This window comes from Pogona vitticeps, chromosome 1 (assembly GCF_051106095.1).
Source record: "Pogona vitticeps strain Pit_001003342236 chromosome 1, PviZW2.1, whole genome shotgun sequence".
Classification (NCBI taxonomy): Eukaryota; Metazoa; Chordata; class Lepidosauria; order Squamata; family Agamidae; genus Pogona; species Pogona vitticeps.
In genome coordinates this window covers 135,946,416-136,193,362 of record NC_135783.1, presented here as the reverse complement: position 1 = coordinate 136,193,362, position 246,947 = coordinate 135,946,416, and the positions used below count along the sequence as shown (strand labels likewise).

Sequence of the window (246,947 nt, the reverse complement as noted above, 5' to 3'; positions counted from 1 at the left end):
ATGCACACAATTCCACAACATAGGTGTCTCATTTAATCCCTCTCCAGGGGTGGTGACGGGACTGCAGACGGGACTGAATCTGATCACTTTCCTCCCTCCACCTTGGTTGCGGGGATAGAACACAACTGTCCATTCTAAGGGGTTCACTACTTTTCTCTCACCCCTAGGGGAGGAGGGGTATGGAAGTAACCCTCCTCCTTTTTTAAGGTTTGGGAATTCATTCAGCAGGTCACAAACCTTATTAGCCTGCATGTCCACACTATCTGTCTGTACCGCGCTATCTCTCCTGCTCCTCTCTTTCATGTCTACTTCCACTCTAAATTCCCGCACTTCTTCATCCCCTTTTATAACCTCCTCCCATAGTATCAGATCTTGCTCCTCCCCTTTATCCCCCTCCTTATCTTCTGCCAGACATATCTCTATTGCCCACTCACTCTTCACTTCATCTTCCTCTATCCTTACGAGTTCTCCCTCTACACATCCGGATGTCTCCTCCTGTCCTTTCTCTGTTGAGGATGGCAGACTCTCTCTCTCTGTACGTCACAATTATGCATTCTGTTATGGTTCTAGACTTCCACTGTACTATCAACCACTTCCTTTCCAGTGAAACACAAGGCCTCTCGCTATCCCATAAATTCCTCTTTTTTCCCCTCCCTGTCTCAGCTGTCTAACAACACACAGTTTTTAACCATTCCTCTCTCTTCTCTTTTTCTAAGGCTGTGCCTTTCACATGCCAGTCTGTAATCTCTGCATACTGCCCATATAGCCTCTATTCTGAATTATAGAAATACAAGTTGTTAATATGAATTAGCACAAGCCCTACATCACATCCTATGTTAAATGATTTTTGGAACAGCAAAACAAATCAAGGTAATTCACACATACAATACTGAATTATCTAACCAGTTGCCAGCTGTACTAACAGTCCATTGGGAATGAAAACATGGAAACAGCCACTGATCCTGCCAGCCCTGCTGAATAAGCATGACCTCACAGAGAGGGAAAGAAGAAAGGTGATTGGCTCCACATAAGCCCTTGCATTTAGATGTCTCGTCTGCTTTTTTCAAAGGGTCAGCAGAAATGTTAGCCTCAAAGAGAGACCGGATAAAAATTTTGTTCAGGCTGGCTTTATGCATCCATGCACCCCCACCAACATACATACCATTGATAGACAGAAAATTATGCCCCTGAATGCACTTTTGCCATGTGCGTGCATGCCATGTTTCTCTTTATATTCTCTCACATGTATTTTCTTCGGATTCTTTCTGATTTCATCCTACTCTTGCTGAGAAGGCTAAGTCTTGGTCTCCACCTGAGGCTCTGGATCTAAGAGCGTAATCACACAGGCCATTTGAATAGCTTCAATTTCCTACTTCATTTATACCAATGTATATTTATGTATAGTCACACGGCACATGAATTGCTGGATAAAGGGCTGTCTTTTCTTTTGATACATTTAGTGAATTTTGAACAGGTTTTGCAGGCTTCACATGCCATCCCGACAAAATCAGCTCATTTCCCATTCTGTTTCAGGGGTACGCTGCTTTGCTTCTCAAAGGCCACTAGGTGGGGGATTTCTCCACATTGAGAAAGGAAGGGATGAGCAGGGATAAATGTTACAAGGAAGTGATGCGAAGAAAAGTTCTTCAGGGAGAGAATACCGATACAGTACTGTATATCACTTAGCATTTTAAAATAATAACAAAAGGGAACAAACATGGTGGCCATACCGTGATCATGGTGCCTAAAACACAAGTAGGTGCAAAGTAAATCCAGAGCAACATTCACAAATACCAAACTGGTGTGGATAGTAGCGATTTAGGATTAGGATCATTTTTAAAGTCCATGTCAGCAATTTGTTTTCTAAAAAACCGTGAATTTATTTTACCCATCCATCATGTGACCAGAAATTTATAAAGTGATTCAAATAAAGGCAGCTGTGGTTCTTATGATAAGATTATGTACTCATGAGATTACTTTAAATTGGAATTGAGGGAAGAATGTTGAAACACTACCTTTGCTTATTGGGAGGATTCTGCTTGAACTTTGGATTCATTTCAAAAGCAGGTGTGTTTTTTTTAACTGACAGCAGAATCATACTGTTTACTATGACTAAAGATATATAGACAGCCCATGTAACAAGAATTGCATAAAAAGCATGAAAGATTAAAGATGAGCATTGCAGCTATATTCTTCAGAACTTCTTATTGCCTTCCTTTCTTTTGTCTTTCACATTTTTATAAATATTTCCAAGGAGCAATATCAGAATTGACAAGTACAGTAGATGGAACCAAGGGGTATCTCTCTGTATTTCTTTCCTAGCTTGCTAGTGTGGACAAACCAAAGTATAACATGCTCTAATTGAGGACATCCATTATTATATTGCTGTAGATTTATCACTGTAATATTCACACCTGCCTTGTACAAATCTGTCAAGCAAATAATCAGGCCTACTTCTTTATGTCATGTTAGATTGGCTGTCCTCAGCTGAGCTCCTCACTTTGGCCCGGCTCTCTCCAGCCATTCTCCTGACTGCAGTCTGGAGGCTCTGGTCTTTTCGTTGTCTTTCCATCATTCTCGTAACTTGGTTCACCTTCAATTTCCCATTCTCTTCCTCTTTGGTTATGTGTTTTAATTGTATCTAAGTTGAACAAAGTTGAAGATTTAGTTTACCTCAGAAGGTGTCTGTTATGGTCAGATTTTATTTCTGCACATTGTTATAGTCCTGTGCAGTTGGTTATAATTTTACATTCTTAGATCCACTATGAGGCGGTATATAAGCAGCACACTTTTGTTTTAATTTAAGCAAAGGTAGAAAACCCAGGATGAATCTGGGATCCCTTTTGAGGCACTGACCAGGGCTTGTGTCTTTTATGGACCTTTGACATAAGCAACAAGAAATCTCCTAAGAATGCAAGCTGAATTAGATAACTATAGCCAACACCTACATGCTCCCTATCTTCTCTATCCCATTTCTATATTACATGTTTTTCTGTCACGCTTGTAATTTGGATGTCATCTATTCTCTTGATTAAAGAAAACTCTCTTTGATGAAGGCCGGGGGCAGTCATGATGTGGGGAGATAAAAGGACGTGAACACATGCAGGCAGCTTGTTTTCTTCTTTTCTTACCCTCTTTGTTACCACTAGATAGAAGATATCATAATGGATGGTTTGAAATTGGACAATTTGAAAAGGAGATTGGATACATTCATGGAGAATTAAATTGTTAAGTCTAATGGTTATCAAAAGTTTAGTGATTATAATCACTATATAAATCCCTCCATGTTTTCATATTCCTGATACTGGAGAATATGAGGGTGACAGTAGACGCTGGTAAATAACTAAATTCCAGTGCATATTTAAGGGCCTAAACAGAGATTAAGGCTTCCTAGCACACTATATAGATTAATAACCCAGTTCTCAGTCTATAAGGTCTTACCAGGTAGAGAACAGTTGTCTTCCTTGACATACTCTGACTTCTGTTCAATAACGAACTCTTAAAATTCCTGTGAAACCCAAGTTTTTCCCAGCTAGTTCCATTCCTGTGTCCAGCAAACCATTGTCATTTTGCCTATCATCTTTATTCTCACCTGCACATAACTCTCACCATCAATGGAATATATATATACAGGTGACATGTATTAGCACTAACTTTGTCTCAAGAAGCGGATTCTGACCCACAAAAACTCACACTGAAATAAATCTGTTAGCGTTTAAAGATCTGCAATATTGTGGGGAAGGGCAATTTTGTTTTCTTATACTTTTGCAAAAGGCTGCAACAGACTTACACAGCTGTTTCTTTGGGAAATATGAGGGAAATGGTTCTGCTGTGCTCATTTCCTGATTGTGGGTTTCCCACAGCCATCTGCTTGGTAAATGTGTAACAAGAATGCTGTACTACAGAGGCTTAATCTCACTGAGAGGAGTACCTTGTTCCAATCCCACAAACAGATATTCTTACTACTCCATTTACAGTACTGTACAAAACTAAGACGCATTATTTCCAAACCAGCTCCCTGCTCTGCAAATATTGTTTCACTCTCCACCATTATTTCAGTGATAACATTAATCTGACCTCTGAGTGACAATGCCACTCAATGCAGTTCTCAATAAATTGTTTTGACAGAACAAGCTCCAGCAACTAAATTTAGTATAAAATATAAATAAGACACACAGTAAAGCTATTAGTTACCATTAAAAGAACAAGTAGCATAGGGTGGATTTACCTTGGATTCAAAAAGACCAAAATGAAGCTAGGTGAACATGTCTAAAACCTGACTACCCTACGTTCTCCTACAAATGGACCTTGAGCTTGTTTGGAGGTTCTAGCAGGGGAGCACAGCTATCGTATATCCTTGACAGAAGAACGGTACACTCCTTCTATCTGGGATGGTCTTCCTCTTCCACCAAGCACCACCAAGCATCCACAAAGCACCACCAAGCACGCAGCTTCGGGAGGGACGCACATGGAGCGTTGAGGGAGGAAGGGGACACCTGCCTAGCCAGCCAGATCAGCCGAATCAACCCCGGCGATCAATGAGGTGACAGATGTTGCAGCCAGATTGCCCTCACATTCAAGTGTAACCTGTCTAAAGAGAAAACTCGGCAACACATGTGCCACCCTAAAAAAAAATTGTAATATAATTTCTAATACCCTAGAAGACAGTGATGGGGAGGGATGAACAAAAATAGTGTTGCCATTATGTTTTTTTCTAACGCAACACAACAGCAATCACATCACCAAAAGAAAAGTTACAGTGGATATAAAAAGTTTACACACCCCTGTTAAAATGTCACCTGTGTGATGTAAAAAAAGAGACAAAGATAAATCATTCCAGAACTTTTTCCACCTTGAATGAGGCCAGATTATTTATTTCAGGTTTCTTATTTTTACTTCCCTCCACCTGAAAGATTTCAGTTTACTGTATTGTTCAACTGAGTTGTACAGTTCATAGGTCTCATTAAACATGGAAAAAGTTCTGAAATAATTTATCTTTGTCTCTTTTTTTTACATCACAGACACTTGATATTTTAACAGGGTGTGCGTAAAGTTATTATATTCACTGTATAACTCAGTAATGATGAGGACAGAAAATGTTTTGAAGGTCAGCTACAGAGTACAGTGGTGCCTCGCAAGACAATTTTAATTACTTCCGCTTGCAAAAACACCATCTTGCAAACCCAGTTCCCCATTGGAATAAATTAACCCATTCTAATTGGGAAAAACCACTGTCTTGTGTCCGTCTTCTGTAAATTGTCCATAAAAGACATCATCTTGCAAAACACAGTTCCCCATACCATATTGGGGAAAAGCAATCCCCTCACCGGCACTGCCTTTAGAAATTCAGGGGGTCTCAGATGGCCTTCCCCCTCTTTCTCCAGCTACAAAGAAAGAGAATGAAAAGAATCAAGGCCACCTTTTGCTCTTACCATTGAGAAATAAAAGAGAAAGAATGCAATATAAGACATCACCAAAACCTGCGGCTTTTGCAATAGGTCCCCAATGGAGGGGGGGGAAAAAAAGAAATGAACAGAAAACTAAGAAATCACACATGTAATCTACAATTAACAAAAAGTATGCAGTTGAGATTCCCACATTTGAGAAAATCACAGGCATTAACAACATACCCAAAGGACAATAGATAAACCTCCCTGTGAAAAAACCATTCTTATGACATGGCATTTCCCCTGCAAGGTATGAGTTGGAATGGCCCTTGCACCTCATACCCCCTTCTGTCCCCTGACCCCCCAAGTCATGGTGACCCCCTGGCTACACCTCCCACTCAGTACAGGGCTGCACAGCCCCAGTCCTGCCAGAGGCCAAGAGAGCTCCTCAGTGTTTTGGGGTGCCCTGCGGGACCCCCATCAGGGGCTAAGTGTTCCTCCCACAATCCTCTAGCACACAGGTATTAGCATATGATAATACATTATGTTAGCATAACATATTAGCATATGTGGGGAAAACAACCAGCTAATGCCAGGTGTTCCTCCCATAATTAGCATAAGATATCAGCATATACTAATACCTGTGCACTAGAGGATTGTGGGAGGAACACTTAGCCCCTGATGGGGGTCCCGCAGGGCACCCCAAAACACTGAGGAGCTCTCTTGGCCTCTGGCAGGACTGGGGCTGTGCAGCCCTGTACTGAGTGGGAGGTGCAGCCAGGGGGGTCACCATGCCTTGGGAGGTCAGGGAACAGAAGGGGGTAGGAAGTGCAACAACCATTCCAAATCATATCTTGCAGGGGAAATGCCATGTCATAAAAGTGGTTTTCCCAGGGGGAAGGTTTTTCTATTGCACTTCATGTATGCTACTAATCTCTGTGATTTCCCCAAATGTGGGAAACTCAACTGCACAATTTGTGTTAATAAAGGATTACATTTTTGATTTCCTACAGTATATTTACCCTTCAGTTCCTTCTTGTTTTTATCATTTTCTGCCATTTAAATTTGTAGCCATGGCTCCATTGGCAATGCTTTACAAGATGGTTTTTACCCCATTGAAATATTTCAATTTCATAAGACCTACCGTACTTTTTTTTATCCAAAAAAAGGGGTGGGGAGAAGGTATATGCTGTGATTTTTCCAAGAGGCAGACCCTGGAAAACCAGCAGCATATACTTTCTCCCCCACTTTTTTGGGATAAAAAAGTAGGTCTTATGTAATTAATGTATTTCAATGGGGGGGAAAACTCCACCATCTTGTGAGGCAAGGACCCAAACATCATCCAGTGAAAATTGTGCAACATTGCTCAAAAAAAGTCATCGTCTAGACTGAGGCACCACTAAGTAACTGTGCTAGGTAACACTGTCAAAGGTTCTTCCATAAACAGCAATGATACTCAAGTTAATTCTTCTTTCTTGCACAAAGAAGGCAATAATAACCCAGTGCTGAATATTTTATATCATGATAACCCTATAATGCTGGGACAATCCAATATGAAACAAGAGATGGTGCTGGCAGATGAGACACCCAAGTCAGAAGCCACTTCTGCTGCTTCTTGGAAGAGCCAAAGGCTAGTAATCTCAAACAGACTTCCTGGAAGACCTGCCAGCATTGCCACCATTCCAGTCTATGCTCCAATGATATAAATAAGATACACAGAGATGCTGAAGAAAATGAAAGTTTTTGGGCAGGTGTTGCTGAGGAAATTGATCGCGCACCAAAACACCTTGTGTTGGTAACAATAAAGCACCAAGGGAAGAGGAAGTCTGAATATGAAGTGGATCGAAGCTGAAGACCTGAGTTTGGAAGGCTTAATCATAAGGACCTTTTGGACACGAGTATTTAATAAAGCAGCCTAAACTAGCAGCAGCTTGATACCAAAACAACAACCCATGATAGCAGCGGAGAGGCAGGAAGTGTTTTGAAGGTTTCTTCAAAGATCAAGGCAGGGCATGACGCCAAGAGGTTGGGGAAGCACTGCTCTGGAGGCCAGGATCTGACGATCCCTCGACTACTCCAACGCTGGATCAGAAGACTGAGCAAAGGGCCCATTTCTGCAAAGCTGCTCATCTCTTCCTCTCGGTTGCCTGCTTTGTTTCTGTCAAGAAACACACATACGAATTTCTCACATACGATGGCCTTTGTTGGAAGAACAACATGTACTGTATTTCACGGTCAAGCGATAAGGCGATTTCAAGGCACTGGGCAACAGAGCTGGCTTACTAGGGAGAACCTTGTGGCACCTGAAGATATAAAAATTTTTTACAGCAAAGCCCTACAAGAAGAGAGGCCCCTATGTCTGACGAAGCGGACTGGATCTACGAAAAAGTTCCCGTGGAACTAGAATCGGCAGTCTTTAAAGGGCCACCGGGTTGCTTGGTCTTGGTCCGGTTTGGCTTCTTCGCCTTTTGCCGGAGAGGGGATCTCCAGAGCTTTCCGAAGCTCCTGCGGAGCCCCCCCCCTCCAAAAAAAAAGCTCGACGTCGTGCTTTTTCAGGGGCCACGGCGAGGGCTCCGTTTTGGCTCCGCCACCCCAGAGCTGGCCTGGCCTCGGCGGCTGGAGGCGGCTCTCGGGCGGGGGAGGCCGGAAAAGGAGTGGCTGCCCGAAGGAGCCGGCGGGCGGGCGGGCAGGCAGGGAACCGGAGCCGAGCGGGCGAAAAAAGGCGCCTGTGGTTGGTGCTCGGCCGCGGCTCCTCCTCTGGCAGGAAGAGGCTGCGCCAAGATGGCGGCGCCCGCTTTGGGAGAGAGCCCGGGGCTGGAGCCGCCGCCGCCGCCGCCTCCGCCTCCCCCCTCGGCGGGCTTGATGCAAGTGAGTGGCTGCGGCGGGCGAGAAGAGGAGAAGCCAGAGCAGGCTGAGCGGGAGGGAGGGAGGGAGTGAGGACGGGGGGGGGCGCCTCACTGACCCACGCACGCAGGGCGGCAGGGAGACGAGTCGGGCTTCCCTCGTGGGGACTGGCTGTGGAGGAGACGCGTGTCGGGCTGGAGGGGGAGGCCGAGATGGCCCGGCTGGCGGGGGACTCGCCTCCCGAAAAAGATGGGGGGGCGGTCGGCGGGGGCCTCGCCCGGGAGGCATCTTTGGCCGGGGTAGCACGAAGCGTAAGGGCCAGGCGGCCTTCTCTGCCTCCGCCGCCAGGGCGGGCTTGACCGGATCTCCGGAGGGGCCGCGGCGGGAGTGGGACGGCGACGTCGGCAGGAAGAACGGGGGGGGGGGGGAGAAGCGACGGGACGCGGGCGGCACAGAGGACGCGCTTTGGCGGACGGGTCGCCTCCCGTCTTCGGGACCTCCAGCACTATAGAGGCCTATGAGAGAAACGGAGGCAACACCCCCCCCCCCCCCCGGCAGACCGACCTCTTGCGCTCGGGAATCCTTGCCTTGAGCAGAGGGTTGGACTGGATGGCCTCGCAGGCCCCTCTCCAGTTTCACGATCCTGCGTTTCTAAGGGCGTCGTCGTCCACAGAACCGGAAGAAGTCAAATAAAATGTGGTACTCTTTGAAAGTGCCCCAAGGCCTTGGGTTGTGATTTCCCAGGTATTCAGGAACACTGAGTGTAATTAGCGTGCTTGTTGCTCGCATGGGCGCTTTCCTTATTCATTATCTTAGACTGCCTTTTACAAAATGTTGCTTCGTTGGTTCGTTATTGTTATGCCGTCTGTGGGATTTTTCAGTTAAAGCTTTGTCAATCGCCCAAAGTAGTGTGGTGGTATAGGAATCAAATAAATAAATTCATGATGGCATTGCCTGTTTCTCAGACGTCGTCGTTTAGTCGTGTCCAACTCTTTGTGACGCCATGGACCAGAGCACACCAGGCCCTCCTATCTTCCACTGCCTCCCGGAGTTGGGTCAATTTCATGTTGGTTGCTTCGCAGACACTGTCTAGCCATCTCATCCTCGGTCGTCCCCTTCTCCTCTTGCCATCACACTTTTGAAGGCCGCCCATTCTAGGGTTAACAAATAAGCATTTTATTATTATTATATCTCACTCCATGCACCGCTTTTATTCCCATTGCTTCTTCCACAACGCAGCAATTGTATTTAGTTTCAATACAACTTAATTATTGTAACGTCTTGCACATGAATACTTGTGTAACTTTATGCATCTGAATGTATCTGTATCTGTATTAGAAACTGCTTTTACTGTAGACTGACCCTGACTTAGATCTCTTCTGACTCTTGCCACAATCACACCAGGGTGCTAACTTTACAAACACACCCTTGCATATCAAAACACATAGTGCTTCAATAGCCTTCTTTACAAACACACCCTTGCATATCAAAACACATGGGGCCTCAATGGCCTTCCATCTGCTAGCTGAGAGATATCGCCCCAAGGAACAGAACTTTCACTTCCCAAAACAACAGGCCTGCTCAGAGGGCAATTAAGGAGATAATTGGCACCCTTGGTATGCGTAGGGAGGAAGCTAAGGTACTTCCAACTTGACACCAAGGGAAAAGCTGTTACTTGAAGGCCACCATATACAATGCAACAATAAACAAAACGACAGAGATAAAACGAATATCTGGGTACTGTCAAATCAGACACATAGTCGCCATCTGAACCTTAAGGCCAAGGGGGCATGCGTATCATATACACATTCAGGTACAGCCAATAAGTCAGACCCACAGAACATCTAGGGCCAATGGGCATAGAGATCCAAAGTTTCGGATTCAGGACACCAATCAGAATCTAACTGTTTATGGCCCTTTGTGTGTATTCCTATAAAACATCCATGCACCCGTGTTTCGGGGCTCGTCTCTGCTTTTAAGAGATTGGGCCCTAGCTGTGTAATCTAATAAATAATTGGCATTCTATACAGCTGGTTGTCTCGTGTCTTAGTCTGCTGCCTCTGCCGGAGAATTGCCTCGATTTTCGGGGTTAACACTTTCCTAACATCAAGGTTTTTTCCAAGGAGTCTTCTCTTCTCATGAGATGGCCAAAGTACTGGAGCCTCAGCTTCAGGATCTGTCCTTCCAGTGAGCACTCAGGGTTGATTTTCTTTAGAATTGATAGGTTTGTTCTCCTTGCAGTCCAGGGGATTCTCAAGAGCCTCCTCCAGCACCACAATTCAAAGGCATCAATTCTTCGGCGGTCTGCTTTCTTTATGGTTTCTGATCATGGGGCGTTCTTGGCAAAGATACTGGAGTGGCATTGCCAGTTCCTGCTCCAGGTGGATTGCGTTTAGTCGGAACTCTCCACTATGTCCTGCCCGTCTTGGGTGTCCCTGCACGGCATAGCCCATAGCTTCTCTGAGTTACTCAAGCCCCTTCGCCACGACAAGGCAGCAATCCATGATTGTCAATCCATGATTCGTCAGACAGTCACCCCTATTTCCTCCTCATAACAACATATATTTGTTAGGTTGACTCATGTGTCCCAAAATGCGAGGCCGGCAACTGCTGACCTTCGAATAAAGCTCATTGGGGACAAAAAGTTGATCTTGTGTTTTTGAAAATACTGTACTGTATAAAATTTTGCTATTGACTGGAACCTCTCTATGAGCAAAAATTGATAATTTTTTAAAAAAATAAGTGAAAAGCAAATTAGAAGCTGGACTGCATTTTATATTAAGAAAGCTGGGGATGTTTTACATAGTGCACTTAGTTTTAGGAAAATCAGTAAAAAGCAGATTGGATACATTTTCTTTGCAATGTTGCAGAATAAAGTCACAGCATCAGATGCTAAAATATGCCTGTAACTTCTCCTTGCCTTCTCTCTCTTCCTGACATGTTTCATATCTTGGTTAGCATCATAAGCTAAGGAGTTCTGTTTACTACAAGAGGTTATTTTTTATATACTATCAGGTCAATTCTGACCTACAGCAAATCTTTTCAGGGTTTTCCAGGTATAAAGTACTCAGAACTGGTTTGCTATTCCTTCTTCTGGAGACATCTTGGGACTGTGCAGCTTGCCCAGGGCCACACAGGCTGGGTCTTCTGGGATACACAACTTCTGGCCCCACAGCATATACTGTAAATATCATGTGAAAACTCAGATACTGCACAAGGATCACTGAGAGACTATCTACTTTGTGCTGTCAAAATAGATACTAGAAGTGTGAAAGGAGGCCTTGTGAATTCATTGAGCTCTTGGGACTCCAGTTTTCTCTTCATTTATTTTTCATGGTCTGCTTTTCTGGAGTGTATGTTTATAGAAAAATAAAATGTGTACAATTTAAAAGGAGTTAGGCAGGAACACATCACTGAGACGCTGGGTTACTTGTCCTTCACTTCCCCTGCAACTGCTATGGATGGGTGTCTACTCCCGTCCTAGAATAATTACATCAAGAGCAAGTGTTGTTACAGCTTGTATGTAAATTTCTCTACTGACCCATTTTTACTGCCATGTTTGTTACAGGATACAGTAATAATTTCCTACAATTAGGTTATCATACACCAACAGGATTTGGCATAATTTGCATACTGATTGAGCAGTTGTTTTTGAAATTGGCTTTCAGTTTCATTAAGAATAAATATTGTTTCAATTGATGTAGATTTTTATCTTCATAGACACACATTAAAGTGGAAAATGAAGATGATGTACAGTTCGTGTCTATTAGCCATAAAGAAGCGAATGAGGGGGGATCCTTCATGAAAGTTAGAAGTAAGTTCTGTCTTGTTTTCCTTTAAAAAACACTGGGGGGGACATCTAATCACAAGACTATTTTCATGTACTTCAGTCCCGGTCTGCATTATGAAGAGTGTGGCACTTCCTAAATCAGTCTTTATGACTAATTAATTCTGCTCGAGTTGGGACTAAACTGTTGCCTTGTAACTTAAATTAACTTTGGAAATAAGTCAAGCAATGTATCACCAAAGGTAAACACTTGAAAATTAGTGTGTAAACTTGCCACTTCATTTCCAATTGACCACAACACTATACATAAACCACAGATAGGGAGAGGGAGGCACCAATCCTACGCTCGTGCAGTGGTTACATTTGCTATCATTGGCCAGTCTGGGACAGAAGAAGGAAAGTATAGTGAAAAATGTGGAACAGAGGAGCAGTGGTAGCCATGTTCCCAGGGTCTGTGGCAATACTGCTGCTTCCCACCTTCCATTGGTCATGGGAGTGATGGCAACAATGTCCCCTTACTGCTCAAGCAACAGAGTTTCCTTTTATATGTTCTGAGTTCTCTCTTTCTGAGACTAGAAAGAACAGTAGGTAGGTACACTTCTCCCTTGAATTGGGTCTTGGGCTTACCTAGGGAACTGTTGTTGCCGGTGTAGTGGTCCCCAATTTCGGCCTGGCCGGCCCCCTCTCCTGTCATAGTGACTCCATATGGCAGCTAGGGAGGGTGCTGTGGCATGGTGGGAGGCTGAAGCCGGTCAGGGTGTGTGTGTGTGTGTATGTGTAAAGGAACTGCTTAAGCTTTGTAACTACATTTTAGGAGTAATAGAGTAATACATGGATTTTGAATTACATAGATGTGCAGCGCTCCAACCCCTATGTCATTTGGAGGGAGAAGTGTATACTGAGCATGTGGAAATTAATGTTTTTGGATCATACCTCTCAAAATTCCCCAGACTACAACACCTAGGATCCTCTTAAGAATTTATTAGGTAGAAATTTGAGAATTGTGGTCCAAAAACACAAATCTCTATACAGTATATCTCCTTGGTGCCTCAGTGCTTCATGCTACTGGACCTCCTGATGCTGTCTTTTCTTTTTACGCATGTGTGCACACACCTTCGCCACATAGAGCAAACAGCCTGAGGCAAGGAAGGCAGATGCACCTGCATGGAGGTGCCCGTGTGTACACCTACCTACCTTTCTAATCTGCATGCCTGCCTTTTTTCACTTGATCTCTCCTGTGTGGGGGGAAGTTGCAATCCAGAAACATAAATCAGGATACACTTATTGGGCACCCTATATAGGAACTGTGAGGCACAGCTAAATATTTTTGTTGTTTTTAAAAGGGCAACAGCAATACTGGTTTGTTTTAACAAACCACGGTTCCCAGAGTGTGAATGTAAGTGGGACATGTGGTTTGCTTCACAACTCCATATGAAGGAAGCAACTGAGCTGAGATTCTTGTAGTCTTGTTCATGTGCTAAAAAAAAATCAGTATCCTGTTATGTCAGACCTTGCTGGAGAAGGAGGTTGGCAGTGGATAGGGATGTGCCATTTTGTTTCTTTGTTTTTTACCTTCCACATGATAGACCCACACCTACAGACACCTAAATGTGGCTCACCTGGAGAAAGGATTCATGCCCTAGCTTTCTGTTCCAAAACATGAAGTTGCTCTGTGTTTGCTGGGAATCTCTAGGTGAGCCTCATTTTGGTGTTTGTTCATGTGTGTCTGTCAGGGTTGCTCCTTGAATGGATAATTCTGGGAGTTGAAATCCAGTTGGTACATTCTTACCAGTAGATTAAAGGTAGAAAAAAAAGAGCAAAAAATCCTTTGTTGCTTCATTGTTGCAAAGATGAATGTTTGGGTGGAGTGGTTTAATTCAGTAACCCAAGGGCTTGATAGAACTGTGCTGAACTGTTTGTCGTGTTTTCTTCAGTGGCTAACTAAAACTGCTGTTCAAACTTGTACAGAATCTATGAAAAGCAGAAAGCCCCGTTATGATGGGTCTCTGGTTCAGCTGACCAGGAGATTCATGGATCTTGTTAAAATGGCTCCTCAAGGTGTTCTCGATTTGAATGAGGTGTCCCGTATGCTGGGAGTCCGAAAACGAAGAGTGTATGATATCACAAACGTATTGGATGGAATTCATCTTATTCAGAAAAGATCCAAGAACCTTATCCAGTGGGTGTAAGTTGGCTTTCACATTTATCTTTTAATACATCAATTAAAGTCATATGTGTTGGTTTTATAATATGACCTTGTGAGGAAAACATTGTTTCAGACAGAACATATGTTGTATGGTAATTAAGAAATATGAAATGTGAGCTTGGAGGACTTTTCTTCAGATCATGCCTTGAAAACAAATATATGACTTTGCCACTGGTATGGATACAGTAATACTAGCTTATGTCACAGGATTATTGGTGATAATCACTATGCAATATGTATAAAAAGATGGTTGTTAAGCTGTCTTATTCCTAAACATAAGAGCTAAATTTGTTTAGAACCAAATTCATTCTGTGGTTACTCTGAATGAACTTTGAATCAAAGGGCACAGAACCTTTTTTGCCGTGCAAACTTAGCAGCAATTACAGTACACTTACAAATATTGTGTATTATACAGAAGGATACAGAATAATTAATAAGTGTGTGATATCTGCATAGGTGGATGCTGAGCAGATTGCAGTGGGTTTATACCAGCCTAACTCAACATTGGATTGGGCTGTTGGTGTGCATTCTGTGAAACAGACTGTTTCTTATGAAATCTGTATCTGTCAGAGATGACAATATTTACTGCCAGTTTTGCTTTGTTATTCCTATAGTAATAACATAATATCTCCTTGTTTTATAGAAAATTCCAGCGGTAAGGCTGAAAATATTTTTATTCTATTTTAGGGGATCAGATATTAAGCAGATTACTGCGAGAACTCCAGAGCAACAGAAATTACGAGATGAACTTTATGACTTAACAACCATGGAAGCAGCACTGGATGAATTAATCAAGGATTGTGCTCACCAGTTGTTTGATTTAACAGATGACAAGGAAAATGCAAGATATCCTTTTTCTTAATGTTGATTTGCTGGAGTTGAGCAACTGCATAGCTTTACCTCATCCAATGATAAATGTAGTATTGGCATAGTCATCCAGCTGGGTCTGCTTCTTACTAGCATACATTCTACTAGAGGCTGCTACTCAGACTCCTTGACTCCTGTATACACTAGCTTATGTGACTTACCAAGATATCCGTAGCATTCAGACTTTCCAAGAACAGTTAATTATTGCCATCAAAGCTCCTGAAGAAACCAAAATGGAGATACCTGCTCCAGAAGAGGTACGTTCTTCTTGACAAATGTTTCCGATTTATAGGGTGTGATTGGCTCGATTGGTGTATGAGGACCCTGCTCTCCTTCTAAAGAATTATGTCAACATTTCTATTATTCTAGTTGTCTCAGGCAGTACTTTCCATCAAGGCAATTTGGAAGTAATAACAGTTTCTTGGAAATGTGTTAAGTGTTTCCATAGGTCAGAATATAGTAGAGTATTTAGTACAGCTTAGGCTGACATTTTTCCTTCAGAACAATAAGACTTTGAAATATGTGCTCTCAATACTGCCCTGTAAAACACTTTATCTACATTTTAAAAGGAACATATTTGAGATTGCTTAATGAGAATCAAACCATAAAGTACATAAATATGTTTGGAGAGGGAATCTGGAGTTTCCTTCCGTCCATCCGTTCATTCATTCATTCATATACCACCCCATCTGGGCAATTTAACAATAATTTAAAACATATTCTCTGCTGAATAGAAAGAAAGTTAAAAACACTATAGAGAGAATATAGTTCCACAGACTATCTTTTGGGCTATATTAAAAGTATGAGCTTAAAGTAGAAGCCAGCAAATGATGGTCATGGAACCAAATATGGTCTGGGCGTCACACTGTCATCTCTCTCAGTTGCCACCCCCTGAGTTAAGTGGCTTATAAACAATCTTTTTGGAAGATGGGGTTTGGGGCTTTTTGTAGTTGCTGTGTGAAAACTACTGACTGTCCAGAAGCTTTACCGTCGCCAGCATGCTAGTCTGGTGATGATCTGAATTAAAGATGGAGCTGACTCACCATTTTGGCAAGTCATCCCGCTTTGTGAGTCATCAAAAATTGACGACTCGCGAAGCACAAAGTTGCCCCCATGAACCAACGAATAACAAATTTGTCAATTCGTGGGGGTTACTAAAAAAATACACCACTGTGACACCGCTACCCCCTTACTGTGATCTCCGCTGCTGCCGAGGGCTCCTTCAGGCCTCCACAACTGTAGAGACACTGGCTGCCCTTTGCAAAGATGGCAGCTGCGGCTTCATTTAGGGTAGGGAAGCTGCAGCTGTCAACTTTGCAAAGGGCAGCAGTGGCGACAATTACGATAAGGCGGTGTCAGCGGAGGTGGGGGCGGGGGGGTAAGATATGGAGAGGAAGGGGTGGGGGTAGGCTGTGGGAGTGGGTAGCTGCTTATTGGCCCGCCAATCAGCCAATCGGCGGGCTGGTAGGCAGAATGGAAAACCCATAGGTTTTTTTCCTTTTTCATACAGGGACAAATAAAAATGCAGAAATATTCGTCAAGCCGTATTCATTAGGACTTAAAATTTGACAAATATGGATCAACGAATATATGACGGATAGGCAATATTCGTTGAAAAAACAAATCCATTTTTATATTTGTCCCCATCTCTGATCTGAATGTCAGACTATCATTGTAACCTATCCACACCTATTGCAGAGCTGGAGAACTGTTCCAGCCCGTGGGACAAAATGCTTCCTTGGACCATCCCCCTGGGTGATCTCAGGAGGCAGATTCTGCCCTCTCTCTGAAATTCCACTCTAGCTCAGGGATTCAGAAAGGGCTGCCTTTCTGCAGGGCTTTGTTGGTAACCAAATCTGATTCCAGGGTTCAGAAAAGCAGCCCTTTGGGTGGGTGAGGGCTGGGGAGGTAGGACTTTGTGGAGAAGAGTTGGCAAAGTAGATGAGAAACATCTGCAAACTGTATTTGTCCTATGGAATGTTGCTTATCTCCTCTGGATTAAATTGCAATAATTGTTATAGCTTGTTTCCGACCCTGTTCTTAACAAACATTTGTGTCTTGCAGGACTGCATAGAAATACGTATAAGGAGCACCAAGGGGCCAATTGATGTTTATTTATGTGAGGTGCCATTAGATAATCCAGATGCTGATGCTCTGAAAAGTACTGCTAACGTTTCGTGCACAAGTAAATAGGCAACAACTGGTGATGGAGGTAAATATAGTAATGGAGTGAATTCTTATAAATATGACTCACAACAAATTGATATTTTACCTATTGGAAACTTGATAAAATGAATAATATACATAAGAACTGTGACAGTCACTACATAGGTACCAAGGCTATCACTTGATACAGTGTGACATGGGGTCACCATAATTTAAGCCCTTTTCAGACATTATAGCATGAAACAGTATAGCACTGAAGCATGGTACAGATGGGGTGTGCACATTCCAACACCCACCCATTCGGACTTTTGCAGGTTTAGCATGCAGTTCTGACGAAGCATCTGTAAAGTGCATTTGGAGGAGTATGCTTACAGTGCTTATGTGGTGATGCTTCATGGGATTTCACAGTCACAAGAGCACTGTAAATCCATTGAGCTGAACACACAAACAACTGAGTGACTTCCAGGTGGACAAAGCATTGGGGGCAGGATGCGCCTCCCTGTGTCCCCCATCCTATTGAAAGCTCTACACAGTTTCTGCCTGTAGTGTTTGGATAGGGCCTAAGTGTTCAGAGTGCATCTGCCTTGTCAGCTGATTTGGCATTTTTTAGTTAAACCCAAATAGTCATGCCCCACTAAAGTGCACTGGAAAAAAATGATTCTGTAGTTTATAAAATGATTCATTTTGAGCTAATTATGTGAACACTGATGTTTTTAAGATACTTGAAAAATACTGTGAATCATATGGAAATTGCAACAGGTGTAGCAAAGTATATATGGTTGTTGTGGGTTTTTCGGGCTTCTTGGCCGTGTTCTGAAGGTGGTTTTTCCTAACGTTTCACCAGTCTCTGTGGCTGGCATCTTCAGAGGACAGCAAACTGCTCTTGTGTAGTTTGGCTAGGGCGTGGAGTATTTATGGCTGTGAGATGGGATGATTAGTGTGTATTGTTGTGGGTGTATTGTTTTCTGTGGATGGGTGATTAGTGTGTTTTGTTGTGTGTGTATTGTTGTGATAAGGAGATTGTCTGTCACTGTGGTTGATGGTGGTGATCCCCTTGACCTTGTGGTTGGGTAGAGTTCGTGACCTTTTGCATGCTGTATTTTTGAGAAATGGGAGCCAAGTTTTGTTGAATTTCAAACTTTCCTCTTTTTTATTGAAGTTTTTCTGGTGCTTGTGGATTTCAATGGCTTCCCTGTGCAGTCTGACGTAATGATTGCTGGTGTTGTCCAGTATATATGCATAGAAAGTTAACAGATTCACCCTTTTTTACTCTGGAATTTAGACAGGTCTGTAATTCCTTCAGTTTTGGTGAACCTAAGTGCTGCTTCTCCTGTGTAAGTACTCGCAAGAACTTGCATGGAGTATCAAGTTACACAATTAATGTCATAAATAATAGCCCTCTGGTCTTTTCTGTTGTGAAGTGCTTTTGGGAGTATGCAGTTTTAAACCAAGTTATGCTAGAAGAGTATGCTCAACCCTTAAAAAATTTAAATAATGGTCTAATAAGCCCCCCCCCCGTTTAAGTCATCCTGCTGGCTATTGATGTAAGCGACAAGCAGGCATGAGTCAGTCCACAGGATGATCGCTTTAGGAAGGCACTGAGGCTTTTTAAGACAGTCCAGGACCAGGACAAGAGGGGGCATCTTTGGTGGTCTTAAGCACTCCATTCTTGTCCTCTGGACTTGGGCCTCAAAACCCAAGGGCAAGGTGTTGTGGCATGTAGAGTAAGGCATTCAACTGAGGAGGTATGGCTGAACCACGATAGCTGAACAGAAGTAAACCAGAGACACAGAGTTGAAGTTAAATGTGAGGGAGAAAGTGAGTCCTCAACAGTGTTTTCCAAAGGGCACATGGGCTGCGGTTGCACAAAAGTTTGTGGGATTCTGGAGCAGAGAATTCAGTGTTGAGAAGGACAGGAAATTTAATCTTACACTGTCCCCCCCCCCCCCAAATAAATGTATTCCCTAAATGTGCACTTAATGTGTTTTATTTGTTGTATATAGCCTGTATTAGCCATGTGTGCCTAAAATGACATTAGCAATACTAATAAAAAATGAAACATAAACATGTACAAATTGCCAGAAGGGTGGGTGTCTGGTAGCTACTCTGTTGCAAGATAGAAGAGTGTCCTTTGGGACCTTAAAAGAACAGCAAGTTTTATTTTTCATAAGCTTTCATGGATTGTAGTCAGCGTACCCTCTAATTTTTAGCCCCACTGGGCAGGGCTCCGCCTCTCACACATGTGACTCTGCCCCTGTGTGTGCGCAAGAGACTAAACCCTCCCCCCCCCATGCATTGGGTTTTGTCGCAACCGGAACCTAACGCGATTGCTGTGTGAAAGAGGAAGACAGCTGCACGGAGGGAAGGTGAATTGTGTGCACACATGTGTGCACACATGCGTGCACCCAGCTTAGTGGGAACCTGGGTTCGAGCACTCTTTTTTTTAGCTGCAACTGAAGAAGTGAGTTGCAGTGCATGAAAGCATATGCCAAATAAAACCTTGTAGTATTCTGGGTGCTGTAAGGCACTCTGTATTTAGTACAACTTCAGCCTTTCCTCTGTTCATGTACATGAGCCATTTTTGTAGGATTCTGACTTTCCCAGTGGATTCAAGGGTGGATAAAATCAATGATGTTTTAAAAAGAGATTTTTAAAATTAAAATTCAACTGGTTTTATTTAAATTATGTTTTGTTTAATAAAGTGCGTTTTTTTGAGGAAAAAATCTATATAAAGATAGTTTTCTTTTTTAAAAAAAATATTAATACAAATGGCAAGGAACAAAACAATCATTACCGTTCTGATAAAAGTTATTATTCTAAAAATGAAATCTTCATTTGGTTTGTAAATGATAAGATTAAGCAACTAGCAAGGATGAGCATTTATATAAAAATACCACAATTTAAATCTAGACTTATGGGCTCATATCCACCCTGGTGAATTGAACCCTCTCCCATTTAAATATATTTAATCTGTTGCATTGATATGGTTGCTGCTTCATTGTACGCTGCTATTTAAACTGGCATCTTTTCTTTTTTCACTTCTGCAGTGAACATCATGGGAAATGTGAAGAGGTGCTGAATTATTAAAGATCTTGATTCCTGAGCTTCAGCTTTCTTGACTGTCCAGGATTTAACTTCACCAGGGGCATGTGCAGATGTGTAATGTGTTCCTCACAGCTGCATTAAAAGGACCAAGAGCAGACTGTGATTGCAGACCTTTCGCTGTCCCTGTTCTTTGCTCACCACCACCCTAAACTTAAAGACAGCCTTAAGTTGAATTTTGAAAACGTGACTTCAGTTTGTCTTACTGTACAGGCTTGAATGTATATAGTAGCTGCCCAAATCTGTATCATGTGAGTGTGAACTCTGCCACGTGGAGCTTATTGAATGGAAGTGGCAATAAACATGAGTTGTAATTATTCCTTTTTTAAAAAAGCTTTCAGAACAGAATCTGGAGCCAAATGTGTTCAACAAGGGACAGTTTTTGAAGAAATGCACTTTAGTTCTGAAACTGCACTGTTGCTAAGTGGAATTACTGAATCTATATTAAAATCTGGAAGAGGAGATACCATGCACTAGAATGGTGTCCAGTAAATAAGGTTATAAAAACATTATGCACTATACTGTGGATGTTCCTAGGATAGTCATTAATCTCAGTATGGAACTATTGCGGCAATTCTTGGAAGAAACTGAAATTGCTTGGATCATGTGTCATGTGTATCATGTTTAAATGGTCACAAATGGAATTTTTTTGGGGGGAGGGGGTGAGCTGCACTTCTGCCCGTGTACAGCAAAAGAGAAATAAACTTGTAAATACTAAATACTGACCCTGGCAGCCTTTTGCTCTTGACTTAAAAGTTTTATTAAGCTATTTTTTAGCCCATTTTATCGAATGGAATATTCTCCTTGAGCCTCAGAATGGGAGGTACAGAGTGGGATTCCAGTTGCCCAGGAGATATGACAAAGTAATGTAGGAGGCTTACTACATTGGTTAAGGTTAGCAAGTTGTAAGGAGGGGTGGGAGGGAAAGTGCTGAGAGGGCATGTTTCCTCAACTTTTATTTTGGAAGGTAAGGGGTGGGGTTTAACAGAACTACATATTTTGTTGGCAAAGTGTGAGAAACAAGTTTCAGAGCAAGCATTCAGAGTACTGTACTGTGTACCTTTGCCCAATCAACATTATGTGGAGAAATGCTGTCATGTTGGCTTACATGGAACTGTATTGGGTTCATCCTTCCTTGGGCAGTGGGATGTCATCTCTGTGGGCCCCTACTGTTTCTTTTCTGGTACCATTATTATTACCTGCCATCAAAGTGCCTTTCTTATGGTATATGCGATGAGGACATACAAGGATGCAAAGGAATTGATTTCTTCACATTTCTTTTGTGTTATGTCCTTTAAAAATAGTATTTCGAGACTGCTTCTCTACACCAGGGGTCAGTGTAGAGCTGAGAAAACCACTGAAGAGGAACATCTTTTCTTGAGCTCACCTGTGGGACTGAACAAACTCAGATGCCCACAGGGTACTTTGGGGAACACGTTACCCAATATTATCTTAAGGCAGCTTGTTTATGAAGTGTGGGTGCACGTGCTTAATTCAACACAGGTTGCTAAAAAGAGATTTTAGGAATAATGACGTCCTATATATACTTGACTGGCAGTGACTCCCTTTGAACTGAATTACTTTGCAGTATACATGCACAGAATTGGATGGTAAATCTCTTGTATGCAGCATAGAAATGCAGACGAAGGCACTTTTCCATGAGGCAGCCGGGCCTCTGGAGTGAATGGACGTATTCTGCTAGTTAAGCAACTTTTAAAAAATGGAGGAGTGCCACTGCTGCTTAATTGAAAATTCTCTCCTGAGACCAAAATTATGCCTGTGTAAGGTCAAGGATTCTGGTTCCTGCTTCAGTCCCTGGTTCAATTACCTAATTTGTTGGTAGTGAGACTGATTTTAAGTTACTTGCAGGCAGGTCAGGTGACCCAGGACTCTAAGCAAGAACTTCAATTACCAACAGCCTCCATCTCCTGGATGATGTATCCATACTTATGCAGGTGTACTTTACTCAACGGGATTTTGGACAGTGTATTATTTCTCACTGGAATGATTGCTCCTCCACTGATACAACAGCAGATTCTACCGTTGGTAATCTGAAATAAGGTTTCTTGAAAATGGTACTTTACATTTTTATCCAAAGCATCTGTTTCATCTGTATTCAGAAGGATGCAGAGTGAGCCTGACGAACATGAGGAGTGTGAACACATTTGGATGTCCCCACAGGGCAAGAACAGCACCTTGTCAGCTGATTTTTCACTCCAGAAGCACCACTGGATTGAACCTGATGGGAATAAAGAAGAAAAAGAAGAATCTGCATCCAAGCCAGCCAGCTCTATTTGCTTGACTCAAAAGAACAATTCTTACTGTTGCAGCCCAGTAGAATGTAAAACTCCAGTGGCGGAACAAGAAGAGTTCAACATCAGGAATTCTTAGTATTTTAAACTCCTTGAATTGCATTGCCTTTGTATGATGAGAGAAAGGGAAATGTCCTGACAGTCAGGAGCCAAAACAGATAAAAACAAGGCTTTGAAAAACTTCAGGGACCTGTCCTCATTTAAATTTATGTCTCAGCCCTTATTAATTTCACGGCATCTTGGGGATTTGTCAAATAAAATCAAGAGTTCCCAAAGCCCCAACTGCTGCATCCTGCCCTGAATATCATCCTTTCTAGGACAATGCACATGAAACACATTGAATATCTGGTAATGGCATTCAAGTGCTAAATACAACCATTTCTTGCTTGAATTAATTCAGCTAGTGTCAAATTGTCCCTGGAATAAAGAATTAAGAACCGGTGCCTTGTGTTTTGCTAGGCACAGCTGAGCTCCTTCCTGGCGATCATAAATAAGCAGGCCAGTGATATGCTGGGATACTGGTTGCTGCTGAGATAGGCAAGACTTCCAGTGTTTGCCTCAGATAGAGAAGTTACTGTATGAAAGGCACAATGGCTCAGTGGTTAAACTTTGTGCAGTCAAGACTGCTCACGACCAGAGTTTGATCATGGTGAGTTCTGTTAGTCAGCCCAAGGTTGACTCAGCCTTCCATCCTTCTGAGGTCAGTACATTGTGTACCCAACTCACTGGTGTGTGTGTGTGTGATGTGCAAACTGTCCAGAGGGTGCTTTAAGCACTATGGGGTGGCGTATAAGCAGCACACTTTGCTTTTTTGCTTCACTCCAAAATAGCTCAAAGTGGCACTATCCAGCGGAGTCTTGATAGGGGCTTCTATAGAACAGAAGATGGGTGTGAGAACCACTAGTGTTAAAACAGAAGCTGCCTCCATCCCAAATATTACCTTGCCCCTGTTTGATCTTCTAATGTCCATGTATCTCCTGTAAAAAAAATGTAAAAATGTTGTTTGCTCCCACTCCCATGTATGCAGAAACCGCTACCTTATTTTTGAGCTCATCTCAATCTGGTCACCAGAGTTGGACAGTAGAACAAATACCTGGCAACTAACCACAAAAGGCTGTGGTGTGTATGGTTCCAGACCACTCGGAACACACCTGGTCTCACCTGATTTTGGAAGAGAAAAAGGGCTGGATCTGGTTAGTACCTGTATGGGAGAATACCAGTGCCCTCCCATTATAGATAAAATATCCTGCCTGAAATCTTGGAGAACTACCACAAACCCGAGTAGACTGTACTGTGTTAGATGGAGCAATGGTCTAACTCCGTACATGGCACCTTTGGATTCTTTCTTATCTTCCTGAAACCTTCCTCCCAATGCTCTGTAGGGCTCAAAGGATCAGAGCTGTAGCTAGAAAGAAAGGCAGACTTTCTAACTCAAGGCAGAATGTGGAATATAAATGCTATATCTGAGTATCTTCACACACTTGACTAGGATTTATTTTGTTTGAATGCTTCTGTACTGCCAGATGTCATGAGATCTCTCCTGTAAAAAAGTTTAAGACAACAGCACAAGTATAAAACAATTGCCAGATAAAAGCACCATTAAAAGGAGGAGCTGAGAAATGGGATGTTAAGGACCTCTTGTGGAGGTGGGGGCCCTTCTTCCCTAAGCCCCTATCCCCACAGTGCATACCTGAATATGAACCTGTGAGTAAATATCTCACTTTACACTGTGTGTCTGAAGAAGTGGACCATAATCCCAAAAGCTCACACTGAAATCCATGTTAGTCTTTTGGGGCACCACAGTTCTTTTTTATATACAGTGGTGCCCTGCTAGACGATGACCTCACAAAACAACAAATCCGCATGATGATGAGTTTTTGCGATCACTATAGCGCTTCGCAAAACAGTGTTTCCTATGGGCGATTTTTGCTGGACAGTATTTAGGTCCGTGCTTCGCAGACCATTTTTCCCAATACGATGATTTTAACAGCTGATCGGCACTTTGCAAAACGGGTGTTTTCGGGACCGATGCTTCGCAAGACAGCGATTTTAACAGCTTATAGGCGCTTCGCAAAATGGCTTCCCTATGGGCGATTTTCACAGAACAACAACGATTTTTCCCCATTGGAACGCATTAAATGGATTTCAATGTATTCCAATGGGGAAACTCTTTTCGCAAGACGATGTTTTCACAAGACAGCGATTTCAGTGGAACGAATTAACATCGTCTTGCGGAGCACCACTGTATTGTGATATTTGTTTTATTTTTGCTATACAATATATAATAAATTCACTTAACTACTGTAATGAAAATGAAGGGTAGCTTCTTCTTTTCTGTTATGAGAGGAGACCCCTCTTGTATATCTGTAACTTCGAAACAAATTTTAACTTTGCTACATGGCGAAGGAGGAATTGCATGTGGTTTAAAAGGATGGGTGTCCCTCAGCTTATGCTTCTCCATTTAGCTGCAGATTATGTTTGTGTAACTAAAAAGGATTTTCCCCCTATTAGTTTTGAGAAATGAGGAAGGTATTGTTGTTCTACATAGCTGCTTTAAAAGTAGCTATGAGCCAACTGTTCTGGAGCCTTGGAACTCCAACTGGAGTTAATTTGTTTTTAAAAAGTAACTTGATTTTAAGCTCTTCACAGATCCACCCCCATACAGAGTGGCTACACATAGGCAACCCCATGTCCTGTGAATTCCTCTATTCCTCCTCTCCTTGGTCTTATGGTAGCTTGAAGTGATGCCTTTGTGAGTCTGAAGGGATCACAGAGACTCTCTTGTTGAAGAGAGGGGAACGGCTACAATACCCCAGCACAGAAGGCCTTTTTGCCCTCCTTGCCCAATTACCCTCAGCAAAGGAAAGACCAGCATCTCCAGAGCAGTCCATTCATCCTAGGTAGTTCTTGTCATAACAGTTTGCTCTAATGCTGCTTCAGCTTCCTTACACTTTCCACCTGGTAGTTTTAATTCCAGCCAATGAAATGATTAAAATGAGTCTATTTAGGGCATCACCCAAAACGTGATTGTCCTCTGTGGTTCCGGCTTGGCCGGGGCAGCCCTTCAGAGCTCCCTTCCAGGAGGAGTATTGCCTTTTGGTGGCCCTCTCCAAGGAAGGGCTGTCCTTCCTGAAAGAGGATACGTGGCCGCTCTGAGCCATCTTCTCGGGTACCGCTATGTCGGATGTTTGGACAGGGGTGTCATGTTGTTCTTTCAGCCGGCTAGGCCTACTCAGCTCTTTCCACCTTTCCTCCTTGGCCTTGGTTTCCAGGAACAGTTGTATGACGCAATGAGCTATTTGCCACAGCTAGTTGCCTGTAATTTTAGCCGGGTCTCTTTGCTCAGAGGAACATTCCAAATATTTCAGTGCAGTACTCAGAACTGTCGCGAAGCCTGTTTTAAAACATGAGGTGAAGCATATGAAAAACCCATTACAGTACCTGCAGCGCAAGGAGGTGGATTTCACACAGTGGGTTGTGACTGAGGTACTTTGCACAGTCTACACACCCAGTTTCTGTACCATACATGTTGATATCCTAACTATGAGGAGGGTACTATTTTTAGTTAGGGCAAAATAGGATGAAGTTAGAGTTGTATCCAACTCAGGAGCCCCACTTACAGAAGAGCAGAAGAATCCAAGGTAATTTGGGGTATCAGTCTCCGTGACCCACCTACAGTGACTGCCTGTCCCGTGAACACCCAGAACCTGCTCCAGGAGGCTGGAAAACTCTCTGGAATATATTTTCAGCATTGGAGTGGGCCACAGCACAGGGAAGGGACATACAATTCCCAGGGCTACCATGCACATCATGTTGGATTTGGGCCTTAGATTTTTTTGGCTGCAAATCTATGAATAGTTGGCAGCTTGCTGATGTATGAAACTGCAGCTCAACTCCATATTCAAGAAGACGTCGAGAATGAACCGCTATTTGGCTACTATTTTCTCCACTTATAATAGTGTTGATAAATGACCCTGCAAAATGTATAATTGAAAGACGTAATATAGCATTTCGTGAATTTATGATGCATTACCTTTTTTCTTCCCCATGGAGAAGGTTTTCATTTGAGATTTCAGCTAAGGCATCTCAAAACAATAAGACTACAGCTGCAAGAAAAACATGGAAACACCCTCATGTTCCCTGAATTCTAAATATATGCAAATTTTTGGAAATGTTGCTGCTTGGAAGTGAATACAGGATAACAAAAATGGCTTGCATGTAGCTTGATTGAAAGGCCCTTTCGTTTTTGCTTTTGCTTTGTTCTCTCTGCTGTCTCGGCAGCAGTGATGAGTAGATGATTCTCTCAAAAGTATAAATCAGGCTGAAGTGATGTGAGCTAAAGTGGGATTTGCTTGTCTTTCTATAAAGAGAGAGAGGGAGGGAGGGAGTAGGGGGAGGGAAAATAACTTTTCATCTTTCCTGCGCAATCTGGTCAGATGGCACCCAGCTACAAAACTGACAAATTGACAATTTCCACGCATCCGCCTACACACAGGATCAAAGTAGAAAGCGGTGCTATTATCAGTTATTCCACAATCCTTCATTTGGGATATGGATCACTTCTCAACACAATGTGGTAATAGCAGTCAATATTTCAAGGCTCCAGATATCCTAGGATTTGACTGTCTGTCAATCTGTCAGGGTTTCTAACTCCACTTTTTCCAAAAGCTCCCCGGAGCTTATAGCCCCACTTCTTAACACAGCCCTTTGGATAAATCTTCAGCTCAAAGGCTGCCTCTGAACAGAAGATGTCCGGTGGGATCAGATGTCCTTTATAGGAGTGTCTGCCGTTTAGATGTGCCCTGAACTGAACTCATTGCAATGACTCATCGGTCTGCACAGTGTGGGAGACAGGGATAAAAGGAGGACTTGTACATCTGTCATTGTGATATCCAGTCTCGGTCCCGGAGACTGATAGATTCTCTCTCTCTCTCTCTCTCTCTCTCTCTCTCTCTCTCTCTCTCTCTCTCTCTCTCTCACACACACACACACACACACACACACACACACACACACACACACACACACACACACACACACACACACACACACACACACACACACACACACCAGAAACCCCAGCCAGCCAATATAGCCAAGAGTCAAGGATTCTGAGAGTTGTAGTCCGATAGCAAAGGCACCCAAGGGTGAGAACCACTGACCCACTTGACGCAACACACAGCGCTGCGTGAACCTGAAAAACAGAAATGCCTCATGCTGCGCGTTCGGTGCCCAAGGCAAGCTTGGTTATGTAACATCCCCTGCTTATGCGCAGAGAGCTGATTTGCATTATTTCCGTTATTTTGCATCAGGGACACCTGGTGGTGACTCCAGTTTGGGAGGGGCTGAGGAGCCACTCAAGTTTTCACTTTAGAGCAGCTGTCCAAGCGGCTGAGCTTTGTCCCCAAAAACAGATTCAGTACCTCGGATGACCTCTGCAAAATACAGGCAAAAACCTGAAGTGGGTTCACAGCAGCTGTGCAACCACAGCCACCAACCACCATCGCTTTGTTCAATGACACATTTGGGACCTGTAGTCATAAGATGGGCAACTCACACCACTGCTAAACAATAAGGCAAAACTAGATGTTCATGTATTATTTTACATGCCAGAAAGGGGAAATAAAATGCTGCCTTTAGCCATTGTTAAAAGCAAAGCAAGAGAGGCAAACCAGACACCTGGCCAGTGGGATTCGGTCTGCTGCCTTTGGTGTCTTTGGGCAATTTGGTTTGTGTTCTTTGGCTTTCCTTTTTTTGCCTCCTTTTTTTCCAGTTGGGTCTTTGTAGATTACTACAGAGTTTTTAATTTTCCATTGCTCTCTGCATATTTACCTCCTAATTTCTCCCACACTTGTTTTCTCCACTCTTCTATGTTTTTTTTTTCCTTTTCCTCCCACTCGTTGTCTTCTTTTCTTTTTCCCCTCCTTTCCTGATCTCTTATGTCTGGTCTTTCTCCTTTCTTCCATTTTAATTCATATTGTGGGGTTTGGGAGGGGTTAATCTCCCTTCCCCCACCATTTCAAGCATGTGCCATTTTAGTGAGAGTGAGTGACTTGGTAGGAGGAAGAAAGGCTGATGCTGAAAAGCAGTCTTGCGAGGATCTACTAAGAGCCCAGCCATGAGATGAGCCCAACTATGTTCAATGGGATTTACTCTGAGGTAGCTATGTATCAGATTGCAATCTTTGTAAGAATGTAAAGGAATGAATAGGTGGAAAACAGGATTTGGATTAACAATTTGAATAATGGCCTTCAAATTAGGGATGAAATAGATGAGATGGGAGCTTTGAAATTAGAAGCAGAGCTGCCTTAAGAAGTTAAAGACCACTGATTATCATTCCAAAAGGTTTTGCAGCTCTATCAATTGCAAATTAGTTTGCTTTTGTTTAGTGACTGGTCACAGGCAGGTCAAATAACAGCCTTCTTATGCATACTGATTGCTCAAGCAAGGCAGTTTTGACAAACACGTTCTCTACACAAATAGTGTTTTATTACTTTCAAACTGAGAACTGTCCATCTTGTCTACTTCTGTCCTCAGGTAGTCTTGGGCTGACGCGGCAATTCCTTATTGGTTCCTCTGATCGTTTAGTCCAGCAGAGCTGATGAACAGTAGTACTTTTTCTGGGCAACAGCACAACCAAGATGGGGCAGTGGTGCAGGGAATGAAGAGCATTGCTTGTGCTAGTGAAGTTGCCTGATGCTTTCAGAGTGCAGGACATTACATCACATGTTAAACCAAACTTGTGTGCTGTCCATTACTTCTCAGCAGCTACTTCTTTGTCCACATCGGTAGCAATCCAGTGATGTTTCCAGAGTGAAAGGAGCAGTCAACAGGATGCTGTCATTGCCCAGGGGATGCCTGCATGTGTTCACAGTGTTCATGTTCTTTTTTTTGGGGGGGGGTGTGTTCCTACCATGTCCCCTTCTCAGAAGCAAGATTGTTGTTATCATTGCCCTGATGAAGTTAGCTATTGGATGTGTTGTGCATTATTACCAACACGCCAGAAAAATACACAGAAATATTCCTGGTTCCTTTCGTGGACAATGTTGACACAATACCTTAACTATTTATAAAAAAACAAAACCACAGACCACTTCCTTTGTCACTTAAGGCTGATGAGAATGGCAAAAAAACCTTTAAAATGTTGTCAACATGAACTTTAAAAGTAACTTTAGGAAGCAAGTAGCTATTTTTACACCCAAGTAACTTAGGTGTTACTCATTAGGCCTGATAAGTAACTATATGAGTGACAATGTTACTGTAGTTACTTGCAAGCTCAGGGTTTATACAAAGTAATGCAGGGTTCTTCAGTTTTTAAATCTGTTGTCATGGTTGCTTTTACTACTGGATTTATATGTTTGAGGGAAGCTTTCTTTTTAGATATGGTTTATTCCAAATACTTTAGGAACAGGAGAAACTGATGTGCAGATGAACTTTAAAAACATGGGAACAGAACTATTCAGAGGCGGCCTAGGCAAGAGGCATTCTTCACAGAGACACTGGGCTGGGGATATTTTTGTCCCTGCAAGTGTGATGCACATAGTTTTATGTTGGCAGCTTTCAAGGCACAATTATTTGGCTTGGGCACTAGTCAGATTGCTTTTTCTTACTTTCCTGCCAAGGTTTGTTTTTATAAGTGTTTGGAATACAGTTATAACCTACTGGCCTTGTGTGTGACCTTGAACAAATTGGTAACCGATTCCCTACGTAGGACATGGAAATTAGGTACCAGTGCATGAGTCTTTTGATCAGGGCTATTGTTAGGCTTACTAATTAAATTTCAAATTCTTTTTCAGTTCCACAGTTTTACTCATTAGATGTGTGGCAAATTAATTAAAGTGTAACTGTGCTAGACTTGGATCCAAAAGACACAAAACAAGCTCATAGATGTGTGTATGCCAAGCTCCCCAAACTATCTGATTGCTGGTTAATGCAAAAAACAACAACTGTGACCTACTGCATTTGTGTCCCAGTCTTGTAGTCTCTGAGGTTTGTTGAGGTGAATACAGTGGATCATTTTATCGTAACAAACCCCCTAGCTAACTAACATGAGGCCAATCTCAGGTCTTCATATACTCCAACAGGTTAGACTTCAGGCTTGTGAGATCTCCTTTTTAAAGCAAGCAAGCAAGTAAACAACAAAAAAACAAAACAAAAAAACTCTAGCACCCCAAGATCCATCAGAGAATACTACCAAAAATTTACACTCTGAACAGTTGGACCATGAGGAACTGAGGCAAATAACAGTGAGTGAAACTGAAAGAAATGTAATACCTGGTCTGGATGACATCCCTCTGAGACTTCTTAAAGAAAGTGACAAATGTAACATGATTTTAAAAGCAATTTTCTAAAAGGGTTCAGGAAATAACCAGCATCTCTCTTGTCAGTGCTAGCTTAATGATGTTTTTGGAAAAATTGCTGGGAATGATATCAAAGAGAGAGAGAGAGAGAGAGAGACAGAGAGAGACTCAGATGCACACAGCAGAGACATTCCCACGAGAACACAGATTTTTAATATCCCTCATGCCTAAACTGAGCTAGACACCTTGCCGCATAAGTTGTGGGTGAACTGAGTTGTTGAACTAAAGACAGGTCCTTTAATATAGAACTGCATTCTTGCAAATATTTGTTTAAATGTCTCCCTGTTATTAAGGAACAGGGTTTATTAAGGAGAGAAACAGAGAACTGTACAACCAGTACAGTCATCTCACCATGTTGGCAGACCTGGTGCCCAGGCTATTAGATGTATGAGAAACACTTTACACACAATTACGTCATTCCAGGAGATTATGTAGGAAGTTCAAAATTCAAAGGAGGCAAAAAGCTTTCTATGCGAACGGAAATAGAGAGAGGCTGATAACAGCGTACTGTCAAATGGAAACCATCCAGCTTCTTCTAGAACTCCCAAATGGGATTAAAGAGTAACCCTTGCTTCTTCCTCTGTCAAAGCCATTTCCTGCAGATTCCACCACCTCTCCATGGAGTGTTTACCCAAGTTTCCAGGAGGTAGGAAATAATTATAGAATATGGAGAACCCAGTTCCTGACAATTCTTGTGAAGTTATCAATACTATAATAAGTACTTAAGCATTGTGTTTGTACATCTGTTTTTAAAATGCCCTTTATTCAATGTAAACATCTGTGGCAGTTCATAACACCCCTTGTATTTTGCATTAGTTTTGGGAAATTTCAAATTCTGAGGATTTTGCTTCTACTGTAGACTTACTTCTAAATGTCACTGAATGTGACACTAAGGATTAAAGCATGTGTGAAGATACACAAGGAAAATGCACAAGCATAGTCAATATGCACTGTGCATGTTAGCCTTGTTTACATCACTGAATTATATCCACCCCCATGGAAAAAAACTCCTGTGGATGTCCTTCAGGGTTGCTGGAAATCTCAAACCTTCTTTGATCTTTCCTGGTGTTTGGCAGATGTTTCCCTTTTTGCCTCAGAAAACAGAAAGAATATGCAACTCTTAATTCCAGAAGTTATGTTATTGATAATTCTTACTCCACTACTACACTTTTAGTTCTTGCAATAATAAAACTTTTGCTACCAAGTAAAGCAGATAAGGTATGGCTTGAAGGCAGGTAAAACAGAAGTACAGGATGAAAATTTGTAATTTCCATGTTGCCTCCTTTTGGTTTATGGTCAAGCTTCTGCTGTATGGCATCCATGTCTGGTGGCATACTATTTTAAACAAAACTGCTTGGCAGCAAGTTTTATTCATTTCACTGGATCTTATCTAGAAGTGTCCTAGGATACCAGTGTAAATATTCCACTTATTATATAAAAGATTGCCTTGAAGATTGTTTTGGTAATTAGAACAAATGAACATGTAAAATCCACTAGAAAAGTGGCACTTCTTCACATATTAGCATTGCTTAGCTGATAGGTACTGTGTGGGAACGTCAGAGACAGGTATGTGTAGGTGTTGACCAACTGTACTTCTTTGTAGTACATGGGATATTGTAGCTAAATCTAATGTAAATAGACTCAATGAACTAAAAAGGACGTTACTCAGTACTATACAAATCTAATAGATTTTAATAAGTGTTCTCTAGTTGAGGCTAAAACTGCATTTGACCTTTACTTACTGCCGGGCTGTCTCTTTAGTTACCTCTAAGAAAGTCTGGGTTCAGATGTATGAAGCGGGATACAGTTCATAAAAGCTTATGCCAAATAAAACTTGTTAGGGTGCTATAAGACTCCATGTTCACAATTCATCTGAATTCATTCGTCTAAAAGAATAACTTTTCTTTTGAGTGCCTTTTCAGCTCTGAACTGAGAAGTGGTGTAGCTCTCCAAATGTTGCTGGTTTGCATCCTCCAGCAATCCTACCCAGGGACATTGGAAGTTACAGGCCCCAATTATCCGAACTGTCACATGTTGCCCATCCTTAGTTAGACGATTTTTAACACTCAAGTAAGGCAAAACAAACATGAATAAATACCTTTCTTTCTCTAATTGCACTGTATTATTGCTTATTCCACACACAAAAGCTGTTCAGTTTTTTTAATTTCTGCGAAGACATCTTATTTGTTCCATTAAATACTACCTGCAAATTTCCTGCAACATTCATACCCTGTATCTGCATTTTTTTAACCAAAGGGATTGTTTCAGTTCCATCGATAAAAAAAGCAAAATGAGCTTAGCAGTTTTAAAATGTAGTCCACAAGGCTCCTCATGGCTAGTAAACTTGATGCCAGATGTGTGGCTTGCAGCCTCCCAGGCTGTGTAACTCTGTGTATCACCTGCTATGGGGAACACAAATGGGAGGATGCTGCTGCACCCAGGTCCAACCTGTGTAGGTTTTCCATAGGCAACAGAAGGTCCTGCCATTGGTTGGCTTGTGGTCTGATCAGGAGAGACTAGGGTTGGGATGAGGTCTGTATCTGCTTGCTCCAGATTTGTGAGCTGGAGTAGATATACCTTTGGTCTAATCTGGTGTGGCTCTTCTTATGAATGTTTGATGTGTAATACCGAAGTGGGTTTCCCCTGCTGCGGTGCATTTAGGCAGTGGTCCCCAACCTTGGGCCTCAAGATGTTCTTGGAATACAACTCCCAGAAGCCCTCACCACCACTGTCTGCTGGCCAGGATTTCTGGGAGTTGAAGTCCAAGAACATCTGGAGACCCAAGGTTGGAGACCACTAATTTAGGGTATGGTTTCAAAAAAAGAAATGAAGCACTCTTTGTACATCAGACCCCACTTCTCTTCACACTGTCGCAATCCAGTAAACCAAAGGATAGGGGAAAATTGCCATTCCCCATTAGCAATTTCCAGGATGCCTGTGATTCTAGCGCTTGGTGACTTCACATAATCTTCATTATTACTGGTTTATGAAATCCTGCAGATGCAATGTGCTCTAGTTCACGACTGTGGACAGAGTAACAGGCTGCAATCCTGGAGTAACTGAAATCAGGGCCAGAGGAATGCATTTTGTTATTGGGGCAAGAGAGCAAATGGTGCTCCTCCTGACCTCCTTGGGAGCAAAGCTGCACATGGCCCAAGGCTGATCCAAGCTCTTTTGCAATCTCAGAAGCGGAAAGCGCCTCTCCCGAACGGTAAACATCGAATCCTGATAAAAACTCATTAGCTAAAAAATGGCCTGCCTTGGAGACGGCCGCGGGCCCCCAAAGGAGGCTGCCGTACTTCACCGAACCCAGGACAGGCCGGGACACCGCTGAGGGAAAGGTGGAGGGTCTACAGCCCAGGACCCAGCGGGTTAAAGAAAGGGTCACCTGCTGCTGCTGCCGCCGCCGCCTTCTCTGGCGGTGCCCGGGGCTGCGGAGCCAAAAATAAAAACGAGCGCGGAAGCCGGCGGAAGCGACCCAAGAGTTTGACGAGCTCTCCTCCTCCTCCTCCCCTCGCTCGCCCTCAGAGCGCTTTATATGGTCTGCGTGCCACCACACCAGCCTCAGGGGCGGTTTCTCAGAAGCGAATCGCTCGACGCCCCTCGTTACCGCCGTTACTTCTGGCGGCGCTACTTTCCCTCTCCCCCCCCCCCAACTCGTTCCTCTCAGTCCGCTTTCACCTCAGTCGCCCTGTTCTTTCGTGTGTGTGTGTGTTTCCTTCTTTCTCTACCCTCCTCTCTCAGGGCTTTGGCCGCGCCATTCCCGCCTCCGTCAGCAACCCGCTTTGCCGGGGCGGGGAGGGGGGAAAGTGTCGGTGGGATAAGGGAAGCAAGCAGCGATGCGCCGGGGACCCAGCCTGGGCCGCCGGAGCAGGGGTCTGGCTCGTCTCGCTGACGGGCTGCATAGCTATGCGGGCCAAAGAGGGAGGGAGAAACGAAGCCTCTCCAGCCCCGCGACCCCGGTCTCGGCCCGGGTGCCCTCCGTCCGCTGGCGGGGCCGGGCGAGCAGCGAGGGCTTGTGGGTAACAAGGAGGCCATCGCCTCAGCCAGAGGGACCGTCCTCCTGAGGCGGGAGAAGGGAGGGAAGGAAGAAAGAAAGAAAGAAAGAAAGAAAGAAAGAAAGAAAGAAAGAAAGGGGGGAGGCGGCGGCCGCCTCCTCCCGCTGGGAAGCAGCGAGAACGTGTGCGAGGCGGGCCCCGCGCCGGAATGCCCTCCGGCAAGAGAGGGAGTCCGTCTGTCCGCCGCCCGCGCTCCTCCGTGCCTAACTAGCCGCTTGCCTGCTTGCCCGGCCGGCCTCCCGCTCCCTCTCGCCTTCTCCCCGCGGGGGGATTGACCTGGTGCAAAATGGCCGAGGCGGCGTGGGGGGCCCGGCCGTGACTCCCTTTCCCGCCTCCGTCGGCGGAGAAGAGGAGCCGAGGGCGGGCCAAGCTCCCCGCGGGAAGCCTCCCCGCCTCCTTCCCTCCCGCCGCCCACCGTCCCTCCTTCCCTCCCTTCCCTGGGCTGTGCATGCCTGGGAACAGGAGGGGGGGGACGCGCGCGTTCAAGCGGGTGGAGCAGCGGCAGCCGCGTTAGCAGCAGCGCCCGCCCCCATCGGGAGACGAGGCGGCGGGCGGCGGGCTTCACCCCTTCCCTCCGTCCCTCCTCTTGAGGCAGGCCTGGCTGGCCCAGGCCGGGACGCAGCCACCCTTTCTCCCCGGCAGGCAGGCAGGCGGGCGGGCGGCTCTGCTCTCCCCCCAAGCCAAACCGCCCCCCCCCCCAGGCCTCGAAGCGGATCGCTCCCGGCTGGGGGCGGAAGGCGCTCTCCGCTTGCTGCCGCCGCCGCCGCCACTCCGGCTACCCCGCCCGCTTTCTCTCTCTCTCTCTCCGCTCTCTTCTTGCCCGCCAGCCATCATCGCAGGGCTCGCCTCGGCGCCCGCGGAGGGAACGGAGAAAGAAGCCGAAGGCGAGAGGCCGGCCGGGAGCGGCAGCTTTAAGCCCCCGGAGCCGCCGCCGCCGCCTCCTCCTCCGGCCGTGAAGATGTCTGCATCGCAGCCGCCCGACTCCGAGGACGGGCTCCTGCGGGGGCGCCAAAGGAAGCTGGAGTCCATGATCCGGGACCCGCGGTCTCCCGTGAACGTGGAAAGTTTGTTGGTGAGTTCCGCGGGGCGGGAGGGGGGGGAGAGAGGACGCGGTCGGGGAAGGGGAGGCAAGAAGAGGGGCTGCAGTGGGTGGGAGGGGAAATAGGGACGAAGGAAGATGGGGTGGGGAGGCGGCGTGCGGTGTCGGAGAGGGTTCGGGTCCCTAGTTTCAAGTGGTGATGTTGGGGCGTGGGGGGGGGAGAGAAAGGAAGGAAGGAAGAAGGGGACCGCTGGACGCCTTCGTTAGAGTGGGAAGGGAGGCAGGCAGGAGGAAAGCCTGCATCCACTTTTGCTTTGAAAGGGCTGGGCCGAGAGAGAGAGTGAGAGAGGATGGAACCAGCGCATCTTCTGAATAGGGATGATGAGTTTGGGGAATCTTTTGCCCCGGTGGGTTCGAGAGAGGGCTTTCCCTTTGGGTCGTTTGTGCTTAGGACACCGCCGTTCACACGCTGCGTTTTCTCCTCTCCTGAAGTAAGGCGGTGTGGATTGCATTAATTAGTTGGATGGACGTGGAAATTAAAATACAGTAATAATAAAACAGGAAGAGCTCTTGCTTCTGAGTGAAGGAGCGGGCTTGGAGAGGAGTAAAAGGGGAAGACTAGCAGCCCTTGTTTCCATGTAGTTCAGTGCAATTGGGAAATGGGGCGTGGTGGAGAGTAATAAGAAAGCCATTGAGAGTGCAAATGAGGGTTCTAGGTTGGTAAGGAGAGAAGAATGTCTGTGCTGTCAAATAGATTTTGACACCATCCCTCAGTATATTAATTTGAGGATGAACTCAGCAGAACATGCCTTTTGAGTGTTGCTGGGCTGGCAGCCTTCAGTTTGATCCTCAACACATTCATCTGGGAAGTTTCATAGAATGATTTGGAAATAGTCCAATACGGCTGCTTTAATTAAGATGTGAATCTGTGTCAGTAACTGTTCAGTGTCGTTTTTGATCCTTTCCCATTGGTGTATTTGTGAACTTCATTTCTCCTAATGGGAAACCAGTGTTGACTGTCTGCTTACGAGACCTATGTGCATTTTACATCAAAGATTGTTTAACGTTGTGGATATATTTGGGGATCTTGACGCATAGTGGTTTGACCGTAATGCTTTGCCATTTCATCTACAGAGATATGAGTAGAAGCTTTTCTCTTTGGGGATCTGTGTATACAGAGAACCTCTTCTTTATGTGAGCAAACTTATGAAGGAAGAATGGTGGGTCTAAAAAATTCCCAGTTCTAAATATGAGATAGTGAAGGGAACAATCCTCATGCTGTCTGTATAAGAAAATAGCTTTTTGGGATAGCAGAGACCTCATGCCTACTTGTGGAGAAAGAGGAATGGGATTTTTGTCTCTGTTCCAAGAGTTTCTCCCTACAGGCATTTGGAAAGGGGGGTTGGGGGGGGGGGAAGCAACTGGAGTCATTTGCAAAAATGACTCAGTCCTGCTTGGCTAAAGTACAGGAACTGACTAAACAGTATATGTGTCTGTCTGTGCGTGCTGGAGGTTGTTGGGATCTATGCTTATTACAGAGGTTCCCAGCTATTATTAAAACTGGGAACCTCTGTAATAAGCATAGATCCCAACATTAATGATTCTTGATGGAAGTGCTGCAGAATATTTCAGTGGCTTGTGTTTATATTCAACATAAAATAACTTCCTCCAGTGTCCATTCCCAATATTACTCTATGTACTATGGCTAACAGTAGCTACAGTAATATTGCGAACAATGCAGCATTCAGATAAATGGTTAATTTTGGAATGATTGATCTTTTCAGTAATTCTACCTATTAAAATTCTCAACATGATTGAGCTGATATATAAATAGACCTTGTACAATGTGTGATAACCTGTGTGGTGTAGACCACTGGTTCTTAACCTTGGGTTACTCAGGAGTTTTGGACTGCAACTCCCAGAAGTCTTCACCACTAACTGTGCTGGCTGGGGTTTCTGGGAGTTGCAGTTCAAAAACATCTGAGTAACAAAGGTTAAGAACCACTGGTGTAGACTAGAGGACAGAGTTATGGACTAGGACAGTCAGGAGGCTTGTGTTTGAAAAGTCATGGAGGTGGGGGTGGAGTTAGTATAACTACACATAATATTTCTCTTACTGTGAGAGCCCTGCTGGGTCAGTATAAGTCAATTCTGACTTGATGGCAATTAACTACATGAACCATCTGTATAAAGTAAATTTACTTTCCTAAAAGAAAACTTTCTCTTAAGATCCAGACAATTTATTTGTACTATATAGTATTTTCTTAGCCAAATGAGTAAATAGTATATTGAGAAATAGTGAATATGCTCCTTTTTTGCAACGTGAGATTTTATAGTAGAAGGCATGGCATGACATCTTGTCTCAGAAAAACTGTCAGTCTTGTTTGTAATAACTGATATTGCTGGATAAACATATGACTGACACCCTGAATGTAAACTGTTACTTGGATACAAATCCCATTCGTGTTAGGGGAGGTTTCAAGAAAGTGTGTTAGAGTCAAAGACATGTGCACAAAACAATACGCATATTTAAAGCAATAGTTTTGCATTTAGTGCATTGTTAACAGGCATGGTAATCACCAAATACAATACAAATTGAGGAACAGATTAATTGTATTACTGTATTTCAGAGGGCTGCAGTTTCATCAGAGAAGAAATACATGAAATGATACTTGAAAGACTGGCTGAAATCCTATTGCTTAGCAGAATAAGTTGTAACTAGAACAGGCCCACTGAATAAGTGGAACTTATGGAGGGATTGACTCACCAAATCCCCACAGCTTTAATGGGCCTACTCTAGTTTTGATTTACTGTGCTAAGCAGTAGGCTTTCAGCTTTTTTATACATACTGTATTGTATAACTAGTACCCCTCCTTTTCTGCATACTACAAACCCACTGTAGTGAAACAATGTAGTTGCATGGCTAATTAAGAGACTGCAATAACAAGTCCTGCTTCAAATATATATAGCTGCTCCGGATCCTGACCCGCCGCCTGTCTGGCCACCAGCACCGTGGTTGCAACCGCCTGCTCAGGTTTGGCTGCGGGGGGGGGGGGAGTAGCGATCCAGCGACTTATGGTTTGTGTGCCAACAGAAAGGGCTCCGTGTGCCAGCTGTGGTATGTGTGCTATAGGTTCGCCATTGCTGCCCTAGAAGAAGGGAATGGTAAACTGCTTCTCAGTGCTTGATACCTAGAAAACACTGGAAAGGGTCAGCATAAATCAAAAATGACTATATGCCACATTATTAGTGTTGTTGTTGTTAAACTTGTTCACTCTGACTGAAGGTGCTGCTTTCCTGTAAAATCTGATTTGATTTCAACTGAATGATTAAAGGTGCTGTTTGAGACTTGAATCCTAAACTTTAGCTTCCTATGAGGAGAAGGCTCTGTAGGTTTTAACATTTTTAGAGGACACTCTTGGTCTCCGTGCCTCAAGAGAATGTTTGGCAAGGACTTGACAGAGCGGCTTTGCAGGGGCTACTCCTTTACAGTGAAACCCCTTCCATGGAAAGCCACATTGCCCCCTCTCCTGCTAGTAGGCAAAGACCTTTCTCTTCACTTCAGCTTTTGGGTGCTGTACTTTGAACTACAGAGAAAGGTGTTTTTTAATGGAAGATGCTGCATTTTTCTTCATTAAAAACTTAATTTAATGTGTAAATATTTTTATTGTTTTTAAATTGGGTCCTGTACAATTGTTAGTATGCTTGGCTTCTTGAATATTTGACTGCAGTTAGACAGCCACAGCCTACAGCAGGGGTGGGTGATGTGTATAGCATATGGGCAGCTATCATTTGTTTTTCTTCTGTTGAATTTTCTGTTGGTGGGATAATGGTGATAAAATAAATGCATATATTTCAAGTTGAATGGTACTCCTGCACACCTCCTGAACTGTGACTTGGTTTCGAAAGATGCTGCATGCTTCTCTTTGTTTCTGTGGTGAGTTAAAGTGTAGCCGCCTGTGAGTTTGGGGATCAGCCTTCCGGTGTCTACACTTTAACCCACTGCAGAAACAAAGTGATCCACTCTTATTATGCGGTGCTGAGGTGCCAACCCTGCAAAGCACTCTGTTAATGTGAAGTGGAAAAGTTGAAGTTAACACATGTTGGATTAGGAACTTGTACAATTCTGTAGATGTATGATTGCAAAAAGAAATAGCGTTATGAGCTACAGGTTAATTGCCATAACAGTAACATGCCTTTGATTTGTAATGCAAGTCCAAGTTTTATTTATTTATTTTTGTTTTATTTTATTTAAAATATTTTTACCCTGCCTGTCTCCTTAAGAAGAACCCAAGGTGGCTTACATAATTAAAAGACAGTATTTAAAGCTAACAATGGGTGAGTATACAAAAATGATCAAACAAGTAGCATACTAAAATATATAAGTAGCACCAAAAAATTTAAAGCATTAAAGTGCAACTATCAGTTTAAGAACATAAGTAACTCCAAGACATATTCAAAGTAGTAAGGTACAAGAGTCCGTTTAAAAGCCCACTCAGACTGCCAATCATTAAGGGAAAGCTTGCCTGAAGGGAAAGGTCTTTGCCTGCTTGCAGAAGGTCAGTAGAGATGGGACCAGCATAGCCTCCTGTGGGAGGGAGTTCCAAAGTCTGGGAGCAGCAAAAGAGAAGGTGCTCTCCCCACCAAACGCATTTGTGAAGGTGCTGGGACGGAGAGGAAAGCCCCTCCTGATGATCTTAACACTTGAGCAGGCTCATAAGGGTAATGCAGCTCTTGAATAACAGCATGGGCCCAAGCCATATAGGGTTTTATAAGTTAGAACCAGCACTTTGAATTCCACCCAGAAATGGATCAGCAGCCAGTGGAGCTGCTGTAACGGGGGTGTGATTTGATCCTTGTGGCCAGCCCCAGTTAGCAATCTGGCTCCTGCATTTTCCTGACTCTTTCCATAGGCAGCCCCATGTAGAGTGCATTACAGTAATCCAGACAGACTGTAACTGAGGCATGTGTCACTGTGGCCAGATTGGATATCTCCAGGAACAGGTGTGGCTGGCACACTAGCTTTAATTGTGCAAATGCACTCCTGGCCGCTCCTGAAATCTGGGCAACCAGGCTCAGAGATGGATCTAGGAGTATGCCCCAAGCTGCGCACCTGCATTTTCAGAGGGAGTATAACCCCTTCCAGGACATGCTCTTGTGAACAATAGGAGGACATTTCTGGGGAAGAATTGCACAGGTTGGAGATGTGCTCTGTATTGGGAGTTGCTCTGTATGCAGCAGAAAAGCACAACTTGGAAATGTAAAAGACTGTTATGGAGACACACTAATACAGTATTCTATATTTTGGTCTTGATTGCACTTCCAAGAGAAGATGAAGTAAATGATCTAAATTCATTAGGATTTTTGCATTTATTAGTATTACCAGACGCCTGGCATAAGTAGGGAAAAGTGTATTGTGTAAATATATCACATTTAAAAAGATAAAATAGTTCAAACATATTTGGATTATACCTTAACACAATTTATCCTAACATAAGAGACAGAACCTGGTGGGTCTTTGCAAATCTCTCTCTCTTGTTTGAGACCAGTCTTTCCTTTTGCCATGGTTTAGTATTATCTTTGTGCTCTACTAAATCTGGTTAAATAGAAACAGAAGCAAGAAGTATGCAAGACCTGAGACTTTACATCTTCATAGCTTACCCATCACAAATGATTGGCAGATGTCATGCCAAATCCTGATAAAGATAAGCAAAGCTAATTGTGCAACAGCAGCATGAGAGTGGGAAACATGTAGCCCATTTCAGGTCCCTCAGTTCTAGTTAATAACCAGCATTATGTGTGTATTATGCCCACATCATCCCTTTCAGACAAAATATATAACTGATAATCCTATTGTCCATTAGAGACTCAGTATGGGCAGTAGTTGTTTACTGTACTTGTAAACTATAAGCTTTCTGTTTTATTGAGCAATTGATATGTCAGGATCCAAATATTGATTTGCTTTGTGGTTGGAGTAATAGAGTTTTGATCTGGTCAGCACATAACCTAAAACCTTTACAGTATTTAGTAGCCAAAGGATAATGACAAAAAAGAGAGTGATTTCATTTGCTCTTTGGTGGTGAGATAATTGCCAGTCTTAATCTAGAAACGCATATACTAGATTGCTGTTTATATTGTAGGTATTTGAACTGGTATGTATATGCACTTTGTCTACATAGCCTTTTTTCTGTGTATGATGTTGTTTGTTGACATATAGTTGTCAAGACATTGAAGAACTTAGTAAACAGCTAAGTTACAGCTTGTCACATGGAAAAAAGAGTGAGGTGTGCATTATCAAGATGTTAATAGGCAATTCTTGATAAAAATGTATGACTCCATATGTGTGCAAGTGACAGCTTTTTTCCATAGAAGTATTTATAGGAAGTACTGCATAAGATGCTGTGATACATATCAGCTTGTGTATCAGAGGTGCGAGTCTCCATTAGTGACTCAGATTGACAGTGCAACTGCTATGTGATACAAGCAGGTAAAGCTGCCCTTTGAAATCTAAGTATAGTTGCAAAAGTCATATTCTATTTTTTTTCTAGATGTGTCGTCTTTTTCCTATTCAAGTTGCTATTGTATGTTGCTAGTGTCAAAGGGTATTTCAGAACTACCTTGTAAATAAAGCCACAAGTATTTCCAACAGTGCAATACTACATGGGCCTTCTTAGAAGAATCCCCTGTTAAATTCAGCGGGACTTATTCCTAGATAAGTGAATATAGGATTGCAGCTTAAGCCTTCTTTTTTTAAAAAAGTAGCCTGTGAAGAATCTAATGTTCTGAATTTCCGTGTTAGCCATGGAACAGGGAAATTAAACACTTGCTTTTTGTTTGTTTGTTTGTTTTGTTTTAAGGCTTGTACTAAGCAGGGTAGCAGAAGATGCACAGAACTGAGAGGACCATGGAAAACCATATGTCCTTTCTCCTTCTGTCTACTTACTGGCTCACATGGAATTTTCTTGTCATCTTTGACTACAAGATGAGTACTGTAGTTATTTACAAGGCCATTTTTTAAAATCAGAGTCAGGATGGCGTCTTAACTGCTTATCAGCTTGTTGTTATTTTTCTTCTGTCTAACACAGTAAATAACTCCTTCAGACTTTCACAGATGACATTGTATGGAGGATGAGATCTTAAACTGTCATTGTCACATGACTGTAAGACTAAAGTAGTATTCCTGGTATTGGAGAAGGTTAACCTATTGTCAGCAATTGGAAGTTCGGAAGATTTCTCTTTAAAAGATTGTATCACCCACAAAAATAACTGAAATGCTGTATTCATTTTTTTACCTAGCTCAAATAATAATGTCAATATGTCATTACCAAAATAAACATATTGACAGTAAATCCAGTTCTTCTAGAAAAACATTGCAGAATAATGTAGTATAGAATAATTGAATCTTTGCAGTGGAGGAGTTGTCATTTCAAAGCACTGATGTTCCAGAGTTTGAAACTACAAAGTCTCTTTTTAGGAAAAGGTAAGGATTATGCTGGAAAGGCATGTGTGGTTGTCCATGGCATCCAGCATGAGATCTTAAGATGATATTTTCCAGCCTGATGTCCTCCAGAAATGTTGGACTGTGTTTTCCATCTGCCTCATGCAGCATGAGTGGTCAAAGATACTTCAAGTTGTAACACATAATATCTTGGGACAGCAGATTGGGGAAAGTTGTCTTAACAGGTGAGGTCCCATGTATTTAACTAATGACAAAAGAGGTGTTGAAACTTTTTTGTAAATAAGCTAACTAACAGCATAGTTCTGTATGTTCCTTCTCAGAAGCAAGATTCCCACTCATTGAATTCAAATGGAATTATTCCTAGATAAGTGAATGTAGAATTGCAGCCTAAGCATGAAAAATGGCAAATAATTTCCTAAGAAACCGCCAGGAGATTTAAGTATTTAAATACAGTGGACCCTTGACTTACAGACGGCTTGACTTACAGACTTTTTGAGTTACAGACTTCTCTGGCCGCAAAATTTAGGTTTGACTTGCAGCCTGAGAATTGACTTACAGACCAGAAAAAAACCAAAATGGAACAAAAATGGCTTGTTACTGGATTAATCGGTTTTCAATGCACTGTAGGTCAATGGAGACTTGACCTACAGACTTTTTGACTTGAGAACCGCCTTCCAATACGGATTAAGTTCTCAAGTCAAGACCCCACTGTAAAGTGCAAATGAGAAGAGCAAGATACAGTATACCTTAAACCAGGGCCCCCCAACATTTTTTACCCCGCAGACCGGTTGGGGAAGGCGGGGCACCCCCTGCGCTTGTGCACATGTGCGAACAAGCACATGCTCTCTCTTGCACAAACAATGATCGTGCGCATGCACAAATGGCAGTGTGGCACTTATCTGGGCACGCTTGTGCTCATGTGCATGCGCAAATGTCGGTGTGGCGCTTGCATGGGCACACTGGAGCGCACACAAATGCACAAATCAGCTGTGCGGGGGTGAATGTGTGCAGGGGCAGGTGAGAGGTCTGTCTCCGCAGCCTAGTCCGGCTCAGGCCACGGACCGGCACCGGGCCGCAGACTGGGGGTTGGGGACCTCTGCCTTAAACCATTGCTAGAAGCTGGTTGATAACCCTATTATGAACCTATGATATATATTTGCCATGAGCTGCTGTTGGTCATGATGAAGTTCAACACACATGTACTTTTCCACTGCACCAGGCATTCCTGTTGTTAACAGTCACTTGATTTTCTCCTTGGAAAGTAGTTTGTTTCTGTTGTATTTTTTAATTCAGAACAGAATTCTGAGGAAGATCAGTATTTGTGGTATATTTTGTGGACAAACTGAAGCTTAGAGGACAAGTTGTCCCAAATCAGGAAACTGAATCCGTAATTTCCCCCTGCAAAACTTTTTTTAGAAGTTCATGTGCCTTTTGCTGAAAACATTTGAGGAATTATGGGTACATTAGTACATTTTGATTTGTGACTAGGTAATATATTTTTTATGACAGAGGACTGCTTGGGAATCAACAGATACTTCCATTTGTTATCTGTGGCATGTATGGTCCTAGATGAGGGTTCATAAACTCCCTTGATACTTGTGGGAATGGAATGTAACTGCATTAGGACATCCGAATCATACCCTTCCCTCTGTTGTGGCCTGGGCCTTTTCATGTTTTGTGTAGAAGCAAACTTCTTAGCTGTCAGTTTTAGAACTAGTGCAAAAGTTCTGTGTAGCAGATCAAGGAACGTTACTATATTTTAATACTTGCTTTAATTTCGCACACCATCCTAGCATTTTCCTTTTTAATGGCAGTGCATAAATATATCTAATAAAATAATAAATGCAAGACTAAAAGAGGGCAATATAGTAATGGTTAGAATATATTTAAAAATTGGAGATGTCACTTGAGATGAAAACTGAGAATGCCTGTGTGATTTGTGGTGCAGAAACAGATGAAGTTGGCACATTTTGGTATTTGTTGAGGGGGTTACTTGATGGAATTGAAAAGAAAACCTGCATTCCAGTCTTCTGCTGCAAGCATCAAAGTTGACGCAGAAGTAGGGAAAGACTCATGTTCTTAACAGGTCACTCTGTTTACAACAGATTTTTTACTGTTTACTTTTCAGGGTCATGAGAGTCGGCTAGATCATATGACAGTTGTGTGGGGAAGGCTAGTAAGGCTGTGTTAAGACAACCATGTAATTAATAATCTGAATGCAGGATACTCAAACTGTGGTGTATTCTCAGAAATCACCTCCTCTTCCCTCCTCTTTTCATGAAACTTTTAACTGGGATAGGGAACATGTGCCCCTCAAGATGTTGTTTGACTGTGACTCTCATCATCCCTAGCCAAGATAGTCAGTAGTAAAGGAATTTGGAAGCTGCATTCCTGCAATATCTGGATAGCCACATATTTCCCCAGCCATACCTTAAAACTAAACAGCACTCTTTTAGTGTTTTTCTTATTTTCTTGCTTGGCTTCCATTAGTAACCAAATATTTTAATGCTAGAAGGGCAAGAGATGTTCACATGGTTCAGCACTATATTCAGTGCTGATACAGGCTCTGAAGGCTAAATGTCTCCTGCTGTTATGTGGCAGAAAAGGATTTAAGCATTCTTAAAGGATTTTGAGGGGAGCCACTGTGCATCCTAGAAGAGCCAGCCTGTGTAGCCTTGGGCAAACCGCACAGCCCCAGGATGCCCCCAAAAGAAGGGAATGGTAAACCACTTCTGAGTCCTCTATACCTAGGAAACCCTGAAAAACATTGGTATAAATTAGAATTGACTTGATAGAAGACAAAGATTATTAAAGCATCTTAAAGGAAGATCCTGATGTGTATTCCCCATCTCTGCTATCTGTTCTGACTGTGGAAAAAGACAAAGCGTCCTCTTTATGAGTAAAGAACCTTATTGCTGTGTCAGATATTCACGAACATTATTTGCTTATTGCTTTTTTTCTGAAGCTAAGCTAATAGTAGTAGTAGTGAAAAATCCCAATATTTTAGACATCTCTTTCTTCCTCTGAGTAGCCCATGCCAGAACTGACTGTGCTGCCCAATGCTGGCTTGTTCTTTCTTCATAACACCTTCAACCACCGTAATGACATTCACTGCTCCATGACATCCAGGCTGCAGTTAAAGCAGGCAACAGTCTTGGGGTAAGCCAACAACACACCTGCTAAAGCACAATTACTTGTACCAGTATTAAAGGTCTAGGAGCTATTCTAGTGGTACACCACAGGGAAAAGGGGGCACAAGTCCTGTGTGTACAACCTTCATGGATCTCTACTAATTACAGAATTGTGATGGGGTCACTGCAGAGAAAAGTTGCATAATTTTAAGGCTCTGTTGTGTAGTATTGTGATAGTCATGTATGTGATTCTGTTCCTACAACTTGAGCAAGGGCAGTTCCTTGTTTGAGTACTGTATTTGTTTGGAGACACATGTTTGTCCCGATGAGGTGGTAACTGGCTATACCAAGGCTCGGTTAGAGAATTCTATAGTATTTTCTATTCTATATTTTTAGTGTTATGTTTTTCACAGCCTTATTTCTCAGTGTCTGGCCTGTCACTATACAGTGGGGTCTTGACTTGAGAACTTAATCCGTATTGGAAGGCGGTTCTCAAGTCAAAAAGTTCTCAGGTCAAATCTGCATTTCCCATAGGAATGCATTGAAAACCATTTGATCCGTATCTGCTCTTTTCCGTCCATAGAAACTAATGGGAAGCTGCTATTCTGCCTTCGACCACTAGAGGGGGATATTTTGTTTCTTTTTTTCTTAGGTCAAGAAAGGTTCAGGGAAGGCAGGGAAAATACAGTCCAGGCAGTACCAGGCAGTCCGAAGACTGTCTCCCAATCCACTCTCTAAACGCTGGGAGGAGTGAGGAAGCAGACAGGCACCCTTTTCACTGGCCAACAGTTAACTGAAAGTTCAAATTTTGCACTTTCCCTGCCTCCCACGTGGTTTTTTTTCAGTTCTTAACTCAAATCTAAGTACTTAAGTCAAGTCAATATTTTACTATGAGAGCGGTTCTTAAGTCAAAATGTTCTTAACTCAAGCCGTTCTTAAGTCAAGACCCCACTGTAACTAAATTAAGTGTTTCTGTCACTTAGGGTTTTTCCCTCAGACAATGAGTGTGCGCTCTTTCTCTCTCTCTCTCTCTCTCCCCCCACATTCATAAATGTGAATTAGGTGTGTATATTCTACAGATGTGTTGAACTTGATCTTTTAATAAGGCTGAAGCAGTGGTAGCATGACATAGTGGCAGCCAGTGAGTAGTTAGTGCAAACCCATGTTTCTAAAAGTAATAACACAAAGGCTTAAATCTAGTGGAGAATGCTTGGGAAGAAGACTAGCTTTGAGACTTTTCTCTGATACAGTATACAGTTTTCAGTATATAGTTCATAAAAAATAGGGGTGATATTCAAAGCCCTCGCCATCTCTTGTAGTCTGTAGTGACATAGAAAATTTTTTATCACTTGTTGCCGGTGAAGGTACAACATATGAAAAGCTGTGATTCATTTAATCTCTATCCTGCAAGTCATAATTAACTTCCTTTCATTGAGGAATATAGTATGATAATAACTTCAAATAATTCACGTGCCCTTCAGTCAAGAACTAGGTAAAAAGTTTTGCAGTGACTTTGTAATATGCAAACAAATGCTTCCCATCCATAATTTTATATAGAGCAAGTATCCTCCCCACTATACTTTCCCCCATCCGGTTAGAAAGTAATCAAGAAAGTACCACACATGGAATAACCACGGCATAATTATTTGACTGCAGATAATCCATTTAGTTGTTCTTTGAGTTTTTAAGGTGCTTTTTTCTGAGGCTTGGATGGGGAGGTAGTTGCCAACTATTTAATTATTTAAAGAAAAGCATTGCTGGACACTGATTCTGAAACATTTTTTGTGATTAGATAATGGCCAAACATTGGAATTGTTGGTTAATTGCTTATTTTAACATTGAAGTAAGCTAATATGGTCTTCCTGTGGCAATTTTCTTGCATATTGTGAGCAATTGTAGATTGTTGACTGTGCTGTTTCTCCTATTGTGTGAGCCATGAGTAAATGAAAACTGCTCCATGACTTCTCTTGTGAAAAACAGAGAGGTGCTGACAGTTTGTTCTCCTATCTTGATGTAGTTATTTAAATAGCTCACACAGTTCCTTTCTCCTAAGAGCTGTGATGGTTTATTTTGAAACTTAATTTTTGAATCATGTTCTGTATGCTTGAAAGCACACCATATTAGCAGGAAGGTCACAAGTAGTTCTATGTGTTCTAGAATGTTGATTTTATCACAGATTGCAAATTAAAACTTTGCATAGTTAAATGTCACAGAAGCAACCCTCCAGGGTTTAGTAAAAATTGCCAATGCGAATAACTTTAATTTTAAACTGTTGTGTCAAAGACTTTCACGGTTCAGTGGTGTTGCCATTGAGTTTTAGATACAGCTTTTACTGTGTTTGAGTAGTAAGAATAATAATGTACCATTCATCCAATTCTGTCTTATGCCAACCCTTTTCATGGTTTTCCAGATAGAGAATACTCAGAAGTGGTTTACCCTTCCCTTCTTCTGTGGGTGCTCTGGGACTGTGCTAGGCTGGCTCTTCTCCATGGAGGCACAATGGGGAATCAAACTCCCAACTTCTGGCCCCACAGCCAGATACCTAAACCAGTACTTAATATTTAATTTTTAAAAAATATTCAAAAATGTTAGTGTTGTGCCATTCAAAGCATAGAAGATCTTATACAAGCCCTCTGATATATCTTTTAATGAAATTAGCCTAAGATTAACACATTCCTTGTACAGTATTGTGGGAATGCTCTGTATTCTAATAGAAGGTGTTGCCACACAACAAAAGAACTGCCTTGTTTCACACTACACAGTGAGTTAATTAATCATTCATCTCAGCCCCTCCCCATTTTGTTTAGTTCATCATAGTTTTGCCAGGATTTGACTTATCTGCCAAGAGAATTATCTGCCAAGCTATTTATTTTGCTTTTGTCTTAAGCAGGTTATTTGTTATCAAGCAGGGTTGGTTAATTCACCTTACATGCAGTGGTCTGGACTCTCACAGGAACACATTTTGTGGTCAATGAAATGCATAACCAGCCTGTAATGCGAATAGGTGGCAAGAATTTCCATGGTTATAGTAGCTTGAAAACTGTGCCACTGTGATTACAGAAATCATAGTCAGCTGTCACCTGTAATATCTGTATCTCATACTTGTGTATGTCAGTGGTTCCAAAACTTGGACAACCCAGGTGTTTTTGGACTGCAACTCCCAGAAGCCTTCGCCACTAGCTATGCTGGCTGAGGTTTCTGGGAGTTGCAGTCCAGGAAAACACACACACACACACACACACACACACACACACACACACACACACACACACACACACACACACACACACACACACACACACACACACACACACACACACACACACACACACACACTGTATATGCAAAACATTTTGTGTAGACTTTAAATACATTTTCATTGCTTGTCAGTAATGAAGGTATACATTAAATTTATGTTCATGGCAGTCATCCCTGTATTTGGATGAGAAAGATAATGACCCTGAGAGCAAAAGGTTTGGAACTATTTCCAGTTGCGGTGTGAGGAAGTCTAAACAGACCAGAAAATCTTATTTGTTCATTCTGTTTCAGGATGTGACTGTCTTTCCCTTTTGTGATTGTTTCTGATTCTTATAGCAGGAAAATGCAAAAATAAACTCCTTGTAGTTTGTTTCCCCATGAAAAAGAATTCTCTCTTGTATTTAACTATGCTAAAGTATTAGTCTCTGATACTAGCTCTTTTCAGGTAATTAATTTTTTGAAAAAGTAATTAAGCAACTGGTGCTATTTTTTAAAATGAGACCAAAAAAATTCTTCTGGTATTCTTCAAGTATTACAAGAGTTGTACTGGTTAGGGAATTCTGGTGAAGATAGTTTTCAGTAGAGATGTGTAGATTTGTGTTTTCAGAATATAAACCTCACATACCTGGTTTTCAGTTTAAGCCTCTTCAAAATTTGCAGTTACTATGAAAGCACTAGAACAGGTAACAGCGCTTTGGCCTTTCATTTGAAATTGCACTATCAACTGAATGTCTAACTTAGGTGAATGTGCTGCCCCCCCTTCTCCACACTGACTTTGACCTCTTTGTGCAATTACAGGGTGACTTAACTACAGTATACTGTACTAAATTAAGCTGCAGTTAGAGTAGGCCCATTTGAATCAATGGAACTTACGGAGAAATTGACTCACCAAATCCCCAGTGATTCAGTGGGTCAACTCTAGTCTGATTTACTTGTCTAAGCAACAGGATTTGCTTAGAGTAGCACCTTAAATTCAATGCATTTAAAAAGAAATAGAGAAAAAATGGCCGTCTTTATATCTTAGGACAATTATGGAGCACTGTAGTTCTCTGTTCAGCCCATGTTTCTGTCATTCTTTATCTGAAGATGTTTCCCTGACCACATTCCATGTGGTTTCTTAATGTTCTTAACACATATTTTATTGGGTGGACCACCCTGATGACTTGAACATAATAGCTGTACAAAATAAGCTTGGTTAAATAGGTCTCCATTTAATAACAACTCATAGTTTTGTTGATGTAGTAAACGCCATGTAGTATGAGTTTGTATTCTTTGGCTTGGAAGTGTGAGTTTGAGAGAGTATGGATATTATCAGCATCCCACAGTTAAACTTCCACCAGTTAAGTTGGCATATATATATACTACAAGACTTGGAATAAAAATGCTTGTGTTGTAGAATTTTAGAGTGTTTTGCATGCTTTATTTATTTGTAGAAAAAGAGATCCCGTGGTTTTATGCAGATTTTTGGTGAGTGGATGTCATAGCCAGCAAGACTGTTGAAAAACAAGACAAATATTTATGCAACAATTTTCAGTTTTAGCCTGATAGGAAATGCAGTATTATGCCATGAAGGATTCTGCGTCTCTCCACCCTGTTTCACTGTTCTGCTTGACACTGTAGAATGCTGGAGTAATTACTTCTGGTGTGAATAAATTTTCATTGCAGCTTAGCTTCTTAAAAATATTTTTTTAATCTTTATATTCAAACTTTCATAGAAAATGTATGTTATCAGTGGGTCTCTAGACTGTGACAAAAAGTGCTTGCTTGCTTGCTTGCTTGCTTGCGTGCGTGCGTGCGTGCTTGCTTATTTATTTATTTATTTATTTATTTATTTATTTATTTATTTATTTATTTATTTATTTATTTATTTATTTATTTATTTATTTATTTATTTATTTATTTATTTATTTATTTATTTATTTATTTATTTATTTATTTATTAGCTTTCTATCCTGCCCATCTAGACCAAGGGTCTACTCTGGGCGGTCTACAATTTTAAAAACAATAAAACCAAAAACATATATTATAAGTCCAAGATGGCGAAGTATAAGTAATTAAGATACGGCAGGAGGGAAAGCCTGCCCAAATAGCCAGGTTTTAAGTTTATTCCTGAAAACACCCAGAGACGGAGCCAGGCGAATCTCCACTGGCAAGTTATTCCAAAGGCGAGGGGCCTGCAAAGGCGAGGGGCCTTATTCCTTGTTCTTTCCTTCTGGACCTCCCTCAGCGTTAGGGCCCTCAGCTGCCCGGCCCGGCTGGAACGAGTGACTCTGGCAGAACTCGGTGGGAGAAGGTGCTCTGCCTTCTGCTTGGGTGAGTGGCATGTTTGTATAAATTGTGTGGTAGGTGAACACATATTGAGCAGGGATTTCTTCATCCTCAGATGCCCTTGCTTGCACCATTGATTACTGTACTAGACACATGCATTTGTTTTTGTTTAGAATCTGAATCTCTGAAGTCTACATTCTGGGAGGACTACCTCCAGTAAGTCCCCAGGGTTTGCATCTTCTTTTTCCACCAGGAGATTAGGTCCAAAGTTGACTACTTCTGGGTTACGAGGTATTCCAGCCCAACCTTCCTCCAGGTGAGCACAATTTGTGTTTCTGTCTGACAAATAGAACTCCCAAAATAGAGAATTCTGCTATTTGGCATCCAGGCAAGATGAATGCCCATGCCTAGTGGTCACTGAAACTTTCACAAGTACTTATATTCCACGTTATAGTGCCAATACGAGTAGACCATGTGAGCAGTTAGTAATAAGAACTGTACTACAGTAGTTCATCCACTTTTTTGTTATAAGTTGTCCTGCAACCTGAAAGAAGTCTTGCATCAAAGCTACTGACCTAAAAATTATTTTAAGCTGTGCTAAAGGCACTTCTTTTGAAAAACAGTTCTGACAATCGCTTTATGTTTGGGTGACATCTAGTTAACTGATGAAAAACGGAGCCAGATTCTGAGGTTTTTTTCTTTGCTTGATGTCTGTTTGTGAATGGTAGTGAGCATAAGGGAGGATCTCATGTTGATTGCTGATGTTGGTGTTGCCAGCAGTCAGGCTGGCCTTTGCTGTGTAAAGGCTGGCACCTTTTTTCCTGCTAGAAATGTGGGCACAATATTGCAAGACAATTTTGGATTATTTCTTAGTGCTTTGAATTGTAGACACAGAAGTAATATCCCATATTTATAAACCAGAGGTTTTCTGAAGGTTTGAATTACTAAGAAGGTAAATTAAAACTAAATCTGGGAAATAGCTCTGCATGTTGGGCACAGGAGCCTATATATATAGCCTGCATAAGAAATGTGTATTTTACCTGCACTGTTCAAAATAAGATCACTTTTATAAACACAGCAGATGTTTACCTGTAGTTGAACTTTTATTCTATTACTTCTATAATTTCCTTTGTTATTCCTCTCATCTGATGTTTGAAAACAGTTGTAGGGCTTGAGCACTAAGAACTCCTTAAAGTTTTATTTCACTGTTTAAAAAATACATTTAATAAATACAGTGGTGCCTCGCATAGCGAGGTTAATCCGTTCCGGATTAACCTTCGCTATAGCGAAACATCGCTAAACGGAATAAAAAAAGCCATAGAAACGCATTGAACTTCGTTCAATGCGTTCCTATGGCTTGAAAACTCACCGTTCAGCGACGTTTCTTCATAGCGCCGCCATTTTCGCGCCCTCGTTAAGCGAGGGCAGGGCGCGAAAATGCGGCGCGGACCTTCCGGCGGCCATTTTGGAACCGCCGATCAGCTGTTCTCCCCCGGCTTCGTTATGCGAAGATCGCTAAGCGAATCGCTTAGCGATCTTCGCAAAGCGAAAAAAACCCATAGGGGCCATCGCTGAGCGAATGCTCCAGCGATGGCCCAGAGTGCCTCGTTAAGCGATTTCATCGCTCAGCGAGGCACTCGTTAAGCGAGGCACCACTGTACATTCTAACCAAAAATGGAATTTTTCTGTGGTGAATTTTCACACTGAGACATCTCCCTGCATCCTGAATAGCTGCTTCTAAAGGTTGAGGGACCCTTTAGAACAGTGGTTCCCAACCTTGGGCCTCCAGATGTTCTTGGACTTCAACTCCCAGAAATCCTGGCCAACAGAGGTGGTGGTGAAGGCTTCTGGGAGTTGTAGTCCAAGAACATCTGGAGGCCCAAGGTTGGAGACCACTGCTTTAGAACAGTTTTCCATGCTGTGTGAGATCTACAGTGCCTGGGAAGAGATGTAGTGCCTTCCAATTGATTTAGTGCTCCTCTGGATCTATGTCAGTAGCCATAAGGGAATTTGGAATTTTAAAAACCTCCTCAAAACAGAAAGCACACTTATTTTCCATGTTTTTGCATTCATTTACAAAGTCTAAAGCCTTCTAAAAATGTTGGGAGTACTGCAGTGATGATTCCAAGCTGAGATGTAAGTTTATAGAGCACAAAGAGTTGGTACCCTAAAGAAGCCATTCTCACGGGGGGGGGGCATATGAATTAGTAATTCACACATCACCGTATAAGGTTTGTTATGTGACTTATACAATCCTGATTTGGCCTAGATTTCTTCCATACTGTGTTTATGGCCATTGCCTAAAAGAGTTTGAGAATGGCTGCCCTAAAGTACTCTACAGTTTATTGCATTATTAATTGTGTAAAGTGTAAAGATTAAAATCATTATGGGTAAAACATTGTGCTTAGACATGTTGTGAAGCATAAGGCCTCAGGTTGCATCTTATCTGTAGAGCAAGAATTTAGTACAGTATTTTACTGGTTTATGTTTGATACTGTATAAGGAAATTTTAAGACTTCCCTTCATAAGCATACTTGCATGAGGAGAGGTCCCAGTGAAATCATTAAGAGCTTAATTTTGAGAATAATGGCTACAGTATGCATATAGGTTTTATTATGAAAGCTAAATAGTTGCTCTCCATAACCACAAATGTTTCTGCTAAAGACATCATGATTGAAGAGGATTAAATTGCTCTTTCTTTTTCTAAAAAATGAACCGCTTGTGTTAAAAATGTTGGTATGACAAACTTCCTTTTTGGAATTCAGAGCATGAGTTAACTTTGTTCAGTGTCTAATTCAAAAAATATTTTCCATTACATCTATTATTGAAAGGCTGAGAACTTCAAACTTGTTTCTCATTATACTGAAGTGTTGAAGGAGAAATCTCCATGATTCTCTGAGTCTAAATACTTTTGGCAGTTTAGCAAGAGGTCCTGCATTTTAGGATATTTAAGTCTTTATTCAAAAAGACCCTAAAAATATTCAGTCTCCTAGCCCTTCTGACATTATCACCAACTAGTCTTTAAAACCTCTTCTGCCTGCCACATGCAGTGACATTGATTTGTTATTAATGGTTAATTATCATGCCACTTCACACTTCTAGACCTTGAATTTAAGTTTGGTCACTATTTGGAGATGATGATCTGGACTTCAAAATATTCTTGCAAACTTCACCCCTAAAAGGTTCATTCCACAGGTCATATGTTTTAGGCAAATGCAAGTAGTATGGTAAACAACATTCAGCATTTCATTATTATCAGTGCTGATCATCACTCTTCCAAAATGATTGCAGCATATTCTAGGCTAGCCTCATCCTCTTTCTTTGTGTAAATGGTGTTTTTAAGTGTTGTCAGTAACTTTTGATTTGGTTTTAAAATTTTATTTTATATGCTTTCTTTCTGTATTTTTAATATTTTGTGGGTAGTCTTGAAGCTCTTGAAGTCTTGTGGGTTCTTCATTGCAGAGAGATTAGATGGCCTACTCTAGATTATTTACAGTGCTTTTTTGTTTGACTGTAGGTTCAGAAGGCTACATAGGGCAGTTCCCCATGATAATATGAAAGGCATGTACAGAATTAACCTGTTGGAGTGTGTCACGTTCCTGCCTGTCCCTTGGTTGTTTCACCAAACAAAGGCACAAGCAACATGTCATTCAGCTGCCACCAGTTTCACATGGGTACCAAAAATGTCCTTCTCTACCATCACTTATTTGCCCTCTGTTCAGAGTAAAGGAATGTATTAGTTTTTCCATCAGGGTTATTTGATCTCAGCAGATTTCGCTCTGAGAATGAAGGTTTTGCTTTAAGATGGTTTTCCTTAGCTTGGGTATTACTGAGGTAATTTTTACTGAAAGAGGATGCTCTCTTCCTGTCGTCCCAACCTTTTCTGTCAATTTTTACCTCAGACCATTGAGGATGTTTGATCCCACTAATAAAATCAGCATATTCAGACGCCTGTTGCACATTTTTAAGATCCTTGTCCTTGACGAGATAACACAACTCTCCTGGCAAAATTAAATAAAATTGTTCTAACCCAAACACATATTTCATTTGGTCTGAGGAGGAGACATGTTCTTGTTCTAGCCACTTATCAAGATACTGAGATGCTCTGAATCAGGAATACACCATCTTTCTGTAAGCCTCAAAATCTCTAGCTTGTTCAAGAGGCATCTGTGAATAGATCTCAGATAAAACTCCCCCTGTCTGTGACCTTAAAATTATCATCCTCTCATCATCTTTAACCCCGAAATCCCAACAAGCTCTCTCAAAGGAAATCAGGAAAGATTCAGGACACTTTGCTTTCCTATATTGGGGAAATTTCTTTAGATCAGTATTTGATGGATTTCCCACACTGGAATTATTAGTATTATTATTTTGGGCTGCTATTTTGAATTTCTTCATCTCCATTTGAAACTGCATTTCTCTTTGCCTGGATTCTTGCACAAATTCCCTTTGCCTTTCAAATTCTCTGATTATTTTTCTCTTTCCAATTCTAATTGGTTTTTCATAGCTAACTCCTTTAGTTTGAATTCCTGTTCTAGCTTCCATTTTTCCAAATCTTGGGAGCTTTGGATATTTTCTCCTTCTGAGGCAATTATTACTGGTCCCTCAGTTTCTTTTTCACTTTGAATTTAAGGGTTCCCATTTCCCTCAGCACCCTAGAGCTCAACTTGTGCCTCCATAACCAACTTTTAACTTCATTTAGGCGGCACAACAATACAGTTTCTTATTAACTTGGACTGGTTCTTTTTCCTCACAAGAGCCAAAAGGATCAGAAGCCCCAAAACTGAGTCTTCCACAAGACTCTAATGCAGAGACGGCGAACCTATGGCACGCATGCCACAGGTAGCACACAGAACCCTCGCTGTGGGCACACGAGCCATAAGTCTCCATAGAGAAATACTTACCCGTCCTCCGATCCCGGATTGCAGCACTCCCCTTTGCTGGGGAAGTGGTACAGTGGAGGGGTGCAGTGGCGACTATTATTGGTCTAGCCTAATGGGGGATTGGAGAATCAGTAAGTATTTATTTGTTAATACCACCCGGGGGGGGGGAGAAACCAAGCATTTAACCCTTGCAGTGCAGGAGCAGTTGTTTTTTTATAAACTATCAGCATTCAGGTTTTAATTACAGTATTGGCACTTTGAAATAAGTTGATTTTGTGTTGCAGTTTGGTCACCCAGGCTCAAAAAGGTTCACCATCACTGCTCTAATGGATAACCACTTCTTTATGTCACATATTGTAACCCCTTTTCCATCCAGACTCAAGAAAATTCAGTTTCACTCTGGATTGTTTCGTATCGGACCACTATGCCACCAATTTATCACGATCCCACCTTTCCCTTGGTTCACCAAACAAAGGCATAAGCAATGTGTCATTCAGCTGCCACCAGTTGATTACATCAGCGCTCTTTACCATTAGTGATAGAGGACAAGCAACGTATCATTTAAGAACCAAGTAGAAATTGTTTATTTTTACAGGTGATAACAGTTCAGTCAATGTCATTAACTCTCAACTAAACAGCCTTCTCTCTTCACTCTCAACTGCCTCCCTCTTCCCCCCCACCTCCTTCTCTTCACTCCCACCTAACTCCGCCCCCATCAACTCATATTGGTGCATGGAAATCACAACATAAATGTTAATGAGCTACAGATGCATCTATTAAAATCTCTCTTTATGTGAGAATCCTGTATCTGACTTTTACGTGTCCTGATGCCTATTCATATGATCTCCTAGCAGATCTATATGTTTGGATTTAAAAGTGCTCTTCCCAGGTATGTTCTTCTTGTAGCTGCAAGATGATCTTCCTTGATGACTGTATGCAATCTGTGTGCAAGCCAGAGACAGTGTGCACTTTAATATCTCTTATTCACGACAACAACAGCAGTGGGCTGTTACCTTTACACCCTACTTATGAGTTTTCCATGGATATTTGGTTGGGGACTGCAAGACAGAATGCTGTGCTACATAGTCCTTTGGCCTCATCCAGCATAGCTCCTCATGAGTTCTGAGAGTGCCCCTCTGATTGCCATTCCCTTAGCCCTTTTCAGCAGATTCCTCAGGGCTCAAGGATTGTCTTTCAAGCTATGCTACAGTAGTAGAGATAAGGGGACAAAAAAGACCTGTTGCATGAATGAAATTGTGCTTATCATTGACTTATTCGTACTGATAAATGAATGGTTAAGCCAATAGCCTTAATCATTATGCTATCTCCAGTGGCAATTAGTTTCTGTATGAAAATAAAATTGCCTATAATCAGAATATATATAAAAGGGGTGGATTATTATGTCAATTTAGTTAAAAGTGAAAGATGCTTGTCATGTCTCTTTTTGAATAAAAGTTTTGTGGCAAACATGCTGTATATATATCGCATAACAATTATTTTAGTTATACACAATAATTGTTTAATGTTAACATTCAATGGAATGCAATCCAGCTTTAGCTTTCGCAGCATGATTTCTTCATTATGTGGAATTAATGGAAATGGAAGCACATTATGTCCAATTATTTATTGGTATGCGACTACATGGTATAACAGCCTTACAGATTTTGGTTGTTGGAAACGGTGCCAAGTTTTGTTGAGTTTCAAACTTTCCTCTTTTTTGTTGAAGTTCTGCTGGTGCTTGTGGATTTCAATGTCTTCCCTGTGCAGTCTGACGTAATGATTGCTGGTGTTGTCCAGTATTTCGGTTATTTTGAAATAGAATTTCATGTCCAGCTTGTTTTAGGGCCCTAAAAGCCTATCTCATAGCCATAAATACTCCACTCCCAAGCCAAACTACACCAGAGCACAGAGTGCTGTCCTCTGAAGATGCCGGCCACAGAGACTGGCAAAATGTTAGGAAGAACAACCTTCAGAACACGGCCAAAGAGCCCAAAAAACCCACAACAACCATTCATTAGATCCCTGCCGTGAAAGCCTTCGCGAATACACAAAAGTTATTGCCAATTTCTTTCTTCTTCTGCTTCGTCTTCTTCAATAACCAACCGTATTTGTTTTATGGAAAATTTTATAGGGAAAAAAATTCAGTGTCCTAAATAAGATAAAAATCTGATTTAGGATGCATGTTTGACTTATGTTTGCTAAACAAAACTTTCTAAAATCCCAAGTATTTGAAACAAAATATTTCATTATATTATGAAGCACATTTAATATGGTTTACATATTGTATTCAAACACATTCAAAGTGTTACGAGGAAATTATTTTTTTATCAAGTTATTTATTTTTTTATGTTTCCCTTGCATGGTTTGTTTTATTTTAAGTCGGAAAAATACTGGAAATTGTTGACATACTAATTTCAGCACATAGAACAAACTGTACATTGTATGCTGTGATTGTCTACTCATCTGCTTCCAGGAGATATTCACTCTTTCCCACTGGGAGAACTCTAGCTTTATTGCTGTTATCTGGAAAATCAATTACAATGCTGTAAAATCATTTGCCTAATATTGTATTGGCACCCACTCACTGTTACTTACAAATTTTATGAAGCAAGGTGTTTTTTTTTTTTAAGGAATGGGGCATCACACACACTCTTGAGTGAAATCTGGCAAGTATAGTCACCTCTGAGAGGACTCTTAATGCCTCCGTGTTTCCTCTAGTTCTGAGAAAGAGGAAAAGAAAGCTCTGCCCATTTTTTATGCCAATGATAAGCTATGAACCTTCCATTTCCCTCTATGAACATTCTAATTTCCGAACCACCACGCTGGTTGAGGGGCAATGTGACAGCGCATAAAAACAACAGCTGTAGTTTTTGACCTAAGGTGAATTGGATGGCATCTGAACAGGGCTGAATCAGACTTGATTTTCCAAGGTACCAAATACATAGTAGATTTAGTTTAAATCACTCATCAGAAAGATTCCATTGCATCATCTGATCTCCCCCAAATGTAGGTGAAGTGCTTGCCTAATGAAAGTGATTCAGTTAATGGCTGTATGTATGCTGTATATAGGAGAGAGGAAACCATTACATGCCTAGGAAACTCAAATATAGAGCAGGAGGGTTCAGTTTATCTTTTTGTACTGTAAGCCGTCTAGGGTGTGAGCAAAATTATTAGTTCTGCTCTTTCTTTCCAAATACTTGGTGAATATATAACCTCATCAAAGCATACATCAGATTTATAAATATGCTGTATTTATAGAAATGACAGCAACAGAAGCTCATAAGCTATTAAGCAGCATTTCTTCTATGCTAAAATAAATGTTGAAGAAAACTCTGTGAGCCAAAATTAGGTTGCATCTTTCCTGGTATTCACTGCCTATTTAGCAGGTGGAAATAAATTTGAGTTAATAGGGGAAATTTTGCAGGCAAACCTAAAAAGAGAGTGCTCTCAAAAGTGTCTTCAGAAAAGGTAGATGAATTAACTTGTGGGAATTCAGTTCAAAACCTAATACTGTACACTAAATAGCAAGTGCTTAAAACCTGTCGAGCACAATCTCTGATGGAACTGTTGTGTTGAACTGGAGTATGTGTTGAATTTTCAACCATACATTCCTAACCCTCCACTTCACATTTGGCAGGGGTCAATGAATGCTGGGGTTGATGAGGAGAGCTACTTTCTTTTGTCCCACTATGCAGGGACCTACCAACGAAACCTATGTAAAATACATGCATACATAATCTTAATTTATAACAATCTTCGAACTACAGAGCTAGAAGGGGTCCTGTTTGTTACAGAGTGTAGTCCCTGTCAAGAAGGCAAAGTGGGGAATCTCTCAACCTCTGGCTCCACATGCATGCATGCATGCATGCGTACGTACGTACGTACGTACATACATACATACGTACATACATACATACGTACATACGTACATACATACATACAATGGTTTATTGAACTGCTGGTGATGATGATGGATAGATAGCTCAGTGGCTTTAGGCTCTGGCTGCAGTGTCACTGCTTGTGTCTCCCTACTGTGTCTCCTTGACGGGTTGGACTCAATGACCCACAGTCCTACAGTTTTAAGATTATGATTATGATTCTTTGTTGCTTTATTAAAATAGAGGATGCTGGTGTGTTTGTTGAGATATTGTGATACTGTCCTTTTCCTATTAAAATCAGGCATTAAAGCACTGTGAATCTTTGAGGGGTTCAGTTAGAGTAGGAGAGAAAAGAAATTTGCATGTTATCTCTTGAGATCAGGAAATCACTGGAAGATCCAACTATCCATCAACAAACACAGTAACCCATTGGGATTTTACTCCAGAGGAAGTGAAATTGTATAAATTGAGGTGACAAATTTCAGCTGATTAACAAGGTACTGGTTGCAGTCTCGGTTGTGTGACTAGCATGTGACCAGTATCTCATTAACTAACTGCATTTTGCTGCCACAGCTTATGCAGTTTGCTTTCTCTGGAGTAAAATCCCAAAAGGCTTCTGGCCAATATATTGTTATGATGATGCCATTATATTGTTGATGTTGATGGTGAACGAAACTCAAAAAGGTTAAAATTAGGTTCTACAGTATCTTTGGATTTAAAATTTTTAGTTGTGGCTTTCTTTTTCTTATTTCTTAACTCAGTCAGTTTCTGACAGCATGCACTCTCAGATCAGTTCCAGCTAAGGAATCCATAAATGAATATTGGCATCTGCTCAGAACAAGATTACATTAGATAATTAAGTCTTCGTGACTGCGGTAGAAGTAGACAGATTTATGGCACGCTCTTTGACTGAGAAGAAAAGCAGTAGCAGATGAACTGTAGGAAGTGAAAAATGAAGATACATAAAGAACTGAAGATTATTTCTGCACATACATCATTAGGATAAAATCTTCACTAGTAATAGTCCTAAGAATCTTGATTTTTTAAAAAAAAAGTTAAAGGGTTGCTCATCTGATAAAGGCTTTATAAAACTCTCAAAAATGTTTTACTGCCTAAATTCAATTCCAAGGTAACTCAGAGGTAAAATGTCAGCAAACAAATCGATGTGCCCATTGGAACTCAGGAGAGTTGGGTTTGAATCCCTGCATGGCAAATGGAATCTCATGGAACGAGGGCCAAGGTAGAACCACTCCTTAAATACCTCACATATTTTGAAAACTCTGTTGGGATCATTTTAAGTCAGATGCAATTTGGCAGCCCACAACAGATAACAGCATCAGATTTTTAAGCATGTTTTTCTCTATCATGTTTTGTTTGTTTGTTTGAAAAGCATTGTATACTTTTGAAGAAGCCAAGATGAAGGGATACCCAAATGAAATAGCAGTTAGATTTCTTGGGATGCTTTATGTTCCTGTTTTTTTTTTAGGTGAGGAAAGTTGTAAATAACGGATAGCTGAAATTTGGGGATATACAGTTTATTACTAAGTAGTGGTACCATCCTAGAAGAACCACAGTGTAAATCATCCTCTGTGTAGATGCTGATGTAAAAATACTTGTGAGCTAGTATTTCTTCCACAGTCTATTCCAATAGTCGGCAACAATATGTGAGAAGAAAAATTAGACCTATGAAGGCATCAATCTAGAAAGCCCAATGACATATTGGTACAGTCGCAATTTCACCCCACTGGCCGAGATGCCGCTACAGAAGCAAACAAACCAGTCTCCCAAATCCCGCCAAAATATGCATCTTTAGCAAAATAAATACACAGTAAATTAACTACATGACAATTTTTAAAAATCAATCAGGGAAAGGAACCCCCCCAACACACAAATATGGGAGGGGGAAAATAGCAAAATAAAACATACATAGCCTTCTTTCTCTCTCCACAAAATGAAGTAAAGCAAGTAAGCATATAAAGGCAAAAAAATATAATCACCCTAAATAACTGGACCACTTGATCTCTTCTTTCCAGCAGACAGTAACAGGGAAAAAGAAATCCAAGGAAGTGCCCCCCCCATCAAGATAAAAAGGTGAAAGGAAAGGATCCAAGATGGAGAAGGAACAGAAGCAGGCAGGCACAATAAAAGATAGGAGGACACCAGTGGCAAGTGTACAGTATTGCACAAACACAAATGAAGCAAGCATTCTCTTCTTTGAGTTCCAACTAAGTCAGGCCCTTTTACAACATCAAAATTTCTGCTTCCCAGACATTCTGATTGGCTTCTTACAACAGCCCTTGCAATGCTATTGGAGGAGAAATTTCCAAGGTAAATTGACAAAGGGTGAAAGAAAGGGAAAATGAAAGAAGGAATCATGAAAAAACATGATACTTCAATCTCTCTCTCTTTCATCAAATTAAAGGGTCATGTTTTCATGGCTCTCTTTCAAAAAGTGATGAAAGAACATGGAAATGAAAATAAGAACCTCTTTCATGTTTTCTCATTTGTACTGACATGGAAGTCTCATCCCTATCCGACTCTATTTCCTGACCATTCACCATGGTACTAGACACTGTTGGAAATTGCACTATGAAACTTCTGAATAACACCAGATTGTGAAAGGCTGCTGTGAATACTGTCATGAGAATGGATTTGGTGAGGCTTACATCTGAGTAAAGATACATTAGGCTGTAACTTTATGTGAATGCTACCAAAGAGTAGGGAGCACATTATTTTTGAAAATCGTTGAATGTTGGGTAGTGTGTATTTACGCAAAGGTTAGAAGTCACAAGATCTTCTGAGCTCATAGTCCCTTTAGCTGGAATAATCTGTTTTATCATGGTTTGTGAGCAGCTGAAAAAGTTGTCTTACTGTACTTGCAGTTGTGGCTACTTAAGGTAGGCTGAATAATTGAGCAACAATTTTAGATTTACATGCTGTGTTGAAATGCATATATTATTTGAGTTAATTTGGGTCTCTAACATGTACGTTTGTTTGTTGTATATGTGAGAGAAAAACTTGGTGTAGAACTTTGGGAAAGAACAAGTATATAAAGGGTACTTTGGTCATGTGGAATTCTTGATGAACCAAAATTCTCCTTCCTTCCTTCCTTCCTTCCTTCCTTCCTTCCTTCCTTCCTTCCTTCCTTCCTTCCTTCCTTCCTTCCTTCCTTCCTTCCTTCCTTCCTTCCTTCCTTCCTTCCTTCCTTCCTTCCTATCAGAACTTTGCACAATTTAAAATTATGGACATATATGAAATATAGATAAAAATAAAAATAAAGTAAAATGTTAAGACAATTAGTCTATTTTTGACTGAAAGCAGACTGTTTAGTAGCGTTATCTTTGCCATTTGTTAGATCTTCTGGATGTGGTGGGGCTTAAATTGCATGCACATAAGTGTTACACTGATTGGATTTCTCCACAGTCACAAAAAATGTCCTGTATCTAAGCCATTTTACTTGGTTATTGTTTGATCTTCCTGCTTCACTTCGAAGTCTAAATGACTCCCAGATGGTCCAGCTAGAGTCTTGTCCTGGTGGGAGACACTCTTCAGTATTCATCCATTTGGCAGAATGTGTTGTTTTTCTTTTCCATAGGTTTACTCTTGTTTCTTCCAATTTGGTTTTTAAAGCTTGAGATGTGTGTAAAAAACGTTTCCTCTATTTTTAGCCATTGACTAGGGGATTGATGAGCATGAAGTGGATGGGTTTGGTACTGTGTTTCCTTATTTCGTTCATTTGCTAGTGTGCTGGACTATCTGAGGGGCAATGGCAGCCAAATAAAGGACTTCTTCAGTGGGGGCAAATTTCAGGCAGCCAGTGACAATCCTGCATGATTCATTAAGAGCTACATCCATTTATTTGTTATGAGCTGATTTACTGTATATACTCGAGTATAAGACTAGTTTTTCAGCACTTTTTTTGCTGAAAAAGCACCCCCTCGCCTTATACTCAACTCAGTGTCAAAATTACATGTTCTCCCCTGCAGTACGGATGTTCTCCAGACTCTCCCGCTCATCTATGGTCACCTGCCGCCTCTGTGGGTGGTCTGATGACCCGGGCTAAGTACACTGCATTTCCGTTTCCAGGGCACTCCCATCCTCCTCCTCCTGCATATTCTATGTACCCACCTTCCTCGTCTCACCTTCCTCCTCTGTCCTCCGTCTCCTTCCATCTTGTTACGCAACAGTAGAGCAGTAGATAAGTGCAGCATCTGGTATGAGTCCTCCCTCCGCAGGCAATGAAGTGTGTCTCGCAGCTCAGAAGGGCAATATCTTCAAAAACATTTAACCTACTGATGCCTCAATTAATGTAATTTTATTGGTATGTATTTTTATTTTTGAAATTTACCAGTAGCTGCTGCATTTTCCACCCTCGGCTTATACTTGAGTCAATAAGTTTTCCCATTTTTTGTGGTAAAATTGAGTGCCTCGGCTCATATTCAGGTCGGCTTGTACTAGCACATACATACCATGCAGCACTAGATTATTCTGCTGTGGAGTAGCACAGGGACAAAGCTGTGATTTATATGAATGTTACATCATGTTCCAGCTGTCCTTTGTGTTCATATGTAGTTGGTATTTGTGTTCCTTTTCTTGTGAAGTAAGATCCAACTGAGAAACATTAACATGGGCCAAGGATTTGCTCCATCTCCGTATCTCACATTAAGTGCTGTGTCTACTCGACCACACTGGACTTTGTATAAGAACGTATCATTATTCCATACAACTTCCTCTTGTTTGCTATGCTGTGGCATTACTTAGTTCTGTTGACTATGGACTATAACCTCTTTATTCCATGGAACTGGTTGTGCAAGACAGTGGTTGTAACGGTTATCATAATATTTTAAGCCATTGAACCTTAATTTAAATCTAATGAATATACCGATATACTTTTATTTAGGGGTTAATAATACAGTGGTGCCTCGCATAACGATGTTAATTGGTTCCAGAAAAAAAAACCGTTATGTGAAAACATCGTTATGTGAAGCACCATTTCCCATAGGAATGCATTGAAAACCGGTTAATCCGTTCCAATTGGAACGGATTATCCGTTTTTTTCCCTCCCCCTGCGGCTTGGATCTGACCCACGGCGGCTACCTCAGCCATGGCTGGACTCCCTAGAGTCCGGCCATGGCTGGGGTAGCCGCCGCGGCTCCGATCCAAGCTGCGGGGGGAGGGTGGTGGGATTGGGATGCCTTTCAGGCATCCCGGGCTTGGATTCCACCAACCGCCGGTTACCCTTTAAGCGGCGGGGACAAGGTGGGGGGTGGATCGGGAAGCTCGGAAGGGAATTGTCGGCAGGGTACGGTGGCTTCGGGGTCCTTCCGAGGCCGCAGCCCACTGCCGACATTTTCCCCCAGCTGAGCGGCGGGGCTTCAAAGCTCCCGCCGCTCAGCTGGGGGAAAATGGTGCCTACGGGGAAAAATCGCTTTGCGATTTTCCCCCATAGGCAAGATCGTTGTGCGATCGCAAAAGCGATGGCAAAAAAGCCATCGCTATGCGATTTTTTCGTTAAACGGGGCGCTCGTTAAGCGAGGCACCACTGTAGTATCATCCACATAAGCATTTTCCTTCTTTGAAATCTTTCTGATCCTAAGCCACAGGCTCCAACATGCTTGTTTCAGAGCAAGTCCCTAAAACCTGCCAAGTGCCTTTGAGACCTGGCACCCTCCGTGTCATTTCAATACCAGTTTTCAGAGCCCCTACCCAGTCTGGTCAGCTATGTGGAAATCATAGTCTAGAACAGGGGTTCCCAACCCCTGGGCTGCTGACTGGTACTGATCCGTGGCCTTGAAAGGACCGGGCCACCAGGACACATGAGTGGCGAGCAGGGGGTGAGCGGCGAGCGAAGCTCCGCCTCCTATCAGCGTGCTCCTGTTAGGTTCTAATGCCACTGCTGATCTGACAGGAGGCGGGGCTTTGCTCCCTGCTCCCTTCCTGCTGCTGCTAGACCAGCTGTGCCTGTGGCGTTAGAATCTAATAGGAGCCTGCACTCCTGTTAGGTTTTAAGCCGCTGCGGATCTAACAGGAGGTGGAGCTTCAATTGCAGCTCACCACCTGCTCGCTGCTCATCTGTCCCAGCACAATACATGTAATGACCTCGAATCAAAGCTATCCTCTGACAGCCTACTGCATAACAAGTACTCCCTCCCCCCATGGTCCTTGGGCGAATAGTCTTCAATTAAACTGGTCTCTTGTGTCAAAAAGTTTGGGAACCACTCGTCTAGAACATCTAGAGCAGTGGTCCCCAACCTTTTCCCAACTGCAGACCAGTTGGGGAAAAGTCGCATGCTCTCGCAGAGGGCGTGGTGTGCTCGTAGACATGTGGTGCACCCGCGGGGGTGGAACACGCTTGCGCACATGCGTCCGGTGGCACTCATGGGGACCCGCTCACACGTATGCATGCAGTGTGCTCCCTGGGGGTGCATACATGTGTATGGGTGCTCACGCGCATGCATGCACTACACTCGCGGATGGAGTGTGCTTGCAAGCATGTGCCTGCTGGCACTTGCAGGAGACTTGCTTGCATGCATGCATGCACTCAGCGCACTGGGCGAAGCAGGCTTGCGCGCATGGTGCAGTGGTGTTTGCGAGGGGCACTTGCAGGGAGGCAGGGGAGATCTGTGTCCGTGGCCCGGTCCTGCCTAGGCCGTGGACCACTGCGGGGTTGCGGACTAGGGGTTGGGGACCCCTGATCTAGAGGGTAACATGTTGAGGAAAACTGATGAACACTCAGTTAAGCGAGCATTGGAGCTGGCTTTGTTATGCTCTGTATATCAGCCTTGGCGGTATGGATGAATGTTAATTAGGATTTATGCAAAATCATTGTAGAATTTCTTTCATCATATCAGAAAAGACTAATAGACAAGTTAGTTCTGATTATTTTTAACATGAGCATTTTAAATGTTTGGCCTTTTGTTTACCACAGCATTTTTGTAGTAGATAAAGCAAAATATGTGGTGTATCCACCGGCAGAGCTAACTAAATAATTGAAAGTAGAAATCTCACCTTACTTGAGTAATAAACTATGTCTCACAGTAACTTGCTGCACTTCTGTTGGGAATATGTAGACAGGTATGCCAGGATGTCCATCATTCTATATCCTATTTCCCCCAAAATAAGACCTAACCTGAAAATAAGCCCTAGTAGGATTTTTCAGGATGCTTGTAATATAAGCCCTACCCCTAAAATAAGCCCTAGTTAAGTGAAACCCTGCCCTCCACCATTGTGCAGCAACCAGAAGATGACATGACTGTATTTGAATAAATGTAGATTGTTGTACATAAAAAAAATAAAACATCCCCTGAAAACACGTCCTAATGCATTTTTGGAGCAAAAATTAATATAAGACCCTGTCTTATTTTCGGAGAAACAGGGTACCATTATGTTGGCATCAAAGTTTGTTGGTATAAATCCTTTTCATTTGTATATTATCCCCACAAATCTTCTCTCCGGACTTAGGGGAATTGCACCAAGACTAAGCAATTGTATGTGCTAGTTCAGAAGTTGTGGTGGGGGAAAAATACTTTTCATTATTCTGAGTCTGTACTTGTACATACAGTTGTGCTATGCTTGGCGCTGCTTTTGATGTGTTTTGTTAGATAATACTATTTTTAGATTTGGTTGGCTTTAAACTTTTTGAAGAAGGGGAGGGAGGAAGTGAACAGTGAAATCACTTTAATAACATATTTCCTGCTTCAAGTGTGCTTTAAAAAAATCTGTGAGGCCTAGACAGAGGATATGTCATTTCCTGGATTACTTATCTTTAGTATGGATGGGCGCTTATACTATATAATCTCTTGACCCTCTCACATTCATCAGGGGTCATAACTGTAGTATAGAAGTAGACCATAATCCTGAAAGCCTTTGCTTGCTAATTATCTGCTTAAATCTGTGACTTTAGGCAGTAATCTTGAAATATATTATTATTCAAGTCAATGGAACTTGCTTCTAAATAAATATGTTTAGGATTGGGATGTTGGTTTTCTTAGCTGAAGATCACTCAGCAACAGCTAAAGCTGTGCGCCATCTTTCACAGATGTTTTTGAAATGAGCCTTTCTTTCAAGTCCTACTTTCTTCCTTACCAGCAAAAAACATGTAGATGCCATAGATCTTTAATAGTTTCAACACCATATGTGTTTGGAATTTCTTCTCATTTTGAAGATTAAATTATGGTCAGTATGTTTTTGAATACAGTTGAAGTGTGACATACAAGGAGGAGATAATTCTTTCTCTTTGAGGGGCCAAAGAAGAGGAATGGTAGGCTTGGAGGACAAACAAAAATACATGTTGAGACTCAAAGCTTGAGAAATACTGTCCTAGACTAACTAGTGAAATTTGCAAATGTTACAAGATATTAGCACTTATATAAATCCAATAGCTCTTCATGTCACTGCTGTTGATTATTATGATTGTGTTTAGAGATGGGGGTAAATAAAAATGGCAATTCATTTTGATCCATCATTCATCAAGATTAATGGATCAACAAATACAAATATTCTACAAATCAACAAATTGATCCCTCAATTCATCTGCACTTTAAACGGCTATAATTGTATTTATTTATTTATTTATTTATTTAATTGTATTTTAATTGTTACATATCTTTATTGTATTTTAAATGCTGTAAGCCGCCCAGAGACCTTTGGGTAGTGTGGGCGGCATATAAATTAAATTAAATTAAATTAAATTAAATTAAATTAAATTAAATTAAATTAAATAAATAAATAAATAAATAAATAAATAAATAAATAAAACACTGCCCACTGACAACATAGAGACATCAAATTTGCAGGGAAGCTTCCTCAGATGCTTTCCTACAACTCCTGAAAGTTTGGCGAACATTGGATCACGGACCCTCAAGTTATATAGTTACAAAGAGGACCCCCCAGAAAACTCCCCCCAGATACTGTACTTAGAGAACCCAGAATCGTAATGGAGCTTATGTCTTTCCCCAACACACCTGTCAAGTTTGGTGAAGATTGGATATTGGAACTCTGAGTTAATCAGGAGAGTTTACCACACAGCACAGAAGCCCATGGCATTGAGGGAGTTATATTTGGCCCCAGCAGAATGAGAGGTCCCTTTGGTAGAGGCACACATGAGGCATTGAGTTTGTCTTCAGCTCAGCACAACATTACATTTGCCAGTGAAGTAGAGTTTGCCCTCAGGAGGACTGGAGGCAAGGGGTATTTGGCAGCACAGCAGGCTTTTTGGCTCCGTCGGGCACTGAGGATGTTGGCAGCAGGAAAACAGGCTCTTTTGGCCCCATCGGGCACTGAGGCACATGGCAGCCGCAAAGCAGGCTTTTTGGTGCCATCAGGGCACTGAGGTAAGTTGGCAGCAGCAAAGTAGAGTGTGTTGCCCCATCGGGCAATGAGGTAGTTGGCAGCCAGAAAGCAGGCTTTTGGGCCCCATCAGGGCACTGAGGCAAAAGGCAGCAGAACAGACTCCGGTCTTCTTCAGCAACACCATATTTGCCTGCAGAGCAAAGGTTTTTGGTCCCAGGAGGTAACTGAGGTTGCTTGCAACTTCCAGCAGCACCAGCAGCACCATCAGATGAACAGGGTCGGGGCTACTAACAGCGGTTAATCCACGGGGCTGTGGGGCTGTCGGAAACAGATCAGCTCTGCAATCTGAAGCTGGGAGATGGGGCGACAAAGATGCTCGTTTAGAACTAGAAAGCTGGAGATTGCTTGCAACTTGGCTGCTGAGACTGCCCAGATATGATAAAGATAGCCCTCGGAGGTTTGGGGGGGGGGGCGTAGACAGGCCGCCCCTCCTTGGCACGGGTTGAAAACCAGACGAGGTCTGCAGTCTGAAGCCGGGTGATGGGGCCACGCCTGGACAGGCTTTGGGTGGAGCTGAGAAGGGCCCTCTTTGGCACAGGGGATGCCCGGACAGGCTTTGGGTGGGGCAGAGCAGGCAGACCTTTTGGAATGTAGCCCAAGTGGAAGGAGCTGCAGGATTAGGAAGTTGTTCAAATGGTCAGCAACATTGTTGACTTTTTTTGCCCCATCAGGCATTGAGGAAGTTCGCAGCTGGAAAACAGGCTTTTTTGGCCTCATCGGGGCACCTAGGCCAAAGGCAGCTGCAGGAAACTCTGGTCTTCTTCTTCTGCAACATCACATTTGCCTGCAAAGTTACCTAAGTTTGTCCCCAGGAGGCAACTGAGGTTGTCAAAGCAGCAGCAACAGCAAAAGAATAGGGTCCAACTGCAAGGTGCTACTAACGGCGGTCAATCAGGGTGGCCGCTGGGCTTCTCGAGTGGAAGATCAGCAGTTCTAATCCATGCAACGGGGTGACCTGAGCTCTTGTCCCTTGTTCCTGCTTCTGCCTCCCTACTGAGTTAAACTGCTACTGAGCACTAGGCTTGTTGATTGTGAGGTGTCAGTCCAGCAGTTTGAATCCGTGAGCTCCCGTGGCTTGTCCCAGATTCGGCCAACCTACTCAGGCAGTAGCCCGAGTGGACTTTGGAGCGCCATGTTGGCATGGGATGGCCAGACAGGCATTGGGTGGGGCAGAGCCCAGCCCTCTTGGCACAGAGATACCCGGATAGGCTGGGGGGGGCAGAGGAAAAGGAAGAGGCAGAGGCAAAAGGAAGGAAGCAAAAGGAAAGAAGACTCCATCACTATATCGCCTGGCTTCAGATTGCAGAGCTGATGTGGTTTAACACATGCCAGGCAGGGGTTTTGCAAAACTTAGCCTGCCAGGACTACATAACCCAGCAGGCAGTCAGGGAGGCAGAAGTGGAACAAACTTAGCCTGCTGGGGCTACGTAACCCAGAAGTCAGTCAGGGAGGCAGAAGGTGGAACAAACCTAGCCCGCTGGGACTACATAACCCAGCAGGCAGTCAGGGACGTAGAAGGTGGAACAAACTTGGAAATCGCAGCAGGCAGGAGTTCTACAAAAATTGGTCCCCTGGGCCGACGTGACCCGGCAGGCAGGACGGACAGTTGAAACTTGGCCCAAGGAGGCGACGGGGATCGGTAGCTGGACTTCTGACTGGGGCAGCTTCACAGGCTGGCAGGCAAGTAGGCAGATCTTTTTTTTTTCAGGAAGACTGGAGAGTGGGCAGGCAGGTGGGCACAGGCAGGCAGGTGGTGTTTTAAGGGAGAGACTGTCATTGGAATTCTACCTCTTTGCGTTCAGTGAGGGGAAGCCCAACAGGGGAAGGTTCACCTTGATGAATGACAGTCTCTCCACAGTAACAGGATCCAAACATGAGTGGCGTGGTCGGAGTATGTCTCCGAGATGGGAAAACACGTGCTCGCTCTGGACGCTGGTGGGGGGTGGCGGAAAGGAGGTCCATGGCCGCATTGGACAACTCCGGCCATATGACTAGTTTCGTAGTCCAATAATGGAGGGGATCTGACTGGTGGGGCTGAGGGGACTCAGCCAGATATTCCCGCACCATTATCTCTGCCAAATCCTTCTCAGCTGGCTGTCCTGATTGGCCAGAGCTTCGAATTGGTGCCAGCAAGCTCAGAGAGGCCCCCAAAAGGGGTAACGAATATAGACAAATACGAACGAATTGACAAATAAAACCGAGGAAATATTCATCAAGCCATATTCGTCCTGATTTAAAATTTTTACAAATACGGATTGACAAATATATGACAAATCGGCTGTATTTGTCAGAATAAACTGATCCGTTTTTATATTCATCCCCGTCTCTAATTGTATACTATTTAATACTTTTGCTATTCAAAATGCTTTGTTTCTATGAAAAGTTTCATCAGCATATTTATTGAAAAACTTATATCCCACTTATTGTCCCTTCCCACCCCCACCCCACCCCCCAAAAATCTTAGTGGGTAATAACAGTAAAGTATTCATAAAATAAAATCCACAAGATGCAGTAAGGAACAGAAAGTGTTAACATAGAAAGAAACAATAGGAATAACTACATCTCAGGAAGCAAAATGAAACAACAGAGGAAGGGAACATGTCTGGCAGGTCAAACAGAGGGATTGCCATATTTTATTTCTTGAAGACAGTGCACAACCCTACTTACAGTGCTCTAGGAAACATACTCGCCAAGTAGTTATGTGTGAATGAGCACTTGAGCAGGGAGGCAAAGCCTTGAAAAACATAAAACTTCCAAAACATACATTTGTGTAGCTGGAGATTTATAAAGACTTTAGGATAATGCAATAGGTGATTCTGGGTCCTCTTGTGCACAAAATGATATTATTACAAGTGTATTGTGGTCCAGCCTTTCAGTGAGCTCAAAAATAATAAAAGTTATTTTAGAATGGCAGATAAGTATTAATGAAACCCCTTATGAACTGGGATTTGTAAGAAAGGTTTGCCAAACTAGGTGTTTTTCTAGCTTTGACTTGTGTACCAACTACAGCTATTATCTGATGAAAAGGAGAAGCTTGCCAATGTCATTTTCCCCCTTGTTTCTTCTGGATTAGACTAATACAACAGTCTCAAAGTGGGAACATAGGGACGCCTGGTGACCAAACATAGAGATTCATGTTAGTGTGTTGGCATCATTGTTGAACTTCATACTATCTGTCTCCTGCTTCTCTTTTGTGTGTCTCCTATTTCTCTTTTGTCTTTTGTGTGTATATTCTCTGGGCTGGAGGTGGGCAAGAGATTTTGCCAAAAATAATTCTGAAGATGATTATGTAAATGCTGTCACAGGCATAGATAAAGTCAGGCTGGAGTGCCGCCAAAAGAACACAAGGTGGGTTGGCCCTGATTGGTAGGCCAACATGGAAAATATTTTTTTTTCCCTAATTTGTGTGCATAGCCCAAAGCTATTGATTTGACAGGTGGAATAAATGGAAACTTCTGTTATAGTGGAAATATGCATTGAATTCATCCCTGCATAGAAAGAAGGGTATTTTGGGAGATGAGGACAGGGCAAATGATGATCAGGATACCAAATATTTGCGGTTTTTTGTTTTTGTTTTTTGTAAAATCTGCTATATCAAATCTGATTAATGTGTGCGGAGAACTTTGAGAGAATGGTGTGAATTTTTATTTTTGCCAAGATTCCAGGACAGGAAAGTCATCAAAGGATCTTTGATCAGCTTTATGTTGCTTAAGCATCAGAACAATATATATACTGTATGCCTAGTGGCAGTAGAAGAGGTTTTGTATATAGACTGAATACTCCATTCTATCTTTGGGAACTTGAATCCAGAAGATAAATGAGTAGACACAGCCAGTCTCCTGTCCTACCCCACTGAGTTTATGACTGACATTGGAATGTCTGGAATGTAAGAATAGTTAATACTGAGAGCTGCCATGCCTATTATTCTTTTCCAGCTCTTGTCATTTAGACTAGAAGTTCTCAGGCATAAAGGGAATGAGTTCCTGTACACAGTACCTCTAATCTGAAACTATATTGTCTGTGCAAATAAAGGCTCCAATTAGCTATTGCAGTTAGTAGATCTGTTCTCCCCAAATTTTTCCAATTCTTAAAAATCTGTTAGAGTTATTACTAATCAGCATTCTTGTGTAATACTGGATTTCATGCAAACTGAGTGTTGTAGATGCTGCTTCCTTTTGCCGGTCCTGAACCTACTCGATATAAAGTCTTACTATTGTTACTTCTGCATTGGCAAGCTTCCATCCAAATTCTTCCATTGTGTTTTGTGCAGGATTGCCCTTGTGTATTGTTTCAGAGCTGTAGCTGATATAGAATTCCTCTCTTGGGAATTCCTTCTCCTTCTGCAGTTCTCCAAAATCTGACCTAGATGGTTTGGGAACTGTCTGGACCAGTCTATATGTGTGGGAGGTTGCAGGGGGAGGTGATGAACTGAAAGTCCTGTTGCACATGTGGACTCCATTTGCATTTTATTGGATATAATCAATGTGTATAATTGCAATGTCCTCTGTGTGTGTGTGTTTCACTATGCTTTGCTGTTCTTAAAATTGTAAAATAAGTAATTATTACTATTATTTTTTAAATATTATACTGTATATGACTTCTGTAAAGTGGGAGACAATAGATTCCTATCCTGACAATTGGTATTTGGAATACAGCAGGATGGATTTGATTTAAATCACAATTTAAGTCATGATTTAAATTTAAAAATCAGATATTTTTTTGATTATTTGAATTTTTTAAATCCCGGAATTTTTTATTTATATCATGATTTAAATCATGATTTGGTTTAAAAAAAATATTGATTTTTATCTACCCTGGAATACAGATTGTTTTACACTTGTTTCGTTTATAGTCCTATTTGCTGCTATTATATGATGCCATATTCATTTAAATTGATGTGATGTATAGTTACAATTAATATTTTATTAAAAATATTTTTTTCTAGGATAGTTTAAACTCCTTAGTTCTTGATCTGGATTATCCAGCACTGAGGAAGAACAAGAACATTGACAACTTCTTAAATAGATGTAAGTTTTTATTGTCTGCAGCACCTGCCCATTGATATTGTTGATTATTTTTTATTACTTGTTTGAATGGATGTAACCTTCATTTATTTAAAAAATGGTTACCGGTCATATTTGTAATTTTTCAAGAGTATTTAAATAATTTAGTAATAATCCAAACATGAGGTTTTATATGCAATAGTAGCGATCAACTGAAGTCTAATGGATTATTTATTGATTGTAGGATATAATACTTGGAATATTGCATATGAAGCAAGATTCTACAGTTTGATAATGAATCAAAATGCTAACCATATATTTTTCAGTGTAAGCATTACAGTATTTTATTTAGAGTTCCACTCCTCAAATTGAAACACCTTTGCTGATTCAGTGGATGAGGAAAAGTCTGGGAAATAATGACCTTCTAAAGAAACGCCACCATGTAGAGTTTATTTTTGTTTTCCTAGTTTATTTTAATAGGTAATGTTCAGTCTTAATATTCTCTTCCCCCATTGTGATTTAGTCTTATTTCATGGTCTTCTGTGGTCCAGATCTGGTGGTAAACTTCTATATCCAGTAGTGTACTTCCAGCACCAGCGGAATCAAGATTTTCTCTTTCACTTCCTTCCACTGGAGCAGGTTTTTAGAAAGAATAATGGCCTGTAGAAGGGAAGAGGAATTGCTGATTCTGTCAGAAGCAGGAGGATCCAGCAGAAATACACAGTTATACCCTGTCTTTTGCAAACCGTGACAGAAATATTAAAACAAAAGGATTACATGTCCTTTGGACTGTAGTCCTGGCGCTTTAATTTACCAGTTTAGTATTTTGGCTACAGTCTCAGTGTAACCAAAACTGCACCTTACAGATAACACATTGATTAACATATATTTAAGACTTTTTTAGTGGCCTGTGCTTCTAATTTTAGCCTGCAGTTTCTGTAATAGTGGATAAAATGTACAGTTTTTGTGGAAATGTTACTTGTTTTGAAATCATGACTAACAAATGACTTTTTCTTCATGGATTATAATGACTTCCCTTAAAATTGTACAGATGAAAAAGTAGTGGAAAAAATCCGTGCTCTTCAAATGAAAGCAGATGATTATGATGTCGTTAAAGTGATTGGAAGAGGAGCATTTGGTGAAGTACAGCTGGTAAGAATTTGTAGTCACCTATACTTTTTAAATACTTTTTTAAAATAAGTACAGATACAGTTTTTCTTAAATGTCTTTGGCAACAATTGGCTCAAGCTTTCTTTTGAATGCAGAATTTAGAAGCAGTTTTATTCAGTATCATTTGGCATATAATATGTAGCCTAGTTTTGTGCACAGACCCTGGCTTTTATTGGTCTCAGTTCTCATTTTTCTAGACTTTCGGTGGTCAAATGACTGAACTTTTTTTATCCTACTTCATCAACGCTTGCATGAAGCCAAACTCCTAGCTGACTTGATGAGGGAGCCCAATAGCAAAAAGATTAGATGTGTTTAATTATAAAATGAATAAAATGTTATGTAGTTCTGAGAAGGGGAGACGTTCATTTTGATCTTTTCTATGATACCTGCACATTGTCCATAAGTATCCCCACATAGAGTAAGGATTTTTTTTCTCCTTAAAATCCTTGCAATTCTAATATATGGGTTTTTTATGTTATCTCGTGATTGAAATGTTACTGTGCTTTTAATGAGGTACCCAATGTGGTCCAGTAGATAGAGTATATAAACTGGTGCTCAAAGAGACTAGGGTTCAGCTTCCTGCTTGATCATGGAAACTTACTAGGGTATGGAACTGGTAAAAACACTTCTTAAACATCTCACTTACCTTGAAAGCCCTATTAGAGTAGCTATGAATTTGGTTCCACCTTGTCAGTATGTAACAACATTGTTTTTAATTTGTTTTGAGTTTAATTTAATTGTTCTGGTAATGTAAGTGGTGTCTTTTAAGCTACTTTGGGATTTTTGTAATAAAATTATATAGTGTACAAATTCATAAATATTTCTTAAAAGGGAAAAATTGCTTAATCAATCAGAAACACCTTTTATACAAAATATATTTTCCTGTCATAAAAACGCATAGACAGCAAAAATACAGAAAACTGTACTAGAGTTGAACATATAAAAGTGTTAGGGAAGCAGCATTGGCCATAAAGTAAAATCCAAACTTCATTTTCTGATCAGTGGTGTGGGGGTAAATTTGGAAGTACTGTACAGTCAGCATAGCAGACTCCCACTCTGGAGAATCAGAAATCCTGGGTCTGTCCATATCAAGAAATGAGCATGTCTTTTGTATGAAGTAAACCATGCAGCGCCACAGGTGGCGTGCATACCCTTTCCTCACCCTCTAGGCCACTGGCCCACTCACATTTTATCGTATGCCACTGGAGTCCTTCTTCTCTCCTAGTGCCCCTGCCTCCTCTGTCAGCTGACCACTCCTTGGCTGTGTGAGGAAAATCCCCGTCCTGCTTCCTTGTCAAAGTGGTCAGCTGCCAGAGGAGGTGGGGACAGGCAGCCTGAGTTCCTGCCCAAATTGGAGTGCCACTGGAGAAGAAGGAACCTGGCATGATGAAATGTGAGTGGGCCAACCTGCCCGGGAGGTGGGGAGAGGGCATACATGGCATCAGTGGTGCTGCACGGTTTACTTCATATGAAGGGGTCCAAATTAATTTGGATCCATCTCTGTGAAGTTAATGGTTCTTGACTGTAAATTCAAGCTGAATCCACCCTCAAAAATGTTGTATCACAATGTGCAACAATATTTCTGTCCCAGATGTGTAAGGGTTACAGCTAAGCTCAAAAGGGAGCAGGGAGGATTGGGATAGCAGATGGTGTCGTAGTCTCTGCTATTTAGAAACTCCTGAATCCATAACACCGCTATTTGGGATGGTGCAGTAGTTTTTTAGTCTAACTAAAAATACACTGAATTCTCTCTGCCAGCTTTTGAGATAAAAAATGATCTGTTTGTCATGCATGGAGGTCACCAAAAATAGATAGGGAAGAGAAGGGTCAGTGTTAAAGCAATTAGTCTGCATGCTGGTTTAAGACATAATGGGGAAGAACTTGTAGATACTGAAGTACAGCTATCCAGGTATTAAATCTATGGGAACAAGAAAGGCCGTACAAAGCTATAAGCTTTGAATTTCCATTTTTAACGTGTCAGTGAACCAGATGGAGGCCAAGTGCTGAATTAATTCTTGGAATAGCAACGTCATGTGAAATTCCCGCACATACCCCCCCAAACAAGATTGCCCAGTAATTTGTCAGAGGAAGGGTTGCTGGAAGTAAAAGATTGTATGGGTAGAGGGAGGGGAAAAGTTTATGGAACACAGTTCATTTCCTTATTTGTCTAGTCTGTTTCACCTTAGCTTCTCATGTTTCTTCTTCCAAATAAAAGTATTTGAATGGGCATGCATGGTGGACACTTCTTCAATTATACAATCTTCCTTTCTCTCCTGCTGATAAAAAAGCAAGGTCCTTATGTCTGCATTAAAATTGCGCAGGACTTCAATTTCGATATTGTGTGACCAGTCAGAACAACATCCTGTAAGCCATTTCTGTTAGGCGGGGTCAGTCCAAACAAAATGTGACTTGTTTTGAAAGTGTTTCTGAATCAGGACCGTATTTGGCAAAGTAATGCATTATGGGCTTGCTCTGTTGAATAGCTCAGTGGTTTAGGTATTTCGCTGTGGAACCAGATGTTGGGAGTTCGGTTCCTCCTCGGTGCCTCCTTGACAGGATCTGGACTCTATGATCCACAGGGTCCCTTCCAGCTCTATCATTCTAAGATTGTGCCAGATTTAGAGAAGTTTGGGCAAGTACTTTTAAAGATTTAATTTCTGATTTCAAAAACCATTCCTACTATCTCCCCTGTTTACACATTTTGCTACCATTTTCTTGGCTGCTTGTACAGTGGGGTCTCTACTTAAGAACGTCCCTACTTAAGAACAATCCAACTTAAGAACAGCTCCATTTGCTAAATTTTGCTTCTACTTGAGAACAGAAATCCAAGATAAGAACAGGAAAAAAAACCTTTCCTGCTCTTTTTTTAACCTTAGGTCATCTTAGGTTAAAAAAAATTCTCCCCCTAGTGGTAGAGTACGTATTAACCAGCTTTGCATTAGTTCCTATGGGAACTAATGCTTCAATGTACGAACGCACCTCTACATAACAAAAAAACAGCCAGAACGGATTAATTGGTTTTCAGTCCATTCTTATGGGAAATTTTGCTTCAACTTAAGAATGTTTCAACTTAAGAACACCATTCCAAAACGGATTAAGTTCTTAAGTAGAGGTTCCACTGTAGTTTCTATGGACGGAAAAGAGCAGATACGGATTAAATGGTTTTCAATGCATTCCTATGGGAAATGCAGATTCAACATAAGAACTTTTCAACTTGAGAACCACCTTCCAATACGGATTAAGTTCTTAAGTAGAGACCCAACTGTAGTGAGTTTGATAGTTATTTTTCAAATGCTAAACACTGCTTCCTTAAAAGAAAATGATTCTTTTTATAAACTTTTCTTAATTTGAATTTGATCCATCTTGTCGTTTAGAAAATACGGGACCCGAAATATTATTATTTTATATAAGAAAAAAATTCATAAATTCTGGCTACGCATGGCCTCTGAAGTATTCTGTTGCCGTTTCCCAAACGTCTTAATGGTGCCTCAGGAAATGAATGAGTCTCATTGAAGTGAATGGGGCTTACTACTAGACAACATTGTGATGTGGAATGTCAGCCTTATCATAGGCATAAGTGTCTGAACAAATAAATATACACACCGTTCATAGGCTAAGGAGAGAGAGAGAGGAGGCAGAGACAGTGAGAGAGAAGCTACAGGGAGACAAAGAGTAAGAGAGGTGAGAGTATAAGGAGCCAGAGGAAGTGAAAAAGGGGAGTCACAGAAAGAATGAGTATTGAATATTTCCTGACCTTTATTTCTGCCAGTACATTATTGATTGAATGAGGACAACCAATGAGATCTTTGCTTTGGAGTAATTTTGCTTTTAAAGGACCAGGTGCAGTTTGAAATTATTTATTTTAGTTATTTATTTTATTTATATCCCGCCTATCTAATCAACCAAGATTACTCTAGGCGGCTTACAACAATAGTTGTAAGATCTAAAGTTGTCTTCTGAAAAGCCATCTGGACACCCAGTTTGACTGTTGTAGTGGAGGGAGGTGGTTCACAGTGACACATCCCCCCCACCTGCCCATTTCACTTAGGTATTTAATGTAACTTGCAGCTGGTACGTAAATGAGAGAAAATTCCTCCATTTCTGTTGTTGTTCCAACACAGAAGGACTGCTGGGTGGAGCTAAGCACTGTGGCACTGCAAAGTGTTAGGGGTATTATAGATTTCTGGGCGCTGTAATTCAAAAAATAAAAAAATACCCATCCCTAACTATTAGATGCTATTTCATCCTGCAAAATTGTGGTTTTCAGCCTCTGGTAGTCTGTACATTTTGGACCTGCACTCCCCAGATCCTTTCTATTAGCCATGTTGGCTCGGGCTTCTGGAAGATGAAAACATGTGAAAGACTAAATTTTGAGGACCGTCGTGTTAAGAGTCCTGCTCAGCAGAATTCAGTGGATTAATCATTTAAACCTTTGAAGTTAAATGTGTCAGTAAACTTAAAAGAGCCAAGCTCTTCATTAAGGTTCTAGGTACAATTGTTACTTGTTCTCCGAATCTGTGTCCAGAAACTCTCGTGGAGTGCGCGAGCCTCTTCTTGCTTAAGCTGTTTTAAAAGAGGCATTTGGTGGAGAATCCTTTCACAACAGTGGTAGATTTTTAATCTAGGGTTCTTCTTTTTCTATCTGAGGTTAGATATTTTGATGGCTATTTTGCCTTTGGATGTGGCAGCTCTAAACAGTGATGCAGTGCTGTATCTGAATAAGCCCTCAAGGCTCTTTAGCAAATACCTGCAAGCTTTTTTCTTTTCTGCACTATTTTTTACCTTTATTTTACTTTGGTCATCTCATTGATCTAAGAATTTCAAGCATCCACTTATAAATCCTTATTTCTGATGCATCTGTCTTTTTTCTTCTGGCTTGTGTCCACCATTCCATGTCATTTGGTGGAAGCAGGAGAACATAGCATTGCACAATCAACATTCTCCAAGCCATTTTTAAAGGTTTCTTTACATGTTTCATTTTATTTTTCACCAAAGCAGCTTTAGGCCTTCTCTGTTCTGACTTCCATTGTAAACAACGATATTACAGTTCATTCAACCAGATTTTAAGGAACTTACATTTCTTAGCACACTATGCAATATTATTTCAGATTTTAGTTGTATTCCTTAAATTTTTTGCTCTTTACTGGTAACCATGAACTTGTTTTTCTTAAAATTCTTTATTACACCATATTCATTACTTATTTCTCTGACTTTATTGAGTAACCTTTCAAGGCCCTACTAAGTCGTCAGCTACTATTACTGTAATACATGCATATCTTATGTGGTGGATAGCCTCTCCATTGCTATTTATACCATCAGCTGAATCAAATCTCTGAAGATTTTCTTGGTGTTACATTGAAAAAGGGTGTCAAAAATACACATCCTTGTCATACTTCTCTTTGTACGTCTACATTCCTTGCTATATAGTGGTCAGCTTTCACCGGTTTGTTGCCAGTACAGGTTGCCAGTTGAATCAAGGCCTTTGTTTACTTCATCAGTTTTCTCTTTGGGACTTAGTCATAAATTTTCTCATAGTCCGTAAAGCTAACATAGGTATCCATATTGATGTCACAACCTGTCTACCAATGTACAGTTAGGCAGATTAATGCTTTCCTGGTTCCAAATCATCCTCCGAGTCTAAATGGTATTTTTCCTATCCTTTCTTCCCATGTCTGAAAAATTCTGCTATGTATTATATTTTTTTAAAAAAACTTAAGCACATAGCTCATTAAAATCACTGGTCTTCTGTCACTACAAGTTTTTGTATTTTCTTGTTGAGGAATGGAATAAAGGTCAATCTGTGCTAAATTTCAGGAATGATTTCTGTGCTGTTTTGATTGAAAAGATTTACTAAAACATCTAAGTTGTCCTTCTTGGTTGTTGTTGATACTTCTGCAAAAATATTCAGTCAGGAATGTTGCCATTTTTTTTTGTTAGCATATTGCATTTCAAATTTCTCTATTTTTGTTCTAGTGTCTACCTTTGGTAGATGCCTGAATATTTCAGTGAGTTAAATACAGTATCTGGCTTTGGAGCCAGTAGTTTGGAGTCTGATTTTCTACCGTGTCTTCTGAGAGAAGAACCATTTCTGTGTAGCCTTGGGAAGAAGAGAATGATAAACTACTTCAGAGTACTCTGTACATATAGAACCATGGAAAGGGTTGCCATAAGTCAGAATTAACTTGACAGCAAGTAGTTAATTAAAATATATCTTTGATACAATAAATTCTGCCTATTTGTTGTCTTCAAACCACCTCCCTCTTCAAGGCACTCTTCTACCATATGATTTTATCCTTGATGTCTAGTATCCAAGCAGTGTTACTATCCATTAGTAGTAGATATTGCCATTTTGAAAAATATGCCTATTAACCCACTAGTTGTGCACATTAAAAGAGTCACTGATCTTGTTAAATTTTTTGGTTTTTGTATATTCTGTATATTATTAATTTTTCTTTCCCTTCCCTATTTTTGTTTTAGATGTTCTTGCAAAATTCACTGTAGTTGATGTCATCTGTATTGTTCCACATCCTCTCTCTTCTGTTAGCTCCAATATTTCTCCTGTCATCTACATTTCATTATCGCTTCTATGTTTGATATTTTTGGTGGCCACATCTACTAATGCCACTGTGAGTTTAGAGCAAGTAGCATTCATGTATGAGCTGCTTCACTGTGTAGTGTTTTTAATGCCTTCGTGAACTCCTCCTTAACAACAGCCCATACAGTTCAATCACTTGGTGGTTTAATGTCTATGCTTTTTCTGTTTTGTTTTGTTTTGTATTTAATTTGAGGCAAACTATAATGACAACAGGATTATGATCTGAATATGTGTTCGCTCTGGGGTAGGTGTTCACTTATGTCTGATTAATTAGAATAAAATCTCTTTGGCTTATTACATAATTCTTGTTAGTGCCATTTCGTGAAGATTTCCATAACATTCCTTGGTAGTAATTTGAATGAGATGATAATGAGTTAGAAGCTTTTCTTCACAACATTGTGTCTATCTTGCGGAAGATTGCGCTGGAAGGCCTTGTGGCCCAGAATAGTCAGGGCTCAGCCATACTTCCCTGTTGGAAAAAGAAGCTAACATCAGGGGTAGCTTCCGTTTCTAACCGCAAACTAGTTCTGAGCTCAGCCTGCTCTGATCCATGAGGCCGCCCAGCCCAGGTTTCCTCCAGATGAGCACAATCTACGACTTTGTCTGGCAGGTGGAACTCCCAGAATGAAGAATTCTGGGATGTAGAGTCCAAACAAAAAAGATCACATGCCTACTACTCACCAGAGTTGGACCAGAGGCCTGCCACTCTGCATTAAGATAAGTATGAGGATGAGGGTATGCTGTCACATTTGTTATTGACTAAAGTAGAATTGCACATGTCTCTCCTTACTGAGTTCTAAAGGCAAAATGCAAAGGACTTCATTAAACCCCTTTTTGTGAGATATTACTCAAGAAAGTAGCTGATAAAAATTTTTCATCAACAGGTCCGCCATAAAATAACACAGAAGGCTTATGCCATGAAGCTGCTTAGTAAATTTGAAATGCTCAAAAGGTCAGACTCAGCCTTTTTTTGGGAGGAGAGAGATATAATGGCCTTTGCCAACAGCCCATGGGTGGTTCAGGTAAGAACAATGTGCATGCATAAAATTATGTGTTGCTTTAAAACGGTTTATGGATGAATGTTGAAGCTGTATATTGGTAGAGGAATAGCATTTGCAAACCTTGTATTTACGGATTTTAATCTTGAGCTTCATTATTTTGACTTTCCTTTCTTCATCTAAAGATGAAATTGTATTTGCCTCTTTCAGGTGTACAGTAACTGCATGATCTTAAATATATTCATTACTATAAATGTGTTTTATTTCTGTGAAGACAAATATTCATCATATAGTGATTAAGCCATTTATAAACATTCCTGCAGTCATGCTTCTGTAGCAATTTGGTGGTGGCATGATGAATTTACGATCCTGCTATGTAGATTGTGTGTTCCGTTTGCCAATGTAGAGTGAAGAATAGGAAAGAGTAGCAGGGGCAAGGAGTTAAGTAATATTTGTGCTACAGTTAAAGAAAGCTTCCACCTCTGTAGAAACTTTTGTGTTAACTTGTTACTAGTCCTAACATAATGTGCCTCACATTCATATGTCAGAGTGGCTCTTTTTGTGTGTGCAAATTTTGTGTTCTGTCAGAAATTGCTGAAAGAGAGCCACTCTGACATATGAATGGTTTGAGTTGAGGAAAGAGAAGTACACAGACATTTCGTTCGTTTCCTATTCCCTCTTTTGTGTAACCTTTTGGTGCCTTTTCCTTCACCCGTTTTACCTGTCAAATGATCTGATTTTTTAAAATCCAGTAATGGTCACAAGAGCTGTCAGCAGCCCATGAGAAGAATATCTGGGTGGAAGGGAAATTTTGAATCTGTAAAGGGGCCTAGTGGGAACTATTTAGGAGTGAGTGCTCTTTGCTTTAGTTGCTTCATGAGGGATGAATTTCTGTGTGGCAGCCTCTATCTTGGATTGCGATCTGCCTTCAATGCCCCCTTCCTGAATCATTTCCCCCATCTTTTCTTAATTTGAAGGGGAATTTTCCCTTGCCCATTTCTTTAAATTAATTTTGCTCCTGCCAGCACTTCCCTTTGGGATTATGTTTTTGGATGTTTTTCTCATTTATTGTTGCCTGCTTTTGGAGTAGATTGATTTTGTGTTGTCTTGCCTCTGCTCTTCTGGAACAGTTTTTAAGAATTCTTTTGGAATTCAAGGAAACACAAATGGAAAACCCAAAAGGGACTTTCCTTTTTATATTAAAGGAAGGAACTAGTGCGCACGCACGCACGCACGCACACACACAAAGAGCTTCCTCCCTCCAAGAACCCAAAATTAAACAAATATAACACTTTTTATTGTGTATCTCCTTAGTCATAGTTGCTGATACAAAAAAAAAGAGAGAGAGAAGAGACTTGCTTGTTTCATGACCGTGTTTCTTGCTGAAATATTTAATGTCATAAAATGTTTTGGAAGAATGATTGGTAAACTAGAGATTGGCATGAACCACCAGTTTGGTGTTTTGGCTCACTTCGTTTACCGGCTGCACAGCTGCAGTTCAGTGTCCTGCCCCCTCTGGCAGCCAGCCACTCAAAGGCAATGCCTGGAGGAAGTGGGGTAGGGAAGCCAGGGCGCTGCCTCCAAGTGCACCCCTGCAGGAAGTGGCAGGGCACCAAACCACAGATCAGTTGTGGAGTCGGCAAACAAACCAAAATGAATCGGACGTTGAGTCATGGCAACTGGACTTCTTTCTTCTTAGGTTGAAACATTTTGCTACTCAATAGCTTCTTCTCTGAAGAGAGTTGGTAGGAGACCCCTGATATATCCTCCACATTGGCTTCACTTCCTCCTGGTCTGAATAGGTTTGCTAGAAGGACAAAGGACTTGGGGTGAAGGATAATCCCACTTCTGCCGTCCTTCTCACATATCTGTTAGAATCTTCACAGATACAAACCCATTATGGAGAATCTTCACAGATATAAACCTAAATGAACCACAACAAACTGCTAAACCAATGGTTCGTGCCCATCTCTGTTGTTTAATCAAACTGGAACTCATAATTATTCCTGTATCATTCCAATTTTTTTAGTGAAAGGCAGAAGCAGAATAAGTATGTTCAGGTGCTTCAGGTGTACATAGGCTCGGGGGGGGGGAGTTGAAATCTAATGTTTTGTCTGTTTTTTAAACTGCCCTTCCCTTTGCGTGCAGCTTTTTAGTGCCTTTCAAGATGACCGATACCTATACATGGTAATGGAATACATGCCAGGTGGAGATCTTGTCAACCTCATGAGCAATTACGATGTGCCTGAAAAGTGGGCCAAATTTTACACAGCTGAAGTTGTCCTTGCTCTTGATGCAATTCATTCCATGGGCTTGATACACAGAGACGTGAAACCTGACAACATGCTTTTGGATAAATATGGACATCTGAAGCTAGCAGATTTTGGTACTTGTATGAAAATGGATGAAGTAAGTATCTGATTCATTCAGTGTGCTTCTAAAATAATATGAACAATGTAGAGAGCCTCAAACAATATTTTATTTAAATACTGTCAGAAAAGATGATTTGAACTGTATGGTATTTAATAATGGCCCTAATACAGTGGCCAAGATAATTTGCTGTGGAAGTCTCCAGTTCAGTTCTCACCATAAACCCACTGTCATGCATGTAACTGTGGCTCAGCCTTTGCTGCAGTATATGGAACACTGACTTGATATTGACTGTGTAATTGTGGCAAGGATAATTGTTGCAAGGGTAATGACTGCTACCACTAGAGGTAGTGGTACCTCCTCCTCCTCCTCCTCCTCATGTGATGTGTGACTCTAGCACCTGCTTCCTGGTTGTTTCATCAGGTTTTTGCTCCTGGGTGATAATGTTTTTTCTTGTTGTTCCTTGATTATTGAAAGTTGGACACCATCATGATATTCTAATTTTGCATGTGGCGGAATGACATTTTCCTCCTCTCTTTTCCTCTTCTTTCTCCAGTTGCTTTACCAGTCATCTGCAGTGAATGATTTTAAAAAGTAGAACCCCAAAGGAACACAGATGGGGGGAGGCAGTTTCAAGAGGTTACGTGAAGTTCTAAAATAGAGTAGGAGTACAGGAAGTGTTGATCTTCTACCTCTATACAATCTGTTGTGCTTTAATAGTTTCAAGTTCAGAAAAGGCTAAAAATAAGAGTCCTGCCTGAAAATTTGGGAAAAACATTCATTGAGTTAAATATTATTGGTTTCATATCAACAAAATTGACTGAGTGAAGCTGTTGCTACTGGTAATGACAGAAAGTTTATCAGTAGCTGAGACTCTTTATCTGGCAAAATGGAAAATACCTTTTGTCATATAAAATCTGTTTACTCTTCAATTTTTAACAGCTTTTTGCTTGGACATGTGACTTTTCATAGTGAAACAGACCTTCCAAGTAAACATGTTTAGGATAAATAACTCTGTCTGGCATTAATTATTGTTAATGAAAAAGATAGCATGTATTTACTATTTTATAAGCACACTCATAGCATCCCCTAGTGGTCTTCAGATAATTTATTTAGAAATTAGATCAAATAATCAGTAAGAAGCTATTAATGGTTTACTCCATAATTCTTTTGGAACTTCATAATTCTTATGGAATAAAAGAAGGCTTCCATTTTGTAATTACAATGATTCTAAAATACATCATGTTACTTTTATACTCTACTGTGTTCGGATTGATGCCAGTCAGGTATAATTCTATACACTTAACAGAATAGCATGGTTATTCCCATTTTGAACTGTTTCTGTTCTACATTAGGGAAATATTTCAGTAATATCCTTGGTGATTACAACTGCTATTGTACTAAGAAGTGGCATAAGAATAGGCCTGTAACACACCACAAGGGTTATTTTGCACTTATTTTGATAAAATATACTAGGTGTTATCTCTGTTGGAGTCTTTAATGGCTGAATAGACCTCACTGTCTGTTGTTGCCTTCTTTTCCTGGAAGAATGCTAAGACCCATGTAAGGCAACTAGAAGATTGATCTGATTCTTTAACTGGAGACCAGCATGCATTCATAAAAAGCTTTGTGGGTGGTGGGGGTATTCAGACAAAAATATATGTATTTGCAAGTGTTGAACCTATTCTGTGAAGAAAATGCAGTTAAGCATATGGAATATTACAGTGTTTCATAACTGATATACCTATTAATTTATTTAAAATGTTTAATATCATCATTTAAGCCAATAGACATGAAAAAAGAATATCTTACTAGTGGGCAGATGACTAATTACTTGCATGCATTGCATATACAGTGGTGCCTCACTTAACGATGATAATTGGTTCCCATAAAATTCCTGTTAAGCGATTTCATCGCTAAGCGAAACACCATTTCCCATAGAAATGCATTGAAAACCGGATAATCCGTTCCAATGGGAACGGATTGCCGTCCTTAAGCAAAAATCGCCATAGGAAACATCGCTAAGCGAAACACAGTTCCCCAATTGAAATGCATTGAAACCTATTCAGTGCATCTCAATGGGGGAAAAATTACAACAAATTTAAAAAGAGTCGGAAAAAAGTCAAATTAGTTTAACAAAGGGTTTATTAAGTGCACTTATGATTTTAAGCATTCTAAACATTTTTAAACATTTTTAAACATTTAAAAAACAGCCAACATGAGGCTGTCAAAACCATCGTTAAGCGAAACAGGGGGACCCAAACTGTCATTGCTATGCGAAGCATGGTCCCAAACATCGCTATGCAAAAATCGCCCATAGGAACCATTGTTAAACAGAGCGCAAGATCGCTCTGAAAAAGTCATCGCTAAGCGATTTCATCGTTAAACGAAGCAATTGCTAAGCGAGGCACCACTGTACGTTGTTCATAAACCATGTTAATGTTGAAAATGTGGTGAAGGGTTGTACAGTACTATGAATGCAGATAGAGATTTGTGTCTGAGGAAATGGACTGTGATCTGCCAAAGCTCACCTTGATATAAATTTGTTAGTTTTCAAGATGCCACAATACTTTTTTTTTGGCTTTTGTTATACCTTGTAAATTAAGTAATCATTTTGCATTTGGAGCTGTGCACTATGTCACCACTGGTAATTTCAGTACATTTATAAGTATATGTTGTGCAGGATCACTGCTGCACTACAGTTGTTCTTTTAATATAGTCCTTCAATTACTGTCTCAAAAGTAAGTTGTATGTTGACATGGGTACACAGCATCTAAAGCTAGTTTAAATCTGAATCCTGTTTTTTTTCTGCAGAAGAGGTAGGAGTGCTTTACATATATTTTCAAGGTAGTCTTCAATTCAGCCAGTTCACAGGCTGTAGCTAAAGGACCATGCCACGTGTTACTTCCTGGTCTTCTCTCAACCATTTAAAAAAATAAAACTTGGAAATAAAACAGAAAAAGAAAGGGGAAATACATCAAGTTTACTACATTAATAAATATAAGGATAAGAATGCTCTTTGGAATCATGAAGTTTAATGCTTCAGGGGCATAGCCATCCATGTGATTTTGGGGTTGTATTTGTATGAGCCAGAGGTCACCCTGTTTAAATGGGCAGTGCTTGCACTTATATAAGGAGGTGCTGAATGCCTCCTTGCAGAAGGTTGGAAGGTTCTCGTGCCTGGTACAATGGACTTTTGTTTCAGAGGACACAGAATAGGAAGATTCTGCTCAGGTGACAAAATATAAGCAACAAAGCAAGTGTAGCCCAAACTCCAAGTGTATTTCAGTATTGAGTACCAACGGAACTTGAACTGTCTCCCCTTTTCCATTTATGGTCCTCTGTAGTGCCAAGAACCTGCTACAGAGGTTTTAATAGGTTTTTATGGTGTTTAGTGGCGGCCGAAAAGAAGCAGTGAGGACTGCTGATCCTGGATGCAGTCGTTGGATCCAGTGGTAATATACTGTACCTTTGGATCCTGGTCTTACTATCTAATATAATGTCTCATGTAATACATAGCGTGTAGTATATGAAAAGTAAAATGAAAACAGACTGCAATAACTACATTCTCACAAAGCGAATAAGTCTTCAAAACAAGACCAAATGGTTTGAAAGTCTTCTTCGTTACCCTTGTGTTGAAACACAGTCAATTCAGGTGCTGAAATCATTCCCTGGAATCATAACTGCATGGTACTTTTGTTGTTCCACTGTTGTCACAGATGATGCTTTCAAGCCATTGGCTGCCTTAAATAAATTTCTGTAGCAGGGCTTTCATAAATGCTTGTGCAAAATCTTGAAAATAGTCAGCAAGCCATTTCTTCTGAATAAAAGTAAATCCAGGGTTTTCATTAAACAATTCCAATTGACCTGGTAAAATTAGGTTAAATATCAGGTGACCTATATCTCAGGGCAGTTCTTCTATTCTTGTACATATCCTGGCTTTGTCTACCTTCTGCCACCCCTTATTGTGTAGTTGAATATGTGATCAGTCAACTGTACAGACTCACAGACCTGATGGAAAGACAGTGAGCCCTTTGTCTCCTGCTTATACAGGCAACTCCCACCCCCCTCAATTTCCTGCAAAGAGTACCTGATGTGCCAAAGATAATTTGGGGGGGGGGGTTGAACCACCAAGGTAGCTAATCACAGAGATCACCGGGTAGTACTCTACCTGAAATCCTTTCCTGCACAGTAGTTTCCTCCGCATGTAACCAGACAGCTTTTTGGCAAGAGGGAGAGCCAAGTGTATGGTTGTTGCTGTCCTGATGTACCACCCTGGTGTACACTGCCCCATTCCCACTGAGCAGCTGTTTTAGCAGGGCAAGAGATATGATGCTCAGGTCTGTGGGGGGCGGGAGGCAAAATGTGCCCATCCATGCCCATCCCACTATTGGCTCTCAGTCTGCCTGCAGGCACTGTCTCCAAAGAGCAGCTCAGCCACTAACCAAGTTAAAGCTTTTGGGGTCGGGGGTTGGATCCATGTTTTTACTGAATTAAATATGAGGAATTTTATTTATACACACAGTTTTAGTGTCATATTAATTTCTTATTTGTATTTTAGAGGAAAACTATTAAAATATCAATCCAGCCTTTTATGTAGAATTAGACACTCTAATATTAAAAATTGGAAACACCTCTAGATTATATGTACTTTTCCGGAACAACAAAGGACTATCAAAACTGGAAATAGTGCTCTTGATGAGATGGTTCTCCATAAAACATACTTCTTGGTGGCTAGAATCCTGTTACTTACATAAATGGAGTAAACACAGCGGTGTGAATCACATCAATGAATAACCATTGAATTAAGGATTGATGCTTATATTCTTTGGCACTCACCAAATCCAGCAACTGGTGCATGAGGAGGAATACAAATGTCAGTTCCTTAATTAGCAGCAGTTACCCGCTGTGGCTTGTGCTGTCACAATTATGGTCGACTTACATAAGCTGTAAGATCATCACAAGCAGGGCGGTTGAGAGTTCTGATCCCAAGAGAGGCCTGAAAAGTGACAAGCAGAAACCGGGCCTTCTCAGCAGTTGCCCTGCAACTATGGAACAGTCTCCCGCCCAAAATCTGCATGGTCCCCTCATTGGGAACTTTTTAAAAGGTATTTAAAACATGGCTATTTGGACAGGCTTTCTCGGATCTTATAACAGGATGATATAATAGTACCTCAATATCTTAACATCCAACCTACCACCGTGTTTTTATTCTTACTTTAGTTTATTTTCATTTTATTTTGTCTCATGATGTTTTACGGTGTACTTCATTGTTATTTGTTTTGCATTTCTTACATTTTATTTGGTAACTGTTGTATACTTTTGTTTATTCTGTCGTTATTATACTTTACCTTGTAAACTACCCAGTGTATAAAAATCAAATAAGTAAGTAAGTAAACAAACAGACAGACAGACAGACAAATAAATAAGCAATGGAATGCTGACCACTGTTCATTATTTTTATAGTGTCATGTATATTTTCAGTATTTGTATCCTTAATACATGTGTTTCCTTGGCAGACAACACAGTTAGGTGTCCATCAACTAGGAAAATGCAACCAGCATATTTGACAGAAACTCCAATTTAAAAATGACCATGTTAGTCTGTTGCAGTTAACAGAACAAAGAGTCTTTTAGCATCTTGAAGCCTAACAATTTTATTTGGCATTAGCTTTTGCGGACTATAGCCAGCTGCATCAGATGTCACCATGTATGGTCATAGTCATGATATCATCCAGTCCTTAGCTGAAGTGTCAGGTGGGCGTCTCCACTCTGATATGTTCAGAAACTTAGCTTTGCTCCACTGTCGTAAAGGTAATCTTGACTTTCTGAAAAAATCCACTTTTAAACAAAGGTTTGAAGCTTACCTGATTAAGGAAATCATAGTTGAATTAACAATTGAAATTTACTTGTTTCAGTAAACCATGGTTTACACTAGCCACATTTTGTTTAGGTTCTGACAGCAGCGTAAATTGTGGGTGGTTAAAAGTGGAAGCGTCTTCTTCCAATTTTCTACTTGTAGTAAGAGATAAGTGAGATGTCATTCTGAGACTTGGCAGAGGCTTCCTGCCTTAATGGTCAGCCATTGCATATTGATACATCCTATGATTACTTTAAACTATGTTTATTTGAACAAGCCCACATCAAACCATGATAAATTTTCATCTTGGCTTTTTCCAAATAATCATTCATTGACTACAGTTTCTCATTTGATCCTAACAACAGATTGTGATTAGTTTAAACTTATTCTCTTCCTGAGATGGAAGAGAAAGGAAGAAGTACCCGAACCCATGGCTTGAATAGGCTTGCTTGTGTAGTACTAAGTTGTATGTTAGCATTACATCTGAACTATAATGTGAAACCAAGGAGTAGTATATAACTTGCTGTTTGTACCTGACTGTAGACTTTCTGCATGAATTCCTGCCTGTGAATTAAACGTTCTGGTCAGTATCCTGTTCAATATTTATACCAGTGGAGCTCCAAATGTGGAAGCTGCCATAGTGACCTAATGAACTGCTGTAGTTATACATGGTCGTGTGACTGGGTTGTGCAGTGAGGCATGGAAATACTGCACCTAGTCAAATTGCTGCGGCAGCTTCATTTATTTATTTATTTATTTATTTATTTATTTCATTTATACCCCGCCTATCTAGTCAATTGTGACCACTCTAGGCGGTCACAATGAATTGTAGCTGGGTACATGCAATTACCCAGGGACGTGGTGGTGCTGTGGTTTAAACCACAGAAGCCTCTGTGCTGCAAGGTCGGAAAACCAGCCGTCGTAAGATCGAATCCACGCAGCAGAGTGAGCTCCCGTACCTTGTCCCAGCTCCTGCCAACCAAGTAGTTCAAAAGCATGTAAATGCAGGTAGATAAATAGGTACCACCTCGGTGGGAAGGTAATGGTGTTCCGTGTCTAGTTGCGCTGGCCACGTGACCACGGAAACTGTCTTCGGACAAAACGCTGGCTCTGTGGCTTGGAAACGGGGATGAGCACCGCCCCCTAGAGTCGAACACGACTGGACTAAATGTCAAGGGAAACCTTTACCTTACATGCAATTATTGAATAGGACATTGGGTTTTATTATTATTAGTGTTGCATTACTGTTATATTGCAGATTCAAAGCTGAAGTTGAGAAATAATGGTTTGACAGTTGATATTCTGTTGATACTGCTTTGATGGTAGTGTTAAGAACTGAACCTGAGATTACTGGGGCACACCTCAGACTCTTAGGCACTGCAGTGCCATAGCATTTAACAGAGACACCAAAGAATTAAGACATACATAAAGTCATACTATTGGTTCTATATATAATTCATCATTTCAGTTTGTATGCTTCTAAGATCTGTTTCTTCGAAGTATAGAAAAAGCAACCACAGTCAGTTACAGAGAGGTGTGTCTATATATTGTCTTCTGCTATTTTAGGCCCCAGTCCAAATCTTGCTTGCAGTTTATTGGAGACATTTCCAGTAGATTCAGTGTCCCACAAATCGGACATAGCATACATTCTAGGCTTTTGTTTACTTTGTCTGGCTGAAAAATTAACTCCTTCAGTTTCCTTAAGAAGGTCTCATAAGCATAAGGCTTATGAACAAATGCTTTAGGGGGAACAACACTAATGTAAGAGATGGACATGTGGATTTAAATTCATAACTACTTAGTTTGAAATAGTATTTTTGAAATAAAGTTAATATGCTAACATAAGGAGTATCAATTGCTAGAATCTAATGATCCTTCTTTTAATTGCTGTCCTTTATATGGCTATATAGACAGGAATGGTGCGTTGTGACACAGCGGTTGGGACACCGGATTACATATCACCTGAAGTACTGAAATCACAAGGGGGCGATGGTTATTACGGATGGGAATGTGACTGGTGGTCTGTAGGAGTTTTTCTCTTTGAGATGCTAGTTGGTAAGTCGTGGATCTCAAATGATTGTGCCTTGCTCTAAAACTACCGTTGGGTATCTTTGGGGAGCTCCAAAGACACCCATTGTAGTCTGAATAAAATTCTGTTAATATTAATCCCATAATGAATCTAAAAGTTATGATTTTATACCAAAGCCTGGGTTCTCATACATTGAAGGAAGTCTCCCTAAGAATGCCTGGCAAGTTGCTACAAGAAGTGTGGACTTGAAGGGTGGTCGAAGCAAAGGAACCCTGTCCCTCACTGAGCAGCAGCAGTGTGGTCATTTATTCATCTTCCAGGTTGTAACATGTCTTGAGGGATGTTGGCTGATGATATTAATGCCTCAATATTAATGTTAATAGCTGAATTCTACATTTGACGTAAAGCATCATCCTAGCATAGTGCTTTTTCCCCATGCCATTTTCTCTTTAGAAGATCTGCTTGTCTGCATATTCTAATATTTCTGCTTTTTAATTATTGTTAATTTTTGGGTAGGTAGAAAGAATAATATTTTGGTTGAATATATATAACCATGCTTTCTGAAAGGGAAAAATTGAATTGAACTATAACTGAAGAGAATGGCACCAAATGATTGATAGGATCATGCATTTACTGGATGAGTAGATCTGAAACGTCCACAGTGGTTGAGTGTGTGGATTTGTTACAGTCATAAATGTAGATGTCTGGGCAGAGACATTTCAGCACTATACTGATTGATACCTTCTGTTTTTGGGGAGTTTTCGCTTATTCCCTACATCCCCATATGCCATCCCAAACCTGCCTTGTGTGGTTTTTTAGAACAGGTGTTGACTCCTGACGGGACAGAAGGGGGATATCCCCTGTTTTTACCTATTGGAGCGGTTCCATCAGTGGATCAACCCCCTTGGACACCACCCATAATTGTTGCTTGTCAGATTTTTTTTTTTTTAAAAACTGTGCTGTTTGGACATGGAATTAAATTATGGTTTGGTTTACATGAATAATCCTGCCATACACTTTAGGCATCCTACCCCCTACCATCACCCCCATGGCTTAAAGTAGAATATGGGAACCCCCACATTTCTGTTTCCATACTAGATAAAGTTGCATCTAAACTCTGTGAAGGTATGGTTAGGGAGCAGATCAACATCATATATATCCCAATTTCATATTCTTTCAGGTTTCAATTAATCATTCTCTAAATTTATCAGAATTTTCCTATGTATACATAGTGAGGAACAGCTTCTTTCCTAAGCAGAAACAAAGGCTTCCAATTTCTTCCCTATTACTGTACACTAGAAGAAGGAAAATAATGTCCCAGGTTGTGATTTCTGTGCTGTTTGCCCATGGGTCTTTTTTGTTTGTTTTAAGCCTTTGCACAAAGAATGGTTGGTATATCATCTTGAGTTGCATTTAGCTACTGTATCTGATTTCAGTTTTAGTATTTAGCATTAATTAATGTTTATATGTTTTGAATTTTAGGAGACACTCCATTTTATGCTGATTCACTGGTTGGAACATACAGTAAAATAATGGATCACAAGAACTCACTGCATTTCCCAGAAGATGTGGAAATCTCAAAACAGGCAAAGGACCTTATCTGTGCCTTTTTAACAGACAGGCATGTAAACATACATTTCTCTCTCTCAATTAAATAGATTTCTTGTCCTTCCAAATACAGTTTCAGGAGGACTGTGTGTATAATGCAATGACAAAGAGCCACTTTCCTTGCAAAATATTGAGTAGAGAGGCGATCACCACATCAATTCCTGTAAACTGAAACTTGAGTTGTGATGAAAGTTAATACTTTCAAGGATGGCGCAGGCCTATTTTGCAGCCAGCACATATTTTTATGCATAGTTTCATTTATACTCTTAACACTTGTTTGACCTCAGTAAATGACCTATGATTGCATAACATGTCCACACATACAACATATGAAGGATTGCACTGGGAAACACTTTTCTTTGAAACCCCCCCCCCCCAATAATGTTGCCTTTTTTCTCCCCTCATGACTGTTGGAAGGAACAGAGCACTGGAAGGGAATCTCAGCTCCCACCCACCCCCCACCCTCAAAGGAGATGAAAGGGCTCCCTTGTTTACCTCTGTCTCTTTATTTAGAGGGTGGGAATGTGTTATGGAGGAATGCTCATAAAATGAGTTTATGCAGCTGGCCCCTGTTTCCACAGTCAGCTGACCTCCATTGCTTCCCAAGCCCATTGCTGGACTTCTTGATAGGGCAAGGGGAAGGGCTCAGCATGTGGGTGGTGGTGATTAGGAAGGACAGTAAAATACACTCAGGAACTTCTCCCTGCTTTCCAAACTTGTTATGGGGCTTGGGTAGGGAGAGATCATCACTTCCTAAGCCTCAGTTTCTGAATGTCAGTCTGTCAGATTTTAGCTAGGCCAGAAAATCAGTGCAATCTCTTCGTCTTCTTCTTCTTCTTCTTCTTCTTCTTCTTCTTCTTCTTCTTCTTCCTCTTCCTCTTCTTCTTCTTCTTCTTCTTCTTCCTCTTCTTCTTCTTCCTCTTCTTCCTCTTCTTCTTCTTCTTCTTCTCCTCCTCCTCCTCCTCCTTCTTCCTTCTTCCTTCTTCCTTCTTCCTTCTTCTACTACTACAGCGGAAGAAGAATGTTGGGATAAGGCTTAGGAGACCTAGGTTCAAATTCCCACTGGGCCTCAATAATTGTGGCCAGTCACAATCTGTCAGTGTGACTTCTCTCACAGGATCGTGAAGGAGGCTTAAAGGGAGGAGGAGAGTCACATAGCTTTGAACTCATTGGGGAAAAAGAAAGGATAACAAATAAGTGCTAAGGGCCATTGAATTCAGGGAGGTTAGAGGGAAGGTCAGAAAGTCTTTGCTCCACAGCTGTTCAGGAGATGTTGCATCTCTTCTCACTGACCAGCCAGCTTGCATTCTTAGGAATTTGGTGGAAGCAATGCAAAGTATGCAAAAAGTATCAAAAGATTGGGGAAGTGATCCATAAGAAGACTTTTGAGTTCTGTAAGGGTGCCTGGCGTGCTCTGGTCCATGGGGTCACAAAGAGTCGGACACGACTAAACGAACGAACGAAGGGTGCTTTGAGTCTCTCCTCTCCTCCTGCCTCTTATGTTGAAATTTGTGATGCTCTGTGGATTTCTTTAAAACAGTTCATCCTTTAACATACACAGTGGTTACTGAAATACTTGAAGTGGCTAGGGATAGGTATCTGTCATATTTATCACTTACTAGCTCTTATATTCAAGTATATTCTTCTGAGATCTTTTATGAAAACAAAACAGAGCTGTTCTGAAAAGAAATGAGTGTGCCACTTACATAGTAGTTTCTTTATGCATTTCTAGGGAAGAATTCATATGTGTATAAGTGTCTTTGACTTAGGGGTAAATGGTACAGCTTTATGAAATATTTACTTTGGGAGGGGTTTGAATAACCATTCTGTGTTTGGAAGCCAGGTCTTCCGTCACTTGCGTCCAAATGTTTGCAGTGTGGTTTGGCAGACTCTGTAGGTTTGCATATTTTAAGAAGAGCTTTTCCTTCTCTGCGCAGTCCAGTTTGAAATACATTTTATTCCACACATGGCAGATTGTGATTTCCAGCTCTTTGGTTCTCTGGGCGAGTGCTGAAGAAAGACACTCAATAGGAGGATTCCAGTTAAAAAGTTAATGTAAAAAACTGCTTTGATGGATGACTCATTTTCAGTGCTTAGGCATCTTTAGAACTTAAGTAGAATATGAGCAGACAGTGTTTAAAAATAGAAGGCAATCAGTCTTAATATAAAATTCGGTTCACTTGCTATGTTTAGGGAGGTGCGTCTTGGAAGGAATGGTGTAGAAGAAATTAAATTTCATCCGTTCTTTAAAAATGATCAGTGGGATTGGGATAACATTCGAGACAGTAAGTACTTTTTCAATATGAAAAAAAATCTTTTGTTTGCTTTTCAAAAACTAGTTTTGGTTTGCATGAATTAAAAAGCAGACACTCTTAAGAGAGTTTGATAGCAATATTAATTTCTACTAGATTGTATTTTTTATGTGCAGTTGTCAAGATATAAATTTACACTTATTCAGCTGACTTGTGCAGAGAGTGAGACTGGTTCATATGTCCCTAAAATAAACACGTTGATGTTTTCTATTTTGTTACTGGAATGTATGTGTTTGTATATGTGTGTTTGTATTTGTGTGTGCATGTATGTTTGCAGATGCATGCACACTCATACACTACAGTAAATATTTCAGCACAAAAGTTATTCATGTACACAGTATGATGCTCTCAGCAACTTTATTTACATCTGAAGTTTCCTTTTTGCCTTCAGAGGCAGATTATGTGTTTTATGCTGTTTTGGTGCAAAGGTAAAAGAGAGAGCCCCTTCCCCACCAAGTTTTCTGCGCATGTCAAAGAACTTAGGGTAGGAGGGAGAAATTGAGGGGTTGCCGTAGTGGGTGACTCCATAGATAGTTGGATGTTTAGCCAAGCCAGAGTGTGTAGCTTCAGGAGTGTGCTAGCATTTTCCTAAAAAAATGAGAGAATGTCATCAGCAGTGTTAAAAACTGCACAGAATGACTCATTGGTATAGCATGGGAGGGGACATTGCATTGCACAAAGGTGCTGACTGTCACACCCCTTAGGGAAGACAGCTTGCAAGTGGGCTGCTCTATCTCTTTAAAGAGGGCACCGTAGAAGAGCCTATAGAAAGCTGAAGCCTCCTCTGTGCTTTTCCTGGTTGAACTGAACATGTCAGAATTGTTTAGTCAAACATTTGTTCTTATTATGAAACCCCAATTCTTTATTGGTTCACTGGAGCTTTTCAAACAACGCTTCAGATTCTGCCGAGGAAACATAGTTACCCTGATTGTTCTGAAGCACAGAAGATTCAAGTTACCAGTCTTCTGTTTGGAGAGGAAGGTTTTATTCTAATATCCTTATTTCAGGGATGTTTTGGTCTTGCCCATTGTGGAGTACAGGAGTCATATACTGTGGCCCACTGTTTACTTATTTGCATTAAAATCCCTACCTTGGATTCTTCAAACCCTTAAAGAAGGAAGCCTACAGGAGGGAGCTCCCTTCACCATAGCCCCTTAACTCTTCTTGAAAATCCTCTTCTTAGCTCGGCTTTTGCAAGTATTCTCCACTCATTGAGGACGGTTCCCTCTTTCCAAAAGCTCTGTCCTCTTTATAAGCATCCTCTAGCTCTCTGGAGAGGATTTCTGGAGTGAGAGACAGAGCAGGTCTACACATGTAGTTCTCAGAATATAAACTGCCATTTTCCAAGACATCTAAATCAGGAATCTCAACACCAGTGTGATGCAGAACACAGCAGGCATATTAAGTGGGATGAATATCTTTCTGTGCAAAAAAAAAAGGGGGGAAGTGTTTTCTGAGGTTTGTGGGGATGTTATCCTAATGTAGTTCAATGTCCTCTTTTTCAGCGGCTGCACCTGTCGTACCTGAGCTGAGTAGTGATATAGATAGCAGTAATTTTGATGACATTGAAGATGATAAAGGAGATGTTGAAACCTTTCCAGTCCCGAAAGCCTTTGTTGGAAACCAGTTGCCTTTCATAGGATTTACCTACTTTAGAGAAAACTTGTATGTGAACTTGTGAACGTATCTATGACAGTAATTTTTCCTTGTACAGTCAAGATTGTATCAAAATATATGTGTTTAATTAGTTTTCATTGTAGAGTGTATTTTGTAATTTCCACCAACAGTGTATAATACAGGCCCTTTTGATGGGGAGGGGAGAGAAAGAGTGCGAAGAATGTTCAGGGTGTTTATTTGATTACAAATTATGCTTATATGGAATATTTTGGTTAATAGATTACAGTACATGCACAGGAATTTTTAAAACTCTAAACCTGGTGTTCCTTTGGGAAACATGCTCAGTCTCCCCCCCCCCCCTTTATAACCAAAAGGCCATTGGGTCATTTAAACAGAACAGGAAGAGAGCTAGTACTGAATAAAATGCTTTTGTTCCAGAAGCAGCCTAGTGGGGATTAAGTCTTGAGAGAATTGATTAAAATGAGTTGATTGGCATAGTTGTTGGCGTTTTTGAAAACCTGAGTTGTTTTCAACAGGTTGCTAAGTGACTTTTCTGAGTGCTCTAGGGAAGTTGAACCCTGCAAGAACAATGGAGAAAGGAAAAATGAACCAAGGAAAAATGAGGCAAGTACTCTCGCTTTAATAAGTGCTAAACACATGCAAGACATTGTTATGCATGAGAAATACTTGCACTGAGGCATAAGTGCTAGTTTTTCAGTAGTTTGCGTTAATTGCATAAATGTGGAACTACTTCTGAGAAGTTCCACTATATTGGAAGGAACTGTTGGCCATTATAATGCATGTGTTTTAGTTTTTGAAGAATCTGAAGTGATGTGTTAAATCTGGAATACTAAGATAATGAAGTGCTTTGGTTTGTTAGGAAATAAGGTTGGGGAGACTTGTTAAGGAAAAAACATTGATCTGATTTTTTTGGTTTGTTTTCACAGGACAATGAAGAGGTAAGCAGATTATTTTAAACAGTGAATGACATTATTTTCCCCTTGTCATCACGGAGTGAGATTTCAAACATATGTTTCAGTAGTGTGAATGATAGTACCAGTTACTTCATGAACAATTTAAGCTGACCATATCCAGTAATTGGTTAAAGAGGAAAATAAGTAAATGAGAACTGCTATTTGATAGGAAATGTTTGTTTAACTTCTGTGAGTTGCCTTTTGGTTTCATGCATTGACAGTTGAAGTTGTTAGGAAGTATACGATTTTGTGACAGCTGGTTGTGTTCCCTGTTTTGGGTATCCAGAATTGCTTATTGTATTGCTTGTTTGTTGACTTAAGAAGTTGAAATAGATTTATACAATATTTAACAGACTTTGAGTTGCATTTTAAAAGAACCCATTATGCACAGTTTAGAACTTGATTTACAGAGAAAAATCTATGGAATACATTGATAGCATTGGGATTTGGGGCATTTAATGGAGGTTCATGTTGTGCCCAGTACAGTTCTCATAAGTTGCTAAGGTAGTTTTACGTCTGAAGGTTGTAACATCCATATGTAACATTGTTGTTGCAATTTACAATAATTTTAAATTTACAGTTTTTCAGAAGTATCATTTAGAAACGTGCAAAGCAAGGTATCTGGGAAGGTTAAAAACATAAGTGATTATTATGTTTCTGTTTAGTTTGTTCTGTGCAGTCACAGAGAGTTAAATTTACTCTTACCATTTTTGTATGCATTGTATTATATCGTTTGTAATATTGTATGAACTACCGGGTTTTCTAAAAATGCATGCCTGTTTTTATATCTAAATTTGTATTACTTTTAACTGTGGAGATGGTTAAAGTTAAGAAAGGAGTCATTTTTTATTTGAGTTAAATGGTTGATGACAATTACTTTGTGTGAAATAACATTCCAAGATGTGCTGATTTTTATAAGCATTTAAATTGGTTTTTTTTCTTTTAGTTTACACAATTTCAGGAAAAAATAAACAAGTTAGAAGATCAGCTTCGTAATGAAATACAAACCAAAGATGAGATTGAACAAAAGTGGAGGTAAGGTATCATTTCCTGTATGTGTGGTGGAAAATCTTTTAGGAAAATGCTAGAAACCTGTTGTGCAATTCTGTCCATATAAAAGCTGAGAGCTGGCTGGATCTGGCTGTAGAGCCAGAGGTTGGGCGTTTGATTCCCCACTGGGCCTCCTGGGATTACAGCCAGCCTGTGCCGCCTTGGGCAAACTGCATGGTTCCAGAGCATCCTCAGAAGACTTCTGAGTCTTCTCTACCTACGAAACCCTGGAAAGGGTTGCCATAAGTCGGATTTGACTCGACAACACAGGATTATTATTGAAAGCTGATGATGTCATCAGCTGTGAACTTTAATTTAAACTGTCCTGATCTGCATCTTTCAAGTTGTGAGGTTCTCTAGGGATCCCTTTCAACCTGGGCAAGCTTTGGGGTGCCTCAGGATAGGGCCTGGGAGGCCTTTAGTGTTAAAAAATCACTGCTGTTGGTCCCAGCAACAGGATCGTTTCACATTAATACATCCCGATGACTAGTATTTCTTGGGCTCAATTAACATGCAGTGTGGAGGATTCAGTTTACTCTTGTGTTTGCCTATTTCTCCCTCACCTGCTCAGGTGTAATGCAACTGATCATTGACAGGGAGGGAAGGCTCTTGTTTGCCTTGCCTGTCAAGATTCGTCCCCCTACCTGTTGACCTTACCAGCCATTTCGATATTTTAGATTTAACAGCAAGCACTAATTTTCAATTAATTATGCTGTAAGCCCATTTCCCCTCTCTTTGGTTCATTTTATTTCTTTTGCTTCACAGCTTATTTCTACTCTTATAGGCTAATGACTGGATGAGAGTATATTAGAGAGTCATCCTGGTATTATTTTTAAGTTACATTATTATTGTGCAGTTGCTATGCCCCATAATGTACAGATCCAGTGTGTAATGGCAGAAGGGAGGAGATTTGGGAAATGTTTTGTTCTGTCCATGCTTTATGTAAATTGGCAGCTACTAATAAATTTATAAGTGGTTCACTTTTTCTATATGAAATATTTTAACAGTACAGAAATCATTTATTTGCTTTTTGCACATGTCTCTTTTTTCTTACAACACTGTTTTTAATCCTTATCCAGAACAATTAATAATCGCCTAGAGAAAATAATGAAGGAATTGGATGAGGAGGTAAAGTGTGATTTTTAATTATTACTAGTGAGAGAAATTTAAAAGTTTTATGTGTAGCCAATTTTTGAACTGTCTTAACAAGTAAATTTTTGGGGAGGTGTGCAGTGATCACAAGATTCAGTTGTGACTCCAATTCAGAAATAAGGTCAAATTCAACTAAGCATGGATGAGAGTCTTGCCTTGAAAATCAGAGGTTTTCTGATTTCTTGTAGAATGTAATCTAAAATCAATTAATATCTGTAGCTTTGTTCCTGAATGACAGAAATGGGTTACATTTGCACAGCATAGTGGTTCAATCTGAATGGATAAATCCTGGAAAACCTTAAACAAATTGGTGCAAAGTATTTTTTTGAGCCATCATTAATTTTAGTTTCCTGTCTCCCCCCCCCAATTTTTTTTAAACTACCAATAATCTCTTGAAAGAATTAGGTGGAATTTGCAAGTGTAGTTGCACTGTCTGAAGAGATGAAGGAGATGAAGCCTGGCTAATTTCATATAGACAAGGAAACCCTAACCCACCCCCCAGTTTGGAGGTTTTCAAATGGGTTCCATTCTCTCCTGGGATTTATGAAGCCAAATGGTCCATAAATTACATACACATTACAAAAGTACTTCTAAGTAAGAAACCTGAAAAATTTCAAAACTACAAATACAGAGATTATTGATTTATGCAGAATGAAAAACCATTTTCTGCTTGGTTGAGAGCAGCCAAGTCACAGATATTTTAATTGGCTTCTCCTTGACATAAGAGCAGATGGATGATATTTTATTGAGGGACTAGTACCTCATGGGATTTGGAAATTATACTTCAGTTAATGCAACCTAAAATAGCATTTGCCTTTTTTGCATCTACATTGTACTGTTGGCTCATATTCAGCTTGTGATCTGCAACAATTCCAACATCCTTTCCGCTTGTAATATTACTGAAACTAATAAATAAAGCTAACAGAAATAGAGAGTATACATATTGCTGTTTACCTTCTACTCTTCCTCCAAGGAATTTGGTAGAACTAAGAAACCAGGCCTTTCATTCTCATAGCATTGTTCTGAGATGACTTAGGCCAGTGGTTCCCAGCCTTGGGTCCTTAAATGTTTTTGGATGAAAACTCACAGAAGCCTTCATCCCTACTGGTGCTAGCCAAGATTTCTGGCAGTTGTAGTCAAAGAACACCTAGATACTCAAGGCTGGGAGCCTCTGGCTGAAAGAGTGTGCTTTGCTTGAGGCCTTAGACTGATTTCATTATAAGGGCCTCTGAGCTCACATTTACTATTAATTCTGCAGTCCTGATGTGGAACAGAAGTGGATATAAAGAAATGTGAGGTGTAAGTGTAGCATGTTCTTTAGGCTTTAGAAATGTAACATTTTTTGTGGTGGCATTTGACTATGGGATGTGTTCTTCTGTACCAGAAGCTACACATGGCTGTTTTCATGCTGTTCCCTGGAATGATGTCATGCTGCTCCCGCCACCTCTGTAACTTCAGTTTGGTTGCCTTGCCTGTGTTGTAGGAACGTTTACACTGCCTATATTACATTGCCTATGGTTGAGAGTATAAACATCCATCACTTTACACATGTTCCCTGAGGTGTGGGTCTAGCATCATGATCCATCTCCAGATGATTTTGTGAAGGCCCTTTCATGGATGTAGGTGACAATAAGGTTTGCTGCTAATTTTAGTATAATACAAATCACATTTTAAACTTGGGACACTTCAGGGTGAAATAATGTAGTTCATTTTGGACAATACTGGTCTAGACTTTTAGACCGTTCCATGGAGTTGGATCCAGAGAATCAGAGGACCCTTTGGAATGGCATGGACATGTGGCGTTGCAGTGGCATAGGTCATGGTTCAGAGGCTTTTTTTTTGTCAGTGTGGAAATCTTTTCGGCTTGCCCAAGGCACCTTTTGGATCCATACTTTAGATTTCTAATAAACAGAATTGTGTGACTGCTTTCCTGTTTGGAAATTTTGTGGTTGTCTGCAATTTTTAAGGAACACATCTGCTGAATATTATATAGTATATTTACTCTAACCAAATGAGAAACATTTTTAGTTAACTTGCTGCATTAATTAGATTTGATGAGCTCCTTGTTACAACTTCGGAAAAATATCCTCAGACTTCAGCCATTTTCCTTAAAAACGAAATACGCCTTCTGTTCTCTTACACATATTTCTAGGTAACTTCAAGAAAAAATCTAGAATCTGCCTTAAGACAGCTGGAAAGAGAGAAAGCTCTGCTTCAGCATAAGAATGCAGAATACCAGCGGAAAGCAGAACATGAGGCAGATAAAAAACGTAATCTGGAAAATGATGGTATGTGGGCAAAATTATTTCCTTGCTGCCTAGCATTTGTAAAAAAGTTACTAAGACTATACACATAATGGAATTATTAATTTATTAATATGATGTTCTTATTTCAGTTAACAGTTTGAAGGACCAACTTGAAGATTTGAAAAAAAGGAATCACAATTCTCAAATATCAAATGAAAAAATTGTGCAGCTACAAAGACAGGCAAGCTTTATTTCAAGTTGAAAGTTAAATTCATGGTCTGTGGGATAAATTAAAGTCTGAGTGAGGGTCCATTTTAGAAGCTATCTTTTTTAGTTGGTGTATAAACTGCCTACTTTTTTTCATGATTTCATAGCTGGATGAAGCCAATGCTTTGCTGCGCACAGAGTCCGATACAGCAGCCAGGTTGAGAAAGAACCAAACAGAAAGTACAAAGCAGATTCAGCAGCTGGAAGCAAATAACAGAGAGCTGCAAGATAAAAATTGTGCACTGGAAAATATTAAGCTCAAACTTGAGAAGGACTTCCTCAATCTGCAGTCAGTTCTAGAATCTGAAAGAAGAGATCGGACTCATGGTTCAGAGATAATCAGTGATCTACAAGGTATGAAAACCATTGTACTCGAAATTCAGACATTAGAAATAGGCCATGTTACATGGCTTTCTTATTTGAATTGGTATTTCAGTAGTGTATCTAGTATAAATTTATTAATATATTTTCATTTAATCAGTCAAGAAGTAATAGCTGATGTTTCTGCTGGTTATTCTTATTGTTTCAAAATGTATGGAAGATTTCCTTGTTAAAAATCACTGCTCATACAGTGTATCAGACAAAAAACAAAGGAGAAAAACATTGTGCCAGCTTTTTCATTTTGTTCTTTGTCTGATAATGCTTGCACAGATCAACTCAGTGACTTTTTCTAAAGTAGTTCATACAGTGTTGCCCTTTTCACACCATATGTTGCTAACAGACGTGTTTTCCTTGTTGATCTCTTTCAACATTTTCTTAGGACGAATATCAAGCTTGGAAGAAGAAGTGAAACATGGGAAGAGTGCATTAATCAAAATGGAGACGGAAAAAAGACAATTGCAGGATAAGTTAACGGATCTGGAAAAGGTAAGGTCAAAGTAGCATTTCATTATTGATTTAGCAAAATAAATATAGCAGTGAATTAAATAGCATTTGGCTGAATAACTCCGTGAGTTGGGTATCTTGACTGCAGAACCAGACTTTGGGAGAAGTGTCAACCTATGTAGTCTTGTGCAAGCTGTGCAGTCCCAGGGCACCCCAGAAGATAAGAACGTGAAACTATTTCTGAATATTCTGTACCTAGAAAGCCTTGGAAAACATTGCAATAGACTGGCATTGACTTAACAGCACCTCATCATCATCATCATCATTTCCCATTCATATATACCTCCTTCTCTTCATAGTGTCCTTTTTCAGGCAGCGGGGCTCTATCCTGTATCTGTGCTAGCTTGAAGTCTTAAGAAACAGGGAATATACTTTTCTGTAAATGAGTGATTAGGATATTTGTGGAACAGTCGTGAGCCACCTTGGAGACACAGTGTCCTCCTTTGCTCGTGACTAACTCAGAATGTTCTCCAGAGCTGTCTTCTCGCCTGTGCTCTCTTCTGCATGCTTCAGCAATGAGTGGGATTTCTAGTTAATGTTATCTCCATATCTTTTGTTTTCTGCAGCCTTGCAAGGTCATCTCTTGCAGTTTTTGTCTTTTCCTTCCTAAGCAGCTTTGTTATTCAGACAGTAGGTGAACGATAGAAAGTACATAGATAAAGAAATCTAGTGGGTGTAAAAGAGGAGAACTGATGAACTGGTATGTTTTCAAGTTTATTATTTTGACCATAGATTAGCCATTTTAGATATGCAAGACTGCAATACAGTTAACAAAGCATATAAATAATACTTACAATCAAAAGTACGTGTACTGCAATTCAGATTACAATTAAGTGTGAGTTTCTAATCTAGTTACTACAGTGATTTAGTCATCTGTTTTTGAGCTGTAAAGAATTTGCATAGAATTTTGCAACCTTGGCGGTGGTTTCACTTGAGGAATCAGAGAGGAGAAAGGAGATGTAAAATTTATCTACCTGGATAATGTTTTAAAATTGGAGAGATAAGTAGATTGTGTGACTCTTTATAAAATATGGAGCATAACAGGATATGTTCCACAATTTCTACCTTGCCAGATTGGCAGGGGCAAAAATGTTGGTCATAAGTGATAAATAAGTATCTTCCCTCTAAAATGGCTGAAGGCAGAGCATTGAAACAGGCCAGGGTAAAAGCTCTCCAGTGTCTCACAAGTTCTAAATTATACAGATAATCTACTGGGATAAAGATCTTGGTATGATTCCTAGCCACTGACTAATATAGGACTCAATGCTTTGTCAAGTTGGAGGGCTGTATCCTAGATGCTCTTCCTAATACTGTAGTACCTTTAGCTTTCATAAATCCCAAATGTAATCGTGCTGGAGGGGATAACCCATAGGACACCCATTTTTTTTGTCCACAGCAGTTGTTCAGCCCGAGGTGCTGAACTGATAGGATTACATTTTAACTTGAGCCAGAGATTGATTATTTGAAGCCAATCACTTGCTTCAAGGAAGACCATTGCAGCTTTTATTCTGAGTTGGGCATTAAGGATACAGTGTGGTACACCAAAAAGAGTTCTTAAGAATTTTAACTGTATCACCTCAAGGAGGTAGAAGTCCTTATGCAAACATAGGCCTGGACCGTACAGAGGTTAGGCCTGTATCTTGCCTCCAAAAGTTTTTTAATATTGGAGCCCCTTTTTGAGAGGAAGAAACTCAAGATGGCAGTAACAGTTCTTTAAGTACTCTCGGAGCCATTGGTGATATGGGCTCCCCATGTGTAGTCTGAAAACTACACATACTGTAAATATAGGTCTTGACCTGTTCAACATCATCCCCACATATCTGCCAGTTGTTCTTGACAGACAGACTCTTTGGTGAAAACCAGAATATTGAACTTTGGTAGTTTATTACTTAAGCCCCACTTTACTGTGGGATAACATTACTGTATCATCTGCATACTATAGAGCAGGGTTCTTCACAGGTTTGGGTGGGTGAAAATCGGTTTATTAAGGTTTGAACCATAGAATTAGTATTAAAAATGAATTATGGGGGGGGGGACTAGAATACATCCCTGTTACCCTATGAGATAAGTAGACCTGTGGGTTGCACCTGAGTTTGAGATGATTGCTTTTGGGTAATGTATGGATGTGTGCAAGTAGTCCCCAGTCTATAGAGGAAGCTTTCAGTTTGGCCTATAGCATATCCTGGGGGGGATACTGTCAAATACCGACTTGGAGTCGGCAGAAGCAGCATAACGTGCCCCACAAGGCCTGATGCCATACCTCTCTACCAAGCGCAGTAATATCAGGCACTGATTAAGAGTCAAATGACCAGCCTTGTTTACCCATGAAGGTATTTTCCTGTTCCAGCCAATCTCAAAACGTTCAGCAGAGATGCCTCGGAAAGAGCTTGCTTACAACAAACTCTAAGCAAGCTGATGGGTCAATAATTTGAGGGGGTCAGACATAGCTTCTTTTTCATATACTGTACTGTATTGGTGTAATGGTAGACATGCCCTAATCAGGAGGGATTTGGGCTGCCTGGGCAATCCAGGTAAAAAGTGCTCCCAGCAAGCAACATTATTTTTTTATCAGCTCTAGTAGAATTGTGGATCTACCCCAGGATTTTAATTTTTTAAAAAATGGGTAGGAGTCTTTTAACTTCTCCTACTGTAACTACTGGCCTAGTAAGATTTTCTAGACTTATGTCCAAGGTCAGATATTGGCTAGGCCAGCCATTGTAAATTAGAATGAGGTAGAAATTTGAGCATTTCCAGGGAGGAGCATCCTGTCTCTCTAGGACCAGCTGCGCTTCCAGTGAAAATGAGGTTTGCTTGTCTTTTCCCAAAACTGGAAGTAGCCAGAAATTTGCTTCTGAATTTAAAAGGTAACACAGAAAAAAAGAAGCCCTCTGGGTTTCTTTAAAGAAGGACCACCTCTCCTGGAGTGAACAAAGAGCATGATTTTCCATCTTTCATTTTTTGGTGGGATGTGTGCCTATGGTGAAAAATAGGTGGAAGCTCTGTCTGACCCTCCCTTTGAATTAAATGGAACCTGAGAAACTGGGAAGGCATGGAGACATGGAGTGACATGAGCAAAGAGCTTCATAATTGTGGTTGGGTTTCCAGGGTACTTGGCCTTTCTTGGTATCCAGCTAAATGTCATGGAGAATTTGATGCTTTTCTTCTCGGCATGGTTTTATTTATGTTGTAGCACAAGTTTCAGTTCAAGTTGGTAATAGGAAGGAAATGTACGGCCTGTTTCCAAATTATGTCATAGTCACATCGTATTAGTATGTTCTAATGTTAAGGACCAGACCAAAATCTTGAGCCAGAGCCCACGGTTTCGTTTCTCCCCCACCCCCAGATACTTATCAAGCATTCTAATTAAACTACAAACTTCTAGTTTATGACATTCGATGAGACTGTGATGAACAATTACCTTTTTTTTTTACTCCTTCAAATCTTTAACAGGAAAAGAGCAACATGGAAATAGATATGACTTACAAACTTAAAGTCATGCAGCAGAACTTGGAGCAAGAAGAAACTGAACATAAAGCGACAAAAGCCAGACTAGCAGACAAAAACAAAATATATAAATCGATTGAAGAAGCCAAGTCTGAAGCCATGAAAGGTGGGCATTATGACTTCAGTTATGTGTTCTGTTTGAATCCAGCCCTGAAAGTCACAGGAATAATTTTAGCTTGGCCCTTTTTGTTGGAGAGGCAGCCGGGGGGGGAGGGGAATTAATCAGGGCTTCCTCGCATGACGAGGGACGTGGTGGCGCTGTGGGCTAAACCGCAGAAGCCTGTGCTGCAGGGTCAGAAGACCAAGCAGTCGTAAGATCGAATCTACGCGACGGAGTGAGCGCCCGTCGCTTGTCCCAGCTCCCGCCAACCTAGCCGTTCGAAAGCATGCAAATGCGAGTAGATTAATAGGGACCACCTCGGTGGGAAGGTAAACAGTGTTCCGTGTCTAAATCACACTGGCCATGTGACCACGGAAAGATTGTCTTCGGACAAACGCTGGCTCTATGGCTTGAAGAGCGGGATGAGCGCCGCCCCCTAGAGTCGGACACGACTGGACAAAAATTGTCAAGGGGAACCTTTACCTTTACCTCCTCGCATGACAGGCAGCTCTTTGTCTACCACGATTGAGAAGAATACTGAAAGGTACGTGGCCTGGAGTGAATCCTGCCACCCTAAACTACCTGCACTGTGCTGCAGTCTCTGTTTTGGAACAGAATCTACTAGATCCATCCAAGATTTGGGGGATTTTTCTTCTGTATCTGCCCCCGGTCTCTAATGCCCAACCTGATGAAGAGTCCTGGAGGACTGGAAAGCTGTTTCCTCTTTGTGGGGTTTTGGTGGCCTGATAAAGACATTGCCCACCTTTGCTCTCAAAAACTGTGTAATGCTTTTAATGAATTCTTTCTACATCTTATATTTTTCCTCCACCACAAGAACAAATACATTTTTAAGAGAAACAGAATGATGTATTGTGGGTGAAATCACTTGAAAGGGTTTTTGTTGTTGCTTTTTTGACTTGCTGTCCTTCATAGATTATTAGCAGTACTGATGTATCAATTTGACCTTGCACTTAAAATAGTTTCCAGAACTTCACAGTCAGTGATGATAGATGCATAAAACTTAGGGGCCCCCATGCATCAAAAGGTCAACCCCGCCTTCACAAAGTGTTAAGAATATATGTAGGCAGTTAATGAAACCTGTCTCGAGAGTAGAAAAGTGGAAAGCTGACAGTGGATATGAAGCTGTGGAGGCTGGATTATATAATGTGTCTTAAATAATTATTTGCTTCAAGCTGACTAGGCAAAATCTAAAGGCATTTCAAATACCTTTCTCTCTGAATTAAGAGGATTCTAGTTATGCAGGTTCTTTAGTGATAGCTGCATGTTCAATTTAACCCATAAAATATACTGCCTTCCCCCCTACTGGTTCTTCATATTTAGCTGTGGGCCTGATTGCAATCACGTCAGTGACAAGATTTGTTTTTTGTTTTTTATGATGAGTGCTGATTTTGCATATATATTAAATGACTAAGTTCTCTTCCCCAACACTTTCCCCAGAAATGGAGAAGAAGCTTTCAGAGGAGAGAGCTTCCAAACAAAAAGTAGAAAACTGTTTGTTGGAAGTGGAGAAGCGGTGTTCTATGTTGGACTGTGATCTGAAACAATCACAGCAGAAAATAAATGAACTGCTTAAGCAGAAAGATAAACTAAATGAGGATGTAAGTATGACTAGGAAGATTGCAATACTTTTGAAGCTTACACGTGGTTATGTCTGCTTAGCATCCCCCTCCCACACTTTTTGTTAACATTTGTGATAAAATAATTCATTTCCAGACATACCTAAGCTTTTGGCTTTTCTTTTCTTTACCAAGAACTAAGGTGAAATAAAGCCAGCAAGTCAAATAGATGACTTGGATTCAAAAATCATGTGCATTATTCTTTGCATGCATTGTGGATCCCCACTCATATTTCTGGCTCTGTACTCTTACGTCATTGAATGTTGAACTACTAATTGGAAGACAAAGCAAATATTATCTGTGTATTACTAATTAATGACCCCATATCTATAATGGTAATTAGTTCTAAGCCTGATTATGCAATGAAAGATAACGGAAAACAGAGTGCCTACTGCTCAAAAACTGTACAGAATACTAATGCCTGCAGAAAGAAATTATCAATTGTAATATTCTTCCAGCAGTTAAAAAGGAAGGGAAATAGCTTTAAACAAATGACTCATACATAAAAGTTCAGATGTTTACCCTTCACATATTCATTCATTCATTCATTCATTCATTCATTCATTCATTCATTCATTCATTCATTCCCATTTCATTCTCTTAAAGTATTTATTTATTAAATCATTGGCCAGAATTCTGTTGCAGTGTGGACATAGCGTAATACTCCAATGTAATTGTCCAGGGTACCACTTCTGGACATGTTTGTGATAACCAAAACAAGCAGCCAAGAGCTTGGTTACAGCCACGCACTAAAAAGTAAATGACAGAGATACTTTTTCCTTAAATTTAAGAATGCCTTGCAGGCTCTAGCTTGCTGTTGCACAAGCTGGGAAGTCACCCTGGTGAAATGACCGGTGTTTCCGTTTGCACAAGTAGGTGCTCGATGCCTCTTCTTGCAAGTTCTATAAAAGTGGAACTCCTTCCACAGTGGACCATTGTGTGAGCAATGTAGGGCAACAAGATTCTGGCTGTTGTATTTCTTGATTAAAACAATTTATTTATTAGAACATTCTGTTTATTTCGATATACTAAAGTGGTGGTTCCCAACCTTGGATAACTCAGGTGTTCTTGGACTGTAACTCCCAGAAACCCTGGCCAGCACAGTTGGTGGTGAAAGCTTCTGGGAATTGCAGTCCAAGACCACCTGGGTTACCCACGGATGGGAACCACTGTATTAAAGGATAAAACCTTTAACCTTATGAATTCCAGGGCAGTGTACAAATATGATTACATGGCAAAACTTAATGTGATAAAACACTAAAACCACATTGTTATAAGAACAGACAAAACAGTAAATATATGACAATAGACAAAACCAATCTTTATTAAAAATGCAACACTGGCTTCAGTCATGATTCCCATGTGGAGTTCATTATGTAGTTGTTTAGTGGCAACTAATGAAGGCTCTCTTGCTGGTCTGGAATGCACCCACAGTACTTCGAGAAGAGCCTCTTCTGGCAGTGCATAATGCCAATGTTTATAATCTCAATTAGCCTTACGCTGTTACAGCAGTTCTTGTCGTTATGTGCTAAGTTGGAACTAGCTTATAGTGGCCCTCATAGCCTTTCAAGATAAGTGAGAGATTTTGCCAGCTCCAGACCCAGTAAGCTTTACCCCCAGTAAGCTTCTATGGCTGAGCGAGGATTCAGACCCAGGCCTCCTGAATCCCAGTCTGTAACTATCCACTATACCACCCTAGGTGCCCTTCATTATAGCTGTACTAAGGGATAGATCAAGTATCGATATCCTGTTTAGTCCATTGGTGCATTACTTGTGATGAACAAGTCCTATTGTTGTGGGTCTCTTCTGAGTTGGTTCTGATGGTTATAGCTTGACAAATGAAGCTGCCACCAGGAGGTTTCTCTGTGCATTGGCTTGCACATGTGCACAGGTTTCTTCCAAGACCTGCAGACACCCAGCCAGTCCCAGCTAAGTCTTGGCAGCTTAAGTCAACCTAGCAGTTTCTGTCTGTCTCTTGGAATCAGCAACCCTGGTGACTCCTGTCCTTCCAGAGCCAATACGAGCCCTGCAAGGAAGACCAAAGTGTAATAGTCCAAGGTGCCGCTCCTGGGAAGGTTTATGATTGTCGATACAAGTAGCCAAGAGCTGAATTTAGGAACAGGCTGTTCCCAGCCACACACTAAATAGTAAATGACAGAGAGATGCTTTTCCCTTAAACTTAAGAATAAGAAAAGCCAAATTGCACAAGTGTGGGGGGAATCCTTTGGGATCCTTCCCTGAATATTCCAGAAGACAAGACATTCTATTTTTAGTTATTTTTCCATTTTTATTGGAAACTGCCAGCATTCCAAAGTAACATTACTTTCCCACTAGTGTTTCCAATGCTTCCAAGATCATGTCTGGCTCTTAGCTTTATCACAGTGGCTAATACTACATGTCGCTCTAAGGCTGCAGTACTGTGGCTAAAATCCTGTTGATTTCGCACTGAGCCACAGGACTCGGTGTGCAGCAGATCATGTTTACAGAGATTTCTTAACTTATGGCAGTTCCTACCTAAAAGTCACCCTGTTTGCATAACTGAGCAATAGGATTTTAGCATAATGTGTATTTCTTGGTATAAGCCCCTTTGAATAGAGTGGCTTTTGAGGCTTGGCCTAGAAAGACTATAATAAGAGCCTCGTGGCGCAGTGGTTAAAACGCTGTACTGCAGCTAAAACTGTGCTCACGACCTGGGGTTCAAATCCCAGGTAGCCGGCTCAAGGTTGACTCAGCCTTCCATCCTTCCGAGGTCGGTAAAAGGAGGACCCAGCTCGCTGGGGGGGGGCAATGTGTAGCCTGTATAATTGAAAATTGTAAACCGCCCGGAGAGTGCTTGTAGCGCTATGGGGCGGTATATAAGTCAAATAAATAAATAAATAAATAAATAAATAAATAAATAAATAAATAAATAAATAAATAAATAAATAAAATTCTAAGCACACTTCATGACAATAAATTTTATAATTCAATGGAACTTTGTTTTCAGTAGACAGTTAAAGACGAGCTGTTGGGCCACCTGTCCCAGAAGTCGCTCCATCAGCAGAAACAGGAGGGGGTGGTTCTGATTCCACTGTTTATGATCAAGCCTTATTCTTCATCCTACTATTTTAGTCCGTATTTATGCTGAACAAATAAAATGTTGTTCAGTGAACAAAGGGTGCACAAGATAAGGACCTTACAGCTGTGCATATGCCTTACGCACGCCGTCAGGCTAAACGGATCCAATAATGTCTGAGGCATAAAACTGGGAGTTGATAGTGTTCTATCTAATTGACCTTGCATTGTTTTTGCCTGTGGCGGGTTGGCAGTTTCTCCTTAAATGGAGCTTTAGTAAAAACTTCTGCCCATTTCCTCATTATCACAAATAAGCTTAGAATCATTCTTGGTAAAAACCATGTAAAGTAGAGTAAGTGTTGCATTTTCCTTGTTCTTACCATGTGCAGTATATATATCAAAGGAAACACTTTGTTTTCTAGGTTGAAAACTTGACATTGAAAATAGAACAGGAAACACAGAAGCGCTGCCTCACACAGAATGACCTCAAGATGCAAACACAGCATGTCAATGCATTGAAAATGACAGAAAAGCAACTAAAACAGGAGAATAACCATCTTATTGAGATCAAGTTAAATTTGGAAAAGCAAAATAATGAACTCCGCAAGTAAGTCAGTTCATCAAGAAGGGAGTTGATCCTTTTAATATTCCGTGACAGCTGCTAATACATGTGGAGTGCTGGATAAGATAGTGTGCTGCTGTATGGGAAGCAGTTGGTTCCCCCCCCCCCCCCCGTTGATTGGACTGCTCTTCTAAACAAAAGACTGGAAAAGGATTGGAGGCATAGTGTGATGAATTTTGTGCTAGTGAAGGTCCTCCTCCAGATCTGAGAAACATTAGAAAATATTTTCACATTCAGATCTTCACTATTTAATTTCATCTCCAGTCAAATGCATCTCTACCTGCAAGTACAGGCGTATCACAGTTTACGAATTTAATACGTTCTCCAGGATGTTTCATAATGTGAAAAATATGTAAACCGAAAACTCAGTTTCCCGTAGGAACGCATGCACGGGGGTGGCACTATAAACCTCCCAGGCGCAATGCATCCTGGGGAAACTTGCTTCATATTGCTGAAAAAATGCATAAACCGAGGCATTATTTTCAGTGGATTTTCTTTTGTAAACCAAAAATTACATTAACTGAGGCATTCGTAAACCGAGGTACACTTTTAGATTAGTTTCTGAATGACACACTTCATTGTAGTGTCTTCACTATATGAAAGCAGTTTTAAAACTGCCCTATTACTGTGAGTGCATATGAATTAAGCATCATTTCCCCCCTCTACTGAATTGTTAGGATGGGGAGCCATGTCCTTGTTTGCCTTTTTATGTAGCAAGGACCTTAGATGACATTGTAGAATGCAAAAGTCAGTAAATGATTGGGAAGGGAAAGAGAATGTAATGTATTAGATCATATTCTAATTAATTAGAAGACAATCTGATTTATAAATGGTCTGTTAGAATCTGATTCCTTCTTCATGGATTGCTGCCTTGTCGTGGCGAAGGGGCTTGAGTAACTCAGAGAAACTATGGGCTATGCCGTGCAGGGACACCCAAGACGGACAGGACATAGTGGAGAGTTCCGACTAAACGCAATCCACCTGGAGTAGGAAATGGCAAGCCACTCCAGTATCTTTGCCAAGAACGCCCCATGATCAGAAACAAAAGGCTAAAAGATATGACGCTGGAAGATGGGCCCCTCAGGTCGGAAGGCGTCCAACATGCTACTGAGGAAGAGTGGAGGACAAGTACAAGTAGCTCCAGAGCTAATGAAGTGGTTGGGCCAAAGCCGAAAGGACGCTCAGCTGTGGACGTGCCTGGAAGTGAAAGGAAAATCCAATGCTGCAAAGAAAAATACTGCATAGGAACCTGGAATGTAAGATCTATGAACGTTGGGAAGCTGGAGGTGGTCAAACAGGAGATGGCAAGAATAAACATCGACATCCTGGGCATCAGTGAACTAAAACGGACAGGAATGGGCGAATTCAGCTCAGATGATTATCATATCTACTATTGTGGACAATCCCGTAGAAGGAATGGAGTAGCCCTCATAGTCAACAAAAGGGTGGGAAAAGCTGTAATGGGATACAATCTCAAAAATGATAGAATGATGTCAATACGAATCCAAGGCAGACCATTCAGCATCACAATAATCCAAGTTTATGCACCAACCAGCATTGCTGAGGAGACTGAAATTGAACAATTCTATGAAGATTTACAACACCTTCTAGAACTGACACCAAAGAAAGATGTTCTTCTCATTCTAGGGGACTGGAATGCTAAAGTAGGGAGCCAAGAGATAAAAGGAACAACAGGGAAGTTTGGCCTTGGAGTTCAGAACGAAGCAGGACAAAGGCTAATAGAGTTTTGTCAAGAGAATAAGCTGGTCATCACAAACACTCTTTTCCAACAACACAAGAGGCGACTCTATACATGGAAATCACCAGATGGGCAATATCGAAATCAGATTGATTATATTCTCTGCAGCCAAAGATGGAGAAGCTCTATACAGTCAGCAAAAACAAGACCTGGAGCTGACTGCGGTTCTGATCATCAGCTTCTCATAGCAAAATTCAAGCTTAGACTGAAGAGATTAGGAAAAACCACTGGGCCACTCAGGTATAATCTAAACCAAATCCCTTATGAATACACAGTGGAAGTAAAGAACAGATTTAAGGAACTAGATTTGGTGGACAGAGTGCCTGAAGAACTTTGGATAGAGGCTCGTAACATTGTCCAGGAGGCAGCAACGAAAACCATCCCAAAGAAAAGGAAATGCAAGAAAGCAAAGTGGCTGTCCAACGAGGCCTTAGAAATAGCAGAGAGGAGAAGGGAAGCAAAATGCAAGGGAGATAGGGAAAGTTACAGAAACTTGAATTCAGACTTCCAAAGAATAGCAAGGAGAGACAAGAGGGCCTTCTTAAATGAACAATGCAAAGAAATAGAGGAAGATAACAGAAAAGGAAAGACCAGAGATCTGTTCAGGAAAATTGGACATATTAGAGGAACATTTTGCGCAAAGATGAACATGATAAAAGACAAAAATGGGAGGGACCTAACAGAAGCAGAAGACGTCAAGAAGAGGTGGCAAGAATACACGGAGGAATTATATCAGAAAGATGTGGATATCCCGGACAACCCAGACAATGTAGTCGCTGACCTTGAGCCAGACATCCTGGAGAGCGAAGTCAAGTGGGCCTTAGAAAGCCTGGCTAACAACAAGGCCAGTGGAGGTGATGGCATTCCAGTTGAACTATTTAAAATCTTGAAAGATGATGCTGTTAAGGTGCTACATTCAATATGCCAGCAAGTTTGGAAAATTCAACAGTGGCCAGAGGATTGGAAAAGATCAGTCTACATCCCAATCCCAAAGAAAGGCAGTGCCAAAGAATGCTCCAACTACCGTACAATTGCACTCATTTCGCACGCTAGCAAGGTTATGCTCAAAATCCTCCAAGGTAGGCTTCAGCAGTATGTGGACCGAGAACTCCCAGAAGTACAAGCTGGATTCCGAAGAGGCAGAGGAACTCGAGACCAAATTGCTAACTTGCGCTGGATTATGGAGAAAGCCAGAGAGTTCCAGAAAAATATCTACTTCTGCTTCATTGACTATGCAAAAGCCTTTGACTGTGTGGACCACAGCAAACTATGGCAAGTTCTTAAAGAAATGGGAGTGCCTGACCACTTTATCTGTCTCCTGAGAAACCTATATGTGGGACAGGAAGCAACAGTTAGAACTGGTCATGGAACAACTGAGTGGTTCAAAATTGGGAAAGGAGTACGGCAAGGCTGTATATTGTCCCCCAGCTTATTTAACTTATATGCAGAATACATCATGCGGAAGGCTGGACTGGAAGAAACCCAAGCCGGAATTAAGATTGCCGGAAGAAATATCAACAACCTCCGATATGCAGATGATACCACTCTGATGGCAGAAAGTGAGGAGGAATTAAAGAACCTTGTAATGAGAGTGAAAGAGGAGAGTGCAAAAAACGGTCTGAAACTCAACATCAAAAAAACTAAGATCATGGCCACTGGTCCCATCACCTCCTGGGAAATAGAAGGGGAAGATATGGAGGCAGTGTCAAATTTTATCTTCCTGGGCTCCATGATCACTGCAGATGGAGACAGCAGCCCTGAAATTAAAAGGCGCCTTCTTCTTGGGAGGAAAGCGATGACAAATCTGGACAGCATCTTGAAAAGCAGAGACATCACCTTGCCAACAAAAGTCCGAATAGTCAAAGCTATGGTTTTTCCTGTCGTGATGTATGGAAGTGAGAGCTGGACCATAAAGAAAGCAGACCGCCGAAGAATTGATGCCTTTGAATTGTGGTGCTGGAGGAGGCTCTTGAGAATCCCCTGGACTGCAAGGAGAACAAACCTATCAGTTCTAAAGGAAATCAACCCTGAGTGCTCACTGGAAGGACAGATCCTGAAGCTGAGGCTCCAGTACTTTGGCCATCTAATGAGAAGAAAAGACTCCCTGGAAAAGACCTTAATGTTGGGAAAGTGTGATGGCAAGAGGAGAAGGGGACGACCGAGGATGAGATGGCTGGACAGTGTCTGCAAAGCAACCAACATGAACCTGACACAACTCCGGGAGGCAGTAGAAGACAGGAGGGCCTGGCGTGCTCTGGTCCATGGGGTCACGAAGAGTCGGACACGACTAAACGACTAAACACACACACACACACAGAATCTGATTCATTAGTGTTTGTCAGGGATATTTTAATAATGCATATATGTTTTCTAATAGGGAACGTCAGGAGGCTGATGGACAAATGAAAGAACTTCAAGACCAACTTGAAGCAGAGCAGTATTTTTCAGTATGTAATGCTTTGGCATCTGTATTATTCTTCATTATTCCCACTTCTTAGGTATTAGGTCCCATGGCTGTCGTGCCCGTTCTGCTCTGATGCAAATGCCACTTTCCCCCAATGGGAAAAAAGTGGTAGACTTCCCAGAGAGATTCATAGATAAATGTAATTTTCATTAAGATAATATGGTTCTGTCACTTTCTGTAGTTCCAAAATATGCTTCATATCAGGGGCACTAACTTTAGGTGTTTCTGGGGTTAAAACTGTCTAAATCAGGGCTGTTGTCCTTAGGACATAACAATAACCAGAGTTACTGTGAATTGCCTGAACCCTAAAAGATTAAGGACAGCAGAGATAACACTGTGTCCTAGGGATCATGTAGCTTTTATGTGAGAGATATAATAGCCTTTATGCTGACTAAACTGTGACCTCTAATTGGAAAGGGTATCTCGAATTCCTCACTCTTGATAATGCTAGCAAGTGATCATTGTGCATTCAGTGCGAGTGTTAGTTTCTGATTGTCACATCAAGTACTGAAAACAAGCTGTGAATGTTCCCCATCTTGAACCAGAATTAGGGCAGATGAGTCTTTCAAATGGGACTTCTTTTCTGTTCGTTTTCTGTTCTGTTTCTTCATTTTCTGTTTTCTGCATCGCTGTTGCAATAAATGCCTGAATATTCCTTTGTAAAAAACTGCAGACACTGTATAAAACACAAGTTCGGGAACTTAAAGAGGAGTGTGAAGAAAAGACCAAACTTTGTAAAGAAATGCAACAAAAGATACAAGAGTTGCAAGATGAAAGGTGAGAACATGGCAGTTTGATATAGGAAGTTCAGAAGCCATCCTGGTCCATCATTTATTAATGACACTCGATTGCTTTTGCCTGGCAGGGATTCTCTGGCAGCCCAACTTGAAATTACGTTAACCAAAGCCGATTCTGAACAGTTGGCTCGTTCTATCGCTGAGGAGCAGTACTCAGATTTGGAAAAAGAAAAGATCATGAAAGAATTGGAAATTAAGGAAATGATGGCTAGGCACAAGCAAGAACTTTCTGAAAAGGATGCTACTATAGGATCGGTGAGTAAGTCACAACAAACTTGTATTGTTAGTTGTTGTGTCTGTAGAATCCCTCCAACTACATGGACCCCTTCAGAGTTATAATTTATTCCCAACAGACTGATGCTGTGGTATGTTGTTGAGTAGAACAGTGTGTTCTGAAATGGGGGAGTTGGCATTAAATGCTCAGAGAAAAGGTTTCCCAAAATGGGGGGTTAAAATATTTTCCACATCTGACTGGTAAAATGCCATTACTGAGTCTTCCCAGAAATCGATGGACTCAGTCAAGTACCAGCTGAAAGTGCTGAGTATAATCCTTACTGTGGTACAAAAACAGATTGAGTACTGGATTTTTAGAAGCATGTAATTTGGCTGCAAAGGCAAAGTAGTAAAAAAGATTATATACCAGGGTCTTAGATTCTTCATGGGCGAAATGTTTTGTTGCTGCTATAAAATACATCACAGTTCGCAGTCCTGCACCTCACTGCACAAGTATGATTCCTTCCAATTGCAGTACGTATTACTTGTAAGCTGGTAACACAGGGTTGAGTTTTCAAGAGCTGAGCAAGGTGGTTGAGGACAGGGCATGTTGAAGATCACTCATTCATAGGGACGCCATAAGTCGGAGACAACTTGTTGGCACACAACAACAACAGAGCTGTAGTTGTACAGGAGGTAGCTGTGTTGGTTTGTACAAGCATTATAGGTAAAATAAAAATAAACCAAAGTTTTGTCAGTTAGCTCTTTTTAACTGAATTTTTGAAGATTCCAGTTTCATGCCTCGTCCTCTTCTCTCTGATATAAGCAGACTGTTGTTTAGTATCTGCTGCAGAGAAAAGAGGAGTCTGGATCCAACCTGTGGTTCTTCTGTCTTGTCACTTAGTCTAGCTCTTAAAACCTACTTAACTGTCTTTGAGACGATCTGAAGTCTTTTACCTAGTAATGTTAAGCTGTCACATTTCCCTTACGCTTGTGTTCCTAAACTTGGTGCTTCAGCCTACTTCCCATGTAACCTCTTTGTCCCTCTTTAAGGGACACCCCCTTCCTCTGTTCCAGCCTCTTCACATTTCACTGTAATGGGAGCAGGTGTTTGTCTTGACAGTTTTTAAGCCCATGAGTAACACAGTCCTCTTTTAATTTCTGTGTTTTAGTTGGAAGAAGCAAATAGGACACTAACCAGTGATGTGGCAAACCTGGCGAATGAAAAAGAAGAGATAAATAACAAACTGAAAGAACTCCAAGAAAGTGAGTATTTTTGTTATGTTAAAGTGAGTTCTATTCGATCAGCGGTTTATTGAACGTTCATTTTATTAATATTCTGGTGTTTTTTTCAGGAATTGCCCGTATTAACGAGGAAGAAAATGATACAGAAAAGCTTAAGACTCAGTATGAGAAACAACTGGCTTATGAAAGAACTATGAAGACCCAGGTAAAGTACAAATCAGAAATGTAACGAGAAGGAGAATGTGATGATCACTGCCATATTCAATATTGCCAAATTCCAGGGATAGCTGGGAAACCTAGGGTGGTGTAGTGGATAGAGTGACAGACTAAGACTCAGGAGGCCTGGGTTTGAATCCCCACTTGGCTGTGGAAACTCATCGGAGGTGTGTGTGTGAAACTGGTAAAACCACTCCTTAAATATCTCACTTCCCTTGAAAGCCCAGTTAGGGTTGCTATAAGTCAGTTCTGACTTGACAGTACCAAAAAAGAGAGAGAGAGAGAGAGAGAGTAGGGTTCATGTTAAGTTAGCAGAGTTTTTGTTTCAGTCCAGGCAGTCCAACTGAATGACACACAGACAAAGACAGCTTCTTCCGACACCAAGTGTATTTATAGTATATAAAGAAGTTCAGCAGTACAAACCGGCAGCATGACAGCATGACATTCATTAGAAGAGATCTGTACATCTTCTCCACATATCCATACAGTTATACACATGCGCAACCAATCAGTGTGGACATTGCATCATCTCGGACTGCATGATTCAACATTTTTCACATCTGTCAAATATGGCTGCTGATTATCATAGGCCTTGTTCTGCCTCAGTGTGGAAATGATCCTTGACAGTTCAGGCAGTCCAAGAGCTCAGTTAGAAAGTAGGTATTACAGATAAGAATAGTATGAACACAGAGTCACCTTGCAGTCCAGGGTGAAGCACGTTAGAAGAAACTGAAGCCAGAGAGTCAAGGAAGAGACTTAAAAGGACTAGAGCCAGAGTAAGATGTTGTTTTAAAAAGCCTTCCTTGAACAAAATTCAGGCTTATTATAAATCTGAGTTCTCAAGCTTCCACCCAAGCCTTACTTGCAGGCCTTTAGGCACAGTTCTTCCTTCTATACAAGGGCTTGCTTACAAGGAGGCCTGCACTCTGAGGATCTTGCCCTGCAGATGAGCATCCCTTCAGGAAGCCTCACCGTATTTTCAAGTGCCGATGCTTTCTCTGGGATGTGAAGGGTCTCTGTCTTGTCCTCTGACACAGGCCTGGAGCTTCAGGACTACCTGGCTGGGCCCAGGCTCAACTGGAGTGGTGGGTTCTTCTGCGCCCTTCCTCTCAAGAGGCTTTAGCTCCTCTTTGGAGAAGGATCCCTTTAGTAACTGCATGATACAGTGTGGAGGAGCTCTTTACTGAACACACAGCTTTGCGTTGGCAAACCAGGCTCTTGAGTGCATTTATTATTTCCTAATAACCTTAAAAAGTCTACTCTTTTCATCATACAGAATAATTGAAATAGCACCTGTGTATAGAAGTGTGTAGCTCTTTTATAGGTAATCTAGCTAATAAAGTTCAGGTAGCGATTTATCTAGTGATACTAGTTTTCCCCTCTCATACTATTCAAAGCTTCCAGGAGAAACTTGGCTCCGTTTGGTTTTCCCCAATCAAATTGTGGGACATATAATTCTCTATTTACATGCAGTCCTAAATTCTTCTTTCAAACGTTTGACATTGACCAAAGCCAAGCTTAAGCTAGTTTATATTCAGGTTTGATGGAGTGGAAAACTGGAAGAAAACATTCCTGTGGATGGATGAGATGGTGTCTGAGTCAGCAGTCCTAATGTGATAGTTTTTCTTTTATTCTCTTCCACCCTAACCCTATCCCACTCAGGCTGTGAACAAGCTGGCTGAGGTAATGAATCGTAAGAATCCAATCCAACGAGGGGCTGACACTGATGTTAGGAGAAAAGAAAAAGAGAACAGGAAGCTACACATGGAACTCAAATCTGAACGTGAAAAGCTAACTCAGATGATGATAAAGTATCAGAGGGAAATCAATGAAATGCAAGCGGTAAGTAGGTGCATGCAGATTTATGTGGAAATCAAAGCAGATGAACAAAACAAAGTCAACCTGTACTGCATAGCTCAGTATAAAACCTTACTTGTCAACTGTGTTAAGATAGAGGCCTTTCCACATTTTCTGTGTTCTGCTTTCTGTCTTTAAGCAGTTGCTGTTAAAAGAATAGCCAAGTCTCTGTTAAGTATGATTTTGTAGAAAGTACAAATATAGTAATATGAGGCTTACTTCTTCTATTTATATCTCCTTTTGTAGCAAATAGCGGAAGAGAGCCAGATAAGAATTGAATTGCAGATGGCTCTGGACAGCAAAGATAGCGACATCGAGCAGCTTCGCTGTCAGCTGCAGTCGATACACCTTGGTTTGGACAGCAGTAGTATATGTGGCCATGGTGAAGCAGATGCAGACGATGGATTCCCTGGTATGATCCCTCCTTCGTTAGCATCACTTCCTTTTTTTGGTTACATGAATCAAAATGTTCAAGCTGATTGCTTTCAAGTTTTAGAAATCACAGAAAAGTACATAAGCTCTCTCTTCCTGCCAACTTTTAACCTTTTAGCAAAAAGCCCTCTTTAATAAGTGAAAAAAATAGATTATAGTGCTTATATTTTCTCTTCAGATACCTTTTTATTATTCTGTAGCATAATTACTGAAGAAGTGGATGTAATCATGTTTTAACGCCACATTTCGTTCATTCTTTCTGGATTTCCCTTCCTCATGCTGGGTGCTCAGTCCGTATCACTCAGTCCCACACTTCGGAGTCTATGTCTTTCACCTATGAGCGCTCTTCTACCTCTGTCAGTATTGCCACTAAGCCTTCTAGTTCTTGTGCCTTTCTCAATTCTGATTCTGACTCAGAAGAAGAACCGTTGCCTTCGACTCCTGCCCCTTCAGAACCTGACAATCCAGGTGACATTCCTCAGAACCGTTTAGTAATGGAATGCTGCTGCTTGAAGGCCATCTCTCTAATTTTGCATTACTAACCAAGAAAGCAGTGGAAAATCAGATGATGCATGAAGGAAGGAGGGGCTTTTGTCATCTAAAATCACCTGTGATTGTAATGTTAATCTCGGGGACTTTGTGTGCTGCTAGCTAGAGGAACACATGCAGCATGCACACATTTCCCGTTTTCTGCAGTTCCTTCAACCTAACCCAAGCTGCTTATAGCAAAGTTCGGGCTTCAGACTTAATTAACTGTTGTATCTCTGGTTATTCATCAGGGGGAAAAGTTTGTTGAGCACCATTTGTTTATTTATTTGACTTCTATACCGCCAAGCTGGCTGCCGAGGCCACTGTGGGTGGTTCACAACACTACATAATAGATAACAATTTAAAACAGTAAACATAATAGCTTTTTAAAAAAATCAAAATTAAAATCGGTACACATAGACAACTACATGAAATTAATTAAAAATGAATAAGGTGATTTAAAGTCAGGGTGTTGATTGCATATCACACTTTGGGATTGCAGCTTGCATTTATCAGATTGTGTTTTATTTCAAGCTTTATTCTGTGTTCTGATGATTATCAATGTTAGATGTAGTCAATTAATTGTAAATTCACTTAGATATCAGAGGGAACGCACTGTTTTTTTTTTCAGCACCAGAAATTATTGCCAGTGGTAGCATTCAGACATAAACATTTGGGCCTTTCGGGTCATGTTATGTGTCAAACAGAAAAAAAAAAATCAAGTTGCAAAAGCAGTCCTTCAGCTGATGAACTTCAGAATTTGCTTTCCCAACCTCAGAGATTCCTTATAAGTGGAAACAAAATAAAAAGTGAAAAAAGACAAAAACAGGGTGACGCCTTAAAGACTAACTTATGTACTTGTTTTTTAGTTTTTTTCGGGACTGTTTTTCGCAAGACGACCATTTTGACAGCTAGGTCCGCAACTCGCAAAACTTTTTTTAGGGACCGATTTTCACAAGACAGCGATTTTGACAGCTGGTCTACACTTCGCAAAACGGTTTCTCTGTGGGTGGTTTTTGCAAGACGACGACTATTTTCCCCATTGGAACGCATTAAATGGATTTCAGTGCATTCCAATGGGGAACCGCATTTCGCAAGACGATGTTTTCGCAAAACATCGATTTTCGCGGAACGAATTAACATCGTCTTGTGAGGCACCACTGTAGTTTAGACCAGTACTAGTGGAGCACCTGTTTTTTTAATAGATATTGGCACCAGTTCCTTTCACACCATTCAGCACGGCCCATATGGATGATAGCAGCTGACATCTGACAACATCTGGAGGGCTGCTGGTTTCCCATCACAGCTATAGAGAGTCCTTTTGCTTCTGAACAAAATGCTTGTGCTGGAAGTGTTATGTTGCAGTGAAAAACTCCAGTGAGGAGATTTTCCTGCAAAAAATATGTTTGTCTTATATTTTCCTACCCATGATTTTTACACTCATCATAACATTCCTCAGATAGGAAGATGCTACCTATTTGTTTCAGCAATATAGTGTGCATCTTCCTTTCTTCCCCTTATTCTGAAATCCAAAAGATAAAAAGTTGGTTAAATCGTTTGTTCCTGCTGCTAACATATATGCAGTGCTAGCGGGGGGGGGGGAGGAATCAACATTTAAGAAATAGCAGTGCTGTTACTTTTTTTGAGTGTGTACAATGCATGGGCTTCTGTGCAGAGTTTTAGACGTGTTAGCAATGATATCATGGAACATGGTTGAGAGCACACAGGATTATATATGTGAATGTTCAGTTGCAAAATTGGCACCCATTGGTGGTGGCTGCTTCCCCTACCACTGCTAGGTTCAAGGGGGATGAAATTGGGTTCCCACACCTGATAAATTTCTCTACTTCCATTCCAAGTTACTGAAAAAATAAAAAAAAACCTTGGTTCTGTTTATGAATATTTTGTATTAAACTTTTTGCCAGTATGAGTTAGCATTTTAACCTGAAGCAAAATAATAATAACTAAAAAAAATCTATAGTATCTGTATATGCCTTTAACAAAACACCCTTTGAAATAGCTTCTGATTAACTAAAAAAAGTTAGAAAGTCTTATGTTGGGTGCTAAAGGTTACAGTTTTGTAAAATTTAATATCTGAGACCCCATTTAATTTTAAAAGATTGATACATTTTGCTGTAAGAGTAGACTAAGTGCAACAGTTTTTATAGGTTTGAGGACCAATTATTTAGATTTAAAGACTGTATTTATTTTAGTACATTTGATCCCTCAGATCAGTCTTAGTAGTAAACTTACTTTTATCAAATACATGATAGAGAAATGAATGAAGGATTTAACAGTTTTTAAACTGTGGTGCTTCCCATAGTCATATGACCAAATGTTAACGTATGAAAGAGAAATGCTTTTGGTATTGCTGTTCATAGAACAGCATAACAACCGGGAGACATAATCCCAGCTCCAAAACTAAAGGGAACAGGCAGACCCGATTATGCAATGGGAACAGGAACATCACAGCATGTTTTAAAGAAAAATTGTATTTTTGCAGCTGTGTGTATGTTTAATAATGCAAAGGGAAGGCAATAGATGTGGATCTGTATGCTCTGTTAATGTTATTTGCAAAACAAATGGAATGGATCATAGCAGTAATAAATGCTTATGTTTTTGCTGTGGGACAAAAGCTTCTACTAATAAGAATGTAGAGTGATACAATTGTAGGAGCAGAGCTGTGCTTATTTTACTTCAGTTGTTTCATTATGTGCTTATAGAAGGATTATAGGTGAACATGGGTTTCAAAGAAGCCAGTTATGTACGTATTCTTAATCTGACATAACTTTGTGAAAACAGGATGCCTGTATGATAGCATTTGTTTAAATGTTTGTACACATTTATATTTTTCAGAGTCAAGATTAGAAGGTTGGCTTTCACTGCCGGCCAGAAACAACACAAAGAAATTTGGTTGGGTTAAAAAGGTAAGAACTATAATGTTGAAAGATGTTGTTCCAGTACACATTTACTCGTATCGCTGGGTGCTGAACCAAGCACAAAACATTTGCTACCACTTTTGTTGCCTTGCTGCTTTTTTTTTGTCTGTGTCCACTGTGAGTCTCAACTACTCTGTTTCCCTGAAAATAAGACCTAACCTGAGAATAAGACCTAGCATGATTTTTCAGGATGCTCGTAATATAAGCGCTACCCACAAAATAAGCCCCAGTTAAGTGAAACCCCGCCCTCCACCCTTGTGCAGCAACCAGAAGAAGATGACATGACTGTATATGAATCAATGTAGATGGTTGTACATGAAAAGAATATAAAACATCCCCTGAAAGTAAGTCCTAATGCATTTTGGAGCAAAAATGAATATAAGACTCTGTCTTATTTTTGGGGAAACACAGTAGAGTAAGCCCACTGAATCAGTTATTAAATGATGAATGAACACTTGCATAAATCTAGCTGATTTGGTGGTTCTACTCTAGCTGAGACTATCAATAGGATTTTGGTCCTATAGTTGTAACTAGGGTCCTGCCTGTGTATTGCACTCAACATGCAGATGGACAGACAGAAAAAAAATGAGTTACGGATCACATAGACACAGAGAAAGGGGAGCCACCACTCACCTTCCCTCACCGGTCATCTGTCAATTATTCTTTTTTTTCTTCTTCTTTTTTTTTTAGTGGTGAGTTTTCCTCTAGGACACATGTGTCAAACTCAAGGCCTGCGGGCCAAATCTGGCCCACCTGGCCATTTCATGTGGCCCGTGCAGTGTTGCCTGCTACTCTGCAGTGTATAATATGCAGGCCCTTACTCAGTCACCCATAATGCTCCAAAAGGATGCTGGGAATCCGCCCAGCAGGACTTTTAATCCCAGCATTCAAAGCAGAGAAGAGTCAAAAAGTGCAGCCACTTGGGCAGCGTACAGCATCTTGGGAAATGTAGTCCTCGCTATTGCCCACTCTCATTCTTATCTGCTTGCCATTAGTTCTAGACTTTGATCATAGACTTTTACTTTCAGAGCTAGTTATTACTTGCATTATTACTATAACCAGTAATAATTGAATGAGGAGGATTATAAAGAGTAGATTCATTTATATAGTCTTACAGATACAACCGGCCCCTTGAGGGGCAACCATAATGCCAATGTGGCCCAAGATGAAATTGAATTTAACACCTCTGCTCTAGGATGTGGGAATGGGAAGAGCAGAGATAATCAGGAGGCATATTCTAGAGCAGTGTTTCCCAACTTGGATGCCATCGTTCCCAAAGTGCCCACAGAGTGTTTTCATTGTGTGTGTACCATGAGTCGCCATATATGTGTTGTATCTCTTGTTAATTAATTTCTTTCTTGACCTTTCGGAGTGGGATATTAGAGTTAGTGAATATGTGTATATATATGAGAAATGGCCCTCTGGGGGAGACAGAAGGGGCATTTTGAGAAGGGATGATTTTACCCAATTAAAAATGCATTTTATACAAACATGGCGGGAGGGAGAATTCACAGGTTACTTGGCTATTATAAAAGGGGTCACGACTCAAAAAAGTTGGGAATCACTGCAGACAGAATAAGCTGATTTAATTTTTTGCAAGAAATTCTCTGTGCACATATTGGCTATCCAGGAGGTAGAAGTCCACTTGTAATCCCAAAACTATACAAGGGAGTTCATCCAAAGGGTACATGTTTGTTCACCTGAACTATTAAAAAAGAAACATCAGCTACATCATAACTTTGGGAGATAGTGAGCCTTTTTATAACACGTATACTCTCATATCACTTGTTTACTTCAGTGTGACAGTTTCAAGGTACTTTGGGTCTTATATATTGAATGGAATGCCTTTTAGAAATACTTTAACCAGTAGCCAAAGCTAGTTACTCAAAGAATTATGTGAATTCATTGCATTATGTTTGTGTATAAAAATATTGCCATGGAAGAGAGATGGCTTGTACAAGTCACCAGGACAAATTGTGACCCATTTTTATATCTATCTGCTCCCAGTATGTAGTTGTCAGCAGCAAGAAGGTACTATTCTATCACAACGAACAGGATAAAGAACAATCGAACCCTTATATGGTCCTAGACATTGAGTAAGTATTATTATATGACTTCATTAGCATGCATTGTAGAATCTCTCAGATTCTTTTCTTTCTTGGAAAGAAAAACATTTTAAACTAATTTTAAAACAGAAGAACTTCCAATTAATGTTTTCTGGAAGTTAACAAATTCTAATTCATACATTGTACAGAGTACATACTATGTTTCCCCGAAAATAAGACAGGGTCTTAAATTAATTTTTGCTCCAAAAAAGCATTAGGGGTTATTTTCAGGGGATGTTTTATTTTGCAGTTGTGCCATCATCATGTGGTTGTTGCACAATGGTGGAGGGGGAGGTTTCACTTAACTGGGGCTTATTTTGGGGGTAGGGCTTATATTATGAGCATCTTGAAAAATCCTACTAGGGCTTATTTTCAGATTAGGTCTTATTTTCGGGGAAACAGTGTAGTGACCCTGTAGGGGCATTTGGAACCAAGGGGTCTCAGGACTGAAAGAAGAAAACATTATTCCACATAAATTAATGGATAGCCCACCAGTTTAGTGTTACGTGCCCAATGGTCTGTGTTGTCTTAGCAAAGAATAGCCTCTTCAAGACAACCCGTGTAAATGGGAAATGTCCTCTAAATCAGCGCAAGGACACCGGTTTGGGAGAGACTGGTGTGCATTTTAACTCTGGCTTTCAATTCACCTGCCAGAATTTGTGACTTCTTTTTGTTATATGCCATCAGCCCAAGGTGACCCTATGAATTAGTGACCTCCAAAAGATTTTATCATTAATAGCCCTGTCCAGGGCATGGAGATTTAAGCCAGTGACTTTCTTTATTGAACCAATCCATCTCACATTTGGTCTTCATCTTTTTTTGGTGCTTTCGACTATTCTTGGCATTATCTTCTTTGCCATTGAGTCTTTTCTTCTCATGATATGCCCAGAGTGCAACAGCCTCATTTGTGCTCTTAAGAAGGTTCAGGTTCAATTTGATCTAGTACCCACTTGTCTATCTTCCTGAGAGTCCACGGAATCCATAAATCTCTCCAATGCCACATTTTGAATTTAATATGTATTTTTCCTGCTAGTTCTCTTCACTGTCTAACATTTACATCTATACATTGGAGTCTTATCTCTGTGTGTATTTATTTATATATAACCATACATAGTCTGCCCTATATCATAGGATCTCAAGGTGGGTTACAAACCTGTATTGAACAATTTTAAAATATAAGATATTAAAACAAAGTAAAATCAAACAACACAGAATGAAAACACTCAAACGTTAAGAACATAACACTCAAACTTGTGCAGGTCACAATCCTCAACCCTAAAGGCTCTAATAAATATCTTTGTCTTGATTTGGCACTGAAATGATGCTACTCATGTCATTGTCAGTTGAACTGCTAGGGGATTTCACAGTTGGAAGGTTTTTTGGGAGAAAAAAACCACATAACAAACTGTTCTCACTGGCGAGACACAGAGGAAGGCCTCCCCAGCAGACCTTAGTGATCAGGCATGTTTCCATAGGGAGCGGTACTCTTTCAGATATCCAGATCCCAAAAAATTTAGGACTTTGTAAGTTATCATCAACACCTTGAACTCAGACTGGAAGTATATAGGCAGGCAGTGCAAATCCTTCAGAACTGGTGTCATGTCTGGAGTTGCATAACTCCTGACAGCAAATTCCTGCTAACTAACAAGGTCCTCATTGTGCTCGTAGTCGCACATAACTGGGAATAAGACTGGTACTTGATTCATTAGTAGCAATTTGTGACTTACATGATTTCGTTTTCGTTTACACATACATCACCAACGGGATTCTTTTCTGCTAATATGGAAAAAGCATGCATATTATATGCATTTCTTAGAACTGCTGGATAGCTCAGTGTGGTTTAGATTTCTGACTGCAGACCCAGACATTGTGAGTTCATTTCCCCATTGTGTCTCCTTGATGGGACTGGACTTGATAATCTGTAGGGTCCCTTCCAGCTCTCAAGTTCTAAGATTATAAGATTACTTCATGTTGGCCAAATATGCGTAGCTTAGCAAATCACATTAGAGTACACCAATTGGGGATTTGGTGAGTCAACTCCATTAAGTTCCATGGATTCAAATGGGCCTACTCCAATTGTGACTATTATTTATTTATTTATTTATTTTATTTTATTTTATTTTATTTTATTTATATCCCGCCCATCTGGTCGTGTAACAGTAACTTATTTGTTGTTTTAAGAGTATCTGGAAAAAGAACAGTATATTATTATTATTATTATTATTATTATTATTATTATTATTATTATTATTATTATTATTATTATTATTACTACTACTACTACTACTACTACTACTACTACTACTACTACTACTACTACTACTACTACTGTATACCCACCTTCATTTTTGTTGTTACAGTAAATTATTCCATGTTCGGCCTGTCACGCAAACAGATGTATATAGAGCAGATGCCAAGGATATTCCCAGGATTTTCCAGGTACTGATAGCAAAAACTAAGGGGTGGTGGGAGATGAGGGGCCATGGCATCTTGCATGAAGAGTCAACTGTGTGCTGGCCTTCTGCTTGTATTTAAATTAGGTCCTGTCGTTTCTGTCTTTTCAAATACATTCCAAAGCATAGCACAAGTGGTGCTTCTGACAAGGTCTGTCATATCAGTTCAGAAACTATTGACATTACCATGCTGCAACTAAAATAAGATTAATGAATACAAATATTGATTTAATTTTTAAAAATAAAGGTATTCATGGGTTGAGTCAGAGTAGAGATTAAAGAAACATTTGCAAGTGTCTAAGCCATCGGTTAAAATGTGGTTTCCCACATTTTCCCCTCTTTCACAGAAAAGTATAAGCTTTGGAAAACATTTAGATATATGTAGTACTTTCTTATCAAAGCTGAACGTTCTTTACTACTTTAACATAAAATGCCATCATAACTTAGCTTGTAAATTGCGATGTTTGGCATTCTTGTGAAATTTTCACACCAGTCTTATACATCTTTATGCGGACATAAAACTCACTGTGGAAGAAATTCAGTGTGGCAGGTACCTGGATTTTACCCTCTTTTCTGCCCTTCTGATGCCCAATGTGTGAGCAGGATCTCCAAGCCCTGCAAATCAAATATGAAAAGCATATCTGATCTGGGAGGGAGGAAGGGTTTTCTCCCAGCAGAAAATATTTTGAATGGTATTCCCCCTAGTGCCCCACTAAATGCCGAGGTTTTTTCCCCATCAGGGAAAAAAAGTATTTGAAAATAAAAATGGGGTGGGCAAAATCCCTTGGGAAAAAATCACCTGTGCCTTTGTATCTTCAGGGTATATGTATTTTGTTCCCTCCCCACCAAATTAAACTGTTACGCCCAAGATTTCCATGAAGTATTTTGCATTGTTGGAGTTGCAAGTAGATCTTCCATTGCAAAGGGTGGAAAGCAGTGGTTAAGCTGATGCGTCTTTTGTTTGTTTTTAGTTTGATTCAAGAGAGCATCCATCCTATATGACTGGAAATGCAAGCTAGTCTGGTCCCATCAGTTGAACATTGTTTATCTCACTTCATCTGATATTTCCATATAGAAGAAACATTTTCTTGGGACCTGCATAGCAAAAATCTAGAACATGTATCCCTGGGCCAAGCCAAAATTATTAAAACAATAGCATGGTTCAAGCTGTCAAATATTACCCTTCATCTACATCAGTGCTTCTCAACTTTGCATGCCCAGATGTTCTTGGACTACAGATCCCAGAAATCTTAGCACTAGGACAGCTAGTGGTGAAGGCTTCTGGGAGTTTTAGTCCAAGAACATCTGGGAAACCAAGGTTGGTGTATTTAGTCCTATAAACTTTCTCTAACTTGTAGACGACTTGTACCTCAAGCCTGTTTATCATTTCTCCTTGTTTCTCATTGCCTTTGGTTGCTATTTCTCTTCAAGTGGGTACAGTCACATGCATTTCCTTTGAGAAATAGGCCTTGTGGGTCATAAGATCATGCCACTGTTCTGTTTTGATTCCAGATCCTATATGATAATGAAGGTGAAAGCAAGAAGGAACAGGAATTTCCTGTAGAATCAGCAGGGGAAAAATCAAACTATATTTGCCACAAGGGACATGAATTCATACCTACACTTTATCACTTTCCAACCAACTGTGAGGCATGTATGAAGCCCTTGTGGCACATGTTTAAACCTCCTCCTGCACTGGAATGCCGCCGCTGCCACATCAAATGCCATAAAGATCATATGGATAGAAAAGAAGAAATTATAGCGCCTTGCAAAGGTACTTAGCAAAAAAAAAAAATCTGTGAAGAATGCTAGTTTGGTGCCCACATGAGCACCCTCCCGCTCCTTTGTGCATGCGCCTGAGCGTGAGGGGGTGCCCCGCTTTCCCAGCCATTCTGCAGGGTTAAAAAGGTTGGGGACCCTTGCTCTAGACCATCATGTACATAGCTTATTTTGTTACTGGTATGCTCCTTTGGTTGCATTGTGTCACTTGCTGACAAGATGAAAAATCATAACCAAGTTACGCTGCTGCTTTCACCAACAGAGATTCTCTTATACTTGGACCAGGGGTTCTTGAAAATTGCTCAGTTTTCACAAGATGTGCCACATGGGTAGGAAATAGATAGATCTGTGTATTTTTCAGCTAAGCGGAATGAGAAGTCACAGTGTGCATCCTCCTGACTTGCTGATCTGTAATGTGTGTTTCAGTGAACTATGATATATCAACCGCAAAGAATCTTCTGCTGTTAGCCGGTTCTACAGAGGATCAACAGAAATGGGTGAGCCGTCTGGGGAAGCGGATTCCCAAAAAGCCTCCAGCACCAGATCCTTTTGCACGGTCTTCCCCAAGAACTTCCATGAAGGTACAGCCAAACCAGTCTATGAGACGGCCAAGCAAACAGCTTCCTCCAAATAAAAAAGAAGGCTTTCCTCCAAGGTAAAAAGAAAACAAAAACATGTTACAATGTTTTGTGGGAACTTGTTTATGACTGGTGGAAATGGTTAAAGTCGATGGTGGGTTGTAGTGGTGGTTTTTACAAATAGTTAAAACAAGGTAATTTTTGAAATAATTAGACTGGATATTTCCCTTTTAAAAATTCTAAATATTTCTTTGAATGTTTCAGAAGTGTTACGTTCACCTACATTAGTAATTGATTATTTTTGCCACCATGCATAGAGCAACCTCTTTTAAGACATCTTTATTCAGTTATAATTGATTCTTCTTTTTCTGATTTATTTTGCAACTGTTTAGTAATGAGAGAAACATGGTCTATCACAGGATATATGTTGTATCCTACAATGCACATTGTAGAAGCTGGGATATTCGGACTTCCTGTAAGTCAAGTGTAGTTTTAGTAGCAGAACAATAATTATTGGCTTAGAACCGATGGCTAGTCCCAACAAAAACAGATCCCTTGAATTAATGGGTTCTTCTTTTAGCCTGTACCGAAACATTCTGCAGTTGCTGCTTCATTAGCGCTACTGTAGTTAGAACAGTTTAGGCTATTATTTTGGTCCTTGTGTTTCTGCTTGGCTGGGTGACATATAGTCCTGGGTTCACCTCTGGACCCCAAGGTCGTTTTGCAGGCCCCAGCCCAGTCAGACCTATCCCACCTGCCACCCCCAAAATGGTTTTGCTTGGAAAGCTAAAAAAGGCTGCTCCCTTTAGCCTGCAGGAACACACATCCACTTTTAAGGTCACAGGCTCCCCTGCAGCGTTTTAGCATAACAACAATTTTTCAGAAACAGATGTTGCTTCCTCAACATTATCCGTTTTGCCGTTTCCCCTACTTTTCCTTTATTTTTGTATTTTTGGGGGGTCTCTGCGGACCCTGGAGGATCCCAAGGGAAGAAAATAGTTCCCTAAACCTTCCAAAGATACCCGTCTCTACTTTAGTAGAAGCAGTGAAACAAAAGAATACTTTTTAATGTTTTATTTCTCTTCTACATCAATTAGCGGCATGTCTCTTTTGATTGCTTCCTATTAAAATATTGCCATCTGAACACTGGAGGTCAGACCTCACTGTATTTCAAAGTCTGGAGAGATCAGATGGGCCAGATTTAAATGATATACTAGAATCTGCCATTTCGGGTTCAGATAATTCCAATATGCAGCGTTTCTCTGTGGTGGGAGGAATGAAAGAAACCATTCTGATGGTTTTGTATGGTAAGAATAGGAAAGCTGGCTTGTTTTTTCAAACAAACAAACAAACAAACAAACAAACAAACCATAATAGACTTTTATTGCTAAATTCAGTTGTTAGCCTTTGGTGCTTTGTACTTTAGACTGCTCTTCAGTTGTGCATAACTCACCATATTACATCATTAAGGATGTAGCTTATAGGTGACATTACAGTTCCTCCTTGAGCTTACGAAGCTCAGCTAACGAATTCTAGCTCGCAGCCTGAGAAGACATTGAATCCTTTGCTGTTAAGCATTTTGTGAGTCACCTCATTGTATTTCGTTTTATTTTATTTCTAGCTCTGGGCCTGTCCTTCGAATTATTCTTCACTGAGTTGTGTTTTTTCTGTACCATGTTGCTTTTTTAGTATTTCAACAGTAAGTAATAGGGACATGTGCCTGTAGCACATTAATTGTGAAAACTAACCATGAGAATTCTGCTAAATGACAATATCTTTGATAGACATCTGTGTAAAAGTTAGTGGTTTAGATAATTAATTCATGTGAACAATATAAGATACTTTAACATTTAAAAAGGATTTTTCAGTTTTATAATCCTATCACATTTAACTTGCACTCTGTTGTAGATAGGTTTTTTATTAAGTCATTATACAATATTGTCATTTAACAACATACCACATTTTTCATGTGTCCAACATGGCATGAAAAGCAGGTTTTGTGCATTTCACGCTTTTCCCTGTTTGTCATTTGTTGCATATAAAATAACATTGCAGGGATATAGATAAAATATTGAAATACAAAAGACTGTCCATAATGTATATGTAATATTCTTATTCAATCTAAAATGAGTTAACTGTGCTTTTAAATCCCATAGAAAACAGAGGATCCCACAAGACACACAAAACGATATGTCTGCTTTTCCAGTGACTACTTTTTTCTTGATCAGGTTCCATAATCCTGATACAAAGAATGTAATGGAATTTTTTCCAGTAAAAAATAGATCCAGTGTTAAATTTAATATTGTTTACTTGGCTTTTACGTTAGACCGGAGTATTTTTGATAAATTCTTTGTAAAGAAAAGCACTTCATATTAATTATTGTGAGCAAATCTAACTAAATTTTGATATATAAATGAAGGTTGCTATATTAAATATTTCACTGGGTAGATGAAGACAGAATAAATGAATTTAGATTTTAGGATTTTATATTTGGAATAGGAGGAAGCAGTATTTCTGTCAAAGAAGCGATCATCTTTAGATTTTCAAAATAATATTTTGCTTCCAGTGTGTCTCTGTGTGGCTTTTTTATGTTCAGCATTTCAGTTATTTTTCCATGCTTAAAGTGTTCATGTGTAGAATACTGTGTACAAAATGAACAGAGATCCCCCTCCAATAAACTAACTTGTGCAGTATAATACACTAGTAATTGAGTGGAGGAATTAAAAATTATATGAGCTGAGTGGATAGAAAGAGGGGGGAGAAAGCTGCAAGTGGTAGAAGCTATACCTCCTGTATATTAAAACCTATACAGGAGGAATGCAGATATTTGCTGCTGTTAGTGTTCTACTCATAAACTACTAGTTTTTGAGATGGCTTCACTTTTAGAAGTGTCTGTGTTCCCTGCCTATCTCAGGAACTTTCAAACTTTCGGCATTCACTTTTAAGCTTGTCACCTAAAAAATCGTAGAACAGGTTACTGGTGTGCCTAAAGACCAATGTAGACCCCATGTAGTTACTTACATGTGGTTATAACTCAACTTATTTGTCATTATCCATTCTAGATTTATTTCCTGTGTTTAAAATGTTATAAGAGGCAATAGATTGCATTTGTCTTTGCAATACTATGGACATCACTTACCTATAATTGCTCAGCTTTGTCTTGTGGTTTTGTGGGTTGCTGCCTGGTTCATTAGATCACCTGAAGACGTTGGTTGCAGTCCACTAGACTACCTTATGACCAATGAAACAGGTTGGTCTGTAAGGGGCTGCGAGACTCATCATTTTTTCCTGCAACCAATTAACATGGCAGACTCCCAATCCCATGGAATTTTCAATAAAACTAGTGGGTCAGATCAGATCAGCTCTTTACCGTGACACTCTATTGACCTTCCTTGTTTCTAACAATCAACTGTGATTCCACTCCTGACTTTGATATTTATTTGTAAAATATTGCACAGTCAGTTAATATGGATCTAATTGGAAGGGGGGATATTTGATTTCAATACCATGAAGATTTTACGGTTTCAGAAGCAAAGTTTAGGAAGTAAAACGACTGCATGTGAGCCTTTTTCTCCCATTTGTTGATTTTTTTTACATGGGGTACTTGTTCATAACATATTTTTTCTTTTTGATATCTTTGGCTTTGCAGGAATGTGTTATGTTAGGTTCATCCTCATCCTGTTTGATAGGACTCAGTTTTTTGCTTTTAGCACAATTTCTAAAATCGGACACCAATAATTAAGCAATAACATAAACCCATCAAGACTAAACCTGATTGTTAGTCCCAACTAGTGTAAACCCATTGATTGACTGGGACTTGTTTTTTCAACACTTATATGTGTGTTGTCATATTCATGGGTCTGCTCTAGGTGGGGCTAACAGTTTGGTTTAGCCCATTGTACATATCTTGATTTTTTTAAAAGTCCTTGTGAAGCACTGCTACACCTTTCCACAGTTGTCCAGATAATTGGTAAGAATTTGCTGTAGAAGAAAATCGCAGAAGTGGTAACTGTACAGTGTTAAGAGTTTAATCTGTTGTGAATCTTTTGACCAGTTAAAAAGGAGGCTCTGCAGCACACACAGAGAAATCCCTGACTTTTCTATGCAGTTGTAACCCACCCAGAGTAGTGCTGTGACACTAATGGGAGCAAGATAGATAGATAGATAGATAGATAGATAGATAGATAGATAGATAGATAGATAGATAGATAGATAGATAGATAGATAGATAGATAGATAGATAGATCGATCGATCGATCGATCGATCGATCGATCGATCGATAGATAGGTGGGAAAGCGCAGAAAGTGGTGTATGTCTCATTGAACTGTTGAGCAGATACAGGCAGCTCTCCACCATTCATCCCACTTCTTCGTGATCATCAACCTCACATCCCTCTCTGATCTATCTGGCACACACAGAGGCCTTTCTCAGAAGGCAGGGTGATATTCATTGCCTCATCAAGCAGAAACTGTGTGAGAGTTGCTCTATTATGTGTGCCTGTCAACTGAGGGAAGAAAATGGAAGGAAGTTGTAAACAAAACTTATATTGAAACATACTCATCTAGTGCCAGATAGTCGTTTAGCATGTGTTAGGGACCACATGCAACCTGCCAAGACTATTTTGATTGTCTTCCTGGACAATCAAATTTGAAAAACAAATTTTGCACTAAGAAAGCAGATTCTTCTTTAAAGTGAATTTGTGTCATGTGGGGACTTTTTCTGTTGTTTCCTCAGAACCAAAGTAGACTGTTTACACCTTAAACCAATGTATCCTACTACACATTTATTATTAGGCTTTGATTTATTTACTTTGTTTTATATTATAGTATGGTAAAAGTGACATCTGATTTAAGATCTGATGTGTACAGTACAAACAACTTTGCAGATACTTGAAAACATAAATTGGTTTTTTTTTTCAAGAGGCATAGGAAAGATAAATAAATTTTATTGCAATGAAACTACGTGTGCTAATTTAGGGGTTTGCTTTACAATTCCCAGAATCCCCAGGCAGCTAATGTACAGGACTGCACACCTCTGATTGAATCATTTATTCACAACTGACAGATGGTTAGAAAGACATGGCTGACTAACAAAGCTTTGTCTGTAGGAAGATATCTTTCTAAAGCAAATTTCCTGAACTTTCAGGGAAGCTGGTGTTCCTTCCCACTCATCCTCAAACTTCAAAGGCATTCTAAAGTGCGGAAAAATGTTTTTCAAGTATACAAGTGGGAGGATATATGGATTCAAGTTCTTAAAGTATTTCAGTTTGTGCCACCAAATAAGCTCCCATGTTAAATGTGGTAGGAAGCATTCCATGCATATACACTAGTATGCTTTATTAGCCATGCACTTTTAAAATTCTGATATACAGGATGAGTAAAATACATAATTTGTGTATATTCTAGATTAGAGAGAGCAGCCCATATGATGCAAATAATGATGGCCCAGAGTGGGGGGATGTTGTTATAATTGTCATTTTAAGAATCATTTAAAGTGGACTTTGGCTCACAAACTTTAAAACCTCCCTTTACAGATTGATTGATATGGCATGTAAAGACTGGGATTGGTCATTTGATGATATTGATTTTGATATTGATTTTAATATTCATACGGAGAACGATAACGATCTTGATGATAGTGATGATGATAACATGTTTGTTCTGAAGAGGTAAATAGATATCCACAAGAGAATGGATTGGCTTTCCTAAAATGAAGCATGTTGTGTGCATTACCAATAGATGGAATGTGTAAGCTTAACATTCTCCATACATAATTTTATGACTTAAAAAAACACACCAGGAAACGTTTTAATGATGCATGCTTCTGACTTTGAAGTAAACAGTAGTTCTGAAAATCCATGTTCCCATTTTTACATTGTTAACCTAGTGTAAATCCATATTTAAACAAGTGCTTTGTTGGGTTTTTAGATGTTTATGCAGACTCAGATGTGAGCAGCAACTTGTATCTTTTTCAAGTGTGATGCAACTTCTGTTTTGGTTGGCAACTTGTTGGCATTCCTTCAAAGGGTTCTGCAAGATCTAGAGATGATGTGGCTTTCTCTGCATTGGCGTGCCTTTAACAAAAAATTCTAACTGCTGATCCGAGTTGCTTTACAAATATGGCAAAGTGCAGATTTTTGCATCAGTTTTCGTAGATTGACACCACTTTGGATAGCAGAAAACAAAAGAATTCCAGTCTTCCCCTTACTCCACCACTTCTCCACATCTCATTGTTAAGGCAGACATTGTCTTAGTATGGTGGTTCCCAACCTGGAGTCCTCAGTTGTTCTTGACGTACAATTCCCAGAAATTTTGGCCAGCACAGATAGTTGGTGAAAGTGTCTTGAAATTGTAGTCCGAGAAGATCTGGAGACCCAATGCTGGGAACCACTGCCTTAGTGATTCTGCAAACAGACTTGGCCCATAGGCCCTAAAGAGGATGTATTTGATATTACTAGTTGCAAAAGTGAAAACAATTAAATGCAGAAAGGGCAGTCTGTCCCACTCCTTTGGCATCTGTGTTTACAGAGAAAAAGATGCTGGAGTGCATTGTTTCCTCTCTGTTACTCAATGTGTCTCACCCGCAGCCACCCTCCTGCCTGCTTTAAGAGGGCCATTGCACTATTACATGGGGTCAGGACATAAACGACAGACACTTGTGACCCACACTGATCCCCATTTTCAAAAGCATTCTTGCATGATTCCTTCTGATAAAATATGGGTACGCCGGGTCTAATCTGTTTGGGAGGAGTGAAACAAGAAGCTTTTGCATACCTATGGAAATACCAAGAGACACAGAGAAAGAAAGCAGTGCGACCCTTTGAAACCAGGACAGAAAGAACTGGATATGCCTGGTGCCCTCAGGCAGTTATGGAAATACGCCAGGATGTGCAGAAAGCAAGAGGCAGGGAGGACCACTGTTGTGCCCGAAGCTCCTTTAATTTGGGAGAAGTAAATCAATTGCCACTTGCTTAAATGGGAGAAGGACAGCTTCAGGAAGGAACGCTAAACAGTTAGAGGATCTCCCTGACTTGTTAGTGTGTCTCAGGGTGGGTGCAATGGCCAGTGGGTTTGCCATGCTGTTCTTGGCTGGATATTGGTTTTCAGAGTCTGCTTTAAAATAGATATTCTATAGCTGTTACTGACCAATCTCTCTCTCTCTCTTTTTTTCCCTCCAGCTAACTGCCTTCTGTGAATGCAGTCACTGTTGAAGGTGATTTTCTTCCCACTGAAATAAGACTGAAACATCATATCCCAGAATTTTATGAAATATATATATATATGTTCCTGAAAGACAGTTATATATAAATATATATCAGACGTTTACAGGGAGGTGTGGTTTTTTTCCTGCAATATGACTTACTAATAATTCCTTACATGTGTCCTTTAATGTAGTCTCTCCAGCTAACCGATCAAATTAGGAATGGTTGGTGATAGCGCAAGGATCTTTTTAAACTCTGTTCCTTTGGGAAAACTCACACTACATTTCACAAAAGGAATCAAAGACATGGGAAAACATGAAGAATCTAGCCTTTGTCCAGAAACGCCACCAGCAAGTTTGCCAGAAGAAGGGGATTGGGGATGAGAGGGAAGTGTCTCTCACACTGAAGACTGCATCTTAAAAAGTGACCATTATACTGTGTGTGCGTGTGCGCGTGCGTGTGTGTGTTATATGTTCTGGTGTGTAAATATGTATATTGTACTGTAATGCTGCAAGAGGGGTTTTTTTTAAAGAAAAACTTTCCACTTTATTTTTGTACATACTATTCATATATACCATGAGCTGCAGTTGCAACTATGCACTTGTGCAAAGCCATACTGTTGAAGTTTATATCATTCATACCCGTATATCAAAAGCTGCCTGTTCAGGCTCAGCCACTAAGTGCCATAGGAAGTTCCAAATGTGACATGGAATGACACTCAGCTGCTGAGTCCAGGCATGCAACCCTCTGTTACCGGTCTTGACTGCCTTAAATTAATTTGGCTCCCTTAAAACTAGTTATCTGAGAGAAAGAAGATGGATGCAGTGGTTTGCTAGCTCTTAGGATGCAATTTTGCTTTGTGGCAGAACAATATAGTGCACTATGTTTACATATAGTAGTTTATATCAGTGTCTGTCTATTCTGAATGTATATCTAAGTATGTTTGGAAGGGGAGGGAGGGTCAGGAACTGTATTGATTTCAGAATCAGTGAACTGATAGTATTAGAACTAATATATAGCTTTCATACTTAGGCATAATTCTCCATCCAGCCCTTTGTGCAAACCTCAGTTATTAGTCACTGACTTTATATTGCCCTTACTAAGTGCTACAAAACTTCATTCTGCCTTTCTTTTTCTTTTGCATATTACCTTAGGTGTGTTTTTTTAATTTCTGAAAAAAATACAACTATTTTTACATTTTCACAGCACAATATCAAAGGACTGTCACAAACCCTTAATGACTGAAACATACGGTAGACGTATTTTTAACTTTTTGAATCCTGTTCTCTTAGCACTTAGCTTTAGGAATAGGAGAGATCATTTCAGTTGTGTGTGTTTGAGAACATAAAAGAGGAAAGGCCTTGGAGGCACTTAATCTGATTTTTTTTAAAAAAAAAGAAAGTTTAATTTTGTACAAAATATAATTTATGTGAGCTCATTCATGCCATGTGCATAATTTATCCCAGAAAATGCATGTTTTATACACCTACAGTATGCTATGATGTTAAAACATGATGGCAGTAAAAAAAGAAAAGAAATGTTGTATCTTCCTCCTTGGTCTCATTTTTCTTTTCTATGTATACATATATCTGTTGTGTGGTAATGCAACACAGAATCTAACATTGAAGTGAAGGGATGAGATAATTCACTGGGTTGTTTTCTTTAGCAACAGGAACTAAGTTTAGAAGGAAGGGGACCAAGAGTTCTCTGTCACAACCATGAGAATTGGACTTTTCAGTCACCAGAATCGCAGTAGAATCTAAGCTACCAAGCAGGATTCCTGGGCAATTCCCATTTACTCCAGGAACACCTCATTCTAAAGTAGGATTTGATCTCACCACACACTGGGATCTTCTGTTGTGCCAGCCCCATTGAAATGAATATGAATTCACTTCAGTAGGTAATAAAATGATTGAAGATTTTAAGGGATTGGGCCCACAAGCACCTCTTCCATTAATACACTGTGATTTATACACTAGATCTTCAGTTATATTATTTATACATTGTTCTTAAAAAGTGAATAAAATAGAGCTGTGTATCCCATAATTTAAAATATACCTGATTTCATTTACCTTAAGCCCCAGTGGTGGAGCAAAGAGTATTTAACACAGCAAGAAAGAGTCCAGCATATTTTTAAAAAAATGCATATTTTGCATACAAAGCTTATTGTTTAACCATGTATACAATAAAACTGTTTCCTTTCACTGAAGGCATACATATTTTATATAAAATTGTTATTTGTGGGAAGATCTGGATTGGAAGAAATATATATTTTTAAATAAACTATTTGAGTAAGATAAAATAATTATTGATGTTGGTAAGTGGATTTTTTTAAAAAATTAAAGCATGCAAACACTTTACACAGACCTCTTATGATTGAGATTGACAAAGATGGCTGTTATATTATGGGTAATATAGTATTTCTTTTTAAAAGTCATGTTATAAAATATAGGCAAAGTTCTTTAAAACTAGTGTTTCACAGCATCTTTTAAGTCACAAAGAAATATCATATATTAATCTTTGTCAGTAGAAAGTTTTAGGCACCAAAGCACCTCTTTTCGAGAGAATAACATCAATGTAAAATCAGCAGAAAAGAAAGTCATTGATATACATTGATCAGCCATAAGATTAAAACCACCTGCCTAATACCGTGTAGGTCCCCCTTGTGCTGCCAAAACAGCTTTGAGGCATGGACTCCACAAGACCTTTGAACTTGTCCTGTAGTATCTGGCACCAAGACATTAGAAGTAGATCCTTTAAGTCCTGCAAGTTGCAATGTAGAGCCTCTATGGATTGGGTTTGGTGTTCCTGCACATCCCATAGATGCTCCTCCATCAGATTGAGATATGGGGAATCTGGAGGCCAAGGCAACACCTTGGACTTTTCCATGTTCCTCAAAGCATTCCTGAACAATTTTTGCCATGTGGCAGGGTGCACTATCCTTGGTGCAGAGAACACCGTTGCCATGAAGGGGTGGACATGGTCTGCAACCATCTCTAAGGAGGTGATATGAGTCAAAGGAAAATCCACATGAATGCCTGGACCCAAGGTTTCCCAGCACAACACTGCCCAGAGTGTAACACTGCCTCCACCGGCTGGCCTTTTTCCCATATGGCATCCTGCTGCCCTTTTTTCCTCAGGTAAATGATGAATACAGACCTGGCCATCCACCTACTCTAAAAGGAAATCTGATTGATCAGACCAGGAAACCACCTCCCATTGCTCCATGGTCCAGTTCTGATGCTCACGTGCCCATTGTAGGTGCTTTTGGCGGTGGATGGGGGTCGTCCTGGGCACTCTGACTGGTCTGCTAGGCAGCCCCATGTACAGCAAACTGTGATGCATTGTGTGTCTTCGGACATCTTTACATCACGGCCTGCATTACGTTTTTCAGCATTTTGAACTACAGTAGCTTTTCTGTGACCAGACCAGACGGGATAGCCTTTGTTTCCCATGTGCATCAATGGGTCTTGGGCACCTGTGACTCTGATGCCAGTTCACCAGTTGTCCTTCCTTGAACCCCATTTGGTGTGCACTAACCACGGCATGGACAGTGTCACTGAAGCGACTAACATGAATTTGACCCAACTCCGGAAGGCAGTAGAAGACAGGAGGGCCTGGTGTGCTCTGGTCCATGGGGTCACGAAGAGTCGGACACAACTTAACGACTAAACAACGACACGGCATACCGGGATACCCCACGAGTCTTGCCATTTTGGAGATGCTGTGACCCAGTCATCTAGCCCCTAGGTTCTTAACCTTTGTTACTCGGATGTTTTTGAACTGCAACTCCCAGAAGCCTTCACCATCAGCTCTGCTGGCTGGGGTTTCTGGGAGTTGCAGTTCAAAAAAACCCGAGTAACAAAGGTTAAGAACCACTGATCTAGCCAACACATGGAAGGCAAGAACTGACTTCACTGGCTGCCTAATATATCCCACCCTTTGGCAGGTTCCGTTGCAACAATATATTCAATGCTATTCACTTCACCTGTCAGTGGTTTGAATGTTGTGGCGATCATCAGTGTATGCAGAATTGATAATGAATGTAATCTAGGGCGAACACAAGATGGCCTCCCAGCACCTCCCCCATACACCCAAACTGTTAAACGTTTTGGGGAGAGCTTTTACAATTGTCTCATCTTCTGAAGGGCCTCCAAGGGCTCCCCATCCCCCATAGTTTTGGGGGCAGGGATGTCACAGAAGCAGCCCTTCCAAGTCCAGATTTGGATGTGTTTAAACCCCAGACCTTCTAGAGTTGCCAGTCCCTAATCGTGTCAGGAAATAAAAACACCAGAGACAGAAATCGGACCAGTAAAGAAAATTCAAAAGATGAGCCAAGTCCCTTTTCCTTATGAGTTGAGGCACAGTGTTCAAAACAATTCCACAGAACAGTCCTAGCCTGTAACCACAGGGACACGTTGGGAACAAATACCACTGGGTGCAGAGAGACTTCAGGCTTAGTAAGGTATAGGATTGGGAGGTGGGCGCCGGCACTGCATATCTTCTGCTGGCATCTTATCCCTGACTCCTTGAGAGATGTTTTGTTCCCCCTTAAGGCAGAGGTTAAAATTGTGCATCCTTGTTTTCCTGAAAAGGACAGATTTACCCCTGGAACCTCAGCAGCTGCCCATCCCACAATGAAGAATTAATTCCCTATGTGGAATGATGGCTGGACCTAGTTCTAAACATTGGAGTTTGAAGGAAATGGGCTAGTGCACGTGGTCTTCAGTGTTCCTACCACTGGGACCTGAGGGATCCAATTCACAACCTTAATTCAACAGCCACTGTCAGATTAATCCACTGCACTGCTGTGACACCTGTATTTTCAGAGGCTTTTTAAAAACAGCATTGATTAGCATGAGGTTAGGTCCCCATCTTTACCACAGTCAATCAAGGTGAGCCCATGACATATTGCCACTTTCTAGTACACAAGCCATACATAGGTTTTGTGGTAATGATTTAAGGGAGCATGATTGCCTCCTTGTAAACAAGGTTTTATGTCCCTAATTAAGAGCAGCCACTCTTAACCAGCACACAGCTGACTTTTATAAGTATTTTTTTTAAAATCAAGATGTTGGGTTGTGAAATGCTGGTCCAGAAGGAAATGCAATCATAAAGCCAGTAAAGAGATACAGAGAGCCTACTACCTTTAAGAAGTTACATCAGGCCCCAGAGAAAAGTTAGCCACACTTAAGACCTGGTGCAATCCACGAAACCTGAGAACTGTGTTTTTTTTTTCTGGGGCACAGACACTGGGATGATCAATCAGAGAACACAAACTTCTAAAAAAGGCCTTGCTCTTCCCTACCACATGGGTCCATGAGTCGTGGCTGCTTGTACACAGCACATGATTCTGTTACAAACTGATTTCTCACTGTACTACTGGCTGGAAATGAAGACGCAAAAGTATCTAAAATGCTCATTAAGTATACTGCGGCCTCAGTATCCTTTGGGCAATACCTTTTGTGTAACAGATAACCAAGCTAGGAAAATGACAAATAAGAGTTAACAGGTATGCTGAGAATTTAATCAAGAACAGTTACTTGAACAAAACATTTTCAGTAGAGTTACAAGTATGCATACAGGCGTGCTAAATAATATAGCTCACCCATTAACTTTTTTTTTATCAAAACGAGATGCTCCCCAGGAGCAAGCATGGCAAAAGACTTGGGAGTTTGCTGTTCAGCTCCTATTGACAGGTGGTCTCCACTGCATGAACAGCATGTCCTGATGATGTGAATTGATGGTAACAACCATAATGGTGCTTTGGTCCTAGTTACAGTCTTAGATTGGTCCCATTCTTCCTTTTGGTCCACAGTATTTAAAAGAGCTGGAGTCCCCATCTTAGTCAGTCTTCTTCGCCGTCTTCCTGTAGTGCAGTACAGTTGCAAGCACCCACGTATTAAGAATCAGCATGACTATGAAGCGGACCAAAACTGGGGGGGAAGAGTGAAAGAGAAGGTGTTACTGTTATCTACCCACCATGTAATAACTATTTCTCTTCAACACACACACACAAAAATAATGAAATTGCCGCACACATACCATTGCTGGGTAATAAAATATTACCTGTTACATCATTTGTCGTCATTAAAGTTGTAAATATTCTTGCTGGAATTGAGAGAGAAATTGTAAGTCTACTTAAGAAAACAAACAAACAAAAACCCTAGTCAACGAGATAACTGGTTCACCCGACTGAAACATAACTTCACCAAAATTTTCAAGCTGAACCATTACTTCCCCTGATGAAAAATGTTTTTTTTTTTCTAACAGTACCAAATTTTTCTCTTTGAGCTCCTCAGATGTTCAGGCCTTGATATGCGGATGTCTGTCTCGTTCAGGACAGGCTTTTCTATCAAACGTTTCTCTAAACAAACCTAGTCATCTTGGCTTAAGCTTAATCTTCTGCCTGGTTTATTTCTGTAGAGCAGTGGTTCCTAACCTTGGATAACCCAAGAGCTCTTGGATTGCAATTCCATCAGCTGTGCTATCTGGGGTTTCTAGGAGCTGCAGTTATTCAAGGTTGGGAACTGTAACAGGCAGCATTGTCCAACTGTCCGTCACAGTTGGACAATGGATCATCAGCCATTGGGGTGACGGAGGGTAGGGCTGAAGGGGGAGGAGCTGGAAGAAAAAGGGGTGTGAAGGGAGAGAAAGATTGAGATCTGGGGTGTGAAAGAGCTTTTTTAGAGGCCTCCATAATCACTGCAGATGGAGACAGCAGCCATGAAATTAAAAGACGCCTGCTTCTTGGGAGGAAAGCGATAACAAACCTTGACAGCATCTTAAAAAGAAGATATCACCTTGCCAACAAAAGTCCGAATAGTCAAAGCTATGGTTTTTCCTGTCGTGATGTATGGAAGTGAGAGCTGGACCATAAAGAAAGCTGACCGCCGAAGAATTGATGCTTTTGAATTGTGGTGCTGGAGGAGGCTCTTGAGAGTCCCCTGGACTGCAAGGAGAACAAACCTATCAATTCTAAAGGAAATCAACCCTGAGTGCTCACTGGAAGGACAGATCCTGAAGCTGAGGCTCCAATACTTTGGCCATCTCATGAGAAGAGAGGACTCCCTGGAAAAGACCTTAATGTTGGGAAAGTGTGAAGGCAAGAGGAGAAGGGGACAACAGAGGATGAGATGGTTGGACAGTGTCATCGAAGCAACCAACATGAATCTGACCCAACTCCGGGAGGCAGTGGAAGATAGGAGGGCCTGGCGTGCTCTGGTCCATGGGGTCACGAAGAGTTGGACACGACTTAACGACTAAACGAACGAACGTGCCTAAGTAGTCAGTGAGGGAAAGTCAGTGATTTACACCTTGATTAGCTACCTGTGATTTACATATTTTATTTCGTGTACCAATAAACCTGTTTTGTTTTGAAGGAAACCTTTGTCCTTCTTAAATAGTCATTATAATTGGTGGCAGCGAGTGTGAAGTGGTGTGGTGGGCACTCTGAGAGGCCTGAGTTGGCAGTGACGTCAGAGTGGCCTGCTACCTTTACAGGAACCACTGGAGAAGAGAACAAGATGGCGTGTTTAGAAGCTCACAGGAACACCATGACTGCTATCTAAAGAGATCTCCTATCGGAGCTTCACACTCTGCAACAACATTTACAACCATTTCTTGTACTCAAATATGCATCAGGAGACGGGAGTCTCAAATGAACAGTTTTCTTTAAACAGAAAGGGGAGCAAGGAAAGAGAAAGAAGCTTGAGAGGTTGCTTACTTGCACAGGTATAGATGGCCAAACTCCAGGTTGTGGCACTCACTTGTCCAGAATCTTTTGTTTCCCAAAGATATCGGAGCTGAGCAAGTTTGCTTGCTGCACTAATGACAGTGCTCAAGTTCTGGAGAGAAGCAAGAGGTAAAGCACAGCTGTTACGATAAATGCGAGCCTAGTCAATGGGGTAGGGCCAGGGTGCAGCAAGAGAGCCCGCATCCTGCATGTAGAAGACTCCAAGGCAGCACTCTGCACCCATGGAGCTGCAGAAGTAGACTTGTCCACAAGGGCACACATTAAATACAGCCATTAAACTTAAAGACGCCACAACTTCTTTGCCTTCGTTATTTTTTATTTCTCTTTTGGTTTTGCCTGATAGGCTAGCACAGCTACCTTCAAAAAATCGGAAGTTATACTTTAGGAAAGCTAACTGGAACCTGCGTAAGGTGCTCAATCTACATATGCAAGACTCCTAAAGATATTCTAAAACTGGATTGACCAAGGACATGCTCATTCATCACAGGCAGTTTTCTTCTTTGTTCTTTCCCCACCAACAATGGGTATATCATATCAAGAATAACAAGTGCTGCAGAAAAAATAAAGCAGTTAAGACAGAATACACAGAACCATCAGAGACCTGTCTCATTCAGAAAACAGGCTTTTGGTCAATGCCATCCATGAGAAAACTTGTTTCCTCCTTTTCATCAGGTGACATTTAAGAGTGTCTCAGACTTTTGCCAGCTATACGGCAGTCCCTGTTAACACAGGTGTTACTGACCAGATGGGTATGTATGGTCTAGCTATGCAACTGGATATTCAGGATGCTGCAGTCCAGAAAAGCATTTTTTTTTCTATCCCTGCACCTTACTGCCAGTCATTGACAACTAGCTGTTAGAACCGCATTTACTTGATCCAACAAACAGATGGTAGCAATTTAAAGAAGGGCTTTGGGATATCTTTTATATTACTGTTTGCCGATGCTATATTTGGAAGGTAGAAGGCAACAGGGTTCAATCCCAGGTACTATGTCCTCTAACAATAAAGATTTCCTGACTAATCCCAAATTGTGTGGCCTACTGAAAGTTATTTTAGTACTAAGTGAATAACACTTGAATACATGCACCGGGCAGGGGTTAGATACATTATTCTTACCCAGGGAATATGGATATGTTTCCTTCCAACATCTAAAAGGCTGAATGTTCTCCACTTCTGTCCTCACTCTGACCTTCCTAAGGCTCATTTAAAAAACTGGCCCTCATGCTTTGCTCCTTAGTAATCACAGGAAGCGCACCAAACAAAAATCTAGATTTGTAATGTGGCACAGTGGCCAAAATCCTACTGATTTACACTTGTGTAAAAGAAACTGCCTAAATCTAAATCTGAACTGCTACTCAATAACAAGGTGCTGTTGCATTTCTGGGTGAATGCCCAAGCGTGCATACAGGTGTGTGACCAGGCATACAAGCAAAACTTTGTTAATAAAAGCAGCCATCTGTTGCCAAGACTTCTACGATGTCGTCGTTTAGTCGTGTCCGACTCTTCGTGACCCCATGGACCCGAGCAGGCCAGGCTCTCCTGTCTTCCACTGCCTCCCGTAGTTCTGTCAATTTCATGTTGGGAGCTTCGATGACACTGTCCAACCATCTCATCCTCTGTCGTCCCCCTTCTACTCTTGCTGTCTACGATGTCATTCTACACCTAATCCTGGAGAACTAGGTGATTTTAGATAAGACTAAACTACACTGGCCTAGACAACTATGTTAGCATCAAAGGGACTGTACCCTACTGGTGGTGTCAGACTAATGTTCTGGTATCCTAAAAGGGAGCCTTCACTATTGGGAAGTAACAGAGTCATCCTGCATCTTCACATAATACGTTCATCTGTTTCTGACAGGCAAAGGCTGAACATCTAAGGATTATTAAATGCAATTTTTATCCTTACTTCACACATTTTGCACCTTCTATGTGTTTCAGAATACTGTGAATTACATGAGTTTAATTTGTAACAAAGCAAGCAGATACCAAGATAAATCAATCTTGTTCTGCAGATGAGTATTGATTGCCAAGGAGGAAGAAAATACCCAGACTTACTCCCAAACTCAATAGCATCTCTGAGACCTATTACACTCTGCTTTTCCCATAGTCTTTTGAGCATCAAGCATGAAGCCTTTTTTTTAAAATTTTTTTGGCATACACAGCTAATGGGCTAAGTAAGTCCATCTTACGCAATTTTCCAAATTAGGACACAGAGCAGGGATGGGGAATGTGCAACCCTCCAGATGTTGCTCGGCAATGACTTTCATCAGTCCCAGCATAGCCAATGGTGAGAGGTGACTTGGAATTTCAGTTCAACAACATCTGGAGGGCCACATATCCCTTTACCTTGTTTCAAAGCCTTTTCTGCAACACTATACTGTGATGCATCTTAATACAGAAGGATAACAGAAGCAATCAACTTCTGGCTTTTTATGTCTCCTTTAGCATACAGTGAATGGTGGCCTTCCGGGAATACTAAATAAGAGTGTTTAGGCACAATTCTTTCCTCCATCCACTTACCATAGATAGGTCCAATAGCCATTTCTCCAGAGATAACAAGTACCATCCTGCTACAAATCTAATCTTCCAAGTTAAGTTACATACAGTAATGCTGATGGCAATTAGGTGAACATTGGGGCCTATATCCAATTGCTTGTCCCAACTAGAGCAGTACAGTTAATGCTTAATAATTCATTAACACTCACGTATATTCCACTGATCTGAAGAAATCTACTCCAGCTGCAACTTGTTATTTCTGGCATATTCTGTTTCTTATTTATTAAAGTTATTTATATCCTGCCTTTCTGGTTTAAAAACTGGGAATGTTTAAAGAATAAATTTACAGCAAGTAATGAGAAACTAAAATATAGGTTAAATGAAAGCAGCCAATAAGATTACTACAAACCATCTTTAAAGGAGGGAAGTAAATATAGAGATATGCAATCAACAGACCAAAGATCTGTTGAAAATATATTTTATGCATGTACATACTCATTTGGCAGCCAGGGAAAAAAAGGTATAGCATGGCTCTTCCATGGCAGAGCTTTCCATGAACATCATAACTGGAATGGGAAAAGCTTTACATGTTCTTGTCACTCATAACTCAGATAGGGATTAAGATTTAAAACCAAGTCCACTGAAGACATCAGAATCTCACAATGATCAACCTTGGTCCTAAGTTGTTTAGGGCTTTGAAAACAACAATCCACACTTCAAATGAGGTTTTGAAATGAACTAGCAGCCAATGCAACTGATGCATCAAATAAGTAATGTGGATCCAGATTTTCATTCCAGCTGCAGTTTGGTAGATAGTTTTCAGAAGCAACCATATGCAAGATGCTCTAAAGTAAATACAGTCTCAGTGTAACGTTCAACCATGCACACATACAGTACATATATTTTCACCAAAACAGAGTTAGCTGGTATACCAACCAAAGTTTGGCAAAAGACTGAAGGGTTCTATCTCCATCCTGATAATCTTATAGCAGTGCAACATCTGTTGCCAACAGCCAATTGTATCTGGTAGGCACAAGCTCAGCATCTGATTGATAGCATGGGTATAGAACTCTGATTCATCTGCATGTCATTAATACTGAACCCCAACCACTAGAAGACCTGTACAAGCATTTAACGTAGTTGAGGGAACAAGAGTAGTCAAAATGAAAAATATCAAATGGCACACAGATAAGCAAAAATCCTGCAGCAGCAGCACCATCTAGGACCAGCCCCTCACGAAGAGTCACTAACACCATGAAACAAACTTTTACCAAGCTATTAACGCAGCTGATCCAGAAGAACACCACAATCAATTCCATCAACAGCTACGAAGATGTACAGTCAAAGCAATGGATATATATCTCCTAGTCAGTTTCCAGTACAGATCATGCACTTGATGATCCAAAACTTGGACAAAAACCACTGAACTGGATCTAGATTCTAGATCATCATCATTACCAACGAATTCCTAGAGACAGAGGGCCACCATCCACGCAAACCATGTCCAAGAACAAATTACAGTGGTGCCCCGCTTGACAACGATAATCCGTTCCAGGAAAATTGCTGTTAAGTGAAATTGTCGTCAAGCAAAAAACAAAAACAACAAAAAAAACCCCAATGGAATGCACTGAAAACCAGCTAATGCATTCCAATGGGGAAATACCTCATTGTCCAGCAAAGATCGCCCATAGAGAACCGCCGATCAGCTGTTTAAAATCACTGTCTTCTGAAGCTTCTGTCTGAAAAACAGCCATTTTGCGAAGGGAAGCCATTTTGCAGAACCAGAAAAAACATCGTTTTGTGAACAAATGGTTCACGACGCAAGCACCTAATCGACACAAAGTGAAAAAACCCCATAGGAACCATCGTTTTGCATCCAACAGACTGGATGCCAAAACTCGTCCTCAAGCGATTTCGTCGTCAAGTGGGGTCATCGTCAAGCGGGGCACCACTGTATTAGAAACCAACCAGCAATTTCCCCAAACAGCAGGGCTGACCAATGCTTTCTTCAACAACAGCTTTATCACTCTACTTGCAAGCAGGCAAGCTTCTCTCCTCCCCGTAAAGAGATATTTACCACCCATCTGACTTTCACTCACCCTGAACTCACCTGGCTGCCTTTAATTCCTAAGCTGCAGGTATAACACTTTAATATAGTGGAAGATATTTGGACAAGAAAATGCGTACATCATATTAGAAATGTATACTAGGGGGAAAGTTGCTTAATTGCAGAAGATGTACATAAAAATAGCTAGAAATGCTGAATATATGGCGCTGAACAACAAATTAAAGGATACATCGCGGTGTAAGGCAAAGCATGCATCATTTTGCCACTGTAATGCAGAACAAAAAGCAAAAGAATGACATCTGAAACAAATAAACAAAAGAGATAATTACAACATGACTGGGGAAAAAACAATACATGAGGCAATAATGGAAGGGGAAGCAGTGTACTACCTTGCACAATGATGATGGGATATTCTATGTATGTTGGTAGAGGATAATTGTAGTAATTCATGTACCGCAGGCAAATAAAAAAGCTGAAAGGAAAGGCATAACTTCAATCACAATCTTATGCATGCTTGGAAGAATATGAGCTCTGCTTCAGATCAATGCACCCTAATAGACATGACAACCCCTGTCTAGTGAACAATGATTTATCAGACTAGGAACAAACTATGCTCCTGTGTGCCCCTTCCACATCCCTAGTTTCTTAAACCACAGTTTATTGTATCACTCAAGCTGCAAATTGTAGCATAAGCACAAATCAGGATCTGCTATTCTCTGGTGTGAGAAAGGGTCATTTATAGAAAAGGAGCCCGTGGGAGTAGAAGGCTGCAGAACGGAAACCCAACCAGGCTGGGGTTACTACTCCTGGAATCTAACCTAATCTAAACAGAGGAAGAAAGGTACTTTGTTGTCACTTCAATGCCACAACCCTCTAATACCTCACAGGGCTGACATCTCAAATAACACCACCCACAGCTGGGTGTGAACTATCTGCACAGGCTACACAATGGGATACTTTTTTGGCTCTGAATTATGCCCAAAACACCTGTGGCCCTAGTGCTGTGCCAAAAGAGTGGAGCTGCTCTAAAAAATTGCAGAATGGATCGCTCCAAGTCAAAATGTGTGGATGCCAAACAGCACCAAAAGCAATCCCAATACAGTGGACCCTCGACTTGCAGACAGCTCGACTTACAGACTTTTCAAGTTACAGACTTCTCTGGCTGCAAAATTTAGATTCGACTTGCAGCCGGAGAATCGACTTACAGACCAGAAAAAACCCAAAACGGAACAAAAATAGAATAAAAACCGCTGGTTATGGGATTAATCGGTTTTCAATGCATTGTAGGTCAATGGAGATTCGACCTACAGACTTTTCGACTTGCAGCCACCATTCCAATACGGATTAATTCCTTAAGTAGAGGGTCCACTGTAGTGAGCTATATAGCCACCTGAACCCACCTTAAACCTCAAGCCGCGATCCACCAGCATGGGACTTTCTGTGATGTTTAGTTTTGGGTTGTTTTTGTTGTTGTTGTTGTTTTTTGGGCAGCCCCAGCGCCTTAGGGGTTTGCTCTGTTTATTTTTGGGATTAATCGCGTTCCCATGTATTCCTATTTATTTATTTATTTATTTATTTATTTATTTATTTATTTATTTATTTATTTATTTATTTATTTATTTATTTATTTATTTATTTGATTTTTACCCCGCCCCTCTAGACCATGTCTACTCGGGGCGGCTTACAAAATAAAACAAAACAGTATAAAAATATATAAAATCATAAAATTACATATTTCATAAATGGTGCTTCAATTTACGGCCATTTCGAGTTATGTCCATCTTCTGGAGCGGATTATGGTCGTAAGTCGAGGCACCACTGTAATTCAGTAGAGTCTGCTTCTGAGGAAAGATCTTTAAGACAACATTACACATCATTTGTCTGTCACAACAGCTTTCATTCAAGAGCACACAGGCCTATTTCCATTTATAGATTTCTAAACCTGCTCCTAATCTGGATTCCCTAACAGCAATGTTGGTTAACAAACTCTGCCTATTTCAAATGATGGCTTGTTAGATTCAAGTCCAAAACCTTGACTTGTCTGTGGCTTGTTTTTCTAGCTGTGCAACTGAGAATAAAAGGGCAGCAGGAGAGAAACAAGAGCAAAAATGGGAGAGGGGGAGGGATCTGTATGTTGTTTTAGTGTCTGAGGGACAAATCAGGGCTTAGGTAATATAAACCATGGTTATCTGCAGGAGCCGGCAAGTGTGGACCTCTGGAGGTTTTTGACATACAACTCCCATCAGTCCTAGCCAGCACAGTTCAGCTCTCTTCCAATTTAGAGAACATCACCCACACGATCACATGGCATCCGCTGTGCATGTGACCAAGCCAAGGGTTTCTGAAGTACAGTATCTGCAAAGCAGAGAGGGAAAGCGAAAGAAGACTGCTTGCCAGTTACACTCGGTCTATTACGACCAACAGACACAGGCCTACAGAAACAGTCAGCCTGCCTCTTTTCTAAAAGCAAACATAGCAGCACATATGTGTATAAGACTCCAGTAACAGAGGGTCCCTCAATCAAAAAAGAAAAGTACGACTCATTCATCAGCCACACAAGGCCTTGTAAAGGTCCAGGAGCATGCACTGGCTACCTAGCAAAACGTCCTGTTTCCCCAGAACACGGTCTTTGATTTTATTCATGATACACCTTTGATCAAGGTTTTGTTTTTCATTTGAATGTTGTTCCTGTGGGCTGTCCTGGCCACTTTTTTGGGGGGGGGGGCACAACAGTAAGGCAGACAATAAGGAAACTGAGGTTAAAATGTGCCATTCATCACCTCTCTTCTAGATCTAGGCCCCCAGTGCTTCATTTCTGCATGGCCTTCTCTTCCATGGTATAAGGGCTATGAAGCGTTGAACTAAGATACTCTGTTTCCCAGAAAATAAGACCTAACCTGAAAATAAACCCTAGTATGATTTTTCAGGATGTAAATTAATGTTCATAATAAATCTCTCCAACATTTCGGCCACATTGGGCAAAGCAGAAGCTCGTACATATTAAGGCACAAGTGGCCAGGAAACCTCTTTGGCTTGTGATCAGTCAAAATCCTACTGGATCTCCACACGGGGCCAGCAGGAATCAGAGCAGTTGCCAGGTGCCGGGCACAGAGTGGGTGAGGGCATCATCTGGCGCGCAAAGGGCTGTGCCAAAGCATCCCCTGGATCAGCCCCTTCAACCACTGAGACTCCCCTGGTGCGCCTAAACATCCAACAAGATTGTGGCCATGGGTTCTCCAGCTCAGCTGCTCCACAGGGTTGTTAGATGGGGATGAAGGGAGAAGAGGAGGAGGAGAGGGAGGCTTCAGCTCAGTGGGGGGGGGGGGGGGGAGACAAGATATAGAAATGCAGTTATAGAGATTGAGATCTGAGAATGCGAAATAATCCTCAAGTAAGTCACCACCCACAGCCGGGGGGGGGGGCTGCAGCCCCCAAACCCCTGGAAGGGCACAGATGCCCATCCCTGCCCCAAGGCCTGCCCCCGACCCCTGGACTCCCACCTGTCCCTCCCCACAGAAGGAAGCGGCCCACCCAGCTCCCTTCCTTCCTTCCTTCCTTCCCGAAGCCCAAGAGGGGACGCGAACCACCCCCACCACCCTCCCGGGCGGGAAGGCTGGCCTCACCCGCTCAGCTCCAGGACCAGGCTGCCCAGGCTGACGCCTCGGGCCGACCGGGCTCCCACCAAGGCGGCCAGCTGCGGCACCTTCAGCAGCAGGCACGCCACGATCGTGCTCCCGTTGGCCAGCGTCAGCGCCAGCCCGCTCGGCTCCCCGCCCGGCTCCATGGCGCTCACTCGCCTGCCTTCCCGACTCTCCGGGCGCTCCTTCCGCGGCGCCTCCGCGAAGGAAAGCCCGCCCCGGGGGACGGAGAAGGAGCCGCCGCCGCCGAGGGGAAAAGGGCCTGCTGGGCGAGAGGGGCGGGGAAGGGTTGGCGTCTCCTCCTCCCCTGGATGCACGTGTGAAGGCGAGTCCCCGGGACGAGCGTTCCCCCGCCGGGCCTGAGGCCTTGTCTGTGCACGCGCGTGTGTGTCCCTGGCAAAAATGAAGGGATATAAAATAAAAGCGTTAGCCCCTCTTTGGGGGCAGGGTGCTCTTAGGAGCGTAACATTTGGAAGAGGCGGGGGCTTGAGCCGCAGCTCCTCCAAACCCGAGCCGGATTTTTTTGGGGGGGGGGAAGGTGCTGATAAGTGAGAAAGCAAACTACAGTACTGCTGCCACGCGTCGTTAGGCCTTCGTACTCCTCCTCACGCCTGGCGCTTTCCCGAAGAGAGGCGGGTGGAGTAGTGTTGCCTTCCTGGCGGTTTGAAGGCTCAATGCCATCGGCCGCCCGAGGCCGACCTGGCTCCCTTCCACAGGCCGGTAATCCATCCCAAGAGTGCAAAGCAGATGGGGACGGTGGGGGACAGGGCAATAATAATAATAATAATAATAATAATAATAATAATAATAATAATAATAATAATAATAATAATAATAATAATAATAATAATAATAATAATAATAATAATAATAGGGTTTATATCCCACCACGTAAGGAATGACCAGGTTCTTCAAGAAAAGGATGATGGACATCTGAGTACAGCCCTAAAGCCTGAGGACAGGCTTTAGCTTGTGGATATCCCGAATGGCCCTTTAACAAGGCAATGTTCCGACCCAGGAGGACAGTGGAGCAGTCTGAGACCCAGAGCCGACAGAAGAACCTGGTAATTCCTTACATGGCGGGTTTGTCTGAAAAACTCAAAAAGATTTTTGAGGTAAACACCACATACCCGTGCACTTCAAACACACTAAGGTAGAGACTCGTCCACCAAAAAGACTGGACGCCAAAACACAACAGGAGCAATATAGTGTATGTGGTCCAATGCCAAGAGGAGTGTTCGGAGCTCTACATTGGAGACACCAAATAGCCACTAAACAGGAGAATGGCCCAGCACAGGAGGGGCAATGGCTCAGGGCCACAATCCGCAGTGGTCCTTCGTTTGAACGATAGAAGACCCTCATTTGATGACCAAGATGTACCCATTTTGGTTTGAGAGAGGGGTCAGGGAGGACATACATGTGCATATAGAAAATGCCTCACTCAACAGGGGTGGAGGCCTTAGATATAAACTCTCTCCTGTTTACCATGCTGCCCTTTCATCCATCCCCAGAAAGATCAGGACCACAACCACCAGAAAGACTGTTAGTGACCCATGACAATGGGTGGAGAAGGACTTCAGAGGTGGGATTATCCCTCACCCCCCCATCCTTTGTCCATCTAATGAGCCTATTCAGACCAGAGGGAAATGAAACCAATGGGAAGTATATATGGGGGTGTGTGTGTGTGTGTGTCCTACCCACCAAAGAAGCTGCTTGGATGAGTTGTGAAATGTTTCAACCTGACAAGAAAGAAGTCCAGTTGCCATGACTCAACGTCCTGATATGTGAAGACAAAGACCAAAAAAGTATTGGCAACCTGTCAGGTAGGCACTGTTTTTACGTTTTGTGTTTCCATGTTACGAAAAGTTTTTGCTAGCTAATTGTGGACACTGTTTCTATCCTAAAAATGTGCGTTATATACATTACACCTCCATCTAGCCCTTCATAAATCAGGCGGCGATGGCAGCTGCACTTAGCTTCACAGCCACTGTGCCTGACTGCATTCAAAAAAACAAACAGCAAACCAACAGATTGAGCAGGAACACTGGCTTATGCTGAGGGATTGTTGTGTGTTACTACAGCCCTCCTCTTCCCTCCACCAAAATGGACATTAACAACAGTGGGATACTTTGTAGGGCTGGCCTAACCCTCACAGTCCTACCCTTTGCAATATGGATGCCTTGCAGGGTGGTTTTACTCGTCCATCCTTGGCACACAGTCACTGGACATAAATTATAAATGGTGTCTTATTGTCAAAAGTGATTAGGTCTATTGTTTCAGTTGATTGCTTCTAGACTAGCAAGGATAAAGCTGAACTGGAATCCTGAACACTTTCAATATTGATTCCTTTTATGGAAGAAAAAAAAATTAAGCAAGTGGAGTAAAGTTTAAAAAACAAGGTTATTGCACAAGGATTTCCTAAAATTGTTACTATTTACAAGTTAGCCTTGAGTGCCATCTGGAGGTTGTTAATAATTCCATATTTTTGAATCAGATCATTTCTTGCCCGGTAGAGAGATGCATAGTGAAAAGAGCAGACTACTGGTGGTAATGTTTATAGACATTCCTTTCTATCTTCTTTCATTTTAATACATAGAAATGAATAGCTGTGACAATCTGAAGCTTTAAATAGTATGAAACAAAGAACAATTTTACCATCTCTGGAGTCATGCAAACATACAACTAAAGCACTAGTTTCATCCTGTCCTCAGAGCGCCATCCCATCACACGTACTAATCCAGAAGAAGGCTAGCAACAGTTTAGCCCGCAATCAAACTTCTGGAATCTGTGCTGGGGTCAAGGGATGGGTCCATCATATGGAGGGACTCAAGTGTTGAGTGCCCAAGGACCCAAGTACAGGCCTTGGTAATTCCTGTGAAAAAGATCTTGAATAATACTAGGGCTTCTCAAGCCTGCAAAAGGCATTTGTGTGAGATCTTGGACAGCTACTGTCAGGGTCCTTCCAAAGTGAGGTAGTGAGGTGTCCTACATTGTAAACAGCAGTCTCTTATTTCAAGGAGTACTCTGTTCAGAGGACCAATTCAGTCTATTACACTCCAATTTAAAGCTGATACATGCAGCTGGAAAGAGGGATATACCATATTATAGAATGAAAAGGCAAAGCCAACATGTACTGCTCAATTTTATTTTAAATAGTTTCCATGTTTCCCAACATATTCTGAACATAAATGTACTTTATTGCAGGACATTACATAACATGGTGGTTGAAAATATCAATATTGTGGTTTTGAAAAAAACAACACAGCTCTTTGTGCCAAAGTGGGTATCTCAGTTCAGCAGCTCTAAGTTTCTTTCACATTTACTATTCAAGTAAAAACGGGTTCTCTCCACACTGAAAATAGACTAGGAAATGTGTAAAGTGGCCAGTAATTATACTTGTCTTGCATCTGTAAGATTAGCTTTCTATCCAGATGTGGAATAAGGAAGATTGATATCTAAAGACGGATGCTGAAAAAGACTCGCAGAAGTGATGAGTTTTCTAGTTGCATTCTGGCAGAATCCAGATTGAATGGAATTATTTGACGAATCTTAATTTTCCCCAGCTCTGAATAAAAGGATCTCAGCCTTTTGGTCTTTTCTGGCCAGCAGGTCGGTATCTTAATGCCATTTGCTAATCAGATTTTCAGCACAGCCTTAAGACTCAGTTCTAGCACCAAAGAGCACTGAGAGTTCTATCCCATGTTTAATTTACTGTCTCCAGCAAAATCACCATGAAGATTTGCCAAAGCAAAAGGAAATGCCTTTCTGTAGTTTGGCCTCATCAGATTTTTGGGGCATGATTTTGTGGGTCACTGTGTGCAAAAAAAGGGTGGAATTCTTTGAAGGAAAGCTAAGCCATGCAGGGTAAAGGACTATTCTGGGGTTTAGGATTTATTTATTTATTTATTAGATTTTTCTCTCCCGCCCTTTTAGACAAAGTCTACTCTGGGCGGATTCCATCAAACATTATAAGCTAAAACAGTTAAAAACAATTATATACAATAGTAATTAGTAATGGTTAGTAGTGTTCAAGATGGAAAAACAGAAAATTATAGTAAAAATAAAGTATTGACAGGAGGGAAGGCCTGCTGAAAGAGCCAAGCTTTTATGATGCTTGTCGAGATAAGGTCCTTCCAAATAGACAGCTGTGAGCACTACCCTGCAACCCCAGTTTCATGACTTGTGGCAGAATGGTTGGACCAGGAATGTTTGGATCTGGAAACACCTACATGGGTGGAAAAATATGGGAGCAGCTATTAGAGTCTTAATGTGTGGGACAGATTTCCCTCTCTCCCTGAACAATGGCTAGCTTTCTATTTCCCTAAACACTCTTCTGCTGAATTGGTGCAGGCTTCTTTGGTAACACATGGCAGCTAAATTTGCTCCAAAATCACCAGCCAGCCTCCTTGCTAGCAAGCATCAGACCCCCAGCAAGGCCTGGTTGAATTCGGTTTCCTACAATGGTTCATGGAACACAAGGTCAGATTTGGAGTGAACAAAACCTTGAATGAAATTGCTTCTCTACAGAAAGCCTGATCTGCACAAACCATTAAATTTCATGTCCCTTTACAGGCCCCTCTATCATTTGGAAAGCTCTCTTGTGCCCATTGAATGAAATGAACCCAATAATATAACAATAGCCATGAGAAAGACAGGACTGAGTGGTGAAATTTAGCCCAGATCTGGATATCAAAGAAACAGTTAATTCAGAAATTCAGGACCACAAATTAGAAGTAACACTTAGTTTAGACTGCATGTGCAGGTGTTCAATCCACATTTTTATGCTTAACAAAAGGAGAAGCAAACTGATGCATCTAATCTTTTAATGGTAACATTTTGAAAGGGACATAAAAATGCTCCTTTTGAAAGATTAGATGCACCAGTTTACTTGCCTCCCTGTTTGATGCAGAACTAGCAGTGTTAACATTAATATGACACACCACGGGATGTGTTATTTCTGAACTCTGCACTAGACTTCATTGCCTAGCACAATCTTGTGCAGCTGTGTTATATTCTGGATGCTATTTGCTAAAAAGCTTTTCTTGGAAGGGGCATAAGGTGGGGGAGGGCATGTCCCTCTGTTTGAAAGGCTGCCAAGTCTGAGTCCAGGACTCATAAGAAGGGGAAAGCAAAGAGAAGGGTTTGAAGTTGCCCTTGAATGGTTAGCACCTGGATAACAGAATGAACCATAGCCACAACAGGTCACTTGGTCATGATCTTCTACTTCTATTTAAATTATCACAATTGCCTATAAATTTCCATCTAGAAACACATATGAATCAGCCCATGCAGATCTGTATCTTATTTTGCCTTTAAAAAAGTACAGTACTAGCTCAGATATGATCCACGTTCATCTCCCCAAGATCACATTTCCAAGCTTTGGTGTCTTGTTGTAAATTTATTTAAGTAAGAAAAGAAAACTGTTGAGAAAAAATTTGAACCATCATTGGGCAGAACGGCATCTGGAAGAGAAAATTTTTCTCATCACATTTTTCCCCAGCACTATCTCTTTTCTGCAAAGCTTTCGACCAATACTTCCCCTTTAAAGCAAATTGCTTTAATTTGAATTCTAGGAAGGCTGGAGTTCTTCTCCAAGCTTCTTTTTCCTTTTTCCATAGTTTAGGAAGTAGTCCATTTTTACCAGCGTTTTGCCAAGATCCGTGTTCATTCTGCTGCCGATAACATGGCCAGTGGTGCTGGGGATTTTATCTGAGAATACTGACACATACTCCGGGAGCTGTTCAGGCTCTTTTTTCTTGCCCTAGTTAAAAGAAATGGCAAGTTATAAATGTTGGTAGACTTGGGTCTAACAGGAAGTGTTTCTATACAGCGATTACATCAATCAATCAATTCCTTCTCAGCTAATATTGGGACAACTCATCAACTGTCAAGGCAGAATTAACAGAGTGACTTTGTAGTCAGATCCAATCAAATATCTCCCAGATCCAGGATTCTGTGTCCAGCAATGGCCAATGAGTGATCTTTAGGATGTTCATAAGAATTACGGCTGCTACCCACTATTGTTTGCCCAAGGCACTTGGGAATCAGTGATACAGTGCCTCAGAACATGGAAGTTTCAATAAACAGACATTAACGGATCTGTCCTCAATGATATTGTCTTGTTTTGGGATGAGATTCTGATCAATCTTCACATCTCACTCCATCTCATGGTTATGAATTCAAGGCAAATATGATACATGTTATATACTGTATTTTGTTTAGTTTTTTTTAAGAAGGAATCTTCAGCCCCAAACAAAGTTTTAATTCAACTGTTAACGTTTCTGATAAGCACAAAATGTTTATGAAAGGGGAAAATATAGAAACTGAAATAATGATAACAACAACAATAATATCCCATTTTAAAAATAAAGAGCTTCAATAGAGTTACAAAGAATGCCAAAACAGACTTTACTCAGCTATAATGATTTGTTTTTATTTAGTCACATCCCCTGTGAAGTTCAGTTTTTTCTCCAGACTATTCTACAAATATTTGTCAGTGCCTGGTTATTAATTATCCAGTATTGATTCAAAACATATGCCATCTGGGCATAGCAATAAATGGCATTTGGTACTTCCAGACTCGCAGGCGTAATTGCCTCCTTTTCTTTGTTTGTGTTTGTCCTTCAGAGCCACAGCGGTGGCAGTGTTAACGCCTGCAGCCACATACTGTATTTGTTTCTGTCTTGTTATAGTTTGTGACCAAATAGGTATTCCATGTTTTTCAGTTATCCAACCAGGGAGTCATAATTGCAGTTGCCAGTTCCTCACTTACAAAAGCATTTTAAAATTCTGCTAAGATGCCCTGCCTTTCTCCTGAGCCTGGAAAATACTGAGGATCTCCTTCAGACATGCTGGTCTTTAAAGGCAAAGCATCTCCAAAGCTCAGGATCACATCATCTTCCCCATACCCACTATGTGGGTGTATTGTTGGACAAAGGGGAAAATGAATCTGGACTGGAAACAACAATATCTTAATCATACCACCCTCCGCTTTCTGCAAGACAATGGCTTATGCTTAGGGGCAAACTACATCACACTTCCATTGTATAGTTCTGCCCCTAAATGCAAGTTTCCCTCCCCTCTCTCCTCATTACTAATATAGGGGGTCTACTCTGAATCAGAACTCTAGAAAAGGCATAAAAAGGTTTTAATGCTTGGTTCCCACTATAGTCTGTCTTTAACAATTTACATGTTTTTTTTTTTTACATTGACATACTGTATTCAACGTACTGTATCTGAATCAGTTTTATAGTTGAATGGTTGGTTTTTAACATGTATAACACTGTGATTTTTTATTCTGCTCTTTTTAATACTGTGAACCACCTTGAGGCCCCTTATTGGAAGAAATGAATGAATGAATGAATGAATGAATGAATGAATGAATGAATGAATGAATGAATGAATGAATGAATGAATAGACCGAGTCAGGGCCTTTGCACAGGTGATGTTTAAAAGTCTCAGGACCAAAATAGACAAGAAACCAGCTTTGCAATCAAAAGGTGACGAAACAAGTTTCCTTCCAAAGATACAAGCCTTGAGATTTGCCATGTTTGGCACAGTCAGTTTAACTCAGAAATAGAGCCGGTCTTTATCTCTGGATAAATCTGGCACCAGACATAAGCAAGCTAATATGCAGCTTCCACATGATGAAAGGGATTAGACGGGAATTTGAAAAGCTGCAGAACAGAAGTAGGAAGTGTTTAATTACTAAAAATCTCCCCACTGGTAATATTATTAGCCTTTGGCAGGTGTAGTTATGCCAACAGGATTTCAACCATTCACTGTAATGTATGTTTTGCCCTTAATTTAAAGTCCAATGGAATGATAACAGGTAATGGCAGATTTGTTACATTTTGACTTACCAGTGGGTCGTAGTCCTTCAGGAAACTCCAGTTCTGATACCTTTAATTTTAAAGCAAAGCTTGTGTTACTTTAGTTAACCAAGTATAATTCTGCCAAACATACAGAAATTAGAGTGGCCATTAAAAGGCTCACCAGTTTTTTTTAAAGTCATGACTTTATGGTGGATTCTCTCCAAAAGTTTCTTGAAGGAAGGGCTGTCTTTGTTCACCCCTGGTATCATAAGCAGAGATGGGCGACTGCATGCCGATTTGGAAACACCTGTGATTTTAAAGGATTGAAGTACCAATAATATTTGGAAGAACAATCTCACTTCCATCTCAGCTGTTTCCAAGGATCAGAGATTCACAGTGCTGAACAGTACTTCCCATCACCTTTGTACTTTCGCACAATGTGTGTCTGTATGTTAACAGTGATGTGAAACTGTAATCTATGGAAATTTACCTGGGATTAACACAGTGGGGCTTTTGAGAAACATGTGAATGATTGTGCTGTGTATGTATTTGTGGATGCATCCTGCAATATGCTGTATATGGAATTAATAACTTTTGGGTTTCTTTGTAATCCTATCCTCAATATGTCCGGAGGTCAACGATTTTTAAACCTGGCATATTTAAGAAACTACATAACTTCCACATCAGTTTCTTTACCATTGAGTGTCTGTGCATGGCAGGGGATTCTGATTTTTAAAGCATGTTCCAGGGTGCATATTCAGTGCATAAAGAGTGCATGCCAAGATTGTAGGGTTACACCATACCACCGCATGAATTAAAAATGATTCTTCAAATATGGATGCATAAAGCTTGTGCCTTGATAGAAAAGATGCATTAATCAAAAACCAGATGCAGTCTATCTTCAGGGCAGAGTATAGAGTGGGTGAAGCCAGGTGCAAAATGGTGATTTGAGTTGGAGGAGTTAATTATCATGGCCAGGTTTACACATGGGGATGATCTATGCATGCAAATACACATTTGCATCTAAGAGGAAAAAACCTGGGCTTCTAACAGTCAAAGGGTTTGTTTACAGTTTTGTTTTGGAGTGGGCTGGGTGAGGCTATATAGGGTCACTAGGAGGCCTGGTATGTCATTTGGTGTCCTCACATCCAAATGACGCATGGACCTCAAACAACCCAGTTTGGCCCACTGTCAGTTTGTCAATACAGTATTGTGAAGTGGCTTAAGGAGATAGCTATTTTGGCATATTGGCAAATTAAACACTTCCTTGGCTCTGTGGAGGAGGTGAATTTTTCTTTTGAGCTGTATTAGAGTTGTGCATATGTGCTGCATTGCAGGTAAAAAAAAACTATACTTCATCCAGGTTCATCAATATATTTAGAAAGTGCATCTAATCCCACTTCTTCAGCCATCATTTTTCTCATATGATAAATGATGAATCTGAAGTTCTTGCTCACACATGTGGCACCAGCATTATTCATCTTTTACATAAATGATTTATCAAGCTGGCTTACCACTGCTGATCTCCATTCTCCTAAACTTGTACAGTAAATAGAACAGTGCCAGCTTTACTCTATGCTGATGATACAGTAATTCTATCCAGAACCCCCATAGGGCTGAGGAGGGCACTTAAGAAGCTTGCCTCATACTGTGAATATAAATCCCTAACTATCAACTATCAGAAGACCAAGATAGTCGCCTTTGGACAGAGACCCAAGATTCGGTCATAGCAAATAAATGGGCACAGTATCCAGCAGGTGAACAGCTTCAAATATCTGGGGGTAGTACTACAGGCCTCAGGATCTAGGCTTCAGCATAGTAAATTTGTGGCAGATCAGGGAGAAAGATTGGCAAATAGTATAGTAAAATTCCATCTCTCCCAAGGAGGGTCCTTTATACCAGCAGCCCTCAAATTCTATAAAGCAAAGGCTCTAGCTCAGCTGCTGTATGGCTCATTCATGGGGCCACCTAGCTCTCACTTTGCATCACAAGAAATAGTTCAATATAAATTTTTAAGAACAATACTCCAGGTCCCCAGATGTGTGTCAAATGCAAGGATAAGGCTAGAAGCAGGATGCCTTAAAGTAGAAGCCTGAATTAGGATTCAATCTATATATGTGTGGCTAAAGGGACAGCTAAACCCAAAAGGCCTATTTTCCTTGATATTTAATGATAACTACCAATCCAAGTGGGTTAAATCGGTCCAGGGATACTTGGGGAAAATTGGCCTCTCACCTCAGGCACATATATCTTCTGGAATAGAGCAGGCAAAACAAATAGTTAAGCAAAGAATAGAGGACAATGAATATCAAACAGACCTTTCTAGCATTCAAAACATGGCGGTAAGGACTTACATCAAAAACTGTATGGAACCAGCCAAATATTTAACGTCTTCGGAAATTAAAGGAACTAGAAGAGCCTTTACTTTGGCAAGGCGTTTAGCCTTTCCCTCTGCTGTACTAGAAGGGAAGTATAAAATGCCCCTTTTGTTGAAAGGTTATGCTCCTGCCACCTGAGGGAGATCAAGACCATACAGCATATGTTCTTCACCTGCCCATTGTATGACGCAGTGCGAAAAGAGACTATAACCCCCTTAATTGATAGATTCCCAGGACGTTCGGAGGGAAATAGGCTTGAGTTCCTTCTCTCAGATGTCGATGTGCAGATCACCTGTCGGGTTGCGAGGTTCTGTGTTGCAATACTTAGATTGCGGAAGTCAAATACCAAATACCAAATAGTTGTGTGTATGCCAACATGTTTTAATGGAATACTGAAAGTTAAAAATTCTAATGTTTTATAAGGTTTTATACTTACGTGGCTAGTCTAAGGACCGTAAATAAACTTCTTATCTTATGTAGGCCTGTTTCTGCTCTATATATGGAACACCTGGTTTCTCTCTCACATGTACAGCCCACCTGTAAGCAGGGATTTTTCCCCTTCAGACTCGTGGTTGATCTCATTAAGAAAGCTGTGTCAGAGGCCAGAGTGAGGCATTCCCTTCTAAGTGTTGTGATGAATCCAGATGCTCTGGCGCCTGAATGGGACTCGTATTTTATTTAGAAGTACCACTAGAATATCATTTTGGTAGCTGTAGGTAAGGATGAACCAATCTTTTAGTCTCACTTTCTCTTGCAGTCAGTTTTTTTTTTTAAAAAAAATCTCAGTTTATGACAGATTTAAGAAGAAACTTGATAGTTTTCAAATGTCTTTGTCAAAAGCCAATGCAACAAAATCCTCAACCCTCTCCATTGGCCAAAGTCTACAGGCATAGCTTTCTAACATGGACAGAATCATAGTTCCTGCCATTGTAGCTAGGATGCAGAAAATACAGGAGGGTAACCGCAGTTCAGCACTGATTAAATGCAGTCAGTGAGAGCTAAGCACCGAAAAACCTCTGTCTGCACGGCTTACTCTGTCCATTTTGCTTTCTTTAAAAAGTTCAAGAATGTCCTGTTCGATCTACGAAAAAGTGTGTGGATTCTGGAAAGCTCTTATTGGAAAAGAAAAGGAATCAGATCCTCACCCATCCCTAGTGACAGCAGTTCTTCCAAGGGTGTAAAACAAGAGGTGTTTTTTTTTTCAGTGAATGCTCCTTAGTTTTTGAAATGCATTATCTAATTTAGCAACAGATGTGAAACTGAAATACTTTGCTGAACCAGCTGTGAACATACTACTATAAAAGATGCTCCTCACCCTCCCAGGTGTTCAGAATGTAAGTGGAAAGAGGTTGTTCATCTTTCTGTTGGGGAGATGGAATTCTTTTGGGGCCAAATCAACGCGCTGTTGTGCCCCTGGCCTCTCCTGTGCATTTTCTTACATGAGGATCATTTTTATGCAGCAAAGATGTAGCATTTGAAGAAACAAGACTAGAGTCAAATGCAGCAGTACGGAGATAACAGTGGCATACACAGTAACTAAGCCTTTCAGAGATGGCTCAGAGTCAGATCTGAGCAGACTTGTATTTGAGGCTGAAGCACACAAGTAAAGAATGATATTGAGCCACTTACCAATATTTGGTTGCCCTTCGTTCTGCTTCCACAAATTCTCTCCACACCTTGTCCTGTCGGACCTGATCCTGCTTCAGAGCTTCTTGCTCCTCTTCCCGGATTTTGCTTGAGGGTTTCACTGAGCTCGGTGTTGTGGTAGCAAAGAAGGTCCTTCCAGACTGGTTGCTGTCCAGTGAAGGAGATGAGGATGAAGCTAAATCCCCCAAAGGGCTCGTAACTGAAGGCCGGTACCCCGCTGACGTAGTTCTCCTGAGTTCATTTCCTCTGCTCCCCATCCTCTGTCCACCTTCTCTACTACACAATATTGGGGTCACACGCCACAGGGACGTTTGGGCCGAGGTGAGCCAGATCCTAAACATTCATCATGGTCTTGCCCAGCATTTTTTCTTAGGCATTTTCATCAAATGAGCAAAAGAAAGAGAAAACTGTAGAGAGAGCCCAGAGACAATATCTCTGGCAAGACCGTGATATGATGCTCAGGTTTTCTGTGCATTTTGGAAGGCCCAACAAGATTTTGTTACATAGATGGGTTTGTAGAAGGCATGGAAGCCAGGTTAATATTAATAAAAACAGCTTTTCTTTTTTCCAAGCCAAAGTGCTTGCCACTCGAAGGCTCAAATCATCAGCATTTTGTCATAAGTTTTACCCTTCTGTCCTTGAAATACAAGACACACAGATGCATGCTTTCTAATACCCACATTGCTTCAGGGATCCCCAGAATGCTCCCTTAACATGTAACTAGAGACTGTTGTTATAGATAGTACTACAGGGAGTATTTTCTGGAAGACAGTACCTTTGTTTTGCTCCCGCAGTTGAAACAAAACACCCTCAGAGCCTGGGCTTTCCCAGTGTGTTTACCATCTCCATTGGAAACCAGACTGACTTTGTCATGAATATTCATCACAGACAGAAGGCGTGTAGCCGGTAAGGATGACAGCAAAATCACTGGACTAGACTTTAAGTGCATCAGGAATTTGTAAGGATGGTGACTCTTCAGTCCCCACTTTGGTTATCTGTTTTGTAAATATATATGAATATATATATATATTTAAAACCCGACCTCCTATAATGATGATGATGATGATGATGATGATGATGATGATGATGATGATGATGATGATGATGATGATGATGATGATGATTATTATTATTATTATTATTATTATTATTATTATTATTATTATTATTATTATTATTATTCTGGAGCATGGTTGCTTGCACGTTTGCATGCATGGACACAAACAAACCTATTTCTGCTTGGACAAATGACATTTAAATATCTTCTGTTTTTCAAAAAAGGCTCTGGTCAACTTGTAAATGCTTTATGGACTATCCGAGTAGAATGACCAAAATAGGGAACTTACAGGGGCCAGGGAGGCAGAACGAAGGGACTGAAACGTGGTCAGAGAGGTGAGAAATCTGGGGTCAAACTAAAAGTGAAGGGGAAGCATAATTCTCCAATTAACTTGTTTTGTTTCCCACAACACACATCTGCAGGTGACACTTGCAGAGGAAGGCAGTGTTTGCATTCCAGTGGCCAACCACAAACTTAGGCACACTAAATGCAAGATATGGAAGTAAAGAACGCCATGCACTATGACAAGCAGATGTCTTCCATCACTTTAGAACGGCATCTATCACTTCGCACTTTGGGAGAACACTTGTGCAAAAAAAAAAAAAAAACATTATCAACCTACTGTCTAGTTTGACACTCCATTTTTCTGGCCCCCTCATGTATCTGAGGTACATTCACAGAGATGGCCATGAATATTGAGAGTCGTGCCTCTCTCTACAGGATGTTCTCCTTGAATTCTTCATAAGGTCATCTGAACACATGGCATTTGACAGTGAGAAAAGGCAGCACTTTCCTCTTGCACATCTATCCATCTGTGCCAAAGTTACGGTCCAGACAGCAAAGCCAAAGTCATAGTCCTAACTAGATAGACATGTACCCTCGAAGGGGCACGGGAGAGGCGCAACAGCAGGTCTGCTCCTTACAGAAACAGGGCAGGAAGCATGGCAGAGAGGCAGACCCCTGAGAGGATCAATCTCACAATGCATGGAGGAGAAAGTAGGGAGAGGCCAGGGAGTCAAAGAGGCCAAGTACCTATGAAAAACAAGGGATAGATGGGTGGGTTCCAAGTCACGAGTCCAAGTCATCGGGGGGGGGGGAACCCTGCAAGTCGAGTCACCGGTGCGACTTAAGTCCAACTTGGCTGCGAGTCCTCTCCGACTCACATTCTCACCCACACAGAAGATATAAGCTTCCCCTGTCCTCTACTCCCAAATCTCCTTCTGGTCACTTGGGTTAGAGAAGCGCTACGAGGCACACTGCTCGGATACTGCCAGGCCGACCATTTCCAGGCAAAACATCTACAACGCCCAGCTCCACTTATATTTTAGAGTGGAGAAGGTGGGCTGTTCCAGCATGGTTATGTACTATTCTGTTGCTTCTTGCGTGCTTCCTTTAGTCTTTCAAGAAACCAAAACAAACCTTTCTCTTTTTTTACATTACCCTTGCCTGCCCTCATGGCCTCTTGAGCAGCCGGTTCTTTCTCCACCCCTGTCTCTGCCAGGAAGGTTTTTCCTTGCAAATTTCTGTGCGACCAGCTGAGGTCCTGGGACAAGGCAGGCCATAATCGGTGGCGTGCCCTGGCTCCCTTCTATCTCTGTCCTCATTTATTTCAGTCTCTCTCATACACACACTCTTTTCCATGAAGCTATTAGGGATTTCACACACCACGACTCAGATGCAGCAAAGGACTGCCGGTTAATGATAATGTAATAAAGAATATAATCTTTCCTTCAGAGTTTGTTGGCAGTGATTTATGAGTAAGTAGTTAAACACCTTTGGGGCATCATATCAGTTAACTGAATGGATTTATGAGTGCAGACGTGTGAAAGAAGCACGTGCAGATTTATAGTATGCACCCGTTTGCTCCAAAGGTCAAAGAGCTGGAATGTCAACTGCAGGGCGGAAATTTATGTGACTTCCTGTTATTTTGTGGGGGAAAGACAGAACTAGCTGGCAAACTTAGTCTTGACCACGAGAGGGTAGTGGAGGGTAAATGATGCAATGGAAATCCTCTGCCACTGTGAATGAGTTTTTCTCCTTTCATGCAAGCGGCTCTACCACTTTAAATTGCACAAAATATTTGTAATTGTATGTAAACGTGGTTTTTTGAGTTTACAAACATTTGAAGGGAAAAATGGAAGGCACAAGGTAGCACACTTACTGTGCCAGTTTTACTGTGGTAACCTGTCAAAACAGCTTTACTCAACATACATTTCTCTCATGTGTAGTGGAGACTGTTTTATCTGCCATAATTTATATTGCTGCAATTATAACTCTGGATGCTTGCTCTAAGAATGATATCACTGAGTTTGTTGGGATAAAGTACAGTAGATCAAAAGCAAAAATATTTGCAAGCTATAGATATATTTGCTTAATATTTGAATAACTTATTGTATTTAGCTTTTAATATTATGTTTTTAATGATGTAAACTGCCTTGATCCTTTTTTAGGAGAAAGATGGGGCAAAATATTTTAAATAAATAAATATAAATAAATAAAAATAGAGCAGCGGCTAGAGCAATGGACTAGGACACAAGAGACCTGGGTTCGAATCCCTGCTGGGCCATTAAAGCTCCCAGCAAGGTGGGTCATTTCTCACTCGGTCAGAATCTTCTACTCTTTTTTTGTTGTGGATCTTTTTTTTTTAAAAAAAAAGTTGTGTTACCGCATGTGTGAACAATCTTATTGCAACTTTGTTGAGCTACTGTCACCGTTCGTGTCCTTTTAAAATTAGTGTCGATATGTCGGTTAATTTCTTTCAGACGGTCTCAACAAGAAGCTCTAGGCACTTACTGAAGTGGAAGGAAATGACTCAGTAACCCCAAAACACCTTGGGAGGCAGATCCTGGAATAAATACCATGTGGCTTCAAAACATGGCAGGAACTGCTTAAAAGTCACGTAACCACAGGAGAACATTTCGCTGGTGTGACCACAGCCATTGCGCTCCAGGTGCCTCGGCAACATGAGGTGAAGTGAAGGCTACCAAGGAGAGGCCCTTTTCATTGTGGTGCCTTGGCTGCAAAATGCTCTCCCCACATACTGTAGGGTTGCCAGATACATGGGTACCAAAAGGAGGACATGGAAAGACAAAAAAAGAGGACAGAGGAGGATGTATTGAATGTTTCATTTAACAAGCAGGAAGGGGGCATACCAAGAAACAGCGGCTTCCGATTGAGTGCAAAACAAATAAACCCGAACCCACCCCGGCCCGGCTGCAGGATCCCCTGGCCGTTTGCACTCTGCACAGGCTCAGAGGAAACCTTGCTAATCTGGATGCCCAAACAAGGCTCCGGCGCAGGCAGGGGGAAAGTGGTGCTGGGCAAAGCTGAACGAAGCAGCCTCCCCTCCCCCAAGAGTCATAAGTTGAAGGCTGGGGAGTGTGGGAGTTGGAGTCCCCAAAAGTGACTTTGAACACATACACAGTCCAGACGCTCACTTCCCATTGATGTGCTTGGGCGCTGCTTGCTCCTGCCTGGCTCGGCGGGTGGCACTTCACTCGCACTACCTTTCTGGGCTCCACGTGGGCTGGGCAGGCATGGCAGATTGCCAAGTAGCCGTGACGGCAGTGGGAGGGGGCGAGGGCTGCACTCTGGTGCCAGTGACAGGTAACTGGGGGGCGGGCAAGTGGGCATGGGGAAAGACAGGGGGGTCCTTCCACCTCTCCCCCTCCTATCCAAAATTATAACATAAAATATACAAAAGCTGGACATTTTAAAGGTTTTTATCTTTGCCTGCCAGATGGAGGACATTAGGCTAAAAAGGAGGACATGTCCTCCTTTTGCTGGATGTCTGGCAACCATATTCCCACATCCACTTGTGTTCTCTTCAGCACCATGAGGAGACCTTTCAGTTTCCTGGGGCTTTTGAAACATAACTTTAAAAAAAAAAGATGTAATGTTCTTTTGAAAATGGTGCCGACAACAGGGCTTGATACTTTGAGATAATTGTTCTTCCTTTCCTCTGGCAGCATTTTTAATGCTGTACCTTATATTCTTAGTCATATGATTTAGATGTACATTTTAATGTTTTGATTGATACTGCAGATTTTCTAGAAAACCTGGCAGGATAAAACTCTGTTAGAGATAGATAAATGCATGTATACATACTGCAGAAGAAAAACAACATCAGTTGAGAATTGTATCAAGAAGTAAGAAGTAAGAATTTGTTGTTCCTATGGTAAATACCTCATTTTCATACTTGAACAGGGAAACCAACATTTAATGAGACTTGGAAGACAGAACTTTAATACTAGAGAACTTATGCAAAGTCTTTTTTTGACCTCCAAGTATACTGGGCTGAGAATGAGTGAAATCTCCTCACAAATTATTAAGAGAAAATTTCCATTTACCGCTACCTGGATCAACCTCTGTCCGCTACGCTTGACAGTATTGCCTGCCTCTTCCTGGTCGGTCATATGAAAGCATCCTAAATGTTTCCATTCTTCTGTGGGACACACTTTTGTTTAGAAAGAAGAAACCCTGAGTCATATTGTACAGCAGGGGACAAGGATACTCAGCTGAAGAATCTCCACATCTCTACCAGAAGCCGCCAGAAAATGGTGGGGGGGGGGATGAAGGCCCTACAGGAGATGGCAGAAATCCATGTAATAGGATATGGTAGGAATTGTTCTCAGGAAGCAGAGAATTCCCCTCTGGGATGCTGTATCTGACGAGTGTCAACATGTGCTCCAGTTCCTACAAAGGCTGGTAACAGTGCGTTGCAATAGGCTAGGTTTCCTCTACTTTAGTTGTTTTAAATACAGTATGTTTGAACAATTTGAAAACAGCTCAACAGCTCTGCCTTGCATTCTGGGATGACACCCCACAACACCTTTGATCAAAGCACCACCACCCATATTTTCTCAAGCCGGCTCACTGGCTAAACGTACCTCCTCCGTTGAGCATGAGCTCCCAAAGCTGTTTCCTTAGAGAAAGGACTTTGAAATGCCATGTTGAGGCCAAGGTATCCTGTTCTTCAAATTTGGACGTTGTTGTGTGCTCCAGCAGATGTACCGTTTCGCAGCATAAGGAAACAGCCTGTTGGCAAAATAGTGCACCATAGCAACTTCAGCTTCGGTTTGCAGTTCAAATATATTTTCATTGGTTGAAGAACTTGTCAAAGCTTTACGAGAGCTTTTCTAATTGCTTTGGCAACAAATGGCTTTTGATGAGGGACTACACAATATTTCTCAATGAGCCTTCCTTCCTTTCAGAGCAGAGCTTTACAACCTGATCACAATATTGTTCAGAGAAAATGTTCATGATTGCATGCCAAGCATGTCTAGAAGCCTATATGTTTCCTTTCACTGGGCCAGTGGTAGCCTCTTCTATGCCATTCAAATGAGGACAATGGTATAAAAGGAAGGGCCAGGTGTCCACTGTCCGTCTTCCTCCCTGCTGTGGCTGGCCTGGCCAAAGATATTTTGCTGCCTGAGGCAAAGCAGCAAATTACTTCCTCCCCCCACCCCACCAGTCAACGTGCATAGGACTCATCATCAGTCAAGTTAGGGTGCAGTCACATATGCCCAGTTACATCGATTCTGCCATCATTTAAATTGTTTTATAAATTTCCATTCACACAATGCATGGGTAGTATGGATTCATTTGGACAGCCATTTGGTTCCCCCCCACCTTTTTATTTATTTATTTATTTAACATATTTTTATCCTGCCTTTCTCCTGGAAAAGGCAGCATGTCCTTTTTAAAATGATCTGATCCCTGTATTGCTTCAGCCCTTATAGTTTCAGCATGTTGAACGTTGCTGTCCATTTATTTACTTTGCAAACAGGTCTGATTTGGGGGCACCATGTACCCTTTTAAAAGAATTACTTTAAAATGCATACTATTAACTTGCTTAATTTTTCTTTTATATTTTTTTCTCCACAACAGTTTACCGATGTATCACTTCGCCAATGTCTTCCCTCTTGTAACCAACACCCTCAGTTTTGTGTGGCTTACAGTTAATTCCACCCCCAGCTTTTCAAAAATCCAGGTCCTTTTGAATGCTGCCCAACATTTATCTAGTGACATATCCCACTAGGTGGTGCATTGACTAACAGTTGGAAGTCACAGGAACATAGCGATATATCAGTTATGTGTTTTTTTTAAAGAACATTTTAAGCCAGTGGAGACCCAGAAAAAGGAGAGAAAATGGATCAATTTATATGAGATGGCAAATGTAGCATACAGAACCAATACAAATAGGAAGAAATGTGCTGATTGAACCGACAGCTGAGTGAATGGGCCCAGTGGTATATAGACCATGTGACTATACATATAAATATATTGGTATTAACAGCGTTTGAACAACTTTTGAATTGCAGAGCTGGAAGGGACCCTTTGGATCATTAACTTCAGCTCTTCTCACGGAGGCCCAGTGGGGAACTGAACTCCCAACTTCTGGCTCTTCAGCCAGAGGCCTAAGCCACTGAGTTATTCAGCAGGAAAGGAGGGAAAAGAAATAATTTAAATGGTCTGCGTGATTAGGCCCTTATTTTGGTATATGAGTTTTAAAAGTTCCTCACACATTCCTGGCAGTAAAATAAACAAAACAAAACAAAACAAAATGAATAAGAAAAAGCAAATAAAATTGCCTCCTCAAACTTTCAAATCTGTTTTTTGAACAACCTAATTCTGTCTAACAGTAGGGTTTGCAGGAGAAAGCAGCTGAAAACACATACACAACAAGGTTTGGCAACACCACATCTATGCCAAACCCGAAGAATCTTCCAGCTAGTCCTGCTCCACACATGTCACTCCTCTCCCCAACGGATGCTGATGGCGTCATTTAAAAATCTGTGAAATTCCAATATGCCATTAATGGCACATGTCATTTTGTCTGAGGTGAAATGACAGGAATACAAGGCAGCCGAAGGAATTTGTTTGCAGGAGAGTGAGAAAGATTTTAACAGAGAATGCTTTTGTGCTGTGATGTACAATAACACGTACCAGTTCTGTGAAAACGCATGTTGCTGCAGAGTTGCAGACAGGGTGGGTTTTCATATAAAACTTTCAACATATTACTTCTCAGGGAAGCAAAGAGAAGTCTATGCTTCAAAAGTCCATTGCCATGTACGTGCACATTCAACAGGAGAGAGGGAGGGAGGGAGGGAGATTCTGAGGGGAAATGCAGATCTTGAGCACAGATCTTGAGCTGTCTTTGAACAAAACAGATTAACCAAAACCTCCTCAAAGACATAATCTCTTTTGCTCTTTATCTGCTGAACCACTTTGTTGTCCTCCAGGACCAAATGTAAGTGTGACGGATGGTGTGCTCTCTGTGGTGCTGAATACGTGCCCTAACTTCTGAGACAAGTCAGGCTCTCTGTCATTCTTCAGTGCTGCGATTTGGGCTTGCTGTGGCACAGCCATCACTGGGGTGGGGATGTACTTCACCCAGGGGAAGCAGTTGAAAGCAAACATCTCAATTACCATCACAGTCTTAGAGGCAGGATGTGCCTTATACGGTCGGTCACAGATGTCCACAGGATGTTTTTGTGTATTAAATCTGGTTGAAAATTATTGTTGAACAGAAGGTTCTAGCCTGGCTTATCTGTCTGGCAGTGAACTCCTGAGCACTATAAATCTCCTGCAGGCAGGTGAACAACCACACAATTTAACTGTTCAAGGCAGCTTGAACATGAAGGGGGTCACTCAGTTTTGCTGCAAAAGAAGCTGGCACAACTCAGCTCTTCTTGTCAAAGGCTTTCCTCCTAGTCTGTACCACAGGTATCACTAGTTTTAGCCCCACTGGGTCCCAGTCCTGAACCTCATTCTGTTCTGAATATATATAATTTCTAACTATATATGTAAAGTTTATGCAGATTTCTGTCCTGTCAGCCTGAGCCCCTAGTGACCAGCAGTGCTTCTGGGGTACAGGGAACAATGTCACCCACAATGGTGTTTGCCCTTTTAAAAAAAGTCTCATTACTAACACACACACACACACACACACACACACACACACACACACACACACACACACACACACACACACACACACACACACACACACACACACGACTAGCACTTTGTTGGCACAAAATCTTTCTTGAAACATTTAAAGTTAAAAAAAGAACATATCTTCAGTTACAGTTGCTGTCTATAGTTACAGTCAAAAGAACAACAACAAAAAAACTAGAAGTGATTCTCAACCATGCAGGAGACAGACCCAAAAGCTGGCTGGCTGACTGTAGATCAGGAGGGGAGAAAGACAGTGGGTTCAGTCAAATGTGAGAAAAGAACCCCAGTTATACCAATTCTTTTCATCCCTCTGTTGTACCAATAACAGTTTTTCAGTAGTCACATGGTATATATATATATATATATTGGTGGAAGCATTTATGTTGTTTTGAACTGCATTACTCAGTTTCTTTCTACTTGAAACATTATAACCAGCTACACTGCTCTTTAATATTATATCAATTCATTTTCAATTCTGTTTCATGGGGCAATCAGCCACCCCTTGTACTTTTTAAATAAAATTACAAAAATGCTATATTAATGGAGTGCTATGACCCTTCTCTCCTTCTCCCTTTTCCCTTCCCTCCTTTACTCACCCTTCACCATTTCCTTATTTCCTTGTATTCCTCTCCCTCTTTCTCTTTTCCCTTTTGCACAACATCGGGAGGAGGAAGCAGGTTTTAAAAGTCTTGCAAAGTATTGTGAAGAGCAGGGTTAAAAGAAGAGAGAGGAGGTGTTAATGTAACACCCATTTCTTTACAATTCAAAGGAAGAAATGTACCTTTCTGTGCTCAAGCCCTCACTTGCAAGAGGAGAAGCAATGTATTCATCTTGTTTCGTCTTGGTGGCAGCTGCTGCTAGCAATTTACTGATATCTCTTTTTTTAAAAAAGGGTAGAAATGCAGTGGCCATGAAGTGAGCAGAGCACCCAAAGAACCTGACCCCTTTGCAAAGGAAATAGACACCAACATTCACACAAGCTGAAATAATAAGGCATGAAGCAATAAATGAGTGGCACATTTTAAAACAACCCTCCCTGGAAGGAGGAAATAAACCGACAGTTGGGTAAATGAATCAATGTTAGCCATGTGTCATGTGAATAGAAAACCTGAAATGATGGAAATAATGGCAAAAACGGTATAACAGGGGTTATTTTGGCAAGTGTGATCCAGCCCTATCAAACAAAAAGGAAATGAAGCAAATAAACAGGAGGTTGGGGCAAGCCAGAGGTGGGGGAAAAGAATGTTAGCAATAGGCTAGTGGCAGAGGACAATTACCATAAGTTGTGAAGAGTTCCTCCTACTGATACACAATGTTAGTGGATGCAAGATTGTTATTATCTCAACACAATTTGCATTCCGCTGAGGAGTTAAATTGGACCCATTTCCATGTAAGTGTGTAAAGGGTTGCAACCTAAGAGTCTAAGAGTCTTTTAAATCAGGGGCGGGCAGTTGTGTCCCTCCAGTTGTTATAGAATCACAATTCCCATCAGCTCTTGTTTTTGGAATCGCACCCTCCTCATCTTTCTCCATTGGCCATAATGACGACAACAACTGGAGGAACAATTGCCCACCCCTGCTCTAGATGCATAACTTAATGTCACTTGACATCAGACTTTTATTTTATTAAAATAAGCATGGAGGGAAGTCCAGCCTGGGAGCAGAGCACATGAGAACAGAAGGTCCAGTCCCCTTACCCTGGTTAGTGCCGCCTCCCCTCAGCATGGCAGAGAGTGGTAACAATAACTCCACCCCCCTTTGCAAACAATGAGAGCTTTATGAAAAACAATATGTGCTCTTTTTTTAGCATTAAGGCAGGATAGCTACTTGACTTTTCCCTTTGTGCACCACACCACTCTACTCCCAAGTCTTCTCTTTTCACAGTGCACAGTACTTCTAGTTTTTCTTCCCTCCCCCCCCATTTATGCTTTCTTCTCACCTCTCTGTTGGCTTAGGTAAGTGGAATAGGAGGACGCCACCTTACCCTTTGTCTGAGGTAGCGAAATGTCAGGCTGGGCGCAGTGCCATCAAAGAGAAACTCAATCATCTTTCTTGCTTTTGTACAGAATAGAAAGCGGGGTGCCACCTTGTTCCTCGCTTTACGTAGCAAATCATTTTGGGATAGCCCTGCTTTTCTAGGAGTTATTTGTCCATACTCCCAGCTCAGATGGCCACTTTTCAAAAAGAAGGATGGGCCTCAGTGGAGGTGAGAAGAGAACACAGAATTGCATGAAATTACCTATGCTAAGTTATATGTAAAGATCTAACATTAGAAATGATATTCACAGTTTAAATGGAATTATACCAAAACTAACTCAACTGAGGAGGATGGTGAGAAAGGTGACATGCGTACCTGCCTCAATCTGCTCTCCAGGTGATTGCTATGGATGAGCAACATCAACATCCCTGATCTTCCTTCTTATAATTCTTTGGCAGAAATCCAGCTGAGTAAATTATGCCTGCAGAAGGGTGATAATGTCACCAGTGGGGGGGGGAGAGAATTCTGGTAATGAGAGAGTTCCTCCTTCAACCCCAGGGCTTGTTCTTACTCACCGGCAACTCACCTACAATCCATCTGATTTCAGGCGAGTTGGATGAGCCCCATGATCTCAGCAGGATATCAGCAGTCTCTCCCTCCTGGATGATGTTACCTGCAGTGACCAATTTGGCCGTCATTAAAGAGTTCCTGCTTTGATTTCACAGCTCACCCAACTCATTGCTGCTGATTCAGGTGAGCCATGGGACTGAAGCAGGAACTCTTTAATTACCAGCAATCTCCCCTGACTGGTGTCATCATCACTTGTATGAAGATATAATTTACTCAACAGGAGATTGGCCTCCATGTTTAAATCAGATTTGAACTGAACAGCTCATCAAATGGTGAACACCTTCAAAAGAATTGTATACTGGCAACCACTTAAATGTAGGAATGTCCTCCCTGAAGAGGTCAATGTTGAGGTACAGTGGGGTCTCTACTTAAGAACTTAATCCGTATTGGAAGGTGGTTCTCAAGTTGAAAAGTTCTTATGTTGAATCTGCATTTCCCATAGGAATGCATTGAAAACCATTTAATCCGTATCTGCTCTTTTCCGTCCATAGAAACTACAGTGGAACCTCTACTTAAGAACTTAATCCATTTTGGAATGGTGTTCTTAAGTTGAAACATTCTTAAGTTGAAGCAAAATTTCCCATAGGAATGGACTGAAAACCAATTAATCCATCCTGGCTGTTTTTTTGTTATGTAGAGGTGCGTTCGTACATTGAAGCATTAGTTCCCATAGGAACTAATGCAAAGCTGATTAATACGTACTCCACCACTAGGGGGAGAATTTTTTTTAACCTAAGATGACCTAAGGTTAAAAAAAGAGCAGGAAAGGTGTTTTTTCCTGTTCTTATCTTGGATTTCTGTTCTCAAGTAGAAGCAAAATTTAGCAAATGGAGCTGTTCTTAAGTTGGATTGTTCTTAAGTAGAGACGTTCTTAAGTAGAGACCCCACTGTATAACAACTAGGTCTGTAAGCAGTAAGTATCTGCTTGATGAAGAAAACTCTTTCTCTTTCTCACTCTCACACAGAAACACACATGATTATCCAGTTGTGTGCTATATCTCAAAGTACTTTCTCACAAGTTAACAGGCTGGGAAGCATATTCCAAGTCTTGTGTGGACTTTAGTGTACATCAGGGTGGAGGGGGGACTACTTGGATTTTTGTTCCGCTAGGATTCAGTGCTCTGAACTGCTCCCAGAATAAGTGAGTCGTTCAGACCGTGGAAGCAATAACATCTAGAAGGGAAACTAAGGGGGGGGAAAAGATGAATTGACTCATGACTGAACAGCACCTTTTATGGCATAGTTGAGAAAAACATAGCTTTGTCGGTATCAAGTATACAATACTCAGTTATGACAGTCATGTACTCCCAAGGTTGTGGCAATTTTGCCCCAGGCCAAATAAAGCGATTGCTCTTCCTCAACTCCAGAAATAGGACAAACAATAATATTTGAAGCAAATATTTAAGAAAAGGAAAGCTCTGTGACTTTATTTCTAAGAAGACTTCACTTTAAGGCAGGCACACAATGATACATGGCTTTTTCTGTGCACAGTTTCTCTGTCATTAAAAGCAAATAACAGCATAAATGTCAACAGCAAAGAGTGCCCTTCTTTATTTATGTTCTTTATTATGCTCTCCCGAGTAGCCTCAGATGTTCTAACTCAGGAAAGGGCAACATGCAGCCCGAGGTCATGTGTAGCACCGTGCTCCTTTTCGTAGCCTCCCGGCCAACCAGGGTGGTCTGTGAAGTTGTGGCCCTTCACGTCTGAAGTCACATAGTTGAGAAAGACCACTTTACCTGACAATATACTTAGGTAGGGCAGCACATCACAAGCTAAGCACATTAAATAGAAATGGTGTGTGTGTGTGTGTGTGTGTGTGTGTGTGTGTGTGTGTGTGTGTGTGTGTGTGTGTGTGTGTGTGTGTGTGTGTGTGTGTGTGTGTGTGTGTGTGTGTGTGTGTGTGTGTGTGTGTACGCATGCGCGCGCACGCTAACATCTCCCCGCAATGTTAGGAAGGACTGAACAACCAATGTGTTCTCTAGAGATTTGGTCCTTCCTTCCCTCCCTAGAGCTGTTTCTTGACAATCACCCCCTGAGCATGGCTAGAAAGGCTGGTAAAAATTATTGCATGTGGAGAAAAGTGTAATCACTGTTCCGTAAGTTAATGTATACCTACAGAGGTAACAGAAGTAGGCAGGCAGTGGGGACTCCCAGCAAGGTCCTCCTTTGTTCTCATCTGCTCTGTTCTTTGAACGAGAGAGTGATATTCTTGGCTTTGATATCACTTCCTCCCTCACACTTCTTCCTATTTCTTTTTCTTTCTTTCTTTCTTTCTTTCCTTCTTTTTTTTGAGTTGTGTTGTTAGTGGTATAGAGCCGTTCTCACTTCCTCTCTCCCAGCAATTTATAATTCATTTTTGTGGCTAATAACAACTAAAACCTTGCTGGAATGCCATGTGAATGCAACTCATTCATACGCAGCAGGTCCTAATAGTGCAAGATGGTAGGTATTTATTCATTTCCAGTGAGATAACAAAAGAGAAGAGTTACAAATAGCATTTCCACATATTTTCCACTTTATACTTCTTTAGATCTAAGCTACAGTAATTTGTTCTTTGAAGGCTACGTGTCACCTTTTCACCTACAAGACCAGACCTTCCGGAACGTCAGCCTCCAACACGCTTTGTCTATGGCCGTGCTGGCTAAGGCTGATTTGAACCCATCCAGAGGGCCAAGAGTTGCCTAACTGTTTTATGTACACAGGCATTCATGTTTGACATTCTGGATGTATGGTAGTATAAATATGGCAGAACGTGTGGTTTATTTTACTTCAAAATGACTTGAAATGGCTTTTTTTTTTTAAAAAAAGGAGCCGTGTGGGCCACCAAGATCCAGGGGGAAACAGAAAGCCTTCTCCCCCCAACCTCTGTGGTTCCCTACCCCCATGCTTTTAAAGGGACTATGGGCACTACTAGCCATTTGGCTCCTAGTGCCTCTGATCAATACGATTTCAGCAGCTCTTCTGCCTTTCCTTCCTTAACACATTTTCTTTGGCTTAAAAAAACAACAACCAAGAAGCAGCGAGGTGGGATGTCATTGTTACCACTGGAGAGGGAACAACATCTGGGCTTTCCTTAGAATTCCATGATTCAATGAGGCAGGATGATGGCACAATACAAACCTTGCCTGAAGGTCCCTGTCTGTCCTTTAATTGACTTTTCCATAACGGCAGGGTGGCCACATCGCTCCTTGGGGCCTTCTCACTGCAACCTCAAAGACCGTGACCCCAGCATCTTGCTTATAGGGCATCGCCCAGAGGCCCCTAAATTCTCCCACCTTCTGACCTCTTTGAAGACCAGGGAAGTAGATAACTCTACCCAACTGTATTGATATCTGGTTACATGACCACTAATACTTGACTTCATGCCCCAACTTTACACTGGGGTTTCATAAACATCTGTTGCAGTCGTTCCATTGTGGCAGGAAAACAGGAAAGTTTGTAGCTTTTAGCAGCTACAAACCAATGACACAAGAATCAAGGGTACAGGCAGTAATTAAACAGTCAGTAAGATTATTTCAGACATGCTGGCACAGGTAAAATTAACAATCAAATCTAGTTTTTTTATATACTCATTTGAATATTTTTCATTTATTTGTGGGCACTGCACTATGAGGAGAAAGTTCACATTTCATTAATTTTGTTAATTGCATTTCCACTACTTATTACATTGAAAGGAGATTTAATTCCTGGTTTACAAAAATTTGTCACAAAAAGAAAAAAAAAGTCACACGGTGACCTGGCTTCTCCAGCATTACAAGATAGTATCCATAGACAGTGTGTCTTTTTACCATAAATACAGATGGTATTTAGCAGTCGTTTGCGGCAAAACAAGAACCAAGAGTCTTGCTCCCCCCCATATCGCATATGATTCATAATTTATGTTATTGATATTTTTCCTGCTAGCAACATGTTGGCTAAAATGCAGTAATAAACCAGAACAATAAATAATCATGGGCCCATTAGAATCAATGGAACTTACACAGGTGTTGGCAAATCCCCACTGATTCAATGGGCCTACTCTAGTTGTGACTTATTACTGGATTTCAGCAATGTTTGTTTTGTCTTGGTTCATCGAGTTTTTTTTAATTTATTTTTTATTTTTAAAAACTAGGGATAAGGTAAAGAGTACAAAAGGTAGAGGGGGATATGTGGGGGGGGGGAAGAGGGGGAAGGAGAACACAAAATGTACTGTCATCCAATCTGTTTGTTTATGTTGTGATATCAAGTCGACTTTTCGCCTTTCTACAATTTGATTGCCCTCCAGGTTTCAACTTACAGTTACATCTTAGTTTAATTCTATGTTATTCAAGCACTATGGTGACTCAAGCCATTTATATAATAAATCCCATCGTTCAGTTGCCTTTTGTATTGGACAGTCTTTCAACACTTCTGATAGAATAGCCATTTCTGCCACTTCCCATATCTTCTCAATGAGTTCCTCTTGTTTTGGTGTCTCCAATTTCTTCCAGTTCTTAGCATAAAGAATTCTGACTGCAGTGACTATATATATATAACTAGGTAGTTCTTTGTCTTATCTATATTATCTGGTATAATGCTCAGTAAAAACAATTTTGGGGTTAGTGAAACATTACAAAGCAGTATTTTTTGTAACACAGTATGTACTGCTATCCAATACTGTTTCGCTACTCTACAAGTCAACTGTGGGTCCTGATGACAATTTTTAGATTGTATTTTAATTGTGTTTTAATTGTTTTATCTTTTATTGTATTTTAATTGTTTTTCAATTGTGAGCTGCCCAGAGACTTTTGGGTAGAGTGGGTGGCATATAAGTTAAATAAATAAATAAATAAATAAATAAATAAACCACATATGGTAAAAGCTTCCCTTTTGTGCTTCACACTTCCAAAAAAACATTTGACACCTCTGTATAAATCTTTGACAATTTTTGTTCATTCAGTTTTACACGCATGTCCTTCCTTCCTTCCTTCCTTCCTTCCTTCCTTCCTTCCTTCCTTCCTTCCTTCCTTCCTTCCTTCCTTCCTTCCTTCACCATGCCACCTCCCCGGTTTACCTCTATAGCATTTCCCACTGGAAACTTATTTGCACAGTTGGGCTTCTAATTGTAAATATTGAACCAGCTTCCCATTAGTTACGAGCGCACACACGCACAGACACACACAAATAGCACAAGGAGGTTTCTTCAGGGAAAGTGGATTGAAGAAGCTGCTTTCAGAGAAGCGCTTTTAAAAGGTGGACATTTGGGCACAAATCCTGGTAAACATTATAATTGTTTTTGTCCAAGAGGGAGAAACGGGAGGTGGCAGTTTTCTCCTATGTGGAAGAGCCCTACTTTATGGACTGAGGGAGAACAATTAAAAACCTGAGAATCAGAATCTGATAAAAGCTTTTCCTCATGTTTCTGCTGCAGCTTTCCCAAGAGAGTTGTGTGATATGAGATTGCTGGAAAGTTCATCCTTGAAATTTTGCTCATTCAGCCCTGATCCTGGGAAAGAGTCATTCTCACAATCACTTAGTTAGAGGGAAAGGATGCTATTTGCCTTCCTGGCCGGAAACGCCAATGTTTTTGCCACTGACTCTGTGCCCTGTCTCAGTCATGAATGAAGCACAGCTCCCAGACTAGTATGTATTCAATCCTTCATAGCAGGAAAGGAGAACCCCCCCTGGCCTCCTAACATGTTTAGGGATGGAACTCCCACAGATCCCTAAAACTGGCCGTGTTGATGAGACAGAAGGGAGATTTAGACCAAGCCAGATGTTCCCTAACCTTGTTCTGAGGGATTATGGTGGTTCTTGCCTAAGGAAAGCTCCTTTGGGTCACTAATGGAACAGAAGGAGTGTTTCTTTTTCTTCTCATTGGCAATTGAACACAAACATAAAAAAAAATATTTTTCCTGCGTTGTACTGTTATTAGACTTCAGATGAGCAATGTTAGTGGAGTATTCAGGATTTCAACATTGCCCTAGCAAAACCTGATTTCTAACAAAATATAAATCAATCAACTTTGAAGAAATGTCTGGATCACTTCTTCTCAGTCAGACAATGTAGGGGCATAACCGGTGTATAGAATTTTTTTCTGCTATTTGGTGCACCTCATTGTGTGGGCTGTGGGCTAAGTTAAACAATTTTGTCACCCAGCATTTAATCTGCTGCAGTAGAAATAAAGGAGCAGTGCATATATTGCAGTTCTAATGTTCAGAAATAGACTGACCAAATCCTTTTTCTTCTCCTTCCTTGTTTCCTTCTCTCCATATTCCTGTCCTTTAATAAAGGCCTTTTCTAGTTTCTGCAAGCCATGGTTTGTTACGATATCCAAACTGGGAATGTATGGCTTGAGTGCTCCCTTCAATGGAGAACTGCAAACTCCAGTCAGAATATGAAGGCAGAACATGAACTTGCTCTCCTTTCCTGGCTTTCAGATAGGCTGATGTGCCACAAGGGTGTCGGAGAGTGCTTTCCGAAGCAAGGTCATGTGAGGATCAGCAAAGAATTAGACAAGGATGGCTTGAACTCTCCTGCCGTTCAAGGCAGGAAGCAAACTCCTGACCCCCACCTGGTGCTGGGATATGGCCACCCTTGGTTCGAGGAGGAAGAGGAGGAGCCGTGCCCAATGGTCAAAAACGAAGAGTGAGGAGAGAAAGTCACAGGCATCCCAATCCTTACCTGAAGCCCGAACTTACTAGGTAGAGCATAGCCAGCTCTTTCTGTGTTCTGTACAGTGTGGGGGCCTTGAGAGATCTTTGGAGCCCAGGCACTGCGAGAGTTGTGTTCAAGTCAACTCTTGGGGACTGACACTGGACAGAATGTAGAAACCACTGACTCCAAACAGAAGAACTTGTGGCTGCCTCCTTCTTTTCCTCTCCATTTCTCTCTCTCTCTCTCTTTTTGTGTGGAAGGGACAGGGTGGGTAACCAGAACTGCATCCTGCTCACCAGAGACAGATCTAGAGAGCTGTGTGATACAGGGGCAGACTTTCCCAGCAGCCAGTGCCCTCTCTCAATGGAGGAGGAGGGAGCAGGACCCAGAGCTTTCCACCACCTGAGGCGGCTGCCTCACTCACCCTCATGGGAGTTTCAGCCTTGGAAGTTGATGTGGCTTGATTACTCATTTTCAGTGGGGGTTACATCCTGTTATTTTTAGAACCAGGGGAAAAAACATAGGTTAGCCTTAAATATTAATCGATTATACTGATTTTTAGAAGCAAGGAAAATAATTTCTTTTAATGTTGGAAAGGGTAGAATCAATGGATCGTTTATTGATTAGTCCATTAACTTGTCAATTAAATATAACTCACTTCAGAATGGCAAAGTGAAAAACATAACATTAGTTTGAGAATGGTAAGGGGTGGGGGGGTGGACCCTGCTGTACCTAGAAGGAACAATCCCAAGAAAAGGCAATGTTATTGCAATAGAATCTTTCCCTTCTTTTCATCAGCAGGAATTTATTTCATTCAATTTGTTTATTGCTAGGGGAGCATGAAGAGCTGTGCAAATAAATACAACTGTGATTTGGATAATGCAATCAAAAGGCTATATCTGGTATGCTCTAGAATCACAAGTTTGCAACCCTAATGTTAAATTTAAATGTGAAATGGAGATTAGAGAGGATATGTCAGGATATAATGAAGAATACACTCTGACCTGTGAGGCAACATAATCCAGCAGTCTCTTTTGTGTTCACATCAGTATTAAATCAGAATGGTAATTATTAAATCCATTTACATTTTCCCTCATCGTACTTTGGGATAGGACATTTTAGTCTTCCAAGGTCACATTTTGCTGCAGAATCCACAAAGAACTAGACACACAGTATACATTTTGTGGCATTATTACCTGAGGGGTTATGTACAGTAGCCTCTCGTTTCAACCACTCTCTGTGTAGAAGTGGTTTAAAAGCAAACAGACAAAATAATTAGGGCAAAATTGTCCTAACCAATCAATTGCATGGTGCCGCTGGAGTGCTTTTAGAAAAAAAAAGATCCCACCCAGCATAACACATTGAGGCAAAAATGACCCATGCCATTATTTCAGGAAACTATGAAATAATTAAACAGAACTGAATCCGGGTGGATGAGAATTAGCTATACTATTGGTCACACAGGACTGTACCTGGAGGTGGCAAAAGTCTTAGGAACAGGACATTGGCCGGAATGATGTTCCCATCAGCAGTATCAACTCCAATGCAAAGTGTATTAAAAACTCTCCAATCTGTTTGTGTGTGGTAGAAGATAAACCTGCCCCACTGTACTCACATTATTTAGGCCGTCAAGTCAGAACAGACTTGTAGCAATTCTAACAGGGCTTTGAAAGTGAGTGGGATATTTAAAAAGTGGTGTTACCAGTTTCCATGCAACAGTGAGTTTCCACAGCAGAAACGGGACCCAACCAACAAAATCACAAAACAAACATACATGCTGATTGGAAGTTCCTCCCTGCACCCCAGCGTCCTTCAAGACAGAAGCTCTCTCACCAAAACTATAAGGACTCCCCAAAATCCACAAAGACTCAATCCCACTCAGGCGCATTGCAAGTGCCACTGGCCCCCCGACATATGAATTAGCCAAACACCTATCCATCCTCCTACAGACCCGCATTGGACAAACCTCATCCTACATCAAAGACTCAGGACCTTTCATAAACATGATCAGCATCCAAAAACTCAACCACAGGGACAGACTGATCAACACAGAATTACTGGACAATACCAGCAATCATTAATTTAGACTACACAGGGAAGCCATTGAAATATACAAACATCACCAAACCTTCAACAAAAAAAAGAAGAAAGTCCAAAACTCAACACAGCCTGGCTCCCAGCACTGAAAGATACAGTCTGCAAAAAGGTCAACGAACTCTACCCAGCCACAAGGACCGGTGATCATTGCACACACAAAAACTAGCTAACAACACCCATCAATCACAGTGACAGTTAATCTCTCCCCTTATCACAAAACTACACCCATAACAAAATACACCCTGATCACCATAATCATTATATCTCCTGAAAAGGACAAAAAGCTGATCCCAGAGCTACATAAAATAATCAACTATCCTACACCAGAACAGAAAGTTCTAATGCCTGTCCTCTGAAGATGTCAGCCACATTAGGAAGAAAAAGCTCCAGAACAGGGACAATCAGCTCAAAAAAACCTACAACAACCACTGATTCAAATCCTGTTCTCCAGAATCCTAGTCCATCACTTGGTATCACAGTGGTAGGTAAAGGTCAGCTGGTATGTTTTCTACCATCAGCAACCACAAACCCATGGCCATGGCTGGCTCAGGGTCCCTGCCTGAGGCAAAGGACAAAGTGGGGCCCTCACCAGTTAATTTAGAGAAGTTCTCCTTTCTCTTTCTTTCTTTCTTTCTTTCTTTCTTTCTCTCTCTCTCTCTCTCTCTCTCTCTCTCTTAGTCTCAGTCTCTCTCACGGTTGCCATATATTTGTCCCCCAAAGGCTGGCAGCCATATCTGCATATTTTGACATTATTTGCTTAATTAGTTGCCATGAAAGGTCTTACCAGCACTTATGTGTATGCATGTGTGCACCCCTCGCCACATTTCCAAATCAAAAGTACTGTAGTCTTTCCAATTCGCAGTTAGAGAACTAAAGGCTGGTCTTCCTTAGATTCTTTCCATGAAGACGAACCACTTGGAGCCTGGGGTGTTTTGTACAATTCCCATCATCCTTTTTCCTTTTTGTAAGAACAGAAGGAGGTGGAGATATTCAACAGGTATAGCTTTCCGGAGGACTGGGGATTCCACAGAACAGGGGAAAGTTTTTGAGGCATGTCTATGCCCAACCTCATGCTCACTACCTGGCTGTAAAACTGGACGTTCAGACTGATCTGACTCGGGTTAAGGTCATTTTAAGGATGACTGAGCTCATATAGAAAACATTTCTGTATGCGCAACCAACACAAACTGTAGAAAATCAAGACTACAACTCCTCAGAATTCCCCAGCCACTATGGCCACAATTTGGCCAGACTGAATCATCTCATTTTTTAAAAAACCCATTACTTGCTCTTAATAGGATTCTTCTCCTCACTACCCATTTCCTGTTACTAAGGAAACCATAAGGCAATTGCTGTATAAAAGTTTGTATTGTAATGGCACAATGACAGTCTCATCAGCATTCCTTGTCATTTACTGTTCCATTGGCATTTTATTGCAAATAGACACAATAATATCAAAGAGACACCAGGCTCTGACCACTACAGAATAAATAACACTTGGAATGAAATTAGGAGGAAGATGCAGTTTTCTTCCTGGCTCTGCAAATATTATAAACTGTTATTTCAAACTGCACTTATAAAGCAGAGCTTGGTAACATGGTGTTCTCCAGATGTTTTGAATGTCACTTCCAGTAAATCCAAGACGGTATGGCCAGTAGTCAACTATAGTAGGAGTTGTAGTCCATAACGTTTGGAAGGTATGAGGTTGCCTGCCTCTGATTTTAAAGGATTGTGTAGGCAAGTATTCTATTTCACCTACCATTTAGCACTGACAGTCAGATATTGGAAATATCAGACTATCAGTAGTCCCTTGGACTACAGTTCGCAGAATTCCTCACTCAGCATTGAAAATAGCTATGAATGGTTGGGAGAGTCTGGAAGTTGCAAAAACAAAAAGTAATTATTTGGACTACAATCAACAAAATGTTGACTGGCACATAACATTGTTTTTACTTATGAGGCAGTCTTAGCACATCTGATAGAATTTATGGTGGCAATTAGGGAAGTGCATAGTGAACATTTTCATAAATGCTTTGCTTCACTCCCCCCCCTCCACTGGACATTCTGATTGACTGCTGACAGAAGTCCTCAAGGGGATATTGGATGAAAAATTTCTCAGGTGATTTGACAAAGAACAAAATGAAAGTTATACGGAAAAGGAAATACAAAAGTAATGTGAAACTTTTGTGTACCCCTGTTTCATAAACACAAATCATTTAGATGGTCTCTTTTGGCAATCAATGAAAGAGATATTTTCAAAATATGTGAAAGAGGCATTTTCATGATTTAGGTCTTACATTAAAACATGAAATGCCCGTTCTTAATGGTAACAGGCTCAGGAGGTTTGGTTCTGTCTCATGAAAAGCCATCAGCTTTGTGATACTACTGGCAGAAGTCAGGTTGGTACCCACCTATCCTACCTGGCTCATGCTACAAGACTCACTTGTCTAATGCTGCTGCCTGTTTGCGGGTTCATGGGGCTGCCCACTTGGCAGGTCTTTGGGTGACATGCAGAGGAGAGGATGAATAGCAGTGGAAGAGGAGGCTAAGCTACACAGAAAAACAGCTGGCAATAGTATGATCACTCAGGATCCTGTCTGCCCTCTCTTACTCTTGTGTGAAATGTGTGTGAGAGAGACTGACTTCTAGTATGTGAGATGGGTTGCTTTCCTTGGTTACCTACTCTTATGTATAGGTTCTTCCAAGTGTTCTTCAGTGGATGATATTTCTTGAAAGGAAACGACTAATGGTCTTAATACATAATATCCCATTGCATACCATTTAGCATCAATGTGAGGTTTTACACGGAGTTTTAGCCTATGTCCATTGCTAGTTTGAATACAGCTCATTTAGACGCAAATCCCCAAACTCACAAGATATGGAACACACCTGATGATAGGTTCTTTCGGAAAAGGGATGGCACTTGGACACAACACTCCGGCATATCATAGCCCAGATTTAAAGATACCAGCTCATCTGCTGTTCCATCAGTGAAACTGGGAAGCTACTTCTCCTTCCTTAACAACTTAATATTCTGCTTGAAAGGAGTCCTAAGCCTTCCAGATCAGATTTTAGAGGGACATAGGAAAATGCAAGAGAAAGATGAATCGGTCTTTTCCATGCGCTCCAAATCTGGTGTCTCAGATAGCTCTCTCACTCTGATTAATGGTAAGACTGATCCAGACCATAAACGTGAAACATCATCATTTGAGCAGGACCACCATGCTGAGCTAGGATGGCTATTAAGGCACTAGCCAAATCAACATACAAAAATGGATGTGATTTGTGTACATTTGTCTCTGAAAAATTCATGAGCTCTCTGCTCAGTCTGCGAAGTGTGGATGGGCATCTTTAAGTTCACTCTTTGCCCCTCCTTATGCTTCTTTTGCATCCGTAAACTGGACAGTCCATCAAATGGAAGGGCAGTAGAGGTACACGGCCACCCTATGGTGTACAACTCCAAGCCCTCTGGGGCCCTCTCAGGAGTATTAAGTAGCCCGAATGGCCAAGCATCACTGGTAAAAAGAGATTAACAAATGTCCAAAGCTCTGATACTTAAAGCATCATTGGGGGCTTAGTTAAAGCCCACCCACCCTTTTTTTTCTGAGAAACAACAATAAAAAAATCAAATTGAAAAGCATTTGAAATATTTTTTTGACTAGACAGACAATGTGGAGTCTCAATTAATCCTAATTAATGTATGCATGGGCTCCCTGAAACTGTTTGAACTGACATTTTAAGAAGCCCTATTCATTTAAACTGGAATTTGAACTGTACAAAAGCATAAACAGAATCCCACGGCTGGCACCATTTGTAAATAATGTGTGAGACAATCCTTTATTTTATAAGTTGAAATGGGAGCCCAAGGCTATTTGCTAACATAATTCAAAAAATCTTTTCTCCAAGAAATTATAGCTACATTCCAGAGGCATGAAGTTTTTCACAAAGTAGATTTTATTCCACAAGTAGAACAAAAATGATAACTGTGTGGGAAATGCTTTAGGGAACGGCCACTTAGCATTTGTAGATAACAGCACAATCAGAAGAAAATCTTCCTTGTGTTTAGTTCTGATACCGAACAAAAAGACAAACAACTGTGTTTTTTTTTTTTTTTTTTTTTAAAGCAGGGATCTGCTTTGCAGCACCTTTTCCTTCAAAGCCAACTCCCTTGTCTTTCCTTCTATTAAACCCCACTGAGGACAGGCCACATGGCCAGGATGCTGGCTTTCACGGCTCTGGTGCTGTTGCATGGAGGCACCCAGGAAGGCCACTCCGTGACTCCAGCAATAGTTCCTTCAGTGGGTCGGTTGCTTCTTCGGAATATCTATTAAGTTACAAGAAGAGCCTGGCCCCATGGCCTTCTTGAGGCTCTGTGCCCTCTTACCATCCAAGGACATCCTTGGGTCTTTCCCTTTCCATCAGTACAACAGCTGTGCCTCGTCGTGCCATGTAGTTTAGAAAAGCCCAGTGTAGAGGTCTGGGGAAAGGATGAAGTTGTTTTGCCTGTTGTTAGTGGAAGGAACTTGTTTTTGTTCTATTTCATCTGGTTGCATCTTGCTATATTATCTGTGCTGCTACCCATCTGGATATTTTCTCTTGCAACAAATGGAGTAGGCATGTTTAGATGGGTGCACATCTGGAATGGCTCGGTGCAGTCAAGGGTTCTGGTTCAAATGGAGTCTGGCTTTTCACACATTTAAAGAAGGCTCCAAATGTTAGCCAAGCCATTTCAGTCTTTCTTTTTCAGAGACGCTATCCAATGGAGATTGGGAACGTTTGGAGAGGGTTATTTTAGGTTATTTTTATTAGGAGCACAGCTCCCAGAATCTCCAAGCTAGCCCAGAAATGTAAGTCTCCCAACCACTGCTCTTAAACGACAGTTACCAACTTGACATTAATCTACCAACACAAGATATGACACATCTTTGATACTAGGTTGACAACTGTCCTTAAAAATGTTTTTGAGGAAGAAACACCCTGAACTTAATAATTCATTTCTCAGGCATCTGAAGATTTCCTCCTTTCTCTCCCCTAATCCACATTTTAGATACACCACACATGGACATTTAAGAATCTATGGGATGGGTCAGGCCTGGGACCTTCTGCCAAGCATGCATTAGTGGATTACATGGGGCTGAGTCTGGTTGTCTGAAGACAATCTAACGGTTTCAATATCCCATGGCCCTTCCTCATATCATTCCACCTATCACAGGCCACCAATTCTAGGTTTTTTACCATGTATATATTCAACAGGATATGACAATCAGCCCTGGTTTTGTAGTGGTGTCCCTTGCTGCTGTTCCAGAAGTGTATTCATCCAACAGATGGGTGCATGGCATTGTAACCATAATTTTCACACTTTGTAGTTTTCATTAGTTAAGCTAAGACTGGAAAAACCTAAGCAGGTACAGGGACTTTCAGACTGGCTAATGTAGTGCTGAGTCCAGAGACATGGAAGCAACACAACCTCTTACTTGGGTAAGAGGTTTCTGCTGTCTTCTACTCCTGCCAAAGGTTCTCAGACACATCTGGTCCTTGTCAAAAGCCAGAGTTAGGAGCCTTTCTGGAAAGGCATACGAAAGTTACGGGATGTACAACAGAAGCAGGATTCAGAGAAAACTGGGAAGTTGGAATCTCTTTCATGAGTGGAAATAGCACAGGGATTAGGCTATTTTAGATTTGCATTATTGTGTATTTGTTCGCTTTCTTCACAATAGGTGAGCTTGGACGAGTCATTCTCTTTCAGCCTGAACTACCACGCAAGGTTTTTGTCAGGAGGAAGTTGGGAGGTGCTGGAGGAAAGGCAATATTCCAGTGTGACTAACTTGCCCAGTACAGAAACAGATGCAGTAAGCCGTCCCTGTTGGAGAGCCCACCTTTAGGTACTCGGCATTACGACTGGGATGGCCTGCGGCAATCCACTTTTCCTGAAACAATCCATTCCTTGCCTTCCCCACCAGCTACTGTGAAGATTGCAGAGGAACCCCAAGGGGATGGCAGGGGATATCATAGTCCCTGTTGCTCAGATAGTCCTGGGGCTTTGACACTGTGAGCCCTGGCTCTCCAGTAGCACTGGTTGTACTTCTGTGGTGTTGTTGTTATTAAAATGGTTTTTAGATCATTTTAAATCAGTGCTTGTTTTAATGTGAGATTTATTTCACAAGGTTTTAATACCGTAATTTATAGGACATTTAAAGCTCTGCCTATTTATGAAATACATGTGATAACCTACCTTGTGTCCCTCAAGGGATAAAAGTGGGATATCACATCAGTCAATCGATTGATCTATCGATTGATCCAACCAACCAACCAACCAACCAACCAACCAACCAACCAACCAACCAACCAACCAACCAACCAACCAACCAACCAACCAACCAACCAACCAACCAACCAACCAACCAACCAGCCAGCCAGCCAGCCAGCCAGCCAGCCAGCCAGCCAGCCAGCCAGCCAGCCAGCCAGCCAGCCAGCCAGCCAGCCAGCCAGCCAGCCAGCCAGCCAGCCAGCCAGCCAACCAACCAACCAACCAACCAACCAACCAACCAACCAACCAACCAACCAACCAAGAGCTTCAAGCTGTCACTTATGATAAGAGAAAATAAAACAATGAATTTTTTTATTCCTACACAGCAGAGTTACAAGGGTCTAGAATATGACATGAGGATTGGATTCTTTTTTAAAGGTAGGACCACCTTCATGAAAGAGTGGTCTCTAGAAATATCAAAACATGGTTTATAAGGCAATCTGCTGGTTTATCTTTTCAGCCGTCTAAGTACATTATTGAACCACTTCAGTGATGTCAAGGTTTTAGCATAACATTTTCCCACTTGGCAACCTTTATATGTATCTGACTGTAATTCTCATCAGCCAGCTTGGAGATGATGGGAGTTATAGTCAAACATATCTGGAGAGTATCACGTGTGAAAAGGAAACTGATATTTCTTTGGCTAAGCAGGAGCGCAAAAGAGGTTTGGTGAGGGGCTGGAAACACACATTTTTCTCCTCCAATACCACTTTAGCAGCTTGCGGTTATTCAGTGACTGAACAGCACAGATAGTTTCTGAAAGTCTGACATTTCTCTCAGCATGTCTGCCAGAATTTATTGCCTTTTAGAGATAAGAGGATCCATTTATTTGCAATGGCCAGGGAGAAACCACTGTTATCCTGTCAATGCCTGAGAAGAATTACCAGGAATTACAATATGCTACGAGAGAATGGAGATTTATGAATCTTATCGTGTGCTCGCAAATGCTTCGCTGTAATTGGTGTTTGCTGGGCTGCTCTTCAAAAAGCCATCCTTGCTGAGAATGAAAGGAAAGAGATATTCGAATTAAGCCCTCACAGTGCCTGGGCCTGTTTTCTTGATGCCTTAGGAAGACAGGCCAGAAATCCTAACAGGTGTGATCCTGGATCCTGGACAGGCCAGAAATCCTAATGTGTGTTCCTGGAGCCTCCACAACAAGGAATAAAACAGAAGTTGATGTCAAGTTGCGTTGGCCACTGAGTGGGTTATCAAACCAAGTTGGGATGTACAGTATTGTCTTTTTTGGACTCCAGCTTCCAGAATCCCCACTCCAGCATGGCCACTGGTCTTCCCCACTGGTGGATTCTGGGGGCTGTCGTCTCAAAAAGGAAGTTTCTCAAGCTCTGTTCTTGGATACAAGACTACGCTGAAGGGTCTGCCTATGCTTGCTGCCTTCACACTTTACCTTTAGAGAAGTGTACGTGGAGGTAAAGAATGGGAGAAGGATCCAAAGAGCACCTAATTTGCAAATAGAAAACATGCAATTTTTCCTTGATAGTTGATTTTTGCCGTCAGATTTGAAGCCAGTCTTAGGCTGCTGCTCTCCCATTAGAGCCTTTAGCACTGCTGAGGGTATTCCTCCACAATTCACACAAAGTGGAATTAAAGCTATGGCTTCACACAGCACTTAAGCCTGTGCTGTATTCATCAACATGACCCATTCCCACGGGCATGATCCCTCTGTAATGTCTACTCACAGGTAGGCACCGTTCAGCAAAAGGCCCTGGAAACTTCAAATAAGGTTTGTTGTTATTACTGCTTCTGTCTGATCCTCATTTGAGGATTAGTGAATAATTTCCCCTTGAATAATTTCTCAGTGATTTGCCTCAGGTCTGTTTTGCTCCCTGTGTGAGGTAACTTTTTGCTTACTGATTTCCCTGAAGTATTTATAGCTTATGATTTTTCAGTAGTAAAATAGGACTATAAATATTTCTGTATTAAAACAGTCTAGGCTTCCAGCTTGTCTTTTACTGGGTCGTAAAGCTTTTCTGCCCCTTTTAAAAAACAACAACTATGGCACACACGCCTACGTGCTTCACAGCAGAGCAGTGTGGTTCTTTATCCAAAATGTTATCATTCCTTTTTGAGCTTTTAGAAGTTCTCTTGAGACTTGTTTGTTTATTTGTTTGTTTGTTTGTTTGTTTGTTTGTTAAAAAACAAGAGGTTAGCATAAAAACTGTGAGACTATGTGGGTGTCTCCTTAAGGTTGCCTAAGGCTTTTCATCCTTAAATGCTGCCCGCATGGCAGGCATTAGCAGAGAGGATCAAACTTTCCAACTGAACATCCCCCCCCCCAGTCTCTGCTGCTTTCTGTCTTTTCCCAGAACCAGGGTTGAGGAACCTGTGCCCGTTTGCTGGTTGGTTCTGACAGAAACTGGAATTTAACAATAGAGAGGCGGCACTTTTATTGGGGTGAGTGGGGAATGCATTCCAGCAACAAATATAATTTAATAGAGGCACATGAGCAAGTATACATGGAGGGAAGCTTATAAATTGGTGGTTTGCTGTGGGCTAAACCACAGAAGCCTCTGTGCTGCAGGGTCAGAAGACCAGCAGTCGTAAGATCGAATCCACGCAACGGAGTGAGCTCCCGTCGCTTGTCCCAGCTCCCGCCAACCTAGCGGTTCGAAAGCATGTAAATGCAAGTAGATAAATAGGTACCACCATGGTGGGAAGGTAACGGCGTTCTGTGTCTAAGTCGCACTGGCCATGTGACCACGGAAGATTGTCTTCGGACAAACGCTGGCTCGATGGTTTGGAAACGGGGATGAGCACCGCGCCCTAGAGTCGAACACGACTGGACAAAAATTGTCGAGGGGAACCTTTACTTTTACCTTTTTATTGTGTTGATTTTATAAGAAACACCACTGACAGCTGAACAAAATAAGATAAGGACTGGGAATGGAGGTAAGAGAAGGAGGACGTCTATGAGTGCGAACTCTAAAGATGCACCCATCCCTAACAAAGAATGTGATGGACGCAAATAATGATATCCATTTGAACACATCAGGTCAACATTTGAAGCAGTCTTCCATATTAGTTAGGGAATGCAGGGACACATCACAGCAACTCCTGGTCTGCACAGGCTGGTCTTGCTGAGAAGTAGCAAACCTGTGTTATCTTTACCTGAGAAGGTGAGGTAGGTCGTGTGATTTGGGGCCTTTCCTGCCGGGAAAGGTAGAAGCACTACATTCTTTCTTAGCTCCTGCAAAGGCAACTAATCTCATATTTGTCTTCACTCTGTATACTCCATCTTGCAGGTATCCTGTAATATTGTGGGAATTGTACTGACATGAGCTCTGGTGTCTAGATTTAATGAGTGACTGCTTCAGTCATTTCAAAAATTACCGCATTTCTGCATCACTATGCCCTTTCTTTCTTTTTCTTTCTTTCTTTCTTTCTTTCTTTCTTTCTTTCTTTCTTTCTTTCTTTCTTTCTTTCTTTCTTTCTTTCTTTCTTTCTTTCTTTCTTTCATGGTGTGTTAAGCACAATGCTAGAACAGGGTACGAAAGCGCTGCCAGAGCTACACACAGTCACATTCAAGCCAGCAATTATGACATAAAAGCCTTTATATTTCAATTTGCATTGTGCAAAATAGCAGGGGCCTCAATTAATGTCTACCCTGATTGTATCAGAGAATTCAGGAATTGGCAGGAAAAAGGGTGAGACACAAAAGGTTGAGTTCCCTCCTGCCTTCCTTTTTTGGACATCATGCTGCTCAAAGCCCATGCCCAATCCTTTAGTTTCCCTTACATTAAAAAAAAAAAGAACTAAAGGTGGGTATGAAACAAACCACAAAGCAAAAAACCTTCATGATTTGGGCCGATTCGTGATTCGTTTTGGGGCACTTCAGGGAAACACGCCTGCCCAGAATGAAACGAAATGTCGAACTATTATCGGCGTTGGTGATTCGTACATGGGCTATAACTTGGACATTCCAAATCCATACTTCACCAAATTTGGACTGACTCTTGGGCTGACTTTGTTATAGCTCCCTCCTAAAAAAACACACCAGTGTTACATAAATGACAGTAGGATTCTAGCCAATGTCTCATTTATCCTGTCAAGTAAAAAAAATTCCGTTTTCACAGTTTATTTTTTTTTTTTAATATGTCACTGAAATGTACACATGGAGCTTAAATTCCTCTTTCCAGGCCTGAAGTAAGTTCTGAATTTACAGGTTTCATACATTTGATGCCTTTTTGTGGAGGGGCACTCTTTCTCCTTTCGATTCTTTTTTCCTTTTGCCAACTTGCTGTTTGTCGTCGTTCAGTTTAGGATTCAGTCGCTGCAGCCATCATGTTTCAAGGTTTATGGGCAGCAATTCCATCCAATTCTGTTTGCTCCCACCAGGTACAACCCCATGGAAGATCTATCTATATTGTCTCTTTTCCTACTGTTTCCACTATCATTTTTCCCAAGTGCCTTGGCTCAAAGCTCGGCTGAAGCCAGACAGCAAGGCAGGATAGCAGCCCTCCCCAACCAGGTACCCTCCAGACGTTTTGTCTTGCAATTTATCCCTCCCTATGGGTCGTGTTTGATGGAACTAATGGCAGATGGAGACCAAAAAATCTATAGAGCATGACTTTGAGGAGGCTTTGTTGCTTTTAGTGACCACCATATCATCCTAAATACACTTGATCTTGTTCAATTTTGGAAGCTAAACAGGTTCATTCTTGGTTAGTGTTTGGCTGGGAGACCACCAAGGAATAACAGGGATCTCCTGGTAAGACACAGAAAGAGAATCCCACCTGAAACTATTGAGTGCCGTTGTTGGCTTTCAGAGTTGACCACACCAATGTTTGGACTTAGTATAAGTGAGCTTCCTGAGTTTCTGTGTTCTGCAAGGGATACTCCATACTTTCCCAAAGTGCTAAATAGAGAATTGTGAGAATTAATAGTTGCAAGATAATGTATTATTCCTAAGTACCCTTGTTGGCCTACACATCACCACTACCATCTCCCGCTCAGACAAATGCCAATGTTTTGACTACGTCTTCCTTTACAATTACTATTTCAAGTTCCAAGTTAAAGAGAACAGAGTCGTGGAAGGCTGAAATAAAATAGAAGAGGAGGAACAGGCAATATGAACAGAGCTCTTGCTGATTAGCCAACCATGCAGGAGGTGGCAAGAAGTTCTATTATTCTGGGATCAGAAATAGAAGAAATAATCATAAATAGAAAGGTTGTTTCAACAGTGCTGACAGCTAATCAGCACTTTCCAGCTTGTGGGTCTAGGCTGATTAGGTAGCATATTAAAAGAACACTAATATATTTTTGTCCGCCCTTTTAAAAGCAATATGCATAAGTAGGGTTTTTGTGTGTGTGTTGTTTGTAAATGTATCTAATACAAACCCCTTTGCAGACAGGCATGTACATACATGGCGGAGCAGAAAGTAGATGTCGACACACTGACAGACCTATGGCTGATTTATTGCAGATCAGCAAAGATTTCTAACTCCTATGAAATGACCCAACTACTTCAAGTTATACAGCTGAAATGAAGAAATCATGGGACAATCAGAAGTGGATTTCTTGTATGTGGAAGAACTGTACACTTAGTGAACATCTGGTATTCAAATTCCTTGGGCTCACAGTTCTTTAATTCTAAATAGGGATGTAGGGATACCATATAATCTGATATGCATCCAAATATTTGTTTTCTATATTGAAACTAATTTGGTCTCAGCTTTCTGCAGGTATTTATATGTATCTGCATGTTTCTGGATTGGGGCGGGGGGAACCCTGCAAACAGGAACTCTAAAGAGCTATGGCCTGCTGTTATGCAGCACCAACATTTCTGGGAATGTGGCAGATCTTCAGTATGTATAACCCACCACACTTCCTGAGAAGCCATACAGTCTACTCTCTGCCCAGCTCTGCCCAACTCAGAAAGTTGAAAATGATAACGAGGTGGGGGTGGAGGTGACATCGTCCCTCGCACTGCTTTGATCCATTCCACATTCGCCCACACACTCAATACTAAGTGTAGTGAAGACTCCGTTTAGCAACCGAAAATAAAAATGAAGAAAATTCTAGAATGCAGCCAGTCGCATAAGTAAGGTGGCAGCTTGGGTGTGAAATATCTGGTCAGTTGGCGGGGACAGGAATATATAGAGTCTGCTAAGTCCAAACCATTCTCAGGGATTCAGTAAATGGACTTTCTAGGGGAGGTTTTGGCTTGCACTTAGGCCTTAGCCTGTCAGTCTTCTTCCATTGGGCTTATTTTATTTATTTATTTATTTATTTATTTGATTTATATCCCGCCCATCTGATACATCTATACCACTCTGAGCGGCTAACAACAATATTAATACAATTATAGAAACATAAAATAAAAATATCGATTAACAAAGATAACATAAATCATAAATGACAAATAAAGAGGAAAAATACATTAAATTAGATTAAATGCTGGCAGGAGGGAAGGCCTTAACATAAAGCCATGTTTTTAACTGAGTTTTAAATGTGCCCAGGGAAGGGGCCGCGCGAATCTCAGGAGGGAGATTGTTCCAAAGGTGAGGAGCCACCGCCGAGAAGGCCCGGTTTCGTGTCTTCTCCCTTCGGGCCTCCCTCGGCGTCAGGCTCCTCAGCCTCACCTCCTGGCTCGCGCGGGTGATCCGGGTAGAACTTGGTGGGTGAAGGCGTTCCGCCAAATATCGAGGTCCCAAACCGTATAGGGCCTTATATGTAAGCATTAAAACTTTGAAGTCGATACGGAAACGGATGGGCAGCCAATGCAGTCTAGCCAGGATGGGAGAGATATGATGGTATTTTCTCCCTCCAGTGAGAAGTCTGGCTGCTGCATTCTGCACCATCTGAAGTTTCCGTATCAGCCTCAAAGGTAGCCCCACGTAGAGCGCGTTGCAGTGGTCTAATCTTGAGATTACAAGCGCATGCACTAAGGTAGTGAGGGCCCCCGTGTCGAGATAGGGCCGCAGCTTGGCAATCCGCCAAAGATGGAAAAAGGCGGAGCGGACCACCGACGCCACCTGTGTTTCCATGGTAAGCGTCGGGTCCAGGTGTATGCCCAAGCTGCGGACCCCACTCACCGGAGTCAAGGTCGCCCCCCCAAACGAGAGAGAGTCGACCAAGCCACCAACCACGGGGGGCCCCACCCTCAGGACTTCCGTCTTGTCCGGGTTCAGCCTCAAGCCATTCTCCTGCATCCATTCCAGTACGGTCCCCAGGCAGCGCTGGAGGGACAGGACGGCATCACCTGCAGTTGGTAAAAAGGAGATGTAGAGCTGGGTGTCATCAGCATACTGGTGACACGATGCTCCACACCCCCTGATGATCCCAGCTAGCGGCCTCATGTAGATGTTGAATAGCATTGGGGAGATAATCGACCCCTGTGGAACCCCACAGTTGGAGCTCCACGGGGCCGAGACACTCTCCCCAAGCTGAACTCTCTGGGGACGATCCTCCAAGAAGGAACGGAGCCAGGCTAACGCCAGGCCACCGATTCCCAACTCAGAGAGTCTCCCCAGGAGGATACCGTGGTCGACGGTATCAAAGGCTGCCGAAATATCGAGGAGGACCAACAGAGACGTTTTGCCCCTGTCAGCCTCCCTCAGCAGGTCATCATACAGGGCGACCAATGCCGTCTCTGTACCGTGGCGCGGCCTGAAGCCCGACTGGAATGGATCCAGGGCATCTGTTTCATCCAGGAGAGCCTGAAGCTGGTCTGCCACCACCCTCTCCACCACTTTGCTCATGAAAGAAATATTGGCGACGGGCCTATAGTTGCCAATTTCGTCCGCCGCCAAGTTGAGTTTCTTTCGAATGGGCCTAATGAGTGTCTCCTTGAGGGCAGGCGGAAACCTGCCCTCCAGGAAAGACCCATTTATTATTGCTGTGGCCCATTCAGTTGTTTTCGGCCTGGCTGCTTTGATTAGCCAGGCCGGGCAAGGGTCCAAGGAGGAGGTGGTGGCCCGACAGCGGTCAAGCACCCTGGTCACAGAGTCAGGCGTTACCGGCTGAAAAGAATCGAAAATAACCGGGCAAGACGGAGCGCTGGACATCTCAGCTCGATTCACTGCATTCAAAAAGGGAGAGAGCTCCCGGCGGATGGCCTCCACTTTAGATTTAAAAAATGCTGCAAATTGATCCGGAGAAAAACTAGGGGGAGGCCCATCTCCCGGGCCAACTCCGGATAGGTCGCGCACTATACGGAAGAGCTCCGCCTGCTGATTGGATGCTTCGCTTATCCGGTTAGCGAAGTATGATCTACATGCAGCCTTCACCTTATTCAGGTAAAGGTTAGTTGCGACCTTGACAGCTATCCAATTGTTATCCGTCGGATTCTTCCTCCATCTACGTTCTAGCCTTCTCCTTATTCGCTTCATCGCCCGGAGCTCCTGGTTAAACCAGGGCGCCGGACGAGTTCTGCGCCGGAGAGGGCGTTTGGGCGCGATCGTGTCTATGGCCCTGGTGGCAGCGGTAGACCAGCTGTCCACCAGGACGTCGACAGGAGCACTAGCCAGTTCAGCCGTGATCCCTCTCATGACATCCTGAAAACCAATCGGATCCAGTAGTCTTCGAGGGTGGGCCATTAAAATAGGCCCCTGCTCCCTGCGGAGGGGGAGGGCCACTGTGAGGTTACATTTAATCAGGTGGTGATCTGACCATGACAAGGGGACTGACACCAGGTCCGCCACCATCAGACCACTCTCGCCCCAATTGGAGGAAAAGACCAGGTCCAGAGTATGGCCACCCACGTGGGTGGGGCCGTTGACATGCTGGGACATGTTCAAGGAAGCCATGGTTTCCAGGAACTCAAGAGCTGGCCCAGTAACCTCTGCCTCCGCATGTACGTTGAAATCACCCAAGGCCAAAAGCCTTGGGGAAACCAACAGTGCCGCGGAGACAAAGTCGGCCAGCTCCGGAAGGGAAGTGGCTGGGTCGCAGGGAGCGCGGTAGCCCAGCAAAATCCCAATTCCATCCCTGGCCCCTATCGACACGTGGAGCGCCTCTAGACCCGGCCTCACCACCGAGGAGCGCCTGGTAACCTCCAAGCTGGATTTATAAACAATGGCAACTCCCCCTCCCCGTCCTTCCAGTCTACCCTGGTGCTGGACATCATAACCGGGCGGGCAGATGAGAGCTAGGGGAGGACCACCCTCCCCATTGAGCCACGTCTCGGTTATACATGCCAGGTCTGCATCCTCCTCCAGGATAAGATCATGAATCAACTGGGGTTTATTCGATACAGACCTGGCATTCAACAGCACCAGGGTTAGAGTGGAAGGCTGGCTGAACTGATTACCTCGATATTGGGGGTTGGTCACAGCCTCAGAACAGTGAACAGCCTTCAAACATCTGTTCGCTGTTCTACTAACACGAGCAGGGGCTGTGCCAGCGCCATATCGCCCTCTACCCATGACCACCGGAATATTAAAAGGCCCCTCGCTGGGCAAGCAGGCCTCCCACTCCATGCCAGACAGAAGAAGAAGAAAAAAAATAAAAATAAAAATTAGAAGACAAACGCTAAGAGTATGAAACTTAACAAATAAACATAATACGTTATCATACAAAATATAAACATAATACAAAGTAAATTAATTTAAATTAAATAATGTATTAAAAGCATAAAATAACATAATAAAATAGTAAGAGTGTTACCCCCCCCCATCTAGATCAAGTCCATCCTCTACCACCTCACAGCCTTGTCCTTTGAGTTTTACTGGTCTTGATGTACTTAATAATGGTGGTAATTTTTCAAAGGCTGTTTGGGATGATATTAAGTCCAAAGAGAGTGCAAAGTTGGCTGGTGCAAAGTTGATCCCCCCCCCCCAAAAAAAAGTCAGCATTTCCATCTCTCCAAATGCCAAAGCAAGCACTAGTGAATAGCGGGGGGGGGGGGGACAAACAACCAGAGAACAACTGAGGGCTTCTTGAACCACTCTGTAATTGGTCTAGAGACATACACATGTCCCTGTTTCACCTTTTTTGGACACTTTTCTCCAAAGCCAAAGTATGTCCCTAATTTAAGGCACATGTCTTCCACACTAGGTTCCTATCATTGGATACTTGAGTTAAATTAAACATGAACAGGTCTTCTCCATGCCTTGCTTTAGAGCATCCTTCCTCCAACAATAGGATTACCTCAGAATTGTATGCCTCAGCAACTAATTTTGCAAAGAGAATTTCTGTCCGCCTTCTGATGACCAATCACAAAACAAAATGAGATAATGATGTGGGGGAACATATATGTGGCAGGATAAATATCTTGCACCACTTAAGGAAGCATTGATTTGAAATGCGAACTGAGTTTATTTTCTAGTTTGACCTTCAGGGCAACAATCAAAAACCAAAACAACTTCTAGAAGGCTGAGGTCTGCCCATCCATGGTGTATACCACACGGTGAGGAAACACTTCTGGGTTTCAGGCCAAATTCTCCTTAAATGAACCCCCAAAGCCTGGTTGACGTGAAAGGCAGGGGCGCACCCAATAGCATCATTGGTTCCCTGGAAAAAAAAAAGCATCACTTGGAATATTTCCTAACCTGTACTTTGGCCAGACGGTCAGCTTCACTGCAGTGGAACCCCCTGCTCCAGCTCTGTCTCCTTCCTGCTCCAGCTAAATTGAAACCTGTTTAATGCATTCCAATGGGGAAGAATCATCGTTGTTCTAGCGAAGATCAGCCATAGGAAAGCCGCTTTGCGAACCGCCGATCAGCTGTTTAAATCACTATCTTGTGAAGCTTAGGTCCCGAAAACACCTGTTTGCGAGCACGGAGGGAGCTGTCAAAATCATCTTCTAGTGAAAATTGGTTTGCGAAGCAGGGACCAAACATTGTCCAGCGAAATTCCCCCATAGGGATCACTGTTTTGCGAATCCTGACGTTTCGCCAGTCTCTGTGGCCGGCATCTACAGAGGACGTTAGATCCCGGCCGTGAAAGCCTTCGTGAATACAGAGAGAGGGAATGCCTGTACGGGGCACCTGGAATGGAATGAGTCATGTCTTTCTTTGCATCATGGCCAAAGTTAAGAGCCCCAACTGAACAAAACATTGTAGTATCTGCAGCCACACTGAAAATGAAACCCTGTTTAATAATAACTAAATGGGACATTTTATTATCATGTGCAGCAAACATTTGAGACAGTCAAGCAGAACAGAAACAGTAGATGGATTGCAGATAAATTGTGTCACTGGGAGTTACTTGCATTTCAGCATGTAAAAAGCAAAGCTACATGTAGAAGTATGTCCGTTTGCAGCCACGGCAACTGACTGGGCATCTTTAACTAGAACGTGTTATGTTTTAACTATGTGCCCATTTTGCATTTTGCTTTTGGTGGCTTACTAGCTGGAACAGGAAAAGCTGCAAGGAGTGACCAACTAATTGCTTCTAGCAGCTTCTAAAAGCTGACAGCATAAATTAAGCACAAAGAGACTTGAAAATATCTACCTTTCCTGCAAAGATAGTGACATTCTTCAGGGTTTCCAAAAATACCTTGTTTGTTCTGCTTTTTGGAAACAGGCCCAGCTTGTTTCCACGGTGAAATGCTTTGTAGATATTCCCACTTTGCTTCCTAGGCATGAAGAGTGGCATGTGGAAGCAATTGCTGGCATTGGATCTTACCCAGGGTGATGTCTGCCCTAATGCACAGAGGGGTAGCCGTCTGTTAGGTGTAAAGGCTATCCTGTTTTGAAGGATTGACTGATGGGTTAAAGATAAAGAACTGCCAGGAGAAGAGAGCAGAGGAAAAGGTCCTTCAAGTTTTCCACGATGGGCACCTGGACAGCCAGGCTCATGGCCTACTTATAGTGTTCTTCCAGATGAAGAGTTGTGTGCGCATGTGCTGCCTCGAGTCCTCCAGATGATATTGAATGTAGTCCTCAGGGTAAAAACATCTCACGGACGGCCTGTTTTAAAAGAGTCTTGGAATACGCTGTCAATTGAATGAGCTATTTCTGCCTGGTGCCCTGTTTTGCTCATGCCTCACCAATAGCTTCTCTTCTAACGAAAGCTCTTAACTTCTCTCCTTGTCACTTGACAGAAGTCATGGTGCATGTCATAGAGTTAAGGTGCGAGCAAATCCTCTTTGCAGGTGAGCAAGGCTGTGCTGTCAGTCTTCCACAGTAAAATGTCCAAAGGCCTATCTGTTTTTCTCTATCCTGTCAAAATGCTTCTGTCCCATCCGTGTCAATATTATGCAGTTTGACTGATGCAGCTGCCTAGGAAATCTTAGCCCACATGGAAACTGGGATTGGAAGCCCATCCTTTTAAAAAAATGTTTCCTCCAGGAATGTAATCAGACCTCTTCAAATGGTGTGAATCAAAATGTAAAACAAAACCAGGAAATTGGGAAATGTTTTCTTCCAAGGCAATAATTATTTGATACTAGTGGAAGAAGCCCACCCAGGTATGGGAATATGTACAAAATGACAGTGAAGGCTCCGTTTTGGAGTTGTTGTTGTTGTTGTTGTTGTTTTAAACCTCTCTGTATTTCAGCCCCTCGATCTTCAGCATGATGATGAGTTAGGGTTTGTCCAGACAGGATGAAATACCACAACAATTGGTCATTGTTGGTTGTGAGGGGTTTTCTCTCTCAACCACACTGTTTTTATCAGCGCCTTTAAAATTTTACTTCTCTTCAAAATCGGGGGGGGGGGGTATGTGTGTGTGAGGGAAGTGTTTTAGTCCATTTTGTATGATGATGATTTTAAAAAAGTATTTCTGTGCTAATTGAAAGCTTCATAACAGAATTCTCTCACATAGAAGTGACCTACATGGGAAAGGGTCATGGCACTAAAATTTGCTGCCCCTGCCTCCCAGCATAATAAACAACGCCTGCCAAGATGAACAGAATAATGCCACCCCGGTTGATATTGGGTCCAGACTTGCCTCATACCTGATAACTTGCACAGGAACCAATGCTCCACCTGGATGAACCTTTACTTAAATAGTCCTGATGCCAGAAACAGATATTATAGGCAGCCTGTTATTAAAGCCCAAAGCAAAGGTGATTCAGGTCCTTTTTGCTGGGTTTGTGAAATCAGACTTCAGGGGAATCACATGTGTGTAAGTTCTCGAAAACCAATCACCAAACAATGCAAGCTGATCTGTGTAACCCCCAAAGTCAGAGAAGCTCATGTAGATTCAGATGATCACATTCGTTACGGATTCACTTCCTCAGCCACAGGCTATCTCTAATGTCCCATCCTACCCTGAGATGAGATTGGCAACGGGTGTCCCAGCCCTCCGTAGGGTGGGTGGGGGAGGGAACAGCCTGAAGAGAACCATTTTGAACAGTCAAATAGCATGAAACTGTTCCATGCTCGACTGAAGTTTCAAAGGCAGGGTTTAAGTTAAAAAAAACGAAGTATCTCAAGCTGTGGAAGAAAAGGAAACGCAACCAAAGAGCTTGGGAGAGATACTTTTCTCTGTTGTAACTTGCAGAACCCTAGAGGAAACATGCCAGCTGGCTGGGAGACTTTGGGAATTATAGTAAAAAAAAGAGTAACTTTTCAAATATGTGTGTGGTTGCATGTAATGGGCAGCTTATTCACTGGCAACTTCTTGCTACTGTTATTGTTTCTCCCATACTGTCCCAGGAGGCCTTAAGAAGGCAGGAGAACTGGGGGGGGGGGGGGGAGGTACCTCTCTGTGACATTCAGCTTTGTGTCTGGGGGCAACCCTTGTCTCTCTTGCCAAGCAATGGGACCCTCCTAGTAGGAACAGCGAGGCAACCACCTCAGTCAGCAGATGGTGGCAAAGAATTGATGACTACCTCCTGACTGAGAGACCAGACGTTCTTCTCTGTTGGCGGACACAGCAAGGATCAGCAATGATGGCTTTCGAGAAGTTTTTGGCTGTTGTTCTTAATAAATAAATAAATAAATAAATAAATAAATAAATAAATAAAGAAAGAAAGAAAGAAAGAAAGAAAGAAAGAAAGAAAGAAAGAAAGAAAGAAAGAAAGAAAGAAAGACTATTGCCGGGGGGGGGGGGAGTGACTATCTCCCTTATTGATAAAAGCTCTTAGAACCACACTAGCATCTCTGAAATTTTGAGGTTCAATGTGTCCTAGACATTCACTTAGAGAGCAAAGCTTGGAAATGTCATTTTTCCCATTACAATGGCTGGACATAAGTAAGTGGTCATATTGACCAGATAGGCGGGATATAAATAGAATAAATAAATAAATAAATAAAAATAAAAGTGAATCAGCTAAACTGCCCCTCCCCCATACTTCTGTATTTTTAAAGGGGGTCTTGAATTTCCTGAAGGTGTGGAGGGAGGGACATGGAAACCAGGAGAGCCCACTATGTATCTCTGGACCTGTCCAGATGGAGTAAAGTTGGAGTGGTCTGGCTCACATTAGAGACGGGGATATTCATATTTGTAAATGAATATGAATATCCCCGTCCCAGCTGGATCAAAAGAGGGTCCAGCCCCTGGGACTGGCCTGTCCACTCATGTGTCCCAGCATCATGGAGGTCCTGTTTTTCCCACCAATGGCACCTGGAGCGCCACTGCCTTCCTGCTCAGCCAGCAACCGTGCAGGGAGACTCATCTTCCCACCCCCTGACTGGAGTGGACCACTAACCTGGGATACAGCAGAGCTCCGGGTGCCCTGGGCAGGAAGACGGCATTCACGCGCAGTCCCGGGGGCCGGATCCTCATCAGGTCCAGCTGGGATGGGGATATTCATCTTTGTTTATAAATGCAAATATTCCCATCTCTAGTTCACATTTAAAATTATTGTTATTTTCAGTGCAATCCATTTTTATCTCTCACTTGAGCAATCCTTCCATTCACACTGGAGATGTTTATTCTCCTGTGAGAAGAGTCCACACAAGTCTTTGGATCATCAATTTACTCATGTGTAAGTGTACCCAGTTTGTTCATAAGTAAGGTTTACCTGGTTTACTCATGAGTAAGGTTTAACCAGTTACTTGCAAGTAAGATGGCAGCAGTGGGGGGGGCAAGCTCATATTGGTAGCAGTTGCATGAGGAGAAAATGTTACCGTGAAGGTTGGGGAGATGGAAGGGAGGTATTTCCCCTTTTCTCACCTCTTTCCTCAGCTAGGGCTCTGTTGGGCTGCTCTGCCTTGTGGGAGTGGACCATATGGAGTTGACTTTTCCCACAGCTGTTGTTCAGCAGGCTGCAGTAACATTCCTTTTGTCGTTGTTGTTAAATAAAGCAAATGACACCTCAAAAGAGCAACGCATCGGCCTTGCATAGCATAAGAATTGTGCTGCATTACTTAAGAAAGTAGAATTTTTAGTAAGATGAAAATAGAGGACGGGGTTTCTCTGTCATCCATTTTAATGTCACAACCCATCATTACATCACAGGATTGTCACCAGCGCTGCCCACAGCTCTATTTGGGTGTGAATGAGCCATCCACACAGGCTGCACAAGGGATAATTAGGAGTACACCAAATCATGCCAAAAAACCGAGAAGTCCCTAGTCTTATACTAGAAAGGCGTGGGACAGCTCTTAAAGGAGCAGAATGGGTTAATCTAAGGGAAAAAAAATAAGGATGACACAGTTTGGTTCAAACCAAACTGTACCAACCACAGTCCAAATATTGGTCCAAATATGCCTATCTGGTAGGCCTTCAGAGGATCATCGTAGAACAAACTCAGCATCACTACACATCTGTCTTGCCAGGGATTTCCTTGGCAAACAAGGAGGAAGAAAAAGCTGTAAAGATTTTTGAAGCTCCTGTCCCTTACTCCAAAGGAAATTTTCATTCCTCCTGTTGTTCCTTTTCCTAAATGGCCATTCCCTATCACCTCCTTTCCTGTTAAGTCTTGGGTTCCCACATTTACCGCTACTCCCATTCCAGAAAGTGTGGGGCACCTGAGAGCCCTGCTGAACCACACCGTTCAGAAACAAACTCCAGTGCCAGTAACTGAAAACAGAACGTCCCGCAGTCAAAGGCTGCAAACTAAAAGGGAAAGGGGGAAGAATCTGATACTTTTCACTTTGTGCTGTTTTTCTGCTGAAATCTGCCTGGCTTCCAGCCACTGTTTTTAGGGGAAAGACATTACACCTCTCACAAGGAGGAAGAGGAGAGTCACAAAGTCACCATCAGCTGGGGGTTATGCTCCTACACCCTAAGGGTCTAGGATCTGCAGGATTTGGCACTTGTTCCCCAATATCACATTCCAAGGTTTTTAACCCATCCTTGCTGAAGGACTCATCCAGGAGAGCCGTGACACATAAGAGGAGAAGTGTGTCTTTTTGTACTCCTGTCAGTGTCCCTCCATTTGTGTTTGGCAAATTAGCCTGCCTGTGTTATGTAATCACTCGGGGAGGAGACGGCGGGCTTTTGTTTTCATGCCCAGTTTCTCAGGCACATCACCGTGAGCTATTTGCAGACTGGAGCGATAACAGGAGGAAAAAGGCATCTCCCTCAAAATGTGATCTGGCCCTGCACACCACCTCTGTGTGCTAATGTTGTTGCGACTGCCAGCTAGTTTGATATGCCATTAAATACAGGGATTAGAGCCTTCAACATTTCTAAATGTGGTGGCATTGTTGACCATAATGTGCAAATCAACATCTTTGTCCGGTTGTCCCTGGTAAAGCAGATTGTATGGATATTTGTTTAAAAGCTCTATAAAAACTTGTTTCAGATGAGTAGGCACACCATAAGCAATAGTTCTGCCATATTCGATTTCGCCTACTAATGATACACCTTTTTTAATTCGTTAGCAGCTATACTGTTACCCATCTAGGTGGAATAATCAATAACAGGATTAATAGTGTCAGAGATCTGTGGAATTTCTCCAATGCCATTGAATTTCAGGAAAGGTGGCTGAGTATCTGGTCTTAATCTCTCTGTGTCTCAGAACCCCATTTCTTCCCAGGCAATGTTATCTGTAACACTGTTGCTTCTTTTTCATGCTGCAGTGTTTACATTTTAATAGTCTTGCTTTGTTCTGGTTTCTTTGTTTCCAAAAACCAGAGAATAATAGTATGCTTTAAAACAAACAGCTTGTAGTGCCATCAAACGGTCTCTCAAATTACCCATAGAAATTTCAGATTAAACTGCAAATTAATGAACCAGAAATAACTGCTCTAAAGGCTGCTAATAAAAGCATATATAACACTTTCTGTCCCAGGTTTTAAAATGTTACAAACATTAATTACTTATTTCATGCGTGGCTTGGCGCACCCACAAAGCAGAACAAAAGAAAAACAAAATCAGAAATATGGAAAAAAGGATAACAATGGATGCAGAACAAGAACTGAAATAACTTTGTTTCCTACTGCTGCGCAAACTTGCTCTACAGTGGCATTGCCAGGTGTGAGGCACGTAGGAGACCTTTTGACGGGTTTAATATATAGCTAAGAGCACGCTGACTTTGTCCAACTGCGAACAAAATCTATTTTCTAATGTCATCCACAGAGTAGTTAAAAAAAAGCAGCAGAAAGAGCAAAACCTAAGACAAGTATGTACACTGCCCATACGCAAGTGATTGGAGTTCTCTGAGAAAGATCTGTGTCTATGTTCTGGTGACCTTCCCATGTTCTCCAGTCTGTCAAAAATTAGAAGGGCGTGTAACTTTAGCATCCCAAAGTAACTGAGGGCTTCTGTGTTTGGCTATCCTGAACCAGTGATCTGTTGCAAGGCTAACTATTAGAGATGGGGGGTAAAAAGGTAAAGGTAAAGGTTCCCCTTGACAATTTTTTGTCCAGTCGTGTTTGACTCTAGGGGGCGGTGCTCATCCCCGTTTCCAAGCCATAGAGCCAGCGTTTTTGTCCGAAGACAATCTTCCGTGGTCACATGGCCAGTGCGACTTAGACACAGAACGCTGTTACCTTCCCACCGAGGTGGTCCCTATTGATCTACTCGCATTTGCATGCTTTCGAACCGCTAGGTTGGCAGGAGCTGAGACAAGCGACGGGAGCTCACTCCATTGCGTGGATTCGATCTTACGACTGCTTGGTCTTCTGACCCTGCAGCACAGGCTTCTGCAGTTTAGCCCACAGCACCACCACGTCCCACAGAGATGGGGGGTATTTGTATACAAATAGGAATATCCCAATGCAGCTGGAGTTAACGAGGGTCTGGCCCCCAGGGCCGGAGGGTCCACTCACATGTCCGGTGGCAATCGCAGTCCCGCTCATCCTTCCAATCGCTCTGGAGCGCCGCTTGGCTAGCCACTCAGCAGCCTTGCAGGGAGACTCGTCCTCTCTCTTCCAGGAGTGGCTAGATGACCGGGAAGAGAATGGGGCTGTGGAGCCATTGGAAGGAGGAGCGGGGCCGGCGGTGGATGTCTGAGTGGACGTTCCGGCCCCAGGGGCTGGACTCTTGTTAATTCCAGCTGCACAGGGATATTCATATTCGTATATGAATACATATACTGTACCCCCATCTCTACTAACTATACAAGAAAGATCTCCTGTCATTAGAAGAGAGATTTCTGTAAGTGCTAGTCATGTGTCATTGTCACAGGAGAAATTTTCTCACCTCCCGTAATCTGGAGATCAGCTTGCTTTGCTTTGTGATTGGCCTTGAGGAAATAAACAGTTCCTTCATTTGCAAGTCTGATTTCTCAGAAACAAAAGTTTGCCTGAATCATCTACCAGGAGCCCTAACACGATTTGAGCTCCAATCCCAGATTATGTGTCATGTGTACTTTAGTCCGTGTATAGAGAACAGTGGCTGAAATCCTGTTGTTTAGTGTAATGTTGTACTAGAGTAGGCCCTCGGGATTTGGTGACTCACCTCCTCTGTAAATTCCATTGGTTCAATGGGCTTACTCTAGTTGTGACTTACTACATGAAGCAACAGGATTTCAGCTGGTGTGTACAATGTTGTTTCCATAGTCAATTTACCCAGATAGGTATACTTTTTTTAACTTTAGGGTTTGTCGGACTCTCTCAACAAATATTAGCCAGGATCCTATTTGAGGAAAACGGCACACAGATTGGTCTCTTCCATATGACGTTTCTCCTTCAATACGTATTGCGCAAGAGGAGATCTGGTAATCTTGCACAAGTATAAATTGTAATGGGACAATCTCTGCCTTAGATAACCACAAGCTGGAGGAAATATGGAGCACCGAGAGCACAGAGCCTTTCATTTCATGCTTTTAATCAGAATATTGATGATAGTGTATGTAATATACAAACATCTAAGAGCTGACCCTGGTTGTCAAGTGGAATTGGGAGGAGTATTGTGCACAAGGATTAAAACGACCACACAAACAATTAAATTCAACATGATTCACTTCCAGCATTGTTTCTCCTGCAATCTCTCTCTCTCTTTGGACATCGCAAAACAAAGTGTGCTGCTTAGATACCGTTTATATACTTATAGCACTCTCTGGCTAGTTTACAATTTAATTATGCAGGCTACACACTGCCTATTCAAAATTTCATACAACCAGATGAAAGAAGCATGTTTATTATCTGATTATGGAGAACAACGTTTACCTTTCTGAAACTGCTGATGCCCCAAGTTTGGGGATAAAAAGATTTTAGGATTACATAGTCAAAATCCAACTAGGAAAAACATATATTGACTGTTCCAGAGGATTATATGATAACTTTGACTCTACTGAAAGTTTAGTATGTTCAACAATTTTTTTAGTAACTAAACAAATTTAATCTCTTTATGGATTATTGAAAGATAGCCTTTAAAAAAATCAGAAACAAAGGCTTTTGAATTAGAGTGCTTAGGGAGGTATCTTAATGTACTCACACTACAGTGCATAATGTAAAGAGGCACAGATGCTTGACACTAACAGTGATCCATGAAGATGTGTTCATAATGGAATATCACTCCCCTTTGCAGTGGCCACAGTGGCAAGGGAATCATAAAGGTTGCAGTCTGAAATGTAATTTCTCCCTGGCGTTTTGTAGTAACGATTACAGCTGTCTGGTCTGGAGAAACCAAAGTGTTACTTCATGGCGTATGAGTTCACTTATTCCCGGCACACTTTCGTGAGTGCCAGATGAACTCTATTATACTTGTTTTGTATTGTTGTTCGTGTTTTCTGTTATAACCAAAATACCAGGGAAAGATGGCAGTATTATAGGTGGCTAAGAATATGAAGTTATTACATTACTTAATTACTCCTGTTCAGAATCCTATTGGTGAGTTAAGCTGGCATAAGTGGACTGGTGTGAAAAGCAGCAGCAGATTGCCACCGGTTCACCAGTTGTATGAGTTGCTATGCAGTGAGGGATACAAGCAGCCACTTGTTAGCTAGGCAGGAAACCAAGATCATATTCTGGCTTCCTGACCCAGTTTTTAATCCAAGATGCACCACAATTTGCCCAACATTTATTGGACTGAGTTCATTACATATGAATGAAGCCTGACTAAGACTGCGATATTCTTAATCTAAAAAAAAAAAAAAGCTTGAAGACGAATAACCAAGTACCAAGCAGCCAGGGCTAAGTGACAGCTCTCCCTGCACAGCTCTGACTTCCTCATACTTTACCTTGTCAGAGTAATCAATTAAGAATTTGAGGGCTGGAGAGAGAGAGAGAGAGAGAGAGAGAGACTTCCTTAGCTAAAGAAAGATGCGTTTCTTTCCAACCTCTGCCCTAAGCTCTCACTTCCGGTCTTTTCTCTCTTTTTTTGAACTACCAAAACCATTTCTTTCTGTGGCTTCAATCTCATTTTTGAGACCTTCCTTCCCACTTTCCTCTTGTTCCACCTATGGTACCTCTGCTTCCACCTCTCTAAATTAGCACCCTAGTTTCTCTTGCGTGGTCTAATGAAGGAATGGCTTCAAACATCTTGCAGCCCTAGGCCAAAATTTGAAACCAAACATGTCAAAGAACAAATAACGGCCAGACAATTTATTGTGCACTACCTGCCCACCCACAATAAACAAATATATGAAATCCTTCAAGTACCTTTCTCTGTGCATAAAAAATACAACATGGATAAATTAAATGTGACAATTTGCTATCCTTCCATCACACCCCAAACCAGCAAGTACCCAGATATTCAATGAAAACACTATTAAGAACAATAACACCTATTTTCAAACAACTAAATCCTGCCATTTTGCATTCATTTAATGTTCTCCTTCACACAGCAAAATGGCTGGGGCCAGCACTGCTAACCAATGAATCTCCTGATTGGATGTTGATTGCTGTCTATAATTGTCTGTCCTAAAGTTTTAGTTTCGATGCAAGTAGCTTTGGGGTACTGAATGTCACCAGAGGATTGTCTAGTGGATCATGGAATATTATTTCAAAGAAGAAAGTGGTATTAAAGTAGCAGCCAAAAAACTAATCCTAAAGCAGAACATGAAATATTAAATGAATAAGGCAAACACTTAATTAAGTGAAAGTTAAAGCACTTGAGCAACAGCATCTGTGAAATCAAGGTACAGTACTGGATCTGAAACTCTCACAAGGAGGTTTCATCAGTGGAGATTTCACGAGAGGTTGAAGCGCAAGTGGAACGATACCACTGGATATTAGGCCATGTGCTTTGCCTATGTCTTTGTAACATGAATATGGCCCATCACTGGCCTCTAAACTCTTCTGTTTTTCACTCTTTCGAGACAGATGTTCATTTAAAAAATGGCTGTTATATGCAGCATTGACACATCACACAGAAAAGGACATCCATCATCACAGAACACAAAAGAGGTCTGCATAAAATTACGTACCCTCTCTCTCTCTCTCTCTCTCTCTCTCTGTGTGTGTGTGTGTGTGTGTGTGTGTGTGTGTGTGTGAACTTATGACAACCCATGTTTATGGAGGCAAAATTACAAATAGCTTTTGTATTTTTAACAAAAGTATGATGCATCTCATTAATTTGGGGAAGAAAGCAACCTGGTGATCTGTGTACTTGTTCAACCTGAAATCCAAGTTTTAACTCTGGACAGGCCCGGTGCTCTCGCCTTCTGGTCCTTTATCTTTAAATCAGACTTGGCCTGGCCTTGACCTCCACAGAACCTACTTAATCCCTATTTATCTACCTGCCTTAATACATACACAGATTCAGAGCCCCAGTGAGCTTCTATTCTTTGAGATGCAATAGAGACTGAAAGCCACTGGTGCCTTAGAAGGCTTCTCATACAGATGGTTAGCAGGGATACAGCATTATACTCTATAGCAAAAAAAAGAAATGGGTGTGTACGCTTCAGGGCGGGCATCAAAAAACAGTGTGGTCAGTTAACTGCTGAGGGTCCACTATGTGCCAGGGACCAACAGACCAGAGTGTACTGGACCTGCTCCTCCTCTTTCTCACTGCAGGTTGCTGGTTTGCCCTCCTCTCACTTTGGCTCAGAGAGTAGTTGTGGTGTGAAGCAGAAGAGGCGATGCTTTAGCCAGCTTTCTCATTGCTGCTCTTCCTAGCCAGCAAACAAGACGACCCCCCTAATGCTTTTGTTTCATTATTTCAAATGCTGCTAGTCTGCTTTTCCTCTGCACTGCAGAATAACTCACAATGAAAAGAAACAACTAGAATAGAGCAAAGAAAAACATGTATTTTAAAAATCCTCAGCAAAATTAGAAAGAGAGATGATAAAACAGCTGACAAACATCCAGAGATCCTGTGCAAATGGCAGTTCTTTTAGGTATCGGAAGTTAGAAGAGTCTGTCCCTGATGAGTTTTTCCCCACAACATAGAGCCACCACAAAAACAGCCAACTCAGGATATGAGAGCTATCTCATCATCAATGAGAGAAAGACTCAAGGGCAGGCTATGGGGTCACTCAACATGCGGGAGCAGGCAGTGTTTTAAGAGAAATCAGTGTTCTGCATATGGGACCTTAAAGGTAAGCATTAACAATTTGAATTACACCTGGAAACACACTAGGAGCTAACACAGAGTTAGCTCACATGAGAGTTCCAATGTAATGTGTGGCGTCAAACACACACACACACACAACATATCTAAAGGAGCGTTCATGTGTGCAGTGATAAGTAGATTCTACCCCAAACCCCTGAGCCACAAAATGCAGGGTGGAACAGAAGTAATATTTAAACCAGATAAAGGGAAGAAAAGCCTACGCTGTGTATTTTGGGAATGACATCCTAACCCCAATGAATTCCAAGCCCCTTTGCAGTTCCCACAGAGGCAGCCCTGTTGTATCAACTGTAAGTTTAAAATAACAAAAGAATCCTGTGACACCTATGAGACTAAGAGATTTATTGTCGTATGATATAAAAAGTCATCAAGGTGGTTAAAAGGGACAGAGGGGAGGCTGAGTCCTCAGTCCTTGTTCTCTGCATCTCATTAACTAACTTCATAGCTCTGAGTAAGTCAGCGTGCTAGACCAGGTAAAATGAAACACCACTGTATCTCAGGATGACACCCATCCCTTTGGCTGGGAGTATCCTCCCTAACGTCTGTAAAAACACAGAGACAATAAGGACCTAGGCCAGTATCCTATTGCTAGGCCAAACTAAGAGTAGATCTAATGATCCAAATTGCTTCCCATTTCCTTTTATCCCACCTTGCTTCCTTTTTTGCATTTTCCCCAAATATTGAAGAGAATCTTCTTTTGAAAGCAAATGGCCGCCTATCCATCAAGTGCATAACACCCAGGTACACAGTGCTCCAAGCACCTCTCCCCTTTTTTCCATTTTAAAATAAAATCTGATTTCCCCTCAAAAAGAATACAACATGAATGGGATTTTGATAATGATAATCTTAGAACGGCAGGGCTGGAAGGGACCCTCTGGATCATGGAGTTTTGCAGTTCTGGTGCCCAGAATATCAGGGACTATATTTTGTGCCATTGTGATGCGCAGCAGCTGGCGGAAGGATCAAGTGCCTTGTAGTGTGTGAGGCTGTCCTTGCCTTCTGTTAGTCTCCCTACCCCTCCCTTTTTCAGTGCGGTTGGGAGGTTGAGGCAGATAGGCTACACTGGGGAGTTAAAGCATTGGAGAGGGGAGGATTAAAAAGTTTTTATTACCCAAAGCCACAGCAGACAAATTTTAGAAGTAAATCGAGGGTATTTTTATGCAGCTGAAAGAATAGCTGTAAATGACAGGTGTAGCAAATGAGGAATCAGTTCTTCAAAAGCAATAATTTTAAATGAAAAGGAAATTGGAGAAAATGGCAGCAGGTTTAATCTTGATCAAACAGGAAGGGGGAAGCTTTCTGAAAGTATCCAGGGACACAACATCGTCATGCAAGACTTAAACTGAAAACTAACGAAGAGAAGAAATGCTACACTGAAGATTTTTTAAAAAGAAGCATGGGGAAAAATAATGAATTTCAAACTGTCCCTACTGCTTAACTCAGTGAGATGACCGCAGCAGAAGAATATTGGGGTACCACTAAAGGGCTGCAGATGTTTAGTTCTTTAACTTAGGGTGCCCTTATTTACCCCAAAATGGGAAGATGTGCTTGCAAGATGTGCTCTTTCAAGAAATGAAGTACTTCGATGGGCCCTGAATTTCATGTCCTTTGCGTGAGAGGGAGCACCTTAGCACAGCTCTCCCTTCATCATTAAAATGTCTTGTTCCATTCCTCATCTAACGACAGAAAGGCCAGTCATAAGGACACAAGAGGAAGGAGGTGAGCCAAGTTTTGTTTATATTTAAGGCCAGAAGAAGGACAGATTTGCGAAAGGTAGTTGGGATTCCAACATGGTGCCCAAAGGTAGGAGTACCTTATCTGAGTACCTCTCTGCAAATAGATTTGTTTGGTGTTTGTCTTTATAAGCAAGTGAATGGGGTGCTTTTTGTTTGTTAGTTTTTTGTTTCTTTACCTCTTTCCTTCTGGGAGGAGAGGGGAAAGGAGGGAGCAAAAGAGAGAAGGCAGTTGAACAGTGAGCATTCTGTAACTGTCAAGACCCTCAAAGCAGCCATTTTGAGCTGGTAACTATGCCTCTTTGAATAAACGCCAGATGTATGAGTTTAGGGTTAGGGTTGCTTCTGTTGGGTGTATGTAAAATCAGAGGGTTCCAAAAGTTCCGTTTTTTAAATAAACAAAACAAAGGAGGCAAAAAACAAGCAAACAAAAAGGTCTACTGAAGAGTAGTTCCCATCCTGAAAAGGGCACAAGGGAGGCATATTAAGAAAACATTGCTAATGGTAGCAGTGCTGAAGGAGGAGTGGTCTTTATGACTACCTGTAGTGGAGGAAGAGCAGTAACAGAACTTTTGAAGCAGGACGTGTCACATCCAAGATGTTATTTGTTGCTGCACCTTTTCTCTTTGCAAAGTTTGAAATATAAAAACTTCTTGAATGCAAGCATGTGATCTAGCATATATGGGGAGGGCAGAGTAGCGCCAGTGGGTGCCCAGTGCTGGGAAGCTTCCTGGGTATTGCAGTAGTGGCCAACTTGTCGTGGGCGGGGGACAGCTAGTGACTTAGTTTCTGCTACATCAAAACAGGACTTGTGTTAGGAGTGGTTTTCCTCCTGTCTGCAGATAGCCCACAGTAAAAAGAGAAGAACAAACAATGTGTGTATCAATGTGGAATGCAGCATGGAAGAGTATTTTATAGCTCAAACAGGATATGAGGGGTGGGGGGCATGATAACTCTGTTCTCAAATTCTTTTGCCAGGATACCTGTAACTTCGGGCATGGGAAACAATCAATGCTCCCAGACTAGTAAGCCGGTCTCCAAAACTCCGAATGACATGTTAGAAGTACTGTGATGTCACAGCTAATGGTTTTTGGGGTAAGAGAGAAGGAAGATGAGGATTCTGTTGAACATTTACAGGTAGGCTTAACAACGAATCAGCCCTTTGGGTAGCTATTTGCCCTTTCCTGAATGGTCAACAGTTTGACTTCATTTGTGAAGCTGTTTAGGACTGATTTCTTCTTGCCCCCCTCTTTTGTGCCCATGGGTGCCCCTTGAAGGCCTACGCAGTGAGTTCAACTTGTGTAATCTGCAGCAATTGTGTTTTGGGGTGAGAGGGGCTCACCTTGTCCCAACCATTCTTCTCTGCAGACTTCACAGAGATGACCAAGTTTGAAGCATGTGCGTTGACTGGGCTGATCCAGTTCCGCTTTGGCAATGGGGGAGGTTGGGGAGGCACCAAAGCTTTCTATCTCTTCCAGATGCCTCTTGAGATATCACCAATAATAGAAAGTGGACCCTCAAGGAGATTTAATGGCAAGTCCCCTACACATTCCACCAGCGTATGGATCTCCCTTCTCTTCTTTTTTTCAGGTTGACAATCAAGGGCAGCTCCTCTTCATCAGGCATGGATTGTGCATTAGCAAAAACAACTGTAATTTCTATAGAAGTGCATTATCCTGAATAGAGGGACGTGGTGGCGCTGTGGGCTAAACCACAGAACCCCGTGCTGCAGGGTCAGAAGACCAGCAGTTGTAAGATCGAATCCACGCAGCGGAATGAGCTCCCGTCGCTTTGTCCCAGCTCCTCGCCAACCTAGCAGTTCGAAAGCATGTTAATGTGAGTAGATAAATAGGTACCATCTCGGTGGGAAGGTAAAACGGCGTTCCCTAGTCACGCTGGCCACGTGACAATGGAAACTGTCTTCGGACAGGCGCTGGCTCTATGGCTCTATGGCTTGAAAAGCGGGATGAGCGCTGCCTCCTAGAGTTGGACACGACTGGACTAAAAATGTCAAGGGGAACCTTTACCTTTATCCTGAATAGAGATTAATTGTTCTGTGAAAAAGTATCAGTACGTTGAGATTGCTTTTCACAGATCAGTGCAGGGACATCGAGCCAGCCACTCAAGTTCCACACTTCATTGGACAAAACGACAGGTGAATCATCTTTCTTTCTATTTGCACAAGCAAAATTTTTTTTAAAAGTTTAAGAAAAAAGAAACTGGTCAACATCTTGGTTCTGCTCCAACTCTGACTGACCCAGTGTTAATAACTGCAATTTAAATGGTGATTCTTTATTTCTATCCTTGATTAATTTCAGGTTGGAAAAAAGATCACTTCCGTTCAATAATGCTTAAAGTTGGTTGTACATCCAGTTTAAAAACCAGACTTGTGCCGCCCTGGGGAGGGAAAACGATGGGCTTGTCTACACTCCGTTTTGAACAGGTTGGAGTGGGCTAAATAGGGTTGCTGGGAGGTCCGGGATGCCATTGGCTGTGAGATTTGCATCCAAAAGGCATACAGAGCTGAAGTAACCCTATTTGGTCCCCACTAGCTCGCTGTCGGAAGCAGGAGGAGGGGGGTTGTTTGCTTTTCTCTTAATTAGCAAAGGCAAACAAAGATCCTCCCTGTTGCCTCCTCCCACTGCTCCAATTGCCCTTTTTAAAAATCCCAGCCCCCTCCATGCGTACGCATCACTGGAGGGTTCAGCTTCACAAAGACAGCCTCGCTACGCAACCTTTGGAAATCCCTCACTGGTCTCTTGCTGCCCCACTTGCCCCTTCTTGAAAAGTCAACTCCTCCCCCCACACACAGAGGGGGCACGTGCCACTCCACCATATTGGCAAATTGAAAGAGGAAAGCTTCTTTTGGTCTGTTCCCAGCAATCATATGTGGTGGAGATGAAGCAAGTAGAGTGTTCCTACGCATACCAAAAAAGTAGAAGCCCCTCCACAGGAGTCAGAAAGGTTCAGGCAGGAACCTCTGGAGGTGATATGGTTTGCTCTAGCAAGATGTCATCTGATGGCCATCTTGAAGAGCACACCAGCCTGTCTCTGCAGTAGTCTAAAGAGCAGGCTAAATACCCTTCTGACTGCACTCTGTATAATTTAATGCACCACTAGCCAACTGACGTTCATAGATTTTATAGTTACTAGCAGATGTTTCACATCTGTTTCAAAGGTAGATCCAGCAGATGACTTGGTTTTGGTGGAGTCGCTAACTTGGAAGCCAACCTGCCAGGTGGATCCCAAAGAGAAGGCCAGGGAACATGCTGCAACCAGGTCTGTGGTTTGTTTTTCCCTAAGAATTTTCCAGGAATAACCTATACAAAGTTTGGATCCTATCTGGCGCTGTTCTTCTCAAGGTAAGCCATTTGAAATTCTAGTTTCAAACTAGACTGAACAGATAGCTTATTTTTGCCTGTAGCATCTAATTTGGAAGCTAACTTTTTAGTTGAAGGAAGGAAGTCTAATTGCTTACCTGTAACTGTTGGTTCTTGAGTGGTCATCTATGGAGTCACACAAGTGAGTTCTGTGCCTGCACAGAGTTTCATTCTGGAACATTCTTTGTGGTCTCGGTCGATCATACAAATGGGTAGACTACAAGCTGACTTAGAGGAGGGAGTGTAATAGCAGAATCGAAGCCATCACTGCTTGCTTGAACCTGGAATCCTCTTTGGCTCTACATGCGCACGGTACTTGTGTAGAGGGGCCAGTCAGTCGCAGAGGCATGAGAAGGCCCTGAAGATGGTAATCAAGGGCAATACACTCCATGACTCTGTGAGGGTTCGTTACCTTGAGAAGGGCTTTTCCCTCCCTTTCACTCTATGACTAGCCTGGCAACACTCGACTCCTGACCATGAATTGTAGCTATTTATTATAGGTGCATCTAATAAACTTTCAACAGTGACAAGAATATGTAACATCTCTTCCTCAGACAATGATGTGAGGAAGGGGTTAGCTTCTGGTTTCTGAAATGGGTTTGGAACATTAAAACCCAACAGTTCAAAACCTTCTCTAAAGGAGAAGTCCCTCAATGTGGCGTCTTGTGGAACTGACAACAAAGGCACTCCATTCCCTCCAGATGTCCTCGGCGTAGACCTGTCGAGTCCTGATCCCGAGTATTACCAAGTGCTGGGTCTCAGGTGTTGTTGTTTCTGAAGGCTGCTGCCAGCTACCTTTCTCTTTTCCTTGCCCAGACAGGCTCTCTCCTCCCTGATCTTCCTTGCCCACTCTTGAGCCTCCTTCTCACCCCAATGAGAAGGCTTCACTAGCACTATCTCTCTCCATCTCCTCTCAGCACCATGAGCTGTTCTGATTTCTTTGTCCAGGGATCGTCTAAGGAGATCCATTCCCATCCCTGGGGAAGGATCTTACCCAATTGATGTGATTCGGCTTCCCCCGTTTCCGCCAACCTGTTTCTTCCTCTCCCTTCACTCCTCCCCACCTCCCCTCCCCCTTCTTCTTACTTTCCCGCCTTTTCCAACTGATTCTCTGGCTCCACTCCTTTTTGTCCTGTCATCTCAGGTTTTCTGTCCCTCATTCCTTGTTCTGGACTTGTCATCTCTTCTCCTAGACCCTTCCACTTCTCTGTCTGTTCTACTACGTCCTCCACCGTCATCCCTAGCAGTTTTCCTTTGCTGCTTGGCTCTTGCTCCTCTGTTGAAGGGTTTGTTTTCCTCTCAGGGATCTTAGGCTTGGGCTCACCACTTGCTCCATGGATGAGGAACAGTGCTCTGGCAGGGATATTGTCTACCCTGCCATCCTTCTCACAGACCCAGTGTATGAAGCACTGCAATGATAGGGCGCCACCTTTCCGGGAGCCGCTGTAGCAGAGAAAGAGTCACGTTGTGTTCTGGACAGAGGTGGTACATGACAGATAGAAAGCGAAGGTATGCCTGACATCCAGAGTATGAAGGGCACACTCCATGGAAGAAACAGGACTACAGAAACAAGCAGATCATCTTATGTTTTGGCTGACATGGAAAACAGAGACAATCTTAGCTAGGAAGGAAACATCCAGTCGGAGGACTCCTTTGTCAGTGTGGAAGGAAAGGTAGGATGGATCGGTCCAAAGAGCACAACGTTCAGAGGCACAGAGTGGCGAAGCTATAGCAACAACAAAGGCTGTCTTCCAGGACAGAAGGTGAAGGGTGCAGGTGGCTAGTGGCTCAAAAGGTGGTCTCACAACACAAGCAGAAGAGACTACGCAGGGAATGGAGGGCGAACTTGTGGAAGCAGGTTCTGCAAACCTTTCAAGAACTTGTGGAAGAGAGGGTGAGAGAAAAGAGAAGCGAAGTTCAACGGATGGGATCTCTTGGCTGAAACAGCAACAAGGTACACTTTGATGGGAGAATAGGAAAGGTGCCTATCTTTCAGTAAGAGAAGAAAGCACGAAATGGCCTAAATATGGCAGGAAAGGGGCCAAATGCCTTCACAACTCTAAAAACCCACTTTACCACCAAGCCCATTCTATGCTATCCGGATCCTCGACTGCTGTTTATTGTGGGGACGGATGCCTCCAGTGTCGCCCTGGGTGCAATACTGTCCCAGTGGGAGGACGCCTCACAGCCGCTGCAGCCCTGCGCGTTCTACTCCCAGCAGTTCACACCCCCAGAACGCAACTACACCATCTGGGAGCAGGAACTCTTGGACATCAAAACCGCTTTCGAGGTCTGGAGGCATTACCTCGAAGGGGCCCGTCATCCTGTCCAGGTTTTGACGGACCACCGGCATCTGGAACACTTGCAGACAGCCCAACGCCTTAATCAACGCCAGATCCGGTGGAGTCTCTTCTTCTCCTGGTTTGACTTCCGTATTACCTACATCCCACATACTCAGAATCGGAAAGCCGATGCCTTGTCCCGCAAACTGGAATATGTTGTTCCAACCTCTGAAGAGCCTCCGATTACACCTATCTTATCCCCTTCAGTTTTTGCAGCCACTACAACTGCTCATCCCTGGCTGAAGAAATTCGAGCCAGCCAAGCTCAAGATCCCTGGGCCAAGCAACATTTGCAGGAACTCCAAGAGGGCTCTGCCAGGGTCTCCTATTAAATCGTGGACACTTGTACGTTCCTCCAGGGCCCCTCCGAACCCGCGTGCTCTATCTGATCCATGATTCCCCTCCTGCAGGACAGTTTGGTCGGTACAAAACTCTGCACTTACTCACACAGGAATTCTGATGGCCCCGGGTTCGAGCTGATGTTGCCCGTTATGTTGATTCTTGTGAGGTTTGTCGTCGAGCCAAGGACGTACCAGCCAAACCTCTAGGTCTGCTACAGCCGTTACCCATACCGGCTGGCCCTTGGGACACAGTATCCCTGGACTTTTATCACGGATCTCCCACGATCACAAGGGTATACCTGTGTTCTTGTAACAGTGGACCTGTTCACCAAGATGGCTCATTTCATCTCATGTTCCAAACCTCCCACAGCTCCTGAAACAGCCCGGCTCTACCTTCACCATGTTTTCTGTCTACACGGGCTCCCGACACACTTAATTTCCGATTGTGGTTCCCAGTTCACTTCCCGGTTCTGACAAGCCTTACACACCAGTTTGGGTACCCAAGTGCACTTGTCGTCGGCGTATCATCCCCAAACAGATGGACAGACCGAGCGTACTAACACCACCCTTGAGCAATATCTCCGTTGCTATACCTGCTACCAGCAAGATAATTGGGCTTCCCTGCTACCCCTGGCTGAATTTGCCTACAATAATGCCATACACTTATCTACAAAACAGATCTGATTTGTAGCCAACTATGGGTACCATCCTCGGTTTTTCCTGGCTGTCCTGCCGTCAACCGTGGTTCCTGCTGCTGCTCATGTACGTGAGTTGCAGGCTCTCCAAGACTTACTCCAAGAGCAGCTTCAGCAAGCTAAGGAGGCCTATAAGATAGCAGCCGACAGAAAACGGCAAGAAGGGTCACCTCTGAAACCAGGGGACCAGGTCTGACTTTCCACCCGTTATCTCCGCCGACCTGGCCGGTCCCGTAAGTTGGACCCTCGGTTTATAGGACCCTATTTAATTACGGACCAAATCAACCCTGTTGCTTTCCGGTTACAACTCCCAGCTACTCTCCGTATTCACCCAGTTTGCCATCGGTCTCTCCTTGTGCCTGTTGCAGCACCGGACCCTGCCCGACCTCCACCCCTGGATCCACCTCCGCCCATTTTGGTTGATGGCGAGGAAGAATACGAGGTCCGTCAGATCCTGGACTCCCGAATCCACCGGGGAGGTCTTCAGTACTTCATAGATTGGGAAGGTTATGGTCCTGAGGATCGATCATGGGAACCCACCAGTAACCTACACACCCGCGACCTTGTACAGCTGTTTCATGCCACCTATCCTGATTGACACGGCCCATCTGAAGGGGGGAGCCCTGGGGAGGGGGATAGTGTCATGAGTGCAGCTGAAGATCTGGAACCTGAGGGGTTAACTGTGGCTGAGGAGAATGCTGAGCAATTAGAAATACAAACACCTGAATCGCCTCCAGATTCTCTTCCCCCAGTAAACAGGCTGAGGGCCAGGCTTCGGGGAAGACTTATGACAAAAAGATCAGAGGATCGCTTGAAGGCTGCCTGCAGAAACATCTGATCAACTAGCCCCGAGTTCTGACAGGATGAAAAGGCTTCCAGCAGTTCAAGGGGCTGTTTTACTATATAAACAGCTCCCAGACAGCTGAAAATCCATGGAAGCAACAAGTCAAACCTCTGGCTTGCATCCACGCTCCTGGCAACCTTGAACCTTGTTCTCTGGACCCTTGGCTTTGGACTCTGACCCTGGACTACGTTGTGCATTTTGGCTTTGAACTCTGACCCTGGACTACGTTGTGTGAGTTGGCTTTGGTATTCGGATATCGGCTCTGCATTTCCTGAATTCCTGACATAGAACTGGCTTATCGGACTCTGCTGTTGTAACCCCCGGGAACGTGACAGCTTAGCATCATACAATTTCCTGGTTGATGGCGCCTGGAAGCGAAGAGCACTTCCTTGATGGAGGGGAGGCAAAGAAGGGGAGGCTCCATTTTCCCTGCTGTGTGGTAGACAGATTGGAGGCTGAGGTGACAGATCTACCCATCTGCCTGGATTATGAGGTCTGGACAGCTGGGAAGATAAAAGAACCGGCCTTGGCAGGGATGGAGTAGGGTGGCAAACCAGAGTTATCTGGGCCACCAGAGGGTAATGAGGATAGCCCTGGATATGCATCTGGAGAGGCAAGCCACAATCTGGAGGATGATGGGGAAGGGAGGAAACATATACAGATATAGACTTCCTGGTTACTTCCCACTCATGAATTGTGTCGGAGGAACAACTGAGATTATCGGCAAGGGCGTTGTTGGCACCTACGAGATGAATGACTATTGGATGCATTGAGTTGTGTATCCACCAATGCCAAAGAGCTAGAATGCGGCAAAGTAAAACAGATGAATGTGTGCCACCCTGCCTGTTACTACCTGGACTGTTCTTCCTCTGAGGTTGACCACAAAGGCCCAGAGGGCTTTGAAGATGGTGGGAAGCTCGAGTGTTGATGTGGAGATGACACTTCATTGGGGACCACCAAGACTGTAATCCAAGGTAGCAACGGTGAGCGCTCCATCTAGTTAGAGATGCGACAGATGCCACTGTATGGGATGGGTCTGGTGCGTGAAAGGGGAAGCCATGAGTAAGGTTGGAGGTAATAGTCCACAAGCAGAGATAGGAATGTACAGTACAGGTAAGCAACCAGACAGTATTATTTGTGGTCTCTGTTGATCACACAAATGGACAGACTACTGTACAAGCTGACATACAGAAGGAGGGAGTGCCATGGTAGAATCGAAGCCAGGACCACTTGCCTGAACCTGGAATCCTCTTTGGCTCCAACATCCAAACAATGGATTTTTTTTTCCAAATGTGGACAGTGTAGATCTGCTGGTTGCTTTGCAGATGCCCTACAAGGGGATACCTCTGAGGACTGCTGCCAAAGAGGACAATGCATGCATAAAGTGGCCAGTCAGTCGTAGAGGCATGGGAAGGCCCTGAAGCTGGTAAGCAAGGGCAATACATGATCCAGTGTGAGAAACGCTATGTTGAGAGGATGATTTCCTTCTGGGAACTGCTGTAGCAGACAAAGAGTCTTGTTGCATTGCTGTCAAAGTCCAAGATATCACAGGCAGCCTCTCACCATGGACAGGGGCACCAGGACCCAGTCTGCCATGCAGGGCATCGAATCCAAAGACACTCACTGCGCAGCTGGCCTTGACCAAGTGGAGGCAGGAGCACCAGGCTGGGAGCACAGAGCTGGAGCAAGGTGCTGAGATGCAACAGTCCAGCAGACGCAAGCAGGGACCAAGGCAGGGGCAGGAACTCTGGAATGCAGGGACTTTGGCGCTCAGAAGCAACAGGGCATGGCACAGCCAAAGACACTTGTTGCTGAGGCAAGTTCAGGGAGGGAGAAGCACTCCTTTAAATAGGTCTTCTCCCTAGGTTTCCAGGTAAGCCTCATGAATGGCCCTGCAGGTGCTACACAGGCCAGGGCCTGAACCTGCAAACACCAGGCTGGCCCCGATCCTGCAGCTGCCAAGGCAGTGTGGGCCAGATCCTGACAGTAACCCCCCCCCCAAACAACAAGGGGAGTCCCTTCCCCTTTCAGGGTCGGGGCTTGTCGGGGAAACGGTGGTGAAAGGCCTGGAGCTTCTCCACAGGTTCCCAGGAGCGATCCTCTGGAACGTAACCTTCCCAGTCCACCAGACAGTGTACTCGACCATGGAGTAGCTTGGAGTCTAAGATTCTGGTCACCGCAAACTCCTCATGACCCTGCACCTGGACTAGTGGTGGGGGGGCAGCATCCCGGGAAGGGGTTCTCCACAGCCAGCTTCAGTTGGGACACATGAAACGCTGGGTGCATTCGGAAATGTGGAGGCAACCGGGTTGACTTGCTGTGAAATACGGAAGGTCCCACGGAACAGGGAGTCCAGCTTAGCTTAGTGGCGACCTGACCGGCAGGGAGCCATGAACAGCCAGACTTTATCCCCTACGTGGAACTGGGGCCCAGGATGTGCTTGCAGTTGGCCTGCGTCTTACATGCTGCCTTGGCATGGTCTAAGTGGCGGTGGCGCTTGGCTCGGACCTCCTGGAGGGTCTGAATACGATCAGTGGCTGATGGGACCAAAGAATCAGCAGGTGCACAGGGATGATCCTGCAGGTGATAGCCATCGTTCACACAGAAGCGGCTATACCCCATGGAGGAATGTATGGTGTTGTTTGCAAACTCAGCTAGTGGGAGCAAGTTCACCCAGTTGTCCTGATGGAAATTTGAGAAGCACCGAAGGTATTGTTTGGGGACTTGATTGATGCATTCTGTATGGCCATCAGTCTCCGGGTGATAGGCTGAGGACAATCGACGTTTGATGCCCAGGAGCTTCAGGAAAGCTGCCCAAAAGCGTGCTGCAAACTGTACCCCCCGATCGGAGATGATTTCCCCCCAAGATGGCACCGGTGGCGGACGGCTAGCGCTTCTCTCCGCCGCACCGGCTCGCCTCTTGGCCTTTCCTCACTACTTTATTTGTTTTCTCTTTCCTTTTTCCTTTCTTTCTCTCCCCTCTTCTTCTGGTCCCTCTCCTCGCCTCCCTGATTACTGGCTGCCGGACTGTGCGCGGGATTGCGGGGCTGGAGCCAGAGCTCGAACGCGGAGCCAGAGTTAGTGCTCAATTGGAGCCTCCCGGCCTCAGTGGAGCTCGGACGCTTGAGAGCCTTTCCCCGACCGCAGGAGGTGGCGTTTGAGTGCTGTTGGGGAACGGGCTCATCGACTGCTGGGGAACTGCCCTGCTGGGGAACGGGCTTACCGACCAGGCTGACACCGGAGGCTTGCCTTGGCGGGGAGAAGACCTGAAGCCCGGTGATTCGGCGCCCCCCCCCTGACGAGCTTTGCTCGGACTGCATGGTCGAGGCTGGAGCCTGGAGCCGGGATTGCTGGGTCTCCTCTGGCTGGTGGTGGTTGCTGTGTTGCCCAGGGGCTCCGTGGGTCTCGAGTCGCTGTGGTAGAGAGGTGGACCATCCCAGGCCCCGGTGGTGAGACGGTGGGGGGGGAAGACCCTGAGCGGCTGTGGGGAGGAGAGAGCTGACTTGCTGGATGGTCGCCATGTTGGTCTCCCTGCCAGCAGTTTCCCCTCCAGGACCGGATTATTCTCTCTGCCCTTCCCGGACTACTTACAAAAACGCCTTACCTCCCTTTCAAGGAAGGGAAAAGGGAAAGCCAGGGACTAAATATTTTTCTGCCTGGACTTTACTGCTTTAGACGCCACCTACGCTCATCATTGTGATGCAACTCGTGAGTAACATCCTCACTCCGGCATTTTCCTTTTCCTTGTCACTAACATCAATTTTAACAACTTTCGAAATAAGACTAAGAACACCAAGTCCAGTAAAACTCAAAAGGACAAGGTTGCGAAGTGGAGGAGGACAGACCTGGACTAGATGGGGGGGGGGTAACTTGTTGGATACTTTTAAATTTTATTTTATTTTTTGTTTTGGGATTTTTAACCACAATACTGTATGATTTTGTATTGCAATGTATTGTCTCTGCACTTTGTTAAGTTGTCGTATTATTTAGGGTTTTGTTTTTCTTATTTATTTATTTATTTTTCTTTCTTTGTCTGGCATGGAGTGGGAGGCCTGCTTGCCCAGCAAGGGGCCTTTTAACATCCCGGTGATTACGGGTAGAGGGAGATATGGCGTTGGCACAGTCCCTACTCGTGTTAGAACGATGAACAGATGTTTGAAGGCTGTTCATTGTTCTGAGACTGTGACCAACCCTCGGTACCAAGGTAGCCAGTTCAGCCAGCCTTCCACTCTAACTCTGGTGCTGTTGAATGCCAGGTCTGTATCCAACAAGCCCCAGGTGATTCAAGACCTTATCCTGGAGGAGGATGCAGACCTGGCATGCATAACCGAGACGTGGATTGGCGGAGAGGGGGGTCCTCCCTGCTCTCTTGTCTGTCCGCCTGGTTATGATGTCCAGCACCAGGGTAGACTAGAGGGGTGGGGGGGAGTAGCCATTGTTTATAAATCCAGCTTGGAGGTTACTAGGCACTCCTTGGTGGCAAAGTCAGGTCTAGAGGCACTCCACATGTCGATTGGGGCCAGGGATGGTATTGGGATTTTTCTGGGCTACCGCGCTCCCCGTAACCCAGCCATCTCCCTTCCGGAGCTGGCTGACTTTGTCTCCGCGGCATTGTTGGGATCACCGAGGCTTCTTGTCTTGGGTGATTTCAATGTGCATGCGGGGGCAGAGGCTTCTGGGCCAGCTCTTGAGTACCTGGAAACCTTGGCTTCCTTGAACATGTCCCAGCATGTCAACAGCCCCACCCACGTGGGTGGTCACACGTTAGACCTGGTCTTTTCCTCCAGATGGAGCGAGTGTGATCTGATGGTGACGGACCTTGTGTCAGTCCCCTTGTCATGGTCAGATCACCACCTAATAAAATGTACCCTCACAGTGGCTCTCCCCCCTCGCAGGGAGCAGGGACCTATTTCTGTGGTCCGCCCTCGAAGACTACTGGATCTGGTTGGATTCCAGTATGCCATGAGAGGGGTTACGGCTGACCTGGCTAGCGTTCCTGTCGACGCTCTGGTTGACAGCTGGTCTACCGCTGCCACCAGGGCCATAGACACGATCGCGCCCAAATGCCCTCTCCACCGTAGAGCTCGGCCAGCGCCCTGGTTCAGCCGGGACCTCCGAGCGCTGAAGCGTATGAGGAGAAGGCTAGAGCATAGATGGAGGAAGAATCCGACGGATCACAATTGGATAGCTGTTAAGGTCGCAACTAACCTTTACCTGAATAAGGTAAAGGCTGCATGTCGATCATTCTTTGCTAACCGGATAAGCAAAGCGTCAAACCAGCAGGCGGAGCTTTTCCGTATAGTGCGTGACCTATCTGGAACTGGTTCGGATGATAGGCCTCCCCCTAGTTTTTCCTCTGACCAGTTTGCAGCCTTTTAAAAAACTAAAGTGGAGGCCATCCGCCGGGAGCTTTCCCCCTTTTTGAATACAGTGAGTCGAGCTGAGATGTCCAGCGCTCCGCCTTGCCCGGTAACTTTCAACACCTTTCAGCCTGTGACGCCTGATACTGTGGACAAGGTGCTTGACCGCTGTCGAGCTACCACCTCCTCCCTTGACCCTTGCCTGGCTTGGCTAATCAAAGCAGCCAGGCTGAAAACAACAGAATGGGCCACAGCAATAATAGATGGGTCTTTCCTTGAGGGCAGGTTTCCACCTGCCCTCAAGGAGACACTCATTAGGCCCATAAGAAAGAAACTTAACATGGCGGCGGACGAAATCGGCAATTATAGGCCCGTCGCCAATGTTTCTTTCATGAGCAAAGTGGTCGAGAGGGTGGTCGCTGATCAGCTTCAGGCACACTTGGATGAAACAGATGCCCTGGACCCGTTTCAGTCGGGCTTCAGGCCGTGCCATGGTACTAACCCAGTCGGAGCGCAACTATGACATCAAGGCCATTCAATTTAGAGTACTTCCAGTAAATGAAGTGCCTGCCCACCCGACACGCGGGCTCTGTTTTTTTCAAGGATAAGTCTGAGAAGGGGCCCAGTCCAGTGCCTCTACAATCCCCTCGGAATTTCATCTGTGCAACCCTGGACCGTTTCGTCACCAGGTGCTGCAGGCTTTAGCCACGGATCCCTATGCTTAGGCCAAGTTAGCAGATGCAAACACAGTTGCAGCTGATGCACCTTCAGGAGTCAAGTGCTGGGATGGTTGCCTGCTCATCTGTAAGTGGATGTACATCCCAGCTGGCGCACTGCGCCTCCAGGTGCTTCAACAGGCTCATGGTGCCCACAGCAGAGGACACTGGGTCTGCTCCCCTGGTTGCTCTGGCTTACTGGTGGCCAACTTGGCAAGCAGACATCCACAAGTATGTCCAGTTCTGCAAAGTCTGCACCAGTGCCAAGGTGCCCTACCAGCAACCTCAGGGCATGCTGCAACCCCTGCCCATGCGTTCATGGTCAGTGATTTCCCTCAACTTTATTGTAAAGGCCACACAGTCATTTTAGTCATTGTTGACACACTAAGATGGCACAATTCGTCCCGGTTCTCAAGTTGCCCAAAGCACCCCAGACATCCCAGATTCTCCTGGATCGCAACTTTCAGTTGCATGGCCGCCCTGATGCAATCTTTATTTAGTTATTTAATTAATTAATTGTTTATTTGTGTGTTTATTTATTTATATCCCATCCATCTGGTATATTCTACCACTCTGGGCGGCTACCAACAAATATATATATATATATACATTAAAATAACACAGATCCAATTGGCATAATCAATAACAAGAGCAGTCCAAAAAATATAATAAATGATAAATAACAAAAGAAAGAAGTTAAATGCTGGCAGGAGGGAAGGCCTGGGTGTACAGCCATGTTTTTAGTTGGGTTTTAAATATACCCAGCGTAGGGGCCGCGTGAATCTCAGGAGGGAGATTATTCCAAAGGCGAGGAACCACCGCCGAGAAGACCCGGTTTCATGTCTTTTCCCTCCGGGCCTCCCTCGGCTTCAGGCTCCTCAGCCTCACCTCCTGGCTCGTGCAGGTGATCCGGGTAGATCTTGGTGGGAGCAGGCGTTCCATCAGGTATCGAGGTCCCAAACCGTTTAGGGCCTTATAGGTGAGCATTAAAACTTTGAAGTCAATGCGGAAATGAATGGGCAGCCAGTACAGCATGGCCAGGATAGGAGAAATGTGGTGGTGTTTTCTCACTCCAGTAAGGAGTCTGGCCGCTGCATTCTGCACCACCTGGAGTTTCCGCATCAGCCACAAAGACAGTCCCACGTAGAGCGCGTTACAGTGGTTTAATCTTGAGATTACGAGCGCATGCACCAAGGTAGTGAGCGCCCCTGTGTCAAGATAGGGCCGCAGCCGGGCTATCCGCCAAAGGTGGAAAAAGGCGGTGCGGACAACCGACGCCACCTGCATTTCCATGGTGAGTGTCGGGTCCAAGTGTACGCCCAAGCTGCGGACCCCACTTGTCGGGCCAGGGTCACCACCCCGAACGAGAGAGAGTCACCCAGGCCACCAACCACGGGGGCCCCCACCCTCAGAACTTCCATCTTGTCCAGGTTCAGCCTCAGCCCATTTTCCTGCATCCATTGCAGTATGGTCCCCAGGCAGCGCTGAAGGGACAGGACGGCATCACCTGCAGTTGGTGAAAAAGAGATGTAGAGCTGGGTTTCATCAGCATACTGATGACACGATGCTCCACACCCCCTGATGACACCACCCAGCGGCCTCATATAGATGTTGAACAGCATTGGGGAGATAATCGACCCCTGTGGAACCCCACAATTGGAACTCCACGGGGCCGAGACGCTCTCCCCAAGCTGTACTCACTGGGGGCGGTCCTCCAAGAAGGAACGGAGCCAGGCAAGCGCTGAGCCACCAATTATCAACTCGGAGAGCCTCCCCAGGAGGATACCATGGCCAACGGTATCGAAGGCCGCCGAGATGTCGAGGAGGACTAACAGAGATGTTTTGCCCCTGTCAGCCTCCCTCAACAGGTCATCGTACAGAGCGACCAATGCCGTCTCTGTACCATGGCACGGCCTGAAGCCCGACTGAAACGGGTCCAGGGCATCTGTTTCATCCAAGTGTGCCTGAAGCTGATCAGCGACCACCCTCTCGACCACTTTGCTCATGAAAGATACATTGGCGACGGGCCTATAATTGCCGATTTCATCCGCCGCCATGTTAAGTTTCTTTCTTATGGGCCTAATGAGTGTCTCCTTGAGGGCAGGTGGAAACCTGCCCTCAAGGAAAGACCCATCTATTATTGCTGTGGCCCATTCTGTTGTTTTCAGCCTGGCTGCTTTGATTAGCCAAGCCAGGCAAGGGTCAAGGGAGGAGGTGGTAGCTCGACAGCGGTCAAGCACCTTGTCCACAGTATCAGGCGTCACAGGCTGAAAGGTGTTGAAAGTTACCGGGCAAGGCGGAGCGCTGGACATCTCAGCTCGACTCACTGTATTCAAAAAGGGGGAAAGCTCCCGGCGGATGGCCTCCACTTTAGTTTTTTAAAAGGCTGCAAACTGGTCAGAGGAAAAACTAGGGGGAGGCCTATCATCCGAACCAGTTCCAGATAGGTCACGCACTATACGGAAAAGCTCCGCCTGCTGGTTTGACGCTTTGCTTATCCGGTTAGCAAAGAATGATCGACATGCAGCCTTTACCTTATTCAGGTAAAGGTTAGTTGCGACCTTAACAGCTATCCAATTGTGATCCGTCGGATTCTTCCTCCATCTATGCTCTAGCCTTCTCCTCATACGCTTCAGCGCTCGGAGGTCCCGGCTGAACCAGGGCGCTGGCCGAGCTCTACGGTGGAGAGGGCATTTGGGCGCGATCGTGTCTATGGCCCTGGTGGCAGCGGTAGACCAGCTGTCAACCAGAGCGTCGACAGGAACGCTAGCCAGGTCAGCCGTAACCCCTCTCATGGCATACTGGAATCCAACCAGATCCAGTAGTCTTCGAGGGCGGACCACAGAAATAGGTCCCTGCTCCCTGCGAGGGGGGAGAGCCACTGTGAGGGTACATTTTATTAGGTGGTGATCTGACCATGACAAGGGGACTGACACAAGGTCCGTCACCATCAGATCACACTCGCTCCATCTGGAGGAAAAGACCAGGTCTAACGTGTGACCACCCACGTGGGTGGGGCTGTTGACATGCTGGGACATGTTCAAGGAAGCCAAGGTTTCCAGGTACTCAAGAGCTGGCCCAGAAGCCTCTGCCCCCGCATGCACATTGAAATCACCCAAGACAAGAAGCCTCGGTGATCCCAACAATGCCGCGGAGACAAAGTCAGCCAGCTCCGGAAGGGAGATGGCTGGGTTACGGGGAGCGCGGTAGCCCAGAAAAATCCCAATACCATCCCTGGCCCCAATCGACATGTGGAGTGCCTCTAGACCTGACTTTGCCACCAAGGAGTGCCTAGTAACCTCCAAGCTGGATTTATAAACAATGGCTACTCCCCCCCACCCCTCTAGTCTACCCTGGTGCTGGACATCATAACCAGGCGGACAGACAAGAGAGCAGGGAGGACCCCCCTCTCCGCCAATCCACGTCTCGGTTATGCATGCCAGGTCTGCATCCTCCTCCAGGATAAGGTCTTGAATCACCTGGGGCTTGTTGGATACAGACCTGGCATTCAACAGCACCAGAGTTAGAGTGGAAGGCTGGCTGAACTGGCTACCTTGGTACCGAGGGTTGGTCACAGTCTCAGAACAATGAACAGCCTTCAAACATCTGTTCATCGTTCTAACATGAGTAGGGACTGTGCCAACGCCATATCTCCCTCTACCCGTAATCACCGGGCAAGCAGGCCTCCCACTCCATGCCAGACAAAGAAAGAAAAATAAATAAATAAGAAAAACAAAACCCTAAATAATACGACAACTTAACAAAGTGCAGAGACAATACATTGCAATACAAAATCATACAGTATTGTGGTTAAAAATCCCAAAACAAAAAATAAAATAAAATTTAAAAGTATCCAACAAGTTACCCCCCCCCCCATCTAGTCCAGGTCTGTCCTCCTCCACTTCGCAACCTTGTCCTTTTGAGTTTTACTGGACTTGGTGTTCTTAGTCTTATTTCGAAAGTTGTTAAAATTGATGTTAGTGACAAGGAAAAGGAAAATGCCGGAGTGAGGATGTTACTCACGAGTTGCATCACAATGATGAGCGTAGGTGGCGTCTAAAGCAGTAAAGTCCAGGCAGAAAAATATTTAGTCCCTGGCTTTCCCTTTTCCCTTCCTTGAAAGGGAGGTAAGGCGTTTTTGTAAGTAGTCCAGGAAGGGCAGAGAGAATAATCCGGTCCTGGAGGGGAAACTGCTGGCAGGGAGACCAACATGGTGACCATCCAGCAAGTCAGCTCTCTCCTCCCCACAGCCGCTCAGGGTCTTCCCCCCCCCACCGTCTCACCACCGGGGCCTGGGATGGTCCACCTCTCTACCACAGCGACTCGAGACCCACGGAGCCCCTGGGCAACACAGCAACCACCACCAGCCAGAGGAGACCCAGCAATCCCGGCTCCAGGCTCCAGCCTCGACCATGCGGTCCGAGCAAAGCTCGTCAGGGGGGGGGGCGCCGAATCACCGGGCTTCAGGTCTTCTCCCCGCCAAGGCAAGCCTCCGGTGTCAGCCTGGTCGGTAAGCCCGTTCCCCAGCAGGGCAGTTCCCCAGCAGTCGATGAGCCCGTTCCCCAACAGCACTCAAACGCCACCTCCTGCGGTCGGGGAAAGGCTCTCAAGCGTCCGAGCTCCACTGAGGCCGGGAGGCTCCAATTGAGCACTAACTCTGGCTCCGCGTTCGAGCTCTGGCTCCAGCCCCGCAATCCCGCGCACAGTCCGGCAGCCAGTAATCAGGGAGGCGAGGAGAGGGACCAGAAGAAGAGGGGAGAGAAAGAAAGGAAAAAGGAAAGAGAAAACAAATAAAGTAGTGAGGAAAGGCCAAGAGGCGAGCCGGTGCGGCGGAGAGAAGCGCTAGCCGTCCGCCACCGGTGCCATCTTGGGGGGAAATCATCTCCGATCGGGGGGTACAGTTCGCAGCACGCTTTTGGGCAGCTTTCCTGAAGCTCCTGGGCATCAAACGTCGATTGTCCTCAGCCTATCACCCGGAGACTGATGGCCATACAGAATGCATCAATCAAGTCCCCAAACAATACCTTCGGTGCTTCTCAAATTTCCATCAGGACAACTGGGTGAACTTGCTCCCACTAGCTGAGTTTGCAAACAACACCATACATTCCTCCATGGGGTATAGCCGCTTCTGTGTGAACGATGGCTATCACCTGCAGGATCATCCCTGTGCACCTGCTGATTCTTTGGTCCCATCAGCCACTGATCGTATTCAGACCCTCCAGGAGGTCCGAGCCAAGCGCCACCGCCACTTAGACCATGCCAAGGCAGCATGTAAGACGCAGGCCAACTGCAAGCACATCCTGGGCCCCAGTTCCACGTAGGGGATAAAGTCTGGCTGTTCATGGCTCCCTGCCGGTCAGGTCGCCACTAAGCTAAGCTGGACTCCCTGTTCCGTGGGACCTTCCGTATTTCACAGCAAGTCAACCCGGTTGCCTCCACATTTCTGAATGCACCCAGCGTTTCATGTGTCCCAACTGAAGCTGGCTGTGGAGAACCCCTTCCCGGGATGCTGCCCCCCCACCACTAGTCCAGGTGCAGGGTCATGAGGAGTTTGCGGTGACCAGAATCTTAGACTCCAAGCTACTCCATGGTCGAGTACACTGTCTGGTGGACTGGGAAGGTTACGTTCCAGAGGATCGCTCCTGGGAACCTGTGGAGAAGCTCCAGGCCTTTCACCACCGTTTCCCCGACAAGCCCCGACCCTGAAAGGGGAAGGGACTCCCCTTGTTGTTTGGGGGGGGGGTTACTGTCAGGATCTGGCCCACACTGCCTTGGCAGCTGCAGGATCGGGGCCAGCCTGGTGTTTGCAGGTTCAGGCCCTGGCCTGTGTAGCACCTGCAGGGCCATTCATGAGGCTTACCTGGAAACCTAGGGAGAAGACCTATTTAAGGAGTGCTTCTCCCTCCCTGAACTTGCCTCAGCAACAAGTGTCTTTGGCTGTGCCATGCCCTGTTGCTTCTGAGCGCCAAAGTCCCTGCATTCCAGAGTTCCTGCCCCTGCCTTGGTCCCTGCTTGCGTCTGCTGGACTGTTGCATCTCAGCACCTTGCTCCAGCTCTGTGCTCCCAGCCTGGTGCTCCTGCCTCCATTTGGTCAAGGCCAGCTGCGCAGTGAGTGTCTTTGGATTCGATGCCCTGCATGGCAGACTGGGTCCTGATGCCCCTGTCCATGGTGAGAGGCTGCCTGTGATATCCTGGACTTTGACAGCAATGCAACAAGACTCTTTGTCTGCTACAGCAGTTCTCAGAAGGAAATCATCCTGTCAACATAGCGTTTCTCACACTGGATCATGTATTGCCCTTGCTTACCAGCTTCAGGGCCTTCCCATGCCTCTATGACTGACTGGCCACTTTATGCATGCATTGTCCTCTTTGGCAGCAGTCCTCAGAGGTATCCCCTTGTAGGGCATCTGCAAAGCAACCAGCAGATCTACACTGTCCACATTTGGAAAAAAAAATCCATTGTTTGGATGTTGGAGCCAAAGAGGATTCCAGGTTCAGGCAAGTGGTCCTGGCTTCGATTCTACCATGGCACTCCCTCCTTCTGTATGTCAGCTTGTACAGTAGTCTGTCCATTTGTGTGATCAACAGAGACCACAAATAATATCTGGTTGCTTACCTGTACTGTACATTCCTATCTCTGGTTGTGGACTATTACCTCCAACCTTACTCATGGCTTCCCCTTTCACGCACCAGACCCATCCCATACAGTGGCATCTGTCGCATCTCTAACTAGATGGAGCGCTCACCGTTGCTACCTTGGATTACAGTCTTGGTGGTCCCCAATGACGTGTCATCTCCACATCAACACTCGAGCTTCCCACCATCTTCAAAGCCCTCTGGGCCTTTGTGGTCAACCTCAGAGGAAGAACAGTCCAGGTAGTAACAGGCAGGGTGGCACACATTCATCTGTTTTACTTTGCCGCATTCTAGCTCTTTGGCATCAGTGAACTAAAATGGACAGGAATGGGCGAATTCAGCTCAGATGATTATCATATCTACTATTGTGGGCAAGAATCCCGTAGAAGGAATGGAGTAGCCTTCATAGTCAACAAAAGAGTGGGAAAAGCTGTAATGGGATACAATCTCAAAAATGATAGAATGATGTCAATACGAATACAAGGCAGACCTTTCAACATCACAATAATCCAAGTTTATGCACCAACCACCACTGCTGAGGAGACTGAAATTGAATAGTTTTATGAAGATTTACAACACCTTCTAGAACTGACACCAAAGAAAGATGTTCTTCTCATTCTAGGGGACTGGAATGCTAAAGTAGAGAGCCAAGAGATAAAGGGTATAACAGGGAAGTTTGGCCTTGGAGTTCAGAACGAAGCAGGACAAAGGCTAATAGAGTTTTGTCAAGAGAACAAGCTGGTCATCACAAACACTCTTTTCCAACAACACAAGAGGCGACTCTATACATGGAAATCACCAGATGGGCAATATCGAAATCAGATTGATTATATTCTCTGCAGCCAAAGATGGAGAAGCTCTATACAGTCAGCAAAAACAAGACCTGGAGCTGACTGCGGCTCTGATCATCAGCTTCTCATAGCAAAATTCAAGCTTAGACTGAAGAGAGTAGGAAAAACCACTGGGCCACTCAGGTATAATCTAAACCAAATCCCCTATGAGTACACAGTGGAAATAAAGAACAGATTTAAGGAACTAGATTTGGTGGACAGAGTGCCTGAAGAACTTTGGATAGAGGCTCGTAACATTGTCCAGGAGGCAGCAACAAAAACCATCCCAAAGAAAAGGAAATGCAAGAAAGCAAAATGGCTGTCCAATGAGGCCTTAGAAATAGCAGAGAGGAGAAGGGAAGCAAAATGCAAGGGAGATAGGGAAAGTTACAGAAAATTGAATGCAGACTTCCAAAGAATAGCAAGGAGAGACAAGAGGGCCTTCTTAAATGAACAATGCAAAGAAATAGAGGAAAATAACAGAAAAGGAAAAAACAGAGATCTGTTCAGGAAAATTGGAGATATTAGAGGAACATGATAAAGGACAAAAATGGGAGGGACCTAACAGAAGCAGAAGACATCAAGAAGAGGTGGCAAGAATACACAGAGGAATTATATCAGAAAGATGTGGATATCCCGGACAACCCAGACAATGTAGTTGCTGACCTTGAGCCAGACATCCTGGAGAGTGAAGTCAAGTGGGCCTTAGAAAGCCTGGCTAACAACAAGGCCAGTGGAGGTGATGGCATTCCAGTTGAACTATTTAAAATCTTGAAAGATGATGCTGTTAAGATGCTACATTCAATACGCCAGCAAGTTTGGAAAACCCAACAGTGGCCAGAGGATTGGAAAAGATCAGTCTACATCCCAATCCCAAAGAAAGGCAGTGCCAAAGAATGCTCCAACTACCGCACAATTGCACTCATTTCACACGCTAGCAAGGTTATGCTCAAAATCCTCCAAGGTAGGCTTCAGCAGTATGTGGACCGAGAACTCCCAGAAGTACAAGCTGGATTCCGAAGAGGCAGAGGCACTCAAGACCAAATTGCTAACTTGCGCTGGATTATGGAGAAAGCCAGAGAGTTCCAGAAAAACAACTACTTCTGCTTCATTGACTATGCAAAAGCCTTTGACTGTGTGGACCACAACAAACTATGGCAAGTTCTTAAAGAAATGGGAGTGCCTGACCACCTTATCTATCTACTGAGAAACCTATATGTGGGACAGGAAGCAACAGTTAGAACTGGATATGGAACAACTGATTGGTTCAAAATTGGGAAAGGAGTACAACAAGGCTGTATATTGTCTCCCAGCTTATTCAACTTATATGCAGAATACATCATGCGGAAGGCTGGACTGGAGGAATCCCAAGCCGGAATTAAGATTGCCGGAAGAAATATCAACAACCTCCGATATGCAGATGACACCACTCTGATGGCAGAAAGTGAGGAGGAATTAAAGAACCTTGTAATGAGGGTGAAAGAAGAGAGTGCAAAAAATGGTCTGAAACTCAACATCAAAAAAACTACGATCATGGCCACTGGTCCCATCACCTCCTGGGAAATAGAAGGGGAAGATTTGGAGGCAGTGACAGATTTTATTTTCCTGGGCTCCATGATCACTGCAGATGGAGACAGCAGCCACGAAATTAAAAGACACCTGCTTCTTGGGAGGAAAGCGATGACAAATCTTGACAGCATGTTAAAAAGCAGAGACATCACCTTGCCAACAAAAGTCCGAATACTCAAAGCTATGGTTTTTCCTGTCGTGATGTATGGAAGTAAGAGCTGGACCATAAAGAAAGCAGACCGCCGACGAATTGATGCCTTTGAATTGTGGTGCTGGAGGAGACTCTTGAGAATCCCCTGGACTGCAAGGAGAACAAACCTATCAATTCTAAAGGAAATCAACCCTGAGTGCTCACTGGAAGGACAGATCCTGAAGCTGAGGCTCCAGTACTTTGGCCATCTAATGAGAAGAAAAGACTCCCTGGAAAAGACCCTGATGTTGGGAAAGTGTGATGGCAAGAGGAGAAGGGGACGACCAAGGATGAGATGGCTGGACAGTGTCTGCGAAGCAACCAACATGAATTTGACACAACTCCGGGAGGCAGAAGAAGATAGGAGGGCCTGGTGTGCTCTGGTCCATGGGGTCACGAAGAGTCGGACACGACTAAACGAAACGAGCTCTTTGGCATTGGTGGATACACAACTCAATGCATCCAATAGTCATTCATCTCGTAGGTGCCAACAACGCCCTTGCCGATAATCTCAGTTGTTCCTCCGACACAATTCATGAGTGGGAGGTAACCAGGAAGTCTATATCTGTATATGTTTCCTCCCTTCCCCGTCATCCTCCAGATTGTGGCTTGCCTCTCCAGATGCATATCCAGGGCTATCCTCATTACCCTCTGGTGGCCCAGGTAACCCTGGTTTGCCACCCTACTCCATCCCTGCCAAGGCCGGTTCTTTTATCTTACCAGCTGTCCAGACCTCATAATCCAGGCAGATGGGTAGATCTGACACCTCAGCCTCCAATCTGTCTACCACACAGCAGGGAAAATGGAGCCTCCCCTTCTTTGCCTCCCCTCCATCAAGGAAGTGCTCCTCGCTTCCAGGCACCATCAACCAGGAAATTGTATGATGCTAAGCTGTCACGTTCCCGGGGGTTACAACAGCAGAGTCCGATAAGCCAGTTCTATGTCAGGAATTCAGGAAATGCAGAGCCGATATCCGAATACCAAAGCCAACTCACACAACGTAGTCCAGGGTCAGAGTTCAAAGCCAAAACGCACAACGTAGTCCAGGGTCAGAGTCCAAAGCCAAGGGTCCAGAGAACAAGGTTCAAGGTTGCCAGGAGCGTGGATGCAAGCCAGAGGTTTGACTTGTTGCTTCCATGGATTTTCAGCTGCCTGGGAGCTGTTTATATAGTAAAACAGCCCCTTGAACTGCTGGAAGCCTTTTCATCCTGTCAGAACTCGGGGCTAGTTGATCGGATGTTTCTGCAGGCAGCCTTCAAGCGATCCTCTGATCTTTTTGTCATAAGTCTTCCCCGAAGCCTGGCCCTCAGCCTGTTTACTGGGGGAAGAGAATCTGGAGGCGATTCAGGTGTTTGTATTTCTAATTGCTCAGCATTCTCCTCAGCCACAGTTAACCCCTCAGGTTCCAGATCTTCAGCTGCACTCATGACACTATCCCCCTCCCCAGGGCTCCCCCCTTCAGATGGGCCGTGTCAATCAGGATAGGTGGCATGAAACAGCTGTACAAGGTCGCGGGTGTGTAGGTTACTGGTGGGTTCCCATGATCGATCCTCAGGACCATAACCTTCCCAATCTATGAAGTACTGAAGACCTCCCCGGTGGATTCGGGAGTCCAGGATCTGACGGACCTCGTATTCTTCCTCGCCATCAACCAAAATGGGCGGAGGTGGATCCAGGGGTGGAGGTCGGGCAGGGTCCGGTGCTGCAACAGGCACAAGGAGAGACCGATGGCAAACTGGGTGAATACGGAGAGTAGCTGGGAGTTGTAACCGGAAAGCAACAGGGTTGATTTGGTCCGTAATTAAATAGGGTCCTATAAACCGAGGGTCCAACTTACGGGACCGGCCAGGTCGGCGGAGATAACGGGTGGAAAGTCAGACCTGGTCCCCTGGTTTCAGAGGTGACCCTTCTTGCCGTTTTCTGTCGGCTGCTATCTTATAGGCCTCCTTAGCTTGCTGAAGCTGCTCTTGGAGTAAGTCTTGGAGAGCCTGCAACTCACGTACATGAGCAGCAGCAGGAACCACGGTTGATGGCAGGACAGCCAGGAAAAACCGAGGATGGTACCCATAGTTGGCTACAAATCAGATCTGTTTTGTAGATAAGTGTATGGCGTTATTGTAGGCAAATTCAGCCAGGGGTAGCAGGGAAGCCCAATTATCTTGCTGGTAGCAGGTATAGCAATGGAGATATTGCTCAAGGATGGTGTTAGTACGCTCGGTCTGTCCATCTGTTTGGGGATGATACGCCGACGACAAGTGCACTTGGGTACCCAAACTGGTGTGTAAGGCTTGTCAGAACCGGGAAGTGAACTGGGAACCACAATCGGAAATTAAGTGTGTCGGGAGCCCGTGTAGACAGAAAACATGGTGAATGTAGAGCTGGGCTGTTTCAGGAGCTGTGGGAGGCTTGGAACATGGGACGAAATGAGCCATCTTGGTGAACAGGTCCACTGTTACAAGAACACAGGTATACCCTTGTGATCGTGGGAGATCCGTGATAAAGTCCAGGGATACTGTGTCCCAAGGGCCAGCCGGTATGGGTAACGGCTGTAGCAGACCTAGAGGTTTGGCTGGTACGTCCTTGGCTCGACGACAAACCTCACAAGAATGAACATAACGGGCAACATCAGCTCGAACCCGGGGCCATCAGAATTCCCGTGTGAGTAAGTGCAGAATTTTGTACCGACCAAAGTGTCCTGCAAGAGGGGAATCATGGATCAGATAGAGCACGTTGGTTCGGAGGGGCCCTGGAGGAACGTACAAGTGTCCACGATTTAATAGGAGACCCTGGCAGAGCCCTCTTGGAGTTCCTGCAAATGTTGCTTGGCCCAGGGATCTTGAGCTTGGCTGGCTCGAATTTCTTCAGCCAGGGATGAGCGAGTTGTAGTGGCTGCGAAAACTGAAGGGGATAAGATAGGTGTAATTGGAGGCTCTTCAGAGGTTGGAACAACATATTCCAGTTTGCGGGACAAGGCATCGGCTTTCCGATTCTGAGTATGTGGGATGTAGGTAATACGGAAGTCAAACCAGGAGAAGAAGAGACTCCACCGGATCTGGCGTTGATTAAGGCGTTGGGCTGTCTGCAAGTGTTCCAGATGCCGGTGGTCCGTCAAAACCTGGACAGGATGACGGGCCCCTTC

At 42.4% G+C, this 246,947-nt stretch overlaps 4 protein-coding genes and 1 non-coding gene across 7 annotated transcripts; 3 read left to right on the top strand and 2 right to left on the bottom strand.

The window, feature by feature from the left end:
* The first annotated feature begins 6,232 nt into the window (after positions 1-6,232).
* LOC140703465 (U1 spliceosomal RNA) lies at positions 6,233-6,399 on the top strand. Its single transcript, XR_012082847.2, has one exon. It is a non-coding gene; the product is annotated as a U1 spliceosomal RNA (small nuclear RNA).
* Positions 6,400-8,050: 1,651 nt separating this feature from the next.
* E2F6 (E2F transcription factor 6) lies at positions 8,051-21,084 on the top strand. Its single transcript, XM_073001602.2, has 7 exons — positions 8,051-8,255; positions 11,952-12,045; positions 13,987-14,203; positions 14,912-15,071; positions 15,235-15,348; positions 17,156-17,303; positions 20,305-21,084. Exons 1-6 carry the CDS (start codon positions 8,169-8,171, stop codon positions 17,282-17,284), a joined length of 801 nt encoding a protein of 266 aa, XP_072857703.2. The 5' UTR covers positions 8,051-8,168; the 3' UTR covers positions 17,285-17,303; positions 20,305-21,084.
* Positions 21,085-35,920: 14,836 nt separating this feature from the next.
* Positions 35,921-144,179, top strand: ROCK2 (Rho associated coiled-coil containing protein kinase 2). The gene is made up of 33 exons (XM_073001668.2): positions 35,921-36,161; positions 75,302-75,383; positions 76,411-76,511; positions 84,009-84,146; positions 86,271-86,531; positions 94,262-94,406; positions 95,863-96,001; positions 98,182-98,273; positions 99,806-99,965; positions 100,454-100,536; positions 101,845-101,926; positions 103,021-103,069; positions 105,246-105,381; positions 105,489-105,580; positions 105,714-105,960; positions 106,367-106,473; positions 109,942-110,101; positions 111,554-111,714; positions 115,209-115,393; positions 119,545-119,614; positions 120,305-120,408; positions 120,497-120,683; positions 121,814-121,907; positions 121,997-122,091; positions 123,765-123,944; positions 124,206-124,371; positions 127,776-127,846; positions 129,866-129,954; positions 132,324-132,402; positions 133,929-134,190; positions 134,622-134,850; positions 140,308-140,442; positions 141,952-144,179. The coding sequence occupies exons 1-33, from the start codon at positions 36,048-36,050 to the stop codon at positions 141,953-141,955; spliced, it is 4,299 nt and encodes a 1,432-aa protein (XP_072857769.2). The 5' UTR covers positions 35,921-36,047; the 3' UTR covers positions 141,956-144,179.
* A 3,301-nt stretch (positions 144,180-147,480) lies between these two features.
* Positions 147,481-158,208, bottom strand: SLC66A3 (solute carrier family 66 member 3). Its single transcript, XM_020802323.3, has 7 exons — positions 157,919-158,208; positions 154,685-154,767; positions 154,525-154,594; positions 152,252-152,309; positions 149,702-149,822; positions 148,045-148,086; positions 147,481-147,911 (listed from the first exon to the last, which is right to left on the bottom strand). The coding sequence occupies exons 1-7, from the start codon at positions 158,077-158,079 to the stop codon at positions 147,820-147,822; spliced, it is 627 nt and encodes a 208-aa protein (XP_020657982.2). The 5' UTR covers positions 158,080-158,208; the 3' UTR covers positions 147,481-147,819.
* Positions 158,209-161,068: 2,860 nt separating this feature from the next.
* Positions 161,069-176,436, bottom strand: CIMIP5 (ciliary microtubule inner protein 5). Of its 3 annotated transcripts, XM_073001662.2 has the most exons (5): positions 175,719-176,436; positions 169,755-169,919; positions 165,796-165,835; positions 163,575-163,694; positions 161,069-162,158 (listed from the first exon to the last, which is right to left on the bottom strand). In XM_073001662.2, the coding sequence occupies exons 1-5, from the start codon at positions 175,778-175,780 to the stop codon at positions 162,039-162,041; spliced, it is 507 nt and encodes a 168-aa protein (XP_072857763.2). In that variant the 5' UTR covers positions 175,781-176,436; the 3' UTR covers positions 161,069-162,038. The 3 variants fall into 3 exon arrangements, with proteins under 3 accessions (XP_072857763.2, XP_020657974.3, XP_020657972.3); XM_020802315.3 differs by lacking the exon at positions 175,719-176,436 and having other exon boundaries at positions 169,755-170,601; XM_020802313.3 differs by lacking the exons at positions 161,069-162,158; positions 175,719-176,436 and having other exon boundaries at positions 162,971-163,694; positions 169,755-170,600.
* Between the last annotated feature and the right edge of the window lie 70,511 nt (positions 176,437-246,947).

What these genes read in the sequence shown, in the direction of transcription:
- ROCK2 (XM_073001668.2), top strand. Translation starts at nt 36,048, where the DNA reads ATGTCTGCATCGCAGCCGCCCGACTCCGAGGACGGGCTCCTGCGGGGG. An exon ending in AATTATAGCGCCTTGCAAAG is followed by an intron (nt 134,191 to 134,621) that starts GTACTTAGCAAA and finishes TGTGTGTTTCAG; the next exon opens with TGAACTATGATATATCAACC. An exon ending in AAAGAAGGCTTTCCTCCAAG is followed by an intron (nt 134,851 to 140,307) that starts GTAAAAAGAAAA and finishes CTCCCTTTACAG; the next exon opens with ATTGATTGATATGGCATGTA.
- CIMIP5 (XM_020802315.3), bottom strand. Translation starts at nt 170,113, where the DNA reads ATGTTTAGGATCTGGCTCACCTCGGCCCAAACGTCCCTGTGGCGTGTG. An exon ending in CGAAGGGCAACCAAATATTG is followed by an intron (nt 165,836 to 169,754) that starts GTAAGTGGCTCA and finishes TTAAAATTAAAG; the next exon opens with GTATCAGAACTGGAGTTTCC. An exon ending in TGAAGGACTACGACCCACTG is followed by an intron (nt 163,695 to 165,795) that starts GTAAGTCAAAAT and finishes TCTTTTAACTAG; the next exon opens with GGCAAGAAAAAAGAGCCTGA.
- SLC66A3 (XM_020802323.3), bottom strand. Translation starts at nt 158,079, where the DNA reads ATGGAGCCGGGCGGGGAGCCGAGCGGGCTGGCGCTGACGCTGGCCAAC. An exon ending in CTGGTCCTGGAGCTGAGCGG is followed by an intron (nt 154,768 to 157,918) that starts GTGAGGCCAGCC and finishes CTTTCCTTTCAG; the next exon opens with CTTTTTTATTTGCCTGCGGT. An exon ending in GGCTATTGGACCTATCTATG is followed by an intron (nt 149,823 to 152,251) that starts GTAAGTGGATGG and finishes GCTTCTCTCCAG; the next exon opens with AACTTGAGCACTGTCATTAG.
- E2F6 (XM_073001602.2), top strand. Translation starts at nt 8,169, where the DNA reads ATGGCGGCGCCCGCTTTGGGAGAGAGCCCGGGGCTGGAGCCGCCGCCG. An exon ending in CCTCGGCGGGCTTGATGCAA is followed by an intron (nt 8,256 to 11,951) that starts GTGAGTGGCTGC and finishes TTATCTTCATAG; the next exon opens with ACACACATTAAAGTGGAAAA. An exon ending in ATGACAAGGAAAATGCAAGA is followed by an intron (nt 15,072 to 15,234) that starts TATCCTTTTTCT and finishes CTCCTGTATACA; the next exon opens with CTAGCTTATGTGACTTACCA.